The sequence below is a fragment of the Schistocerca nitens genome, chromosome 3 (assembly GCF_023898315.1).
Source record: "Schistocerca nitens isolate TAMUIC-IGC-003100 chromosome 3, iqSchNite1.1, whole genome shotgun sequence".
Lineage (NCBI taxonomy): Eukaryota > Metazoa > Arthropoda > Insecta > Orthoptera > Acrididae > Schistocerca > Schistocerca nitens.
The window spans coordinates 778,016,067-778,304,424 of NC_064616.1; the positions used below are offsets into that span (position 1 = coordinate 778,016,067).

A 288,358-nucleotide genomic window follows, 5' to 3' on the forward strand; every position below is an offset into this window, starting at 1 on the left:
GAAATGAAAATGAAAATATCGGTTGGTACGATTTTCCTGAATTGTTAAAAACTGCCTTTGAGAAATGTGCAACAATTTCAAATGCATCATCATGAGGTAGCTGTCCACTGAACAGACATGTCTTTTCACAGGAAGATTTTGCTCCTTCATTGGTTTATGCTGGTCATGTTTGGGAAGAAATGAAGCTCACAGAGTCCTCTACTTTGGACGATATTCCCAAGGTGCTCTCAGTTTCATTAAACGCAGCACATGATGATTCTCAAAAGCTGGGTATTGGTAATGATTTCTCATCAGGTAATTTCGCTACTCATGTTGAAACTTCATATATCGAAGCCACTGTTCTTGCTGGTTCGTCTAGAAATAATTCTGTTAATTCAAGAAATGGATCTGCTGCAACAAATTGTTGGTGAAGGTAATGTAGAACGATATAGAGTACCTCCTGTCAGAAGCAAATTATCTTTTTCACCAAGCGATATGTGACCTCTCACAAAGGCAAAAAAGTCTGAAACAAAACAGATGTGCTGTCAAAAATCAGAAATAAGAAAAGAAAATGTGCTTCTGGCACTAAAGAGAATAAAACGCTAGAAAATATAAAACTGCAATTGCCAGAGCCACCTACTGATAATACCCTAATGGAGGAAAATTTGTTGTTGGTTATTTGTAGTGAAGAATACTCTTAACAGTAGAAATTAAGAAAAGTGAATACAGTATAATATTTGTGAGCGATGGACTCACGAGCAATCCACAGATTATAATATGAAACAATCATTTTATATTTGCCGTTGCTGTCCATAAATGGTTGATACTTGACAAAGGTAATTTTTTAAAACTTGTGGTTATGACTAGTAGGAAATTATTAACTTTTCATATAATTTTCAGGTTTCAGAGTGTTAGTTTCCTCATTGTTTTAAATATTACTGGTAATGGTTCAAATGGCACTGAGCACTATGGGACTTAACTTCTAAGGTCATCAGTCCCCCAGAACTTAGATCTACTTAAACCTAACTAACCTAAGGACATCACACACATCCATGCCCGAGGCAGGATTCGAACCTGCGACCGTAGCAGTCGCACAGTTCCAGACTGTAGTGCCTAGAACCACTCGGCCACCTCGGCTGGCTACTGGTAATGAAAAACGCATTATCATTATGCCTTTTTGGTCTTTCCATCATGCCCCCTACATGAAGGCAAAATGGAAAATGTGCACATTTGTTAAAATGGCTTAAGTTATTCTGTCACCAATTACAAATAATGTGATGTTTGTGAAGATTAAACTTCAATAAAATACCAATTATTTGAAAGAAATAACAGTAGTGTCCAGTTTATTTAATGTTAACTCTAACCTTTTCGTCCTCTCCTACTTTCCCCAAAGTAGGAAGCTAAATTTTTGCTTTGTTTATTGCTTCATCCTGACATGACACTTTTTCTTTATTATCATAAAAAATCAGATACTGATCTCTGTTGTTCGTGTCATCCAAAGGATGTAACTGAGCTATGGTGTGGAGTTGTAAGGATACTAAATAATGATTTTCTTTCTCAGCACTCCAGAAACCAGGCTCTGCTGCATGCGTTACTGGAGGTTCTCTATCAACAGCCTGAGGATTTCAGTATGCAGTGCATGAAGGTTCAGAAAATTATATAAAATGCATACTGCCAATACGATGACATATTTAGTCTTTAGAGGTATGTTGCTAATGACTATGTGTACAATGTGTAACGTAGGCGTTTAGTCCAAAAGAATTTCTACATTTCTTCTACACGAGAACCTGTAGTTGGAAAAACATCTTTAATGATTGAGAGTCCATCGACTGTAGGGTTTCAAAACATTGATAAGCTAGGCAAATGCTGCGATTCAGAAAGGTCTGAAGTTTAGTCCTTCGATTGTCTCTTAGTAGGTAAATTTAATGTTCGTGCTGTAACTGTTCATAAAAAAGTTGGTGCTTCAGTGACACTTCCACCTGATAATCTTCCTCATTTTATGACGTCAGCAAACGTAAACTCATACTTAGCACTGAAGATAGTAAGCAAAATAATGTTATAAAAGTTCTTATAATTATAGCACAAAGCTAGACTGCCCATATTTGGACTGTGGCATCTGAAACAAATTACGGGGCCTATTCAAAAGTTGCAGTAGTAGTAGTAGAGGTGGTGATATTGAACGTGCCTTGGATGTTACAGTTTAAGAACAATAAAATAACATAATTCAAATACACAGGCATCTACATATTTACAGGTCTATTTCGACACGGACGGAACTGATACTGTGTGCAACCCGTAATTCTTTTCCACTGTGACACACAAGTTTGAAATCTGGGTCAAAGTCACCTTATAACTTCCTCTGTAACGGTGCAAAAGCGGGGCTCTCTGCAACGTCACCTTTGGGCTCGTCGACGCCTCACAGAGCAAGGTGTCTACACATGAAAAAGGCCAGAGCTCAGAAGTTCATGTGAGGTGTCAGGAGTATTAATAATGTCACACTGCCATCAAATTTTACCAAAATTCTACCCAACATGACCGTGGACGTGCCACAAGACGGAGAGATCGCCACCCCTCATCTTACCCACACCTGACGCCTTCACAATGGAAGTCAGTACCGTAACTCATAGTATTTCAGTCACGCGGTTAACCGAGGAAAACATTTCAGACACACCAACACCACTGTTCAGAATCGACACGAAAAGAGCTCAGAAGGTGGCACAAAGGGCGTCAATGAAGTCATCCCCTCCCTTGGGACATTGATTCTCACCCACTTCACGGTTGAAAACCACAGTGAGGACTGTGATGCGGAACCGGACAACGTTCTTGACAACGTTCGACACTGTTGACATCCCTCCTTCCCTGGCGATTCAACCCTTCTCTAAGGACACGTGGAGCTGCAATCCCACTTGGGCGCGCAGAACGCTAGCAATATTTGCTCTGGTATACTGGGTGGAGCCCCTAGGGACCGTCCAAAACCATTAGACAAAATTTGAGCGTAATCCGAAGCAAGCAAAGGTGTTTATGCTTTTACAACTCTTTTGTGGAGTGATCACAGGGAATGTGTGGTGTGCGTACTGTAAGACCTTCGGTACACACACCATCAGATTATTTGACTTGTCGCTCTAACGAAGTAGGCGAGTGTCAGCAATATGTCTCGTGGTCTTATCGTGGCATGTTTATCTTCTGCCGTTAGGTCAGACGATAGAAATGCCACTTGTACGCTTAGACTAGCAGATTGACAGTGACCAACTTTAAACAGAACTTGATTAATTTTCACACACATTTATTAAAATAATAACAAGCATAAAAATTAGTTCACTGTGTTCTGGATGCTATTTACAATTGACAATCTGAAGTTCCTTTGGTATTGGTACGTAAATCTTATTCTCACATATATCTCTGATACTTGACGAAAGTGTCTATACATTTATCTTCATGGCTATGTACAGGAATATGGTAATCTTATTAGGTGCAGACTGAAACTTGACTATAGACTGGTACAGACAAATGTAGAACTCGTACAGACTGGTACAGACTAATGCAGACTGACTAATCGGAGGTCTGTACACTCGTTATAATACCTCGTGCATTCATGTATCACTGCGCGAGTGTGATCCGCGAGGAGAAAAGGTTCTATGTTAGCAGCAATCTCATTGGCTGCGTTACATATTAATACGCAGATCGGCGGAAGCACAATTTGGTCCGTCTCTATGGCAGCGCCATCTCGTAGTGCGGAGATGGACGAGCGCTGCGCCTGCGTTGTTGTGCTTAGCGGGGTGCGCTCTAGTGGGAAAGTTGTGTACGCACTAACTACGCGGAACTATGTACACAGCAGAATGCAACATCACCAAGTGCGTCAATGAAATGGTAAAGTGTCCATCTAAGACCCCCCCCTCTCCTTCCCAAATAGGCAACACACTAGTTGCAGCCTGCGTACCTTTGTTAACCACATAAAAAATGTAGCCCACTTGTACAGAGACTTCGACACACATACTGGTAAGTGGCGATTTTCTGTTGTTGTAAAACCTGTGGGCAGATAGGCAACCCCAAAAACACACTTTATATTCCATATGCCAGCAACTCTGCTAGAGCACAGCAGAGCGCCATTTTACTGAATGGGTATTGAAGTCTTGTACAGGTACATTTTTAATATGGCCAACAAAGGTGAGCGGGTTCCAACGAGGTTGTTGCCAAACAACGGGGTCCTTGAGGGACACTCTTCCGTTTTATTCAAGCACTTGTCAACGCTGCATCCCCTCCTGTGATCACAGCACGGCAGGGCGGGAAACAGGGGTGCTGGAAAAGCATAAACCCGATTTGCTGTTTCGGATAACGTTCAAATGTCGTCAAATGGTTCTGAATTGTCCATAGTGCTTCCACACTGTATACCAAAGCAAATATTGCGATCGCACTACCTCCAAAGGGGCCAGATCACGTTCAGTTATGTCCTTAGAGAAGGGTTGAATCGTCTGGTGGGTGTTAACAGTGACGAACATTGTTGTGAACGTCGTCTTGTTGCTCATCACACTACCAACTATCGTTTTCAACCGCGAAATGTGTGAGAATAAACAGCTCAAGTGAAGGGATAGTTTCATTGACGCCCATCATTCCATCACCTGAGCTCTTTTCGTGTCGGTTCTGAGCGGTGGTGTTGGTGTGTCTGAGATGTTTTCCTTGGCCACCCAAATGTCATGGTTCTGATCTACATCGGAAAGGCGCCAAAAAAGGGGTGAAATGTGGGTAATAGGGTCTGTGACGACCTTCCCATCGTGTGACACATCCACAGTGGCGTTGGGCAGAATTATAGTGAAATTTAGTGCCAATGTGGCACGATTCACCCACCTTATGTGAACTACTGAGCTCTGGCCTTTTTTTGCACGTGTCGACACCTTACAGTTTTAAGCGTAGCCGAACTCGAGAGTGACGTCACAGGGTGCCACGCCTTTGGACCTTATATAGGAAGGTTGTAGGCACCTTTGAGCCAAATTTCTAAATTACAATGGGAGACAATTACATTGTTTCGAAAAGGCAATCCTTTAATTTTGTCGTTCAGTGCAGTTGGCTGTGGTCATACAATAGCATCCATCCTGGCATTTGAGTGAGGCAATTTACGTATTAGTCAGTACTTAAATCAGTTTATATGTTTTCTGTTTTTGCCATGAGTGAGAAGTGTGTGACATGCCGTAGGATCGTTAGTTCCGGGGTATGGTGTGATGGGTGTTGTAGTTTCTTTCATTGGGGCGAATGTAGTGGCGTGGGAAATGGGGACATAAATGAGGATCACCAGTGGTATTGTAGGATCTGCAGTAGAGATAGGAAAATACTGGAACGGGAAAGGAAAATTGCAGCTCTTCAAGCTGACCTAGACAAGGCAAGGGAGGATCTGGACAGGTTAAAGAGGGGGAAGGATGAACAGAGTTGGGAAGTGGCAACAGGTAATAGGGGGAACAGGTAAGGGAGAGCATCAGACAGCTTTGTGATAAATCTTGAAAATAGATTTGACCTGTTGCCTCAGTCAGAATCGGATGAGCCTCATGTAGCTGAAGCTGTAGAAAGGGCACAACAAGCTTTCAAGGACTTGAAAAAGGTAGGGAAATTTGTAAAGAGAAAGAAAGTTCTGTTGTTAGGTAGTTCCCATGGTAGATGTATTGGCCAACTACTGCAGGAAAATCTAGGTCCAGAGTACCAGGTCACAAACTTTTTCAAACCTAGTGCAGATCTGGGTCAGGTAACAGAGGATATAGGTTCTTTATGCAAGAATTTCACGAAGGAGGATGCCGTGGTTATAGTGGGTGGTCCGGGAATTGCATTGACAGGGACTCTGAATATTCCATAGAGAGTAACCTGGTGAAGATAGCATCAGCAACGAAGCATACAAGTGTGGGATTTGTGACTGTGTCGAGACGCCATGATCGGCCTCATTTGAACTCTTCTGTAGAGAGGGTGAACTTGGAGTTGGAGTGGCTGCTTAGGACGGATATAGGGTCCTGTGATTCCTGTGGATGCTATTGATAGGTGGGACTACTCTAGGCATGGCCTTCACCTCAATAGGAAAGGGAAGGGAAAACTGTCTGGGTTGATTGCAGAAAACTTAAGGGGGACACTGTCACAAATGGTAAAATACCAGTGGTCACAGGTGTCAGAGGGATGCCTTTTTTAGGATAGGGAAGGGGGATAGAAAACGAGTTTTGAGAGAGATTGGCAAACACACTCAGTTTGAGAAAACAGATGAACAGGAGTCAGATTTTAGCATACAGCCTCCATTTAAACAATGTTTAAAAGAAAGTGATCAGAAACTGCCAGTTCATCTTCACCAAAGCAGTTATAATCCCATTAGTATGCAGCATCAGTTATCTTTATTACACCAGAACATTCCGGGACTCAGAAATAAAGTTGATGAACTACTCATTTGTATCGATGAAATGAATTCATCTAACCAAGTTGACATAATCTGCCTCTCTGAACATCAAGTGACCACTGGTATAGGTATGTTAGACATTTCAGGATTTAAGCTAGCTTCCTACTTCTGCAGAGTAGATATGGATGGAGGAGGAGTTGCCACATTTATTAAAAACTGCCATAAATTCAGGAAAATTGACATTAATAAATTCTGTTTAGAGCAGCATCTAGAAGCATGTGCAACAGAAGTAGAGTTCCATAACAGATCCTATATAATAGCAACTATTTACCGAGCACCTGCAGGAAATTATAATCTATTCATAAATCATCTAAAAGCTCTTTTGGGTTATTTAACAGGAAGAAACAAAGAAATTTTGATTGCTGGTGACTTTAATACAGATTTTCTAATGCAATCTTCCAGTAAACATTTACTGCAGTTAGTAATGTTGTCTTTCAATCTAACTCACACTGTAAACTTTTCAACTAGGATCACTAAATCCTCAAGGACAGCCATTGATAACATTTTTATAGACAGATCAAAGGAACAAAATCATACCATAAAACCTGTAATAAATGGACTATCAGATCATGACATGCAGCTCCTTGTTTTAGATGTAAATTCTAAGCAGATTATCAAGACTGCTAAATCTCAGCACAGGAGAGTATTCAATCAACCAAAAATTTAGTGTTTTATAAAACTGCTCAAAGATATGAACTGGAAAGATGTTTATAGTGCTCATGACATGAATGAAAAAAATAACACATTCATGAACGATGTCAGTACCATGTTTGAAAACTGTTTTCCTCTAAAAGTTACTCAAATTAAACAGAAGTCTATAATAAAACCATGGATCACACAAGGAATAAATATTTCCTGTAAGACAAAAAGGAAAATGTATCTGTCGACCAAGAATAGCTCCAAAGCTGATGATTTAGCTAAATACAAGGAATACTGTAAAATATTAAAAAAAAGTAATTCAGACATCTAAACAAATGCACTACGAGAAAAAGATAGCAATGTCAGCGAACAAAATAAAAACAATATGGGATATAGTGAAAGAGGAGACTGGTAGAACCAGAAAGGAATAGGAGCAAATAGCACTAAGGGTAGATGACACATTAGTAACCGATGGGCATAGTGTGGCAAATCTATTTAACAAGTACTTTAAATCCGTTACTGATAGAATAGGATTGTCAGGATCAGTAAATAATGTCCTTGAATATCTGAACCTAGCCTTTACAAATAGCTTCAGGTACATGAATATGTCACTCACTTCACCAAAAGAAATAACTTCCTTAATAAAATCTTTAAAAACAAAGCATTCTAGTGGTTATGATGAAATATCAACAAAGTTAATTAAGGTATGTTCTTGTGAGTTTAGTACAATTCTAAGTTACTTGTGTAACCAGTCAATTATAACTGGGACATTTCCTGACTGGCTGAAATATGCAGATGTTAAGCCTCTATTCAAGAAAGGGGATGAAGAGATGTCATCAAACTACAGACCAATTTCACTTTTGCCAGAATTCTAAAAAATTTTAGAAAAAGTAATGTACAGGCAGCTTCTCAACCATCTGACCACAAATAACATATTATCAAGAACACAGTTTGGATTTCTGAAGGGTTCTGATATCGAAAAGGCTATTTACACCTACAGTGAAAATGTACTTAATTCATTAAATAATAAGTTACAAGCAGCAGGTATTTTCTGTGATTTGTCAAAGGCATTCGATTGCGTAAACCACAACATCCTTTTAAATAAATTAGAATTCTGTGGTGTCACGGGCAGTGCTGCAAAATGGTTCAAGTCATACCTCGCTAACAGGAAACAAAGGGTGTCAGTGCAAGGGAATAGTGAATTAAGTCATCAGTCATCATCAGAATGGGAAGAAATTACATTTGGTGTACCACAAGAATCCATCTTAGGGCCATTGCTTTTTCTTGTGTACATTAATGATCTCTCATTAGTTCACTGCCAGAAGCAGAGTTCATTTTGTTTGCAGATGACACAAGTACTGCAATAAATAGTATGTCGAGTGTAGTTCTAGAAAGATCTGCTAATTATATTTTCATGGATATTAATAAATGGTTTAAAGCCAACTCACTGACATTAAACTTCAAAAAGACTCACTATATGCAATTCAGAACCTGTAAGAGGTTTCCACCCAGCATATGCATAAAGTACGAAGAAGAGCAGATAGAAGAGGTTGACAGTCTTAAATTCCTGGGATTACAACTTGATAATAAATTCAGTTGGGAGGAGCACACCACAGAACTGCAGAAACGCCTTAACAAGTCTGTATTTGCAATTCGAGTGTTAGCAGACATAGGCGACAGAAAAGTGAGAAAGCTTGCATACTTTGCCTACTTTCATTCCATAATGTCATATGGTATGATATTTTGGGGTAACTCTTCAAGTCAAACAAAAGTTTTCAGAGTCCAAAAGTGTGTAATACGTATTATTTGTGGAGTAAATTCATGGACATCTTGTAGAAACCTCTTCAAAGAACTGGGTATACTAACTACTGCCTCTCAGTATATTTACTCCTTAATGAAATTTGTCCTAAATAATATATCTCTTTTTCCAACAAACAGCTCAGTTCATACATACAATACCAGGAACAAAAATGATCTGCACAAGGACTTAAAAGCACTTACTTTAGTTCAAAAAGGGGTCCACTACTCAGGAACACTCATCTTCAATAATTTGCCAGCAAACATAAAAAATTTAGTTACAAATAAAGATCAGTTTAAAAGGAGCCTGAAAGACTTACTAGTGGCCAACTCCTTCTACTCCATTGACGAATTTTTTAATAGAAACAAATGATGTGATGTATATATTCATACTATTAGTATTATTATTTCAGCTTAAAAAAAAAAAAAAAGAAGAAAAGTGACATGTTCCACATCCACGAGGATCTCCTCAACATGGAACTATGGAATGAAAATTAATCTAATCTAATCTAATCTAGGGAAATCACAGAAAATCTAAATCAGGATGGCCAGATCAAGATCAGACCTCCTCACTTCCAAATGAAAGAGCAGCCAGTTTAAAGCAGCGCACTTTCAGTCAGTTTATTCCTAGTGTACAAAGTCATAATACAAATAAATGTATAAGGGGTGATGCTACAGAAAATGTGTCTTTACAGTCACAATTATTAAGGTGAGGATCTAAAATTTTGAATGTGCGAAGGAAAAGAGCTGTATTTTAATGCTAATATATAGTAAAAGACCCAGGATTCTTATTTTGGCACAGATATGTTTTTTAATTGTATTCTTTTAAGAAGCTATAAATGAAACTCTAATCATTTTATTGTAAGGTCCTAAGAAGGTTAAAAGATCACTGAACTATGATCATTAATTTGTCTTTAAAACATTATTATTTACAAAGTTTAGAATTAGTGCAATCAAAATCAATTTCTTTTGCTAACATACAATTCGATACCTAAATCAGAATTTAACTGAAAGTATTATATTTTCTTAGTTTCACTGGGACAGCAACATGTTTTGGACAATTTCTGAAAATTTCATAGCATTTGTTCATATATGTGGTGGGAAAAGGCTTCTAGCGATGTCAAAAGTGTGCAACTGTGATAAACCAGTGTTGTTAATATATTTCAACAAGTAACTGGCGTACCTGTGTTTTAAAATCTTCCTTATTGATACTCCTCGCCCTTCAGGTTTCTCTTCTGTCTGGCCTGTATTTGTAGATTAGAGAACACACTGACAGCTTCACTGAGCCTGCCCTGATAGATGGTGTAAAATGCTTTTGTAGTAAACTCACACCAACTCCCTCTGACACTTCAATTCTGCCATTACTTCTCTCACTGAAATATAAAAGTGAATCATAGACACCTATTTTCAGTAAATCTTGTCCAAAAGTCCTTTTTGAGCATCTGATCCATATTAAATTATTTAGGCTATTATTTGCATTTTAGGTTTTCCCATGCAGACAGTTCCTTAGTAAATCAGGGGTTTACAAGAAACTTGAATGTGGGCTTAATTGTATTCATGATAGGTTCAGGTAGTAAGTGCTTATGTGGACAGGTTTCATTTACTGTGTTGTACTTACACCAGTCGTCTTTCCGGTACAGATCACGTGTTGGTCTTAAGTCAGTGGATAGCTTGTGATGGTAAACTGCCCACACAGTATGACTCAGTCAGACCTCTAAATTGTTAGTGGTTTTGCCAACTGATCTCCCCTAATGTAACTGGAGAGAATCATTTTCTTTAAGAGGAAACCTGCCATTCCTACTAGTTGTTTTCCACCATCAAGCATTTCACATTTCTTTTCCTTTTGCAAGTGATGAAGCCTACCGTAAAGCCTCTTTAGGCTGTGACCAACACACTCAAGCTTTTCTATTGAAGTATTGTATGGTATGTTATCACAACTTTGAAAAAGGAAGAATCCTCATCACCTTTTGCCCAATGACTCGAAACATTTAAGTGGCTGCAAGTGTGGAGTTTAACATTTCTAATATTTATATCAGTATAAAATACTTTTGAAAAATCAGTTTTTTGAACCCAAATCATAGCTTCTCCCCTTAAAAATGTAAAAGGCTAGTGCTACACTGCTCAACCATTTCTAACTCCCAGTTGCTGCACACACAACACACAATATACACACATTGTTTCATAATGTAATGCTACACACACTATCAGCAGATTGTACAATATACACATCTGTTCTTTTTTTTCCAGTTTTTTGAACTGGAAAACAAAAGAACAGATGTGTATATTGTACAATCTGCTGATAGTGTATGTAGTCTTACATTATGAAACAATGTAGACCTCAGTACTAAGCTGCCAAGTATTGACAATGGTGTTTTGGCAAAATTGCGTAAAATGAATAATTCTCAGTCAATCTTTGGAATAAGAAATAACTCACTGATGTCACAGTTTGTATGAATCACAAGCCCCACAGGCTTTTTTGTGTTTTCTTACAACCACACGAACACTTGAGACTCATATGATCCATCTGATGGATCATCACATACTGAACAGTAGACTAGTTTGTCTGACTGTTACTCTAATTTTGGGAAACAGTGAACAAATCAGTTTTTATTCCACTACAAGAAATGTTATTTATACTTTTTTTCTTTTCGTTGTGTTCAAATTAGTGCAACATATTTTACTTCAATTTTTCTGCATGGATGAGGAATTTGGTCAATTCTTTCCTTCTTGAATATGTTTTGCTTATTTTAATTTTATTGTTATCTTGGTATTCATAGTATAATAATCCTTTACTGTAGCCCACTTTCTAAATTTTGCTGTGTCATTGTGTCTACCTTCATGATCTGTTAAATGATTTGGCACATTTTGGAAATCAAACCCCACTGTTTGGGTTTCAGTCCTTGTGAATTTTATAACCTTGTTACACTGCCCAGTTGCTAAATACCTAAGTGTGGCAGCCTATCTATGTTCTGCTGAAATGCTTTCACACATTACCTTGTCTGATTTCCATAGCAGAGAGCTCATCATTTCTAAAAATAAAAACCCCATCTTCAGGCCACAAGTGGCCCATTGAGACCATCCAACCACCGTGTCATCCTCAGCTGAGGATGTGGATAGGAGGGACGTGTGGTCAGCACACTGATCTCCTGGTCGTTATGCTGGTTTTCTTTGACCGGAGAAACTACAACATTAAAGTACAATTTGTGGCACCAGTTGTTCCACATCAAAAATGAAATGTACTCACCTAAAAGCACATCAAAATTATAATGACTTATTCTTAAGTAGTACTTGTAATCCCCAGGTACATTATCTCTGTGACTCTCTTAATCAGACCGAGGTGGCTGAAATGTTGCCTTTCACACATTCTTCCGAGAAATACATGAGTACACAGTGTACAAACCACCACTGACTCACAGTTTTCTTCTTCTATTGTCCATACTAACTTCCTGTTGATACTACACACATCCAATCTGATATGGGCTGCACAAGTGTTTTCTATGCAATATACACACATCAAAAAATGTTTTGCGTCATCCCAGTTCCCAGAACTCCTGAAGATAGATGTTGACTGTGGATATTGTATCACAGACACAGTCCCTTTGACTGTTCAGAGATGCCACTAAACCCACCCAAAGATGTAAACAACCATGCATGAGCAGTGCCCATTAGATGGAAGGGGTCTGACAGCCAATCAGTTCCAAACATTCCACTAGGTAGGAGGTACACAGCTCACATTGTCTGTAGTTCAACCATGCCTAGACGATCAATACCACAGTTCGATTGTGTCCACATTGTTATTTTGTGCCAGGAAGGGCTCTCAACAAGGGAAGTGTCCAGGCATCTCGGAGTGAACCAAAGCAATGTTGTTCGGGCATGGAGGAGATACAGAGAGACAGGAACTGTCGATGACATGCCTCACTCAGGCCACCCAAGGGCTACTACTGCAGTGGATGAGTGCTACCTACAGATTGGGGCTCAGAGGAACCCTGACAGCAATGCCACCACATTGAATAATGATTTTAGTGAAGCCACAGGAAGTCATGTTACATCTTAAACTGTGCACAATAGGCTGCATGATGTGCAGCTTTACTCCCGATGTCCATGGTGAGGTCCATTTTTGTAACTTTGACACCATGCAGTGGGGTACAATGTGCCCAACAACATGCCATATGTACTGCTCAGGATTGACATCATGTTCCCTTCACCGTTGAGTGTTGCATATGCCTTCAACCAGACAATCGTCAGAGACGTGTTTGGAGGCAATCCGGTCAGGCTGAATGCCTATGAGAATTCGCACCCCGATTGTGCACGTCTTGTGAATGACTTCCTTCAGGATACCGACATCACTCGACTAGAATAGCTAGCATGTTCTCCAGACATGAACCCTATCAAATATGCCTGGGACAGATTGAAAGGGGCTGTTTATGGATGATATGATCCACCAGCCACTCTGAGGGATGAAGGATCTATGCTGAATCGCTGTTCATGAATGGGAAAATCTGGACCAACAGTGCCTTGATGAACTTGTGGATAGTATGCCACGATGAATACAGGTATGCATGAATGCAAGAGGACATGCTAATGGGTATTAGAGGTACCAGTTTGTACAGCATGCTGGACCGCCACCTCTGAAGGTCTCGCTGTATGGTGGTACAACACGCAATGTGTGGTTTTCGTGAACAGTAAAAAGGGTGGAAATGATGTTTATGTTGATCTCTATTCCAATTTTCTGTACAGATTTTGGAACTCTCGGAACTGACGTGATGCAAAACTTTTTTTGATGGAGTCAGCAGATAGTGTCTCTGTGTGGGCCTTGTGAGAGACTGGCTGCAGCTGCATGTTTGGGATCTGGGTTGGGATGCACCAACAGTGTCAGTAATAGTCACTGCCACTGATTTGTCACTGCGCACAGAAGCTAAGCCTTGAGGATTCTCTAAGCTGTAGCAGTGTCTTTCATCAAGACTCATGTTGAAATTTCTCCATTAGCATGATCTCTGCCTAGCACTCTGAAAAGTTTTCTATGTGCATATCCATGCACTTGATTAACCAAATCAGGTTCTTCTTCTTAATACAGTTATCTTACATCAACTTCTGTAGCTGTTTCATAACACCCTCTTTTGTCACATTAAATGGCACCACACACAAGCAATATATCACTGGCTATTAGATTAGATTAGATTAGATTAATACTAGTTCCATGGATCATGAATACGATATTTTGTAATGATGTGGAACGAGTCGAATTTTCCAATACATGACATAATTAGGTTAATTTAACAACATACTTAAGTTAATATAACAACTTTATTTTATTGTGTTTTTTTTGTTTTTCTTTATTTTTTTTCCTTAATTTATATCTAAAAATTCCTCTATATTTTATTGTGTTTTTTTTTCTTTATTTTTTTTTCCCTTAATTTATATCTAAAAATTCCTCTATGGAGTAGAAGGAGTTGTCATTCAGAAATTCTTTTAATTTCTTCTTAAATACTTGTTGGTTATCTGTCAGACTTTTGATACTATTTGGTAAGTGACCAAAGACTTTAGTGCCAGTATAATTCACCCCTTTCTGTGCCAAAGTTAGATTTAATCTTGAATAGTGAAGATCATCCCTTCTCCTAGTATTGTAGTTATGCACACTGCTATTACTTTTGAATTGGGTTTGGTTGTTAATAACAAATTTCATAAGAGAGTATATATACTGAGAAGCTACTGTGAATATCCCTAGATCCTTAAATAAATGTCTGCAGGATGATCTTGGGTGGACTCCAGCTATTATTCTGATTACACGCTTTTGTGCAATAAATACTTTATTCCTCAGTGATGAATTACCCCAAAATTAAGTCAGCCAGAGCTGCTCCTGCACGTTCTGCTACACCCACAACAAGCGCTAAGTCCCTGGCATCAAGTGGGTGAGCAGCAAGCCACCTTTCAGGAGCAGGCACGCCTGCTAAGATAGGTTGTGCTATCTGTTGGATACTGCCAGCACCCACCACTCGCCGTCCACTGCCTGCTGAACCAAGCTGCACTTGCTGCAATCGTTGGGCATATAGTTTGACACGTTCCAAGAACTCGTGCTGTTCAAGAGCATGTGGACCCAGGGCAGAAATGTCACCTGCAGTCAGTTGCTTACTTCAACACCAGCACACGAGCAGATTCAACCAGTATTTCAAATATACTGTGTTGTATACTTCTGCCATGGAAAAAAGTTCAGTAGCAATCACAATTGATCTCTGTTTGATGTCTGCATCTTAAAAGTCCACAATTCTTTATTCATTTATTAGTCTTTGAGTTTAATTACAAGTATTAATTAACACTTCTGGAATTGAAATCTCGATACAACTACAGAAATATTATCAATAGCAGCACTGCTGATTTCCAGGGCTTTCATTTTAAATTATTTAAGGGAGAGTTAGATTATGAAAATGACAAGAGTATTTAAGTATACCTGAAGAATAAATATACCTAACGACTGAGATTAAATGTCCACCTAATATTAGCCCCAAGACTGTTTACATGTCATAAACTTTAATAATACATGAAGTCATTTCATAAATAACTTAAAATTGCCAGTGAAAAAGATTCTTCCCCATGTCTGGACAGCAGGCATATTATCTGCCAGACTTCTTACAGTTTCTGTTTGTAAAGGCCAATCCTAGGTATCAAAGGGCAGTATTTGCCGTGTCTGACAACCCTGTCTTATCAGTAACAAATATAAAGCAGACATTAAGGAAATCTGTCATGAAATACACACTTGTTACATATAATTTGCACTTAAGTCAATCTGTTCCACCTTATCTCTGGCTCTACCAGTTTCTTCCTCTATGTTCCACATTATATTCCTTTTGTTGTCATGTGGGTATGCTTTTCTCAAGGCATTTGCTTTGCAGTCTGGATTACTTTCTTCAGTATCTGCTGTAATGAGCTACACTATCAACATCAGAGTTGTTCCTGACACATAGATACATTTTCCTTTTCCTCCAGGAAACCAAAATCTATTGTGTAACACTGTTTGTCACAGTCTTTCTTATGATGTCTTCCAAGCTGTATTTCTGTTAGTGGATATCACATCCATTATTTTTAGAAAGCACTCAATGATCATTCCCAAGAACATTCAGCCTGAACACGAGCCCTGTGTGTGCTCAAATGGCTAATCAACTAATCCCTCATACTAACAGCCTAACATGAGCTGCAGTGAACCAATGATTTCCCTTCTCTCTCTTTCTCTCTCTCTCTCTTACAGACACACACACACACACACACACACACACACACACACACACACACACACTAATCTTTTAATATCTATAGAACATGTGTTACCAGTCTGTAATGCACATACTGACACTATGCAAAAGATAGATGTTATCTCATATCTCAACAGCCATTGTAGAACACTCCTGGGCCTCTGATTTACTTTTACAAAATGCATAATTATAACATGGCATTCACTGTCTTGAATCCTTTATCAGGTTAATAAATGCATAATAAAATAATTCAAATCCACCAAAGGATCATAGTACTGTTATTATTCGTAGTCTTAACAATGATCAGAATCACTAATCTGTCATATATAAAACAGAGTGTATGTCGATGATGTCTTCCCAAATCCCTGCTCAACCAAATTTGGCACAAAAACAGCTGGCCTCACAAGGATCAGCACTGTGGGATTTATAACCTTCTAGCTCAAATAGCAGCAGAGATAGGGCACAAACTTTTTTTTTCAGCCCCTAAGATACAGGCTGCCTGCATGACAGGTATGTTGCATGGGAACAGTATCAGCCTGCCAAATCAGTCTGCTTTGCAGTGCAGCCTTAATTTCGGGGGCAAGAAATGGTTTTCTGGGCCCTAACATGTAGACTGCCCTGTATGACAAGTGTGTTGCATTGTAGTAGTATTGGCCTGCTGTATCGACCTGTTTTGTCTGGCTTCCTGTACATCAGGAACAAATAAATTATTTTCAAGCCCCTGATGTGTAGCCTGCCCTTCAAGACAGGTGTGTTGTGATAGTAGTATTTGCTTGCTTTCTTGAACTGTATTGCACAGGCTACATGTGTCAATGAACAAGGCTGGGGACAGGTTGAGTTGGATAGAGGGGCAGATGATCAGAGAGAGAGGGAAGGAGTAAATGGACATAGAGGGAGATGGATGAGGCAGTGTTGAAGGGCAGTGGGCAGGTGGAAAAGAAAGGGTGAGAGGCAAGGACAGAAAGAGAAAGGGGGAGGAGGATATGGTCAGAGGGAGGGAGGAGGAAGATATAGTCAGGGAAGGGTGTGGAGGAAATGCACAAAGAGGGGGGAAAGAGGAGATACAAAGGTAGAGGCGGAAGAGGAGACACAAAGATAGAGATGGGAGGATGAGATGGGTAAAGGGAAGAAGAGGTGGACACAGAGGGGGGGAGGAGGAGGTGTGTTCAATGCATGTGGTGAACACATATGCATTTGGAGCCACAGGGAAATGGCAAGTGTTCCAAAACTTCTAATGAGAAGTAAACAATTTCACATACTTCATGCACTGAACACTGCCGTTTGCATCGTTTCCATATGAATGTGGACTGCTCTAAGTTTAATACAAGTTCATGTTGAAGCAATGTTAGTCTTGAATGTATTACAGTTAGTCCTTTGGAGGCACAAGTTCTCTTTACATATAAACCAAAATCTGTTGCCCAATATTGTTTGTAACCCACTTCCAAGCTGTTTTCCATCTAGTGGGAATTGCATCCAGTACTTTTTCCCCAGAAAGCAATTGATTATCATTCCCAAGAACATTCTGCCTGAGCATAAGCTCTGTAGAAAGGAGTCACCAAAACTGTGTTATTCCTTGTCTTATATGGTACATCTACAGATAATAAACTGAAAGCAAACTAAAATTCACAACAGAAATAAGTTGTAAAGGAATAAGAGACAGAAACCTAGGAAATAACAATAAAAATGATCATTTCATAGCTTTTAACACCAAATATTAGACATTTAATTTTCACAGAAATTTACCACAGTTATAACAATCTGACATCAATTTTTAGCTTACATCTTTTACAGATTTGCCATTGAAAAAGTGTATACACTAATATAAATATCCATATTACAACTGAATGAAGTAGTTGTAATTTCTGTTTCTAATGCGACTTCATTCTCTGACACAGCAGTGTATTTCTTCACTCTGATTAAAGTACCAAATTTTCTCCCAGTAATACATTGACAATTACGACAATTTGAATAGTCAATGAGACACTAATAATGCATACCTAACATATGTATACATTTAACATCCACTTTTTCTTTTTACTTTACAATGTATGTATAAATTTCCATGTATAACTGATAGAAATCAAAAGTGCATGTCTTTCAATGAAAATTCTGTGATTATTTGCTGGTAAGAGAATTACAATACCAATTAACCAAAAACAATCATAAGTATTAATTCATATTCAGCAATCTCATATGTCAAATACTCCTATTCTGCAGAAGTAGATTCTCACACTTAACCACAATTACAATAGAATAGTCAATGATAACCCAATAATAGATGCCTGCCATATGTATACATTGAACATTCACATTTTTTTAAAGTTTCCAATGTATGTATAAAGTCCCAGATATAACAAATTGAAATTAAATGTGTATACTTTTCAATGGAAATTCTGTTAATGTATGTATAAATTCCCAGGAATAACCAACTGAAGTTAAAAGTACATACTTTTCAATGGAAATGCTGTTAATGTTTTCTGGTAATGGAGCTATGCAATAAAAATACCAATAGACCAAAAACAATAACAAATATAAATTCATATTCAGCAATCTAACATGTCAACTACTCTTATTCTACAGGTTATTCTCACAGTTAATCACAATTAGACTACTCAATGAGACACCAATAATAGACACCTATCATATGTAAACATTGAACATCCACTTTTTTTTTTTTTTTTTTTTTTTTTTTTTTTTTTTTTTTTACAATGTATGCATAAATTTCCAGGCATAGCAGACTGAAATCAAAAGTGCACAACTTTCAATCAAAATTCTGTGAATGTTTCCTGGTAACAAAATTACGTAATGACAATGCCAGTTAACCAAAAAAACAACAAATATGAGTACATATTCAGCAGTATAACATGTCAACTACTCTTAGTTCTACATGTGATTTTCACAGTTAATTGCAGTTAGATTAGTCAATGAGACACAAATGACATACACCTACTATATGTAAATGCCGAGCATCCACTTGTTTTTAGTTTCTAATGTATGTTTCCAGGCATAACCAGTTGAAATCAAAAGTGAAAATGAAAATTCTGTGAAAGTTTTCTGGTAACAGAATTATGCAGTAACAATACCTATTAACCAAAAACAATAACTAATATGAATTCATATTCAGCAGTAAAGCATGTCAACTACTCTTAGTTTTACATGTGATTCTCACACTTAATCACAATTACAATAGTCAGAGACACACCAATAATAGACACCTACCATATGTAAACACTGAACATCCACTTTTTTTTAGTTTACAATGTATGAAAAATTTCTGGGGATAACTGATTGAAATAAAAAACTGCATACATTTCAGTGGAAATCCTGTGAAAGTGTGCTGCTAATAGAATTATGCAATAACAATATCATTTAATCAAAAACAATAACAAATATGAATGTATATTCAGCAATCTACATGTCAACTATACTTAGTTCTACAGGTGATTCTCACAGTTAATCACAATTAGAATAGTCACTGAGACACCAATACTAGACACCTACCAATATGTAAATACTGAATATTAGCTGTTTTTATAGTTTACAATGTATGTATAAATTTCCAGACATAACTATTTGAAATCAAAGTGCAACCTTTCAATGAAAATTCTGTGAATCTTTTCTGGCAACAGAATTATGCAGTGACAATATCAATTAACCAAAAACAATAAAAAATATGAATTCATATTTAGTAATCTAACATGTCAACTACTCATAATTCTACAGGTGATTCTCATAGTTAATCACAATTGCAACAGTCACTGAGACACCAATAATAGACACCTACAATGTGTAAAAACTGAACATCCACTTTTCTTTCTTTTTAGTTTACAATGTATGATAAATTTCCTGCGATAACCGATTGAAGTCAAAAGCGCAAGCCCTTCAGCAAAACTCTTGTGAAATTGTGCTGGTAACAAAATTATGCCATAACAATACCAGTTGACCAAAAACAATAACTAATATGAATTCATACTCAGCAATCTAACATTTCAACTTCACTTAGTTCTACAGGTGATTCTCACAGTTAATCACAATTAGAATAGTTACTGAGACACCAATAACAGACACGTACTATATGTAAACACTGAACATCTACTTTTTTTTAGTTTACAATATATAATAAATTTCCAGGCATAAATGATTGTAATCAAAAGCACATACCTTTCAATAAAAATTCTGTGAAACTTTGCTGGTAACAGAATTATGAAATAACAATACCAATTAACCAAAAACAATAACAAATATGAATTTATATTCAGCAATCTAGCAGAATGTCAACTACTCTTAGTTCTACAGATAATTCTCACAGTTAATCACAATTAGGATAGTTAATTAGTTAATGAGACACCAATAATAGACACCTATCTTATGTAAGCACTGAACATCCACTTTCCTTTTTCTTTTTTTTCACTTTTTTTTTTTTTTTAAACACAATATACGTATAAATTTCCAGGAATAACTAATTGAAATCAAAACTGCATACTTTTCAATGTAAGTTCATGTTAATATTTTCTTGTAACAGAATTATGCAATAAAAATAAGAATTAACCAAAACAATAACAAATTTGAATTCATATTCAGCAATCTAACATGTCAACTACTCTCAGTGCACACGCACACACATACTTGCACTCATGCACATGCAGGTGCACGTGCACAATCTTTCACACACACACACACACACACACACACACACACACACACACACACACACACAATTCTGCCACTCAAGACTAGATTCATAAAAAGATGGGCACAATAACTCTTTTTACTTCTTTGAAAAACTTTTCATATAAAAAAATGTAAATTATTTTGTACTTTCATGATATTCTATTACAACATAAATGTAATAAAAAATTAACAAAACATACATCATGGACAATTTTACATATATCAAATGCACATGATTATATATGGTATGTAACATTATCCTCATGCTGCAGAAACATTTGACCACCATTTGGTCACCATCTGCCATGTAGTATTCAAGCGAGGTAACTGTAGGTATCTCTTTGGTTCTCTGCTCGTTCCAAATATTCCTTCTCAATTAGTATATCAATACATTTCTGTAAGAATTCAAGACAACAATGATTATTTATGCATTAAACACAATTATGTCTTCATTATTCATAAGAAATCAGTTAAGAATTTCAGGTTCAACTATAAAGATCAATCTAATATTAAAGCTACAGAGCTGTAAGGATAAAATAATTTTATTAATCTACACCACATGTTACTTACTTTGATAACATGAACTCTGGGTTTAAATCTTGATGCCAACTGCTCTAATACTTCAGCAACAAGTTGCTGGTGCTTCAGTGTTTTTCTCATTTTCAGTATTCTCACTATGGCTGCCTGTATTAATATTTTGCGATCTTCTTCGATAGTCTTCTGTGTTGCCTCTTGATCATGTCTCAATTCTGATTTCAATGGTATGTTGATATTCACCCTGAGTTTCTTACTGGAAGAGAGGGAAAACTATGATGAGGGTATTTAATATACAGAATATTATTATTTTGAAACAGAAATTATTACCAGAGAAACTGCCACAGGCTGAAAAAAATTATTCATAAGAGGCCTTCAACACAAGGAGGTTGTGTCTTCAATACCCTAATTCTATCTATTTTTACCATGCATTTGAATGCAAATTACTGAACAGATAAAGCTAGTGAGTGGCGTACTTTTTGTAGCTTGAACATAATGCTATAACAGAAGTAGGTTGCAAATCACTTTCATCATCTTCAGAGTGAAGTAGCTTTGTTTTCATGAGAACTTGAATGACCTGTACTAGTACATCAAGACTAATTTGAGTTGATTCCTGAAGCTGTTGCACTGTCCAGACCTCACTCAAATTATACTGCAATAATACTGCCATCTGGAAGGTTGATGCCTGTAATGTATACCTGAAACAAAACATCATTTTGATGGAAACATTCAACAGAACATTAAGAGTTTCATAGTAATGGCAGTATTAAACTATGTACTAAAGAAAGGTTGATGCAAACATTCAGCTGAGCAATAAGTGTTTCACTGTAATGGCAATATTAAACTATTTATTAAAGAAAGGCATCCAAAAACACTGGACAACGGGTACAAAAAAGGACCAAACATCCTCACAAACTTTTCAGTAATGTTATCAGGTCTGCAGCTCAATAGCAAGAAATTTTTCCCCTCTAAGTTGATATACTAATTTTTAAAAAATGGCATGAGCATTAGAGCTTAACTTCTGACTGACACCAAATATTAAGCTATGGTTGGAAAAGAAACTGAGCATGGGTTTATTGAAGGAAACATATAGCATTTGTCTGACATAAATTTTGGAAACCACTGTAAACCTAAATAAAGATTGAATGAACACTAATCTTTTTGAATGCAAGTCTAAACCACTATACCAGCTTGTCCACTCTTATGAAGTTGTTTAATCATGCCTTATAAAAAATCATATTTCTATCAAGTTTCTGTTGTTGACAAATGCAATATGGCCAGGGGAAAAGCATATAAACATTTGTTAATATGTGAAATTAATTTAATGCACTGAAATGAAATCTATAGACTGATGGGTATGAAAGCGATTAAGATGCAATGACATCAGTGCAAATCATTCAGATATAGTGAACCTGCAATGTAATGAATAAGTGACAAATGAAATTCTGTGCCAGATTGGTCTTCAAACCTGGATTTCCTGCTTATCACAATCAATCACCTTAATCATTTGGCTATATCAGCCCATCTCCAGGCCTAATTCAAACATTCATTTTATTTATGTTTCCACAAACAATTTCTGAACATTACTACAGGGGTTCTCCCATAAGGTATGTCAGAATAGCATCTTTGGGGGAATGAAGTCAGTGGAGGACCATGACTTACCATGCAACAAAGTGATTCAAAAATACAATTGCAAACCTGATGGACAGGTTCCCTACAGCAAAACAAGGCAAAAATTTCATATAAGCATATGTAGTTTATTAAGAAACTTTGTGTTCAACACATCAGTTACATGTTGTAACTGAAATAGTTATTAACTTAGAAACTCATAATAAATGTTCAAAATGTCCTGTTGCTTCCATAAACATATGCATTTGCTGAATCATGGCTTGTCATGCCCTTTCAAATACACTCTGTTCCGCAGTGTTCTGTGCCACATTGATGATGAGTTTTTTCATCTGTCTTGACAGCTGCACGAACAATTTTTTAAGATGCCACAAGAGACATAACTCCAAAGAACTCACTTTGGGAGAATATGGAACTGGTCCTCCCCTACCTATTGACATGTCATGTAGGTACCAGTCAGTTAATCTCAAACACTAAGACTAAAATGTGGTGCAACATTATCATGCCATCTAGGATACTATGAGTCAAAGCTTTCTCTGAATGAGTGCTCTGAAGTTGTTGGGTTGCACTTGGAAAGCCACCTAATGTAAAGTTTCATTAATAACTCAAAAACTAAGGATTTTTGGACATTTTCCTTGTTTTGGTGTAAGGGACATGTCCCAAAGCCTGTAAAGTCATTTTTTAATCACATTGTGTATGAAATTAATTAAACATATCTAAAAACAAAGATGATGTAACTTACCGAACGAAAGCGCTGGCAGGTCGATAGACACACAAACAAACACAAACACACACACAAAATTCAAGCTTTCGCAACAAACTGTTGCCTCATCAGGAAAGAGGGAAGGAGAGGGAAAGACAAAAGGATGTGGGTTTTAAGGGAGAGGGTAAGGAGTCATTCCAATCCCGGGAGCGGAAAGACTTACCTTAGGGGGAAAAAAGGACAGGTATACACTCACACACACAAACATATCCATCCACACATATACAAACACAAGCAGACATATTTGGTCTTTAAATATGTCTGCTTGTGTCTGTATATGTGTGGATGGATATGTGTGTGTGTGCGCGAGTGTATACCTGTCCTTTTTTCCCCCTAAGGTAAGTCTTTCCGCTCCCAGGATTGGAATGACTCCTTACCCTCTCCCTTAAAACCCACATCCTTTCGTCTTTCCCTCTCCTTCCCTCTTTCCTGATGAGGCAACAGTTTGTTGCGAAAGCTTGAATTTTGTGTGTGTGTTTGTGTTTGTTTGTGTGTCTATCGACCTGCCAGCGCTTTCGTTTGGTAAGTCACATCATCTTTGTTTTTAGATATATTTTTCCCACGTGGAATGTTTCCCTCTATTATATTGATAAAATTAATTAAACACACTGAAATGAAATGGACAGATTGATAGGATGTAACCAATGATGATGCACTGACATGGAATGATATCAGTGTGTAGCATCTTTGGTAGAAGAGTTTACAAATCATAGATGGAAACATCAGTGACAATGAACACTGGAATCAGGCCTGTAGGTATGCTCAGATAGTGTAAAGATTAATGTGACTGCTCCCGATAAGCAGGAAATCTGGGTTCAAGTCCCAGTATGATACAGATTTTCAACTGTCCCTACATATTAATTACATTGCAGTTTCAGCATATAAGAAAGGTTTGCACTAACTTAATGTCACTGTATCTTTCTTCAGTTCACTCTCATCAATCTATTCATTTCAGTTCAGCACATTTAATTAATTTCATATACAAGATTATTCATAAGTACCTCCGGGGCTTTAGAAGATGACTACAGAAAAACTACAAGACATACAGAAAAAATGACACATATCAGTGTCTCTCCAAGTTTCGATTCTTAATACACACTGTGGCATAGTTGCGTGGTGTGCCCCTAGTGGGCAGGTATCTTAGAACACAGCAGATAACGGACCAATGTTTGTGTGCTTAGAGTCTTGAACTTGCTAAATGTGGTTCAATTTTGACTTTGTACCAAATAGGACATAAAAAGACTCCAACAGAGAAAATAATCCATGGGAGTTATAACACAGTCTATGAGGTTGGCTGTTTACGAGGTGCAGAGAAAACAGCCATCCAAGATCCCCAGGAGAGAAGATGGACTGTGTGTGGGAATCATAGATCAGAATCCCAAAGGAGTCAATGACTCTTGTGAGCAGAGAACTGCAGATCCCATGGTCAACTGTCTGGCCCATTCCATGTGAATGTCTGCATGTAGAGCCATACCAGCTGCAGTTATTGCATGTGCTGACTACTTCTGACAATGAGGTGCATCCTCATTTTTGCAACAGCTTCTATTGCTACCAGTGGAAGACGGTTTTCGACAGATGTTGAATCTCAGTATTGAAGCCATGTTTCATATTATTGGAAAGACATCTACTACTTTAAGTGTCTCATTTCATAATCTAATTCCCTTAGCATCACCTGATTTAATTTGACTACATTCCATTAGCCTCATTTTGCTTTTGTGGATGTTCATCTTATATCCTCCTTTCAAGACACTGTCCATTCTGTTCAACTTACCTTCCAGGTCCTCTGCCGTCTCTGACAGAATTACAATGTCATCATCAAATCTCAAAGTTTTTATTTCTTCTCCATGGATTTTACTGTTTGTGAAATACACAGACTGAATACCATCGGGGATGGCTACAATCCTGTATCACTCCCTTCTCAATCACTGCTTCCCTTTTGTGCCTCTTGACTCTTATAACTGCCATTTGGTTTCTGTACAAATTGTAAATAGCCTTTCACTCCCTGTATTTTACCCCTGCCATGTTCAAAATTTGAAAAAAAAGTATTCCAGTCAAGAATGTCCAAAGCTTTCTCCAAGTCTACAAATGCTAGAAACATAGATTTCTTTTTCCTTAACCTATCTTCTAAGGTAAGTCATAGGGTCAGTATTGCCTCACATATTCCAACATTTCTATGGAATACAAACTGATTTTCCCCAAGGTTGGCTTCTACCAGTTTTTCCATGTGTCTGTAAAGAATTTGTGTTAGTATTTTGCAGCCATGACTTATTAAACTGATAGTTTGGTAATTTCACACCTATCAACACCTGCTTTCTTTGGAATTGGAATTATTATATTCTTCTTGAAGTCTGAGGGTATTTCACTGCCTCATGTATCTTGCTCACCACTGAATACAAAAAACCACAGTGGAAAAGGAACTGTAGATGAATATGCTATTTTTGTTAGTAACACACACCACTTCACATCTCCCCCTCCCCCTTGCCAGCCCCACATACACAATTGTTACAATACACATTCTGTACAGAGTTACAAAATGTTTCTTTTCCCCACCACCACATGAAATCTTAAGACCTCAGTAGTATCATAACACATCTTTCTAATTTGTGTGGATTTTAAAATATACTAGTGCTGTAGTATTCGGCAACCACTTGAACCAGGAATCAAATTACTGAGAGCCTCAATGCATCACAAGAATTATGTAATTATGTCTTTTGAAAACTGACGAGGAAGGAAGAATAGAAGAATGAGAGGAAACACACACATGCACTTTTTTTTTTTTTTTTTTTTTTTTTTTTTTTTTTTTTTTTTTTTTTTTGTTATGGCTTAAAGGATTAAACAGTGAGGTCATCAGATCCTTGGTCATGAGGCAGGTCACCCGGAGTTAGTGAGGTCAGATAGAACTTTAACTGAATTCTGGAAGCATGTTGAAATGATAAAATCCAGATGCTGAAAGCAATATTGATACTAGAGCTGATAAATAACTTAATGGGAAGTAAAAATATATTGGTTAAGCAGGTATGTAGGTCAGGGAGAAGACAAGGGTTCCTCCAGAGCTCATCTGTGGTGAGAGGAACACAACCCACATTTGACCCCATCCATGTGATTAAGGGCAAAGAACATCTTCCAGCCAGGAAATTTGTTTTAGTGAAAGTGTGTAGGCTAACAACGTAATGGGCATCAGTTGGGCTGACAATAATAAAATAAGGGTAGAGAACTAATCAGGTCAGTAGATGGGTGGGGCATGTTAAGCATCCCTCAAGGCTCTGCACGCAACAGCGGCCATACCTCACATGAACCCCAAAGAATTACAGTTGAAGTGTTAAAAATGGAAACAGCACTCACTATTCATCACAGTGCTAGCACAAAACAGAAAAACTCATGTGGCAGGAAAAGGGCTAATTGCAAGTAAAAGCAATTAAAACAGAATAAAAGAGGGATGAGCAAGGCAACTGGCAAAGGAAGTATGGGTTCAGGGGACCCTAGACCCAGAGTGCGGTGTGAGATGCCCCAACCCAACCACACTGCCCCTGCACCAAAAGTAGTTAAAACATTATATCTGAGAATAAAAACAACTTTCATGGAGACAACAAGGGATCAGTTCAACTGTACATGAGTTGTCGGCCAATACTGGGGGCAAAGAACCCAGAACACAATGCGGAGTTTATTAGAGGGGGCAGTAGCCCACCAAAGATTGTTCCTAACTCTGAGCGAGGAAATTATTTATTTGTACCCATAAATCTTCGCTTGGGATCACCAAAGTGAATGTTGAGCAAATAACCACTTCTATAGCCAAATGGTCGATCCAGTTTATTCCCTGGGATACCCACCCCACCGGACTTGGCACCAAGGTAAATATGACTAAGTATGCAGTTTGAATAAGGTCAGAGAGAAGATCATGAATATCACACATCAGAGGCTGACAAGAGTAACATTAATCAATAATCTGGAGACTTCTCACTGAGTCAGTAGGGAGGTCAGTTAAATAAACCATAGGGCTCCATTAATGGCCAACAGCTCCATTGTAAAAACATTACACATTCTTGGCTGCAAATGTTATTACTGACTGATGGGAGGTGTAAAAGCATATCCTGCCCTATCTCTGGGTTTAGAGCCTTCGGTGTAAATGATAGTAGCATCCTGATATTCTTGAAAACCTGAGAGGTAATGATGTTGAAAGGTCATGGGAGCAAATGAAATTTTGGTCCTTGAAATAGATGAGTCTTCATTTGTGATATGGGTGCTAACCAAGAGAACGTTTGCTGGAAAACATGGCAAGTCTAAAGAGGTTAGATGGAGGTCCCAGCAGAGGGCCTCAATGTGATCCCACATGAGGTCAGGGGTCAACGCCCCTTGTATGTAAAAAGAAACTGATAAGATAGATGATTAGGAAATTATCAGATGGTGACTGTGTAAGTGAGAAAGAGTTGATACTGTCAGAACTAACAAGTAAGAGCCCACTTTGGTAAGAAGACTATCTATGGGACTAATCTGGAAGATGCCAGTGACCAGTGATGGACTAGATCCAACAATTTCAAAGCTGAAGGTTCCATTTAGCCATAAAGTTGGCAACCATGGCCCAATCAGGACAAGACCTGGATGCAGTAAATATACAGTAGAGTAGTGAGATCCTCATCCCAACAATTGTGGGCAAGTAAGCAGAGAGCGTTAAGCTTTTGAATGCAGCTACCTTTTAGTTGACAAATGCGGGGCTGCCATGTTAGCTTTTTATGAAATAACAATCCCCAAAATTGGGACTGTGCATCAACATAAATTCATGACTAGCATTTTCACAAGACAGAACTGAAAACCATAGGAAAGGGTCCAAGAAGAGGCCCTTCAGACGGCACCTTGGAGCTATAGATTGGGAGCTAAACGAAATGCAAAAATTGTTGACAAATAGCAGGAGGGGGGAGGGTATGAGGGAGGGTGCAGGTCACTTGCTGATTGATGATGGAGCTGAGGGAGATTGTAAGCCTCAAAAGCAGGCTGTTCCAACCGAGCTCCAGGGAGCCAGAGCGCTCCGGAGCGCTCCCTGCGGCAGCTCGGAGCCCGCGTGGAGGGGGAAAGAGAACTCACTGCCCTCTGGCCGCATGCAGCCGCAACTGACGCAATAATCCGTGTTTGATGACAGCTATGACTAGCCGTGGGAGCCCTGTACCTCTATTGGAGGATACCTTTCTATTCATTGAGAGGGATGTTCGTCCGCAATGTCTTGTATGTCATAAAGTATTTAATTCTGCGAAGAGGTACAATATACAACGACATTATACACGTCTTCATGCAGCACACTACGATCAGGTAGAAGGCGTTGCACGCAGAGAACTGGTAGCCAGGCTTAAGAACGACATAGCAGGAGACGTAAGTTCAAAAACAGTTTCATAATACGGAGGGTATCAAAACATGCAACATAGTTCGTGTTCTGTAATGCGTTTATAATTTTCAGGTGAATGAGAGCGGAGAAAACACAACTGAATCTGCAATTCGAGCAAGCTACAGGGTCGCTCACATCATTGCGACAAGTGGCAAGCCATTTTCGGTGGGACCACTCGTAAAATCGTGCATGGTAGCAGTTGCACAATGTTTGTTTCCAGTGGAGGTGCAGGCAATTGAAGGGGTTTGCCTGTCGAAGCAAACAATGTCTCGTTGAATCCTGGACATGGCAGTGGATTTAGAGACACAGCTCAGGAAAAAGGCGGAGAGCTTTGTTGCATTTTCGCTAGCGCTTGACGAAAGCACCGACATATCGGACTGGGCTCAGCTTGCAGTCTTTGTGCATTGTGTCGACATGGAGCTGCAAGTAACTGAAGAACTCTTGGATGTGGTACCACTCGATTACACCGCAACAGGACGTGACATTTTTGAAGCTGTTTGTGAATCAGTGGACAATATGAATTTGCCGTGGGATAAGCTCCATTCTGTAGCGACAGACGGTGCACCACAAATGATCGGGCGTCACGAAGGTTTTGCTTCTCGTTTGAAAAATAAACTCAGGGACGAATTTGGGAAAGACATTTTGACTCTTCATTGTTTTATTCACCAAGAGGCACTGTGTGCTGAAACAGTAGAGCTAGGTGGCGTAATGAAAGATGTCGTGAAGCGTGTGAATTTTGTTCGGCGTCACGGTATGAATCATCGCCAATTCAAAGGATTCCTGAAAGATATGGAAGCGGAGTATCGGGATATACCTTACCACAGTACAGTTCGTTGGCTGAGTCGGGGAAAAGTTCTTGATGTTTTCTTTGCCATTCGTGAGGACATATCCCTTTTTCTCGAAATGAAAGGGGAAGAAATGTGTTGTCTGAAAGATACAAAATGGATATCAGACCTGGCGTTCCCAGCTCATATAACTATGCATCTGAATAATTTAAATCTGTCACTGCAGGGCAAAGGGCAGCTAATCGTTGACATGCATGACCAGATCAAAGCGTTCATGGAAAAGTTACATTTATTTGAGAGGCAGATGAGTAATGGACATCTAACGTTCTTCAATCGTCTTGCTTGTTTAAAACTACCTGAAGGTACTACTTTCGGCGATTACCAAGCAAAGTTAAAGCAGCTCATCACGTCGTTTGAAACATGATTCCGAGAACTCACTACTTTGGAATTGGAACTTAAGGTGTTCAGCACACCTTTTTCAGTTTCCCCCGATGACTTGTCACCGTCACTTCAATTGGAGATAATTGATTTGCAAAATTCAACTTTGTTGGAAGAGAGGTACTACAACACGTTGGATCTGTCCCGATGGTATCGTTCATTATAGCAAAAAACATTTCCCAAGCTTCACAACAATGCCGCTCAGATCATGTGCATGTTTGGATCTACGTATTGTTGTGAGCAGCTTTTCTCAGCAATGAAAAGAGTAAAAAGTAAGGAACGATCGTTTCTTCAGGATGCAACAATGAAGGCCATCCTCCGCATTAACACTGCGAACACTTTGACGCCTGATCTTTCCGATCTTGTAATGAAAAGAAATTTTCAAGTTACAGAGGCCCAATAAATTTAGTGTGCAATTTCTTGTAAAACAGTTGTTTCTTATTTATTTCCTGAACATCGTATTTCCTGGTGTAGCATGTCACCACGTCTTAGCAGCTAAGAGTATGAGGTTGTCAATCTTGTAAGACGCAGCTGGCACATAAAAACGCTTAATTGCCGCATGCCTCAGCCAGCCGTGCCACGTGCCAGCGTGCCAGCCCACTTGAATGGTCACAGCGAGCGATATGGCTCCCTTGAGCAGGGAGCGCTCTGCGGCTCACAACGGAGCCGATGAGCTGGAACAGCCTGCTCAAAAGCCTCAGTCATGGATAAAGTAAAATGTGATGGAATCAAGTGCTGGCATGTGCCTCATGCATATAAAAAAAGATTGTTATGTGGTGTTGGCATGAAGAAAAAGCCTGTCAAATTGCTGTTCCAAACAAAACTACTTGTACACAGTCAATTGTGGATCATCCCTCTCAGAAATTACACTGGCAGGGAGGAGAAAAGTCCAACGAATTGACAACACAGCATTATTATTGGCCTACCATCCTGTCAAGCAGTTTGCAGAGAAAGTTGGTGATGCTAAATGGTCAGTAGCTGTCAATGGACAAGGGTTTCTGCCTGGTTTAAGGATTATGATGATGATGAAAATGATGATGAAAATGATGATGATGATACTATCTCAGTATTGCAAAGGGAAAATACCTTCTAGCCAAAGATGTTTAAAGATCCTGAGCAGACAGAGTCTTTGAATAACATTCAAGTGTTGGATCATCTGATTATGAATTTATCAGGGCCTGGGAGCTATTCCCAGTCAATGTTAGCTTCATTATATGTTTTGGCATGACAGGGTGGTGGGGTTTAGAATAAGGATATGTCTTCAATTTGTGTTTATGAGTGCGAAAGGTAGGTGGCTAAGAAAATGATGCCAATGCTGCTGCAAAGTGTGTCACAAAGTTATCAGCAAGAACCTAGAAACACCACTATGGAGGAAGACACCCAGGACAGCTGTTGATCTTTAATAGCAAAGTAGACAATGGGGCTTGACCAATATGGAAGATTATGAGGCATAGGCTCTCAAGGTGGAAAGTCAGAACTCACAGCACTCCTTCTTAGAGCATTTAATTAGACAGTGAGCCTTAGCAGTGAGCTGCTTCAAAGTGATGACGGTGGTTTAGTCTTTTCGTTTACATTCAGAGCTGCAGCAGTTCTATTGATTACATTATTAATGGAGAGCAGCAGGCTACTATAAGTTTTCAGTAGGTATGTAATGCACAAATAATGTATCTTGACTGACCTTGTACAGAAATCCCCTGACGAAGAGAACAACAAGAAACACTTCAACTCATAACTTTCGACGTACTTCTTTCTGACATTGTTTGATACCACACAATAAGTAACAGTAACAACAAATACAATAGCAACACCGTGCAATGATTCATCAGGAAAGCAAGCTGCCTGAAATTCTAACACAGTGCAAGCAGATAGTGTTGTGATGATGCGGTGAGGTTTGGCAACAGGTATCATGGGATTGGCAGAATGCAGTCTGTGCCTCCCACATGAGCTCACCGCCCCCCCCCCCCCCCTCAAGCCCCCATTGCTGCTTCCATCATAGCTGTCAACCTAATTTTGAACAGACTATAATTCTGAAAATTTAAGACACTGTTTGATGTAAATTCCAGCACCACCATTTTTTGTGTGTTTCCTACAAGTTATGTCAGCTATAATGTTTCCCTGAGTGATAAATCTGTCAACTTGATTTTTGGTTAGGCAGTGTTTTGAGACACATATCACCTCTACATCCTTATTGCTACAAAAATGTTGTAGTTCTAACACCTTTTTTCTTATGCAACAGATATCAGTTTGCAGCAACACAAATATTTTATTACTGTTTTTTCCTCAATCAAGCACTCATCAGACACGGTATATTCGAATCATACACATTGTAATTGTCTATTTTGAGGTTGCTGGAATGTTTACTTTTGTTAAAAAAGCATTATCATCAACACTCTCAGTCTTGGTAGAAATCAATACCATTTCACCACATTGGAAGCTATAGTCTAAACACACATCACTTTTGTCTCTGATTTCATATGAATCATACCTGAAGTCATGACCAACAACTGCCTTTACCTCCCTGTTGATGGGGAACCCAGATACTCTATGAAATCATTTCCCTATCATGTTTATTTCAATGTATATTATATTTTTAAATTGCCTGCATACATTTTATGTAACTTTATTTATCTTTTCTACTTCCTTATTCAAACAGCACCAATTATGTAGACACTGACGATCGGGTACAGAAAAAAGACTGCATCTGCATTTCTGAATTCATGCTGCCTAGATTTAAGGGAAAGCATGAAATCTTTTGCATCATTCTTTGCTATGTCCCTGCAAGAAAAATAGAAAAAATCTCTATTGTTTAGCCCTGAAATTTTTTCATGACTGACTGCAGTTGCTGCCTTGAATTTTGCACCTGGTTTTACCATATGTTGATCTAATATCTACATATACTTCGCAATTTGGAGGCTATAAGTGTAACCGTCACTTTTACATGTACTTGTTGTGGAAGTATCACTGTTATTTGGTCAATAATCACTACAGGTACCTATGGTGTCTTGAATCACATTTTCTTCATTGTTACTTTTGTTAATTAGTGATCTTATCACATGGTTCCACACTGTTTATAGTTTTAAATAGTCTGTATTAGGAAGTGTTTGGAAACAACTGTCATTCACTAAATTTCCATGCACTACACAGTGGTTTTCACTTTATGTATGCTGTTTTTATATAACACTTTTGTCCACTGCTCTGAATCGCTTGGACTATCTTGCAGAAGATATACCCAATTTTGTTTTGCTGGCGACTCAATTTTTTCTCTCTTAAGTTTTGAAAGAATTGCAAATTAGAAACACAATCTTTCAGCTTCATAAATTCATCTTTACACTTTGTACAACTTATTTTTCCACTGTGTAAGTTACAATTTTTCATGATAGTACTTTATGAACTATTACACTGGCCGCATTCTTGTATATTTGTCTACAATATTAGTGTGTCACAACTGGAATCAGTCAACACATATAAACAGCTGGATGTAACAAATTGTATGGATATGAAATGGAATGGTGACATTAGCTAAGTCATAGGTAAAGGAGGTGGCAGACTCAGTTAATTGGCAGGGTATTACGTAAATGCAGTCAGGCTGCAAAGTAAATTGTTTACAGAACACTTGTGTCACACATGATAGAACGTTTTGTGTGATGGATCCATACAAAACAGAAATACCTGGAGATATTAAATATCATATGACTCCCATACAGATCGTGAAGAATGAGTAGACTAATTACAGTGTGTACAGATGTATTTACGCTGTCATTCTTCCTTTGTTCCATACACGATTGATAACTTGTCAATAAGAAAAGCAAATGAAATATAAAATTTTATGAGAAAAGAAGGATTACAAATCAATGTTCAAAACCAAACAAAAGACAGAAATTAAAAAATAAATAAATGTAGGAATGAAGGGCAAAGCATGAAACGTACTAACAGCTTGAAAAAGTATATAAACTGTGCAAAGAAAATACGAAAGGAGGTGGTAAGCAGCAATGACTCAAATTTCAAAAAGAGCTTTCTAACAAACTGGAAATCAGTGTTTCAGTGTACACAAGGACTGTGAACTGCTGAGAGAAAGAAAGATGGTTCATACAGTTAATTATGTATAAGAAGTGGATGTATCAAAAATGTTAAGAAAGTAGATGTTTTAGGAGTACAGGAGACCACCCATCATAAAGCAGAAGTATTGGCTTGTTGACAGGCACACACAGAAAAGAAAGGAAACTTGCTAGTTTTCAGAATGAATCCTTTCTCGTGCTGGCAGTTTAATAAATGTGAAGGAATGATCAACACTAAGCACTCCAAAACATATTTACATGAGAAAAGATGTAAAATCTGGCACATCAAAAACGGGAGGAAGTATTATCCCCAAAGATGAAACACCTTGTATGAAAATAAAGAAGGGAAAATTTGGTTAACAAATGTTACAGGAGAAACAAAATCTTGGGAGAAAGAATTCTTCTGATAAGTAAGCACATAACCCGAGGCAAAGAAGGTTTTCATCAAATTGTTTATATGGAAGGTATTATTGCATCAAATTCCATGGCAAATAACTGACAGTATAGACAGAAAAGATTTAGAAGCAACTTAACAGTATAATTTCAGCTCTTTTGAGAAAGCTTGATTCAAGGATGCTTGTGTTTTGGATATAGAAAGGAAAGACCTTAAAGAAACAAAACAATACAAAGTGAAAGATATAAATCACATTCATTTCCACAAACACTCAATACAAACTTGTTGAAATGAAATTGGTCCCAAATAAAATTTTAATGATTATCTGACAAATACACCAAAGTAAATGGATAATACATAGATGGTCAGGGAGGTGGCAAAAGGGGGTGGAAAATGACTGACTTCCACAAAATGTTGATTTCTGTAGAGAGGACATTATTTTATTACTGACTGCTAAATAATTTCGTATGAATGGTCACAGTAAGGTCTTCCTCTATACAGTTTGGTATGGTTATTACAGGGATAGTAAGATCTAAGTTTTTAAGTGCAATATCTGGTTGCTGTCAACCACAGCCTTTTGTGTTTAGAGTGAGCCCCATAAATTTCAGAACATAATACAACCAAAACAAAGATAAATACTCTGGTTTACATCAGATATCATAAAGCTTTCATAAACACACTATAACTTATACATTATACTACAGGCTTACAGCAAAAGATGCGTAACTATAAAAAAAAATGGTTCAAATGGCTCTGAGCACTATGGGACTCAACTGCTGAGGTCATTAGTCCCCTAGGACTTAGAACTAGTTAAACCTAACTAACCTAAGGACATCACAAACATCCATGCCCGAGGCAGGATTCGAACCTGCGACCGTAGCGGCCTTGCGGTTCCAGACTGCAGCGCCTTTAACCGCACGGCCACTTCGGCCGGCGCGTAACTATAAAAGTGACGTTATTTTCTAGCCAATAGATAAACAAGCAACAAACCTGTTTTTGAAGCAGTTTGTAACCAGTTCTCCCTTTGACATGTTATGCAACCAATGCAGCTTCCTACCATTGTGCTGGGTGCCATAGAACATTGCAAAACGTTGTAAACTACGTTCCAGCTGGAAAAATAGATATAAATATCATAAAGGAGATAATATTTTTTCAAAGGTACTTCACATTTATTTCAAGTGTTTTCACTCAACAATCACAACACTTATTATTACAGTCTTGTTATTTAAAATGTTACAGATATCACAGAATTTTTAAACAGGGCCAGCCATAATGTAATAGAGCTGAAAATTATTATACAATTTCTATATGTTGTGAATCAAAGGGGAGATATAATGAAACAAAACAATGCCGGTGAGTAGAGAAAAAGCTCATTCATAACACTAATAGTGAGACACAGGTAACAGTGCCATGTTAGCAGCAGTAAGTTGTAGATAGGTACAAGATAAAAATTTTATTTTTTGATGAATTTCCATGTTATTTTTGTCAAATTTGGTGCAATTTCTCAAAAATTTAATTGTTACTTTCTAAAGCCTTATTTTTCAAGTATGTTCTTCATTTGGGTTTTATTTCATCATTTTTCAGTGTTATGTTCAAAATAATAGTAATTCCATGTAGCTCAACAGTTTGGCCAAATCTTTCAACTGGTTTCCACTTCAGAGACTTTTCCCTGAAATCCTACAGGGAAAAAGGACCTACTGTTTAATCCAAACCATTTGTCATTTCTGGTGAACCTACACTTTCTTGAGATGTAAAGGCTAGGTTAAACATAGACTGAAATATTCTGCAGTCCAACCAGGTTTTGATCCTGCAACTTTTTGGTTTCCAGGGATGCACTTTACCACTCAACTAGCAGGTGCAACATGTCCATACATCAAGTAGTAAAGTGTACAGCAATATGCCACAGATAATGTTTACTGCATGTCTAGATTTCCATCACTGTGTGGCCATTTTCAGTGCTGTACATGTAAGTTAAAACATTGAAACAACTTATATATACACATAATATTCATGTCAAAGATTGAGTTCACACTGAAGGTGGTCACACAGTGAGTAAAATCTGGATATGCAATAAATGTTATTTGTGACTGAGTATTGTACCCTGTATTACTTAAAATAAATAAAGTTGCTGGGCGCATCCTTTAACCCATGGAATCAAACCTGATGTTCATATACTTACAAATAATATTGGATTTTTTTGCCACTGCACATCACATTCACTTCAATTATCGAGAAAAAAACATTTATGTTAAACTTATTAGATCTAATCAATTAAAGAACAAATAACTCTGCAACTAAACACTGTTGAAAATATTTAAAAAGAAAGCAGTGTCATAACTTCCAGGTTCTCTTCAGACACATTAGCCAACACTTCATTACAGTGTGAAAACACCTGCTTGGGGTCTATATTTGAAGGTGGAAGCCAAACTACCTTTAGTACAACAGTATACATTTGACATTGCTCATATTTTCTGTTTGCATGGAAAGTTGCTTTTCCAGTAAACTCTGAAGGGATTTGAAGAACACTAAACTGCAGAAACTTCCATTCCATGTATACATAACAGGCCATGTCAAACTCCCTGGCAGATTAAAACTGTGTGCTGGACCGAGACTCGAACTTGGGACCTTTGCCTTTGCATTTAATTAGACAGTGAGCCTTAGCAGTGAGCTGCTTCAAAGTGATGAAGGTGGTTTAGTCTTTTTGTTTACATTCAGAGCTGCAGCAGTTCTATTGATTACTTTATTAATGGAGAGCAGCAGGCTACTATAAGTTTTCAGTAGGTATGTAATGCACAAATCATGTATCTCAGGCAAAGGTCCCGAGTTCGAGTCTCGGTCCAGCACACAGTTTTAATCTGCCAGGAAGTTTCATATCAGCGCACACTCCGCTGCAGAGTGAAAATCTCATTCTAGGCCATGTCAACATTAAAAGAGTTCATTATGACTCTAGTGCTAAAATAAGAACCTAGGACTGTTTACACAGATTTTGATGGATCTGTGGCCATAAGGGTTGGCAGCCTAGTTTGAAGTTGCAACACAGTGTCTTTCAATGGTTCTTTCACTTCTGCCTGAAATATTTCTTTCTTCATGTTTTTAAGAAGTTTGCTGGTTTCACCACCAAAACTTCATTTTCCCACAGTAATGAATCCATCTTCTAGCCATTGTAACTTGAAAGGAAGGAAGATCAGGATTTAATGTCCCATTGACATTGAGTTAATTAGAGACAGATTTGTAACTTGGAACAGAGATAACAGTTTTACCCAGTGATGGCACATTCCTTGACACTTTTGCACAACAAATTGTACTAGAAATGACATGTTTTTGAGTGATCTTAATCTGCTGCATCAATTACATCGCATTTTTTTGTAGCACAAAACTGAATGCAAATACCACAAAATACAACTTTATTTCACAAACATGTAAACCAACAAAGTGCCTACTCAGTTTGATTTTATCAACCAGTCACAGCTTGAGATGTCACACAAATATGTTTCTGTGATGTCACACAAATGAGTTTCTGGTTATACAACAGAACAGTGAGAATGCTTATTTCAGTATATACTCAATATTATTTTTATTTATATGCAGTTTTTTGGTGACAGCATGATCTATAGTGTAGTCCAAGGCTTGACTGGCTGATAGAAGCAAAGCAAACTGAGCAGGCGTGGTTTACATGTTTGCAAAGTTAAAGTTCCATATTTCGTGGTTTTCATATTTATACTTTTTGCTACAAAAAAAAAAAAACTGTTTAACTGATGCACCACATAAGACCTCTCTAAAACTCATTATTTTTTGGTACAATTTGTTGTACAGAAAAGTCAGGAAATGTGGCCCAAGTAGGTAAAACTTTACCAGAATGGAGTTCATGGGAATTGGGTTTCTCCATCTGATGCCACAGATAAGGTATCAATTCTTCATGCAGGAAATGAATAATCGTTTTAAGATTACATACATCGAGGAGAATGTTGTGCCTGTGGTACAATGTACCTAGGAGCACATGATGTTTCCTGGTCAGTGTTTCAATCTAGTAACTGATTCTCAAATCATATGAAGGGATGCACACTAGAAACTGCCATATGCAGTTTCCAGCATTTTCTACAGTTTTTGTTGTTGAGAGACATGAGGCTGTGTTTTGTGCAGAGTTTGTAAACATTGTGAGCTCTAGATATTTAAGTGCTATGTATTAAACCTATATGGAGGTTAGAGTGTCTTATGGTGAATAAAATTCTGTATATTTTTAAAACTATTTATGTAACATGTGAACGGTTAAGCCATACTTCATCAGTCATGCACCTTCTTGTACTTTTAAACAGGCTGCCTTACCATGAAGCATGTATTATTTGGAAGTGAACTGAGTTTCTCTAATGCCTTAACAATTTTTCCTGTCTTGAAAATGGAAATTTGTGTTAGTTGCCAATAACTTCTATTTAAAAATATTTTTAACTTCTAACTGTGTTTTGATAATTTAGTCTTCTTAATTTGATTTCACTTACTAATTTCTGGTGTGTTGTACAGTAATAATGTAGCACAGAACTATAAAATACGGTATTGAAATGATTTTTTTGATTGCAAAACTTTAAATCTGAATAGAATATTTATTCCTAGGTACTCATGACCATGTTGTACCTCACAACAATTTTTCACATTTGCAAAAACCTTGCATTTCTGGAGTAATTTTTGCAATTTCAGAAAAGATGCAGCACACACAAAGTGAATGCTATCATTTCAAAATGGAATAAGGAAATATATCAAACTCCTTTTACAGGGCTGGCTAAAGGCTAAAGTCTGAAAAGTGTTTCGAAGTACAACACTCCCCCCTACCTCAGCCTTGAAAAAAAAGTTAAAATCCAATTTCACCACTAGATAATTATCATTTACCATATTGGTAACCTGCTGCCTTCAGATTTATAACATTTTTACATGGAAATGAAGAAAATTTCAAGGTTTACTACATTTCACAAAAACAGCATATTTTGCATAACATTGTCAAAAACCTCCAGGTTAGCATTATTAGTCATGTTATCATTAATACACAATTTAATGGAGCTAACAAGGCATGGCATACCCATCATAACTATAAAATATGGGAACAAAAACAAAAGTACCAATATGAATAAAAATGTAATGGTGGGAAATAAAATTTTATAAAATAAATACAGAAATTTTGTAAATAAAGAGAAGGAGTAGTGAAGGGTGACTAAAAGCCAATGAAGACAAAAAGAAGCAGAAAAAACTGAAGAAATCAAGAGTACAGTCTTGCCCAATAATGTAAGAGCAGCAAATTTTGTAAACTTTAAAAGAAATTGTACAGGAAAAGGAAACAAAGTAGCACCTAATTTTCTGCTAATATGATTCAGAGCACTTTGAGCAACACAATATTATGAATTTCTGGTGAATTTAGTTTACAGAGCCTCTACATTAATACTGAACATATTTATGTACACATTTTTTGGCACATAGATGTGTAGCAAAGCCATAATTTACTTCCAGGTGTGCTTCAGTCTTGCATTATATGTCCCAAGCAACAAGTAAAAGAAAATACCAAAATATTTCAGTATTTTTAATTTCACTATTATAGCTAGTAAAAACGCATCAAACAAAATCAAAAACATTTAATAGTTCTCTCATTTTCGACTAACTTTTTGACTGTAGTTTTATCTGCACAAGTGATAAATATGATGCAGAAAATGAAGATAAATACTAACTGTATTTTTTACTAGCTGTTAAACCAAGATATGTACAACAAGCCATGAGTTAATGTTTGAAGCCTGACAACCTTTTGTGTTAATGGGTTTGAAACTGGTCAAAACATATTACTATCTTACAAACACAATGAAACAAAATAGTCCCATATAATATCAAACACAACACTAATAGCTGATAGGAATTAAATATTTTCTTATTTCCTTTCTATCACTTTTGCCTCCTTTTCAAATTGGATCCCCACCTTGATCATCAGTCTGCATGCTTTGAAAATGAGTAGGCTCAAGTCCACTGTCCAGTTTGCATGGAGATATGTAACACCATCACACAGTCTATTGGCTTTTTTGGTATTTCTTCTCTATCTGCAACCATGGTTTTTCATTAGGCATGAAACGAATTGCACTGGACATAAAAGTTGGCCCAGGGATTTCTGAACAAAACACCTTGTAGAGTTACAGGTTACTAAGGAAGGAAGGACTAACTGTACTATCTGCTGCACACACTCCTGGGATTACATATGCAGCTGTCTCTAAAGTCTTATTCAGATTTCCACAATACTAGAAATAAAGAAAGATTTTACATTGGCAGCCACAGAACAGCACTTTACGGAAAGGGGCCTCAGTACGTAGGTATAAAATTAGCTAATGCACTGCCTAGTGTAGTCATGGCTCTTCCTACAGTTAAACTGAAACATCAGCTTAAGAAATTTTTAGTAAAACACCCTTTCTACACATTAGAAGAGTACCATACTTATATGAAGAACAACAAATGCTTTGTGAAATTATGTGAATAGAAATCAGTAAACATCTCATTGTAATTTTGTTGTAAATTAATGATGTATTCAGAAGAATGTGTCTTGTGTATTGTACAAATAACTTTAATCGTTACTGTTTCTTTGTACATGTGCAGTGTACCATTTGATGTTGAATAAAGCTATTATTATTATTATTATTATTATTATATGAGTGTTCAGGTCAGTAATGTTTTGATTTGGAGTTCTGTCAACCTAAGTCAGACAGTAAGCTATGCACAACAAAAAGAAATACTGCAGAACAAGACGAAGCATGTGTGCACATGACATATGGGAGAATGTGTGTGTGAGTGTGCAAGGAAGGGGCATGGGGGGGGGGGGGGATGTATGTACCTGTCTGTCTAGTTCAATTGGATTAAATGATCATTATGATCAAAAGCACATAAACCTGTAATTGCTATACTCATGGAAAATATTGTAGTTATTACAGGAATCAACAAGTCGAAGTCTTTCACAATATGACTTGAGAAATGACCATATAATCAGTCATTTTTCTCTAACTGCTTGTGTGTGTGTGTGTGTGTGTGTGTGTGTGTGTGTGTTCAGATCTTTGTTGAATATCAAATTATTTGCAATATTTTCTGTGTTATCATTCGAAATTTCCATCTATGAAGCAATGTGGGGTGGCTTTTGACACCTTCAAGAAAACAAGATGACCCAACAGTTTTGCTATGTCACCATGATGTGATGCTAAATGGTCTACAGCTAGAGGCTATATTGGCAATATGATGACAGTGTTTTACTGTTAGTGGATTGCTGCTGAGCTGTGAGTTGCTGAATGTGTTGTTATTTCTAGACATCTCTTTCACTATGGCACAGTATTTGCTTTCCATCACACTATGGTGAATAAATATTGGGCACCAGGCTGTATTGGCAATTAACAGACTGGGAAAAAGATATCTGTGTTCATATTTCAAAAGGACACCACACTGAGGAAGAAATGGACTCAAGAAATTCAACAGGAGAACTTCACTCCATCAGAACATTCTGTGGTAAGCACTATCAAGTTACATTTATAACAAAGTATGCAACAATAAATTATAACCACAAAGGCTCCATCATCAGCAACAGTTTGACTGAAAGTGTTGGGCAAACAACAGTCAAATTTCAGATTTACATTGTTTCACTGAGTATTAACTGTACAGTGCATAAGTTACATAAAATTATATGTGATAGCATGAACAGCTTATTTAATTTTAATTCCCTAAGCAATTACAAAAGTAAATGCGGCATTTGAAAAATTCTGATCCTTGAGTTCTTTTAATTTGATGAGTAGCATTTTCTGCAGAATGAATAACAAAATGTTTTCAAGGAAGAGAAAAGTACTGATCTCTCTTTGCTATAAAAGATGTGTGGCATACTTTTAATAATGTGAAATATTTATAGTAAGATGATGTGTAAGCACTCGTACAAAAAATTTATTTGAAAATTTGTTAGGGATAACTTTCTTTTCATTTCCTTTCCAAGTTTGTCAAGAACACTTTATCCTGAGAGATCTGATTCTCCAAACCACTGCAGTTGACTGAAAAGCAGGGAAAACATAAACACTTCCTTTGGAAAATCCCAGATTGAAAGAAAGTGCAGCACCATGCTTATTACCAAATGTCCCAGATATTTGAGCTCAAGACAAAATGTTCCATGGGAACCCCCAAGTCAAAGAAGACAAGAGGCTGAAAGCAGGTGTTTTGGCAACAGCTATATCCGAAATCACAGAAACAACTTCTGCACAAAAGGAAAACAGCAGTTTTCAAACTAATGATGAATTTGTGAGATAAAGTGAAAATGTTACAAAGAATGAACTGTGGAGTAAATTTGTGAAAAAGTATGTACTGTTCTGTATTTTAATGTTGAGAAAACTCCATATGTTATTGTGTATATAAAAGTTTGCAGAAACCTCCTATTGAATTGCATCTGACAGCTATAGATATTGTTGCCAACACAGGCAGTTAACAATGTAAACACAGTTGAAAACATTTTGGAGTTATTTATAGAATTAATTAATGGCAGAGAGAGTGATTTACACATGCCAGTTATTCATGCCTTTCTTGGACCTTTACAAGTTAAAGAAGGTAAGAAGAAGGTTGTTCCATTCCTGAAGTCACAAACTGCATTATCTCTTCAATCCAAAGATCATCATAAATTTGGTGCAGGGCTTTTGATTCTTTGTTCTCCACATGTTTGTAAGTTTTTATGAACATCTGGTTTTGTCATTCTATCTCATCCAAATTCATTAAGGAAGCTTAGCTGCAATACAAATGTGAACCCAAGTAATCCTAATTTCTTAAGTCATTTGAAGGATGAAGTTTCATGTTTGGAACCACATGAACTGTTTGTGATCTTTGTGCTACATGAGATTCACATCAAGCCATATGTAGGTTTCAAGGTAGGAAATATTACTGCTGGCAATAGCAATCAGTGCACAGGTATTCATGATACAGCATATTCATTCTCCTTTCAAAAAAGTTGTGTCGTATTGCCTGTGAAGAAACTGAATGCAGAAAGCTTGTGTAATGTGGTAAGGACATTAGTGGTAGGTGTAGAAGCTGTTCGCTTTCAGATTGTTTCACTCATTGCAGATAATAATGCCATCAATAAAAAATGTGTTACACATTTTGCAAATGCATCACAAGCTAGTTTTGTGTATCTATTTCCTACAGTTAGTAAAAGACCTCTGTTTTTTTCCACATGACACAGTTCACATTTTTAAGTCTATATGAAACAACTGGATGAATCTGAAGAACCATAGGCAAACTTTTTGTTATCCGGATACAGATATGAATCTTCAGCTATAGTTAGGGAAGTACATTACAGAAAGCCAAAAGCTGTAAAAACATAGTTACGGTATGTCAGCGTAAGCTCTGTGACCTTCAGCTTTAGAAAGGAAAAATATTAAACAGGTTATTCAAGTGTTCAGTGACTATATTGAAAGTTGCTTGGTTGAGTTGGGGCCAGTTCATAATGTAGAGAACTGGAAGGACGATAAAGCCAAATTTATAAATTTGGATTAGGACCTCATGGTCCACTGTTAATGTTAAAACACCTCTGAAGGGAATTCACCATAAAGGAAAAATGCAAACGCCTCTGACCAATATAGCAGGAGACATGCATAGCAGTTTCCTGGATAAATTAATTACTTGGTTACACAAATGGAGAAGTTTAAGCTCAGATAATGGGGAACTGTCCCTAGAAACACACACAGCACTTCAGCTTACTATATATGGATTAATGCAGGTAACTGAATACTGTAGCAAGTAACTAAATACATCATATATCTTACCAGGCAAGTTCCAGACTGCTTCTCTGGAACCAACATTATGGCTATACACATGATTATCAGGATGTTAGTATCATATCTCACTCAGCCAGTTGTTGGAAATTGGAACGAAGTTAAGACTCATGCATTATCTTAGAACTAAATGTGCGCCCACAAAAGAAGTTGAGAATTGTAGAGATGCATGGTTGTGATGATAGTACTGAAAGAAGTGTGTGTGATATTAGTGATTAATTTCTTAATTTCCGTATCTGTAATGATGATTTCAAACATGTTGAATATGACCTCCCAGTTTTAACATACATTGCTGTTTTATGCTGCTGCTCATTACTAAGGAAACTTCAGTGTACAGACTGAACAGATTTTTTGACACTTAATAGGTCTATGACAACTGATAAGCAGTTTGATTTACTTATGCAATTGGACAGAGGCAACTTGAAATCCCGGCATGAATTTCGTGTGACAGTAGTTATGTACAGAGTTATTTGACTCTGCGGAAGTTGTTGGTAACACTTCCTTCATGAAGCTGCTGTATCATAGAGCAGTACCACCTGAACTCAAAAGAAATAGTTATGGCTCGTGATGTGGTGTGTGAAATCTGTTGTCCTCAACACACTGTCCCATAAATGTGTAAGAAAATTATATGGACCACTGTAAATATTGAAAAGAATAATTATTGAAAAAGAATAATAATAATAATAATAATAATAATAATAATAATAATAATACATCTGTGCCATCTCTTCAAAGCCCTAAGAAGAAGAAACTTCGAACAATGTGCCACAATTTGAAATAATTTTATTTTTTATTTTTGTCTCTTTGATCTGTATTGCTTAATACTGCCTTCCATATATCCCCAATGCAAAATGTTTTTACTCTTTGATGCAGTGCATAATGTTTTACTGTAAAATCAAACTTAAGTGCTGCAAATTGTTTTCAAGGTGTTAAGAAACAAAACTCAGAATTTTTAGTGCACAGTTTGACAATGTTATCTTCTGTTGCTTAATATGCATTACTGGTTGCCTGTCACTAGCCTCTCGATGAATCCATAATAAAATACTTTTACTCTTTAAATGAATGCTGCAGTGCATACTGTGCTAAGTGTTGTTGTTGTTGTGGTCTTCAGTCCTGAGACTGGTTTGATGCAGCTCTCCATGCTACTCTATCCTGTGCGAGCTTCTTCATCTCCCAGTACCTACTGCAACCTACATACTTCTGAATCTGCTTAGTGTATTCATCTCTTGGTCTCCCTCTAGGATTTTTACCCTCCACGCTGCCCTCCAATGCTAAATCTGTGATCCCTTGATGCCTCAAAACATGTCCTACCAACCGATCCCTTCTTCTAGTCAAGTTGTGCCACAAACTTCTCTTCTCCCCAATCCTATTCAATAACTGCTCATTAGTTACGTGATTTACCTACCTTATCTTCAGCATTCTTCTGTAGCACCACATTTCGAAAGCTTCTATTCTCTTCTTGTCCGTACTAGTTATCGTCCATGTTTCACTTCCATACATGGCTACACTCCATACAAATACTTTCAGAAACGACTTCCTGACACTTAAATCTATACTCGATATTAACAAATTTCTCTTCTTCAGAAACGATTTCCTTGCCATTGCCAGTCTACATTTTATATCCTCTCTACTTTGACCATCATCAGTTATTTTACTCCCTAAATAGCAAAACTCCTTTACTACTTTAAGTGTCTCATTTCCTAATCGAATTCCCTCAGCATCACCCGATTTAATTTGACTACATTCCATTATCTTCGTTTTGCTTTTGTTGATGTTCATCTTATATCCTCCTTTCAAGACACTGTCCATTCCATTCAACTGCTCTTCCAAGTCCTTTGCTGTCTCTGACAGAATTACAATGTCATCGGCGAACCTCAAAGTTTTTACTTCTCCTCCATGAATTTTAATACCTACTCCGAATTTTTCTTTTGTTTCCTTTACTGCTTGCTCAATATACAGATTGAATAACATTGGGGAGAGGCTACAACCCTGTCTCACTCCTTTCCCAACCACTGCTTCCCTTTCATGCCCCTCGTATAACTGCCATCTGGTTTCTGTACAAATTGTAAATAGCCTTTCGCTCCCTGTATTTTACCCCTGCCACCTTTAGAATGTGAAAGAGAGTATTCCAGTCAACATTGTCAAAAGCTTTCTCTAAGTCTACAAATGCTAGAAACGTAGGTTTGCCTCTTCTTAATCTTTCTTCTAAGATAAGTCGTAAGGTTAGTATTGCCTCACGTGTTCCAACATTTCTACGGAATCCAAACTGAGTGCTAAGTGATAAATGCAAAATCAAACATGTTGCACAGTCTCCTGAAAATGTCAAGAAACAAAAAGTTCAAATTTTCAGGCACAGTCTGACATAAAATTCCCTTTGAACACTTAATAAGCATTGCTTCCTACATACCACATACTTGCACTTCCAGATATAACAACTAAGTTCAAAGGGAAGGTGAGTCATTAAGCATAATTTTTCACTGCTAAACGAAGACAAAAAATGCAGTGATTAGGTACTCCAGTAATGATTTCTTTGCAATAATTCACAACAGAGTAACAAGTGGCAGCAGGTCTCACAATGTAGCAGTTTTATGTGGGCAGCTAAGAGTGACATCACAAAGCTGTTGGCAGGCCTTGTGTAATCGGAGGTGTTGGGCGACTCATGTGCCCCAGTGATGTAGACAGCTCTACTGTAGGTGAAACTACAACCGAGGAGTGTCTTTAGCGAGGCCAGATTAGGCCATCGATCCTGATGATGGGCAGCAGCCTTTACAGTAGTTGGTAGGAGCAATAGTCTGCATGATTGATTGATCTGGCCTTGTAACATTAGCCAATATGGCCTCACTATATTGTTACTGCACACAACTGAAATCAGGGGGAAACTATACCCATTATCTTTTTGCATTGAGATCGTGCAGCTCTGCTGTATGGCTTAATGATGATGGCTATATCTTAATTGTATTCAGCAGCAAACTCTCACATGAACACATGCACTCAGAACAATGCACGGTTCACCTGGTCAAGTCATTCAACAGTGACTGGTTCTGTACTGATGGTCAACTGCACCAAGGCATCAATATAATTATTTCAAGAAATTGGAACCAAATTTTTCTCATCACAACCATTACTCCTGTGTCCACAAAACTGCTAAGAGCACATTTTTAGTACACAGATTGACAATGCTGGTTTATAAGGCCACTGATGATATAGAAGTTACTACAAGTAGTAACTTCAGGGCGCAAGTGATTCAGCAAGGCCTGTCAGTGTTTTGCAGGTGTGTTCTGAGTTTTACACTTACGCAGAAAATACACTTCAACATGGTAATGGTTGGGTCACTGCTGCAATTGTGCAGTATCCTAGTAATCCAGTGAAGGCCTTCACAGGTCTGAAGTGTATTAATATCAAAAATGTGATTGCTTATCGCACATTTCAATTGCCACCTGCTATCACTGAAAACACAGAGAAGACACTTAATGTGACATCTGCAACCTGTGCAACCCAATCAAACAACTTTCCAGTGTCCAGTGAGACTGTACTAAGTACATCAGCTTCAGAGGGAGAAATTGTAAATGTTCATTACCTTTATATTCACAATTGCATTTCATGTTACGTTCAAAAGCAGACACTTTAAGAGACCAGCACTTCACTGACTTTCATTCAATGACTAATAGAAAAGCCATCTGCTACTAACACTGCTAGTGTAGAAAACTCTTGACCATTGGGGCACTTTGTAGTTAGTTTTAGCATGAGCATTGTAATATAGTTGTACACCTGTGAGTCTAAACTCTCCATGTTTGGAATTGAATTTAAGTGATGTGGTTTCTAAGGTGAGTGCAAGTAAATGGGAGACCATTGCGACAGTGACATTCAATTAAGAGAGGTTAACTTCACAGTGGTCAAAACATCCTAGAGAGCTTGGCATGCCCACATTTTGCATGTGGATGGGAGTGTGGAGATAGCCAGGGGCCTATGGAGAAGGGAAAGTAAGTGGGTCCATAAAACAATGAGGCAAGTGATGGAACTGCCCATGGGATGCCGGCCAGGATGAAAATGCACTATCAGTGTATATGGAGCATGAAAGAGAATTAACTCACATGAAAACAAACTGATTACTTGGTAGATTCAGTTCATAGCATTTGCCAGTTAGTTTGCAACACATTTCGCTGCAAATTATGTGATCTAATTGGACACAATGTTGGTCCCTTGGCTGAACTTGGTTCGAATTAAGTCCAACTTGCAAAGAATAATTGGCATACAGCCAGGGGGTACATCACAGGACATAATTTAATTACTGCAAACACATGGTTTAAGAATCATAAAAGAAGACTGTATTTTAGAAGAGACTTGGGGACACTGAATGGTTTCCGATTGATTATATAATTGTAAGAAAGTGACTTTAAACTGTAAGACATTTCAGGGGTAGATGCAGTTTTTGACCCTAACTCGTTTGTTATGAATTTCACATTAAAACTGAAGAAACTGCAAAAACAGGTAGAAATTTTAGAAGATGGAATAAGGATAAATTTAAGGAACCAGGGGTTGTTGATAGTTTCAGAGGGAGCATTATGCAGTGATGGACTGCAGCAGGGGAAAGAAATTCAATAGAAGATCAATGGATAGCTTTGTCAGATGAAATAGTGAAATCTACAGAGGATAACATATGTCTAAAAATGAGATTGACAAAAATGCATAATGGCTAAGTAGTAATGGGTAGAAGAAACATGCACAACTATGGGGAAGATAGATGCCACCTGTACAAAAATTAAAAAGATCTTTGGAAGTAGGTGCAGATGAAATGGAAGACATGATACTGGAAGACGAATTTGACAGAGCACTTAAAGATCTAAGTATAAACAAGTCTTCTGGAGTAGATGACATTCCTATACATTTTTTGAAATCCTTGGGAAAGCCAGCCATGACAAAAATATTCCACTTTGTATGCAAGATATACAAGCCATATGAAATTGTGAATACTACTGATCTATCATTTTAATAAGACATGGTGGCAAAATACTGACATGAAATATTTAAAAAAGAATGGTAAAACTGGTAGAAGCTGACCCTGAGCAAGATCAGGTAGAGTTTGCCCTGTGGCTTACATTAAAAGAAAGGTAAATCTACATTTACAGCATTTGTAGATTTAGAAAAAATTTTGACACTGTTGACTGGATAAAATTTTTAAAATTTTGAAGGTAGCAAGGATAAAATAAAGGGAGTGATAGGGCATTTACAACTTGTACTGCATTTATAAGAGTTGAAGGATATGAAAGGGAAGTAGTGGTTGAGAAAGCTGTTAGACAGGGCTTTAGCCCATCTCCGATGTTATTCTATCTATACAATGAGCAAGAAGTGAGGAATTATGAAAAGGTATTAAAATACAGGGAGAATAAACAAAACTCAAGGTTTGCTCATGACACTGTAATTCTATCAGATATGGCAAAGTACATGGCAGAACAGTTGCACAGAATGTATAGTGTCTTTAAAAGAGATTATAAGATGATGTCAATGAAAGGAAAACAACAATGGAATATAATGGAATTAAATCACAGTTATGGCAAGGGAATTAGATTAGGAACTGGGACATTGAAAGTTGTAAATGAGTTTTGCTGTTTGGGATGTAGTTGAAGTAGAGAGAATATATAAAATACAGACTAGCAATAGCAAGAAAAGCTTCTCTGGAAAGAGAAATTAACTGACACAAAATATAAATTTAAGTGTTAGGAAGTCTTTTCTGAAGACATTTGTTTTGAGTGTGGCCTTATACTGAAGGGCAAAATGTGGAAGATAAGCAGTGCACAAAAGAAGACAATAGCTTTTGAAATGTGGAGCTGCAAAAAAATGCTGTATGTCAGACCGGTAGACTGAATAACTAATGAGGAGGTTGTACTGAACTGAACTGAGGTAAAAACAAATTTACAGCTCAATTTGCTTAAAAGAAAGGATTGGTTAATACAACACACCCTGAGGCAATCAGGTCTAGTCAACTTGGTAATGGAGGGAAGTGCGGAGGTTAAAAATTGTAGAGGGAGATAAAGGAACAAGTGCAGCAAGCAGGTTCAAATGGATGTGGGTTGCAGCAGTTATTCAGAAATGAAGAGGCTTGTACAGGATAGACAAGCATAGAGAACTGCATCAAACCAGTATTTGGACTAAAAACAACAACCGCTGCCACCATCACTGCCGCCACCACCACCACCACCACCACCACCACCACCACCAAAAACAACAACATTTGTTATTCTTTAACACATTTCTAATGTACATCATAAAAATTTAAAAAGCACAGTAATATTTTCCAATTGTTTTAACACATGTACTCTATGACTGGACAGACCCTCAACTGTGTTTAACAATGGTCACAATCATGCTATGCTAACTGACCTCATATCACTTCTTCTTCTTCTTCTTCTTATTCTTCTTCTTCTTCTTCTTCTTCTTGTGTCTTTGTCGTACATCAGCACAGGGTCGGCATGGTTAGCAACAGATTTGGCATGGTTAGTTTAAGGGGCAGTCAAATGCCCTTCCTGTCATCTGTTACCACCCAGAGATGGAATATGTGTACCCCAGCTGTTTGCGTGTAGTGTGATTCATGTGAAAGTGAGTGAAAGTTTTCTAAATGTTTGCGAATCATGTAACTGTGGTAGAACTTGGGTACCAGCCTGGTATTCACTCAGTTGGATGTGGGAATTCGCTTAGAAACCACATCCAGGCTCAACAGAAGACCGACCCTCATCATTAAGCCACTGGGCAGATTCAGTCACCAAGAATGACACACCTCACCATCCATAAAGACATACAAGCACAATGCCTATACAAAAGCAAGTATGCTATTTAAGAGTAATACTTACTTCAGAGGGCACTGTAAAGTCACATGACTGCTGAAATGGCCAAGAACCAGATGAAAGTACTTGGATATTGAAATCTATGTCCAATGGTTCGTGTGAATTAATCAGATGTGTTTTGAACATCTCGTTTAAGTCTTTGGAAACACCTATGTCCTGGTGAACAAGAACAACTGCTTTATAAAGTGCAAAAATGTGCAAGGTATTAAGAAAATTACATTTTATGCCAAAACTGTTTTTACATTTTTGCAATGATACTAAAATGTATTAAAATAGTAATTATAAAAAGAAAGATTATTAACAAACCTGTTTAACAAACCTGTATACACAACAAAGATGCTTGTAAATTTGCACTTAATTTCATTATAGCCTTAGATTAAAAAAAAAAACTGTATGTAAATATAGCGCTTGAAAATAGTTCTAAAAAGAATAAAATCTACTGGTGACTCCCACAGATGTTACATAAAGAATTATATAAAGCCAACAGTGTTTGTGTGTGTGTGTGTGTGAATTTTTTCTTCATGCTGTGCATACACATCACACAACCTATGCCAGGAGAATTCTTAACAAACTAATATGCTTCCAACGTGATTAATCTCTGAAAATGTAACTCATTACTGCAGACACTAATAACTAATCATTGACAACTTTTGTACCACGAGACCTCAAATAACATACCAAAACAAATAATAAATGGGACAAGAGAGAGAAGAATCTTTCATCTTCAATTTCCATCGCCAATGCTCCATCCAAAATTACAAAATGGTTCAGATTCTCACTCCACTCACTCCATTCACTTGCCCCCAGCCAACATACCTACAAAACTAAATAGTCGGCTTTACTGCAGAAGTGAAGTTAGTCTGGTAGGCGAGAAATACTCTTTTGACAGCTATCATTGAAACATTATCACAAGAATTATCTGAAAATAATCACCTTATTCAATGCTGATGTATTCTCGTCAGCTGTTTCAAAGAATTACCATCAGTAATTACAAAAATACCAATTTCGTAGACAACAGAAATAATCACTACAAGGCAGCTGATGTAAAATCATGTGCAGCCTGCAGAGAGAAGTATTGTATGACTTGATGGTGTACAGAACCAAGTCTAGCTCTTTGAATTCATTTTGCAGTTAAATCAATATGTGATTGCATGAAAAATTCAGAAAACTCCTAGATAATTTCATACTTTGATGCCATGAAGATCTTTCTGATGAACTGAGAGTAGGTACTAAGGAAAATAAGTTTTCGCACCACCTGCTGACTAACTGTACTAGATTAATCTTTTTTTTTTGTTTTTTACAATGAGCACAGCCAAAATGGTGCTTGTTCCACGATATTTTCTAATTTTCTATTAGACATACAAGTTTCCAGACCAGATTCTGACACCACATTTCAGAACAATTACCATCACACAGAGCCCCAAATTATCCTCAGATGTGTGTGTAGATCGAAATTCCAAACACATAATGCAAGAGTGTCAAGAGTATGACACTTTGAACTTACTGGAGTTATCAGCCAATACTTCTTGAGCTGACAATGATCTCCAATGAAACTACAATCAAATAATGATAGAGAAAATATTTTCATTAGATTTTCTATAACAATGCTCTGAAGTGAGGCCCATCCATGCTGCTGTTTTCCACATATAATAAAAAGAGGCTTTGTATCTCTATCTGAATCATCGCAAAACCCTGGTCAGGCCCTATGACACCTCACCACTCAAGTTTCTTACCCAAGGTTTCATATCCTTAAATCCATAACAACTCCAAAGCTATACACTTGAATATCATTGCTACAAGATTACCTAATTAATTTAAGGAAATGTACAAGCACTCATGTCATGTATGATCTTAAGTACAACCGTTGTCCAGCTGTGTATTTATGCAATTATGACAACTGCTAAGCTGTCAGTATGGAAACATTGACATAAATCAGCTGGGCCTAAAATGATCATGTGCAATACCTTGTAATGGAGAATATGCTGTAACAATAGCAATTACTTCTGCAATTATTCCACCATGTGGGCAATCTTGATACTGCTAGAGAACTAGTACTCTCATAATATAGCAGATGAGAATTTGCACCACATTGCATGCTTGGTTCCTAATGCCCACTGGCCTCAATTTCATGCTCAAAACTCCTATCAAAGAAATTCTCCATTACACTCTCCTTGCTCCTCTTCATATCTGCCATTGTCTAACTCCATTTTCCCAATTCTCACTTAATTTAATCGTTTCCCTGACTTCTTCACATTTTTTAAAGCTCCTCAGCCCCAACCTTCACCCTCCCGCTTCAGTTTTGCAACTTTTATCACCACCTTACTTCCCTTAAGTGATGCTTCTCCACCATCTGACCATGCCCTTTTCCTCTGTTGGTGTTCATTTTTATCTCCACTAGGTCTTTATCCTCAGTCTACTCTACCTTATGTCCAACTTGTTAGCCACTCTTTATGCCACCTATTGCCTCTCAGATTCACATATTTTCACTATAATTAATATTTCACCTCTTAATCCCATTCTGCTGTGTGCTCACACACACAGGGTTCTGCATGATTTTACTACTCAGTCACTAAATAAATAATCTTTTCTCCAATCAAGCCTTCTGTTCTGCCAAATTAAAAAATCTCTAGTAGTGGACATTAACATTGCGTCATCTTTCAGTTGTGCTTTGATCTGTAGCAGCTTAGAAAGTATATCTGTATCCTATATTTATTTCATCATGTTTCAGATGAAAGATAGTGTTGAATGTCCTGCCAATGACACGGTAATTTAGAGATCAAGGACAAGGTCCAGCACATATGGATGAAGAACTTCACCACAGCCTTTAAGTAACTTGGTGAAACCACAAAGAACGTAGTTCCAGATAGTTGAACAGGGATTTGAACCACACCTCTCCAAAATGTGAGTTTAGTGTCTTATCCATTCAGCCATCTTTCTCGGTCATCTTACATTTTCTCGACTATGTAAAACATTACTGAACGTGGTTGCTGAAATAGACCACAACTAAAGTGGGGGGAACAAATTTTATAATTTCTAGATTTGTTTCCCTGACCAATTCACAGTGTTTTATAACTATACAATGCTACAGTTTGACAACTGAGTCATTTTCTGCTTATCAAGTCCATATAGCTGATTCTCATTTCCACAGAAACTGATTTTGAGTCTTAGTCTTCACATATCAATCAAGTCTTCCCTTCAAAGACAGTATCAACGGGCCAACTGCACCTACAGATGACAGATATCTGCTCATCCTGTAACATAATGCATAATGATAATGTGGAATGTGAGGTCATTGTACACAAACAGAAAGAGGCAGAACACTATTTCTTTTGTGTCTATATTAGTTTTTGGAATGGATGCTGTGGCGAGAGAGTGATCTGTAGTGTAGTTTGAGGTCCAAGATGGTTGAAACGTGACAGTTTGGTTGTGAGTTGGCAAAGTGGTGCTGAATACGTCAGTTAATCCATAACAAAGATCATAACAGTTTCAGTAAGGTGAATCCCATTTCCACAACATTTTTCAATACGACAAGTGAAAGTTAAACTTGCAACACTACAATGTTGTGTCTCTTTACTTCCTGTATATTGGTACTACACAAACTTTATCTGTCAATAATACAATATAAAGCTACTCTGAAATGAAGAACAAGTTGAAAAAGGAGAGGCAGGCAGAGAGAGAGAGAGAGAGAGAGAGAGAGAGAGAGGGAGGGAGGAGTAAGAGGGGAGGAGGAGGGAGAGGGGGAGGGGGAGGGGGAGATGGAGGGAGAGAGGGAGGGGGAGAGGAGGGAGAGAGGGAGGGGGAGGGGAGGGAGAGAGGGAGGGGGGAGAGAGGGAGGGGGAGGGAGGGAGAGGAAGATCTTTTCATACCTGGAACATCCTTTGCAGCTTTGAGGTGTACTCAAAACCACATGTTTGTTTTAATTTAGAGATCATTGATGCCTCCGCATCGTCACTTGCAGACATATGGTGCACCAGACGCTTTGCCAGCATTTTGCTATAAAATTTTTGAAAAACATCTTTGTCTTCTATGTACTTGAAGACAATCATCTGTAGAAATTGGAATAAAATTAACACTCACTGATGTCTAGGAGACATATTAGTCAGTATGTACCATATGAAATTGAAAACAAAACAAACAAAATATGTTCACTTCTGGAATGAAATTTTTAATAAAGTACAAAAAGGCATTAGAGCCTACTGTCTACCATAAATTTATGTGAAATGACTTAGTAATCCAAATACTGGATATGTTTTTGAATCACTGTTAGAAAATACAATACTATGATTCATTTAACTGTAAAATAAACAGTTTCTTTCAGGCTAATATACACCGAGGCAATCTAACACTAAGTTAGTTATTTGCATATTCCATAGATTATAACTGCAACATCTTGTTACAATATGGAACTACTCAGGTATACAATTACAGTACATCTTCTCAGCAGAAAATACAGCAACATGTTGACAATCTCATTCAGAAATTCTGCGGTAGGGTAGAAGGAGGTGTCAGTAGCTATAATTTTAATCTGCATTTGAAATTAATTTTACTAAATTCTTTACATCACTCGGCATGCAGTCAAAGATTTTTATGGCTGAATACCTCACTCATTACTGTTCCACACTAAGGCTGAGTCATCAATAGTGTACACCATTTATTTTTTCGTCCAGACTGTGATTGAGTACTGAGAACAAACTTCATATGAGTGTAAATGTACTGTGAACTGGTTGCTAGGGGAAACAGTTTATAGTGATATTTTGGTCCACAATAAAACAAGGGATATACAAAGAAATTAACTAATGCCTCCATTCTTTGTGGGTAAATGATTCAATCATGAAAATTAGGAAAATTAGTGCCAAAACATCTGTCAGGTAGCCTGGAGGTAAGAAACAAATATGTGATGTAGAGATAATTCTAAACAGGGGCTTGCTTGTCTAGCTTTCACATTTTCCATGGATTTACAATGAATGTCTAACCTAAAAGTACACAAACAGAGTAAAACGCTCAGTGTACTTTCACGTATAACAATATATTATATGGCTAAAAGAGCATACCTTTTTGTCCTCTGAAATCACAATGAAGCAGAGTGAGAGGAAGACATGAGTCAAACTCAGAGCTTTGCTTTGGCACCCTAACTGAGCTGCTTTCAATAAGTAGTTTGCACTTTAGGCGGACTATGATGCCAGCTACTCATTTATACCATCTTTGTCATCTATCTGGCAAGGCAGAGTATTATTTCTCTAAAAGAATCATGTGAATGTGTTAAAATTGACACAATGAGGAGCTGCACTCATCTTCAAGTAAGTTTATTAATTATTGTCAAATTATTGTGCTTTTTTCTCAAATTAGATTTAAAGTTGTTATTTAAAGTGCATCCCAGCAGAAGCTCATATAAATGTTGCATTTATTTAAAGATACCAGAAACTATCAAATCAACGGATGTGCTGGTTACTGAACCAGCCTCCAGATTTTAAGCTGATCAGAATATTTGCTATGATGACACTGCTGAAACTAAAGATTCACACATTCAGGAAGTGAGCAGTCACATGATACATCATATGATGAATCTCCGCTAATCAATTACAGTTACTTTACTGGAGGAGAAAATTTGTTTATGCAGGAAGTTTTTTGATGATAACTCTAATAAAAGGAAATATAAAATTTAAAAACTCGATAGTATTTTTCCAATACCAGAAAATTTACCTTGGGTTCAACAAGTGAATGCTGTGGCTTTAGGAAAATAACTGATGTATATTTTGCAATATTGCAACTTATAAACAAAGAATGGTCAGTAACAGTCTGAAAAGCTTCTATGCGTGTTGCAGGGTACCCTGAGCTGAGAAATAACTGTTAAGAAAAAATTCAATAAGTTGCACTATTTCCATATGAATTAGCACTGAAGTTGGCCAATCAGCCTCTTGTGCAGTCAGATTCAAGTGGCCCACCAGATACAATTTATTAGTGTCAGTTGTTCTCATTGCTTAGATGACAGCACATGACACTGCTCAGCCTTTGGCTCAGGTTGGATCTCATGTCCATTTTTTGTATCGCTGTCTCGTTCAGTTTTAGGAAACCAAATGAAGACCACATGGGTCACTTGAATTTGTGTGCACAACAGCCTCAGTGGCTAACATCCATGCTAATTGCAGACAACCTTGTAGGTGGGGCAACCACAGCTATGAACAGTCATATTGAGTATTAACCCTTTCACTGCTCCAGACGTAAATATACGCTAATTGTTTCAGTGCTCCAGACGTATATATACTATTTGCTATAAAAAATACTTGAAGTGGTTCCCTGCTACAGTCATATAGTTACGTATAACACTGACAATTGGGCCAGCAAGTCGGAGGTAATTGTTGCCCAAGTATGCAGTTCAATTGTTGGAATACTAGGAAATACCTGAAAGACTATTGAATGCTGAATTCTCTTTCTGCTGAGTTCATTCGAATCACTATATTACCTAGTTTGTGTGCTGCCGTTTCCGCGTTACCGAATAAACTGACGCGACGTTACCATCCGTTTACAGACGATGAGCTGCTGAGTATTCTAAACCAAAGTGATGACAAGGACATCATCTTGCCCAATCCAGCTGATTATGGGTGGACAGATAATGACGATGATGAGCTGGCAGATAAATCTGTCACCACAAATATAAAAAATATTTGTGAACCAACAAATGTTGAACCAGTAAATGTAGATCCAGATTTTGATGTTATTGTCGATTCTTTCTCTGATTCTGAAGAAGAGCCTGAGCGTTTGCCTGAAAAATCTCCTAAGAGACACAAAACAGTTGATTTTAGATGGAAAGACTCTGATTTGGACCCTAAAGTGTATAATTTCGATAACAGTGGTTTCGGTTGCAAAATCGTCAATTTAGATGATTTATGTACTGTATACGACTGCTTCCAAGTTTTTTTTAACCAAGAAATCGTGAGCTACATAGCTGAGCAATGTAATTTATATTATGAACACCTTTGCAATGATGCCAGTGAAAAATCAAGACTGCGATGTTGGAAAAACACAGTGACAAAGTTTACTGTTTCCTTGCTGTAAATTTTCTGATGGCTCAAGTGAGAAAAAATGAAATAAACAGTTATTAGACCAATGATCAGCTACTATCTACTCCAATGTTTGCGCAAATCATGCCGAGAGATAGATATCTTCTGTTAATTAGAATGTTACATTTTGCTGATAACAGTAAGGACCCTGGAGATGACAAAATCTGGAAATTACTTCAAATTGTGGATCACTTACGAAAAGTATTTCCAGGTGCTTTCAATCCTTTTAAAAATTTGTGCATTGACGAAAGTTTAGTTCTCTTCAAAGGTCGTGTCTTCTTCTAGCAGTAAATTCCTTCCAAACATCACAGATTTGGTGTACAATTTTTTGTGTTATGTGATTTTGAAACTGGTTATATTCTTGACTTTATTATTTATGTGGGTGCAGCAACAGATGTAAAAAAAGAAACTGACTTTGGTGTAAATGTTGGAATACCTGGAAGCATTGTTCTCACTTTACTTGAACGTTACCTTGGTAAAGGTCACACATTATATGTTGACAATTGGTACACTAGCTCAATGTTATTTTCTTATTTGCATGTCAGAGTGACTAATGCCTGTGGAACTGTGACAACAAACCACAAAGGCATGCCTGCTTTATAAAAAAAAAAAAAAAAAAAAAAAAAAAAAAAAAAAAAAAACTTAGAAAAGGCGAGATCGAGTTTATGTCAACAGATAAACTTCTTGCTCTGAAGAAGTGGCAGGACAAGCGGGAAGTGAGGATGCTTTCAACACTTCACACAAGTGAAATTACAGCGACGGACAAAATTGACAGATGAATCAAAAACAAAACCAGCCTGCATCGTAAGCTACACTGAAAACATGGGGGCTGTCGACAGGAGCGACATGATGCTAAGTTCAGTAGACTTTGTACGAAAAACTGTAAAATGGTATAAAAACTATTTTTTCATTTGGTGGATCTGTCTCTGCTCAATGTGCATACATTACATAAAATTCAAACAGGACGAAATATTTCAGTATCTGATTTTCAACAGAAGCTTATCAAGGAGATCCTAGAGATTAACCACCAACTGCAAACAGAGGGACATCGTGGAAGGAGATCGGCTGATGGTGACAATCCCTTACGCCTAACTGAGCGGGACTTTATCTCGCTAATCCCAAGAACTTCAAAGAAGAAGGCCGCCCAGAGAAGGTGTATTGTATGTGCAAAACATGATAAACAAAGTGACACAAGATACATTTGTGTAAATTGTAATGTGCCTTTATGTTTGAATTTTTGTTTCAAGAGATATCACACTTTGAAGTATTACTAATGTAATATGTTTTGCATTTTTTTTCTCCTAATAAAGTACCTTTTTTTGAACAAAATAAGACTTTCTGAACAAAGATTTTAAAAAAGGAAATGATTTACACCGGCAATACTGTATTTCGCATCTCATTTTTATCACAGTAATAACAGTAGGCTGCTACAGTCGTATATATACGCACCGGGTGAAAATAACGCGCACAGGACGGGAGTCGCTCAGAGTAAATGCGCGGTGAAAGGGTTAATAACCACTTCAGCTGTATTTAGTCCTTTGTTATTGGATCACTACTGGTTTTGTAGCACTAAAAGCCACATCTTCAGGTGAATGTATGACTAAAACATTAGAGTAGAAAAAGCTTGGAAACTTTTTACCCAACATTCATTGTCCGTCAGAAAAAAAAACACCGCTAAAAGGCAGTATGTTATAGAATAAAACAGCCGAATTCAAATATAGTGGATGGATCCACTTCTCTGATCTATAGGGAAAAGAGGCTATTATTTTGTACTGTATCAAGTGATACATTAGTCTTCAGTGACAGTAACAAATATACATAGACAGTCCTGTGGATGAAAGAAGTAGCTTACAAAACGCTTGTTCGTCCGATTCTTGAGTATTGCTCATCAGTATGGGACCCTTACCAGGTTGGATTAATAGAAGAGATAGACATGATCCAGCGAAAAGCAGCGCGATTCGTCATGGGGACATTTAGTCAGCGCGAGAGCGTTACGGAGATGCTGAACAAGCTCCAGTGGCGGACACTTCAAGAAAGGCGTTACGCAATATGGAGAGGTTTATTATCGAAATTACGAGAGAGCACATTCCGGGAAGAGATGGGCAACATATTACTACCGCCCACATATATCTCGCGTAATGATCACAACGAAAAGATCCGAGAAATTAGAGCAAATACGGAGACTTACAAGCAGTCGTTCTTCCCACGCACAATTCGTGAATGGAACAGGGAAGGGGGGATCAGATAGTGGTACAATAAGTACCCTCCGCCACACACCGTAAGGTGGCTCGCGGAGTATAGATGTAGATGTAGATGTAGATTGTTTCAAAGTTAAGTATTTCATACTATTAGTTGAAAACAGTCTTGGTTGCAATTTTAGTTTTTTTTACTTATTTGTTGATAAATAAAAAAACTAAAATTTCAACCAAGCCTGTTTTCAACTAATACTATTAAAAACTGGTTTGCTGATTCATGCCACAGATGGATTGGAAGAATTTCTTATGTATTTCATGTTGTACAAGTTATAACAACATGATCTAATATTTTGTTTGTGTTCTTGTATCCACTCAGCCTCCTCTAGAAATAAATCTAAGAACCCACCACAGTGTAAATGTGTGTTTATTCATTTGGCACAACAAATGATGACAAGCTTCATCCCTTGCAAAGACTTTCCTCACCTGCTTACAAAGTCAATGGTGATGAGTGCATGTAGTTCCAGTGCATAGTCCACCCTGGTTTGCCTTCGGTTTATTTGTAGAGTTCTGCTAGGCAGTGGCCAAACTATTCCTTAGGTATTCAGATTCTTACTGTATATCCTGTAAAGTGTTTCGCCATGCCTGTGTCACCATGGGGTCACCATGGGAAATGTCTCTAAATGAAGTTCTTCAGTTTCAGGTGCAACATATTGAATGACTCCTACTCAGCATCCAACAGATGAATATGTTACTATCACAACAAACAGCACCACAGCCAGTTTTTGCACCCAGTGTAATAGTAACAAAATGGATTACTCTGAATATCTTGTGCAATTGGGAGCCCACTTCACTACCTAAAACATTACAGGTATGGTGCGCATTTGTATCTATTTTGAAAATTGTGTTCTGATTCTGGTCCGGAAGATGTTAGTTACAATGAACTTGTTCATATGCTTGGTGAACATTTTGATGCTCAGCTTCATATTGCTGCAGTGAAGTTTAAATTCGTCCAGCTAAAGCAGCAGCCTCGAAAATCTTTTACAAACAGTGGACTGCTGAACTCAGAGGACTAACAAGACATTTCAGGTCTAAATGTTCTTGTGGCCTGGGCTATAGTGATGTTATGTTGCATGATGTGATCACGCAGAATGTGTCAGATTCACGCATTCATGCTACTATCTTAAAACTGCCAGATCTGGATCTGAAAACAGTTTTGTCTATTGCAGTGTCTCAAAATATTGTGGACACAACTGATTCCAAGTCACCATCTATTTCTTGTATTCACAGTGCACAAGGCATTCAGTCTAAAGCGAACGTAAAACCAAATAAAAAAAAAGAGTTTAGTATAACTGTAAAAGTAAAAGTGAAGCTTTTCAGTCTCATGGTGCACATGGTGTACTTCAGAATAATGTGAGGAAAGCTTATCCTTGGTGTTTTTCTAGGCATGATAGAAAAGCTTGTCCTTGGTGTAATTCAAAGGGTTTTCAGTGTGGTAAGCAAGGTCATATGTAGACTGTCTGTTTATGAGGCAGCCAGAGTGCATGGGTTCAGTATAACTTTCAGGAAGTGAATGTCATATTGTCACTACTGCCACTACAGCTGACACTGACCAATGCTCCCTATTCGGCTTTACTGAAGTCTCTGCTGTAGTCCCCAGACAAAAAAAAAAAAAAAAAAAAAAAAAAAAAAACTTTTGTCTAGTTACAAGTGGCTCAGAGGACAATAGGTGCACCTGTTCACCTCATCAATAAAGACACCACCAAAATGATTGGTAGCCTACAGCTACAGAAGCCTGCTTCTGTTTTGTCTGCATACAATGGGCACCAAATACTAGTACTTGGTGTGTGTAATTTGCCAGCAACTTTTTGGGATGTTACAAAGTGTGTTTCCTTGCACAGCTAGCTGTGGATGCATCTTCTCATAGGAAATGCTTCTTCTTATAGGATTGGAACTGTGTTCTCCCACAGAATTGGTTTATCTGACAGGTCCATTGCTTTTGCCTCAAAAACTCTCAAAAAAGCACAGTACAATTATAGTCAACATGAAAAAGAGGCACTCACCTTTAACTATCGGGTTACCAAGTTCCACCAATACTTGTATAAATGGAAGTTCTGTTTCGTTACTGGTAATCAGCCTTTAATGGCTTTGTTCAATTCTTCCAAGCCTATTCCACCCCTCCAAAACACAAGTGTGTGCATTCCACTTACGGAACAGAGAGGCATGGAGGAAACTGAGAATAACCTGGAGAGGCCAACAGCTGACCCACTGTGACACCCCAATGCTTCCTGGTCACAGCCCCACTCCAAACACAGCCATTTGTGTTGTGGTTTTAACGGCAGCCTAGTATTCTCTAGTCTGGCTGCTGCTATTCTCCAACCAATGGTGTTGGATGACACACAATGTTACAAGGAGGCCATTACTTGTTCTAGCAGTGCAGGTATAAATGGGCTACAATGTGCTTGGTGCCAAATATGGCAATCCTCTCTTGGCCATGTGATGTCAGCTGGTGTCTTGATGATAAGTTTGCCTATCCTCACCTTTCCATACAGTCAAACGCTGGACCACTGCCACATCTGAATGCTCTACAAATCTGGATATTACACGATTGGACCAGCAGGTCGACACCCACAACGAGACCCCTTTCAAACTCTGTCAGCTGCTGATAACACTGTCTCTCACAAGTACATGGCATATCCATGTCCTTCACAGTGATCTCTCAACACCTGATGATGTTCACATCCCTTCCATACCCTACCATGTCTGGTAAACAACACTAAACACAAACAACACTAATATGTGTGGATACAAAATTACACTGACATCTGACCATGTCTTCTGGGTGCTTCATTTTCTTAGTTAGGCAAGCAAAAGCAAACCAAACAACAGCCACTACAACCATATACATGAGAAAAACTGCTCATTGGTAGTCTGTGCTTGACGCAGTCTCATGAGCAGTTTAGTGATTCATTTAACTGGGATGTCACTAGATACTGCACTGGCTGTCAGCAATGTAGCTGAGTGCAAGACTGGCAAGGTGTGCAATTTCATTGCATCAGATCACAGAGATCATATTGGTGCTGGGCTTTCCACATTTTGATGCATGAAAGGTATTAAGTGTGTATTCCAATTCTGTGAAAAGTATAGTCACCATAGCAAAATGCAGACAGATGTGCAACAATGTAGCTGATCAGTTGTCATTTCAGTACTGGACAACAGCAATCAGTTAGCAGCCATACTGCCCAAAACCATCTTCTGCTATGAGATACAGAAGCCACTTTCCCACACATTTATTCCTACTGAATGCATGTCAGAGTACAGAGATAAACATGGGAGCAAAAACAGCACCAGCAAATCAATGAAGCTTGTAAGAAGGACTGGGGTAATGAGTTGCAGTATATGCTGGTACACACTGGTGGGAGGGATTGTTTTACTGCTACCTGCACATCTGAGATACCTCCTTGTAATTTTTATCTTTTACTGTAGATAAAACTAAATATAAAATATTGGTTTCTCACTGTTCATATCACAAAAATAGCCTTGCGACTTGAGGAGTGGACTTATAATATCCATTCCCAAATTCAGATAACTGACTGACTAGTTCTAGATAATCAGTATACTTAAGCTTAATTTCAATAATTGCAAAATTTCGATTTGCAAAATGTTTGCTTGCATCACTCCATGAATAAAACTGAATTTTACGTACAACTTGATTGAGTGTATCCTCGAGTTCTGCTTCTTCAGGAATCCTGCTGCTTTTTTTCAGCACTAAATCACAAAATTTTGCAAGTAGTTCTGGTGACTTGGATGAACTATTTGCCAGCCTTGTCACTGAATTTCCATTGATAAATTTTCCACAAGCTTTGTCAAGAGCAGCAGCAAATCCCGCATCATTCTTAAAAGATGTCGCAACCAAAAAATGGTATTTCTTATACACTTCCAGTATAATCTCCACATAAATTTTTGGATCCTGAAACAAATATTTTATATCATTAAGCACAGCAATGTTACTAAATTCTTGTTAAATTTGTCAAGAATGGCAATACACTAAAGTCTGAGAACTACATTGTGTAACATCAAAATATGTATCTACTTCTCTGTGACCAATAATAAAGTTAAATATATTCAGTAATATTTCATTTTAAATGTACATTTAATGTTGTTCTGTGCCATATTTGTCAGTAGCAGCTAACTAAGCCATGAATTGTTCCTTAAACTCTTGAGAAAAGTATTCATAGACAAATTTGATGAACTTCAGTTTCATCCTACAACTTCAAAACAAATAGTCAGTGCTGTCAACTATATTACATGTTTGTTTATTCCTTTTGTTCAAATAAGCTTTGTAATATATTAAAGTATTGACAATATTCTCTCTTCTTGGCAATATTTTCTAGTTCACAAAAAGGAGACAAAATAATGGTAAGAGATCACCAAATTTCATTAACACAAGCATTTAAAAAAAGCCATAGGAAGAGATGTACATTTTGTATAGAAAAACATTGTCATTGACAAAGAATATGAATACTGATAAAGGCTGTCAACTGAACAGTCTGTATTCATCTTGTTAAGATGTATTATAATCAACCAATCAGAAATTATTACTATTAGGATTATTTCATAACTCAGCAAAGATTTTTGACTGTAAGCACCATAATATTCTCATGCAATAAAACCTGGTCCTCTCCTGGGTTCTATCTTTGGTCCTTTGTTGCTTCTAATGTAGATTAATTATCTTTCGTTTGCAATGTCACAAGATAAAATGTTGTCCTTTTCGCATATGATATAAATACACGAATTAAAAAACAGTAACACTCATCTGAGGAAAAAGCAGCCTGTGAAAAATCTGAAAATATAAACAGATGGTTCAAGGTGAACAATGGCAGTTTTCACAAGGTTCAATACATGTAGTTCTCCATTTTTCAATAAACAACACCAACTACAATCTGCTCAAAAATGAAATACAAGAAGTTGAAAGTGTTCTGTTTTTTGGGGACTACAAGTAGACCACAATCAGAATTAAGAAACCTCAACCCACACTTAATGAAGTGCCTTATTTCATTTATATTTGTAGTACACAAGAGTACAACTACAAATAATTTAAAAATGCAGAAATTAGTTTATTCAGCATATTTCACAAAATTATTTCTTGGTGAACATTTTCAGACTAAAAAAGAACATTGAAAGTATTACATTGTCTGTTAGTCTTCAACCACCATATAAGACATCTCGTCTTGAAAACTTATTGTGTAGAAAGAAAACATTCAAACAAACTAAACCTGCACAAGAAAGGGCACTGGGATTCACAGCATGACTCATGAGAGTTAAAAATGGGTATAAACATAGCTAGAAGCACATTTAATAAAATATTCTGGGCTACTATGCCATGGTCAAATGGATTATTATTATTATTTATTATTACTATTATTATTATTATTAGATGATATACATTAGTAATAATATAAACTCCATATGCACCAAATCTTTGATAAATCTGGCGATTTTGTTCATGTACTGTACACTTATATGGATTGAGCAATAACTTTTCAGCACTGAACTACCACACTGTTATATTTACTTGTCTGTGTGAGGAAAATGTGAAGTTATTGTGAGGAAAGATATGGCAGCAAAAGCTCAAATTGGACAAAATTTGGATGGCGGGGGGAGGGGGAGGAGAGACACAGATGTGTCCATATCATAATACCTATCCCAGCATTTTACTTAGTGATTTACAGAAATTACAGAAGATATAAATGAAGGCAGCCAAACAGGGATTTGAAACCAACTGCTCATGAATGTGATTCCAGTCTACCACCTTAACCAGTGTACCACATTATTCACAATAATAGTTATACAATTCTATAAAATCACATTTTCAGGGGCATGTTTCAGAGTATTGACAACACTGATTAGAGGTGATATCAAACTTCATCACTTTACATACTTGATATGATGGTGACATCATGGTCTTTACCATCATTAAATACATGGCAGTACGTATGGTTAAGAACATAAAATGTCAAAAATATCTGATAACTTAATTTAAAACTTTTATACAGAGCCCAGAAAATACGTAAAACTTCAAAATGCATAACACAGTCATCTCTTTGTCAGCTAAAATGAATTAAGGTTTCTTCTTACACTTACTTTTGTCCTCTGTTCTGAATATAAAACATGTCCACTAAGTTGCGGCATTCTGAAATGAATATGTCACAGTCACTCGCAAGAATAAAACGACATGCATAGCTTGTCTATGCCCAATATGGTGATGAGTAAGTGAGGCTTCATTGCACATTATGGAATGGAGGGAGGAAAGCCTCAGTCAGATTGTTGCTTTTGCCACTTATTGCTTCTTCTGTCCCACCTCCAGTCACTCATTCTCTGATTGGTGCAGAACCTGCTCCAACAACATGCCAATTAACGAGCTCACAGAAGAATGGCATATGGTTCAACTTTGTCACCATAAACAGGTGTCCTCAATTGCTGCATACCCTTATGCATCTATACAAGAGTACCAAGTGTCACCACAATAGGTGTTTTCATTTGCTGCATTCTCTTACGCATCTGTACAACAGTACAAAGCTGACTGTCCCCTCCTGTGCTTTAGTAGCAGGACTAGGAGGTACTGCACCTTCTGGATCATTTTCTATGTTCAATATATCTATGAAAGAACCTCTTTTTTGATAAGTGAATTGGAATAGATGAGACATTTCTTCCCTTGAATACCTCCCATCAGCTCCAATGCTTTCAGTATCATGCAACGCTCAGCCTGCAAATGGTAAATGTTTCTGGAAGACAGTTCCTAAAGAGATGATAAGAGAAAACCACAGGACAGGTGAGGAAATTCCCCAGTATTGATCTGTAAGTATACAAACTGGTGAAGTATGATGTTTATTAAAAAGAACATCGAAGTTAGGAAAAACATATTTAGGTGATTTCTTTTCCAAAGTATCATCTGATCTCAAATAATTCTGAGCCTTCTATGAAGTTAAAGTGATTACTTGCTTCACATTTTGAACACCACATCGATATCTGCTAATATGCACAATTTCCAAAAGGCACTCAAAAGAGATTCCTAAGTAGTCATGCAACAGTATGATCTGCCAGTTCCTAGGGTGCAGAACAGAAAAAATGTAAGGTAGATGTCTCTGCATGTCCCACATATGGAACTGTCCGAGGACATTAAAAGTAGTGGTATGGCAGAAACTTCAAGGTCTCAGAAACAACCAATTGCCTGTGCAGGAAATCCTGCTGTATAACTGGCTCCAGCTGGTTTTTAAGTTATTGATGCTGGAACAATATCTCCTGAACCTACACTAAAAGTGGCTAAGGAGTTATCTGGACTCTAAGACACAGACAAGGCAGCAGCTGATTATATAATTCAAGATCTTTCTTACATAGCTAATGACAGTACCACTAAAATAATTTCTCTGAAAACTATGGTCCTTCCATGTTTAAGGGGTAAAATTAGTCACATGCCACGAATCAGAGTCATAGCTGGAGGAGGGATGATTGTAAACTTCATTACTGGTGGATACTAAGTCTCAAATGCCTGTTTCAGAAATAATTCTATCATGGATGAATGCTGGACACTCGTCTGACTTGTACTGGAGTGTAGAGTACTGTTACACTGGTGTTCTCCACTCAAACAAGGAATGGGCTGGAGCGGTTAGAGGAATGTTTCATCAATTTATTCAGTACATAAACTGCAACAGCAACTGACTTTCTGTAGTGATACTAATCTCTTGACACAGGGGAATCAGAATCCTTAAAATCTGTTTAGAGCAGACACAAGCATATGAGCTATGCTGTTCCCAGCAGTTTCATTTCTTCCTTGAGCATAATGTAGCAGCCATGTTAGGGGTTACGTTTTTCTCTTTCTTCATCAATGTATTTTTGACAGAGTCAGAAAACTGTAAAAGTGAGGAGTTTACAGTGGCTCCCTCAGGCAGACATCAGTAACAACTTCATGATCAGGACTGTCGTCCTCTGATCCACCAGACAAGACCATAATCTGGTGACGTTGAACTGGAACTTCAAGATTTGTTGCTGTCCTTGATATTTTGTTTTTCTTTATCACCTCACCTGGAAGATACAGTATTCTGTTGCTGTTGTTTGTTCCTTTCTGGGCATATTCATAGGTTTTATCAGTTTCACATTCTGCAGTTGCATCCAGAAGTACAGATGTTTTGTATTTTAAGTAAATGTCATCATTTACATGTTAATACCAGTATTTGGTTTGAATTACACTTTATTCTCTGAGTTGTAAATTTCTTTATTTGTACATTCAACTGGTCAATTTCTATGATCAGGCCTTTCTCAAGAGAAACTTAACACCCTGCTGGGCAATGATTGCAAAATTTTCTATACATATGGTTTCAAATTCTTGATGAAATGTTTAATGACAATTGGTATCTGGTCTAGGTTACATCATTACTGACTTAATGAAAGTGTAGGCTTGGAAAGCGTTAAAACGTTTTTTCCCTCTCTGAGTGTGTTATGCTCTCAGCTCAGTTTCCCTTCAATGAAGATTGGACTTCCCCACTCCACACACTAGGCAGCTCTCCAAAGTAATCAACACAGCTTAATTGGGAATTAGGTTATTTGCGTCATGGGATGCTGAACCTCATTTGCCAGACTTTCACGCAACATGGTGAGGTGCCTGAATCATTGGCAATGGAAGCAGTGCATAGATATATTTGTATATTGCTTAAGTTATGAGCAGATGAAATCTGCTGAAATGTACTCTGGTGACTTTGCTACATGAAGTTATGAATAAAGGATGCAGTCTTTTGGAGGTAATGGATGTAGATAGAACGGCAAGTCAGAAGTTAATAATCTTAACAGCCACCACAACCATCACCACCACTTCTTCCTCCTCCTCCTCCTCCTCCTCCTCATAATCATAATCATCATCATCATCATCATTATCATCATAATCTACACTGCAACTCACAGATATGTTACTAGGAAATACACTGTGAATTGTAATAGAGAAACAACACCAGTGTCAAATGGTCTTCTGGCATAGTTGAGCCATCCCAAAGGGAATACCATCACATTCCCAACAATGGAGTCGACTATCACATGATGCTCTGTGTACAGTCTACCAATTGAATTTGGGAACAAAATGATCTACTGTGAGAAGAATGTTCATGGAAGGGAGAGGGCCTGCGTCTTCAATAAATATGAAGAAATATAGTATGGGTTGAAGACAGGATAAACTTACTACCCAGGACACTTGGCAAAATTTTACTATATTCCAGTAACTTTTCAAACCTCAAAGTCTTATAACTTAATGCAAAGAGGATTACTCTAAAGACTGTAGAGATTTCCAAGGCAACTGAAGAGATGGACGTGGACGTGTAATACACTGTGATGATGAAGGTTCCCCAACCCACAGGGACACTGATGATAACTTCTTCATTTACACAGTACTCCCAAGAAATATGGCCCTACAGGAGTTTAATACATGTTATAGCACTATATGGTTGCAGGACTAACTTGTTAATGAGATAAGATATACATACAGAATCTGCAGTGTGAAACGGGAACCAAACCAATAAAAGGGGTAGGCAACTGAACACATATCACAACTATGTGGGATCATTATGAATATCAACATCTCCATCCTCAATTGGCAGATTTACTGCAAAGAAAAATATTTGGTAGTTCTATGGAGACCCCCATCAGAGATGTAATAAAACAGAATCTGAAATGTAATTCAGTTTTTAGAATGCAGACTGAGAGAAACTGAAGGACATTATCAGGTCATATCTTTTCCATACAGTGGTAAATAGTATAGGCTTTAGTGCACAATTATTAGTTCGACTCATTCAGCACCAATATCTACAACAACGAAGCAATTCAATAACACAGATGTGGACCCCTAGCTGATCAATCTATTTCAGATGTTGAGAATGCCCATAAGGCTATGTCAGAGCCTTAAATGACACAGGAAAGAAAAACCAGGATCATTAGTTACAGACACTGTGAAAATCATTACAGTTCCATTTTACTATAGACTAAGCTAAGTAAATGGGAACATTACCAAAGTGCACAGATACAATATAACATCTAGAACAGTATCTACAAACTCCTGCCACAACTAGTCAAAACACACATTATATCATCCACACTGAAGCTAAATGATTGATCAATGACTCAAGGGTGGAGAGATTGCTGAATATTTGTTACAGAATCTCTACTGTGACAATGACCCTAACAGAGACACTCAAGTATATATACAACACCAGATATGGAAGACACTGAAGAGAATTTCACAGCCACATTTATGAAAGAGTCAGTTAGGCTAGCACTGACTAAACTGAAATCCGATAAAAACACCAGGCCAGATAACATCCACAATGAAGTTCAGCAACAGACAGCACCTCAGATTGTGCCATTCCTAATGAAACTTTTGAATGAATATTAAGACTGGGAAACAACTGCCTAGCAATGCCTGTAGTATAGAAGTTGCTCTTCTAGCATACCATCCAGATTGCTCTGCAACTGACTGAATATGCATCATTCACGAACATGGTCACCTGGCACAGTGTTTCCTATATTATAGTTTATATCTTCCTGATGACAGAATTTTAGGATACTCAGACATACCAGCATGTTTACCTTTCTTCCATGTGATTAGTGTGACAGTGGCCAATACCATAAAGGCATGGTACTGCCAAAACTCTGTAAAGTTGTATCAACTTCACTGCATGGCATGTTTCACATTATTTATAGTTTAGTACAATACCTGAACAAGGAGGAAACCAGATGGATGAATTTATTTGTGGAGCCCTTTCAGTCACCAGCCAAGAGCGGCTGATCACAAATCAACCAATGAAAAGGCAACATGGAGAAGATGGGCTAGTAACTGTTCAACAAAGTTCACAAAGTACCATGTGTATTGATCAATTTGTCCAAAGACAATACACAGCCAGTGGTTAAATCAAATCAGACCATCTACAGGCATCCTGTACCAGGCAGCAACAATATCAGCAATGTTTCACCCACTAATAAAGTACCCAGTCAACAAGTATGAGATGCATAACAGTGACACTTTTGTCATCCTTGTGGGAAGTATCTATAAGTAGGCTATATTCAGTGGCACTTAGCAAAAAATTGCTCGATATGATGGTAACATAGGAGACTGCAGATTTAACATTTTGGCAGCAGGGAGAATCAGAATTAAAGTTGAAACAATGGGTGTTGCAACTGCAAACACATTGATTAATAGTGAAGTAATCATTCTAAATAACCTAAAATCTTGCATACCTAGGTTCCTCATAACTGAGCAAGGAATAATTTGGAATATTGAGACATCTCATCCAGATGCCACCACTTCAGAAATTTCAGAAATAGAATGCGAGGTGGTGGTATCATCACTAAGAAGACTCAAGAACAACACAAGTTGACACAGGCAGGAGGCCCCTGACAGCATACAGTTACATTCATAGCCCAGTAGTGACCTTGCTATGTCAAAATACCTGGATGGCACACTGAATAGCACAGCGTTACGTTTCCCCATTGTTCAAGTTCTATCCCATATGCATTATGGATATAGCAGAAAAAAATGCCATATCACTGCTGCATATACAATTAATAAATGTTCCAATGATGCATCACGTACCAAGAAGCTTGCAATTCTGTGAATAAAACATAAACAGCATATGTGTTCCTTGGAGTTTTCCCAATGGATAGAATATTCCATCACCTTTTGGGCACAAATTCAGAATAGCATTATTTCTTCTACTGATATTTCAGCTGATAATCATACAGCCATCTTCAAAATGAATCAATGACAGAATTAAAGCCACTTGACACAATACTCTGGAGTAAATGTGCATGCATCAGAGATAAAACAGTCAGAAACAAGAGTGACAGTCGTAGATAAAACTTTGTGTCTAAGTATAAAACACAGCAGGTGGTAAGTCAAAAAATTTATAGTGCTTACGAATTACATAGTTAATTATTAGAATGGATGCCACATGCTGGTATTCCACACAGTGAAAACTTGGAACAATAATTCCTCTGAAAGCACAGATGTGAAGCGAGTAGTTTGCATGACTTGTTGAGCTGGAACTGCTCATCAGCTGAGTAGGTTGTCTGCTAATGGTATTTCCACAGTTCCCTTGACCACTGAATCCCAATAGGATGAGGCTGTGGCTAATATCTTGACTTTCTTGTAATCCATGGAATGGTCAGTGGAAACATAATGTTCAGCCACTACACATTTGTTGGTATGTAGAAGGCAGATATGTCACTAGTGTTCAATGTACCTTTCTTGTAAAGTGTGTACTGTTTTCAACACATGACATCTAGTTAAATAATTAACCACCTAATTCATAAGCATCACAGATATGCTGACTCGGAGCTTCTTATGTTTCATTCTTAGATGCATAAAGTTTTATCTATGAATGACACTCCTGCTGCCAACTGTTTTATCTCTGATATAGGTGCATTTACTCCACACCATTGTGTCAATTGGTTTTAATTCTGGCTTGCCTTGAAGACAGCTATACGATTATCAGCTGCTATACTAGACGCATGCCCAAAATATGATGGACAGATCAGAGTATTTGAAACCAAACTAAATTTGGTGCAGACTGGCTTACAGTAATGTTTGTTACCAAGAAGATAGCATATCGTACAAAAATACAGGGTGCAAAAATGAAAATAATGCAATCAATCAATATAAAAGACCCTACAGCATTTCCTCAATTATATCGCCATCCAATAGCAATGAAGAGAAGTTTAATCTCCTCAGATGTGGCCATCGATAAGGAGTGCATGCAGGATTTCTGCAGGCTGGGGCCTAATGGATAGTGTATGTCAGCAGAGACAATCACCAGCTGTAGCTGTAATGTGCAGAACTGTTGGGTGTCAAGCAGCCTATATAACTGGCAGCTTGACTTGGCATGCTCAGACCAATTTGCGCTCTTTTATAAAGCCATAAGTAATGAGCCATTGACAATTGGCCTATGATGACCCCAATTTGGATTTGGAATTTAGCTTGGCTACTGATTGGACTTTTGACATTAGTTTACAGCAACTTCGGCATTAATTCCTGACTATGAATTGTCTGGCAAATAGTGTGGTACCTTTTATCACTGCTGAAAACTGTATGCCAATTGGACATTTGACTGATCATAGTGAAATTTCTCTAAGTGAACATTCTCTTAACTGACTCGTTAGTGGTTTACCTTGTTGTATTTTAAATCTTCAAATGTAAGAAAAATTAGTTGGCACACAGGGCCTTTGTTCAGCACTGCTCCTCTCTCCAGCAATCCAGTGATCTGTACTTCTTTACTGTTGTATCAACTGAGACTGAAGCCAAAGCCACCAAACACACACACACACACACACACACACACACACACACACACACACAGAAACACACTCTTCCCTCTCAGATGTTTACAAGTATCAGATCTACACTGTTTCACCCATGACTCAACAAATGAAAAACCTCCTAATGAATTACATCCTTAGCTTAATACAGTGTGTCATTCAACAAATTTCTGCAGCCACATCAATGCACAGTTATTCAGTGGCATAAAATACCTGACTTGCTTCAGTCAATTACTTCAACTGGGTTGGAGAGTAAAGGGACCAAACTACAGGGTCATCAGTCTTACTTCAATTGACGGTGAAAATTGTTGAGAACTTTCTACAATGGAATGCTAGATTACTTCATTCCAATAGCATGAATTTTGTCCACAATGTATGTACACACAAATTTTTAATTTTGATTTTCTGAAACTCTGTGAGAATTACATCTCTAGAAGGTTGTACAGCATATTTGAATACAGCAATGTACACACTCAAACAGTGGTTCACAAGAAATGGTTTAGAAACATTCACAGTAAAATTATCTGTAGTATTGGTCAAAGGCAGCAATCAAAATAACTGAAGGGGTTTTTACACAATTGTGGTGGTGACTGAACGTCCGCACAGCTCTAATGCTCCACTGGGTTACATTGTGCCTAGCCACTGACTGTGAAAGAAGTTGTTATGGATCTGTATCGAAAAAAAAAAAGACATATGTCAATACAAAGTGCTGAGGGTCTGTAGGCAAGCATTGTGGTATACCTTGAAAGTTCACTATTAACTTAAGTGTGTGAACCTCCATAATTCACCGACACTGATTGCACCTCTGTGGCAAATCTCTTCCAAAAGAGCTCAAACCAGATCAATCAATGTGAAACACATTACTTCTGGATTAATAGGACTCTTCCCCTATTTGTAGATGTTTACTTATGTGTTAAAGGCACTACTACACCCAGGTTTCATGGAAGTTGGTTAGCTACAATAAACAGCAGATTCCAATCCTAGGTCAGTTCTCCACTCCTGTATCTTTCAAATCTGTTTTTTGCCCTCTCACCTTCCTTATTGTGGCTCATTCCCACACCAGAGACCTTTTCAGGTTAGATGCATTTAACACGTTAGATTTCTCCATTGCTGATGAGGTAAATTTAGTGTCAGATCAAGTTCTGTATCAGCAACTGGAGTCCCTCTCCTCTGAATTTTCGTTTCTGTTTTCCCTGGACTAGGTTGTACTACTGGTTTTCAGGCCCACATTACAAGGAAAGAGTCCGCCTGCCCTCATTTTTTTCAGGCGTGACAGACACCTGTCACATTGCATGGATCTGTCAAGGCTGAATTAGACCATTTGATGTAGCTCCATGTCATTCAGCCTATTTCTTTCAGTGAATAGGCTACACCACTGGTCATCATTAAGCTGCTGGCATGTAAGCTTCATCTATGGGGCGACTTCAATGTCATGATTAATGCACAGTCTGTGATTGATACATACCCTTTGCCCTGCCCTGATGAGTTGCTCACAGAATTTTCAGGCAGCCACTACTCTTCCAACATTTATTTGTCAGAAGCACACCTCCAGTTCCCCTTCGATGAGTTCACTAGGCAATTTTTGTTGCCAATACACCTTTCGGCCTATACGAGTATCCATGCTTGCTTTTTGGTGTTGCTAGTGCACCAGTAATTTTTAGCATCTTTTAGAACAGCTGATAGCCTCTGTAATTGGTTGCACAAACTACCTTGACAATATCATTGTTTTGGATTCTTCCACTGAAGAGCACTTCAGTGATCGTTGTTTTCTGTTTTTCGGACTGCGGGTCTCAGCGCAATCTTGCCAGATCTTAATTTTTTCAGCCATCAATTGCGTACCTAGGTTTTGAGGTTTCTTGCACGGGGGTCAAGCTGTTGCATCACAATGTTGACGCAACTGCAGTTTTACCTTGGCCAACTCCCATTAAGGAATTACAGGCATCTCTAGTAAAGTTGCATACTACCATAAGTTTTTACTGGACAAATTCAGTGTTGCTCAGCTACTGCACACACTTTTGCATAAAAATATGCCTTTTCTCTGGTCCCCAGCTTGTGACTGAGCGTTCACTTTGCTTATCTAAACTTCAATCTGCCTCATGCCTTGCCACTTTTCAGCTGTGTCAGCATCTTGTGTTGGCTACAGATGCCTCTCAGCACAGTCTTGGCATGGTGTTGGCACAAAAATACACAGACAGCTCTCAATGACCCATTGCTTATGGTTCTAAGACTAACTCCTGCTCAGCATTGGTATTCTCAGACTGGAAAGGAGTCTTTAGCGACTGTGTCCGCCCTAAAGAAATTTCATGTCTTCTTGTATGGTTCTAAGTTCCATGGATCACATGCTGTTGATTGCTCTTTTTAACCCTTCAGCTTCCATGTTGGACCAGGGAGCACACTGTTTGCAGTGGTGGGCTCTCTTCCTCTCCCGTTATCATTATCAGATCGATTACTGGCCGACGGTGCAACAAGCCAACACTGATGACTTATCTTGCCTTCTGATCAGGCCAGACCTGGTGTTTGATTGGGACAAGTTGCTTTGTTTCTATTTACATATTGAGAACCAGAAATTGGTCGATGGTTTTCCCATCACTAGCACCATGATAGCATCAGCCATCGCCACAGATCCTGTACTTAGTCTGGTCCTCTCCTTTGTGCAGTATGGTTGGCAGAATAAACCCTGGGCCACACCCGGATCCCTTACATAGTTACTTCTCTTTCCAGCACCACCCTTCAGTGTAATGGAGTTCTTTTGTTAGCTACACAGGACACTGCTCCTCAGGTTGTGATTCCCACTTCCTTATGCTGTAATGTACTGCAGCTTTGTGTGTCAGTCATTGGAGGACTTCTGGCACCAAAGATTTGGCCTGCCGGCACGTGTATTGGCCATGCATAGATGGGGACATTACATGGCTTATCGCCGTGTGTGCTCACTGTGTTCAGCAACAGGTGGCCCCGCAGTTGTCTTTTCCTCCCTGACTGATGTCATAGTGCCCATGAGAGTGTCTACATGTAAATTTTGCTGGGCCCTTCCTAAATCGGTATTGGCTCACTGTAGTGGGTGTCTATTCCAAGTTTCCCTATGTGGCACATTGTCCGTCCACACACATATGGCGGCCACTATTTTGGCCCTGTTTAAGATTTTTGCAATTGAGGGGCTTCCATATATTGTGGTTACTGACAAATGGCCCCAGTTTGTTTCTCGAGAATTTGCATCTTTTTGTCAGGCTAGCGCATCGTTCCCCTACGCTCTGTAAAGAAGCATGGGACTTCATTTCCATTTTTCCAGTGGTATTTGCTATATCACAGCTCCCCCATTTCATCCTCAATATAATGGTGAGGCTGAATGCATGGTGTGGATGTTTAAAACTCAGATATGGAAGTATGTATCTGGCAGGTCCCCTGAAGCTGCTTTAGACTGTTTTTGTGTTTGTACCATTTCACTCTAGTGGGGGAAAAGAGCCTGACAGAGCTGCTACATGGATGCCAACCACGGACACTCCTTCACCTGCTGCAAGCGACACTGCTTCCACCGGCGTCACCAGCTCGATGACAGTTCTGGCCAGGTGCACCTGTTTGGGCTTGTGGTGTTGGCTGCTGGCTGAACTGGGTTCCTGCCATAATTGAGCATCACCGGCGCCTGTGTGTCATCTGTGCTCCTGATTGGTCGATGTCCAATCACTTTGATCAGCTGCGGCTACGCATGGTGGGGCTTGTTCCATCACTTCCCCTGCCCCTGCCAATGCCTGTTCCTGTGTTGCAGACAGTTCACACTGCAGAGGGGTTCACCGACTGGTGTTCCTGCCTCTGCCCCCACTACTTGACTGTCATCGCCAGTGCAGGCTCTGCTGCACCTGATGCCACAGCAACTGCTGCCGCCTCTGCTGCTGGGTCCTGTGAGGCTGTTGTCTCCAATGCCCCTGCTGATGCCTCTGGTACTGACCACTGACCTCGATGGCATCATCCCCAGTCCTGCCCTATGGCCTCTCACAAATGGAGGGATGGCACACCAACCTGCCCTCTAATCACTTCCACTCCTACTCACTGGTGCCTGCTTGCCACATGCTGCAGCAGTTGCAGTCATCAGGTGATGAAATCGAAGTCAGCCCTGTCATTGGTGTTTTCTGTAACTTGTGGTCTGAGTGCCTTATGAGATCAGTGTTTTTTTTCCCCGTGCTACCAGTGCTTTTTTGGTACCAATGCTGTTTTTCTGTACCACACATTTTTCTGTGCCTTGTGTTTTTCATGTTACAGAGGCCTCTTGGCACACTCTGGTCAGCCACTGTAGAAACATCATTATTTAACTGAGCACAAATTAGTGCTCAGCCTATTCTTTGTGCTGTATTACTGTTGTCCAGTCAATGGGTCCAGTGCTATGAACTTCTTGCTATAACATGGTAAAAACTGCCATGCCTTATGAGAACAATACCCACTCAGATAATAAAATTTTGATGCAGTTTGTAACATCAAATTTCACACCAATTAATGTATAGGCTAATGGTTCAAAAACCACCAGCTAAGCTGGAAACATGTTCTACATTCCAAGTTTACAAAAATCTGATTTATTTAAATTAGCAACAAGACCAAACACCAACCTATGCAACTTGTGGCCATAATAGAAGCACTACATTTGCGCTCACATATGACAACTGCTTTATACATCATAACTCAGTGATTCACTAATTGTTTTAACAATTATGAAGAACTTCAGCGACAGCAAAAGTGAAAACCCTGTTGTATACATGCAGACTGAAAACCCTGCTGTAGACATGATCACTGAAGTGCTATTATTGATGTGAAGAGAAGACAAATCTGTTATCTTCAACTGGGAAAAATCATATAGCGAAATTACCGGTAGTGAAGTTTTTGACCACCTGGTCAAGGAATCTGCTGCAGCAGTGAATGTAACTTGGACTGAAATCCCAATTATGGATTAGAGACATGTTGTGTTTAGAGGCATGACAGAAGGATGGCAATGAGAATGGGAGCACAGTAGTCCCTTTGCATGAATTTGTGAAACTTGATAATACAATGACAACCAGTGTGATGGGACAGTTAGAAATGCAGTATGACATAACGCACAATGCACTTTTCCAGTTTACTGTCACTACAGGCAGCCAAATCTAATACCATACAATGTAGCACAACTGTAACACTGATCTCATAACATTTGTATATTATGTCTGGAAGTAATTTGACTGTGTGGTACAATCTAACAGAAATTAAAAAAGAAAGAAAGAGCAAGGAGGGTTTCCTAAGAGCTGAAAGACTCCCAAAGTAATTATAAAAGATGACAAAACCATATGGACCACAAGATACAATGGCCAATTTACCCCATTAATGGCCTAGTTAATTCTAAGAACATATGGTCTTTCTTGGCCTAAGTCAATTCTAGTATGAGTTTAGACATGAAAAGTTAATGGACGATGCCATACATCAGCCACTCCATTTAGTAGATAAATCCCAACGCCCTTCCAGTTTGGTGCCCCATATCCAGCTAATGCCAGGTAGGGACTGGTATGGTATTTCACCAATACAATACCTGTACACAGGCTATAATTATGATGGGATCACCACTCCCACAGGCATTTTAAAGCTACTGCCAGCTCCCCCCCCCCCCCCACTCCTGCCCTCTTGCCCCAAGGAGGGATCTGTGTACTGCTTCTGTCTACTTCTGATGTATATCATGTGGACAAATGTGGCATCATTTTTCAAAGTGTTTGCGCATTGTGCAAATGAGGTGGAAACTGGGAACCAGCCTGGTAGTTACGTAAGTGCATATGGAAAACTGCCTAAAAACCAAATTTGGGCTGGACAACACACCAGTCCCTGTCATTAATCTGTGAGGTGTATTCAATCTGGGGCCAGTGTATCCCCCTGCATAACAGAAGTGGCCACTTCAATGGCCTCAGCCACCCAGGCAGGTCAGATAAATTCCGACAAAAGTACATAATTGCAATGATAAACAGCACAGACACCTTCAGTAATCTCTGGTAGCATACAATGTTCATATCGATAAGAGAACTTGGGATATGCATAAAACTTACTCCTTTGAAAATATAAAATATTGATGCTATCAGGGAGTGTAATGAGGCACCAATTTTAAGTAATCTGCCAACCGAGCCCCTTCTTCAAATCATGGAAGGGGGATACAAAACATCATTGTACTTATAGATGACCTCCAGGACATGGGTTCAGGGAATTCCAGGATTGCACTGTAAAATAAAACCTGTGGTGTGATGGAACATAATGAGATGATGTTCCCGAAACAAAGTTACCACTGCAACATACAAAACCTCACTTCCTACCATGGTAGAAACTTCAGAGAAACCTGATTGTTAAGTTGGCACCTGCAACTACAAAACAGAGCATTATTTGTAGGAGTGAATTTGGATAAAAAGGAAGTATTGTGTACATGTTTACTCAGTGGGACTTAAAAGCCTGCATGCTAATGCATAAACTAGCCACAGTTTGGTCTGTGACATGCAGAGTACCCATACAAACAACCTGGACACACCACAGTGCTATTTTCAGCAGTACCATTACCTCTGCAGTCAATGTATGTGCACAAGCACTGTTAATAGAGAAATTAATTAAATTCCAGACAATGCTTCTGCCAAGGATATGCAGATGACCTTGTCATAGTAATACTTGGCAAATTTACTGACACAGTTAGAAATACGGCACACGGAAGTTTGGACATTGTGCAAAATTGGTGCATTAAACAGGATCTGGGGGTTAATTCTGAGAAGACTGTTTTGGTGCCATTTACGAAGAGACATATTCAACGCTCAAGTTGGAATCTAAAGCTCTTCGATGAAACTCTGCCTGTGAAGGGGATAGTGAAATATCTAGGGGTAGCCTTAGATGAGAAACTAACATGGACCCCGTACATTAAGAGTATCTGCTCCAAGGCAAAAAGTACTCTAGTGGGTACTAGAAGGGCTTGTGGCAAAAACTGGTGCCTGAGCCCCAGGAATATGCACTGGATATACACCACAGTGGTCAGACCTAGGATTTCCTACGGGGCCACAGTGTGGTGGAAGAAGGTAGAACAGCGGGTTGCAGCTAAGGAGCTTGCTAAGGTGCAGAAATTGGTCTGCTTAGCCATAACAGGCAGAATTAGCAGCATACCAACTGCCGGAATGGAAGCCATGCTGGACTGCAGATGGAGGCAGTAGCTGGGGCACACAGACTTAAAACTGGCAAAAACTGGGTCTCATTCAGATATCCAAAATCACACACTAACATAGTGAGTGAAGTAAATATAGGAATGGCTGGGGAAATGTCTGCCGACTATATAACAACTCCCAACTGTTTCGACAAGCCTTACAATATAATAATTGGAAGCAGGGAGCAGTGGGAAAAAACAGTTAGACACTGTACAGGGGACATCATTTGGTTCACAGATGGGTTGAAAATAGACCAAGGCGTTGGGGCAGGGGTGTACAGGGTTCAGCCAAGACTTCTCTCTATGAAAACTGGCCTCTGTATTCCAAGCTGAAATTACTGCAATCAGGGCATGTGTGGAGGAGAATATGTGTAGGTGCTACAAGGACCATAGCATCTACATCTATTCAGACAGCCAGGCAGCTCTGAAATCATTGGCAGCTCCTGCAACAAGATCTAAGATTATTACAGAATGCCACAGGGCTCTGGTGGAGCTAGGGGGAAGCAATAGGGTAAACCTAGTGTGGGTCCCTGGCCACTCAGGGATCTGTGGCAATAAACAAGCCGACAGATTGGCTAGGATGGGGGCAACAACTCCATTTATTGGATCGGAACTGTCTTGACAATCATCAAGGCTATGATTAAGTTAAAACTACAGAACTGGCTTAGGAAACAGCATGTAGGATATTGGACAAAGGTCCATAAACAAAAACATGGTAAGGTAATGATGCCCAAGCCATGTTTTAAAAGAAGCTCTGTAATCCTCGGATTGAACAGGAAAGAGATCAAACTCATGACTGGACTGATGCCTAGCCATGGGAATTTCAAAAAACACCTACACACAATGGGTATAATGGGAGAGGACCCTAAATGTAGGATCTGTGATGAGGGTGAAGAAACTGCATCACACCTAATCTTTGAATGCATGGCATTGGAGAGTACAAGATACAGAATCTTCAGGACAACTAGACCTGAAGAAATTGTGCCTAACAAAAAACTGGTAGAGGGACTCCTTGCACTATTTAAGGGCACTGGTTGGCTTTACTAGATAGACAGGGAGCGATACCGCACCATAAACTTAGTTTCGGTGCAGGCAGGGGCGGGTTAGATGTAAGATGGTTTTAGCTTCCCTGTTAAAATCAAATCAAATCAAATCGAAAATACACAAACTTCACACAGAACAGATACTGACACATCCTGCCACATACAAATGCAGTGAAAACTGAGATTATGAATTGTACATTAAATTAGACAAATTGCCAAAGAAAATCTCAGAATAGTTGTATGTACCTTGTCAGTCCAAAAATTTTTGAGACTAGTTTAATAAAAAATAGAGAAAACATAAGATGGTGGTTTAATGTTGCAGGTGTTGTACATAGCCCCCCACCACCACCGCCGCTGCTACTTGAGTACAATGCACAGAACATTCATACAACCATGTGAAACTTTCAGAAAAGTCCTTCCTTAGGACGTTGTTCTGTGTCACACTGGCTTGAATGTCAATTACGTCATCAAAAGTGTCGACCCTTCATATGCTCTTTGCTGTTATGGGGTAGGTTCATATTGATTTTATGATGCCTTGTCACGCATGATGAATTTTTCCTGAAAAGAACTGCCAGGGTTTGGCATTTCAATCAAGTTGCAACAGGCATCCACACATCATTGTTTTTGTTTGGGAGTCAAGGGATGCGGGACAAATTTTGCGCAGACTTTTATGTCACTCTATTGCCATTTGTGGCACACCGAGGCTGGCACACTATAGCACACATCTGCTACTTAACACTGCCTGCTTACAATTGACTGGCAGTCTGCACATCTGTTGTTTACAGCTGTTATTTCAAGTTTCCACTGTAGTTACTGTGCTCAAATCGCTTATACCAGGAATAAAATCAGTCTAAGAACTTTTTGGACACATGATATATGTTAGGTCCACATGCACAGTAATGACCCCCTTCCTTCATACCCTAGTAATCTAGTGATAGAGAAAGTGCAAATGACTAGTAGTGGAAGTGCTATAGCTGCAACCTTGTTTATCATCAGAGATGTCACCAATAAATGAAGCCAATTAATGTGGCCATGAAATGGCTGAACATCTAAAGATAATAGTTAGTTGTTGTTAATAATGTGGAGGTTAACCATTAACATCAACAGATATCAATTAGGACTGGAGAGAGAGAGAGAGAGAGAGAGAGAGAGAGAGAGAGAGAGAGGATGGGACAGAGAGGAGCTAAGACAATGAAAAACATGTTCTTTTATGACATCACAAAAAAAGTAAAATGAGAAGAAAATTTATTAGACTCAGATTTGTAGCTTACATTCAGAGCAGCTTCACCAACTTGATCTATGGCAGCAAGGCCCATGTTTGTAACATGGTTGTCAAACAGGCTCCGTAAGTCTTGTAGACCAAATAAAATGTGAGATACCAGCTGGTACATTCTTCCAAGATCTTCGGTGTTATAAAAATAGAGTAGCCTCTGGAACTCTACATGAAACATTTCTAATTGTTTTTCAATTAATACCCTCTCGCATGTGTCACAAAGAATATCCAATGTTGTTGGATGAAGGTATACGTGCACTCGTCTTTGTTCTTCAAATAGTCTCAGCTCAACCTGAAACAAATTTTAAGCATTGTATACTTAAGGAAAATTAGATTCTAATCAATTACAATGTTGGGGTTTCCATATGCCATGAACTTAAATATAACAAGGAGAAAACAGGTAATGGAACTCAAATCAAAAAATTAACACATTGTTATCACTATGTAACAAATACGAGTAGGAGTGTATAGCAATATTACACATTTGTTCCATCCTGCTTCAGGAAATGATAGTATAACATATCAAGAAATTGTGGCACTAGAAAGATGAGGGGCAACAACTACATGACATAAATGTGACATAAATGATCAGTACAGACATTTCAGACTGAAAAATAATATAAAATGACAGTATTTAAGATATAGTGAATGACAGTAGGAAGTAAGATATATAGTAGTTGCTTACATTGCCCACTTTCACTGTGAAACTAATCCCTATTACTCAAATACTCAGTACCAGGTATTAGTCATAGAATCTGTGGTGTTACACACTATTGACACTATGCCAGGGCATTCTATATAAACAGGTTGGCAGTAACACATGTCACTGCCCAGCCAAACCACAGCCAGTTTGTAGATGCACCTGCACACATGAATAGCACCACCACAAAACAATAATAATTAATAATTAAGAAGACAGCACACCGACACCAGGCAGTCTAATCATGGAGCTTACCTGCAGCCTTTACAGCATATTAGTTTGCCTCACTATTATTGTGATTGTTAATGATGAACATGACTGTGTAATGGACTAGTTTGGACTTGCACAAGAACGTTAAGTATATGATGTTACATATAATGTGTGCTTCTAATCATTTCGCTCTCTGTCTCAGCACCCACCTATTCTTCAGCAGCCGCCCCTGGACCAAACCAACAACTGGCAATGAGACTGTATCCATGGATGTTCCAAAATTTGACCTGCACTTGGCTGCAATTTTTTTCTCCTTTAATTCATTGTTTTTCAGTGACTGTACATACTTTTCACTGTAAGAATTTGATGGAAATGATGACAAGAAATGCTTGCAGTTTAAGCCATCATACAATCGCCAACCTCGTCTCACACAACACAGCCACAGCCAGCATCACCTGTTTCTGGACCACCATTCTGTGCTTCTGACTCGACATACTAGGAGTAATCTGAGTACCAAGCAAAGCTCAATGCACGCATCATGGCACACCGCACTGAAGGTAGGGACAGGCAACCTTTATTTTCTTGCAACAATTGGTTTGTCAATGTATAGGCTAACCTGTAAGCTTTTCCCTACTGCCTGCCCTGAAAGTGTTCCTTATGAAGAACTAACAGCTGCACTATGCAGACAACTTGATGAACAGATTAACATGGCAGCAGCATGTTAAAAATTCTTTTGTTTGCAGAGGTAACCAAGTCAGACTCATAAGCAGTGGGTAGCAAACTTACAAGGGCTTACACGCCATTGCAAATTTACGTGCGAGTGTGGTTGTTATTACAGAGATCCCTTGATCAGGGACGCCATTACTCAAAATGTGGCAGATCCTTGCATATGCGAACAGATTCGTAAGACTCATGATCCTAGTTTGCAACTAGTTTTGGAATTAGCGAAGCATCAAGATTTTTGAGACAGTGCAATGGCCGACTTTGATTCTGCTCCTATTTGTGCTACACAGAATAATAGTAAACAAGCTGTGCCCATAGCTCGAGCACAACAGCACACAACATCTCAGCCATGGCAGTGATGTAAACAGATTCAGTGTGTCAGGTAGCAGACCAGTTGTGAAAAATCTTGTCTTCAGTGTTTCACAGCTCACAAGTGTCAGGTGTTCCCCTGTCTTGATGCTAAGTGTTATCATTGTGGAAAGCACAGTCACTTTCAAGCTGTCTGCAAAAACCCAAGTCCAACAAGCACTTTACACATTCAGCAAAGTCTCAATCAGTGCATGTAAATGCAGGTTTTTTATTTTATTTTATTTTATTTTATTTTATTTTTCAAATCCAAGTAGTCACTCTAGTGTTACACAGTGCAAATCAAGTGCACACACTTCTTCTATTCAGCATCACTCTGGAGACTGTAAATCAAAAAATAATACACAGTTGGACACTGGTGCATCAGTGACTTTGTTGAACAGAAGCATTTATGAACTGTCAGAAAATCCTAAGCTACAGAAGTCACAGGCAACTATTTCTGGTTATGGTGGACATGAGATTCCTCTGTTATGCATTTACAGCTTACCTGCCACTTTTTGTAACATTACCAAACAATTTTATTCACACTTTTGTGCCCATGTGACAGTGAAACCATTTTCGGCATGGATTCTTTTGATTTGATTGGGTTGCACATTCAAGGCAATGTTCGCTCTGTGAACTCTTTTGTGCCTACATACAAGTTAGCTGAAATGTGTGATGAAGTTAGTGACTTTTTCAAGATGGCCTACACAAAGCTACTAATTTTGAGGCTCGCATTACTAAGAAAGACAATGCACAACCAGGGTTTTGCTGAACATGACCTGTCTCTAGCGCTATCAGAGATCAGGTGGCATAAGAACTCTTATCTTGGCAGGACAATGGTGTGATTTCCCCCATAGCAGCCAGTCAGTGGGCATCAGCATCAATGGTATTTAAAATACTTTCAGGCATGTTACACTTATGTGCAGATTTCAAGGCAACAGTAAATTCACACTGTGATCGATTCTCCCCTTTGCCATGGCCTGAGGAACTCATTGAAAAATTTGGTGCAGGTTGCTTCTTTTCAAGACTGATCTTTGCAATTCTTATCTGCAGCTTCCCTTGGATGAACAGTCGCAAAAAAATTTTGTGATCAACATCCTCATGGGGTTATTTAAGTTCTTGAGATTATTCTTCAGCAGCACATCCACACCTGCAATTTTTCAATGTTATTTGTCACAGCTGACTGCTACAGTTCCTTCTTGTTCAAACTATTTGGATGACATAGTCTTACTCCCAAGGAAAATCTTTCCAACCTCAGGAAATTGTTTCAAGTACTCTCAGATGCTGAGTTACAGTGTAATAAAGACAAGTATGCCTTCTTCCAGACTGAGATTGAATGTTCAGGACATTCAACAGTCAAGGCATCCACCCTTTGCTGTCACACTTAACCACCATACAAGATCGGGACCGATGACCATTGCAGTCTGGTCCCTTTAATCCCACAAACCAACCAACCATACAAGATCTCCCCGCTCCTGGGAACATCTGTGAACTCCGAGCTGTGTTAGGTAAATTGACTTATTGCATTGGGTTCATTCTAAATGCCATACAGATTGCAGCTCCACTGCTTCATCTTCACCAAAAGAATGTTCCATTTAAATGGACTACAGAGTGTCCGGACACATTTCAGAAACTGAAAGATGCTTTACAGAGCAATTGTTGTTTGGTACATTTTAATTTTGTTAAGCCAGGTTTGCTTGTGGTCTATGAGTTCCTCTTACAGGATTGGCACTGTCCTGTCACATAGAGTTGCATCATAAGACAGGCCAACAACCTTCACATCAAAACACCTTAACAAGGCACAGTGCAGCTACTCGCAGACTGAGAATGAAGCTCTTGCTATCATATATGAGGTGACGAAATTCCATCAATACTTATATGGCAGCAAATTTTACTTGGCGACAGATCACAAGCCTCTCATCTCATTGTCCAGCCCCTCGAAGCCAGTCCCTCCATGCATGACACAAGAGCTCTAGTGTTGGTCTCTCTGCTCCTCTCAAATCACCAGTACAAAATTGTGTACAGACCAACAGCTAAACATTCGAACACAGACACTCTCTCTCACCTACCAGTTGGAGCTGATTTGGCATCTGACACTTTTGAAGGTTCATGTTTGCATAATCATGTTCAAGACAATGAAACACTTGATGGTTTTCCCATCACAGATGCAGACTCCAGACCCAAGAATCTGTTGCAGTACCTCTGCACTGGTTGGCCAGATTCGATTCAGCAGATTAGTGATGCAGTTGTACACAATTATTCTGCTCTTCACCACAACTTTCTGTCCAGCTGCGTGTCATATTACACACAGACAAAATCCTGAGTAGTTGGGTCACATTTGCTTCAGAAGAAAATTCTTTGCCTTCTCCATCAAGGACATTGGAGTATTGTGCACACTAAGCAGCTCACATAAAACCACTGCACACTGGTTGGCATGGACACTCCCACTGAACAACTGATTTCAATTTGTCCAGTGTATGCAGAACACATAATTTTTTTTATTGGCCCTTACCCAGTGCCCCTTGGCAGCACTTGCATACTGACTTTGCAGATCCCTGCTGGAATTCTCGTTGGCTTGTTGTGGTAGACAGCTTTGGCAAGTTTCTGTTTGTGGTGACCCTTCATTCCACCACAATGGCTAGTACTATCCAAACTCTGAATTCGATATTTTGCACTGGAGGTCTACCAGAAGTGTTGGTTTCGGACAATGGAGCCCAGTTCACATCGGCAGGATTTCAGCAGTTTTATGGCACCAATGGCATTACGTATGTGATGAAAGCAATGTTCTACCCTTACTATAATGGCAAAGTGGAACGCTCCATCCAACATTCAGGCAACAGATGAACAAGTTATGTGCTTCCCATACAACCAAGCATTAGTGCTCTTCCTTTCATCATACTGATCCCAGCAATACAATGCCATGCAACCAGCAGAAGTTTTGCATGGATGCCAACATAGAACACTGCTTCAGTTGCTGCATCCTCTGCAGCTGTCAAGCCATCCTCCAGAGTGGTCTAAGTTTAATGTTACTCATATCATCTTTTTCAGAATTTTTGGCAGACACAGGTGCTAGAAATGAGGAGTTATCGGGAAAGTCTTAGGCCATTCTTTATATATCTCACAAGGCTCCATTGGCCAGCAAAAGCACCATCAGCATCAGCTGCATTTGTGTGGGCTATGTGAACTGGCCACAGGTTTTTCATTTGTTGATTCGGTGCCCAGGAGCACCCCACAATCACAGTCACCTTTGCCTTCCCCCATATATCGTGCTGTCCAGTGCCAGACAGGTTACCAATGGCTGTCAATGCAACACTGTCAATGTTATCACAGTACCAGGAGCTCCAGCCACAATTTTGGATTTCATTTGCAGCCTTTGGAGTGTTATTAGTTTGCCTCTCTATTAGTGTGACTGTTTATGATGAATTTGCTTACATAACATAGTAGTTTGGAATACTATTTGGACTTGAAGAAGAAAGTTAAGTGTCATTACACACATATTATGTGTGCTTCTAATTATTTTGCTCTCTGTCTCAGCACCCAACTATTCCTTGGCATCCATCCCTGGACCAACCCAACAAAATCAGCACTGTAGAAGACACAGGTACCAAAACTGGGCAGCAGAGCCATGGAAAGATACAGCAGGACAAAAGGGGTCATACAAGATGAAAGGGAGGGACAGTGCCACATGTGTGGCCTGATAGAGGGAGGGTACTAGAAACTGGCATGGGGCAAGAAGTGATACAAGAAGCAACATCAGGCAGGAAGGGCGTAACATTGTTAATGGGTCTGAGGCAAGGCGGCCACAGCACATGAGACAGCAGTCTAAATCACAGCAGATGGCTCTGTAGTGGGTAGAGCACTGCACAGCAGAGACCACAGGGTGGATCATGGAAAAAAAAAAAGGTGGTGTGTCACGGGAAATGAGAGGGGGCCAGGTACCATGGTAAACGACAGTGTTGGGGTACTAGGGAAAAGTACACATTGAAAGTACTATGGGAAACTATACAAGGAAGTCTCTGTAGGAAATATGAGGGTCACTGTATCATAGACAGCAGAAACTACTGGAGTTTGCATCATCAAATTTTGGCCTCATTTGAAGTAACTACTTTACACCATTCCTTCCCCTTAAAATTGCATATGCTGGGGCAGAGTGCTGTGGATAATGGCAGGGGGCAGAGGTTCTGAGTGAAATGGATAGGGGAGGCATGTCATGTGAAACACCAGTGGCACGTCGAAGACCACCTGAAATGGAAAGGGGAAGCCACATGCCCTGTGAGACATGTAATGGTACTTGAACTACGTAACCATTATGGCACCTCACCTGAACCTCTCGATACCAGTAATATTCTACTGTGTTTCTGCAACGTAGTTGACATATTTCTGAGACAACATTCAGATTTGATTTCATTTGTGATACATCGATATGTTTATATTGCAATGATATTATTCTTATGTGTATTCTTTCTTTTGTCACTATGTTCTTTGACATACTTGTAACTCTGATTTTTGGGCACATAAGCGATTATTAGTTAGTTGTTAACTCGTTAGAGAATCGGACCTTGAGAAAGTCAAGTCATGGACATCATGTTGGAAAGACGAATATTGTCGTCAGCTGATAAAATGTGAACTTTAACAGTGACTGTGAGGAAGAGGTTTTCAAGTATGTTTTGTATTGTGAAGTGATGTTTAGTGTGTCACGTTATATTGCAATAAAAGCAATTAAAAGGAAGTGTAACTTAATTTCGGAGTGCTGATTATTTTTTTACATCACCATTGTCCACTAAAAGTGTAATCTTCAAGAATGGTTTGTGAAGCGCATCTACAAAACTTTTGAATATAGCAGAATAAAACCTAGGCCTCTTTGCATCCGAGCTTGGAATCATAACCACCTAGATTTTCAACGATTGAGCCATGATTTTACGACGAGACCAGCATGGGAAACACAAAAAGATGAGTGATTAGTTTTTTTATTATTACATGAAATAACTTTATTAACTGTGCTCTAATGACACCTGCCACATAATGACTGTTGTTGCCCGAAAATGCAGTATTTAGCAGCGCGAGCAACACCACAATCGTTATTAAATCCTGACCTTTGTTGTGGTAGGGTTGTTAGAGGCACCACAGTAAATGCACTAAATGGTGACAAAAGGGAGGCGCTGGGAGGGGGGAGGTGGGAGCCTGAGGGCATCCTGCATGTACACGGGGAAAGAGCATTGTAGGAAATGGCAGGGTGGCCCGGTAAGCACATGAGGCACGCATGGGGTGCCACAGGAAAGTGCACAGGGCAGGGAGCTCTGGGAACAGAGAGGGAGAATAGAGCTATTAGCAATGAAACTACGAGAATTATTATTTTCAAATTCTGAAATGTTTCACACATTTTTACGTGACTTCTTTGCATTATTCAGGCCTTTGAAATTTCATGTGTTGAAAACTTCAAAATACTTGGAAACAAATTACCTTCAGTACTGTTGAAAATATTTTGCATTTGGTAGTTAACTGTGTCAGCAGTAACAGTGCCACGAGGAGTAGAAAGAGCACTAACTAACACAAATTTCATAATATTTTAACTTTTTAACTACAAAAACCAGGACTTATTATTTGAAGATAGAATGTGATGGAAAGAAAGTTGTCAGCAGGAAGGAGGTAGAATAGAGTAACACCAATGAAAATATATATGTGGTGTCTGTAGACACCATTTTGATCCTGCAGACACTATGAATCAAGACAAAAATGAATTAAGGATATTAGCTGCCAATGCGCACTGATTTATATCAATGGAGAAAGCTGAAAATTCTGGATGGTGTATCAGTCAGCGCATCTGTCTATCAAGCAGGAGACCTGTATTTGAATCCCAGTCCGGCACAAATTTTCAATTTTCTCCATTCATACAAATCAATGCCCGGCAGCTAATTCCTTTAATTCCTTTTTGTCTTGCACACCAAGCTTGAACTCTAACAGGAATTGGCAAACCAAGAGTAATGAGGATAATGGGCAAAGGACACTACATCAGTAGTGTGTGGATTAGTTGAGAATTTGGGTCTGACAGGAGGCGTGCTAGGGTAGTCCATGCAGTTGCGATGACCCCTGTATTCAGATGGGATAGTGGTCAGTGCATCTGGCTAGTAAGCATGAGAGCAGAGTTCAAATCCCAGTCCAGCACAAAATTTCAACTTTCCCCACTGATATAAATCAATGCCCACTGGTAGCTAACATCTTTAATTCCTCTGTGCCCGGACCAATGTAAACGTTACTTGAAGACTGCCTGTTAGATTCTCCCTCCACTTTTCTATACAAATATTTGCTATTTAGTTTCAAGGTTTAATTTTGGCACAGTACTTATTAACTACATTCTTTATCATCACAACTCTTTTGTTCCTTTTACTCCTAGTATTTACCCACTTGTTACTTATTCTAATCCCAGTGTGCCCTAAGATTTTTCTGTCACTTACTGCCTCTTTCATTTCTTGCAATGACTTTTTAATGTGAAAAATACCAAGCTGCATCATAGTTTGGAATCTAAATTAAACTGTAGGTCTCCCTGTAACTGGCTGAGTAAGGCAAGGACACATCATCTAAAATAGGACCAAACCTAATAAAACAATTGTGGTATTAAAAACAACTTTTGTGTTGGAGGTGTATTTATTAATCACTGTCTTATGTTGAATTAAACATGTGTACAATACAACAGAATATAGTAAACAAACTTCCACTGCAACCAGCATATATTTTCACCTTGTTAACAACATAAACTTTCTAAACTGGTAATAAAAAATAAATATATTGTGCAGAAAGTCATACTTCTGTCCAGTCAAATGCATATTTACCCTCTTCATATATTCAGGAACTGAACTGTACCGAAGAAATTCTGTGCTTTCTTGGGTATAGTATCTTTCTGTATCAGCCAGAAATATATCTTCAAATGCCTCCTTGTAGAGAATCAAGTTCTTTCCTTTACCTTCTGGATCCTCTTCATTTGAACCTGAAATCAGAAGACCAATTTACAATTCAAATAATTACATTTTTATGACTACCGTAAGATAATGTTGCACAATAGCATGCTCATTATCACACACATTTAATATGGAATAGAGAGTTTTATAAAAAGAAACCTCTCATAAAATTTCACAAAGCAAGTTTCTATAACAAATAGTGTATTATGAGAACAAATGCAGTCCTATTTCTTACATGCTGATGTCATATTCCCATTTCATCTTGCCATATTAACATCAAGTTCCAATTTACTGTATTTTGTCAAGTGGTAGTAATTCCACACTTAACATGAGAAGATGGAAGAAGGAAAAAAAGTACTTAATTTATCAAATTTTTCACTGATAAATATTTCCAGCCTAATAGTCAACAAATAATGTGAACAGTGACCCCTGATTTCATCTACCATAAATCTGTATGGAAAAACAAAATATCTTTTTCTTTTAAATAACACACAGAGTTTCAAACTTGCACAACAACCAGTACAGCATACCATTGCTTACATGCTTTGTCTACTGCTACTTTTGACCCTACAGCCCTCCCCCATGGCACCTTTTTTGCAAGCGCTTACATTCCTTATTTTTATGTGGTACCAAAATATAAGCATAATCCAAACTAGATCAATATTCAATTTATTACAATTGTGGTTGGTCTCAACTAAATTCATTGCACAGAGAATGAGTAGGCAGTATAGTGTTTGGTATTTTATTTTTGTATATGAGCTTATTTCAGCTTTATTGCCTTCATCAGTACATTTGCAAACAATCACATATATTTGTGTTTTATTTAATATATAATTTATAAAGGATTTTTACACTGGATTTGGTACTCATGTCGTGACATTGTAAATGGGCATATTTCAACTTTGAGTAAACTATTGCTGCTGTCCGTAGTTCTTGGATGCAATGTTTTCTCAGTAATGTTTTAAAGTTCTTTGATTTAAAATTTCACATATATTAAAACAGGTTTTTTATAATTTTGACAGTCATAGAAATCTAAGTTTGACACCTAATGTTGAAAACAACCAGCTGTCAAACATGAATTTCTAAAACGGTCAAAATTACAAAAAAACTTATTACAACATATGTGCAATGTCAAATCATCAAACACTTAAAAACATTACTGAAAAAATGTTACATCCAACAAATATGGACAGAAATAATAGTTTTGACATATGTCTGTTTACAGTGTCACCATGTGAGTACCACATTGTATGTAAAGAAAACTTTATAAATTATATAATATGTAAAACATAGATAAATGCAATTGTTTGTAGATGTACTCATGAAGGTAATAAAGCAGAAATAAGCTTATACACAAAAATGAAATATCTAGCAGCATAATGTCTACTAATTCTCTGCATACTGTCCCAAAGCAAGATAACACTGGGTGTACATAAAGTCTGGGAACACTTCCAATTACTTATTTCACAAGAACCAAACATTGTACAGATATCATACATATCTAATTTTGAAACCCTGAAAGTTATTTTTTTCATGTATACCGCCACGTGTAGTTTGGTAATTTGCCGATAGTCAGTGCTAGTTGCAAACATGGTGAATTCAGGTACGTTGCTTGGGCCTGGCAAAGAGAATCGGACGTCCCAGTGAGAGTGAGGTGAATGTGGAGCGCATATGAGAGACATTCACAAGTAGTCCAAAGAAATTGGTGTGTCATGGATCCCATGAATTCAAAATGGCTCCAATGACATTGTGGAAAGTCCTGCGACAGAAGCTGACTATGAAACCATTCAAATAGGAGTTAGTGGGTACCTGAACCCGGAGATGCCATATCGATGGATCAGCCATACTAAGAAGGGGACAGCTGTTTCATTAAATGGCCTCCCCGATCACCAGATCTCACTCAGGGTGGCTTTTCTGTGGGAACACATTAAAAATATGGTGTATGTACTGCCACATGATGTAGCAGAGCTCCTGGAGAGAATACAGAACGTGACTGCAACAGTCAACGACACCATGGTGGGACAGGTCTGGCAAGAATTCAATTACCATATTGATATCTGCCGGATAACTCATGGTTTGCATATCAAATATTTGTAAAAGAAACTTTCAGAGTTTATCTTCAAAATGCAATATGTATGACATCTGTTAAGTGTTTAGTTCTTGTGCAATAAATAATTCAAAGTGTTCCCAGACTTTATGAACACCCTGTATATGCTGCAGGTCCCATAATGAGGAAACTTAAATTGACCACTCTTGTAAGTAAAATACCAAAAAATTAACATTGTTATGAGCAGGATAGATTGCTGTTCACTGTAAAGATGACATGTTGAGAGCATGTGTGTGGGGGGGAGGGGGGCGGCAGGTGGAGGGGAGGGGAGGGGAGGGGAGGGGGTGAGTGTGCTCGTGCATTGTAGGAGGCTCTGGCCAAAAACCCAGCATGTGCCTATCTGCACCTCAGTGTGTCATCTTTAGGGTGAGTAGCAGCAATCTATCCTGTTCATAATATTGTTGATATTCCAATGTGGACTTTCCATTGTTTGATTACACCAAAAAACTACATTCAGTCAAACAAAACAATGTTGTTTTAACCGCTCAACTGTGCTCAGTAAACTGAGTTCGGGCTGCCTGGTGGTGCTGAACTGAATCCTCGATGAACAGTGCTCGGGCCCGCAGTTGGCATTTTCACATTCATTTTTGAGAATGGGTTATGGGTTATCAAAAATGATAATTAATGAGATGGACAAATGTGCTGAATGGTTTGTAAGTTCACATGAGGATACCCTGAAACAACAATCGCATGTGCACGGATGGGTACCAACTGGCAATTGAGATTTCTGTTTGCAATGTTATTCCTACAAGGCATAGTTCGGAAACCTAATTTTGAAATGTATTATTCAAGGACAGAAATTCTTGAAACATCTATTTACCAAAAAGTACTCAAAATGTTCAAATGTGTGTAAAATCTTATGGGACTTAACTGCTAAGGTCATCAGTCCCTAAGCTTACACACTACTTAACCTAAATTATCCTAAGGACAAACACACACACCCATTCCTGAGGGAGGACTTGAATGTCCACCAGGATCAGCCGCACAGTCCATGACTGCAGTGCCTTAGATCGCTCGGCTAATCCCACGCGGCCCAAAAAATACTGTGTTTGCATTCACTCCTCCAGTAAAAACCTTCACGACACTGTCAAAATAAATCAACTGTAATGTCCTTATTTTCATACTACACATTCCTGCTTTCCTGCTGCCAAAAGCTTCAAATTGTTGGCTGCCAAAAGCTTCAAATTGTTGGCAACTTACAATTACAACTATCACTTGATTTGGGAAAAGTGCACCAAAATATTTCAGATTACAAAACACTGCAAGAAATAGCCACAAGGCATGGGAATAATTACATGGGTGCAAACAAACAGTGGCACAAGGAATAGCATGTGCCTATCGCCACTCAGCATCTCCGCTGTATGGTGAGTAGCAACTTTCCTTCTCTAATATTGTTTCTTCACAAACAAAAGTATATGTATCATTATATCTTGTGTACAGATAATGTAACACCACCATCATTGCTTGAACCTCTCAACAAGCATTTAGGCACCACAGTAATAAATTAAGATAGTTTTCTGATAGCACATTCTATCTGTAGTACATGAAAGTACAGTTCCAGAGAGTGCATTGTTGCTGCAATTTTAAGTGATTTAGCTAAGATTGCTGGAACAGCTCAGTGCGTGATATTATCCTGACACATCACTACACCATTTAATCTTATCCACACTGTCATTCTGTGTCAACAAGGGTTGAAAGTGTGCAGTGTTGCTCATCACGTGGGCATTCATCACAACGCTTGTTCACTGAATATGTTTCTGTTACTAACAGTGAAGTGAAAAATCTATCTTGAAGCATTTGCCTGTGCAATGACATGAGCTGTCTGCTCAGTATGGCTCATAGAAACTCACAGGGCTAGCAACAGAGCTATGTTAAGACTTCCTGATGGTAACATGGTGAAAAACCTAAAACTAGACTGGACAATCCAAAATTAAATCCACACAGCCATCAAAATCAGGTATCATGAAAAATCTGAACCGAGAACAGCTGCCAACATGAATAACTTAGAAGTAGATATTCTCAAAGTAGTGAGTCTACTGACTCACAGTCAACACAGATTTAGAAAACATTGTTCTTGTGAAGCACAACTAGCTCTTAACTCAGATGAATTGTTGAGTGCTATTGACAGAGGATTTCACACCGATTCCATATTTTTAGATTTAAAGAAGGTTTTTGACACTATAGCTCACAAGCGGCTTGTTATCAAATCACGTGCTCATGGAATATTGTCTCAGTTATGTGTACACTTATGATTTCCTGTCAGAGAGGTAACAGTTCATAGTAACTGATGGAAAGTCATTGAGTAAAACAGAACTGATTTCTGGCATTTCCCTCTGCTGCTCCTTATATTTATAAATTATTCAGGAGACAACCTGAGCAGCCATCTTAGGTTGTTTGCAGATGGTTGGTTAATTTGGGGGCGGAGGGGACCAAACAATGAGGTCACCAGTTCCATTGGATTAGGGAAGGATGGAGAAGGAAGTCAGCTATGCCCTTTCAAAGGAACCATCCCAACATTTGCCTGAAGCAGTTTAGGGAAATCACAGCAAACCTAAATCAGGATGGCCAGGCGTGGGTTTAAACTATTGTTCTCCTGAATGCAAGTCCATTGTGCTAACTACTGTGCCACCTTGCTTGGTATTTGCAGATGATGCAGACATTTATCATGTAATAAAGACATCAGAAGATCAAAACCAATTGCAAAACAATTTAGATAAGATATCTGTATGGTACAAAAATTGGCAATTGACTCTAAATAATGAAAAGTGTGATGTCATCCACATGAGTGCTAAAACAAATCAATTAAACTTTGGTTACACAATAAATCAATCAAATCTAAAGGCCATAAATTCAATTAAATACCTAGGAATTACTATTACAAAAAACTTAGATTGGAAAGAACACAGAAGATGCAACAGATCTACTAAGAAGATTGCCAACACTGCACTGGAGTACTGCTGTGCATCAAGAAAGTTCAAAGAAGGGTAGCACATTTTGTATTAACAAGAAATAGAGGGGGGAGGGGGGGGGGGGGAATGTCACAGACACAATACAGGATTTGGGGCAGAAATCATTTACACAAAGGCATTTTTCGTAGCGGCAGGATCTTCCCACAAAATTTTAATAATGATCTTTCTCCTCTGAATTTGAAAATATTCTGTTGACACTGACCTACATGAGGAGAAATTATCATCATAATAATATAAGGGAAATCAGAGCTTGAGTGGAAAGACATAGGTGTTATTTTTTTCCATACACTGTTCAAAAGTGAAATAAAGGAGAATTACTGTGAAGATGATTCAATGAACCCTCTGCTAGGCACTTATGTGTGATTTGCAGAATAGCCTTGTAGATGTAGATGTAGATGTAGATATCATCTGAGTGCAATACCATTCACAGTCATCCACACATCAAGAGTGCTGAGCAGTACAAGTACAGAATTCTCCAGCTGCTCATTGTCATTCTCTATTGAAATGTTATCAGAGAATTAATACTTTCAGATGACTCTACGCACATGCTCAACATATATCTCCCCAACGTATTTCTTCAGTATGCACAAATACAATACAAAGTGTCATTTGTCATGTCTCAGCTCAGTTGAGTGGGCCTTAGGTGGAAAAAAACATGTCAATGAGGTGATGTACATGCTATGGATTACTCCCACCGAGTTACTACCAATGATATATCAAACCTGGTATAGCAGTGTGTCAATTTTCTTGGGGACAGCATGACATGAATGATATGAACATGTTTTAGTGCACAAGGTGACAACACTGTAGTACCATGTCAGAATACAGTGTTTGCTCACTATAGAACAAGGTGTATTTTTGCCATTAGCAGTGCACATTTTAAAAATTCAGGCAGGGAAAAACTTTGAAGTCTGTATGTATAAGTTTGATGAATTTACAGACCAGACTAACTGTGGCACCAGAAATTAAATATTTGCCATGGATGTGACCATCATCACAGATTTGCAAAATATGGCAAACTGAAACTGCCCGAGTTCCTTCCCAGAAATATAATGACAACAAAATTTATTCCTGCGGCCACCATAAATTAGCCGATGCACACAATTTTTTTTTTTTACCTGTGTCATGAGTAACAGTCATTCCACATAATAAATCTATATTACCTCTGTACAAAAGACTACTACCAGAACTACTGCCACTGATAAGTAATGTGCACTTACCCAATTCAACATAACTGTTGACAACTCCACTCACTAATCTTGTGTTTATTGTTTCTCCATTACGTTCCCTTTCAATTAATTTCAAAACAGCATTTGTCACCTGAAAGAATCATAAAAAAATCCAGTTTCAATCCATAGTTACACATGAAAGCTGTGGTGTAAGAGATAACAAAATTGGCCAGCATACAGTGGTCTTCAGTGCCCAATTGCAGGGTTTTCTGTTTTAATTGTTCAGCAACTTACTTTCCACTAAAAAGCATATGAGAAATCAACATGATTACACTCATTGTGTGGCAAGTAATACAGGAACAGAAAGGAGTTATAGTTTGGCAGTTTACCTCCAATTGTGTATATCTTGCTTCCGTTCTTTCAGAAATGTCTCAAACAACAGACACCATTTTGACCCTACAGCCAATATGAATAAGGATACAAAGGAATTAAAGATATTAGCTGCCATTCAGCACTGATTTACATCAATGGGGAAAGTTTGAACTGCAGTGCAGCACAGATTTTCAACTTGCCCCATTGATATTAATCAATGCCCACTGACAGCTAATGTCTTTAATTCCTCTGTGTCTTACCTTCAGCTGACTGGAACTGTACATATATCATAAAGAGATTTTTGCCAACAAAAGGAATCATGATGTGTGGACCAAATTAGGAATACAGAGTGTAGTTACACATCAGTAAATGAATTTTTGCTTAAAACAGAAAAACAATTTTATACATCCTGGACCAAAACCTACCATTAAAAAAATGGGTTTAACATCTTGTTAACATCCATCATTACTGATGACAAAGTCATTAAGGCATAGCACAAATTCTGATTGAACAAGAATGGGGCAGGAAACTGACTTTTCAAAAGAGCAACCCAAGGAATCAGCTTAACAGATTCAGAGATACCATGGAAAACTTAAATTCAAATGATTAGATGGTGATTTGAACTCTGCTCTCTCCTAATCTGCATCTAGTACCAATACCAATGTGCCACCTCAATTGACAAAAAAAGAAGACCCATAAGCAGTGAAAGCATCAAAGGAGAATGAAAGAAGCACTTGTGACATAAGTGTAATCAAGATACGCATGAATACATTAAATGTATTTGTAGCTGCAAATATGTACGACTATCAGCTGTCTACTTGAATCACAATGAAAATCTGTGCTGGATGACTCGAACCCAGTATTCCCACTTACTGCAAATGGTCACCTTACCATTACGCTATCTGAGCATGCTTCATGGCCGGACCCAAACTTCCATTGTACATCCATTATACATATTCCTGTCCACGGGAGAATATTAATTGAAAGTCACCTACCCAGTGTCGGCTGATAATTATGATATTGCAGAGCCTGTGTTGTTCAGAAGTATGATGCTGTGTTCTTTCAGACATAACTTAAAATGTCTCCCCTGCACAGGAATATACATAATGGATGTAGAAGAGTAGGTTATAGGCACATGGACAACATCATATGGAAGTTTGAGTTATGGCCATGAAGTGGGCTCGGATAATCTAATGGTAAGGCGACCAATTGCGATAAGCAGGAAATCTGAGTACAAGTCCCGGTCTGGCACAAATTTTCATTGTTGTTATTCCATTATACAGCTGGCAGTTGTCCATATTTGCAACTGTGAATACATTTCATGTATTTCATAACGGCTGTAGTTGTCACAGTGCCTGTTCCTTCAGACATGCATGCATGCCTGAAGGAACTCTGCATCATACTTCTAAGCAACACAGGCACTGCAATACCATACAACTGAATGTTTATGACAACAGTTTCATATGGTCAGCAAAGTGACTTTGCCAAAAAGATCAGCTGGTAGCCATACTTTTATCGATATCCATCTGCTGTTTAATGCCATTTTTATTTGGTGAGCAGTGATCTATCATTATTCAAATATCACTACAATATCCTCTAAGAAAAACCATAAAAAGCCAATGGCATGTTACAAATAACCTGCTGGCCTGCATTACATTAAGATGGTTGGTTGGTTGATATGGGGATGGGGACCAAATAGTGAGGTCATTGGTCCCATCAGATTAAGGAAGGTCGGGGAAGGACGTCGGTCATGTCCTTTCGAAGGAACCAGCCCAGTATTTGCCTGAAGTAATTTAGGGAAATTATGGAAAACATAAACCTGGGTGGCCAGACGCAGTTTTGAACCAAATGCAAGTCTAGTGTGCCAAACACTGCGCTACCTAACTTGGTCATGACATTAAGATAAAAATAAAAATATTATTTACAGAAACTTAAAAGCAATTTTTACTGTGGCTTTATGCTGGAAGTTTAGATTGAGACGAAAGAAAAGCGTAACTATATACTGCTACTATGGAGCTTATTTATTTCGAGACAATATGTTATACACAAAGTGTGTTGATAATCACTTGCCCTTTTCATACTTTCATATCAGCTATTTAGTTATATTTGATTGGTTTAGTTAGTCACTAGCACTGTGTGTGAAACTGTGTACAGTGCACTTCCCTACCAATCACCAGTTACTGCAACTACAGTAATATAATATTTTTGTCACTGTGTCTTATGAACACAAACAAATAGAAAAAAATTGCAACACCAAAAAATAATTAATGTTAAGTAATGAAATTTTGGGAATATATTTGTCTAGGTAACATAGTTAAGTGAATAACACTGCAAGATCACAGGTTAATATAAGAGTGATACAAGCCATTGCAAATGTGAAACACTGGTATATTAATAACCAGTGTAGCTGCCTGAATGTTCAATGTAAGCATGCAGACACGAATGCACTGTGTTGTACACATCCTGGATGTCAGTTTGTGGGATGGTGTTCCATGCCTGTTGCACTTCGTAGGTCAATACAGGGAGAGTAAATGTTGTTTGTGGATGATGCTGAAGTTGTCCAATGATGTGCCATGCATGCTTGACTGGAGACAGATCTGGTGATCGAGCAGGCCAAGGCAACATGTCCACACTCTGTAGAGCATGTTGGCTTACAACAGCAGTATGTGGACAAGCGTTATCCCCTAGTACCCTGTTCATGAATGAAAGCGCAAAAGATGGAATCATCAGATTGACATACAGATTTGCAGTCAGGGTGTGTGGGATAACCATGGGGGTGCTCCTGCTGTCATACAAAATTGCACCCCAGACCATAACAGCAGGTACAGGTTCAGTGTGTCTAGCATGCAGACAGATTGGTTGCATGCCCTCAACTGTCTTCCTAACCAACACATGAACGCCACTGGCATTGAGGCACACGCCACTGGCATTGAGGCACAGCACCAGCTTTCATCAGAAAACACAACAGACCTCCATCCCGTCCTCCAATGAGCTCTCACATGACACCACTGAAGTTGCAGTCTATGGTGGTTTGAGGTCAGTGGAATGCATGCTACCAGGGCATCTGGCTCAGAGCTGTCCTTGAAGTAAACAACTTGAAACAGTTTGTTGTGTCACTATGGTGCCAACTGTTCCTCAAATTGCTGCTGCTGTTGCAGTACGATACACAGGGGCCATACACCAAACACGATGATCTTCCCTCTTGGTAGAGCCATGTGGCTGTCTGAAGCACAGTCTTCTTGCGACGGTACATTCTTGTGGTTACTGCTGCCAGCAATCGTATACAGAGGCAACATTGTGAAGTTTTTCAGCAATATCTCAGAAGGAACATCCAGCTTCTCGTACATGACCTCATTCAAACTCAGTGAGGTGTTGATAATGATGTCTTTGTTGCCTTAATGGCATTCGTGACAAACATCAACTCACCACATGCAGACTCAAAGGTAACTAATGCTCATGACCATTATGGTGTGTATTTAAAGCAAACCTGATTTGCATCCTCATAGTGGCACTACTAGTGCCACTGTTATGCGACTGGCATGAAATTTGAACAGGCATCATCTTTCAGATGTAGAAACATATCTACCAACTTTCATTTATGTCACACAGTGGTGAATTTTTTCCATCAGTGAGTTAAGATGCTCTAACTGTGGTAATTGGATCACAAAAGACTGCCATACTTAGATATGTGATTCTTAATGTGCTGTCACTATGTTATACAACCCGTAAAGAATAGATATGAAATCTGAAAGAATAAAATGTAAAACACTTTCACTGAAGGGAACTTGTCTGCAGATTGCATGTGATGAAAACAAATGATAGTTTTGAAGGCAGCAGGAGAAGGACCTTATTCAATCAAGAGAGCAACCACACAAATCAACACTTTCAGTTTGCCTGTAGAAGTTGTAGAAGCATATAAAGTTGGAAGCATTTTCAAAATTATTTCATAAACTGTATGGAGAAGACAAGAACAAATTAACTGATTCTTCAGATCATTTGTGGTTTACGACATTACAGATCTAAAATTATCACAGTTATCTTACACATGAGCGAAAAAAATCTTCATTCTGAATCACTGTGTTAATGATCAAGATTACAATTACTATTACTGTTTAAGTTTCCAGACTATGAATAAAGAGAACTTCTGTTTGATATCCCAGGACTTTCAAGAGTAGATTATCAGGACCTTATATACAAGGGAGGATTGGAAAGTAATGCACAAAAATGTTTTTCTCCCTTGGTACCGCGGCTAGAATGTTGAAATTTTATTAAGGTATAGTTTGAAGTTTGCACTACACAGAGCATTTTGTTTCCATGTTCAGCTCTAACAAGAGAAGCCTAAACTACGAAACAAACAAGGCGCACACATTAATGTCATAAAAACATGGCACACATGTAACTGTTATCTACCTGTGAGGAGCAGCGAAGTGTAGTTCAATATCTGTGGGCCAAAGAGCATAAACCAAGTGAAATTCAGTACATGCATGACATGTATGGGAACAACTGTATGGGACCACAGCAATGTCTCCAAGTGATGTGCATTCTTCCAAGAGGGCCATGTGAAGCTTAGTGATTTGCCACACTCTGAGAGGCCAGTAATAACTGAAACCCCCAGTATGTTGGAGCCATTGGGGCAGCAATTTTGAAAGACTAATGTTGCAAGTGCAAACCTTTTTGCAGCAGTTAAAAATTCCTGTGGTGTGGTGTATGACACTATTCATGACACTTTGAAATTTCATAATGTTAGTTCTCACTGGGTGCTTAAGAACCTGACAGATGACCATAAGGGCCAGCAAATGATGACAAGCTTTGATCAGTTAATACATTGTGCTGCAGAAAGTCAGTGATGATACATTACGGGCATACCACTACATGCGCAAAAACAAGCAGGCCTCTATGGAGTGGAAACATGCTGGTTCCCCAGTGCGAAAAAAGTTCAAAGTGACTCAACCTGCTTGGAAAATGCTTGTGACAGTGTTCTGGGATATGGGTGATGTGTTACTGATGGACTCCAGTGAACACAGGACCAGAGTGAATGCTGCAGCTTACATTAAAACTTTGGTTACATTGTATCATGCTGTTTGTGACAAATACAACAACATTAATGACAAAGCTTACCCCCACAATGCTGCTCCTGTCATGAGAAAATTGCCAAATTTGGGTAGTAGGTGCTCTGGTATCCATGATAAAGTTCAGAACTTGCATCGTTATACATTCATCTGTTTGGTACCACGAATAAATTCCTGGCTGGCTAACGCTTCGTAACAGATGCAGAAATGAAATCGGCAGTCCGTAGATGGTTATACTCCAATCAAATGGACTTCAACTAACAGGGTATATCGAAACTGGTACCACAATGGGAGAAATGTGTTGAATAACATTGGTGACTATGAAGAAAAGTAGGTAAATAACTGTGACTTTTTTGTTTTATTACCTAATAACCTTCTTGGTAATAAAATTATTGTGCATTACTTTCTGATCTTCCCTCACATTATGAGTCCACTTGATGATTTATTCTAATATTGAAACAAAATGGAAACAAGAATAAGTTTCTTTCCTTTTCCAAAAGGCAGCCTACTACTTCCAACTGAACAATTTCTGAGTGGAAAGCCAGAAGGAAGGGAGACATCACTGAAAACAGAGAACAAATTCAGAGGATAAGGATGTTGAAGGAATACAGTTGTGGCCTTATTTAAGAAACTATTATGGCATTTGTTCCACTGATTTCAGAAAATCACGGGAAATCTATATCATGGTGAGCTGGCAGTGATCTGAAACTCATTTCTTCTAAATGTCAGTAAAGGGTCCTAACTATTGAGCCATCTCACCTGGCATTGCATAATGCAGCAGATGTCACTGAACCACTGACTGTACGCCTTGGATAAGGTAAGTCTACATTTAGTATAGGAACAAGTAAATTGAGTGTCCCCTCATGTTAAAATTAATGAGTGAACTGAAAATACTAACTGAAATGATACTACAAGTAACAAATCACAATACATCTTTAGCAGTATATGTCTACAACTGCCTGTAAGATATGGAATATACTGAAAATAATACTAAATGGTTTGCATATATATTGATTGATAGTTGACTCATTTTGCATAATTATGAAGATCAGTATATAATGAAATACCAGTCTTCATGGAAGTTACAGCAGTCTAATCACAATTTTCTGTTCCACTAAATTTGGTCTCACTGTATTTTTCTATTTTTTAAAAAAATACCATCTATGCTGCTGCAGCAGTACCAATACCTGTTTGTACAAATGTTTAAACAAATTATCTCGCCATGTAACTAATGCCAGCTGATACACATCATATACAGTCTTCTTCCCTTCATCACGTTCTCTTCGGACCCAATGTCTGCAAAAAATTAGCAAACTGTCAGTTATTCTGATGCTATACAAAAATAAATGGAAAGAAAAAAACTTATACAATACATTTTTATTTTTAACATAAAGAATATAAGAAGGACAATTTAATAAACTACACATGCTGTTATTCATAAACTAAATCACATACATTTTATTGGGCTTTAATGTATATAGGGTGGTGTCTCAAACATTTTCAGTTAAATTGAAACAGGTGATAGTAAATCCACAACTGATTATGTTGAGACAAGGAGTAAATGGTCATTAATGTATATACATTGTTTAATGGACATACACAGGGTAAGCACATAACAACAATGTAGCTAATAGTAATTGTTCAAAGTGACGACCGTTTCAATGCATGTATTGCAGTGGTGCATGCACTTGTGCTGCACTCTTGCAAAGATACCGGGTGTCTGTTGTACATTGGAACAGACAGCGAATGATAAACAGCATACATTTTCGACCAGAAAACAGAAGACATACTGTACATAACTTGAAGGATACAGTGTGGAGAGTAGTGGGGACAAGTATTAGACCCCTATCATAAAGAACATTTGCAAGCACAGGGATCAATGGATTTTGAGCTCAGCATTCACCTCTGTCAGTGGACTGTACACCACAATGCTGTTGTGTCAAACTTCATACAGTTTGTATTGTTCACACATCAAGCCTCATTCACTCTTGATGGCATATTCAGCAACTGGGACAGCCATGTCTGGAGTGAGGAAAATTCGCATGCCATTCACAATGGTGGCCACCAGCAACGAGTCTCTGTAAATGTATGTCTGGGCATTGTCCAAGATCATCTAATAGGAACTTACTTGCTGCCTCCCCGTTTGACTGGTCCACGTTACCTGCATTCCTGCAAGATGTGCTGCCACAGTTCTTGTGAGGCGGTACCCCTCATTGTCCACAAAAGGATGAGGTTTCAGCACAATGGTGCACCAGCCTCCTTCCACATTAATGTCCATGAGCACCTAAACAATATGTTCACTCACTGTTGGATTGCAAAGGGAGGTCCTGTCCCAGAGACAGTGTGATCCCCTGATCTGACACCTCTGGACTTGTTCCTCTGGGGTTACATCAAGATATTGGTATATGATACCCCATAGAAAAGGATGAAGACCTGCTTGCTAGGGTGTAAGCCATCTGTTTCCTGGTACAACAGACACCAAGGATCTTTGAGGGAGTGAGGCACAACTTCATGTGCCCTTGCTGTGCATGCATTGAGACTGGCAGTCATCACTTTGAACAATTACTATGAGCTATGTTGTCATCATATTGTGTACACTGTGTGTACCCATAACACAATAAATATGCATTCTGACCACTGGTTTCCCATCTCAATATAATAGGTTTTGAACCCAATATCATCTGTTTCAATTTTACCATAAATATTTGAGATGCCCTGTTGTCATCCCCTAGGAGACCATTTGGTTTTGTTTACCTTACACACAGAGGAAAATTTACTTTTAATGTATTACACTTCTTAAATATTTGGCATTTCAACTAACCCAATGCTTTCTCTTGTATCACTAGTACATATTATGATGTCTTACCATTTACTACAAATGTAAAGAGTCACTTTGTGTTACAGTTATGCATTCAATTTAATAACAGCCATTGTATTAAGATGTTCAGTTCTCTCTCTACAAAGACAAAATGTATATTCTATCAGTCAATTGTTGGCTGTCTTGGTTTGATGATCTGCTTCATTGCAAGGACAACAACACAAGTTATTAAACCCAAAGGCATGTAGAAATTCACTAGGTAGGTCATTCTGAGGTGGAACCAATGCTACTGGTTAGCATTCATTGTCACCACCAGGTGGACAGTGGCTCCACAGACTTTACGGTCACACATGGATTATGCAGTGGCTGTAATCATTATTTCTATATTTACTTCTCTAATTAGACTAGCTTTCAAATCAGTATGAAAATACCCCATAACAGGGAAATAAACAGCGCAACCTAATCAAGCTAGCCTTACAATTTCCTTTGGTTCTGCCTGTTTATCATTCAAAGTTCTTCGAAGAACATTGATAAAATTTTCACCATTAGTAATATCTCATTTCAGGAATCCTAAATAAGTTGAACAGATCACTAAATAGGATATTTTATTATGGTCTTTCCATTAGGCTATGTCACTGCTTCAGCCAGTACATGGTTCTGAAAATATACAGTAGACCATTACCAACATCCATTTTTTTGTACTAGTATCAAATCATCAGATGAGCTGTACCCTATTATACTAATGAGGTTTCCAATCACCATTGGCTGAAAAAATTGAACAGCTCTACCATAGTTTCAGTGAAACATGTCAGCTCTTTAAAAAATCCTGCTGTAGAAACATTCAAAAGCTTGAACAACAGGGCTAAATACACTTTCATTTCCATTTATAAGCCATACTTTGGCAGACGCCAGTTTCAGCTGGTCTCTAAAATACCTTACAGGCTCAACCTACATTTAAAAAATTCATTCTACAGTGTCACAGATAATAAGTATCATTAGTAACAAAATATTTTATCAGAATCTACATCTGGAACAAGGAACTGGCTACATATAATTTATTAATGGTCTTCAGCCTGACAATGACGCAGACTGAATTTTCACTCTATAGGAAGTGTGCATTGATTTGAAACTTCTCAGCAGATTAAAACTGTGTACCAGGCTAGGCCTCAAACTTGAGATCTGGGATAGGATGACATGCTTGGATAGTTCATTCAGTAAAGCACAAAGCACACACCTGTGGAAGACAAATGTCCCTGGTTTTAGTCCTGTTCCAGCATATAGTTTTGATCTGCCTGGAAGTTTCAAATCAGCATACACTTCACCACAGAGTGAAAATTCAAATTGGAAAGAATCACCTTGGATGTGGTTAAGCCTATTCTCTGCTATTATCATTTCTTCCAGGAGTGTTAGTCCCACAAGGTAGGCAGGAGAATTTCTGTGAAGCTTGTATAATATGGGAAGGAAAAATTGCAGGTATATGTAGCTACCCATGGTAGTCTACCTGAGGCTTCTGGATGTGTCCTATCTACCAGTCCTGTCTTTTAGTTGGATTATGTCAAAAATTTCCTTCCCCCAATTTGAATTAGTGCCTCCTCATTAGTTACTCAATCTACTGATATAATCTTCAGCATTCTTCTGTAGCATCAAATCTCAAACGCTTATATTTTCTTCTTGTCTGATGGGTTTCTTGTCTATGTTTCAATTCTGTACAAGGCCAGTTCCATAAAAATACCTTCAGAAGGAACTTCTTAACATATAAATTTACATTCAATATTCACAAATTTATGTTTTTTTGGAAACGCTTTTCTTGTTATTACAAATCTGCATTTGATTTCCTCTCTGCTTTGGTCATCATCAGTTATTTTGTTGCACAACTCATAGACTACATTTACTTATTGCATGCTGGTAGAGTCATGCATGACGCTGTATCAAAGATGACTGAGACCGCTTATCGACTTCTGTGATTGTTCAAGATGCTAAACTGCGGTAGCAATTCTTGTAGATGAATTAAAGGAGCAGCTTATTATATCCTCAATTTTGGAAACTATTTATGTATTTGTTTTCTTTGGAAATATGAACCTGAAAACATATGGTAAAAAAAAGAAGCTCACAATACGCTTTGTAAACAGTAAATTGAGAACTAAATCCATCAACATCACAGTGGAACAGTCAATTAAACAAAGTTATGCAGAGGCAGAGGTTCGGGGTTAAGTTTTTTTTAAAGGCAAAAATTGCCTCCAAGTAGCAGCATTGTATGGAGTCCACTTTAACCTTGACACAAGTAGGGAATTAACTTCAGAAATGATCCAGTTGTCAAAATTAAAGATTGAAATGTCTCACGCCAAAGCATATCCTCCATATTGTCAACCAGTTACAAGTGTAGTGAAGAACTGCATCAGTGTGTAAGGTACATACTGGCCTGTCACTTTCACAGTAGGTATTTGTTCACACCACATAAAAGCCTGGAAGCAAACATTCTGGCAGTGAATGTGCTAGAAACAACCGAGCCACATATATAAGGGAAGCAGAGTCACTGCCAGGTAGTATTCCAAGCTGTGATGCCGTACCAAGCGGATCACAGTGAAGAAGCGAAGGGTGTGGCGGATCGCCGTCCAGCAGAGTCTGCTCTGTCTTGGCTTTGCGCGTGCCACAGTCGGCCGTTCCCCAGCCGCGAGCCAAAACAGAGTCAGCTCCTGCACCTGAGGACACCACTTCACTGGAGACAGCACCTGCAAAGGACCCAGCCCACACACCGGAAGCGGAAAGGCGGAACGGCGGCATACGTTAAGACGTCGTTGCATCACCACCAGGTGCAACTCCCCAAGACGCCAACCCTGGAGACGACCGGCGTTGTGGTAAACACTTCTGTGGGCCACGTAACATTCGTGGCGGCCTACCAACAGCCATCAGGACACCTCCACTCCAGGGACGTCAAGACGCTGCTGTCGATGCGCGGGAATCCGTTCATCGGCGGCGATCTCAACGCAAAACACCCGGAGTGGAACTCCAGGGTCACCACCATCAACGGCAGACGGCTACTCCGGATCGTTAATGACCATGATGCCATGGTGTTAGGTCCCTTTGACCCCACGCACTACCCGATGCATGGCCGTCCTGACGTGCTTGACATCGCAATTGTGAAAGGGGCAGCACACAACACAATTGCGACCACTCGCTGTTCCTTGTCTTCCGATCACCTGCCAGTGATCTTTGACCTGGACACAGACAGAATGGCACCATCTGACCATTGCAGCACCTCTCAACACCAACTGGGCGCACTTTCAGCAGCACCTGGCAGAGACGGTCACAGCTACACCCGATCCCAACGAGGAGGGGGTGGATGCAACGCTAGCAGCACTCACCCACTACACACTTGCGGCGGAAGATGCAGCAGTGCCGAGGGGACCACGGAACCCGAAAGAGAACTCCAAGCAGCTTCCGCCTGACATCCTGGAGTAGATCTGTGTGAAGAACTGGGTTTTTCGTGAGTGGCAGATCACGCGAAACCCCGCCACCTAGCGGCTGCTCAACCGCCTGCGCTGGGAGATGTCGGCGGCTGTCAGCCACCATCATAATCAGGACTAGGCTGGCAAAATAGCCACGCTCAGAATTGACGACGGTAATGCCTGGGCCATGACCAGGAACTTTCTGAGCAAGGGCCAGCGCATCCGGCTGCTTCAAGTTGGTCGTGACATCGCTGCAGAGCCAGACATGAAGGCCAGCGTGCTCGCAGACACCTCTGTGGATAATTTCACGACAGTGGACGACGTTGTCGATGACAACACAATCCAGGAGGTGCACGAGTGTCTCCCGCTGTACCTAAATCAACAGGAGGAGGCCGACGTCATTGAACCCACCACTGAGGACGAAGTGCAATGCCACCTCGCCTTCCTACAGCCCAGGAAGGCAGGGGGATGTGACAAGATCGACAACGCACTGCTGAACAAGCTGCCGCCAGAAGCAGAGCGCGTTGTCATGGCAACCTTCAACGTCATCCTTCACGCAGGCGCCTACCCCGTGGCGTGGAAACACGCCGATGTGGTCGCCATTCCGAAGGCTGGCAAAGACCCCAGGCTGGCGCACAACTATCGCCCGATAAGACTCCTGCCTTTGCTCTCGAAGACCTTCTAGAGGATATTCGCCAAACGGCTGCAGCATCACGTCAGAGAAGAAGGCCTGCTTCCTGACGAGCAGTTTGGCTTCCGCAGTGGGCATTCGACACAGCATCAGCTACTGCGACTGGTGGAGCAGGCGATGGGGGCCCTGGAGCGTTGCTTGTACCTTGGGGCGGTGCTCCTTGACGTCTCCAAGGCCTTTGATAGTGTGTGGCACGACGGCCTCCTGTATAAGCTGCTGGTACAGGGGGTACTCATGTCGCACGTCCGCCTTCTCCAGTCATACCTGCACGGGCGCACTTTCCATGTGGCATGTCAACAGCGGCCCCATCCGAGCTGGAGTACCACAAGGGTCCGTGCTTGGCCCCCTTCTGTACTCCCTCTTCGCTGCCGACGTCCCGAAGGCGACACTGAGGGTACATCTGGCGCTCTACGCCGACGATACCGCGCAATATACGCGCAGCTGATGTGCCGCCACCTGCAGCTTGCCTGCAACGAGCTCGGAGCATGGGTCACGAAATGGCGGCTCAAGTTCATCGCTGGGAAGAGCCAGGCGGTGGTGGTTATGCGCCGCCGCATACCCGACGCGCTACCGCAAGTACGGATCATGGGAGGCCCCATCCCATGGTCGCGCACTGGAACATACCTCGGCGTCACCCTGGATCAACGCCTGACCTGGGGTCCACACATCCAGCGGCCGAGTGCTTGGACGGATGCACTCGTTGTATCCCCTCCTCAACCCTACGACGACGCTGCCCCCTCACTGCGGCCTCACGCTCTATGTAGCACTCATCAGGCCGGTGCTAGAGTATGCGGCCGTGGTGTGGGGAAACGCTGCAGATACCCACCTCCAGACGCTGCAACGAGTGCAGAACAAAGCCCTTCGGCCGGCGCTCCACCTGCCAAGGGATTACGACACTCGTCTGCTGCTCGACATCGCAGGAGTTCCGATGTTGAAGCGCCGCTTCCGCGCGCTCGCAAACAGCTTCTACAAGTCAGCGAGGACATCACACAACTCGCTGGTCAGTGGATTGGGAAACCAACTCCACTGGCGGCCAGTCACCAGATGGCCTGACCTGGTGCTGGAATAAATTCTAGACAGCTAGAGAAGAGGAACTGCTGTAGTGACAAAGAGAAGACAAACCAAAAAGAGAGGACCACAAACCTACTGTGAATCTACGATGCAGGAACAGCAGGCCCTGCTTAACCTGCTCCAAACGTGCACTGGATGCACGCGAGTCACAAACACAACGTAATGCTGTCAGGTAGTCAGTTTGAAAGCTACACTCGTCGCGATAACTTGTAAGTGATAAAAAGTGAACAACTGCAATTATTAGCTATTACCTTGGACTTCAGTCAGTATTGTGCTTAGTGATATTAGAAATATGCGGAGTGTGACCAAGTGTATTTTAGTGCTAAGTGTACTAGTGTTGCATTTTTCAGTGAGAATAAAGTGTTTATTCAAGAATAATTGGCACCAAATTCACCTATGTCATAACAATATAATGGATCATTATGTAAAAAGAAAAAGAAAAGTAAAAACATCTGAAGATACCGGTCACCATTCAGCTGCAAAACACCAGCAGATGTACAGGCAGAGCCCAGCACTTCATCGAAACTTCCACAACAAAGTTCATTGACTGGTTCCTTTAATCCCATGGATATTGGCAATTATTTAGATATATTAGCGTCAGGGAATATTAGTGATGATATAAAACACAAGCTTCTCACAACTTCAAGGAAACCTGAAAAAGGTTCTATCTTTCCTACTTCCGAGCACAGCACAATGAGACGGGTTGAACGCAGACAAGTGCATGATAATCACTTTGGACAGCATCTGTGGCTGGCGTTCTCACTACTTAAAAAAGGGACTTCTTTGCATTAACTGTTCAATTTTTGTGTATAATAAAATGGTTGGAGGAAAGAAATCCATTATCATCAAGAAACTTATGACTGCACCACTAACGAAGTTTGCCAAACTTACTGGTAAAGATGGTGACCTTGAGACCCACTCTCAGCTCAAGTACCACGTTGAAGCGTCAACAGATGCAAAATTATTTTTCGCGACATGAGACAACCGCGAACTTGAGGTCATAAATCAATTGTCAAGACAGAAAATGGAAAGCATTAGGGAAAACAGAGACCGTTTTGTAACTATAATAAAAATAATCATATTTGATGGAAAGCAAAATATTCCTCTGCGGGGGCATAGAGATGATAGGATTCTGTTAGAAAACGAAAATGATCGTGAAAGTATAGTGAGTAACGAGGGAAACTTTAGAGCTCTTCTAAGATTTAGAACTGACGCTGGAGACTTGCAAGTAAAACATCACCTTGAGACCACTAAAGCGAACGCCACTTACATAAGTAAAAAAAAAAAAAAAAAAAAAAAAAAAAAAAAAAAAAAAAAAATTAACAAACTTATTCCATGCTGTTAAACAGTTATGTTATCAAGAATACTGGAGGAAATAAAAGATTCTTGTTATTACAGCATAATCTTCGATGAGACTACGGACATAGCGCACATCGCCCAATTGAGTTTAGCTATAAGATATGTTGATGGTGACAGCAAAGTACACGAAAGATTTTTGGGTTTCGTTGACATCCATAAAAACAATGAGTGTAGTGGAAACACTGACTATGAACCTCAAGAGAGTCAAGATGAAGAGCGTAGCGTAACTGGTGAAGAATTAGGGACTACGATTCTAAGGAGAATGGAAAGGCTTTCTCTGTCACTGGAGAACTGTGTAGATATAGGCTCTTCGCAACATTGAAGAGTCACCTAAATCTCTCGCTGCAGTCACATTGTCAAACGAGATGGGTTGAGCGACGTGATGGTGTTACTCAATTTGCAGCTGATCTCGAAAGAGTTTGCAAAGTCCTTAAAGAAATACAGTGTTGGAGGGATAGAACAACAGCTGCCAAAGTCAATATTCTCCTCCGAGCTTTCTCTAATTGCGAGTTTATCATCTCACTGTTTACACTAAGTGACATTATAAACATAACATATCCAGTCAGTAAACTCTTACAAGACCCTAGCTTGGACATCGCGATGGCAAAAGCAAAATTACACTACAGGCCATTAAAATTGCTGCACCACGAAGATGACGTCCTATAGACGCTAAATTTAACCGACAGGAAGAAGATGCTGTGACATGCAAATGATTAGCTTTTCAGGTTGGCGCCGGTGGCGACATCTACAACGTGCTGACATGAGGAAAGTTTCCAACCGATTTCTCATATACAACCAGCAGCTGACCGGCGTACCATCACATTTCTGACTTTGATAAAGGTTGGATTGTAGCCTATCGTGAATGTGGTTTATCGTATCACGACATTGCTGCTCGCGTTGGTCGAGATCCAATGACTGTTAGCAGAATATGGAATCGGTGGGTTCAGGAGGGTAATACGGAACGCCGTGCTGCATCCCAACGGCCTTTTATCACTAGCAGTCGAGATGACACGCATATTATCCTCATGGCTGTAACGGATCATGCAGCCACGTCTCCATCCCTGAGTCAACAGATGTGGACGTTTGCAAGACAACAACCATCTGCACGAACAGTTCGACGATGTTTGCAGCAGCATCGACTATCAGTTCGGAGACCATGGCTGTGGTTACCCTTGATGCGGCATCACTGACTGGAGCGCCTGCGATGGTGTACTCAACGACGAACATGGGTGCACGAATGGCAAAATGTCTATTTTTCGGATGAATCCATCAGCATCATGATGGCCACATCCGTGTTCGGCGACATCGCGGTGAACGCACATTGGAAGCGTGTATTTGTCATCGCCATACTGGCGTGGTATAGGGTGCCATTGGTTACACGTCTCGGTCACCTCTTGTTCGCATTGACGGCACTTTGAACAGTGGACGTTACATTTCAGATGTGTTACGACCCGTGGCTCTACCTTTCATTCGATCCCTGCGAACCCCTACATTTCAGCAGGATAATGCACAACCTCATGTTTCAGGTCCTGTACACGCCTTTCTGCATACAGAAAATGTTTGACTACTGCCCTGGCCAGCACATTCTCCAGATCTCTCATCGATTGTAAACGTATGATCAATGGTGGCCGGGAAAAAAAAAAAATTGTTCAAATGTGTGTGAAATCTTATGGGACTCAAATGCTAAGGTCATCAGTCCCTAAGCTTACTCACTACTTAACCTAAATTATCCTAAGCACAAACACACACACCCATGCCCAGTGTGCGATTTGCAGGGGGGATGGGGGGCATTTCCCCCCCTCTGCATCAGACCATCCCCTCCTCTGGTTTTAGTTTACGTATCCCAACCTGGGATGTTTATTTCCCACGCACTAGGGTAAAACTTTACATATAATGTAAATTTGTGGAGCTGAAAATTGAATGTTTTTAATAAGTCTTACTCTTAACACTATTAATATGTTTCAGTTTTCTATCATCAGAATAAGTACAACTGTTCACAAATGTGCTTCTACGTTTTGAATTCCCCTCGTATATCTGTACCCGCATGTAGATGATTTTGTAAATAAGCTTTACCTATAATGTACTTTTAAAGATATAACAAGGGATGGCTTTTCTGATAATGCATACATGTCAATAGTGAGTTTCGGCATTAACATCTATTTATAAATAGCTGTTTAACCATGTGTAACACCACGGTCCAAGCTAGTAACATATATAATTCTACTAACCCCCTAAGACATTCCCCCCCACCACCACCACCACCACCACCACCACTGGTAGAAGTACAAATCGCACCCTGCCCATGCCCGAGGGAGGACTCGAACCTCCGCCAGGACCAGCCGCACAGTCTGACTGCAGCGCCTTAGACCGCTAGGCTAATCCTGCGTGGCTCAATGGTGGCCGAGCAACTGGCTCGTCACAATATGCCAGTCACTACTCTTGATGAACTGTGGTATCGTGTTGAAGCTGCATGGGCAGCTGTACCTGTACACGCCATCCAAGCTCTGTTTGTATCATCTGCATTTCTTCTTGGTGTAGCAATTTTAATGGCCAGTAGTGTAGATGCGACACTGAAGGTGTACGACGGTATGAGAGCTAATGTTGACAGCCACTTTGCTCGTATTGTTGAAGAGGCGAAGAGAGTTATGGAAGAGTTAGACCTGGAGATGAGTGATCCTCGTCCTACATGCAGACAAAGACATAGGGAAAACTGCGATCATAGTTCCAACATATTGGAAAATAACTGTTTTTATTCCAACGCTGGACCATATGACATGAGAGAACGTTCTGCTGAAGAAAATATTTATCATTTAAAATTCAACTTGTTTTTGCCCTCACAACTACTGAACTATGACGGTAATGATCTAGCACATAAATTGAATCAGTGCTTAACCGTACTACCACTCTCTGAAGAAGAATCACTCTTTGTGATTAAAAGGAGACTAATGGGAGAGATTCTTCAATATAAGCAAACGAGCATAAACGCCCTTAATCATTGTGATACTGTTATGCAAGTGTTGTCTGTTTCTCCCAGATCTGACTATCCTACTTTGCACACGCTGTACAAGATATTTGCTTGTCTACCTGCATCTGTTGCTACAGTAGAAAGAAATTTTTCAACATTGCGGCGTACAGAGACACATGGCTGAATTCGACAATGAAGGAGGATCGACTTAATGGCTTAGCTCTGTTGAACACTCAGCCTGACATTGATTGTCAGAGTTCATCATTTAAGAAAGAGAACCACAATTGTAACTTTTTTATATCAGAAGATGGCACTGTATAGAAAGCAGATGGCAGTTATAAGAGTCGAGGGACATGAAAGGGAAGCAGTGGTTGGGAAGGGAGTGAGACAGGGTTGTAGCCTCTCCCCGATGCTATTCAATCTGTATATTGAGCAAGCAGTAAAGGAAACAAAAGAAAAGTCCGGAGTAGGTATTAAAATCCATGGAGAAGAAACAAAAACATTAAGGTTCACCGATGACGTTGTAATTCTGTTAGAGACAGCAAAGGACTTGGAAGAGCAGTTGAACAGAATGGACAGTGTCTTGAAAGGAGGGTATGAACATCAACAAAAGCAAAACGAGGATAATGGAATGTAGTCGAATTAAGTCGGGTGATTCTGAGGGAATTAGATTAGGAAATGAGACACTTAAAGTAGTAAAGGAGTTTTGCTATTTGGGGAGCAAAATAACTGATGATGGTCGAAGTAGAGAGGATATAAAATGTAGACTGGCAATGGCAAGGAAAGCGTTTCTGAAGAAGAGAAATTTGTTAACATCGTGTATAGATTCAAGTGTCAGGAAATCGTTTCTGAAAGTATTTGTATGGAGTGTAGCCATGTATGGAAGTGAAACATGGACGATAAATAGTTTAGACAAGAAGAGAATAGAAGCTTTCGAAATGTGGTGCTACAGAAGAATGCTGAAGATTAGATGGGTAGATCACATAACTAATGAGGAGGTATTGAATAGAGTTGGGGAGAAGAGAAGTTTGTGGCACAAGTTGACTAGAAGAAGGGATCGGTTGGTAGGACATGTTCTGAGGCATCAAGGGATCACCAATTTAGTATTGGAGGGCAGTGTGGAGGGTAAAAATTGTAGAGGGAGACCAAAAGATGAATACACTAAACAGATTCAGAAGGATGTAGGCTGCAGTAGGTACTGGGAGATGAAGAAGCTTGCACAGGATAGAGTAGCATGGAGAGCTGCATCAAACCAGTCTCAGGACTGAAGACCACAACAACAACAACAACAACAACAACAACAAGATGGAATTGTCTTGTATTTGTGTATAATCAGTTTAAATAGAACTTTCTTAAACTTTGCATGTGACTCGATTATTTTGTATTGTGGTAAACGTAAAGGTAGCGCAAGATATCTTCAGCGCCCCCTCCATGAGGTTTTTCTGTAGACTCCGCTTCACGCTGCTACTTGGCGGCAATTTTCGCATTAAAAAAAGTGATCCTCAGGAGTTTCCAACATGGTACTTCTTTCACCGCATAACTTCATTTAGGTGCTGTGCTGCTTTGACGTTCATACAGCGTTTCCCAAATTCACCATTTACAAAGCCAATTGTGAGATCCTTTTATCTGACAGTCGGCAGGTTTACATTTTCAAAGAAAATAATGACAACAATAACTTTAAAAAATGCAGTGAGTATAATAATTGAAGATATAATGAGCTGCTCCTTTAATTCATCTGCAAAAATGGCTATCGCAGTTTGGAGTCTCGGACGACCACAGAGTCGATATGCGGTCTCTGTCGTCTTCAATACAGCGTGTACATGTCATAATGACGTCACGCATGCCTCTACCATCATTCACCCACAGAAAAAGTAGTCTATGAGTTGTGCAACAAAATAACTGATGATGACCGAAGCAGAACGGATATAGTGCAGATTTGTAATAACAAGAAAAGCACTCTTTCCAAGAAACAGAAATTTGTGAATTTTGAATATAAATTTATATGTTAAGAAGTTCCTTCTGAAGGTATTTTTGTGGAGCTAGTCTTGTACAGAAGTGAAACATAGACAATAAACCCATCAGACAAGAAGAAAACACAAGCTTTTGAAACATGATGCCACTGAAGAATGCTGAAGATTATATCAGTAGATCGAATAACTAATGAGGGAGATCTAAATCAAATTGGGGGAAAGAAATTTGTGACATAACCCAAACTAAAAGGCACCTAATCATATTAGCCGAACGCTTAGTCAATACGGGTGTGTATATTCGGTTACTGACAAGGGAACCTCCCCATCGCGCCCCCCTCAGATTTAGTTATAAGTTGGCGCAGTGGATAGGCCTTGAAAAACTGAACACAGATCAATCGAGAAAACAGGAAGAAGTTGTATGGAACTATGAAAAAAATAAACAAAATATACAAACTGAGTAGTCCATGAGAAGATAGGCAACATCAAGGGCAATGTGAGCTCAGGAGCGCCGTGGTCCCGTGGTTAGCGTGAGCAGCTGCGCAATGAGAGGTCCTTGGTTCAAGTCATCCCTCGAGTAAAAAGTTTAATTTTTTATTTGCGGACAATTATTATCTGTCCGTCCGTCCGTCCGTCCGTCCGATGTGATCACGTTTTTGGGAGTGATTATCACATCGACAAGAAAACCTAAATCGGGCAAGGTAGAAGAATCCTTTTACCCATTCGCCAAGTGTACAAGTTAGGTGGGTCGACAACATATTCCTGTCATGTGACGCACATGCCGTCACCAGTGTCGTATAGAATATATCAGACGTGTTTTCCTGTGGAGGAATCGGTTGACCTATGACCTTGCGATCAAATTTTTTCGGTTCCCATTGGAGAGGCACATCCTTTCGTCTACTAATCGCACGATTTTTGCGGTGCGGTCGCAAAACGAAGACACTAAACTTATTACAGTGAACAGAGACGTCAATGAACGAACGGACAGATCATAACTTTGCGAAAATAAAAAAAGTAAAGTTTTCACTCCAGGGAAGACTTGAACCAAGGACCCCTCGTTCCGCAGCAGTTCACGCTAACCACGGTACCACGGCACTCCAGTGCTAACAGACTCCTTTTATTGCTTATGTTGCACATGGACTACTCAGTTTGTATATTTTGCTTTTTTTTCATAGTTCCACACTACTTCTTCCTCCTTTCTCGATTGATTTGTGTTCAATTTTTCAAGGCCTATCCACTGTGCCAACTTATAACTAAATCTGAGGGGGGTGCAATGGGGAGGTTCCCTTGTGAGGAGAGGTAGCGGTTTTTCATTGTCTGTGCTCACCGGTGTTTGCCAGGTAAAATTGATTTGGTAAAAAAAAACATCCCGTCGTTCATCACAGTCTCAAGCTATAGAGCATTGGTCATGTATGACGGAAAACCAAGAATGGCATTTGCGACTCTCCGGAGCATGTACGCGCTGAGTGTCCACGCTGCGCGCAGAGCACAGTCGCCATCTGGCGATGATGCGGCCCACCCAGCCGCTCCGGCCGTAAACATACCGCTGATAACGTAGTCGACTGTGGCCGCAACTCGAATGACCATCGCACGAGACAGCCGACCAGTGGAATAGCAACAGTAAGCAGACCGGACGGCGCCCGTCACCGCCCAGTAGTTGACTGCAGATAAATCTGCGTCCACTCCACTAGCTGACCAGTTGATGCAAGTAGAGAAGCTTGACACAGATGTGACACCCCTCCCTTCCGTAGTGCAGGTCATAACTCAGCCTCAGTCCCCACTGCCGGAAGTCACTCGGCATGCCCCCTCCGTACTTGTCGATGTACTTACATCGACGAGTACGGAAGCTGCCTTAGGCCGGAATTACACTATCAAATTTCTTTGTCAAACAAATTTGATGGTGTAATAGGGAACTTAGTCAAATGTTTGATCAAATCTAGGGCCTCGCTGTACATATGATCAAAGAAATCGCTCGTCTTCTGTTCACTGCAATGTGACATGTCACCACGCGGAGCGCTAGCATCGCTGCAGCGTTCTGTCATCTGTAGTGTCTTTATGTTACCATGTGAAGCGCTGGTATCGCTGCAGCGTTCTGTCATCTGTAGTGTCTTTAAAACATTGCCGGTAAACGCAATAGGTGTGTACCGACAACTACAAAATTAATAGAGATGTGTGAAGCTGATGAGGCGCTTAACAACGTGAGGCACCCTGAATACAAAAATAAATTAAGAAGATTGGAGACCTGACCTAACCTACCCTAACTCTCTCCTGTAGCGAAGCAGTTCTTAAGTGAGTATTGTGCATTGTGATATGAGGATACACTTCACTGAGCACATACAGAAATGTATGTTCATCCATTCTTAAGTACTTTATGTGCGACTTGACGTCCTCCACTATAAGCTCACGTAATAAGTTTTGTTGAATGATTTTATCGTGTCGTCATAAAACCCACGGCTTCACCCAGGTACATTTCCTATCTTTTCCCACTTCTCTTCCGCAAGTGCACACAGTGCAGTTGTGGTACATGCAACTGCTGCGGTTAATAACAAGTTGTTGTCAGCATGATGACAGTGTAATACCCATTTTTAGCGCCATGTCAAAGATCTTTGTCAAATATATTTGACAAACATTTGATCACATCTTTGATCAAATCTTTGACAAAGAAATTTAATAGTGTAATACCGGCCTTAGGCCGGTACTACACTATTATATTTCTTTGACAAAGAAATATGATCCAATATTCGCCAAATTTCTTTGACAAAGATCTTTGACGTGACACTAAAAAGGGGTATTACACTATCATACTTTTCGTCAAAGTTCAAGATGGCGGACAACAACTTGTTACTATGCGTTGCAGTTGGTTGTACCACAATGGATTTGCGTGTGCATTTGGAATAGAAGTGGCGGACAAAAAGGAAACATACTTGGGTGAAGCCTTAGGCTTTACGTCGAGATAATAAAAGCATTCAGCAAAATTTTTTTTTACGAGAGAGACTTAGGTATGTTAGTCAGGAGCAGAGAAGAGTTGTGTGTATTGAAAACTGTACGGGACGAGTAGAGTAAAGCCTCAGGGGCAATGTTGAGTGAGACCAAAAGTTTCCTGCTAAACTTAAGAGGTTTCGCAAAGATGTATTTAGACTGGGCTGTAAACGCGTAGCAACACAAATCCCCAGGAATCGTCTTTCATAAGCGCCCACTTAAAATGAATACCATGAATTGGAAGGCAATGTTACCTAATATTAGGTATGCAACAAGAGGAAACAGACGCAGTGACATGAAGGTCTTGCAGAACGTTCAGTTGGTTAATATTAATATCCCGGCAAAAGCATTTTATTTATGACAATGCTTGCCAATCTCCAAAGGGGATAGCGAAGTCTATAATGACTCTGGTATGTAATTATACAGGGTGTACATAAAGTCTGGGAAATCTTTCAATTATTTATTGCACAAGAAATAAACATTGTACAGATGTCATACATATTGCATTTTGAAGCGAAATTGTGCAGCCACGTCTCGATCACTGAGTCAACAGATGGGGACGTTTGCAAGACTACAACCATCTGCACAAACAGTTCGACGACATTTGCAGCAGCATGGACAATCAGCTCAGAGACCATGGCTGCGGTTACCCTTGACGCTGCATCACAGACAGGAGCACCTGCGATGGTGTATTCAGCAACGAACCTGGGTGCACGAATGGCAAAATGTCATTTTTTCGTATGAATCCAGGTTCAGTTTACAGCATCATGATGGTCGCATCCGTGTTTGGCAACATCACGGTGAACGCACATTGGAAGCATGTATTCATCAATGCCATTCTGGCGTATTACCGGGTGTGGTGGTATGGGGTGCCATTGGTTACACTCCAGTGGAAGACTCTGCAGGAGAGACACTCAGTAGCTCGATACGGGCTTTTGTTGAAGATTCGAGAACATACCTTCACCGAGGAGTCAAACAGTATATTGCTCCCTCCTACATATATCTTGCGAAGAGCCCATGAGAATAAAATCAGAGAGATTAGAGCCCACACAGAGGCATACCGACAATCTTTCTTTCCACCAACAATATGAGACTGGAATAGAAGGGAGAACTGATAGAGGTACTCTAACTACCCTCCGCCACACACCGTCAGGTGGCTTGCGGAGTATGGATGTAGATGTAGATGTAGATGGATTGTTGAATCTTTGTGGCAGTTTCCTCTTCATCGTCAGTTGAGGTGGCTCATTTGAGATGTCAAACAGTGTGGGTACTGCATTCCACATGAGTTTATTATTGTCTGCGTTCATGAACTGTTTTTGTTCGAAATGTAGCAAAAAAAACTTAATATTATTATACAGGTAAACTGGGTCTTTTTTCAGAAGGTCTTCTCTTCTGCTATGAACTAGCCATTTTATGCTCCTAAAATGAAACATTAATCATTAATACACATGTAGTTTGCAAGTGAATCCTGACGATAAAGTTTAGTAAGATGATGGTATATACCTGTCAGGATTCTTAGGAAACCTAAAAAAAAAAGACAGCTGTGGTGTCTTCTTCCTTTTGTTGCTGTAATTTATTGCACTACAAATGCTCCCACTTGTAAAAACCATTGTAGAAATCAAAATAAACAACTACTATTCGCTTTCACGATCGCGCTGAACTCAACAGTTTAACTTACTGGCCGCTTGGGGCGCTGCTGGCGCGGTAGGCAACAAAATCGGTGTGAAGTGTCGCGACTTATGTTAGACTGTGGTACTACTCATATGCAACTCAACTGCGCATGCACAAGAACCCGCCCGCAACTGCTCAAATGAATCTAATGTAAACAGCTGTCATGTCACGCTCATCAGAGGCAATTTGTTGTTAGGAAGGATTGTATAGTCTTCCTAAAGCCTTTGACACACTTTGCTGTTAGCAGACGCTTGTATGAGCACTGTGTTTTGTTGCTGTATATGGTGCATTTACTTTGTGACTTAAGTTTTATTTCTTTCCTCCTCTCGTTTATGTTTTGTTGCTGCAGTATTATTCTGCAGAAGCGAGATACAGTAATATCCTTTGTTAGAGTATTGGTTCTTACCAGTCAAAATCACAAAAATTTAACTGAAAACTAACACAATGAAAAATTCCCAAGTTTTTCCCGGTTTTCTCCCAGATAAAAAAATTCCCAAGTTTTTCCCGAATATCCCAGTTGTCCCAGGTCGTATACACCCCAAATATTCAGAAAGTCTTGATAACTGACATTTAATGAACTGCAACCATTTAACCATTGTATGACATTTGCATTCTATAGGCACGGTTCAGAAGTCTGGTGTAGGTGTACTGCAAGCTCTAATTCAAAGCAACAAAAACTATGAGAGTGAATATTGCTGCATATTCACTTGAGTGTCATCAGTTTGCTCATTGAGCAATCCTCCTGCAATATTGCTACTAGTGACTGACACATTTATGTTAAATTCTTAAAAAGAAATTAATGGCTGAACCCTAGCAAAAGACATATACTCGAGCAAAGGACAGTGTGAACGTAGTATGTTCCATCTGGGGGCTCAAATAGGGTGTTGCACTCTACAGACTCGTCCAAAAGGGTGTATCCATTCCAGGTAGTATCTGTTGCCAACAACTAAGACACTTTTCAGTCATAGTGTAAGAAAATGACCAACAAAACCCGCATCAAGTGTTGCTACTACACAGTAATGCACTCTGCTGATTTCACAAACAAAACTATCCAGGAGTTTATTTAGCAAGTCCTCCCTCACATTTAATTCTTCTGGTATTAGGCCCTCAAATGTTTACCTTTTCCACTCCTTATCTAACAACCATAATGAGAATCCCTGTTCAGACGAATACGCAGTTCAAAACAGGTTTGACAACATCTTTTACCTCAGAACCAGCTGGTTCTTACAGGCATGGAATCAATAAACAACCTGAGCAATGTCAGATTGTTTTAGATAATACTTAAGAATATACAATGGTACCCCAGAAGGAATGGTCAATATTCAGGGACATGGCAAAAATAATCATTCAAAGCAGAAAAGTCTAGTAAACATGGGCTCTAAAATGCACACCTTAAGAGCTGTGAGCACTTGTTCAGTAGCAGAGAAGAGTTCCACAGTTCTGAAGATGAATGAATGCTCACAGCTCCTAAGGTATGCACTTGAGAGCCAATGTTTGCTACACATTTTTTGTTTCAAAAAGTTTTTTTCTATCATATCTCTGAGTACTGAAACTTACTATTGGAGCAACCTGTATTGTTGACAATTTCTCTCTGATGTTTACCACTGTGTTGAATAAACATCCTTGTGTGTTTGCATTCACTGATCTTTTCTAATAATCTTCTTTGCACATTTTTGTTGAGGTCTCTGTATTTGGGTGCCTCTCTCTCAATGTTTCATCTTTCTTCTATTAGCTGCTCAGTTTCGAAACTTAATCACTGATTTCTTTCTGTTTTTTGGTGCTCAGTGACTTTTTTTTTTTACTGCTGTCCAACTACTGTTGGTAATTTCTGTTGAGAGTTTGTTCAGCTCCATTCCTCTTAACTTTTCTGCTGGTGGTTAAGAAAATTCATCATTTGTCATCTCTGGTTTTGAGTTTAAAGTCCAATATTTCCAATGAAGAAATGGTCTTCTGTGGACGTCACTCCAATTTTTGTATTAAAATCGCCAAGTATTTAGAAAAATATGGTAGTTTTTGAATCTTTTGCTGTTGTCCAATACTCATAAAACTGCTGTAGTTCTTCAATGTTGAAGCGGAAGTAGCTGCATAGGGAAAAATAATCTGAATGCTAATCTTACAGTTCAACTTAAGGGTTACGTAATCAGCCTGTCTGAAATGTATGTTGTCTTGATGAGAAGATGTTCCCTGCTGCTGAGAATTGGCTGGGCTAGGCTACCAATCTGTGAATTTACATCCAAGTTATTCTGTAATAGAAGGCGCCCAGATTTGAGGACAATAGCTGCTCGTCTCACTGATTCCAAATGTGCCGTATTTGATGTTCTGCAATTCATGTTCCAAACAGTCGAGATGTCTGCATCTACATCTTCATACATATTCCATAAGGCATTGTACAATGCATGGCAAAGGGTAATACATACCAGTACTAGTCATTTCCTCTTCCTTTTCCACTCACAAATAGACCAAGATAGAAATGACTTTCTATAAGCCTTTGTATGAGCCCCAATTTCTTTCATCTTATTCTCATGGTCCTTATGTGAAATGTACAATGGCGGTAGTATAATCATTCTGTGGTCAGACTCAAATGGAGCTCCTCTGAATTTCCACAATATTGCCTCATGAAAAGAGCATCATCTCCCCTCCAGGGATTCCAATTTGAGCTCATGAAGCAACTCTAACACTTGGCTGCTGAGCAAACTTACTGTAACAAATCTAGCAGTACCCCTCTGAACTACTTTGAAGTTTTCCTTTAATCCTACCTGGTGGGATCCCCAAAATTCCCGTACTACTCAAGAATGGCTTACAGGTAGCATTCTATATCCCATCTCCTTTATAGATGAGTTACACTTTCCAAAAATTCTCCCAATGAAACAAAGTCTAGTATTCGTCTTCCCTACAAGCAATCTGAAGTGTTAATTCAACTTCGTGTTCCTTTATAATGTTAAGCCTAGATATTTTATTAATGTGACTGTGTCCAGCAGCACACTAATACACTAATAATGCTGTATTCAAACATTACAAGATTCTTTTTACTACTCATCCACCTTAACTTATATTATTCTACATTCAGAGCAAGCCGTCATTCATCACGCCAACTAGAAATTTTGGTTAAGTCACCTTGTATCCTCCTACAGCCACTCAACAATGAGATTTTCCTGCATGCAATAATAATAATAATAATAATAATAATAATAATATTCCTATTATCATTATTATTATGGCGACAACAACAATGATAGGTGACTTTATTATTATTATTGTTTATGGGTGAGATCACTAAACAGCAAGGTCACCAATGTCCTTGCATTAATCGTATACTGATGAGCATCATGAAAATATATTAAAAAATAACTATAAAACAGAAAACCAAGTCGCATTCTTCCACAAGAACTGAAAAGAAATCTCAATAAGGCAATTATCAGAAAATCCCATAGCAAAATCCTGATGAAACATAGCAGAATAACTAGATAAAATCATGGATAAAATACCAGTAAAGACATGGTTAAAAAGGGACAGATGACTGTGGCTGGATGAGTACTTATTAATAATGAGTGACCCAAGTCACACTATGAAACATTAAAATCTCACACCCAATTTTATGTGAGAAATTCCAGACACCACACAAAATCTTAAAACATGAGCACCACTTGCCTCATTGTCATTTAAAATAGAGGGCAGGTCCTGTGGAGACCCATCTCAACACTCACATCATAATATAAAACACACAATTAAAATATGTCTGATAGCTGTGTCCTGCACCTGTGACATATTGCAGGCTCCTCATGATGCAAGAGAAAGCCACTGAACCTCTCACCAACACAAGGCCTTCCTGGTCATAAAAGGGGTGACAGCCTGCAAGGGGACTGAACAGTGAGCAGGAGGTGGAAGGGCTCTAGCCTCCTCTGCAGCTGAATCAATGAGTTCATTTAGAAAATGATTTCCTTGTCTTGCCTTTGCAAGACGAGAGTATCCTACACTTCTTGCCCCCATCCAATCTGCTGGGCATGGCTGACCCAATAGCAAGGAGGACACTTTGAGAATCTGAGCAGACAAGGAATTTCTTGTCATGACACCATCTCATCTGTGCCACTGCTCTCAAGGTAAGAAAACATTCCACATAATCAACTGAAAACTGCTTTGGTAGCCCAATCCTGAGGGCAATGCTGAGTAACAATACAGAGCAACTGATAAAACTTCCATGCTTAGACCCATCTGTGTAAACAGTAATAAAACTGGGTGACTATGTAAAATCTAGTAAAATTAATTTTGAAAATATAGTCTGGGATACAAGCTTCCTGTAAGCAGTCAGTTCTAAAAGTAATATCGGCCTCATTTGTAGCAAAGGGGATGCCATACTCCACCCCTGTCTTTGGATGTTAATACTTCCACCTGTAGTAACTCAAGGTTCTCCCTTGCATAGATCTCAAATGGCATTGCTGCCTGTAGCTGGTGACTGAATAGCAATCCCAGCAGTGGCTATGCAACATAGCAGAATGCTGGTGATGTAGGACAGGATAAAGCCCTACATGCTTGGCATACCCCAAGAAGAAGAATTTGAATAGGCACGAGGCTCACCAGCCTCCGCACAAAGGCTAGCAACAGGACTTATGGGATAGGTCCTTGTTGACAGCCTAATACCCTCATGGTGAACTGCTCCTGAGGTATGAAGACTTTGCTGACTCATAAGCCTGGCATCCATATTCAAGCTGAGGTTGCACAAATGCCTTATAACATTAGAGCAGACATGCCCTGTTGGCTCCCCAGGACCTACAACTGACGCATTTAAGGATGTTTAAGGCCTTGAGACATCTCAACTTCAGTTTTTTAAGGTAAGACAGCCATGTCAGCTTCTCGTCAAAAGTGAGGCCCAGATATTTCAACTTTTCTTAAAAGTGAGAATGGTATCCTCCAGTTTTAAAACAGGTAAATTAAAAACACAGCAAGAGTGATTAAAATAAATACAGTTTTCCACACAGATTTTAAAACCTGTGGTGTAAGGCCATTCCTCCAACTGCCTGATTGTCAATTGCAATTGTCAAGTAGCTGTTGAAAGGGTGGAGGATGCACAGAAGATGGAGAAGTCTTCCACAAACAAGGAACACCACACTGTGGATGTAATATTGTTTATTGCAAAGGCGAATGCCTAGACACTTAAAACACTCCCTTGAGGGACAACAATCTTCTGCTTAAAACGGACATTCCCAACCTTGTATTTAAAATACCTGCCCGAGAGGAAGGATCCTAGGAAGGTGGGTAGAAGTCCATGGAGCCCCCACTGATAGAGCTGCAACAAAATATTATGCCATCAGATAGTATCATAGGCCTTTTTCAAATTGAAGAAGACACCAATAAGGTGTTGTTTATGAAGGAAAGCTTGTTGAATTGCTTCTTTGAGCAGGGCCAGGATATCAAGTGTAGAGTGACACCTCCTGAACACACACACTGGGAGTGACTTAGTGGTGACCTGGTTTCGAGAGCCCACACTACGTGCCGATCGACTATTTGCTCCAGTGTCTTTCCTATGCAGCTTATCATGGTAATGCTACAGTAACTACCAGGGTTCATCCAATCTTTCCCTGGTTTTAAAATTGGGATTAAAATATATTCTTTCCATGATCTGGGAAAGACTTCCATCGACAAAATTTCATTGAAGAGCTGGAGGAGTACCTCCTTCAACAATGGGTCAAACTGTTTCAACATGCTGCGTGTTATCGGGTCGTGTCCGGGCATTGTATCACGAGCTGCTGACAATGCAGAATCCAACTCACACAGAGAGAAAGGCTGGATGTATTCCTCCATACTGGAAGAACAGAAATCAAAATTAGCCTTCTCCTGCTTCTCCCAATATTGATGGAAAGCTGGATCCTGGATAGAATCGGCCATAAGGTATTTATAAGATTCAGTCATTGCCTGAGATATGCCAGCAATGTTAGGAGAAACACCTGCTCTTGTACAGCTGCTAATAGTGGTCCTGAGTTGCTCCTTGAGATCCACCTGATGGCTTCCCATACTTTACTTGCGCATGTGGACCTACTGTTAGAGGTTAGGAACTCTTGCAAGATTCACACCAGTAAGGCACTAACAGGATCTGCACATAGCCACAGAATGACACTCATCATTCCATCAAGGGACAGGTCACCCCCTACATGTTCTCATTTACTTTGGGATGGATGTATCACGGCATGGTGAATCACAGCTATAATGTCATGCATGCAGTCCTGGACACCATCACACTGCTTGAAAACAGTTAACTGCCTGTAAAGCATCCAGCTAGCCTTTCTGAACAACCATCTCAGAGGCTTCTTTTTGGGATATGCTCCATAGGGCAGATGGATCCAGATAGGATGGTAGTCACTAAAATGAACGTCGTCATCCACTCTCCACTGGGCAGTGTCTGCAAAGGCAGGCAAGCTGAAGGAGAGGTAAGTGACTATAAACGAACCTGTAGCAGTGCTAAAATGTATAGCTTGACCCATGTTCATCAGTATGATATCTGTAGTGCGTTTCAGATCCTATAGCATCCAGCCCTTGAGGCAAGTGGAAATAGAACTTGATAGCACACTGTGTGCATTGGAGACCCCTAAAAGGAGAAAGGGACAGGGTAGTTCATCAAGAAGGTGTGCAAGTACCTCACTGTCAACAGGCTCATGGGGCAGTAGCCTCCAAGTACAAGCGAGTCATTCTGATTGAAATGAGTCCTTTGAAAACAGAGGAAAGAAGGTCTGTCCAATTCCAAACATCTCAGTTCCTCCAGATAAGTCCTTTATCCATTAATATTCCACTGGAATATGGGAGCCATTTAATTGATGTGGTATTGATTTACCTCTGTCCTTGTGCTGGGGTGTTGAGGAACTTTCAGAGGGAGAGGGGATGGAGACACTGCCTGAATTCGGTGAAGAGGCATCAAAATCCATAATGTCCTTATCAGTCAAATGAGCCAGAATGATTTCTGATGGTGCTTGGGACAGCTTCTGACCTTTCATGTATGAAGGGTAAAGGGGGTGTTGAGAGGCACTCTGCTTTAGGGGGCCTTTGTGATGGACTCACTGCGAAACCATTGTTGGGCTCTTCTGTCGTAGCTCCCTGGATCACTATGTCTTTACTAACTGTGCTTTGGCGTGTACAGATGCAAGTACTGGTGCTGGTGGTGAACAGTGGTGCACTGGATGTCATATGCATGGACACTCTAACCTTAGGAACAGATTTCTACACCATGCAAGCAAAAGAATTGGTAAAGATGGGGTTTTGTTGCCTTATATTCCTTTCTGGTTTCTGTGTAAAGGATCTGCTTGGTTGTTTTCCTGAATTTTGCATTCCTCAGCAATAACAGAGCAGTAGGAACCTTGCCATGATGTGTTCAGGCAGCATTGGGAAATTGAAGTCACAATGAAGGTGGCAGTCTAATCAATTTCTCCATTATTCCTATGTGTCCTTTGCTCCATATCCACTATTCCCTGTGATGACCATTCTTATTTCAGCTCTTTTACATCCACATCCACAACATTATGGCATGTGGCCACATCCTTGCTGGAGTTAAGGGAGTCACGCAACTCAACAATTATGTCACAGTCCACCAATTTTTGCAACTTCGTAAGAAATTCCACCTGCTTTGCTCTGTTGCTCTATCAGTAAGGAACCACTTCACAACTACTTGATAGGCTCTAATGTACCAGCAAGCCCTTCCAAGCCTTTATGGATATACACTGAAGCACCAAAGAAACTGGTATAGGCATGCATATTCAAATAAAGGGATATGCCAACAGGCAGAATACAGCACTATGGTCGACAATGCCTATATAAGACAATAAGTGTCTCGCGCAGTTGTTAGATTGGTCACTGCTGCTACAATGGCAGGTTATCAAGATTTAAGTGAGTTTGAAAGTGGTGTTATAGTCGGCACATGAGTGATGGGACACAGCATCTCTGAGGCAGCAATGGAGTGGGGATTTTTCCCATATGACCATTTCACAAGTGTACCATGAATATCAGAATCTGGTAAAACATCAAATCTCCTACAGCGCTGCGACCAGAAAATGATCCCGCAAGAACGGGACCAATGACAACTCAAGAGAATCATTCAACGTGACAGAAGTGCAACCCTTCTGCAAACTGCTGCAGATTTCAATTCTGAGGCATCAACAAGTGTCATCGTGCGAATCATTCAATGAAACATTATCAATATCAGCTTTCGGAGCCGAAGGTCCACTTGTGTACCCTTGATGACAGCATGGCACAAAGCTTTAACGCCTTGTCTGGGCCCATCAACACCGACATTGGACTGTTGATGATTGGAAACATCTTGCTTGGTCAGACGAGTCTCAATTCATATTGTATTGAGTGGATGGATGTGTATGGGTATGGAGACAACCTCATGAATCTGTGGACCCTGCATGTCAACAGGGGACTGTTCAAGTTGGTGGAGGCTCTGTAATGGTGTGGTGCATGTGCAGTTGTTGTGATTTGGGACCCCTGATACTCTAGATACGACTCTGACAGGTGACACATACGTAAACATCCTGTCTGATCACCTGCATCCATTTATGTTCATTCCAACAGACTTGGGCAATTCCAGCAGGACACTGCAACACCCCACACATCCAGAATTGCTACAGAGTGGCTCCAGGAACACTCTTCTGAGTTTAAACACTTCACTGGCCACTAAACTCCCCAAACATGAACATTATTGAGCATATCTGGGATGTCTTGGAATGTGCTGTTCAGAAGAGACCCCCTTGTACTCTTAAGGGGTTGTGGAGAGCCCTGCAGGATTCGTGGTGTCAGTTCCCTCCAGCACTACTTCAGACATTAGTCAAGTCCCTGCCACGTCGTGTTATGGCACTTCTGGGTACCTGGGGGAGGGGGGGGGGGGGGGGGCTACACGATGTTACACAATATTAAGGCAGGTGTACCAGTTTCTTTGGCTCTTCAGTTTAGAAGGGGGACACTTTTTCAAATATCCTCTCCTTCCTCTTGATCACTACAAAAACATTCTGGTTTATGATTCCCTGTGCCCAATTAGTAAAAGCAAGTTGATTATCAGGAGGACTAGCCTCCCTCATTTGGTTGGACAAGTGAGTGCAAGTGTGCTTGTTTCAAAGTTCAGCATTTTCATTCATGGATTGTATCTTCTCATGCTGGTTCAATGTGTACTGAGAAGAGGTGGAGGGTTGTATACAAACTAGAGATTTGGATGGCTAAGTGTTTTAAGGCATAATCACCTCAGGATACGCAGGCAAGGAAAGACAAGTGCTTGTATAGGGCAAGGTTTCCACTCCTTAAGATGATTAAAACCTCGCTAATTCTCATATGAATACCGAGGTAGCCTATAGGTGTTGTTTGTATGAAATCATCAGGGACTAAATCAATAACACACTGTGTCAACTGGAGTGTTGCATAGGAAATTAGCACCAAACATTCAGCTTGGTTCTCACTGTCTTAAGCATACTGCAAATTGAAATGCTTTTCAATGTATACACTTTTAACTTTAATTGACAGAGCATCAGAAGTGATAATATTGTAATAATTACAAATACATGATTTTTGTCATACTTTCAGCATTTACAGACAGAATGATAATTTTACTTAAGGATCACTTATTCTACACATTACTGTCATTGCTCTGTGTCCCTTGTTCCATGTTCTGGTGACAACTGCTTCTCCTTTTATGTTAGCTGGTTTGACTTTCCCCATTGCTTTTTGAGCCCTCTTTCTCGGTCATGGTGTATGATTTCCATGCATATTAGACTTTCTTGATTTTGAACTTTGTCTTATTCATAGCTTACAGTCTCTCTATGTGTATGACTTCCATGCATATTAGACTTTCTTGATTTCAAACTTTGTCTTATTCATAGCTTACAAAGTCTCTCTGTGGATGTTCATGTTTCGCTATCAATACTGTGTTATCTTTTCATTTGTGTTCCTACATTTAGAGGATAGTGCCAATGACAGCATTCTTAAAGAAAATGACGTGTGGCCCAATAATGTTTACAGCATAATTTATGAAACACTCCAAAAATGCAAATCCTGTCTGGTGAACCAGTGTTTTAGTTTTCAGTACATTGAAGACAGAAAACCATAAGTAACTGTAATAGTTATTAATTTATGATGTTTATTTTGCAGTTAGTGCATATGACTATTATTAGTAACTAAAGCTAATTACAGAGATGCAAATAAGACTCATCGACAAATACTTTGGGTATTCCAGCCCTTGACAGTTGCATCTCTGAGATGCGAATTGTAGTCACTTTCTAGCCCACTCAAGGAACTCAAAGGCTGGTATTCTTCCTGCTAGTAGTATAACTGAACCTTATCAACAATTCAGGATATGTTTGGCAACTGTGCGACCAGCGAGTTATGTCCTGGTTAGCACAGAATTATCCTGTTAAATTCATTTTTTTCCCTTGGCATTTCCATTGAATAATCAGAATGATTTTCACTTAAGATGTAACATAAGGTTGTCAGTTCATGGTTTTGAGTCCTGGAAACTTGTTCCACGTGTGAATTGCAACTAATTTCATCTTTTATATTGTGTGAGTGGAGGTTGCTTTAGCTCACAGCTCCAGTCTTGTTGAAGGCTAAATTTTCAGCCTTCCTGTGTTCCTACAAGCAGCCATATCAAAAATCTATAAGGAAATCTGAAGAATAACTAACCATAAAAATTTTGTTTTGCTACTTCCAATATCCCCACAGTGCAACTATACAACTGATCGTGTCCTTTCTGCTTCTGCCGATAATTTTTGGTAACTGCGAGTACACAATTTTATTTAGGAAATGGCACATTTCCATTGTATTTGCTTATGGCAAGACAACTAGTAAACACAGACCATTTCAAAGTCCAAAGTGAGTATTATCTTAACAGTTCATGCCGATCACAGGCTCACTCGTGTTACCGATACTTTGCATTTTATTAATGACAATATTATGAAAAGGACAGATTGTTACTCATGACAGAGAGGAGATGCTGAACACAAAGTTTTGTGTCTACATTTCGTGTCATTTACCGCTAGACCATGAGCTAATACAGCATTGTGACAGCTCGAGAAGAAGACTTCCTCCAGACACTTCCATAGCCTACTGAGGGATGGCCAGTTTTATCGGCTGCCTTAACTGAACAACTCAGACATTGTCTCTGTGGCAGCCAGCAGCCAGGTTTTATGGTTAAGATTGTAAATTATTTATCAAGTAACAATAACGTCAACAGTAAAAGTAATGACAATGCATACACATGAAACATACAATAAAAAATACATCTGCACGTCTCCTCAACACATCAACATTTTAAATGTGGGCAGTCCACAAATTGTGTATTCTACATGGCAGCTCAGGAAGAACCTGCCATATTCGGGAGAGGTGGTAGCACTTACACTTAAGCATGAAGAGTTTGAACATGGTTACTAAGATATTTTGTTTATTGCATAAGATACAAGCCATGAGAAACAAGATACTGGAAAGCCCTGGATAATCACTCAACATATAGTTATGCTTGGCTACACGATCTCAGTATTGAATTATGTGGTTTTTCATGTGTGTGGGCTACATTGTGCTATTCTGGGGTAATGTAGCCATGCATGTGTGGGTGAATGTTAGCTCAGAGCAAGGGCATTGTCCAAAAACTTGGTTAAGAGTTCAGTTTTTCTTATGTGTCTCTTGTTCAACCTTTACTCCTTCTATTGTCAATATGCACAAATATGCATCAAACAACAGGAAATATTGCTTTGATGATACTGCCAGTTTTATCACAAAAATATATAAAGGACCTGTTAATATAAGGGGTCATCAAAAAGTTTCTATTTGAAGGGTTTGCTGCAGCATATATGCAACATAGTACCACTCCAATGGTGGTGTATAACCACCAACATGTAGGCAAGGGATTAGAGTAGCCTTTATGTCTTTATAATGTGTGTGGCATAGATGAGGAAATGTGAACAATGACAATGTTATTACCAAATGTGTTCACACGTGACCAACACGCTGCAGTTCTTTTCTCGGTTGCTGAAGGGCAAACACTGGTATACATCCATCGGAGAATGAAGAATGTGTGTGGGCAGCAAGTCTACGGAAAACACCATTATGGTGTGGTGTGCCAAGGGGTGCTGCAGCTTCATTTTATGCACATCCCCATATCACAACTGTCCTAATGCAGAATTTACTCCAACTCAGGCAGGAGACACTCGAGCACACACCCTATAGTTCTTATCTCTCCCTATGTCATTATCATGCCTTTGGTCTCTAAAGAAGGTCTTGAAAACTTGACTATTCCTGTCAGATGAGGGTGTGCAGCTGGTAATTACAGATTTATTCATGCAGCAGGACACAGCATTTTACCAAATGCTTACCTTCAACTGTCAATTTGGTAGCATTATTGCCCCAATGCTCAGAGCAATTTTGCATGATCGTTATACTGATTCTTGACTGTACAGCTTTCAAACAGAAACTTTTTGATCACCTCTTATATATTTTATAAAATTCTACAGCCCAAATTAATGAACACCTGTACTGTCAGAACATCTGTGCAGAGATTATTGGGGCACAATCATTCCCACTTCACACCCCCCACCTCCCTGTGTGATAAACCTCTTTCTCACATGCAAACTAAAATCCAAAGTTGGTTTAATTACATGGCTCAGAATACTAGAAAACAATAAATCCCAACTTCTCCATAGATTATGTAATATACGATTTAAATGCTGAGTTAAGCTTTGAATGTAATGGAATACAGCTCTGTAATATTTTGTGCATACACTATCAGACGAATAGTATCCGGACACTTATTAGCATACATTAATATGAGTTGTTGTAACCCTATGCCTTTGTGAAGGCTTGACCTCTACTGTGGAGGTGAGGTGATGGCAGCCCTTTCTTCCTCAACAGGCAAGACCAAGGTAGTGACGTTGGATGCTGGAGTCTACAGTGAAGTCGACATTCTAAGCCATCCCAAAGGTATTCCATTACGTCACATTGGGGCTCTGGGCAGGCCAATCCATTTCAGGAATGTTATGTCCACACACCATTGTCTCAAAGATGCTGCTTTATGGCAAGGTGAATTTTCATGCTGCTACAATAAATCATTTTCTTTGAACTGTTCCTCTACTATACAAATGCTGTAAAATATGTTATCTTTCTGCATTTAGTGTTTCCTTAAGCTCAACATGGGGACCACACCCTAAAGACAAAAGCACTCCCACATTGTAACATTGCCTCATCCATACTTCACTGTTGGCACAGTCAGCACTACACACGTTATCAGGTAAAAATTTCTAGGCATTCACCAAACCCAAACCCCTCCATCTGATTGTCACAGGATACAGGATTCATCACTCATTTCCAGTCATCCACTGTCTAGTGGAGTTGCTCTTTACAGCACCTCAAGTGTTGCTTGCCACTGATTGTTGCTTATGAGGAGCTGCTTGACCAGTGTACCCCATTATTTTAAACTTCCTATATAGTCAATGAGTTAGCTGGATTGCTGGTAGCAATTTGCAACATTCCTTCTGTTGATTTCACATGATTTTTCATAGCCACTGTCTCAGTATATGAGGTCGGACTAGGCATGGTTAGCTGTGGTTGTTCCTTCACGTGTCCACCTAACAGTTACATCACAAACAAATGTCTTGGGCAGCTATAGAAGGATTAAGATGTTCCTGATGGATTTGCTACTCAGGTGACATCCAATGAGTAGACCACATTCAAAGTCACTGAGCTCTCTTAACTGATCCTTTCTGCTGTTATTAGTTCTTACACTATGATACTCTCCACTTCCTTCTGTACTGGCAGGTTCATCTCTCATGGCATATTGTGGTCACTTCCCCATCACGTAGCGTTCCCAATACTTTTGATTTCTTCTTCTCCTCCTCCTCCTCCTCCTCCTCCTCCTAATGGTGTTACAGCCCTGAATGGGTCTTAGCCTCTTCAACAAATTTTGTCAATTACGCCCTGTCCAGCACAGTTTTCTGCTATTCTCTAACTCTGAGAGATTTTATATCTTCTTCCATATCGTCTATCCACCACTTTCGTGGCCTTCCTATCTGTATTCTTCCAATTGGCCTCCATTCAAAAATCTTTTCCGTTGTTTGGATACTTTTGATCAGATCATTTATGTAATACCTTGTTGCTAACATTCAATATTTAAACTGTTTCTTCAGTTTTTAACAATACTGCAATGTTACTTAGACTTTTACTTGCAAATACTGCCCTGGCACGCAATATCCACCCTCCACCTTCTGCCAGAATTAATGTGCTCCTGCTCATAACAATGTGTTGAACTGCTTAATCACAAGGAAACCTTTATTGGCAGTGTCAGATCAAATATCACTACTGTTGCCTTTGATGTTCTACTTATTTCGCAGAATGGTTTAATGCAGTTCTCCACACTGTGCAAGCCTCTTCATCTCTGTACATCTAATCCAACATTCAGCTATTTAAGGACTAGTCAGATCTCGTATACTGAAGGACAGATAGTGTTCAGCATTGTGGATAGTGGCTATATAAAAAAATAAATAAAATAAAATTTTAAAAAAATCACATGAAATCAACAGAAGGAATCACTCATGAGTTGCAAATTGCTACCAGCTATCCAGCTAACTCACTGACTGTATAGGAAGTTCAGAATAATGGGTACACTGGTCAAGCAGCTCCTCATAAGCCACATATTTCTGTAGTCAGTGGCAAGCAACACTCAAGGTGCTGCAAAGAGCAACATCACTAGACAGTGAATGACTAGAAATGAGTGATGAATCATGCTGTATCCTGTGGCAATCAGATGAAAGGGTTTGGGTTTGGTGAATGCCCAGAAATTCTAGCCTTGGCCTCCCTCAACAATTTTTACCCTCCACACTTCCTTTCATTACCAAATCCATGGTTCCTTGATGCCTCAGGATATCACTCATCAACCACTCCCTTCTTGTAGTCAAGTCACCACTTCTACAACACCATGTTACAACTTACAAAACTGTAAATATAAGGGCCACCAGCCTTGCTTTGATTCATGAGATAGGGATTTAATAGCCATTACTCCAATGACAGCCTTACAGCACTCAAAAATCCAACAGATCAGAAGTCACAAAGTATTTTGCACTTCTATGTATACAAATGCATTTTTTTCTTTAATTAAATTGTGCCAAGTTTTTTTCATCAGTCTCTAACTTTCTCCTTGTAGCTAATATCTTCACAATAAAATATGAGGCCCATACCAACCCAAAATGTGCATGGGCAAAGACAACACCTACCAACAAAATCAGAAAAACTGATTATTATTCCAAAGGAATGAACTTGAAAATCATTGCAAGCTTCTTTTAGAATAATTTAATCAATTACTGCAGATTTCTAATTTCTAACTTCTGAGAACAGCAACACAGAGAAACAGTACCTATGTCCTTCAGGACCTATACCTTGCCTCCTAACCAGGAAGGCTACTGGGTACATCTAAGATTTCGTGAACTCCAATCACCTCCAGAAATTTGTAAACATTCAGAAGTTTCAGCCAACAGTGAGTGAGTTGTAAAGTGGTTGGCTTTTGACTCATATGTCTGCATTCTTCATTGCTCACCCCTTTTCTCTCACTAACAGCTCTTCTTTGGAAAGTTTTTCCTCTTATTAGGACTCCTCCTCATAATATTATTTCCAACTTTATAGTACTGAAAAAATATCCAGCACAGACCACAATATTTGGATAGCATTTTGAGTCTCCATTACAGCTCACCTTAGACAAGTAATGGAAAATCATCTCAAGGTCACAGTCTGAAAGTGATGGGATCGTGGAAACCCACAGGGATCATGGAAACTTTATCGCATTCCAGCTTTGAAATTATGAACAGCAAGGATCACATTCCCAAGAAACAGTTGCATATCAGGCCAGATTCAAAAGACACAAAATTCCTACTCCAAAACAATCTAAAAGAGATAATTGCTCCTCCAAAGACTTCACTTTTCACACTTGGAAATAATATGTTACAATATTTTCAAAACTATTGACTGAACACTCAGAAATCAGTGTTTTTCCCTACAATTACTAGTACATTTTACAACATATTGTGTTAATTACAAAATAGTAACAGCATCCACATTAAAATTACCACATTTTCTTAGTCTCATCGGTACAAACCATAACTTTTTGTCCTAAGTACATGGTTACTGCTAGCAATGAAAACAAATGTCGTCACTGTATCATGGACATTTCCAGCATTCCATAAAGGTATCTAAAATGATGCTCTGATTTAATACCTGTTTAAGTATGCACATATACCGTTCAGAACTTTGGAACTGAACCGGAAGTCTTCCCAGTGCTTTGTGTAGAACAGGAGGATATCTTCATCCATAAGATCCGCCCCCTCCTGCAAAACCATTTGACAACGAAATTTCACAAACATATTAGAAAACAGTGGTCAAATAAGATATGAAACAAGTGAGTACTTCACACTAATATCTCACTACACAAATTTTCACCCAAGATGTTTTTCCACAGATAACACCAACCATCTTTGTAATTTTTCAGTCAGTTTCTTTATGGCATCACATAAAAAAGAAAGCATTTTATGTGTGAAGAACAAGAATCACTCAAAACATTGTCTAGTTACACATAAAAATTCTCATACCTTCACATTATAAACATTACTTTTGCTTAGAGCAGGGGCAGTCAATATTTTTTACCTAGCACCCACTTTTGTATCTCTGTTAGCACTAGAACTTTCTAGCCCCCCCACCCCCACCCCCAAATCAGTTCCATAGTAATGGTGATTTATAAAGTAGTGAAGTAACTTTATAAAATGTATTAAGCAGAGTCAGTAAGTAAAAAGCATATGATAATTACACATCAAATAATTTATGTCAAATTTTTTGAAAACCAAATGAAAATATTTTGAAAAACCCTACCACTTACTGAGCACCATGAAAGGCGGAATTCCCACTTGTGAGTGGTAGGGGCCAGGTTGACTACCACTGACTTGGGGCAGGATTGGAAGGAAAGAAGAAAGATTAGACTTTAATATCCAATTGACAATAGGACCATTACAGATGGAGCACAAATTCAGCTAGGGAATGTTATTGGCCATATCCTTTCTGAAGAAAAAATCCCAGCACTTGCATTAATCAATTTATGAGAACCACAGCCCAATCAAGATGGTCAAACAAACTCTACTACTTCTCTGCAGCTTCTAGCATGTAGTATTTTATTTCCAAATTCAGAGAATGACTGTGCCCAACTGCACTGATTCTGACCCCCCCCCCCCCCCCCCCCCAAATAAGACTTCACATGATAATGCCTTTTCTGCTGCACAACACAAAGAAAATCTTGAATTCTAAGGATTGGCTTTGACATCCTGAAGACGCTTCTGTAATGACTTTGCAATTTCAGGCATGCAGGTAAATGTGTTTAGACATCTTGCAGACCAAACTGAGATGTCATTTCAAAGAAACATACATCCTGAATCAATCAATTTAAACTGATGTAGCTACCATTTGTGAAATCTTGCATATCTGCCTTTGTGGTTGGCATTGCTAATGCATAAAAGTGTGACGATACTCTCCCTTGTAGCAGCCAGTTTGAATCATTGCAGTGGAAGAAATGTTACTAACCAAAATTTAGCTGATAAAGGGATAACTGTGTCCAGTTCCACATCATTAGTTTGTATACGAAAGTCCTGGGTTAAAATTCAAACCTCTGCAGAATCTCTATAAAGGCAGGGTACATCACATCATTGTGGGTATTACTTTCGCCACCTCTTCCTAATCCTTGAGAGCAATAAGTTACCGTATTTACTCGAATCTAAGCCGCACTTTTTTTCTGGTTTTTGTAATCCAAAAAACCACCTGCGGCTTGGAATTGAGTGCAAAGCGGAAGTTCTGAAAAATGTGGGTAGGTGCCGCCACAACTAACTTCTGTCGTCGAATATATGTAGCGCTTCGCAGGCACCAAAACCTTTGCGTCAGTAAATAAGTTTAAAAAAAAGGTGGAAGACGAGCTTTTTTTCTCTGCCCTGAGTTTCAACCACTGCATTTTCATACATTAACCAACGAGGTAAATACAAATTCCGTATTGTTCATCTTCGAATGTAGCAGCATTTCAATGCACTACGAAAATCTGACTGGCAAGACTGGGATGTTTGTCAAAATGGCCAACTCTGCGTTCTGAATTTTTTCCTACCTGTGAGAAGAGATGGTTACTAATAGGAACTTTTATAAATTGTGAATCACATGCAGTATTCTCTTCAGCATAATAATAATAAAGAATATAAAGATTTTGCCATGTATTCTTTCGTGTTTGCTGCTATCTCATTTAAATCCTATCTGCCTAATAAACTACGAAACTAGAGTGAGACAACAGCAAACGCGGAAGAATATACATATCATGTCATGTTTATATTCATATTATTCTTATGCAGAATAGTGATACAGTCTGAAATGAAGCACGGCAATTGATTAGATTTTTAAATCTAAGATGACTCTAATTTCTGTGCAGAATGTAATGTACTAAAGAGGCGTCTGCAAAAATTTTCAAACGGAGAAAAATTTTCGCTAAACTATCGTTCAGAACATCTTCTATCGTACGCAGTCTATTATTTGGTTCTTGTTGATCATTATTAAAGAAAGTGGCAGTGTAAGTAACAACAAATAGCAGTCTCTTGCCATTGTTTCGCTAATGAGATGATTCCTCTCTTTTTTAAAAAAAATTGTAAGCAGCGGTAGCGCGCACAAAAGCAAGCCATGCCGCGAGCGGCGACAGGTCTTAAACACTCATTATCAGAATGCGACAAACAATGGATGACACAGTACAGTAATGCATTTTCAGCTTTGAGTGATGTAAACACCTATAAAAAAGAGAACGGCACTTATCAGATGAAAGAAAAATAAGCAATCTATTCAAACCAGACGAAGCACGTCAAAAAGGAAGGGTACCCGTATAAATACGGACGGAGCGCCTGACGCATAGCAACGGCTACCTGGTAAAGCTTAACTGCTAAGCTTACGACTCGAACCAAACTACTATAGCTGTATCGTCATTCATTTGACCTAAATTGTGTCTCATATTACAATGGACCAACTTTGTTTCGATTTGGAGGTGCGGCCTAAAACTTTTCTCTCCCGTTGAATTTCGAGTCTCAGATTTCTGGTGCGGCTTAGATTCGGGAAAAAAATTTTTTCCTCGATTTCGAATCTCATTTTTCAGGTGCGGCTTAGATTCAAGTGCGGCTTAAATTCGAGTAAATACGGTATGTGTCATCACTGAGGAAATTCCATCAACACAAAAAAAACATTATGCTCTACAGGCATTTCATTGGTACTGAACCAGACAGGTAGACTGTTCAAGCTATTAAATTTCTGTCTAATAAGAGGTCTCCACCAATTTATGTACTACACAGAATGCAACTAAGCAGAGGAGGCACTTTTTAACCCAATTTTAGCAAATACAGAGGGTGACATTCCTGTAGTAAGGTTAAAGTCTATCTGACAAATTCGTTTCAAGTAGAACATCTATTGCAAAACAAACAGTAATTACAAAAATGCAAAAATCACTAGTAGCTGAAGATTACATGTGTTTTGTTTTCAAATTAAATAAGTAACTGCTTAAAAATGGTAAAAACCAGTATATCCTACATGTGAGCACTTAACATTAGAAAATAAATACGGTATAGTGTCTTCACTGGATAAGCACAATCTTTTCTATGAATAGAATAAATTAATATCATTATAAAATGGCAACAAAAGAAAAAGCACTTCCAAGATATTACTCACACAAAATATCATTAATATCCATCAGTAATGAATGCCATACACACAAATATCTTATAATAGCTGCTTCAATGTGTTCTCTCTCTCTCTCTCTCTCTCTCTCTCTCTGTGTGTGTGTGTGTGTGTGTGTGTGTGTGTGTGTGTGTGTGTGTGTGTGTGTGTGTGTGTGTGTGTGTGTGTCAACTATTTAATTACAGGTTAATATCTAGTTCAGCATTTTCAATCTGATGAAAAGTGAGCACATGCAGCCATTTTGATGTAGAATGGAACCTCATTCATATCCTGAAAATACTTTTAGGTCACAAGCATTTCACTTAATAGTAATCACCAGTCTAACTGTGGATTTCTGGATGATTACAAAAGTGAAATGTAAAGGTCAGCTGTGCACTGAATGATTTATAACAGCATAATATTAATAACTCAGAGGATCAGAACTGTTCCCAGAGGTTTTCTAACAGCAGCTTTCTAATTTCTGGCTAGGAAGTAGCTTTTGTGATGACTCTGATACACACAAATGAATATTCAGACCTCCTTCCAATAGTGGCATCTTCTACAGTTAAGGTTATTAATTCTCGTTAGGGTATATATTATGCAGCATTCTAAAAATTAAAAAAAGCTTTATGCTACTAGTAAGTACTATGACAATTGCATGAAAATATTTTTCAAATGGAGAATCTCTAGTTTAAGTTGCAAAATAACATTAAAATGGATAGGCAGATAATATTATTCATGTGCTACATACTGAGCAGCTGTAAGGCTGGGAATAGCACTTAAAAAGAGAAGGTATTTAAACAATTGCCTTCTTAACAGCATGCATGATGTCATAATGAGTACTTATGAAACACCAATTAACTATCAGTTCAGTGCCGTACAGCCCTGCCATTTCCTTTTTTCCTGACACTCTGTCCTCCCTCCCCTCACCACCTCCCCTCCTCTGCACACAAACCATACTGTATCACACAGAATCTCAGTGAACCATTAACGCAAACAAAACAGAATGAACATTTACATTATACATTGTCTTACCTGGTACAGTGTTATAACATAATCCCTCAGAAAGTCTTTCACTCTTTTATACAGTTCAAAACCCACCAGCTGAGCCCCACCATGTGGTCCCTTCTTTGATTTGTTTATTGGGCGGTTCACTTTCTGCTGAACACTTGTACAGTAGTTGTAAACATAACTGGAAAAATGTTAAGAAAAATTTGAAGTATAACTACCATAAATACTCACCACCTGTATTTCATCACACCACACAAAAATTTTTCATACAATGAAAGCAACACAAAATATTCATTAGCAACTACTTCATGAGGTAAGAAAGTTCATAACAACCGTTTCATGAACCCTGAAATATATTCATATGTATGCCTTGCAAACCCACCAAGAAGTAATTTAATGTCAGCACACCCAGCAACGAATGTTATGAGTATTCTGATCGAATGACTTCTCGTTATGTGCCTCGTATTTTTAATATATCTGCCTCAATTATTTCTTGAACTACTTTTTTCACTGTGCTTATAGAAAAAGAAACATGTACTGTATTTTATGGACTATAAGATTCACTTATTTCTTTGAAAAATTGCCTTCAAAATTCAGGTGCATCATACTCACAAATAACATAAAAATGTCCAGTGTTTGATTTAAAATTCCCAACATTCTTAAAAACGGCTATATATTCGATGCCGCAGTAAACCTGTCTCTATCTGACAACATTGGATTCAACTGGCAGCAGCAGTGCACTGACGGAATGAACAACTTGTGAGGAGTCACAAGCTTGCTTAAACCGTTCCCCTCCCAGCCTGCTCTCACAAACCCAGAACACTGTGTAGCCTATGATTCACCACTGTGGTCTACAGTGCCAGTGATCTTGAACTGAAAGTGATTTGTGTTGTCAGTAACAGTACAATATTTTTGTTAGTTGCTAGTTTTGTACTGGAAAAAAAATAAAAGGTATTCATATGATGTAGGCTACAAATTAAAAGTAATAGCATATACAAAACAACATGGAAACAGAGCAGCTGAGCAGCATTTTGGCCCTCCAACAACAGAAAAAACCATTCGCTACTGGTGGGCTAGTAAAGAAGAACTGAGAAAAATGAGTTAGACTAGAGACACCATCAAAGTGACATTGGAATTAATACAAAAATGATTCCAAAACATGCTTGTAAGCTTGCACTACAGTGAAACTTAACAGACACTTTAATGGTGGAACTGGTTGGTGTTACAGGTTTATGAAATGCCACAGATTTAGCTTGCAAACCAAAACCAAAATACGATATTGCAGGCACTGCAATATTGTATTTATCTGCTGACACTGGACATGAGACTTTCAAGTAAAATGTACAGGAATATACACAATGGATGTATGCGTACAGGTTGTAGAAGCAATGTTGATGACAAATGGAAGTTTGGTTCTTGCTGTGAGGTGTGTGCAGATAACCAAATGGTAAGGCAACTGCTTGTGATAAGTTGGAAATCCAGGTTTGAGTCCCGGTCCAGCACAAACTTTCATTGTCGTCATTCCATTCTACAGCTGATGGTTGCCCATATTAACAATTGCCAATACATTTCAGGCAAAACCAAAATATCTCAGAAAATACCACAAGAGTATGAAGAGAAAACATTATCTTTTAGAACTAAGCCAAATAGCGAATATGGATGAAACTCCTGTGACATTTCATGTGACGAGTAACAGAACTATTGCCATGAAAACTGCTAAAACTGTAACTATAATCATAAGTGGACATGAAAAAAATGCATTACACTGTTGTCCTTCCATGCTGTACTGTTGGTACTAAACTTGATGGAATGACCATTCTCCAGCACAAAACAATGACAAAATCTTTTGAAATTCTACCGGGTGGTGGTGGTGGTGTACATGACAATGGTTGGCTGGACAAGGCTGGTATGAAATTATGGATTAACAAAGTGTGGGAGAGAAGGGAATGTGCTTTATTGAAGAAGAGTTCTTTCATTGAGCTAGATCAGTTAACTAGTCATTTGAAAAATTCTGTGAAAGAGAAATTGAGACAGAGAAATACAGAGCTTACTGTTATTCTGGGAGGACTTGCTTCACAATTGCAACCTCTTGATGCCTGGATAAATAAACCATTTAAAGTGTATATGAAAGATGACTGGAACAAACAAATGGTGGATGAGACCCAACATGAATTTACGCTGAAGGGCGCTTTAAAACAACCTACAATCAAACAAGTGTGTCAGTGGATAAAACAGTTGTGGTCTAGAGTGAGAGAAGACATTATTGTTAAATATTTCATGAAGTGCAGCATAAGTAACACTCTCAAACGCATTGAAGACAACCCTGTAAATTAAGAGGACAATGATGATGACGAAGCTGAAGAAGAAGAAGAAGAAGGAGGAGGAGGAGGAGGAGGAGGAGGAGGACGAGGAGGAGGAGGTTCATGTGACGATTTTCAGGGATTTTAAACATCAGTTCGATTTTATAAACTGAATCTGGCTCTTTGGAATGTAATAATAAAAAGGGTAAAACTACTTTTTTTAAAAAATGGCTTAAAAATTAATGTGCATCTTACAGTACACAGCATCTTATAGTCTGTAAAATACGATAGCCATAAATGCTTTAGATACAGATTTTGTTAATAATGGACCACGAAATTATGTACCACTGTCGAGAATTTTTCTCTGCATAAATAACATACATACATACTGTAAAGGCTAATGCCAAGTCAATGTAACCATTCTCTTCTGTCAATGACTATTTGTTTCAATTACAAGTAATTGTTGCATTCTATCCCCTTCTCAATGTCTTTCAAATTCTTCCTAGGCTGTCCTAGTTGTTTTCTTTCCATTAAAGAATGTTAATGATGGAAGTGTTGCATCTGAAGACATGCCCAATAAATTGAATTTTTTTGTTTCCCATTTCCTTTCATAATCTCATCTCTTCATTTGACTTTCCTCAAGACTTCAATGTTGGTTGTTCTTTTTGTTCAGCTTGTTCATTTCTTTTCCGCCCTATCCACATTTCAGCAGCTTCAAATCCATTTCTTTCCAATTTACCCAGAGACAAACTTTTCCATAGTGCAGGGCAATCCATAATTTTGGGCATCACTTTTGAGTTTACGTAACAATCACACATCAGCAACAGTTGTACAAAGGACATAAACAGCACTATTCATGACAGTTCAAAGCAACACTGATGATGTGTCTGAAGTTCATGAAGAAAAATCTGAAACATAAAAACCAGAGATCTATAAATTCATGACTTTTGAGCAACAGTAGAACCTCATAAATTCAACCTCACACAGTCCCGACTTCCTGCTTAGTCTGACCATCCCATTTCCAGTGTTCATTTGGACTTGTAAAAAATCGTCATCTGCAATATGGATCAGTAGGCAGTTGGCCAATGATAGGAGTAGTAGTGTGATCAGTTTTAGTATGAATCAACTTGGGTGTAACTCAATAAATATGCTTGATAGTGCACACACATATTTTATAAATTAGTTGGAGTGTTGTTCTTACATATTTAAGTGTGTAAAACTAAATTGTGGCATCGACTAAATGTAAATCTGTGACGCTCTCTTTAGTGGAAAAACATAGTACTTGTAAGGTTAGAGAAAAGTGACTCCCTTCAAAACCTAACCAGGTACGCTTTGTTGTAACAACTGTTTGAGACTGGCAAAAAATTAGGAAAACTCTTTAAAGTCACACAATGATGATTGATGATAAGAACAAACTGAAAATACGCAAGACTTTGAAGATTCCTAAAAGTGAAACTCTAGACGATGCTTTGTGGATGTAGTTTGAGTGGGAGAGAAGAATAAGAACTCAGTCATTTGGACCAATCATAAAAGAAAAGTCACTGATTTTGTATGAAAAATTTAATAGGGACAATGACAATGGAAAGCTTACAGTGAGTGAATGCTGGTTATGTCAGTGGAAATTACATGGTATCCAAAATGTAATTAATTCCAGCAAGAAGCAGTCTGTTGGCGAAACAGTTCCAATGAATTTGTTCCAAAATTTCAAAATTTTGTTAAAGAGCTTAAGCTGTTCTCTGATCAAGTATGTAACATTCATTCATGAGTTTGACAAACTACAAAATGCTCCCTACAAGGACTCTTGTTGCACAAAATGAGTCAGTTGTTTGTCAGTGCAGTACTGTAATAAATTATGTACAGTTGCTGAACTTTCTCTCACAGTAACAATATTGTACTGTATGATATGTAAGTATTTTACTGTACAGGCATACTGTACATTATACTTTCATGTAAGATTTTTTAATGTGTCTACCTTTTCTAATGTTTTGTTAGTACTCAAAGACGGAACAATGTTTCAAGACAGTATTTCCAGTTGAACATTAATGTTGTACCGTACTATATTGTGATGCTACAGGTCAATAAAGGTGGCCCTCTGATAATCTAACCTCTTCTGCATTCCAATCATGCTCCTGATCCCTTAGGGAACAGATTAGTGATGTTCTACTATAGCTGTTTTAGACACGGCTTTGCCTCAGGCAAATAACATCTTTGGATTTGACAATTTTACAGCTTTCAGTTTTACAGTTCAGGTTATTGTCAACTTTATCTCATGTTGCACTCCCTTCTCCATTACACAAGGGGACATTAGACACTTGCCCTCCTCAATTTTCTTCGTAATTTTATAGGATTTGAAGTTCAATGCACAGACATCAATTTCCTTATGTAGTGTAAAATAGTGTCTTTTACAAAATATCTTTCTAGGCCTTCAATATAATCTCCATTCTTGCTTATGACAGCTTCCCAATGTTTTGGCAACTTCTGTATTACAGACAAGGGCTATCTTCATTGATGAGCTGTCTGATTGCTCAGGTCACTACAGATTCATCACTTGTATCAGAATGTTTTCCACAAAGTTTTCCCTTCAATTTGGGAAACAAATCCAAGTCTGGTGGGCTCATATCAGAACTGTATGGCAGGTGGGGAAGTATTTCCCATTCATATATGTCAAGTGCTGCTCTCACTGGTAGGTCAATATCTGGTCCTGTATTATCATCTAAAATGAGGACACCAGCTGCAAGCATGTCAGGCCTTCTTTGCCAAATTTTCAGGAGCATGTTGCAGAAACATCTTTTAGTATTCACCTGTTACACACATCCCCTGTGGCACTGTATGTGTAGCTTTGAGTCCATTCGTGTCACATGCAAAGATCATCATCAGTTTCACCTGCAATTATTGGTGGTGGAATTTTTTCAGGCACGGAGGGGCTGAACTTTCCCACTGTGACAACTGAGATTTCAATTTTGGCTCAAAATCTCATATCCAGGTTTCATCAAGGGCAACAATTCTTTTCAGAAACTGTTGTTCTGTTTGATAACATTGAAGCAATTCTTCTGTGATTCTTTTGTGACCTGCTTTCTGCTTTTCATTCATTCAGATCATGTGGAACCAATCTTGTATCATCTTTAATTTTTCAGTCATGATTTTGTAAACTGACATCACAGACATTCTGGCCTAATTTACAATTTCATCATTTTTTTGTTGATCCCCTCTCAAAATGTCCTTAAAAATAACATGAGAGGTGTAGTCTGTTGCAGATAATGGCTGTCAACTTTTTTGGTTGTCCTCAGTGATTATCCAATCTTCACAGAAATGAGCAAACTACCATGATACTGTCTTACGAACTGCTACACTATTCCCCCATACCTCTCTCAAAATGTTGTAAATATCCGTTGGATTCTTTGCAAGTTGGGATTTGATTTTGATGTAGAAACTTTGATCACTATGTGTAATCCAACCTGAGTCAGTTTCAGCTTCCATTTTAAAACTGTATGGCACAGCCATGCGAACCAGCTAACACATATATGACCATTACATCTTAAATCTCACTCACACAACTGACATGACTTTCAGCTTGATCACCCCACCATAACAGTCTAGCATGCACAGCGTGCAGGACTTTTGAGTCATGGTTTTATTCTCAACAGCAACCTTTTCTTTGCAGTTTTATTCAAATTTTATATTTATTGTCAGACAGAAAAGTTAGTTAACAAAAATACAGAATTGTAATTTTTAATAAAAGTAACATCTTTTTATTTTTAATTACTGGTTGCATCAAAATAAATTTAAATTTAACTGGCTTGTGAAATGGCCTACTGTTAAAAGGCAACAATATACATCAATAAGGCTGTTCAATGTCTAAGAAATAAAGTATTTTATTTTCTCTTTGATGTTATGGATTTCTGTATCCATTTTTAATTTACTGTGCATAAACCTATCTTTCAAGTTATTAGTATTTAAACCTAAAAATATTTTTTAATAAAAACTGTGATTCAATATACTTTAATTAACATCCCATCTGTCAATAAATATAGAATTTAAATAAAAGGAAAGGAAAAAGGAAAAGGAAAAAAAAGTTGCTATAAACAATTACTGAACCAGCCACTTTACGATTGCAAGACTTGTATGCTACGGATTCAGCTACTGGTAACTACATTACTCAACTGAAAATGTTTTGTCCTTAGCAGCACTTTGAAACTGAAATTGTTTTGAGTTTTTTTGAATTGTCTTATAATGTTTTAGGAGATTGATGTCTGAGCACTGACTTGAAAATTCTGTAAGTAAGAGGAAAACAAATGACGTGCAGTCCATGAAGTTACCTTGTTACACAATGTGTCAAAGTTACAGCTCTTTATCACTATGTCTTTGTTGTGCTTCCAGCTTTGAGGCACACATTAGGTTCAAACTTGCAGCAAAACCTAGAACTTTCAATTCTCGCATCAAACCAACTTCACTCACGGACTTGATGATACGGAAACACAAGACAGTCAGGCCTAAAACAACATACTGTTAGGACTGTGTCATGCTGTTAGTTGTAGCGGAAAAAGTGAGTGGTTTCTTATAACTGTGCAAAGACCGCCATGAATATCAACTCTTAGCCCATTCTTTGTCCAAATGGACAGCTTCCTAAATTAGGAGGTGGCAAATACTTTTCAAAGATAGATCTTGCCGACACCTACCTCCATCTTGATGAAGTGACCACACAAATAATTATCAGTACAGTAGGCTACCACTCAGAGTGGCTACTGCACATACAATTATCAGTTTTCTATTGCTTCCTCAAACAGCTCACTCACATTACACTACAATGCACAAACCACATTGATGACAATTGTCCTAAGGGTAAGGAAAGAGTACCACTTAAACAGTGTTTGGCAGATTGTCTTTAACCTCTGAGATGCAGGTTTTAAGTGTTCAAGTAACAAGTTTTTTAATTAGGCTGAGTATTTGGGCCATGTTCTCAGCACGGCTGGCACTTTGATAATGAAACGCCATCTCGTAGTCACTGATACACTGCCTTGAATGAACAACACTACTGAATTACAAGCTTGTATTGACAATATGACTTATCATGCAAAATGCACTTCCAAGGCTGCCAATTTTATGTATCAACTGAACAGACATAATCGTAAAGACGTCCTTATCACTGGTCTCCCAACTGTAAAAAGCATTTGGTTTATCACAACTAAAGTTTCCTTCATTTCAGCCCTTAGCAAATTACAGTCAGGGCAAAGAGTTACAGCAGCAGTTATCTCAATACGGCATTGGTGGAATGTTAGCACACAAATCCAGATCATACCAAGAAACCTACTGGATACACAACAACAACAAAAATCTGGCACAAAATAATTATTCACGAGTCAAAACAGATATTTTATTAATTCTTTACATAATCGAAAGGCTTCTTGTCTACTTTTACACTATAACGTTCCATTTCACAACAGAGCTTAAACCATTAGTACCCAATTTTTTGGTTGCAAAACAATCTTGCCAAAACGACAGCAGTGGCAGTAATGTTGGGCTCTCAATTTGGCTGCCATATCCACAACGTGCACCGGTGGAAGAAAAATAGCTCCAAACATGACACGACACACCTTGGATGCCACCATCGAACCTGAAAGTGTCCAAGACCTTCAAGACATAACAGACCAGTTCATCGGGCCCTCCCAGTGCCAGGGCACAAAACATAACTGCAATAGCAGAAGATTTGGCCCCAATTCCAACCCCAATCAGGCAGGTCAGACCCGTCTGAGTCAATGGCTGCTTTAATTTTTTTAAACCGATAATTACTCTAAGACTTCAGTCATGATCAAGGTATATGAAAATATTATCTACTTCACCAACTCTGTACTTTCTCCATTGTTCACATATGCTTTTATCCAGTAAAATGAAATTGCATAAAATGCTTTTCCAACCGGCACCAATTTCTGTAAGTTAACTGTCTCAGTATTAACCATAAAAGTGGCTGTGAATGGTATCTTATAGCTAGTTAAAAATAATTAAGACTTAACTAATTTATCCAGTAAAATGAAATTGCATAAAATGCTTTGCCAACCGGCACCAATTTCTGTAAGTTAACTGTCTCAGTATTAACCATAAAAGTGGCTGTGAATGGTATCTTATAGCTAGTTAAAAATAATTAAGACTTCAAACATACAGAAAAAGAATAACTTTTTGATATTTTTATTTGTGGAATGACAATGTCCAATGCTGAGGAGCATACAATATAGCACATTAACAGTCTTGAAAAGGATACGTGTATAATTGCATATAGCGAGGTTTTGGCATTGGCTGGCGACTATAAATTTGTTCCATGCCATGTTTAAAATCATCCCAGATTTGATCAATGTCTGTTTGCTTCAGTCCTATAGCATATCCATAAGCTCCATAACCTCTGTAACCTCCATAACCTCCATAACTTCCGTAACCTCCATAACCTCCATAACCTCCATAACCTCTGTACCCTCTGTATCTGTAACCTGACATTTTTCGTGAGGACAGCCCTGTAAAAGAGAAGAAGAATATGGAGAGCTGCATAGGAGCTATCTGTTAACATGAGTGGGTCATAGCATTCACCACATCCAAGAATAGTTCAGATACCTGAAATGGTAGATTAATGTGCAAGGTAAGTTCTTTTCTGACTCAAGTTTGTTACAATGTTACACATGTACCAACACTGTAGATGAAGGAGATAATGCATGCCTAATGCACATGAAAATAATAACCTGGAAAATTTGTAAATTCACGAACCAGACTGTTACCTTAACCTTACAACCAGTAACTGTACAAAGATAAGGCATGTGGTATATTATGAATTTCATATAGTTTCAGACAGTAACAATGGGGGCGAGGCGGGGGGGGGGGGGGGGTAATAATTGCGTAGTGCCCCAAACAAATCCCTTTTCATTTACCATAGCTGATGAACAATGTATGTACGTAATACACACCTAAATACTCATCAGAGATTTGCCTATTATGTGATACACCTTTTCTGAAATTACTTTTGTTTTAGTTACTTATAGTGAACAGTGAGTTAAATATGAAGCAAATTTAGACCTTGGGCTTTGCTACAGCTAAGTCTGTTACCACAACCTTTACTTCGAATTCACAGTTGTTGATTTCACTAACTCACAAATTATTACCTTCCAACTAGATCTTTGGCTACACTACAGACCGGTTTGACACAACAACCCAGATTTCAAAATTATGAGGGACACACTATTACAGCTCAAGTGCACCACAGGAGAATAAGGAAAAATACAATTCTCTATTAGGCCTGAAGCTCAAAACCTTCATGTTATAAATAAACAATGTTTCAAATTAACTTAGTCTGTAGAGGTTCTATGCCATGTCTGAATTGTCAAAACCAGTTCCTGCATCCTGAACATACAGGACATTTGTGTGTCAGCAATAAAATTCAGCTACTCCATTATGAATAGTATCACACAATAAAATGAGCCCTTATCTTATGCTACCCAAATCATTTCAAGTTTTTTCTTTCATAACTTTGAATTCTGCGGCGACTCAGCATCTCCGCTATATGGTGAGAGGCAACTTTCCTTTTAATAATACTGTTGAATTTTGATTGTTTCATCTGTGGCACCAGATTCATCAGCTCTTTATATTTGTTGCTTCAAATCTGAAGTTGACCAGCCAAATGATGGATAAAATAACTGACAACATGCAAAGAAGTTAACTGTAACAATATGCCTAGAATTTTGTCAACCATTTGTTATTAATTAAGTAACAGTGAATAATCCAAGAGATGTACTTCAGTATACTCTGCACTTTTATCTTATAACTATTAGCCCTTAAAGGAAATTAACCTATTAAATGAATTGTGAAGATGGTAGTTTGATCATAGTTTAACAGAAAAGTAATGTTCAATCAGCAGTAAATATTTTTTGCTTCGTTGGAATCAGCGACATGTTTCTATTCTTTCTATAGTAATCAAGTTCCTTCCTTGCTTAACACAATGGTGTCTTGAAGAAGAAAATATCATTACTGGTCTTTATAAGTATCACATAATTAATTGCTTCAGTAGTTCGCAAAAAATGTGTGTCTGATAGCCCCAGATGCAAATCTCAATAAGTGCCAAACAGTAAATGAGAAGGATAAAGCTTGCCATAAACATATTCAGGTGCACCATAAATAAAGCAGGGCTACTTGAATTAGTACGGAACTATTTTTCATGGTATATCAGATTTTTGTTTGCCTTTAACTGCATCACCACACTGTGATTTGTTCAAGCAGTCTATTACAGACGTGTAGAATAAATATGTATGTTGATTCAACTATGTCCTATTTCAAAGGCAATCATCACTAATTGGACATATTTGGTAATTAAATAAGTTTTTATCATCAGTCTCATTTCTTTCATTAGCTGCCCTCAAATATAACTTGCTCTGGTGGAGTGCAAGAACATGGCTCTAGTACACTGCATATGAACTGGCTATTTGTCACAATGTAAGGCTGCGGTCACAGCGGCACTGATATTGGTGGAGTCTGTCAATGATAGACAACAGCCAAAGAAGCCCAATCTTTCAAATCAGTAAGCCACAATGTGCACGGTCACACTATAGCTGACTCATCAACCGAACATGCAGACTTTGGATGACAATCAGTGAAATTCAAAAAACTTTGTTTTCTTTGGTCAAACCGACCGACTTTCTCACACACAAAATATGGAATGTGAGAAACTGATAAGTTTAGTCCAAGACAATGTGAGTTTGTAGTACCCTGAGGATGAAAATATCATAATCAGGATACAGTTCAGTATCTATGGACTGAAGTCGCATGTTTATTGGAAACCACAAGTAAGCAAAATCTTTATCAGAAATTTCAAGTGTAAATTATAAACCTCAAAAAGTAATTTGTTCAAGTGAGGAGGATGGCTTATCTTATGCTTATAACTGCTGTAGTGGATATTTTTTGGGTTGTGGTATGTTGACAATAGCTGTCTACAAATTATTATAGCTTACTGGCATTTTTATGCCAGTGTGATGTGATTCTGTTATATTAAGTGGTTCACAAATGTGGTGTATGGTATGTGCTATATTTCCACTTTTCAGTGCTTTAGACATACAGAGTATCTTATGTTCAACTTTATGCTTGTCTTACATGTGTATGCTGAATGGCATTCATTGAAGGTTAATTGACGTATGTCTACACAACTTTAAATAAATACAGTAAAACAGAATGTTTTAATCTTGCTTTTTAACCCTTTCAGACCTGAATTTTTTTCCAGAGGAAGGAAAATTTTTATATATGTGGTAAAGCTCTTATGTAATTTTTTAATGATTAGAGATGCAATATTTATACAAAACATGTACTCATTTTCAAAACATACTTTGTACATTTGACTTCATTTTAAGGACTAAAATAACTAATTACGAAATATTCTCTGTTGTAATAAATAGTAAAATGATCATTCAATAACTACCATGCAAAATAAAAACAACAACCACATCCATGTATTCTGGTGGTCACGAGCTGCTGCATACTGCTACACTGGCTTGGTGATATTTTCATAGTGATACGCGACAGCTGGCAGCAGTTGCACATGTTGAAAAGGTTGAACATACACAAAATGTCTACCTCAGGTTTCCATTCGGAAAAAATACTTCCCTAAGACAAAGTAAAAGTTAATCTACAAAATTGTAGTCAAGGGGTCTGAAAGGGTTAACGTCACCATGAATCATCTCGATATGGAACAAAAAATGTCTCCAATCAATTTATTTTGTTATTCCAGTGAGTGCTAATGCACTGCTTCCTGGACTTGGGTAGGCGCGCTGGGCCCGGATCGAATCCGCCCAGCAGATTAACGACGGAGGCTGGAGTGCCAGCCAGCCTGGATGTGGTTTTTAGGCAGTTTTCCACATCCCCCTAGGTTAATACTGGGCTGATCCCCACATTCTGCCTCAGTTACACAGCTCGCAGACATCTGCACACATTCACACTATTCCATGGATTACACTAGACGCAGACAGTTGGGGGTACAATAATTCCATCCCAGGGAGTACGGGGTGGTGGCAGGAAGGGCATCCAGCCAGCCCTTAAATTAACCTTGCCAAATCCGATTAATCATGCTGACCCTGCGTCACTGCGGGACAAAGGCACACGCAAAAGAAAGAAAGAAAAGAATTCCAGTAACTGAGGACAGAGTGTACAGTACTCACCACATTCTTTTTGCAACAGATATAGGTCATTCACATGCATTTGGCAGCATTTTAATAGCAAAAACCGCAATTCACCACTCTTCTCCACACATAGAGGTGTCCTGATATCCACCCCACCCTAAGACGTTAAATTCTGACCTGCTTTGTACATAGAGTAGAGTCTAACCAAATCAATGTGTATACGTTGACAAGAAAAAAAAATCCTGGATTTTTCCTGTTTAAAAATACACTTTCTCAGGTGAAACACACTTTTTCTTTGGTGGAAGTACATTAAAAGGAAATTTACTTTCAAATTAACGCTTCTCAAACCACCACTCCCAATATTTTTCTGTGACCTGTAGGAAATGTAAACAGTTGTGACATCATGATCACCGAAATGAGGCCCACAAGAAAGACGCATCAAAAGCAGTGTCTTGTAATGAAGCATTGCATAGTCTTTGACACATTTTGCTGTCAACACACACTTGTGTGTGCACCATGTTTTGTTGTTGTAAATGGCACATTTTCTTTGCAACTATAGTTTTATTTTGATGTTATTCTCTTATTGCTGCAGTATTATTCTGCAGTAGTGGGGTAAAGTAAAATTCTTTGTTAGAATATCAGTTCTTAGCAGTCAAAACTATAAAAATTTAAATGGAAACTGAAACAATGTAAATTTCCCAGGGTTCTAAAAAATTCCCAGGCCTTTCCTGGATTTCTCCTGGAAGAAAAACTTCCTCGGTTCTTCCCGGATTTTCCAGCTTTCCAGTTTCGTGGGTAGTATACGCCCGCTAACCTAACCTCCATGCCCCCACTGATGGAGATCAGACACACAGAGACCACACTGTCGGTCAATGTTTTTGGGTGACTTATGGCAATGGCGCCACTGCAAAGGCAGCCTAAGCACCCAAGTGTTATTCCACATACTGAATGATAAGGCCAGTGTAAATATCACAAGAAATGGGTAAACATAAATCTACAGCAGGTAATTTCTTATCATAATACAGGTTGTTTGCAGTGAGGTATGGACTACAAGAAGTAATACTTTGAAGTCCCAAGAATTCGAAGGAAAGAACTCCAGTGCTTGACACAAGTTGTCTTCTTATCTGGAAAGAAAAGATGTTGTTCTCTCATTCACTCACTTGTACCATGTGTACCGGTATGAAACGAGCGTTTTTTTGTGAAAATGAAACACTGATTTTGAATTGAAAAGTAAAAACATTTTATTCAAAGTAGTACTGACCATTGCTTTCTATACATTTTGACCATCTTTCTGGCAATTTGTGGACACCACGCCAATAGAAATATTCGTTTTTTGAAGCAAACCAATCAGACACCCAATTTTCGACTTCTCCATAGGAATCGAAGTGTTCCTCAACCAATGAGTGTCCCATTGATGAAAACAAATGGTAGTTGGAGGGGCCAAGTCTGGTGAATAGGGCGGGTGGGGTAGCAGCTCCCAGCCAAATGTTTTGATTGTATCCTGAACCAGTTTTGCTTTGTGTGCAGGTGCATTGTCGCGTAAAAAAATTACTTTGCCATGTCTTCTGGCCCATTCTGGTCTTTTTTTGATCAACGCATAGTTCAAATTGATCATTTGTTGTCTGTAGCAATTAGTATTCACAGTTTCACCATGTTTTAGAAGCTCATGATACACCACACCTTTCTGATCCCACCAAACACAGAGCATTGTCTTCTTGCCGAATCGATCTGGTTTTGCAGTTGATGTTGATGGTTGTTCCAGATTAATCCATGATTTTTTCCCATTTAGGATTCTTAAAATAAATCCATTTTTCATCGCCAGTAACAATTTCATGTAAAATTGATTTTCTTTCATGGCTTTGAAGCAAAATTTGACAAATGGTTTTTCGGTTTTCCATTTGTCTTTCATTCAATTCATGTGGCACCCATTTTCCACACTTTTGGATCTTTCCCATAGCTTTCAAACGGTCAGAAATTGTTTGTTGTGCAACATGCAGCATTGCTGCCATTTGCTTCTGACTCAAAGTATCATCTTCATCCAATATTGCTTGCAATTCAGCGTCTTCGAACTTTTTTGGTGGTCTTCCACGTTCTTCATTTCTTACATCATAATCATTATTTCAGAACATCAAAATCATTATTTCAGAACTGTTGAAACCATCTTTTGCATGTTGCTTCTGATAGAGCATGATCACCATATGCCTCAACAAGCACTGATGTAACTCTGCAGCACTTTTTTTTCAAATGAAAACAAAAAATTAATGCTTTTCGAAAATCATCACTTTCTGGTACAAAACTCGACATTGTTAACACAATGAAAAACATATGATTTTGTTTGTTCCAGGACTTGATGTATACTAAATATCTTTGACAGGTGTCATACCAACCAAACAAAAAAAATTAAGGCTCGTTCACAACAAATGTTCCCTATCGACACATTTGTATCTTAACGCTCATTTCATACCGGTACACCTGGTACAGTTAAACCTGGTGCACAGTAAGTTCAGTGTAGAAGAAAGTACATATGCAGCTTGTTGTGCCCAGTGTGGATCAAATAAATATATACTGTCAGGCACAAGTTACCGAATAACTAACTGTAAGAGAAACAGCAACACAATGCAATTGCTATGTAGGAAGCTGAAAAGCTTTTACCAGAAAGGACAAAAAAGAACAAAATGAAAGGAAACAAGGTAAACAGGAAACCCTGGCAACATTTACCCCCAGAAATATGCACAAATATTGTCCTATGCTTACTAAGTTTGAGCCTCACCCAACAATGTAGGCGCTTTAAGAAACAGTCACCCTGAAATTATAATGTAATCACAAGATCCCAATTATGTACTTAAAAGTAAAGGCAATCTACCATGAGAGCTTCATATGTATGACAGTATTACTTTTTTGCTATAATGCCAGCAATTCCATAAAAATTGTTCAAAATCATCTGCTAAAAGCCGCACAACTTACAAACCACAACATTCAGTAGATCAATTCAGCATGTACGCCTAAGGTGGGAAAACATCCTTACCAAGTAAGCTGTGTCAACTGGCTTTACTAATTCTCTAACAAGCACCAAATCATCAGGAAATAAAAGTCCAAAGAAATCACAGAATATGTAGAGGTGCAGGACAGCATATCATGAGTTGACTAATTTATTTTTCTTTGTCATACTTATTAACAAAGAAGAATTTGTTTCATATTATTAAAGATATAATAAAACTGAGTAATAGCCCACTCAAAAGTACCAAAATAAGACCTAACACAATTAACTGTGGAAAGATGGCCCACTGCGAAACATCTAGTATAAGTATCTTTTGGGATGTCTATTTTGCCTAATGGAAGGACAAATGAGCTATAAGAGTGACCTGATTTCAACTCCCTGTTGTGAAAAGGAGGTCACTGAGAAATCTTATATTCCCATACAACGAAAGCCTTCAAAGGACTGTGTATTCGTGCCTCACACTATGCATTGGTGCATTTTCCCCCCAAAACCATCACAAAACTGCCATTATAATAAAGTTTCAAAGAACTGTTTGGAGCCTACACAAAGCTTAGCCGTACCTACTGTAAATCTACAGCACATCACCAAAAATCATAATAAATTAAAATAAGGTATCTTACGATAACATAGCACTACTTTTTACAGACTGCAGGAAGTGACACAAACAAGCAGTCTGCTGACAAGTACTAACTTTGGTGACAACTGAATGACTGACAGTAATATTGCAACATAGTGTTTGTTTTTAAGTAGAAGCTAATTGCAAAGTTCAACAAGCTTTCAAAGATGATGAACTGAGGACTTTATAACAGCTTCACTACAGTATCACATCCACCTATCTGATTCACACTCGATTGGCCAAAAATAGCATTCCTTAAATTCCCCGAACCCCCTCCTCCACAGAGATGATTCCTTGTGATTTTTGGCTATTAGCCAAGCTGAAAAATGCTATGATAGCCAATAAAGATACCATGCAAAATGTGATGATGCAGGTGAACATGATTCCAGGAAAGACATGCCAAAAGTCCCAACAATTATGGGAGTAATGGGAAATGTGTGTGGAATATCAACAAAACTACTTAAATCGGAATTATAGTTCCAAACCTCCCAATGAATAAATGTTTTTATCAAAGGTTTGTCTTCTGAATGACTTCTCAATTTACATCACATTTCAATTAAATACCAGGCAAAGACAATGGGGAGATCAACATCTCGTGCCACAGGTGTGAAAAACAGGCTTTGTATTCAGTGACAATATAGGCAAACAAGTCTGAGAAAGTGATAAATTCTATCAGAGGAATTACAGTCCGGATAAAAAAAGAAAAATGCTTCATTAAAATTTGAGTAGCAAATTTAGTTGCTACGGTTATGGCATATGGCAATTTACTGGTTTTAATCAATACCTGTAGGACGTATAGGCCATAGCAGCTTGGAAGATTATGCTCCAGAACAATGCATTGCCACAGATTGTTAGCAATGTCCTGGACTGAATTTGGAGAAACTTCCATGGTAGCAAGCCAGCTACTTATACCAAGTGCCATGCAGACTCGACATATCGGGAGAACAGTGGGAATTTTAAGTGACGTATGAATAAACTGGCATACAAACATAAAAGATAACAATGTTGAAGATCCCGTGCCATAATTCATGCTCATATTGTGAGCAAGGAGATGTATAAAAATGGAAAGGCACTATGCTAATGGAGATTTTGTACCACTTGTTTCAGAAACAATACCCAATTTGCTTGTCAACAGTTACTAATAGCCCATATAATTCAATACACAGGAACTAATTTTTCAGATGTGCTGTGGCTCTGCCAAATGCAGCCCACGGTGTTAGACTTCATAGGGTGCATTTAGAGACACTGAACCTATAAACTAACTACAGTCCAAACTAAACTTTAATTATATCAGTTAGATATCATTTACTGTGTTAGGTTAGATCAGGTTCAGAGGTTTTATGTCAGTGTCACACCTCTGCATGCAAAAGCCAAATATCTTTCAATGTACATTATTTTAATGAACAATTGCTCGTGTCTCTTGTGTGTTGTAAAGTTATTCTGTTTTAGATATATTGCCCCAGTAAGTGTGAAAGTAGGCCACTTTCCTACACCCACAGAATTCTGTAGCAGGGGGTTTTCTTCCCACTACCTGTATATCGGGCATGTAATTTAATGGTAGATTCTGGATGTAAGTGCTTTCCATAATGGCTCAGTGATTTTAGTTGTTTCTGCTTCTGTGACTTTGTACTGAATGTAATGGGTGGTTTGTGGAGAATGACTCATTAGCTGTTCTGAAACCTATGACATACTTGGCAGAGGGTACAGTTATTCTCAATTTTGGAGACTTCATAACTAGGCCTCAAGGACAACTGGAAGTAAAGTATCATTGTGTTAGGTATACACTATAGTGCTCAAGCAGAAAGAAAATAGCAAGAGAGATCAAGAGTAAGCTCTGTGTAAACCATGATGATCTCATGTAATGGAAAATAAAATGAGTACACTATAACGAAGTCAAGGTTCTGGAAAAGCCATCAATTTGTTTAATTTTTTAAACAGTTTCAGAGCCCTTCATGTATCAACTCCAATGAAAATATTGTTCACAGAGTAACAGGTATATTATAGCTGAAAGGCACCATCAGAAACTTAATGTGTTACATTATAAAAGAACACAGAGCCCCACAATAAAAGCTTTAACCATTCGTATTTACATTCTCAGTGATTTTAGTTGTACCAGCATTAGGCCCTGGTCTAAGGCATGTTTCTGTGCTTAATGCTCCATTCCATAATTCTGGAGACATCCTTGAAGGCTATAAAGACTTCATTAGCAGCTTTCTGAAATTCGGCTTGCTGAGCTTGTCTGATTTTGAAAAGCTAGTAACCAAGTTTGTATAACCTCCAAAGATGTCTGCAGCATTAGAAGACAAAATGTTAGGCACATGGCCTCAACCACAGTCTCAAAGTTCTCTCAACGTCTTCATCAGAAGCGTAATGATGTCCCTGCAGATCGTCTCATTATTCGGAACAGATGGAAGTAAGACGATGCTAAATCTGGACTGTATGGGGGATGCTGTACGGTGGTGAGATTCAGCTTCTGAAGTTCTGCTGTGGTGGCATGTGAAGTGTGTGGTTCGTCATTGTCATGCTGCAGGAAAACATTTCCCTTTTCCTTTTGAACCTTTGTTATCCATCGTTTTGGAGTTCTCCGGGTGATACGACGATCATCCTTAATCAATCTGCCAACATTTTGCTTGTGAAACACAGCGGTTGCTGTCACAGGACGTCCAACTCTGTTTGTCACGCAGGTCAGATGTTTCCGCCTAAACATCTTAGTCATCTTACTCATCCAACGACGCACAGCCCTCACATCAATACAATCACCATAAACTGTTTTCATTCTATGATGAATCTATCTTGGGGAGACATCTTCTGCTGTCAAGAATTCAATGACTGCACATTGCTTAAATCGCATTGACCGACCGTCTGCACAAGGTTCCATACTTTACACTGTAACAACACAACTGTTCATTGCTAAGGCTTCCTGCTAACTGGAGCTGTAGCGAAGTACCTGCGAAATATCAAAGCTGCCAACTATTGAAGATTTATGAAGGTGGAGGCATTACTTTTCAGTCAACCCTCGTAGTTGCAAGTGACGAAATTATGTCATTGCTCATGTTATGTCCCTGGTCAAACAAATTTATTGTCCACTGATCTGCAACCCAGTGAACGTATCATGTCTTTGCCTAACTCTTTTGCCCTTCAACACTCTTGTAAATGGTGTGGTGCAGCTCAAATGTTCAGTTCTAACATGTGTTATCTGAAAGAAAACTAGATCTTCAGAGGACAGCAAGTTACTGAAACTCGAAACAACATACATTTGTCCCTCAGTGCAGGGTGATATTCCTTACTCTTCCTAGGAAAAGATGGGCATTTAAGACGTACAGAGGGCTCCAATTTGTAGGTTTCATGTACAACTATATCACAGTGGTAATGTGATCAGTCTGTAAAGTACCAGTAGTAGCCTTATAGTTCAAAACAGCAATGACCTTTCAGTATCACTTGCTGTTGTCCTTGATAAACATCCATTTTGAAAGGGAGTGAGTTCAGCAATAAATGGTCAGATTAAAAGATGTGGTGGGAAAGCACCTCCAGACCTTTTTACCTATCCCTGTGCTGGAAACATTTATTTTATTCCTGAATGCAAGAACTGTACTTTCTACAAGCACCTTGATCTTTACACATTATGTTTCTATGTCAATGATGTTTACAGTGATTGAAATAATGTAGGACATACAATGTGATTTTCAGATGGAGAAAGTGCTCACGAAAAATCAGTATGTTGACTGAATATAAAGGCAGAAATCTTGTCAGGACCTCTTCAGAACATTGGCTCTGGTCACCCTGTCATCGCCTAATTTCTTTATAATTTCTTGGAAGCAAGTTGCTTGATATTCTTGTAAGTTACAACTCCTTTCTTGTAATTAAAGTTAGTGTGTTAGTCTGTTATAATCCTGTTTCAGTGAGATTAAGCTTAAGAAGTTGCCAAAGTGGCTACTTGTATACTTTACTTGTTCACAGAATTTGTAATTAACACTAAATAAGAAAATTGTTTATGCTGTGATACCACTTCATTGTTCTTTGTACTCTAAGGTGCCCACTACTGTGCTGGTTCGATTTTCAGCACGCCTACATTTCCAACAGAAAATTGTGATGTGAATAATGAACCTCAGATTTTCAGATCTATGTAATAGAACATATTTAATGTGACTTGGTCTTGGACAGTGTCCTGGATGTTGCAGACTAAAAATTATTTAGCCTCAACAACCCTACATTTCTCCACAATATGTAGCTTCCTTTGTTAAGGTTTTTTTATTATTTTTTCCTCTCTCTACAGCTTTTGTACCGATGAAAAATGCACAATGCTCCATGATGAAGCTAAAGGACTGACACTTCATAACACATAATTCTCACAGTACAACGTCTACTGTGAAATTTATCAATGCCAAGCTTAATATCTCAGAGTCTCCGAAGTTCTTTAATCATAACCAAGTTCCCTGGGGCATCTAAAGTAATTATTTACTTCCACACCCCCTCTTAAACAATGGATTTCAGAAAAGAAAGCTACACACAACTCTCATCTAAGGTAAGCTAACTAGTGCAGCTCACTGTTTGAAATATTCACTGAAATGCTAGCAATTATAATGGCACGGCCATGATGAGCCTGCAAAACAGAGCAAAATACTCACTGCACAAACTGTTAGGAAAAAGCTTACACCATCATTAATTCTGTAAGGAAATCCATAAAATTTAAGTGCACAAATGGTTATGCTGCAAAGTTAAAATGGTGATACAAAACAATGCCAACATACTTCTGATGCAACACACAAAGTAAAAATGATGATGTACAGCATATTAAACAACATGTGAATGTTATGTCTCTGCAAGCTGCAAATGTAAGTAATCCAAAAAATCATTCAAATACCATGTAAAATTACTAAGTTATTAATGTCATAATGAGGTGTCACTGCATACGCTGCAAAAGAATGTGTGTCATGTATTGCATACCAATTTTGTGATGAAGTCCTCAGCGATAGCCAGTGCAAATATGTCTAAATTGGAACAAGCATACCTTCTATAACTGCATGGAGCAATGAAAATATTACAGCTTTCAAAACGCCACAACAGTGTGTCGGAGCCTGTAAAGATAGACAGGAAAAATTCATTGCTGTTAACAAATGAAGTAAATTAAATACAGTTACTCACTAAGATGTAATATTAGCATGAAACCTTCAAAAATAAGTTATGTGTGATAAAAGAAACATTAAATGAAAAAATAAGTAAACAAAAATGCAGCAATATATGAAATTCTTTTGCTTTTAGATCCAGAGGTGATACCATAGTGATTATTTGCAGAAAAGAATCGTATTTTTAGGAAGATGGACTGCAAAATGAAATGATGGAAAAGTGACAAATGTGTTTCAGGTACAGGCGGTACACACCATGAGGAAGAATAACCATGGATATGCATTATAAAATATGTTGTTGGAATGAAATGGCACAGATGTAAGGAAACAAGGAAATTAGCATAATACCACCAATCTATATGATGTGTAAATTTAGCACATCTCACTCATTTACACAGGAATCCAATCTCAGAAATAAACAGCAGTCATGAATGAAAAAGGGAAATAACAGATGCTGGATGAATACATGCAATCATATGAGATAGAACAAGTAATTAAGGAATCTAATGATAATTATGCCACCTGCCAATACCATTCTATGCATGCGGTTAAGTTCTGTGCCTACTCAGACTACAGCAGCATCTTGAAAATTACACTACTTTACTCAATTGTTTAAGCTAAAAGCAGAAGATACATAATGTTTGACATTAGTGTATTCATTGCATTACTTCCATGCAGAAGGGTCTTCAAAATTTAAGTGGCAGTACGGCCAGCATTCACCAAGATTGATATCCAACATTACTTCAAAAGAAAACAACATATAAGCTAGGCAACAAGAAACAATATTTCAACCTCTAGCAATAAGCAGTATAAGACTTTTATTTTGAAAAAGTTGTGTTTAATGCAGTGTGCAGTACTGATTATCATCTCATTTGATAATTATAGAAAACTGCTACTATTCCGGCTAATGACTAAGAAGACAAAACAATTTGTTCTGTTAATGTTAGCATGCGACAATAGGAGGGGGGGGGGGCAGGGGGGGGGGGGGCTGGTGGGCACATCTCCATTAAAGAAGCGAGGTGTGTTGGTTGGTTGATTTGGGGGAGTGGGACCAAACAGGTACGTCATTGGTCCAAAAGAAGTGAGTTTTATTGTCATTTCAAACTAACAGCTGCATGCTGTACAACATCTCAGTGATGAAAGTGACACCTAACTTTGGAAGGGAAAAAACTGTCTATACTGCTCTAGATGGGCTCAAAAGGAATGGAGTAGAAGCAACATAGTATAACAAATCAAAACAGTTACCTGTGATTGTGTAATTACCTGAACTTCAGTTCAATGTACGTATAGCAAGATATGAACAGGTAGGCCTACCTAATATAAAATAGTACAGCCCTGGTCTTACACCTACATTTCAAGAAAATTTAACTTTTCAGAATACTGAACAGTCTTTCATCTCTAAATTGAATAACAGCCATAAAATTGGCAACTTAATTTTTGAAAGATAATATTATTTCACTCTGACAACCTCAAAGAACTGCAATTAAGGAACATATTAGAAAGTAGACTGCATGAGTGCTTCAGTGCTACATTGACAGTGCTTCCAGTTCTCTCTTTCTTTCACCAGGTAGTCTCTTTAATTTCTCTTTCTGCTTAAAAACTTTTACATAAAAATAAGAATTTGTGGAGGTTTTACCCTTGGGCCACAAAAACAGTATGCACCATTAGAGTTTCCTTTTCTGTTGTATGCACTCCAAGATGAAAGTGCCCCACCCACAGTGGAAAATTATACACAAAAGTTGTAGATTTGCTGAAGGACCACTTCAATGCACTGAACAAAAAATAAACGTGTTCTTTTTGAGTGTAAACTGAAACCAGATGCTGGAACACATTCCTTAGAGATGATAAATCACCATTATATTCACAATCCATATACAAGTTGCAATAATTAATTCCTTGAGTCCAATTATGTCAACAGCTGTGCTTAAAAATTTTCTCACTTTCTGTCATTACAAGGTATGGAAGTACTGCACCAAAAAGCAAGCTATGGCACAGTTCTCCTCTAACATTATTAAGTGACAAACATGAATGGCAGATTTTTATTGGGTGATAATGTCTCTTTCACCATGACCTGAGGTTCAAGACTTACTGAGGTTCAAGTAGTTGTTCAAAAAAGAACAATCTATGGTTTTCATGAAGGAATCATCCAGTATTTGGCTGAACGGCTTTAGAAAAACAATGCAAAACTCAAATGAGAATGATTGGATTAGATCTGAACCCAGTTCCCTTGATTTTGAGCCCACTCTTAACACAGTGACACCTCACTCATAAATAAGTGTTCTTCATATTTTCAAATAACAGTTCCATTAGAATAGTGCCCAGTGTAACTTATTTAAGGTGTACCCAAAGCTACAGTCCAAAGTACACTACAAGTAGTATTCCAGTGAGGTACTTACTGGTCCTCGGAGCTGATTTGTACTGCATCATTTTTTTTTTTTTTTTAAATCAACACTTAAAAAGGAGACACCTGAAACAGAGAAAATAAAACTTCTTGTTTGTGACACTATTACATCATGAACCAGTGAATATAAGTTCACACACATTCCTCGCTACTGCCCCTGTAGTTTATTTTCACCACATGAAAATATTTGTTTGAGGCAGGAAACTTTAGCGGTAATTTCAATGACATTATGACAGCTGCCCACATACACAGAGTTATTTGAGGATTTTAACATCAGTATACCATAAGCTTAGTCTTAAAGTAATTTGCAATTAGTCAAGAAGAATTTCAATCTTTATATCATCGTTGAGGAAACAATACAGCATCAATGCAAAAGTGTACAGAGTCACAGCGTGCTGTTATTGCTTTTGATATATCTCTTCAGATTAGAAAGCAGTCCCAGAGTCAAAGCTTCAGATGAAGGAAACGGATAATGTTCCAAAAGATCTACTCACCAAGAAAGAAATCTCGCTCACTTTAAAGTAGTGTATGATCACAGAGATTTATTTTTGAGAGGATTGGTAGTGAAAAGCCACTGCAATAACTGCCAATGCTTTGCAAGTCTGCTTCATGGATGGCTCTAATGTATTCATCACTGGGATAGGGGTACTAGCTTGGCAATTCCCTCTGATGTTGAAATTAGGATTACCTAATTGAACCTTGGCCTTCAGCAACTCTCCTGGAGCCGGTGCAGTTAACCCCCCTGGCTAGCACCACCTCTGGCCTTCCTGCATTTCACTAGAGTTTTCTGACATTGCAAAGACCCTATAGACCAACAGTTTTGTCCTCAAGAAGCCTCAGATCTCTCTGTACTCCTGTTATGTGAAGTTTCATTCAGTTAAAGTGATGAATTTACAATTCATTACCCATGTTTGACTTACATAGTATTGTTGTGGCTTCATTTTAAACATAAAAAATTGAAAATTTGTCATTCCCATGGTAACAGCAAGTGTTTTGTGTCAACTATGCCAACTGACTAAAATCTGGAAAAAACGAGTTGTGTATTATTGTTTCTTAAATAACAATATGTTATGTCCAAACCTAATTAAAATTTCATTATATTGTAATAGTATTCCACATTAAGAGACTAAATATATCCAAGCTGAACATAATCCCCTCCAGAATCAAATATCTTTCTGGTCTTCACAAAATACTTTTGCCTCTTTCACATACTGAACACTAGTTTCAATATCTGGTTGCTCAGAAATATTAGAGATGGTTATGTGCTGCAAATCAATTAAATTATTAGAGAAGTGCTGTCCCCAACCAAGAGAAATTAAACGTGTTTTTCTGAAGAAGGCTTTAGCCAAAAGCTAAATGTGCAACAGTCTCTTCATAGCACTGTCTGCAACTCAGTGTATCATCTTAAAGGTGATTAGCACCATCATTTTCCTGACATTGTTGATATTCCAACCTGCACTTTCCACTGTGAAAATTCCTGACTCCAAGATCAGTGGTGGACATCTGAAGCACTTGACATCATTGGAATATTTCAGTGGAATACCAAGAAGCAAAATGAAATAGTACGAACATACAAAATCCTGTAGGGCACCCAAATGAACACTCAGATTTGTAGAAAGACTCTGATTTCTTACCACTTCTGGTTATTACAAGCATAGTTAAATGATAATGTGGTTGACCTCTCTCACTCGCCTATGAACCCTGTGCCTTTCAGTTGTATAATGCATGTCCATCCAATGCATGTCCATCCTTAAACACTGTCAAGTTTGCTGTAGTTAGATTCTACATATTTAAAATGTAATCCAGATTAAATATTACATAATTACTGCCTTGCATCATCATTTAGTTTATTTGTTGTACATTGTAAGGTATTGTACTCTGAATCATTCCTAATTTATTTGCTGATTGTAGCCTGTTTCAGAAGAAATTAATCAATTAATTAATAGAGCAAGCTAAAACAAACCACACTCAAAGGCATGTGAGTTACATTTGTATCATTCTTTACAGTGTACAGCCAACATACAAAAAAGGTTTGAGATGGAAAAGGCTTTTAGAGCAGAGTTAAAATCATTGCTTGTTGAGAAGTGTTTCTACAATGTAAACAAGTCTGTTAGCTAACAGGATTACTAGGCCCACATTTATTGTTGAGTACTTTTGATTCTGTTAACTGATGGAATAACTATACTGTGGTTGTCTTTGCGAAAGACTGTTTCAGACAATCGTTTCTGTTCCCTTTGTTTCACAGTGCAATACACCTCCATGAAGTGATATGATGCTAACCTAGTTGTGATGGATATAGTGTTGACAGGTTATCATGTGTTATCTTTTCAGCAGTGTTACATAATGCAATCATGTGTTTTTGCTTTTTCAGTAGTACATTCATTTTCAAATTGTCTTTTTCATTGATTTACTTCCTTTGCACGTTGCAGTCACAATGTAGATAATGTATTTGTGATTCTCCCCTCAGTCATGTTCTGAGCGAGATGGCTATACCAGTCTTAATGAACTGGGTTGGTTGGTTGGTTTAAAAGAGGGGGGAAGGGACCAAACTGCTACGTCATCGGTCCCTTGTTCCGAATAAAACAATGCCACAAGGGTGACAATAAAACAAGTGAAGCTGACAACACAAAATGGAGAGAAAGGAAAAACCACAAGAACGACGGAAGGGCAACAAACACTTAAATGGTCAAAAGGGGAGAAGAAAACCACAGAAACAGGTAGAAGAGATTAAAACGACAAAACAGATTACCATGACTGGCTCACCATGAGAATAAAAAAGAGAAGCCAGCCACTCTGCAACACATTAAAAACTCAACCCTACGAGCACTAAGGTGGAGGACACAGAGGGGCAAAGGACATGCACTAAAACTTAGATCAAATAACAAAACACACCCTCATGAATAAAATATAAAACTAAATCACCCAATGAGGCGTTGTCAGATAAAATTAGCAGCAATGAGTCCTGTAACAGAAGATTTCGTCGCAGGGCAGTCAAAGTGCGACAGTGCACCAGAATATGGGCCACTATCAACTGGGTGCCACATCGACACTGAGGCTAGTCTTCACGGCGCAGAGGCAGCCGTGGGTTGCCAAAGTGTGGCCAATGCAGAGCCGGCAGAGAACCACAGAGTCCCTGCGAGAGGCCCACATGGAGGACTGCCACAGATTCGTAGTCTCCTTAATGGCACACAGTTTGTTGGGTGTACTGAGACTATGCCATTCCGTCTCCCAAAGCCGAAAAACCTGGCAGCGTAAAAATGAACGCAGGTCAGTTATTGGAATGCCGATCTCCATAAGCGGTTTCTGTGTGGCCTGTTTGGCCAGCCTGTCAGCAAGTTTGTTCCCTGGGATTTTGATGTGCCCTGGGGTCCACACAAACACTACTGAACGACCAGACTGATCCATGGCATAGATGGATTCCTAGATGGTCGCTACTAAAGGATGATGAGGGTAGCACTGGTCAATAGCTTGTAAGCTGCTCAAGGAGTCAGTACACAGAAGAAACGACTCCCCAGGGCATGAACGAATGTGCTCAAGAGCACGAGATCTAGCCACCAGCTCTGCAGTGAAAACACTACAGCCATTGGGCAAGGAATGCTGTTCAATATGTCCTCCATGGACATATGTGAAGCCGACATGACCATCAGCCACCGAGCCATCAGTGTAAACCACTTCATGGCCTCAGTACATGTCAAGAATTGAGAGGAAGTGACAGCGGAGAGCTGCAGGGTGAACCGAGTCCTTTGGGCCATGTGAAAGGTCCAGGAAAAGCCACAGCCTAGATGTACACCATGGAGGTGTATGCGAACGGACCTTGAGTACAGGTGGTAAAGGCAAGGACTCCAGTTCAGATAGAAGGGATCAGATGTGAACTGCAAATGTAAGCCCTGACCTGGGCTGCCGATACAGGAGATGAACTGCTGTGGGTGGGAAAAGGAGATGGTAATTCAGATGTGCAGGGGAACTACGAACGTGTGCAATGTAACTGGTGAGCAGCTGTGCATGCCTGACCTGCAATGGTGGGACTTAAGCATCCGCCAGGATGCTGGTCACTAGACTCATCCTAAAAGCTCCTGTCGCTACTCAAACACCACCGTGGTGCACTGGGTTGAGTAAACGCAATGCTGAGGGCACCGATGAACCATAAACCAGACTCCCATAGTCAAAGCGGGCCAGAACAAGGGCTCTGTAGAGCTGCAGCAGTGTAGAGCAGTCTGCACCCCAGTTGGTGGTGGTCAGGCAGCAGAGGGCATTGAGATGCTGTCAGCACTTCTACTTAAGCTGACGAAGGTGAAGAAGCCAAGTCAATCGGGCATCGAAAACCAGTCCTAAAAATCAATATGTCTCCACTACAGTGAGGGGATTGTCAGTAAGGTAAAGTTCTTGGTTCCGGATGAATGGTACGGCGTCGACAGAAGTGCATAACACACGACTTTGTGACCGAACACTGGAAGCCATGGGCTAGAGCCCATGAATGCGTCTTGTGGATGGCTCCCTGTAGGTGCCGCTCAGCAACACCAGTACTGGTGGGGCAGTACAAAATGCAGAAGTTGTCTGCATACAGAGTGGGTGAGATTGACAGCCCTACAGCTGCTGCTAGACTATTAATGGCCACTAAAACTAGAGATACACTCAATACAGAGCCCTGCGGGACACGATTCCCCTGTGTATGGGGGAACTATGGGAGGCACCAACTTGGACATGGAAAGTAGGAAGCGACAGAAAATTTTGGATAAAAATCTGAAGCGGGCCTCTAAGACCCCACTCATATAATGTGGCAAGGATATGATGTCGCCAAGTGGTATCATTCGCTTTTCATAAATAAGAAAAAGACAGCAACAAGGTGTTGGTGTCTGGAAAAGGCTGTTCAGATGACCGACACACCATACGTTCCAGCAGCTTAAGAAGAATGTTGGTGAGGCTGATGGGCCGATAGCTATCCACATCAAGTGGGTTTTTGCCAGGTCTGAGCATTGGTATGATGGTGCTCTCCCACCAGTGCGATGGAAAGACCCCATCACACCAGATCCAGTTGGCGATGTCTAGGAGATGTCATTTGTAGTCAGATGAGAGATGTTTAACCATCTGACTGTGGATCCAATCTGGCCCAGGAGCTGTGTCGGGGCAATGTGGAAGGGCACTTAGGGGCTCCCACTCTGTAAATGGGGCATATAGTGAATGAGGACTTTACCTTCCATCTGCTGTTTGAGAGTGCGAAAGGCTGGGGGGTAATTCTCCGAAACAGAGGCACGAGCATAGTGCTTAGCAAATTGCTCAGTAATTGCATTTGCATTGGTAGATAACATGCCATTGATGTTAATGCCAGTAACACCTGTCGGGGTCTGGTACATACAAACATGTCTGATCTTCGTCCAGACTTGGGAAGGTGACGTATGGCACCCAATGGTTGAGACGGACCTCTCCCAACACTCCTGTTTCCATCTTTTTGTAAGCTGGCGAACGCAGGCACGGAGCCATTTAAAAGCTATTAGGTGCCCTAGGGAAGGATGCCATTTATGTCGCTGTAGAGTTAGCTGACGCTCTTTAATGGCCTCAGCAATTTCCAGCGACCACCAAGGTACTGACTTTCGCCAGGGGCAACCTAAAGAACAAGAGATCGTGTTCTCTGCCACAGAAATGATCATTCTAGCAAGCTGCTAAACTACCACATCAATGGTACCTTGTGGGGGAGATTCAACAGTGACAGCAGAGGTGAAAGCTTCCCAGTCTGCCTTGTTTAAAGCCCATCTTGGTAGACATACGGGGGAATGGCGCTGGGGGAGTGACAGGAAGATGGGAAAGTGGTCACTACCACACAAGTCATTGTGGGCTCTCCAGTGGACAGATGGGAGAAGTCCTGGGCTGCAGAGGGATAAATCAATGGCCGAGTACGTGCCACGAGCCACACTGAAATGTGTGAGTGCCCCAGTATTCAAGAGGCAGGGGTTGAGTTGAGACAGGAAAATTTCAACATCTCTACCTCAGTCAGTAAGCACAGTGCCACCACACAAGGGGTTATGGGTGTCAAAATCTGCCAAAAGTAGGAAGGGTTTGGGGAGTTGTCGAATCAGTGTAGTCAAATTGTTCAGGGGTACTGCCCCATCTGGAGGAAGATATATGTTGCAGATAGTTATTTCCTGCATCGTCCTTATCCTGACAGCCACGGCTTCAAGAGGGGTTTGAAGGGATACAGGTTCAAGGGGTACAGGTTCACTGCATATTGAGTTCAGGACATACGACACAAACTCCACCTGACACTCGATTATAGTCGCTACGGTTCTTGTAATATCCCCTATAGCCATGGAAGGCAGGGGTCCGCATTGCTGGGAACCAGGTTTCCTGGAGGGCAATACAGAATGAAGGTGTAAAGCTTAACATCTATCGTAGCTCAGCCAAGTGGTGGAAAAAACTGCAGCAATTCCACTGGAGGATGACGTTATCATGAGGCTGGGAAGGCATTAAGCATGCAAGGAGGCAGGTTATGCCCCAGGGTCACCTGCTGCCACCAACTGAGTATTTGTATCCATTCCTACTGTGGATGAGGCATCAGTGAGATCCAGGTCCTCAGTGGATGCAGAGATCTCCACCTCACCAGCAGGTGCAGAATTGGTAGGGAGTGGTGGTGTTGGGGCCACCTCAGAACCCTTTTTCTCAGCAAACTTCTTTGTTTACTTGCCCTCACTTCTCTTTAGGGGCTTGCTGGGAGGACTTATCCAAAGTAGCTTCAGGCATGGAGGAGACCATGAAGCTCTTTGTCCAGCAGCTTTTGGCTCCTTTAGCCACTTCCAAGTGTCCAGTCTGGCATAAGTGGAGACCTTGGGAGAGAGGGTCCCAAGAGACCCCTTCCGCACGAAGTAGGTACGAGGGTCACTCCAAAAGAAGTGCACACTATTTTTTTTTAATCCATCTTTTATTCTACATGTTTGAAAGTTTTACAGTGTGTAGATACATCCTTTAGGAACAATATTTTCATTTCTCCACATAATTTCCATCCCTCTCAACTGCCTTACGCCATCTTGGAACCAGCGCCTGTATACCCGCAAGGTAAAATTCTGGACCAACCTGTTGGAGCCACTGTTTGGCAGCGTGCACAAGGGAGTCATCATCTTCACACCTTGTTCTACAAACAGAGTCTTTCAGTTTCCCAAAGAGATAATAGTCACATGGAGCCAGGTCAGGACTGTAAGGCGGGTGTTTCAGTGTTGTCCATCTGAGTTTTGTGATCGCTTCCATGTTTTTTGACTGACATGTGGTCGTGCATTGTCGTGCAACAGCAAAACATCCTGCTTTTGCCGATGTGGTCGAACACGACTCAGTCTAGCTTGAAGTTTCTACAGTGTCATCACATATGCATCAGAATTTATGGTGGTTCCACTTGGCATGACATCAACAAGCAAGAGTCCTTCGGAATCGAAAAACACCGTAGCCATAACTTTTCCACCAGAAGGTGTGGTTTTGATTTTTTTTTTCCCCCTTGGGTGAATTTGCATCATGCCACTCGATTGACTGCCTCTTCGTCTCTGGTGAAAAATGATGGAGCCATGTTTCATCACCTGTCACAATTCTTTCAAGAAATTCATCTCCATCATTCTCATAATGTTCCAAAAGTTCGCTGCATACCGTTTTTCTTGTTTCTTTGTGAGTCACTGTCATCATCCTGGGAACCCACCTGGCACAAACCTTTTTTAACGCCAACACTTTCAGTATTCTGCAAACACTTCCTTCCCCTATCCCAACGTAGCATGACAGTTCATTCACTGTGATGTGTCTGTCAGCAGTCACCAATTCGTTAACTCTCTGGAGTGTGTGCAGTACGAGGCCTGCTGCTGTGAGGACAATCCTCAATATTGCCGTGCCTGCTTTCATCACATAACATGCTTGCCCACCGACTAACTGTACTGCGATCGACAGCAGCATCTCTGTACACCTTTTTCAACCTCTTGTGGATGTTTCCCACTGTCTCGTTTTCACAGCACAGGAATTCTATGACAGCACGTTGCTTCTGACGAATGTCAAGTGTAGCAGCCATCTTGAAGACATGCTGTGATGGCACCACTCACGGGAACAGGTTGAACTAAGTTTGAAAACAAGTGGGAAGGATGTATCTACACACTGTAAAACTTTCACATATGCAGAATGAAAAGTTTATTTTTACAAAAATAGTGTGCAATTCTTTTAGAGTGACCCTCGTACTTTGGGAGCAATGGAAGGAGATTTTTCCCCCTACCACCAAGGGGGCGGATGTATTCTGGAGGCCTGGCACAGAGTGTGGTGCAACTGGTACTTGTAATGGTAATGTAGCTGCAGCATTTGTGGATGTCAACTGAACGGACAGGTGTAATTGTTCAAATTTACATTTAGCCTTGTGGTAAGTCAACCGGTCCAGGGTCTTGTACTCCATGATTTTCCGCTCCTTTTGGAGTACTGTGCAGTCTGGTGAGTAGGGGAGTGCTGCTCTCCGCAGTTGATGCAAGTGGGAGGAGGCACACAGGGAGTTCTGGATGCAGTGGATGTCCAGTCTCGACATGTGGCGCTGGAAGTGGAGCGGGAAGACATGTGCCCGAATTTCCAGCACTTGCAGCACCGCATAGGGGGAGGGACATATGGTTTAACATCACAGCAGTAAACCATCATCTTGACCTTTTCAGGCAATGAATTACCCTCAAAGGGCAGGATGAAGGCACCGGTAGCAACCCTGTTGTCTTTGGGTCCCCTGTAAATGCACCGGATGAAATGAGCACCCGCCATTCTAGATTGGTGCGGAGCTCGTCATCAGACTGCAAGAGGAGGTCACAATGGAAAATAATCCCCTGGACCATGTTGAGGCTTTTATGGGGAGTGACAGAAACAGGAATATCACCCAGCCGGTCACAAGCAAGTAACGCCCGGGATTGGGCTGGGGATGCTGTCTGAATCAAGGCTCCACCACTTCTCATCTTGGACAGCGCTATCACTTTCCCAAACTTATCCTCACGATGATCAATAACAAATTGAGGCTTCATAGGTAGATTAAATACAGAGGCAAATATGGCTCTTCTTTCTGTAGTCCTACGTTCCTGCCATGGTGTAGCGAGGGAGGGAAACGATTTAGGGTCATATCTGTCAGCATTGTACACGATCTTGCCCTTCTTAGAGACTGCTGGCGTCATGCGGTCACCAGCAAGAGACGACTTAGTCCATTTCATTGTGGGTCATCCGCGCTGATGCCACCCACTCTGATCAGGGGCTCTCCCCACGGGTGCCACCCAGACACAGCAAAGGCCACCTGGCATGGTGGCCAATGCCGGGAGTCCTGATGCCCCAGGAAGACAGGCATCTACTCCTTGGCATACGTGGGGAGTTTACAGCTCAGGCATCAGCAGTGCAATCCCTGTGTTGTCAGGAGGCTATCCACCAAATGGGTACATGACAGCCCCACCACAACAGACTGGCTACCATGCTGGATATTGGGCACAGAGAAATCCAATACTGTCATGGGGGCGAAAGGAGGACAGGAGACAACAGAAGAAGATGACATAACCCGGATAGTGTCCTCACCAAAATAGTTGAATTGCAGGTGGAGATGCAAAGCCATGACAAGAGGTTCAGGAGATTGAATCTAAGGGCACTATGAATCACTCATGCACCATGTAAGACATCCTTCCCCATATGGCCTGCACTTCTGTAGAATTTGGAAAGTGGCAGGTCAAACCAAAAGATGGGACCTGAACTTATAGGGCTGAAAAGTGAGAGACTCCTTTTAGTCGCCTCTTACAACAGGCAGGGATACTTCAGGCCTATTCTAGCCCCCGGACTCACAGGGGGCTTAATGTACTGGGACTCGTATTAAAGAGGACCAGGTTTATTGCCCACCCAGCCATCCTAACTCGTGTTTTCCATGCTTTCCCAATATTGCTAAGGTTAATGGAGGGATGGTTCCTTCAACTAGACCAGGGCCAACTTGCTGCCTTCTCCTCACCTAATCCTATCCTACTTTGTTAATTTTTTATATTTGTATAAATTATTTCCGTAATGTATCTGACATGTCTGATACTATTGCACTAAATGGACTATGGATGAATTAATGTGAATAAATAAATAAAGTCAATAAATAATCATCTTTGAAACAGTAACATGAGAAATGGGCTTGGAACCCAAAACCTAGCTCAATTAAAATAAAATGTTGAGAATAACAGGTAGCAAAGCATTTTCTTATGTAATAAAGAAAAGACTGTGTGTGTGTGTGTTTAAACTGAGTGAAAATGTTGACACCAGCCACAGTTACACAGACCAATGCTATACTGTTTTTTAACACATTTTGTTTTCTGGCCCTGAAACCATATCTGGATTTAGGTGGTTATGTCACATACAGGCCTATCACAAGGTAACTTCATTATAAACTAGAAAATTTATAACACACACAGTTGGAATGAAAAGTTATTTAATTGTTCAATAAAAATATAGGTTTTAGTGAAGCATAGACATGAATACTCCTCTTTATCATGTAGGATTGATGTATCCATGCCCTCATATTTGCTCTCTCATTTGTCCTAACAGCACCCAATATAACTGTGCCACTCAAGAGGCCACACCAGCTAAATTTTTTTTTACAATTTTTATAGTTTTGACTGCAAAAATCTCACAAACATGTACATTTTCATTGGCCAAAATGTTTGACTCTATTCACTAACTCCTGCACCAGTAAGTGGCAATACTTTCCATGGTAACTGAACATTTCATCACAGATTTTAGAGGTCCAACTGACAAACTCCAATTTTCTTATTCAAATGCTTCTTCATATTTGTCAGGGTTAGATTAGATTAGTACTTGTTCCATAGATAATGAATACGACACTTCGTAATGATGTGGAACATGTCAGGTTAATAAAAGGTGTCTATACAAGATATTACATTAGACAAAATATTGCATGACCCCTTTTTTTTTTTTTTTTTTTTGGGAGGTTGAGAAATTACCCACTTACTATATCCAAAAATTCATCTAATGAGTAGAAGGAGTTGCTATTAAGAAATTCTTTTAATTTCCTTTTAAATGCTATATGGCTATCTGTCACACTTTTGATGCTATTAGGTAAGTGGCCAAAGACTTTTGTGGCAGCATAAGTTACCCACTTCTGAGCCAAAGTTAGATTTAACCTTGAGTAGTGAAGATCATCCTTTCTCCTAGTGTTGTAGCCATGTACACTGCTATTACTTTTGAATTCATTCGGATTGTTAATAACAAATTTCATGAGTGAATATATATATTGTGAGGCTACAGTGAAGATTTCTAGCTCTTTAAATAAGTGTCTGCAGGATGATCTTGGATGAGCTCCAGCAATTATTCTGATTACACGCTTTTGTGCAATGAACACACTTTTACTCAATGATGAGTTACCCCAGAATATGATGCCATATGAAAGCAGAGAATGAAAATAGGCGTGGTAAGCTAATTTACTCAGATGTATATTGCCAAAATTTGCAGTGACCCTAATAGCATAAGTAGCTGAACTCAAATGTTTCAACAGATCCTCAGTGTGTTTTTTCCAGTTCAACCCCTCATCAATGCATACACCTAGAAATTTTGAATATTCTACCTTAACTACCGATTTCTGATCAAAGTCTATATTTATTAATGGGGTCATTCCATTTACTGTATGGAACTGTATATACTGTGTTTTGTCAAAGTTTAACGAGAGCCCATTTGCAGAGAATCACTTAATGACTTTCTGAAAAACATCATTTACAATTTCACCAGTTAATTGTTGTCTGTCGCGTGTGATAGCTATACTTGTATCATCGGCAAAAAGTACCAGCTTTGCATCTTCGTGAATATTGAATGGCAAGTCATTGATATATATTAAGAACAGCAGAGGACCCAAGACTGAACCTTGCGGCACCCCATTCTTGATTGTTCCCCAGTTTGAGAAATCACCAGTTTTTTGCATATTATGTGAACTGTTTATTTCAACTTTCTGCACTTTTCCAGTTAGGTATGATTTAAACCATTTGAGCACTGTCCCATTCATACCACAGTACTTGAGCTTATCTAGAAGTATTCCATAATTTACACAATCAAAAGCCTTTGATAGATCACAAAAAATCCCAACGGGTGACTTACGGTTACTCAGAGCATTTAATATTTCATTAGTGAAACTATATATAGCATTTTCCATTGAGAAACCCTTCTGGAAACCAAACTGAAATTTTGTTAAAACTTTATTTTTACAAAGGTGTGAAGCTACTCTACAATACATTACTTTTTCAAGAATTTTGGACAAGGAAGTCAGAAGAGAGATTGGGCGGTAGTTGTTGACATCAGACGTATCCCCTTTTTTATGCAGTGGTATAACAATGGCATACTTCAGTCTATCTGGGAAAATACCCTGCTTCAGAGAGCTATTACATATGTGGCTAAGAACCCCACTTATTTCTTGCAAACAAGCTTCATTATCCTGCTGGAAATGCCATCAATCCCATGTGAGCTTTTATTCTTGAGAGAGTTTATTATCTTCCTAATTTCAGATGGAGATGTGGGTGGAATTTCAATTGTATCAAATGGTGTGGGTAAGGCGTCTTCCATTAACTGCCGTGCTTCTTCTAATGAACATTTAGATCCTATTTTCTCTACAACATTTAAAAAAATGATTATTCAAAATGTTTTCAACTTACGGCTTGTTGTTTATCAAGTTTCCATTCGCTTTGAAGATGATGCCGTCATCCTGTACTCTTGGTTGTCCTGTCTCCCTTGTAATAATATTCCAAATTTTTTTGATTTTGTTATCAGAGGTATTAATCTCAGACATGATGCACATGCTTCTGGACTTTTTAATAACCTTTCTTAATGTAGCACAGTAGTTTTTACAATACTTGGCTGTTTCTGGGTCATTACTCTTTCTTGTTGTTAGATACAGTTTCCTTTTGTGGTTAGAAGATATTTTTATTCCTTTAGTAAGCCTTTTTTTGCATAGTTTCTTATAATTAGATTGAACTACTTTCTTGGGGAAACAGCTTTCCAATTCTCTTACAAGTCTATCATGAAATAAGTTATATTTTAAATTAGCATCGGGTTCCTTGTACACCTCATCCCAGTCTAACTGCTGAAGATTTTCTCTGAAATTTCTAATTGTTGAGTCATTAATTGAATGCACAACTTTGGAGGGTAGTTTTGAATTACCGAATGGAGCTATGTCATACACTATAACTAGCTGAGCATCATGATCGGAAAGCCCATTCTCAACAGGACAAGAATTTATGTTTTTGAACCTATCTTGGTCTATAAAAGTGTTATCTATCAATGTGCTGCTGTCCTGTACTACTCGAGTAGGAAAATTAATGACATATGTCAAATTGAAAGAACCGAGCAAGACTTCCAGGTCATTCTTCCTATTACACGCTTGCAATGAATCAACATTGAAGTCCCCACAAATAATAATTTGCTTTCCCCTATCTGACAGATAGCACAACAAGGCATCCAAGTTTTCCAGGAATAAATGAAAGTTTCCTGAAGGGGACCTATATACACTTACAATTATAAACGAGCCCTCCTTCAGTTTAAGTTGACAGGCACATGCTTCTATATGTTGCTCTAGACAAAATTTTTTGTAGCTAACAAGGGAACCTCCCCATCGCACCCCCCTCAGATTTAGTTATAAGTTGGCACAGTGGATAGGCCTCGATAAACTGTACACAGATCAATTGAGAAAACAGGAAGAAGTTGTGTGGAACTGTGAAAAAATAAGCAAAATATACAAACTGAGTAGTCCATGGGCCACATAGGTAACATCATGGACAATGTGAGCTCAGGAGCGCCGTGGTCTCGTGGTAGCATGAGCAGCTGCAGAATGAGAGGTCCTTGGTTCAAGTCTTCCCTCTGGTGAGAATTTTACTTTCTTTATTTTTGCATAGTTATTATCTATCCATTCGTTCATTGACGTCTCTGTTCACTGTAATAAGTTTAGTGTCTGTGTTTTGCGACCGCATCGCAAAACCATGTGATTAGTAGACGAAAGGACGTGCCTCTCCAATGGGAACCGAAAACATTTGATCGCAAGGTCATAGTTCAACCGATTCCTCCACAGGAAAACACATCTGATATATTCTATACGACACTGGTAACGGCATGTGCGTCACATGACAGGAATATGTTGTCGACCCACCTAACTTGTACACTTGGCAAATGGGTAAAAAGATTCTTCTACCTTGCCCGATTTAGGTTTTCTTGTGGATGTGATAATCACTCCCAAAAAAGTGATGAAAACATAAGAGTTTGTCACATAAACTGAAAATAAAAAAATTAAACTTATCACTCGATGCAAGATTTGAACCAAGGACCTCTTGTTACGCAGCTGCTCACGTTACCACGGCGCTCCTGTGTTCCTAGTGTCCTTGATGTTACCTGTCTTCACACGAACTACTCAGTTTGTATATTTTGCTTATTTTTTCACAGTTCCACACAACTTCTTCCTGTTTTCTCAATTGATCTGTGTTCAGTTTTTCAAGGCCTATCCACTGTGCCAACTTATAACTAAATCTGAGGGGGGTGTGATGGGGGGGTTCCCTTGTAAGCTTTCTACACAGTGATAACTTTTGACATATGTGGCAACTCCTCCTCCCACCTTATTCTCTCTACTCATATGTGCAGCTAGTTTATAACCACTGATATTTACCTTTTCCATATCAGACACAATGTGATGCTCAAACAGGCATAGTATATCTATTACATTGTTAGATTCAATGTCATCTAAACAAACCAGGAGCTCATCTACTTTATTCTTCAATCCCGGAATATTTCTCTGAGAATTTACTTTTTTCTTTAATCCACCAATATTTTGGTTAAATATGGTAACATTATTATTGACTTTCCTGTTGTGAGAATTTTGTGAGTTTTGGACCTCTTTAGCACCTGCCTGCCTGAACTTCTCATTGGACACTGATATTAGCTTAAAAGAGAGGTACATCCATGAGTACTAGTGTCCCCCTTTATGGATTTCGCTAACAACCCTTTCATATTGAGATGTAGGCCATGCCTTGTGAAATCCCTCCTATCAATAGCCTCGACAGGAACCAGTCCAATGTCTGACAAAGTGGCCGCCCTACGCAACTGATCCAACTCCATATTTACCCTCCTCACAGAGCGGTTCAACTGGGGCTGATCATGCCGCACGAAAGCAGGCACCAGCCAAACATTGGTATGGGTTGTTGCTGAGGCTATTTTCACCAGGTCACACTCAATGCTGTAGCCCTGATCCCTATCAGTACTGTTTCCCACTCCACCCACTACCATCTCATGATCCTGCTTTGTGAATCCCTTGCACAAGGAACCTATATCCTCTACCACCTGGCTAAGACTTTCACTTGGCTTGAAAAAGTTTGCGACCTGGTACCTGTCACCTAATTTTTCCTGCAAAATCTGGCCCACACCTCTTCCATGGCTGCTACCTAGCAACAGAACTTTCCTCTTACTTTCTACTTTTTTTGAAACAGTTGGTTTCCTAGTGAAATTCTGTTGCATCTTAACTACATCTACTTCTACTGGAACCTCTTCCTAACTTAACTGTGGTAGCAAGGCAAATCTATTGGTTGTGCCAATTGGGAAACTGTCAGACACTGTCCTCTTTCTGTGGCCCCTGTTCCCAGCTACCACTTCCCACCGCTGTTTGCCCTCCTCCCCCCTTAACCTCTTCAGTTCCTCCCTCTACACCCTCTATCAGTTTCGGTTCCATCAGATTATTATACATCTCGCAAAGAAACTCAAAATATATTTTCCATTTTTGGGTAAGATTTTTCACAAACTGTTTTACTAGGCTCAGATTGATGTGTAGTGGTGATCATCAAATTTTTTCCCACATGCACAATAATCTTGTATGAAAAGAAAGAGCCAATGAACCCATCATGCAACCACTGACATCTAAATTTCATCTTCCTGTAGTCATTAACAGAAATACTAGCTGAAATATATATCATTAAATCAATGAAAAAGTCATTTATAGAATATTGAGTGAGAGTTCTTTGTAATAAAGAAAATGGTGTGTGATGCAGCCATTTTGTCATTACACAGGATTTTCAGAAATTCCAATTACAAACTTCTAGGACTTTTAGAGGGGTGCAAATACATAATATTTTGAATTTGAACCTATGTCCAGAAATGTACCATTCCCATCCTACAGCTGTTTGATAACATGTTTAGTAAGTATGCAACAGGGGAGTCATGTTGGGGGGTGCTGATGGATTGGCTGATGTCATTTGACGTCTGTCCTACACCTCTGACTTGGTTTGAGCATCATCCACGTATCTGTGCGTGTTAGAGCGACATGGCTGAGTACACATTTGCAGAATATACTGACACAATCCTTCTATATGGTGAAGTTCACAGTAATGGAAGAGCTGCTCGTCACCTTTATCAATCCACAAGCTAGTTATGCACAACGTCTGACTCCATCAAATACCCTTTTTACTAGAATTACACAATGGTTTCAAGAAAGGGGTACCTTCACCCTCAGCAGACATGACTAATGCTCCAAGGAGACACTGCACATCCAAAATGGAAGAGGCTGTACTGCATCATGTTGACAGGGCGGGGAGGGGGGGGGGGGGGAGGGGGGGAGGGAGGGAGAGCATGAAGATGAAGGAGCACCATAAGGGGGGGGGGGAGGAGAGGTCAAGTGGGCAACATAGCAAGAATGTAAGTAATATAAGTAATATGTTATTAGTAGTAGTAAAACAAACTTACTGAAATTGGAGCAGAAACAACTATTTGCCACTTTTATAGTCAAATAAATAAGAACTACCATAGACTAAGAGATTCAACAGAGAAACCATACACATACACTCCTGGAAATTGAAATAAGAACACCGTGAATTCATTGTCCCAGGAAGGGGAAACTTTATTGACACATTCCTGGGGTCAGATACATCACATGATCACACTGACAGAACCACAGGCACATAGACACAGGCAACAGAGCATGCACAATGTCGGCACTAGTACAGTGTATATCCACCTTTCGCAGCAATGCAGGCTGCTATTCTCCCATGGAGACAATCGTAGAGATGCTGGATTTAGTCCTGTGGAACAGCTTGCCATGCCATTTCCACCTGGCGCCTCAGTTGGACCAGCGTTCGTGCTGGACGTGCAGACCGCGTGAGACGACGCTTCATCCAGTCCCAAACATGCTCAATGGGGGACAGATCCGGAGATCTTGCTGGCCAGGGTAGTTGACTTACACCTTCTAGAGCACGTTGGGTGGCACGGGATACATGCGGACGTGCATTGTCCTGTTGGAACAGCAAGTTCCCTTGCCGGTCTAGGAATGGTAGAACGATGGGTTCGATGACGGTTTGGATGTACCGTGCACTATTCAGTGTCCCCTCGACGATCACCAGTGGTGTACGGCCAGTGTAGGAGATCGCTCCCCACACCATGATGCCGGGTATTGGCCCTGTGTGCCTCGGTCGTATGCAGTCCTGATTGTGGCGCTCACCTGCACGGCGCCAAACACGCATACGACCATCATTGGCACCAAGGCAGAAGCGACTCTCATCGCTGAAGACGACACGTATCCATTCGTCCCTCCATTCACGCCTGTCGCGACACCACTGGAGGTGGGCTGCACGTTGTTGGGGCGTGAGCGGAAGACGGCCTAACGGTGTGCGGGACCGTAGCCCAGCTTCATGGAGACGGTTGCGAATGGTCCTCGCCGATACCCCAGGAGCAACAGTGTCCCTAATTTGCTGGGAAGTGGCGGTGCGGTCCCCTACGGCACTGCGTAGGATCCTACGGTCTTGGCGTGCATCCGTGCGTCGCTGCGGTCCGGTCCCAGGTCGACGGGCACGTGCACCTTCCGCCGACCACTGGTGACAACATCGATGTACTGTGGAGACCTCACGCCCCACGTGTTGAGCAATTCGGCGGTACGTCCACCCGGCCTCCCGCATGCCCACTATACGCCCTCGCTCAAAGTCCGTCAACTGCACATACGGTTCACGTCCACGCTGTCGCGGCATGCTACCAGTGTTAAAGACTGCGATGGAGCTCCGTATGCCATGGCAAACTGGCTGACACTGACGGCGGCGGTGCACAAATGCTGCGCAGCTAGCGCCATTCGACGGCCAACACCGTGGTTCCTGGTGTGTCCGCTGTGCCGTGCGTGTGATCATTGCTTGTACAGCCCTCTCGCAGTGTCCGGAGCAAGTATGGTGGGTCTGACACACCGGTGTCAATGTGTTCTTTTTTCCATTTCCAGGAGTGTATATTACTCAGGAGTAATCATTCTGATAACATATGCTACCAAAAGGAACCTAAACAATTTCTCAAAAATAATTTAGTGGTGAAGACCACATGATCAACCAGTGATCCGAGCTTCATAATCTGCCATGCACATCACACTATGTATGCAACATAAAGGCACAATGAATACAGAAACTGTATTACCCAACCAACAGCAGCCTATAGGTACCACAATAGTGCACACTGAAATGAAAAGTTGTACTCCTCAGTACACCAGCAATGGAACACAACAATTATGGGGAGCACCTGACAAACCACCGGTAATTGCGAGAACCGAACTACAGGTGGTAATATATGTAATTTATTTTTATAAACTAGTTAAGGGAGGGTGGAAGGGGGAGGGGAGCACAAGTTGCAGGCGGTAGTCAGACGGATGAAAATGCTCAACACTGAAGTCAATACATGACAGTCAACCCAGTAAACAAAATGTCATGATGAGAATATTAGAAACGGAGTGGTGGAGGAGGGAGGGGGAACTGGGTATACAAGAGTTTGTGACCAAGGGGTTGGCAGAAATGACAAAGGGGTTGGTGGTAGGCGAAGAGAGTATGAACTCTACATCACTTTGGAACACAGTAAAGAAAAACTAAACTGCAAATTGATTGGTTCGTCCAAAACTTTATCTGGCTGCTTTATTTTGCTCTTAAAAATCTCAAGTTCTACATGTGGATCCTTCTAACAGGACCGCATTTGGACAACATTTATAAATGAGGAGGGTTCGTAGTATAGATAACTCACTAACGGTTTGGAATCATGCATCAAGAAATATACACTCAGATATTTTGGAGGAATTTGAGACTTTTTTATGAGCAAAATACAGGAGTCAGATAAAGTTCTGAACAAACAAGTCGATATTTGGTTTAGTCAGTTCTTTGCTCTATTCCAAAATGATGTATCATTTCCACCAACCTCCTGACAAGTGCCTGCATACCTATCTGCCTCCCTACCTCTCATTTGCCTCCCTCCCCTCCCTTCTCCAAGTCTCACCTTTTCTAATATTCTCACAGTGACATTTTGTTCCCCAGGTTGACTGTCATGTACTGAGTTCACTTTCCAGCTATTTCACCCCTCTGACTACCACCTGCAATTGGTACTTCCCCTCCACTCCTCTCCTCCTCCCCCCCTCCCCCTTACAAATCTTATTGGTCTATCATGTGCTTCCATCATCACTGTGTTCCATTGCCAATATATGAGGAGTACAACTTTTGATTACGGTATGCCCTATTATTTGTGGTACCTATAGGCTGCGGTTGGTTAGATAACAAGGTTTCTGCATTTGTTGTGTCTTTATGCCGCATATGTGGTATGACTGGATACCGGATGATGGAGCTCGCTTTACTGGTTGATTATGTGGTCTTCATCACTAAATTTTCTTTTTTACTGTTTATGTTCCTATTTGTTGGCATATATTATTTGTCCAATTACTCCCGAGTAACATGCATATGGTTTCTCTGTTGAATCTATTACTCTCTGGTAGTTCTTATTTATTTGATTATAAAAATGGCAAATAGTTGTTTCTGGTCCAATTTCTGTAAGTTTGTTTTACTACAACTGATAACGTATTTACACTCTTGCTAGGTTGCCCACTGGGACCCCTCTTTTTTGCTCCATTTTCATTCTCCCCCTACACGTTTCTCCAGCCCTCCACCCCACCCCCCCTACCCATCTATCTCTACTACCCCATTCCCACCGTATCTGTCCATGAATGTGTTTATACCAGGATGGCAAGTACATTTTTAGTGCTTTATGAAAGACAACTTTGTGGTTTAATGTATGTTTTTACCAGGGACATATCAGGAAAAAGTTGTTTTTAAAGATTGTTATTGGTAAGGTTTTTATGCTTCTAAAGGGTTGCAAGTTCAGATGTTGTTTTTCTTTTTTTCATTGTCGTATTATTTCTTTTTTCCTTAATACTAATACTGTGGTTCACATGTAATGATTTTTACATGCCAACATGGCATACAACTTTGTCATATGCACAATATGTGGCACTTCTGTGTTTTACTGTTCAATGATTTTAAGTATGTGACTGCTTTTGATACAGATTTCAAAAGTATTAGTTTTATTGTTGACTTGCACTGTTATGGTATTAACTCTTGTATTTTTGAGTGTTTGAGAACATTGTAATACATACGAAATGTTTCCTATATCCTGATAAAGCACCCCCTCCCCAAGGTTTCCTTAGAGCAACAGTAGTAGACTGCCGGTAAACTGTATGCACTGTAACTGTTCATTTTCACTTCATAATAAGTATATATTTTTTATATTGTATTTGTCTTTTCATAAATGCCATTTTGACTATGTTACGTAAGTAATGAAACAATATGTTTTTACCTGGCATGTGCTCCAAAATAAGGTAATATCTGTATTGTACATGTGTAAATTTGGTTTTCTGTCCGGTAGGACGATTTTAAAACGGGTCTCTGGCACAAACTAGTTCTCAGGTAAATAAAAGAAAATGGAATTTGCAACTTTGACTGGTTTTTCATTGTACTGTTTACCAGATGTTGCAGACCTGCAATTATTTCAGAATGCTGGAAGCTCATACATATCTGTTTATCAGCAGGAGAGCAATAAAATGTAATATAATAAATTGCAAATGCGGATGCAATAACAAAGGTGAAAGGAATGTTAGAAACAAAGAAAACAAATTTGTGGACGTATGCTTGAAGAAAATCAAATGATATTTTCACAATAAGCTAATTAACAAACACAGAATGTTGATTTGTCTTAGTATTAATTTTATTAACTGCTTGGCACAAAACATGACACCGTGTTAAAAAAATTCTTCATGAAGTTTCTTTTCATCATTTCTCGGGAAAGAAATTATATCACTGTTCTCCAATAAGCCTCTCATTAAATGGTGTCTTAACATAAGGCAGTAACACCCCTAAGATATAAGTTATTATTTATTGTTTATGATGGTCTGATACATCTTCCTAAGGTGAACATTGTTCATTTGCATAAGCAACATTTGTGGGCACAATAAACAATATACACAATGACTTTCCTTTCTGAAATCAATTTATTTTTTAAGGCATTTGAGGGAAGAATGCCTATTTGTAATACTTAACCCTCATAACACCAACAAGTTTTTAGTAACACGTATTACTGTGGAGGGGGGGGGGGGGGGGAGATAGGTAGAGGTAGGTAGGTTACATATTGTACAGTTCATTTTAATGACTCTTTTATTGAAACGATGAGGAACGAATCAGTTTACAGGATTTGTACATATGATTAACTGTTAACATGAATGAACACCATTTTATTCCTGCTCACGCAATTCTGACATTGAATTATGAATTATTCAGCACAAGCTTTTGTATTTTGTTTGTCAAGTATGACTCAAACCAGCTTTGTAAAAAGTCAGCAGTTCCAGAAAACTTGAAGCACTCCGTCATGAGCCAAAAATGAGTTTAATATTCTGGTCCTGCGATGCAGGATGTATCAGATATTAAGCTGATAAGAACAGATACTACACTTTGATCTTAGCCAAAAGGAGCTTTTATAAGAGAGTATAATGATTTACACAATCTAAGGCCTTGGAGAGATCACAAAAAATACCAACTGGCATCATCATCATCATCATCATCATCATCATCATTATTATTTAAGATTTGCCCAATTTGATGAGTAACTATATAAATAGCAATCTCAGTCGAGCAACCTTTCTGGAATCCAAACTGTGATATGCTGCATAAATTGTTCCCACTTAACATATGCAACTACTCTTAAGTACATTACTTTTTTTTTAATATTTTGGAAATAGATGTCAGCAAGGAAACTGGGCGATAATTTCCTAAATCTTCATTGTGAACTTTCTTCTGAAGTCCTGTAATAACTGCATATTTTAACGTCTGGAAAATCTGCATTGCATATATCACCCTAAATAAATAAAACCAAAATTTGTTAATTGTTGTTCCCTCATTAACAACAGACTTTTTGAAGAGTTACTGATGTATAAACTGGTTCTAGGCTATGAAAATATCTTTTAGCATATTCTACCTTCGAAATATGTACACCCTTTCAGTAACCAGTACCACAAAAAGGGAGGACGGGGGTGGGGGGTGTACTTTGTCATCACCACATTTTTTTAAAATAAAAATTTCGTTAATTATTTCTTGTTGACTTCTCACAGCATACTTTTTAATGAGACACTGGAGTGCTAGAAGGGCCCTGAAACTGAAAATACTTAATATGACGTTCACTGGAAAGTCATTGCTACTGAGACTTAAAATTATGGGTTAAGTTTTATTGAACAATTAAAACTTTTTGGGAATCTGGTACACGACTTCTTTCAAAATTAATATTTTTTCAGAATTTTAAAATATAAATTATGATGTGACTAAGAGCACAATATTTTCAAAAGGTGAACATAAATAACGTCCGGCCCGCTCCCCCCGCCCACACCACAGATACAATATTTTCAAAAAGTGTGCATAGAGTGCAAACCCCCCCCCCCCCTCCCCACACACACCCTTTTATACCGGAATATTGATTTTGAGAGGGTTAATCGCATTATGTTTACACTTACACACGTTCGTAGGCGTTACAAAAACACAACTAACATTAAATAACACAAGAATTGTTTGTCATTAGTCTCACGAGCACGTGTAAATATCGAAAACTACCCCAGAACCTTACCTAATTTCCAATTTCAATCCACTACTCTCAATGCCCTACCTCCTGTTTGACAGGACTTGACAGTGCTGCCAGACGATGTAACTCCTACCAACATAACGCAGTTCCAGTTGTATGTCTACCCTACTTTCCCCATCTCCTATGCTATAACAAAGCATGTTTCCCACACCTATTTTTATCGGATTACCTTCAGAGCCAATAAATTAACCTGAAAACCCAGTATTCTAATCAGTGTTTCATTTCGGCCGGATCGTGCTGGAATGTCGTTCGGCATTTTCCAAGAGTTTTTTTTTAATTATAAGAAATTAAATTTTAAAAGCGTTCATTTCAAAACAGTATTTTGTTAAAAGTCATTTGTCATTGAAAGTTTTATCACAAATTTTCAAAAATCGAAACTTTTGATTTTTATGGTTGCGCGAGGGCCTTGGATGGGTGTATAAAAATCAATATGCTTCTGGCTTTCGGCTGAAATCGGAAAGCGTTCACGTGACGTCACTCGCTCGCTACCCTTGGGACTCCATGTTGGCTCCATCATATTTCGATTGTTTCTGTATTATAACTTAAGCGTTACGGCAGTACGCCGTTATAATGCAAAGAAGCCATGAAGATTTAGCACTCTGGGTGCAATTTGTTATAATTAAATTTCAGTTAACGACATCTGTAGAAATCCTAAGAAAATTTATGATGACCAACATTAAAACAGTACTATGCACGCGTTAACTGTGGTCCTGCGGTTAGGGCGTGTCGTCGTAGAGTCGAAAAGAAGCACGTTCGAAAGTAGGATATGCGTGCTCTATTAGTAATGAGTTCCATTTTGTGACATCAGTCTGATCAGAAAAGCAAAGACGAAATTGCTGAGAGTGAGAAAACCAGCAATGTCATTTTCGTTCTTGTCACAAATATTTGGCCCTTTTTTCCGAATATGTCGACTTCTGAGGGAGTGGTTAGCTGCGAATGAAATGAGCAGCAATCATATTGATAAGCTAGCTTGTCACGAATGTTCAGATGCAATGGTTTTTCTCTGGTGTACTTCCAACAGAGCGCAACTACGCATGCGCCTTTGTGCATGCGTAATTTACTGTAAATGGCCGGGCGTATAGCGCTGAAAATGGGAGGAACAGGCACTGGATGAAGTCGGGGGAGGATGGGCGAGGAGAGGGGGGGGGGGGGAAGGGTGCTATCCGCTGTTTTATAATGACCAAAACAAAGGTTTCTCCCTTAAAACAGTGGGGGGAAACTTACCTTTTCTTCTCAAGGGAAAAGTTCGATAGGATTCGTCGGCTTTGGCCAGTGACGTAAAGTTAATGGCTGTTTTTTTTTTTTTTTTTAAAAAAAAAAGTAGCTGTGGAAGGCTACGAACAAGAAAGCATAAAAAATTGGTTGTGATGGGAGACTGATCTGTACCTTAGCCTCTTTGAAATAACTCTACGATAACTTCACGATATAATCGTCATATTGTATACGGCGTCTGCCGCATGTTTCCTGCATCACTGATCACACCCGACGCTCGTATCGAACACTCCTCTCTATACTGTTGCTAGAGACGACATACTTTCGATGAGTCAGTTGAGAATATAATGTATTGATCCGAAATTTAATTTGTTAAGCATCGACTACATCGTGGCAAAGCAGCCAATCGTTTTAATAATAGTCAAACTATTAGCTGTAATAATTAGCAGTACAAAGGGCCCAAGATCCTTCCGACCATTGCACAACCAAAATGCGCTACTATTATAATTTAACCACTGAGATGACGCTTTTTAGTCACAGGTATACGACAATATTGCATGAAAACTGATTAAGCGGTCAAACTTAACAAAGGGCCGTTGGTGCTCTTACCTTCATCTAGACGCTCCTCCCTCTGCTGCGCAGGTGCTTCTGTTTGGAATTTCGTTGCTTGGTCACCTGTGGCGCTAGTTGTCAACCCTCCAATAGAAGTTCACTCAGTCAAGACCATGTGTGACGTCATTATGACGTGTACACGCTGTATCGAACGCAACAGAGGCCGTGTATTGACTTTTGTGAGGGTAGCCTACGTTCACAGTACATCGTGCAAACATGGCGTCACACGCCGTTATCGAAGATAGTAGAAACTTATATCGACTTTTGAAAGCGTTCGACGAGGGGTGCTTCCGTAATGTGCGTTTATTTTCCAAGGGTATTTCCGTTCCGCTGTTACAACGACAAGAAAATTCGTGTTTTTTCACTAGACTCGTTTTGCTTTATTGAGGTAAAGCATGTACCATGGATATTATGTCATCCATGTACCTGTACCAGTCGATGATGATGTAGCTTTTCTTTATTATTATGTCTTCAAATATTAATTTTTCTATATGATTAATGAAAGTGTTAGCTAATATTCGTGAAATAGGTAAAGCCATGAGTAAACCTTCTTCGTGTATTCTTGATTGTATTCAAAATAATTTCATTGTGTTATTAACTGTAACAATTTTATTGTTACATTTGTATGTTCATGAAAGTAGGAAAATTTTTAACTTTTTGCTATCTGAAGGTGAATTTCATATAATTCTTGGTTTGGTGTCTGTTTTCTCTTATATAGTGACTTAATTTCGTCTTTCAGCCAGTCATTTTTAGTGGTTTGTCGTAACTTTTGCTGCTTTCAGACTGTTTTTGATCTTTACATGACATAATATTCATGGCAGATGAACCTAAAAATATATTACAGTAACTGCACGAAGACATAAATCCTCTACACAAAAACATAAAGCTCACAATAGAAGAAGAACACGAAAACTCACTCAACTATCTAAACATAACCATAACAAAAGACAATAACAACCACACATTTGACGTATACAGAAAACCCACAACAAGTGACATTATTTTAAATGCAACCTCAATCCACATGCAGAATCAGTACAGGCTGCAATCAGATACATGTTAAATAAGTTAAACAGGATACCTCTAAACAAATATGATTACTGGAAAGAGCTGGCCATTATAAAACAAACGACATTTAAACTGGACACAAAGAAATAATGGTAGACAAACTAAACAGAAAAATAAAGAGACAAATAATTTAAAAAGAACTAACTGAACCACACTAACATATAGAACCTGCACTATCTCAAAAAAGGCACACAATGACCTATCACAACAGATTCACACGTAAAATGGGTAGCATATACAAAAACCAAGGTATAAACATTGCTTACGAAACAAAAACCTCAGTAAAGAAGCACATCCCAAAACTGAAATCAAAAGCAAACAGATACCAACGATCTGGTATCTATCAGCTCAGTTGCAGAGATTGTGAGAAAATGTACACTGAAATGACTGGCAGGACATTCAACACAAGGTATAAACAACACGTCAGAGCATTTAAATGTGGTACAAACCATTCAACATTTGCAGATAATCTAAAACAATGCTCAAAAAGATATGAACACATAAGAATCAGTAAAGACAGACACCTCCTACCTTTCCAAGAAAATTTCCACATTCACAAAGCATTAACACAAAATAAACAGTTGCTCAATGGCCAAATAAATATTAGAAACCAGACACTATTCAAACTAACCGAAAAAATAACATGGAAAAGAAAAGAGCCTTCCATCCTCCATCCCCTCCCAACCCAAAACCCTCCCCACTCCCAGTTTCACTTCACTTCTTGCTCCTCACCTTTTCCTCCAACCCATACTCCATCATGCTACTATACACTTACGTCCATTCATCATTACTTCTCCCTCCACCACCTAGAGAAAAAGCACTCCACCACTGTTTCTTCACTACTCTTACACAGTATATAAATACACACCACCATAAGAAAATAGAGTAACACACATACAATTAACAAAAAAATTATAGGTCAAAGACAAACTAGTGGCAATGTTACATTGGCTACACTACAAAACAGTGCACACTTAGAAGTATAAAAAGAAACAGTAAACAGTGGACTACAAAAAAGTGTGCTGTGTAAAACGCAAGACATGTATAATTATGCAGAGCAATGAAAAATTGGATACAAGTATCAGTGTCTAATGAAGAAAAACACCAAAGATGTGCTAGCAGACGGCATTTCCCGACGTAGGCGAAAAACCAAGCAGGAATCACCATGAGAAAAAACCAGTGAGCTCGATAATAAACTGGAGAGACTGCTCAAGGCGTCTCTGCCTACAAACTCATGACTTAGTGAGGTCACCATATTGTAATGGGGCAGTAGTAGTTCTTATCGTTCTTCCTACTTATGATTTTACAGTGATTCTGTTTCTTTTTTGACAAACATGTTCAAGAGTGATATTTTATAGTAATACAGTAATCGAGGGACACCAGGACATGGTAGTCAACTCCATCTGTAAGTTACATATGCTTCTATATGCTTAAGGAAAAAATGTTCGAGAAATTCAGATACTGTGAAAAGATATCTAAATTCTTTTCAGTTTTCCTCGCTCACGTCCAGATCTTTTAAAGAAATGGGTGCATGCAGTACAAAGGCAATACCGGATCTCATTGAAACACAGTGCCATTGGTAGATCTCATTTTACAAAAATCAGCTACATGTTTCGCCCAGGGGTTGATAGACGCTATACCAAGTTTATTCAGTTTTCCAGGCCATTTGCAAGTGGAAATACATTGAAGGAGGCAGTTCATTCGGAACAAATCATTAGTTTCTGAGGTAAAACCATGTATTACATTAACAACAAGGATACACATTGCTGTTAATGTATCTTTCTGAATTTCCAATAGTTGCTGATAGATTCTTTTAATTTTGTTTCAGGAAATGAATGAGATCCAAATGATAAGTGCATTGTGTGAAGCCGATGTCGATCATGAGAAGTATGATGCAAGTGTTCAGACTCATGTCTCTCACAGAATTGTGGCCCTTAGGAAAAAAGTGAGACGATTGGAGATGAAATAGAAGTGGCGTGGAAAAAAGGTGGAAACAACAGCAGTCTTCACTAGAAGTACTGAAAAAAAGAAACCCGTGCGAATCTTTGCCTTCAAATGCACAGAGGAAATTTTGAACAGTTGCTAATCCACTCTGAATGCTACATAATTGTTTCAACTAATCATTATGTGCATTTTTGATACCGAAATCCTACAATAAAAGTTTTTTCTGCCACTTTGCTACGTTTTTCAGTTACTGTAGCTGCTTAATTATGGATTTGATCACATTTCTGTATTTACAGTTTTTGTTCAAAATAACCTAAGGAATAACCACCAGCAACCAGGGGAAAACCTGGTGACGCACGCTGTATATACACATGTCATACATTGGCAAATGTAATTAGCTTCACCAACCTCTGCCTCATGCAAGAAGTTACCCTGCGCAGCAGCTGTTGCTTTTTTGTGTTCCTTTAACTTAATCTGAAGGTACACAGTCGCAATCCATCATATTAACTTGACTCATGCATGTCTTCACAGTCAGTGGCAGAGACTCGCATATGTGCTTTGCCCAATACGTTGGCTTGTTTACAAAAGTAAGAACAAACAGAATTAATGAGTTTAAAGGAAACCACATCTGTCAACCTTCATAATAGAGGCAGTTGGATTTGCCACAGGAGTCTTGCAGTGAATGTGAGCATTTGGGCACTTGTAAGCAACATTAATAAGTTGTTTGCACTCGGTACAGCTTAACATTTGCATAAGCTTTCTCACAACATATCCTGACACATAATAAGTAATAAGCTTCTGGTATTCACTGAGTGGTGCTGAGTCAAGGGCCTCAAAGTAAGTACTATCTTCACTATCATCAGTGAAGTTATCACTTTGCTTCTTATGGCACACGAATTCATGAAAATTGGAAGAGCTCACTTTCTCAGTGTCATCTACATTACTCTTGTCACTAATAGTAACACTGTTCTTGAGCAACATTGTTATCAGAGCAGACTGTAACTGTAATGTGGTGGGATTGTTGTTCCAACCAAACCTAGGTCTGATGCAAGAAAAAGAGTTCTAGATGATCTAGTGAGAGTCTGTATGTTAAGAAATAACTTAGATATTCAGTAACATGAAATAGAAACCCCTGTGAGAGGTTTCTAACACCATTAATGCACGTCAAAAATCCAAGTACAAATATTTTTCGTATTAATGCACACACACCATGAATCCCTAATGTTTGAAGGAAGTTTTCTGCATAACACAGAAGTTCAGTCCAACAGTTTACGTTTTCAGTTCTCAATGGTTATTTAAAGCCCTTGGTATAAACATTCCTAGAGTTGCACACATCAAACAGTTTACCAATAATTCTGATGAATTATACAGTGGCAAAAGCGCCATGAAAATCTGTGTGCTGAGAACTCTCTAGAAATTCAATGGCATCAACAACAAGCTCATTGTCTGGGGTGCTAAACAGACATTCATTTCCTTATTATACACTCCTGGAAATTGAAATAAGAACACCGTGAATTCATTGTCCCAGGAAGGGGAAACTTTATTGACACATTCCTGGGGTCAGATACATCACATGATCACACTGACAGAACCACAGGCACATAGACACAGGCAACAGAGCATGCACAATGTCGGCACTAGTACAATGTATATCCAGCTTTCGCAGCAATGCAGGCTGCTATTCTCCCATGGAGACGATCGTAGAGATGCTGGATGTAGTCCTGTGGAACGGCTTGCCATGCCATTTCCACCTGGCGCCTCAGTTGGACCAGCGTTCGTGCTGGACGTGCAGACCGCGTGAGACGACGCTTCATCCAGTCCCAAACATGCTCAATGGGGGACAGATCCGGAGACCTTGCTGGCCAGGGTAGTTGACTTACACCTTCTAGAGCACGTTGGGTGGCACGGGATACATGCGGACGTGCATTGTCCTGTTGCAACAGCAAGTTCCCTTGCCGGTCTAGGAATGGTAGAACGATGGGTTCGATGACGGTTTGGATGTACCGTGCACTATTCAGTGTCCCCTCGACGATCACCAGTGGTGTACGGCCAGTGTAGGAGATCGCTCCCCACACCATGATGCCGGGTGTTGGCCCTGTGTGCCTCGGTCGTATGCAGTCCTGATTGTGGCGCTCACCTGTACGGCGCCAAACACGCATACGACCATCATTGGCACCAAGGCAGAAGCGACTCTCATCGCTGAAGACGACATGTCTCCATTCGTCCCTCCATTCACGCCTGTCGCGACACCACTGGAGGCGGGCTGCACGATGTTGGGGCGTGAGCGGAAGACGGCCTAACGGTGTGCGGGACCGTAGCCCAGCTTCATGGAGACGGTTGCGAATGGTCCTCGCCGATACCCCAGGAGCAACAGTGTCCCTAATTTGCTGGGAAGTGGCGGTGCGGTCCCCTACGGCACTGCGTAGGATCCTACGGTCTTGGCGTGCATCCGTGCGTCGCTGCGGTCCGGTCCCAGGTCGACGGGCACGTGCACCTTCCGCCGACCACTGGCGACAACATCGATGTACTGTGGAGACCTCACGCCCCACGTGTTGAGCAATTCGGCGGTACGTCCACCCGGCCTCCCGCATGCCCACTATACGCCCTCGCTCAAAGTCCGTCAACTGCACATACGGTTCACGTCCACGCTGTCGCGGCATGCTACCAGTGTTAAAGACTGCGATGGAGCTCCGTATGCCACGGCAAACTGGCTGACACTGACGGCGGCGGTGCACAAATGCTGCGCAGCTAGCGCCATTCGACGGCCAACACCGCGGTTCCTAGTGTGTCCGCTGTGCTGTGCGTGTGATCATTGCTTGTACAGCCCTCTCGCACTGTCCGGAGCAAGTATGGTGGGTCTGACACACCGGTGTCAATGTGTTCTTTTTTCCATTTCCAGGAGTGTAGAATAGAATGGTTCAAATGGCTCTGAGCACTATGCGACTTAACTTCTAAGGTCATCAGTCGCCTAGAACTTAGAACTAATTAAACCTAACTAACCTAAGGACATTACACACATCCACGCCCGAGGCAGGATTCGAACCTGCAACCGTAGTGGTCGCTCGCCTCCAGACTGTAGCGCCTAGAACCGCACGGCCACTCCGGCTGGCCTTATTATAGAAATTCACATGTGAGCCAGAGAGTGAATTGCATTTTTTAAAGATTCACACTCTGGCAGGTAATGTAATTTCAAAATAAAGTCCCACTTCACATCTCCAGCTTCACAGTTAATAATTTTCTTTTAAACTAAAGTGTTATGAACTAATTTCAGCATGAGGCATGGATGAAGAACTGCATGAACATTACTGTCATTGGCAGGATGCTTGAAGTCAGGGGTAAAATTTTCAAGGTTCAATGAGCAGCCAAGATTCTTCAGTGTCTGAATGTTGTCAACAGAACCATCACATGTCACTGATCTCACAAGAACACCTACAGAAAACAGTCCCAGTATACAAACTCTCAGAATTTCAGTCATTACGTCTGGTGACAGTTTATTCGCAAAGAAATATGCAACTGGGCACTTTAACTCTTCAGTATATGACACTATCTGAAAAACTAAAGCTTCAGTAGCCAGTTCTTCAGCATCTACATTCACAACGTTGCCCAACTCAGTGTAGCCTGCACACAGTTTTTTGTTGTTGTTCCATACATGCTGCTTCCTAATTGAAATCTTACAAACAATAAGTGCACTCTCTTTAAGATATTGTTTGTCACTGGTATTATGTTTTAGAGTACATTTCCTCACTAATGTCGGTAAAAAGGTTCAGCTGAATTTTGACACATATCGCATCAATGACAACGCTGTTATGCCTTCAAGGGAGAACAGAAGTTATGACAAATTATATAAAATCCGTCCACTAATCAATCAGAAACTGATTAACTTCAAAAAATGCTATGCTCCTACTAAGGAGCAGCTATAGATGAATGCATGGTGAAGTTCAAAGGACGAATCACATTCAAACAATAGATGCACCAAAAGCCAATCAAGAGGGGATACAAAATCTGGGTCAGTGCTGATAAGCTTGGATATATTTGTGATTTTCAGATATATACTTGAAAAGTTGAAAGCATAGTGGAAAAATCCTCAGGAGAGAGAATTATGAGAGATATATGTAAAGGCTTGGAAGGAAATGGATACCACATATACTTTGATAATTTTTTAACCAGTGTCTCACTTTTACAGAAGCTAAAAGATGACGGACTTTTTGCCTGTGGAACAATTATATCACACAGAATAGGACTTCCTACACTAAAAACAGACGAAGAGTTGCAAAGAGGAGAGTTTGACTGGGCATTTCGTTCTGATGGCATTGCCTGCATCAAATGGAAAGACAAATGTGTAGTCATGTTGCTGACTACAATTGATTCTCCTGTATGTGTTGAAGAAGTCAGCCGTAAAGAAAAGGATGGAGAAATCACAAAGGTACCTTGCCCAAAAATTGTGAAATCATATAATGCAAATATGGGATGTGTCGATAAGGCAGATATGATGAACAGTTTTTATGCAATAGACAGGAAATCACGAAGGTGGTCGCTAAGATTATTTTGATACATAGTTGATATTTCTATTGGAAATGAATTTATTCTGTTTCGATTATGTAGTCCAACAGCAAAGCAAGTGCTAAAGGATGTTCGAAGACGTGTTGCCACAGGCCTGGTAGGCAGTAATGTCTTCAAAGATAGTCCTGGCCATCCCAGTACACCATCAGAACCATCTGCAAAAAAATTCAAAACTCTTGTTCCCATGAGAAACGTATATCGGAAGCAAAACATCTGCCAAAACATGGAACCTCAAGGCGCTGTGAGCACTGCAGCACAAAGAAAGAACCCCACAGAAGCAGATGGACATGTAGTACTGCTAGGTAGCCTTATGCTTATCTGCAGAAAGGAATTGCTTTTTACTGTATCATCAAAAGTGATGACATTTAGTGGGCAGTGACTCCATTTGAAACCACCCTGTATGTGTTCAGTTTATGTATATTGCATTTAATTTTTACATTTTTCTGCCTCACTGTATGAAAATTAATACAATAAAAACAAGAAAAAAGTAAAAATTAATTATTTTTTAATTTGCCTCTGAAAGGGTTAAATGGTCAGATGTACGGTAACTTTTTACGAGAAGACTTACTGTTGCTTCTTAAAGATGTTCCTCTGGAAACAAGACGCCACATGTACGTCTAACATGACGGGGCACCCTCACACTTCCACTATGTGGTAATAGCTTATCTTAATCAGCAAATCCCACATCGATGGATAGATCGCAGGAGCCCTATCAACTAGCCTGCCAGATCTCAAGGTTTAACATCCCTAGACTACTACATCTGGGAGTAGATGAAAGACATCATGTACGAAGTTAAGGTGGAAACACGAGGACTGATACAACGCTCTTTCGAAGCCGCAACGTCAATAAGGAATGGGCATGTGAAATTGCCAAATGCTACTCAGGTGGTTCACTCCCGTGCGAATCTTTGCCTTCAAATGCAGGGAGGAAACTTTGAACACTGCTTTAAATCACACTCTGAATGCAAAAGGCTGCTACAAAATTGTTTCAATTAATTATTATGTGCATTTTTGATGCTGAAATCCTCGAATAAAGGTTTTTTCTGCCACTTTCCTGAGTTTTTGAGTTACTGTAGCTCCTTAATTATGGATATGATTCCACTACTGTATTTACATTTTTTTCCAAATAACCTAAGGAATACCCTCCAGAAACTGGGGGGAAAACCTCTTGACTCACCCTGTATAGTGAATGATCCAAAACAATAAATTAAAGTTCAAACTGATATTTCCATGTTGCCGATTTGACCACCTCCTTCCTCTCCCAAAATTCTTGCCTGTAAATTGTTAATGTAACGACCTGTAAAGTGATTAGTAGAATGATTCTGTAGGTTCTGGCTCAACTTTGGCTCACTAGCTCACTCAATCTGTTCGCTCGCCTACTGAATCATTATACTTTCTCCCTCTATTCAGGTCTACCTCACTCACTTTCTCATCTTGATGAATGTAAGAAAATAAATGGTGAACGAGAGTTAATGACTCATTTCCCTAGGTGAACGGTAGAAATATATTACGATAATTAAAACTGCTGCAAGACAAGTGTAGATGAGACTGAGGGACACAGAGATAAGGAGGTGTTGCTAGTTTTCTGAAGGACACGCCAGCTGTTTTATAAGAGCTTGCTGTTTCCTCTAGATGCCATTGGAGTTAGCGGTCTCATTCGGACAAGAGCTACGTGATTACTTGCACATGCAGCGGTCAGCAGTGGTCGATATTTTAACCGATTTTAAAAATTCAAGATGCTAAAATAATCAACATAAAAGAGCTAACCTGAAGTCATTTCATTATTTTCTCGATCTTTCTGAAAAAATTCCAAAATGAATTGGAAACACGAAGTTAACACTTCTATAACTTTTTCTAGTTTTTTATTCATTTACATAATTAAAAATTTTCAGTAAGTATTCTATGTTGCGCATCATATGTAAGATTCTTCTTACCATACATAACTATATAAGCAAGAGTATCATGCAAAAGTTTATGGTTAAAAGTTGCACAAAGTTTCATAGTCGTTTTCTGTGTAGTTACAACACTCTTTCTACCAGTCATATTGATTACATAAATCGGATAATTAGTTATGAAATTAATGGGTTAATATCGACGTGTGTTTTCAGTAAAGCAATTCGTTTAAAATAGAGAAATACGTTGTATGCTTTGAGAAAATTATTTGATCGATTAATATTCCACATTTCATGTGGAAAATTTTCGTTTCTACCCTTTTCCAAATATATATTCTGTAGTTTAACGTGATCGAATAATGACGAGTCAACTAATTGATTATTTTTTCGTTTTGTCTGGAATGTGACAAAAACGAAGTAAGGTATGTCGAATTCTACCGAGTTGTAGTAATTTCTGATACTGAGTTCAGAATCACTTTTGACAGATAAGCCAGCGAAAACTTTGAAGCTTATAAAAAGAAATAGGAATTTTCGGATTTTTCAGAATGTTTTGTCGCTGTTCTAGCTCGTAATTTGGTTTGCATTTGACAATAGGAACACGAATTTCCATAGATTCTATGACGATTTTTCCTTCTTTTGGAAGAGTGTCTTTTATTTCAATTCTGGGCTCAGTATAGTCAGACCTTTGAAGTATTCCACAAAAATTGTAGTCAAATCTCCTTCCCACATAGTTTCTTTGTAGTCTTTAAAAACCCACCAAGCATTGGCAATGGATTTACTCTTATTTTTCTAGTGTTAAGAATATGTCCTTCTAAGCTTATTTTGTCAGTAACAGACGAAGCCAGATAGAGTAAAACTGATGAGGAAATAAAATGATGTTCAATTCTAGATAAAATATTATTCCCCTTCCTTATCATTATGAAGTCAAACAGTTCTGCTACGTAATTATCGATTAACGTCTTGTTTGATTCTCTGTCGTACGTTAGATAATCCATTCCATCAGTTCCAATAATACTGAAATTCATATAAAGTTGTGCATGATTCGGATGAAGCTACCCATTGCCAATATTTATTTCAATTTCTGTATCCTTATCTGAAGCATTGAAATTATTATTAGAATTCTCATTCACATGGAACAACTAAAACTGCTAACTCTCGATTTTATTAATGATTTATTAAGGAAGAAGTTTATTAAGAAATTTCTAAAACAACTGTTACAGTAGCACCATTAAAGTAAATTAAATTATGGTTTTCATCAATTACATTAATTTCTTTGGATAAAAAATAGGAATATTTACAGGATAATGCGGTTCATGAATAATTGAGCCACAAAATACTGCATTAGGCTTGAATGAGGCGATAATATTAGTTTTTCTGTGAAAATGATCAGTATACTTTGCAAACATTTCAGCAGCAAGACTGAAATTTATATTGATCAGTTCAAATGGAATAATTTTAGGAACATCTTTAGCCACAGCTTTTTCTCTAGCACCAACAACTTGGTTACTAACAACAAGCACACTTATAATGCTATCTGCTATATCCATATACAGTTTTACATCACTCTCAATGGTAACTCAGTTTAGAATTTCATTTGCTTTAATATGAATATTATGCTTTTTCGAATGCATAGTTTTTTCTAAATTTTTCAAAGTATACTGTCCTACAGGATTTCTATCGTTTCTCCAACAGTATATAATTTATTATTTCTCTAAGTAATGTTTGGAGTTAAAAAGGTTGTATAGGTACAATTAATCTTTTTTTTTGAGAACTGATGATGTACTACTTAATTGAAACAACCAACCCATTTACTACTGAAAAAAATATTAATAAATGAGCAAAACTGATTGGGAGCCAAAACTAAGATTTCTAAGACTTCCACAGAAGAAGTCGAAACACAAACATGGTAAGCTTTTACCAAATTCTGTACTTTGTGCAATAATAGGACTGAGTGGATGTGGAAAGACTACAGTAATGATCGACAGTTATATTCTAGCTCCTGGCTGGAATAAAATTAATCATCTGTATGTTTACTTTAAAAGCTTATATCAGCCAAAATAACAAGAATTTATAAAAAGATGTGGAAAAATTGAAGATAAGCATAATGAAAGAATAGCTACCTTTGTCGAGAATAACGATGAAATTGTTCCATTGAATCAGTGTCAAGACAATTCAGTTGTTGTCTTCTATGACTTCATTCTCGAAAATCAAGATATCATGAGAGACTGTTTTACTAGAGGTAGACACAAAGGAAAAGATTGTTTCTATTTAGCTCAAACGTACTCAAAAATACCGAAACACTTAGAGATTACCTAAATTTTTTAAATGTCTTTAGACAAGATGGCACAAATTTAAATCATATTTACCATGAGTTTGTTGGAGGAGGTTTAAAGTTTGCTGATTTTAAAGAAATGTGTAGAAAATTTTGGAATGATGAGTTTGGATTCTTTACGATAGACATGACTAGAAAACCATTTTATAACATCATTTTATAACAACATAAACATTAAACATAAACGTTCAACACAAACTTAGAAATTTTTAATTAATGTTTTCTTCCCTAATAAATGTTTGCAAATTACAATCCATAGGTTGTTAAAAAAGCTAAGCGAAAAAGACAGAAAGCTGAAGAACTGAAAGAACAATTCAAGCTTTGGAAAAAGGAACCAAGAACATAACATGAAAAATTAAAAATGAAGATCAACCTGTTATTGACGCTATAGAAAAAGTAAAAGAAGGAATCGAAGGATTAGGAGGTAACGTTCTGAAAGCATTTGAAGAAAATAGAGAAGCTGAAAAACAAATGGTTCCATATTATCGACATCCTGATCATGAAGATTTTGGAGGTTTATCACCAATTAGACAATTAAATAATTGGTCTGATGATATTCCTGGTAAATATGACTTTACATTAAGTGAATCAGAAATTCAAGATGCACTGAATAAATATGAAGAAGGGAAAAAGGAATCCAAAAAATAAGGGGGATACAGAAGACAAGAGAAGAGATGCAACCTGATAAAGCTACAAAAATAAAAGAGGTGCAGTCTGATAATGATGTAACAACAAATGTTGGTGAAAAGTGTTAGTAAATGTAAGTAGGAGAATGTTAAAGTATATTAATCAAAGTGAAGATCCAACTTTTGGATTAAGACCTGCCGGAGCATTTAAATTTGTTGGTAAATTACCTGTAATATTTCAAGACAACAGATTAAAAGTTGGTGCAAAAGATTATAAAGGTACAGATGAACTAATAAATCTTTTAACTAAAAGACAAATTACTGTGGATGATATGGAGAAAAATAAGAATCTGTTGATTTATCACATTATGGAGATATATTGTACTGTTCAGGAGCACTATATTCTGAAAGTAATCCAAATAAAATAAAATCAAGTAGAGGCAAAACATAAAACAAACTGATGAAAGAAATGGTTAATGTCTATTTTCCAAAAGGATATCAACTATCAGATTCTTCATCAGATGAAGCAGATGTAGCCACTGGATATCGTTTAATTAAAAAGTATACAGAAAAACCAGTTGAATACATTTGGATGAATGATGTCCATTAATTAGTTGATAGATTAGCAGTCATTCATGGTTAAGAGGTAGCAGGGAATAAAATTTTTCACAATGAAAAAGTTGGCAGAACGCAAATGCTGATGAACCAATTCAGCGACTTCATTATCAACAATCCTAAGGGAATTCCATACTTAATCAGCTTCTTGAACAATCTTCCACACATGTTCTGGACAACCGAAAACATGGGAGGGCCTTAGTATACACTCTGATCAACAAATTACCATTCAAAATACATCTTCCAGGCTACTTGCACTGTGGCCCAGGAACTAAATTGGATGAGCAACTAGCGAGTGTGGATCCAGGAATTAATCCACTAGACAAAGCTTGTAAAAACATGATATTGCTTTCAAGATCATAAAGATATAGAATCTAGACACCAAGCTGATAAAGAACTTCAGTTAGCTAAAAAAGAAATACTAAAGAAATAATGTATGCAAGTGATGCTTCATTAGGACAAAAAGTTGCAGCAACAGCAGTAAAAAGAATAATGTATGAAAAACGAAAATTAGGAATGGGATGCAGTCCTCAGCTTGCTTCAGCTGGTGCTGGCTTACATCTTGATGAAAATGGTTGGGGAGTATGAAAATCTTTAAAATTTTTTAATCTATACAAATGAATAACTTTACGATTGATTATACTTTGCTACCTAGTGGCAATACTAAACCAAAAACAATTAAATTAAAGCTGAATAATGAACAATTAAATGCGATTGAACCAATTTTGACTGAACCACAAAAACCCAAGAAAGAGAAAACTGGAGGAAATTTACTTGTTACATTAGCAATTCCTGTTGTGAAAAAAATTATTGAAGATCTAACAAAAAGGAAAGAAGGTGCCACATTAACAAAAGGCAAAGGTGGATTTCTACCATTACCTTTGTCTGCATTACCATATCTAGCAACTATTGGTTCACTTGATGGCGGATCTGCAGCAATCGCAAATGCAATCATGAACAAGAGGAAAGCCGACAAAGAATTAGAAGAACAGAAAAGACATCCAAAAAGTAATTGATAAATATCCTAATTCATTAAGTAATTTCGATATAGAAAAACTTGCTAAACAATTGAAAATGAAACACTTTTGTGGTGAATCCATGATTGATCAATTACCGAGTCATCTGAGAGAATATGAATATGGACTAGTTAATTTAGATACATGTGGTCATGTTGGTTCTCACTGGATTGGGTACTATAAAAATAATGACAAAAAAATTGTTTTTGACTCATTTGGTGGTAGTATACCAAAACAGCTACTTAACTATTTAGGAAAAACTGGTCTGTACTACAACACTGAGAGAACACAAAATTTCAGTGAAGTAATATGTGGTCATTTGTGTCTATTTGTTTTAAAATTGTTATGTGAGAATTATAAGTTTAATTATATTTTGAATCTAATAAATGGACATTTTTGGGAATAAAATCAACGCTGGTGAGGAGCCACCATATGATTTAAGCTCATTGGAATCAAAAATAAAAAGAGAATTGGGGCCAAAAATAGAGAATTTAAACATACATATTCCACAAAGAATTATGGGACTTTTTAAAATAAGTAAAACTTTTATTGATTTTAGAGGCAGACAATTAGTAGACATAAAAGATCCAGTAAATGATTATGACGATGTTACTAAACAATACTTAGAGAAAGAATATGTTACAAAACCCGAATATACAAGCATGAAAACGCAGTTCAGTAACTATGTCACCAATACACAGCACAATGAAAATATTAATCAGATTGATTAAGATAACTTCAACACTATAAAGCATTTCTTTACATTGAAGGAAGTAGAAAAATCTTTTGAAGATTATTTTTCGAAGGCAGGTTTAACGCCATATCTAAGTCAAATAAGTGATCTCCAGAAAAGAATGTATAATAAACATAGAGTGAAATTTGACTTTCATACTGGCACAGAAATATTCAAGTACACATTTGAGTATGATGTAAAAATCAAGAGAATTATTTTATTTGGAGTCAATGTAAATCTTGATCTGTCACATACTGGTTTTAAAATAGAGATAAACAGATTCAACGTTGATGAACTGCAAATTTTATGTCCAACACAGCTCAATAATCCATCACTTGAAATCAAAAAGAAGGATAAAATATTTATGTCTCTAAATGAACCTGTTAAGACTGATTCCTGTTTCAGGTGAATTAATCATGTTTGGTGAATTACCTTTAGAATATAAAGATGATGACAGTGGCAGCTAAAATTATATAATTCTATTTTTTAATCTATGTAAATAGGCGATCACGCTTCGCATTTAGTCCTTAAGGACGATCACATTTATTGCTTGAAGTGTAAAAAAATTACTGAGACACATAATCCACACAGAGTAACAAAAAAAATGGAAGAGAAAGAATTGAACGTCTTTGTACAATATGTAAAACTAAAAAGAGTAAATCTGTTAAAAAATTTTTGTAGGTGGTGAAGGTCTGAATAATATTTGTGAAGAAATAATTAATGAGTTACATAAACCGATGAGAAAAAATTTTAAAAGAAGACAGGTTGTCTCTCTTATTAGAGACGATTTATGGTAAGCTGATCTAGTAGAGATGAATTCAGGTATGAAACTTCCTGACAGATTAAAGCTGTGTGCTCGACCGAGACTCGAACTCGTGACCATTGCCTTTCGCGGGCAAGTGCTCCACCATCTGAGCCACCCAAGCATGACTCATGCCCCATCCTCACAGCTTTACGTCTGCCAGTACCTCGTCTCCTACCTTCATTATGGATTCAGGTAATCTGAAAGGAATCCAAAAATTAATCGGGGATACAAATATTTATTGGCTGTTATCGATGTATTTTCAAAATTTGCGTGGGCTGTCCCTGTTAAAGATAAAACAGGTAAGAATGTGGCTGATGTTCTCAAAAAAATTTTCAGCGTTAGATAGCCAAAAAATTTACAGATAGATAATGGCAGAGAATTCTACAACAAAGAATTTCAAGAATTGATGAAGAAATACAGCATTAATCATTTTTCAACTTTTTCAGAATTAAAAGCATGTGTTGTTGAACGATTTAACAGAACACTTAAAGAGGAAACGTGGAAGAAATTTGACATACAAGGGAATTATAAATGGCATGAACGTAGTCTGAAGTCTGCTTCAGCTAATGCTGTCTCAGTTTCGAAATTAGTTGACGGATACAACAACACGAAACATTCAACTATAAAAAAGAAGCCAATAGAAGCTAATGAAAAGAACAATAAGATAGGCAGCATTGTGCCTAATGATAAGGCTAAATTTAAATAAGGAGATAAAGTGAGAATTAGTAAACTTAAAGGTCTTTTCTAAACAGGATATACTGCCAATTGGTCAACAGAAATTTTTGAAATTGAAGATGTTATTTGTTCTAATCCACTCACATATAAATTGAGAGACTTAAATGGTGAAGAAGTAAAAGGAACTTTTTATGAACAAGGACTGCAGATGACAAAATATCCAGATGTGTATCTTGTTGAAAAAGTTTTGAGAAAGAAAGGCGATCAAGTTTATATTAAATGATTAGGATACTTTGACCCATAGTTGGGTAAATAAAGACAATGTATTGAAATAATTCAGATGACAGACAATCCTCAATTTTTCTTTCGTTCTTTGATACAGATTTATTGAGTTAGGATTATAAATCAGTCTTAACATTTCTTCACAATTTGGATGCCTATCTTCGATTCTATATAGTTCTTTCCCAAACTTTTTCCGATGTGTTCTAATGACATATTAAGTATATCCACATTCATTGTTAAATAACTTCAAAATTGCCATCAATTGCTTGGGGAACATGGTGAGGTGTTTATTTGTTCATTCCTTTAATTTATTATTTCTGAAGCAATATTAACTGTTTCTCTTAAATTTTCTATTTGTTCTTCCTCCAATTTGAATGTTTCTTATTTTTTGTATTTATTTTCTCTAGTGTTCTATGCAATAATTTTTATGTTGAATTTGATCTTTATAAAACATTGATACTTCTTTCTAATCTTATATTATCCGTGTTTTCTGATTGAAGGTAAAACTTCATGGGTAACCCATCTTCTAAATTGTAAGACTTCCTTTTTAGAAGATAAAATTAAAGAAAACACACCAGATTCATTGATAAATAATGTACTGTTTTGTGTATTTAAAGGGGAGTTATGCGATAGCACCCCTTGTTCTAATAAATTTTCGAATGTAATTCGTTCATCAACATCAACATTTACTCTGATAGCTTGTTGTGGATTAATGTATTCTAGAATCTCAGCAACATCTTTTCCTTTAAACCAAGGATTATTCTTTTCGTCATTAATTATGAAACTAATTATTGTTGTATGTAAACTTGTTGTTGATTATGTCAACAATCAACCCTATTTAACAGAAATATTTTTTATTAGTTTTGCAAAAAATGAACAGTAGCTGAAATTTGTAATTTGTACTCACCATATTGAGGCAGAGGCAAACGCCCAGCTGATTTAATAAGTAACTGTAATTGTAACTTCTTTATGTGTAATAGGTTCTTTATCGCTTTTCCATTGTTTTAGTTCTTTAAAGCAATTCCAAATCTTTGTGTTGTTGATGTGATTTTCAATTTTTACTCTATCCAACAATTCTGATCAAGTTAAACTTTAATTATTTTCATTTATGCAGTCATCAAGAACTTGATTTATTTTCACCTCCAGTTGTTCTGTACCAAAAAATTCCACTTCTTCGGGCATTATCGAAAAGAATACACTTCTTCTAAGTGATTTTTAGGTAGATCGTTAATGTTGTCGAAAGGCTCGTTCATGTTTTTAATCGTCAATTTAACAATCTCGAGCAGTGGTGTGTAATGTAAAACGAAGATCTCCTTGTTCTTTCTATGTCTTAAGTCGTCCAATAACTCGTGAATCATCTTTTCTGTTTTATGGACATCATATACTTTATCGTAAAAGGCGATATAAAATTTATCTAGCTCAATGTGTGAAGAATTGAAATTCGAGTTTCAAATAGACAAATTCTCTGTCTTTCCCAGTTTAAAATTTTTGATTAAAGAGTATCTTTTTGAAGTGGTGATGTAAATGTACCCATTTTTTGTTTTTTGTTTGAATTTGTCGATAAAAACTTTCATACTCATGTTGAATTGTTCGAGTCTTTTGTTTTCCTCTTTTAATTCTTCTTTCTCTTTTGACTTGATCGTGAGTCTGTTTTGGACGTCGATGGCGAGTTGTTTAGCTTGAACAGCTTTATATACTGATACGTAATTCAAATAATCCATAAATATTTTTTCTATAGTCAAATAATATTTTCTAATGTATTTGCTGTTCTGTTGTTCATCATCATGACTGATTCTCCAAAATTTTCAACAGATAATCTTAACCATGTTTTTTGAATTAAATTATTTTTGCTGTATGTCGATAATTCATCTTCAAGAAATGGGTAGTTATCCAAAATAGTTGTATAGTATTTTACTACATCAAAGTCGATATTATACTTTTTTTAAAATCGCTTATAATTCTGTTTCTGATTGAGAAAATCTATATTACTCCAAGTCTGTAAATCTTTACAGACCTGAAAATCCTCATCAATAAAGCACAAAATGTCGTTCATGAACAGAACATCGTTTTCTTCATCGAATGGAACCCAAATGTCATTGAACCAAGAACCCATGGTTTGACTTATTGTCTTGAATGAACTCGAATATTTTCATTATAGATATTTCTGAACATGTGACAGTTGCATGAGATGTGCTCAGAACAGCTGGCATTTAAGAAAAATAATTTTTATTAGTAAATAAAAAATTGATGGTCGAATTTTCCGACTGTTGACTTTTTATATCAATATCTTTTTTGAAGGAAACGTACTCTAAAGCAACAGGATCATTTTGTTTGAATTCAGTGTAATTTTTGAGTATCTTTACTAAATCTCTTTTAATATTACCATAATTTCCAGGCAGAATGGTCATCCCACATGAAATTCCATAGTGAATGAAGCACAAAATGTCGTTTGTGAGCAAAACATCGCCATCAACATGTTTTCTAACTGCATCATCTATTTCCATTTTTTACAAATCTGATAAAAATTATTTCTTATAAATGGTGAGCGTCAACAATCTGGAAGTCTGTGAACTGTAAGTTGATGCAAAATTAAATAGTGAAACTGATTGGGAATACTTATCAGAACAATATGAAATACCTGAATATTTTATGAGAGAAATTCAAGACGAATTAGACTGGGATATTATATCATATTACAAGAATTGTCTGAAGATTCTATGACAGAATTTTAAGATAAGTTAGACTGGAAAGGTATATCATCTAATCAAAAATTAACTGAAGATTTTATGAAAGAATTTCAGGATAAATTAGATTGGGTATTTATATCATATTCACAAGAATTGTCTGAAGATTTTATGAGAGAATTTGAAGACAAATTTGATTGGGATGTTATATCATGTTGCCAAAAACCGACTGAAGATTTTATCAGAGAATTTCAATATAGATTAGATTGGAATGGTATGTCATCTCACCAAGTATTGTCTGAAGGATTTATTAGAGAGTTTCAAGATCAAGTAAACTGGGAAGACATATCATATAGAGAAGAATTGAGTGAAGATTTTATGAGAGAATTTCAGGATAAATTAGATTGGGCTATTATATCATTTAGTCAGAATCTGACTAAAGATTTTATAGAAAAATTTCAAGATAAACATATTTCGGAATTAATTTTAAAATATCAATATGTATCAGATTCACTCTTACAAAAAATATTTCATCCTTATAAACTAATTGAACAACCTGACAATACTGAATATTCTATATGTTTAAATGATGCAAATCGTCAATTTTTAAAAACAAAGTGCAATCATATTTTTCACAAAGAGTGGATTGATGAGTAGGAGAAAAATAATTGCCCATTTTGTAGAAGTTATATTACAATAATTATTGAAACTCAGATTGGATTATGAGTCTGATGATGATTAGATTAATTTGTAAATGAAAATAACGTTATGGATTTAGAGTAATAATATTATTTGAACTCTATACAGGGTGTTACAAAAAGGTACAGCCAAACTTTCAGGAAACATTCCTCACACACAAATAAAGAAAAGATGTTATGTGGACATGTGTCCGGAAACGCTTAATTTTCATGTTAGAGCTCATTTTAGTTTCGTCAGTATGTACTGTACTTCCTCGATTCACCGCCAGTTGGCCCAATTGAAGGAAGGTAATGTTGACTTCGGTGCTTGTGTTGACATGTGACTCATTGCTCTACAGTACTAGCATCAAGCACATCAGCACGTAGCATCAACATGTTAGTGTTCATCACGAACGTGGTTTTGCAGTCAGTGCAATGTTTACAAATGCGTATTTGGCAGATGCCCATTTGATGTATGGATTAGCACAGGGCAATAGCCGTGGCGCGGTACGTTTGTATCGAGACACATTTCCAGAAAGAAGGTGTCCCGACAGGAAGACGTCCGAAGCAATTGATCGGTGTCTTAGGGAGCACGGAACATTCCAGCCTATGTGAGACCTGAGTTTCTCCTGGCGTATACAACTTTCAAATAACTTCCGGGAGTTCAGCCAGGTAACACTTTCAGCAACCTCCGATATTTCGGCGGTTGCCGAAAGTGTTACCTGGCTGAACTCCCGGAAGTTATTTGAAAATTCCAGCCTATGACCCGAGACTGGGGAAGACCTAGAACGACGAGGACACCTACAATGGACGAGGCAATTCTTCGTGCAGTTGACGATAACCCTAATGTCAGCGTAAGAGAAGTTGCTCCTGTACAAGGTAACGTTGACCACGTCACTGTATGGAGAGTGCTACGGGAGAACCAGTTGTTTCCATACCATGTACAGCGTGTGCAGGCACTATCAGCAGCTGATTGGCCTCCACAGGTACACTTCTGCAAATGGTTCATCCAACAATGTGTCAATCCTCATTTCAGTGCAAATGTTCTCTTTACGGATGAGGCTTCATTCCAACGTGATCAAATTGTAAATTTTCACAATCAACATGTGTGGGCTGTCGACAATCCGCACGTAATTGTGCAATCACGTCATCAACACAGATTTTCTGTGAACGTTTGGGCAGGTATTGTTGGTGATGTCTTGATGTTCTTCCACCTATGCTCAATGGAGCACGTTATCATGATTTCATATGGGATACTCTACCCGTGCTGCTAGAACATGTGCCTTTACAAGTACATCACAACATGTGGCTCATGCACGATGGAGCTCCTGCACATTTCAGTCGAAGTGTTCGTACGCTTCTCAACAACAGATTCGGTAACCGATGGATTGGTAGAGGTGGACCAATTCCATGGCCTCCACGCTCTCCTGACCTCAACCCTCTTGACTTTCATTTATGGGGGCATTTGAAAGCTCTTGTCTACGCAACCCCGGTACCAAATGTAGAGACTCTTTGTGCTCGTATTGTGGACGGATGTGATAAAATACGCCATTCTCCAGGGCTGCATCATAGCATGAGGGATTCCATGTGACGGAGGGTGGACATATGTATTCTCGCTAATGGAGGACATTTTGAACATTTCCTGTAACAAAGTGTTTGAAATCACGTTGGTACATTCTGTTGCTGTGTGTTTCCATTTCATGATGAATGTGATTTGAAGAGAAGTAATAAAATGAGCTCTGACATGGAAAGTAGGCGTTTCCGGACACATGTCCATATAACATATTTTCTTTCTTTGTGTGTGAGGAATGTGTCCTGAAAGTTTGGTCGTACCTTTTTGTAACACCCTTTATAATTGAGATATTTCTGCTATTGCTCTTTGTGAAAATAGTAGTAGCAGCGCCAGCTGAAGCAGGCTTAAGCCTGTGACCTGGTGAAAAGAACAAAGCAGCTAAATATTTAATTGATTTTGGTTACTTGGATATTCTATCAACAACTGAAATAACCGAAGACAATGATGAATTATTAAGAGGATCGTTAATCTTATTTCAACTAACACACAATCTTGAGGTTACTGGTGAATTAAGAGAAGAAATTTTACATTTTATGAACAGACCTATATGTGATGTAAAAGATTCATTCGATAGTTATAGAACTAGTATGTGTAAATAGAATTATAAAGTTGCAAATAAAAAGTATTGGAATGAGCAGATTCAGCTTTTAGTTTATGGCGGAAATATAGCTGTATTCAGTTTATTCATGATATCAATAATCCTTATATTTTAATTATAGGTAAAATACGAGTACATTTAAATGAACTTACTGGTCAATGATGTCAAAAGGAGTTAGATGGAAAAGGGGATGTGACAGCTCATGCTTTTTTTCCAAATACCAATAATGATCCAGTAGAAATACGTATGGATAAAGATGATAACTGGTACTTGGAAACTGATAAAAATACACGAAAATATCAAACAAATGTATTTGTCATTCTGGTTCGTGAAATCGGTCATGGATTAGGTTTAGAGAACACAGATGTTTTTGAATGAGTTATGTATTCTTAAAGCAATGGATCTCTTTTAGATTTGTCTCAAGATGACATTGATGCTATTCAAAGTTTATATGGTAAAACATCAATAAAACCAACATACCAAAAGTAACACTACCACTGTTCATTCTAAACCAAGGGAAACAGTTAAATCATTATGTGAAATTGGTAAGCACCACCGTCCTGAAGGACTAAATGTGAGCAAGATCACTTATTATTTGTGAATGGGGATTTATTCATTTTTTGTCAAAAGTGGGTATGGATGGATGAAAACTGACAACTTATCACAAACTGGTTAATATTCTTACCACAAGATTTACAAAAAAATAGATGGAATATAACAAAGACCAAGTGGTGAAATTGTAATATTTGTTGACAATATGTTTTATATAGTAAATTTACACACATTACATTTAATTTCAGGATATTCAAAATCAATAACTACCACTGGATTACTTAAAAAATTTTATTGAATAGGATAGTAAACACTTATTCAGGCAGATTATTTTTATTGTACTAATTTTTCTATGTAGAATTAGATGAATTCAGTTCCACATACAAATCATGGGGAACTATAACTAGAGAATTTCCAGGATTGTCCCCAAAAATAAATTCTGTTTAGATACACAAATGGTTTGTTGTATTTTTTCAAGGATGATACAGCCTATGAATACAGTGAGTTTATAAAAAAAAGTAGTTAGAGCTGGTACAACTGATTTATCTTTTTTTTGGGATTGATTGTCATAAAACATCTGAATTAGATCCTAAAGTAATAAATATATTGAAAGACATAGTCCAAAAAGTAGAGAATTTTAATTTCACAAATCTAATAATTTTTTTATATATAAACGGAGAGCGTACAGTAACCACCGCAACAGTCTTCAGAAGGCATCAAATCTAAGTTCTGTAAATATTGCAATACTGAGAAGTTAATTGATAATTTTTCTTTACAAAAATACACAAAAGATGGCTACAGAACGATGTGTAGATTATGTATAAATAAATATCATGTAAAAAATTACAATGTAAGTCAAATTCCTTGTGTATGTGGAAAAAAGGTTGCTAAATATTATTACAAATATTATTTACATCGGATTCTGAGTGAAGAACATTCGAAAATATTAGCATCGATGAATAATGAAGAAGCTGTCACTGATCAAGCATCCACATCTACAAAGAAATGGAAAGGTTGTCAAGAGATTAAAGATTTAAGTTGTTTTTGTATAAAACCTTCACATAAAGATAAACATAATAATAAATGTAAGAAGTGTACTTTAGAATATATGAAGCACAAGAAATTAGCGACAGTTAAAGCAGTCTTAGACTACATCTGCGTCTGAAGCATGTCGAACTTAATCACTATTAAATAAGAGTGCTTACCATTGATTTGTAAATCCTTAGCATAGATTCTTGAAAAATTAGTTTTTGCAGATCTAATGAAATTTATTTCCTTTAAATAGAAGGGCCAAATGGAGAACTTCAGAAATTCTCAACTTCGTGACTGTTGCAGGAGACATAATTGGAGTGGCTACAGCAAACTGAACAAGACTAATCTAATTAGATTTGTTGTAGCACACAGTCGGTCGACACAATGTATAAGACGTCCTGCAGGACACAATCTTTGGAACAAATTGCCATTTTCTAAAATTGGAGGCGATGACGAGAATTTGAAACAAAGAAGGATAAACCATTGAAACAAATATTTCCATTTTCTGCCTATGTGTTTGCCAAAACTAAAGATGATAAACCATTGAAAAAAATATTTTCATTTTCTACCGATGAGTTTGCAAAGCAGAAAACTGAAGATAAATTGTTGAAAAGAATATTTTTACTGATATGTTTGCAAAACAGAAGACTAGCACCCATAAAGAAGTATTATTTCCTTTTTACACTGGTTTATTTGAGAAACCAAGAGACAGGAAAAGAGTTAGATATTATGAAGTTGATAAAGAATTTGCAAACAGATCACAAACCATAGGTTTTGAAAACAGCATAGACTCTGTTGAACCTGATCGTTTCTTGACAGCAGTGAAGACGAAAATTCTGAAAATTGTGAAAGACAATCTGAGGGTACATCGTGGTTTGAAGATAAATTTCAATTTATTGTGTGAGCACAAATTGCAGACGGATGATAAAGTTCAGGAATTTTGACAACAAACACAAAACTATACCATTATGAGAGAGAAGGATTTTAGTAAAAAAAATCGCTTGTGGGAAGCGAGATATTTTAGGAACAATATCTAATTTTGAAGCACAAGGACCAGGATGGACATTAAAGAGAATTATTGGTTTATGGCTAGCAATTAACAGATATGTTCCGCTGAGGGGATCATCTTACATTGAGTTACCTGCAGCTATAAAAACGAAAAAGCTTGCATCAGTGTAAAAAATGGTGATCAAAAATGTTTTCTGTGGGCTATAAAATTCGCATTGTATCCAGCAGATAAAAATGCTGAAATAGTAACGAAATACAAAATGTTGGTCTTGATCACGATCAAAAACTCGAAAATATTGAGTTTCTTGTAGTGGTTGATCATATTCCAAAAATAGAGAGTAGAATTAATGTATCTATCAACGTCTATTCATTTGATGCAAAATATCATGTGTACCCATTAAAAATTACAAAAAGTAAGAGAGAGAAACATGTAAATCTCCTTTATTTCAAGAATGAAAATAATTTGCATTATTGTACCATAAAAAATTTATCTCGTCTTGTCTTGAGTCAAATCAGTAAACATGAAGAAGTAAAACTTATTTGTGACATGTGCTTGTTTCACTTCAACAGCAAGCGGAGTTTGGATGAGCACACATCAAATTGTTTGACTAAGAAGCCATTAAAACTAGAAATGCAAAAGGAAGGATCATATGTACGTTTTAAAAATTATCAGCACACACAGAAAGTTCCATTTGTTATTTATGCTGATTTTGAAAGTTTACTTTTAAAGATGGACAAGTGTCGGACAAATCCTGAAAGCTTGTATATGATGAAGTATCAAAAACATGAGCCGAGTGGATTCTTCTACTACATCAAATATGTGAATAGACACTATAAAGACCCCATCGTGTACAGGGGGCCGAACTGACAAAAAATTCATAGAATGCATGAAGCAAGAGGTTGAAAAGATTGGAAGAATTTATTCTGAATTTGAAGAAATGAAACCATTAACTCCTGAAGATCAATCAAAACATGCAAGTTCAAAAATTTGTACAATGTGTAGATGTCATTACTAATAGAAAAATAAAAAGGTTCGTCATCATGATCATCTAAATGGAAAATACATTGCCCCATTGTGCAATAATTGTAATTTGCAACTAAAGCATCATAGCTTTGTACGTATTTATTTACATAATTTATCTGGATATGATTCTCACCTCTTTTTGGAAGAACTTGGCTATGATGAGAAGAAGATAGACCTAATCCCACACAATGAAGATAGATACATCAGGTTTGGGAAGAGTACAGAAAGTTTGAAAATGAGATTTATTGGCACATCTAGATTTATGGGTTCATCACTTGACAAATTTTCATCAAATCTGAAAAAGAATCAAATGACAAACATAAGGAAATTTTTCTAAGCAAAGTTGTTCGAGCTAGTGATCAGAAAAGGTGTATATCCATATAATCACATTGATTCTTGGAAGAAATTTCAAGAGAGACAGTTACCAGCAAAAGAAGAATTTTACTATAAACTGAATGACTGTGACATAAGTGATGAAGTTTATAAACATGCAAAATTAGTTTGGGAAAAATTCAATATGAAAAATCTTGATCAATATCATGATCTGTATCTGAAAACTGATGTTTTGTTATTGGATGGCGTGTTTGAAAACTTTAGAAAAACTTGTATTAAAGCTGATTATTTGGATCCATCTTGGTATTTTACAGCACCAGGTTTATTTCGGAATGCAATGTTGAAAATGACTAAAAAACCTCTTGATTTACTACATGATTATGATATGATTTTAGTGGTTGAAAAGGGTATACGAGGAGGTATATCACAATGTTGCAAGAGATATGTAAAGTCAAACAACAAATATCTGAGTGATTATGATGTGACTAGCACATCAAATTACTTAGCTTCTTTAGATTCAAACAATTTATATGGTTTTGCTATGAGTCAATATTTACCATATGGTGGATTTGAATGGGATGAACCAAATAATTTTGATTCTGCAAAAATAGGCAAAATGTCAAACACTTCTCAAGAGGTATACATATTCGACATAGATCTTCAATATCTGAAGGAACTGCATGATTTACATAGAGATGTGCCACTTGCACCTGAAAATAAGATTGTGCCTGGCACTAATGAGAGCAAGTTGTTGACTATGCTGAATGACAAACATAAATATGTGATCCACTATAGAAATCTCAAACAGTGCCTCTCTCTTGGGATGAATACACAGTGTTTTAAAATTTAAGCAACCTGACTGGCTGAAGAAATATATAGACTTGAACACACAGATAAGGACCAAGGCTACGAATGACTTTGAGAAAGACTTCTATAACCTAATGAACAACTCAGTCTTTGCAAGACGATGGAAAACAGAAGAAGGGGGGTAGACATAAAATTGGTTTCAGATGGAGAGAAATGTGATAAAAATATAGCAAAGCCAAACTTTAAAGGTAGAACTGTTTCTAACTAAAATCTTGCTGCTATCCATATGAATAAGACAAAAATTACATTTAATAAGCCTGTTTATGTTGGAATAAGTATACTTGATCTGTCTAAAGAACTGATGCATGATTTCCACTACAGGACAATAAAGCCAAAGTATGGGGAAAATATTGAGCTGTGCTACCAAGATACAGACTGCTACGTACACAACAATCAGACTGAAGACTTCAACGAAGACATGAAATCGACTATTCAAAGGACAACATGTGGGGCATTCCTCGAGTAAACAAGAAAGTTATAGGAAATATGAAGGAAAAGTGCAATGGAAGAATTATGGAAGAGTTCTGTGACCTAAGGGTGAAGATGTATGCCTTCAAGGTTGGCGACAAGGTTGAGAAGGATTCAAAAGGAGTTAAGAATTGCGTGATCAAAAATAGAATCAGCTTGGGAGATTATAAAGACTGTCTGTTCAACGACAGAGAACAGTACAGAAGCATTAATATGATACGAAGTCAAGGACTCGAAATCTACTCAGTTGAAATAATTAAGAAGGCGCTGAGCCCACATGACAACAAAAGACATGTCCTGGAAAATCGAGTAGATACATTACCATATGGACATTACAAATTACATGGCAAAGGCAAAGGTCCCGAGTTCGAGTCTCGGTCCAGCACACCTTTTTATCTGTCAGGAAGTTTCATATCAGCACACACTCTGCTGCAGAGTGAAAATATCATTCCGGAAACATCCCCCAGGCTGTGGTGAAGCCATGTCTCCGCAATATACTTTCTTTCAGGAGTGCGAGTTCTGCAAGTTTCGCAGGAGAGCTTCTGTAATGTTGGAAGGTAGGAGCCGTGGTACTGGCAAGACTCAATCTGGCGGAAGGCACGCCCCGCCTCCTGCCCGTATGGAGGTGGAATCACGAGAACGGCCTGTGGCCGTTGTGGAGGGGAGACTGCAAATTCCGTGTGAATCTTGAGTCTTGACGTGGTACTGGTAGAAGTAGAGCTGTGTGGATGGGGCGTGAGTTGTGCTTGGGTAGCTAAGTTGGTAGAGCACTTGCCAGCAAAAGGCAAAGGTCCCGAGTTCGAGTCTCAGTCCGGCACACAGTTTTAATCTGCCAGGAAGTTTCATATCAGCGTACACTACGCTGAAGAGTGAAAATCTCATTCAAGTTTTATGTGATTCACCCTGTATATTTCTTGCAATCAAAAGAAACTGGCGTTTTAGGACCAAGCACATTGCTATGTTGTTTGACTCGAACGAGAGACTGAATGTGTGGTAATCGTATTTGTTTACCCTCTATAAAGGTCAAACATTTATTTACAGGTTCAGAAACTTTACTTTGCCCAATCCCTGTGCTAAATGATGAAATTTCTTCATGTTCTTGAGGTTCAGATGTTCTAAGCATTTACGCCACAACTTTACACCACTGTCTGAAACAAGCACCGCACATACATGCATCAATCTTTTTTGTGAACTGCCGCTATAACTTTACTACCCTTTCGAACTGAACCCACTGAATTTTCAAAAACATAATATCCAGCAATTCCTAGTTTACTCACTGACAATACATTGTTTAGAAAATGTGACATTACAAGAACATTCTTTATTTTTATTTGAAATTCCTTTCCATAAAAATTGTTTACAAATCAACTTCTCCAACCTTTATGGCAAACAAAAGTTATATGTTTTGACAACCTTTACTCCTATTGGATTTTCCAGTTCATTTACATTCATCAAAGGAATAGCTTCTGTTGCCCCTGAATCTAGATACCACTCCACTTTTCCATCTGGAAAACTTCCAGTAGCAACTGAGAAGGAAATATTATTTTCACTTGCACCTATTCCTTTCACATTTTTCGCCACATTTGCAGAATTGTTACTGTGCTTGTTTTGTGACAGTTTAACTGTACATTGGGGCCTCATATGGGCTGGTTTACCACATCTGTAACAAATATATTAGACCGAGCTTCAGTTGAATCATACATAACTTGAGACTTGGTTGTCACTTGACACTTCCTTTGATCCTGCTGAGACAAGTGCTGTCGCCGAAGACAATGCATGTAATGACCTATTATTTATTACCTTCAGGATTATTACGTTTTGCTTCTTCATGTAATAGTCTTCCCTTTACAAAACTTAGTTTCAATTACTCACTTGACAAGGTATCCTGAGCGGTACCTACAACTTCGTATTGTGGAGGCATTGTTAGTAACAAACTGCACACTATATCAGTTTCTTCGATATTAGCACCCAATGCTTTCAAATTGTGTATTAGCTTACCAAACTTTAAAAAAATGATTTTCAGTAGTAACGTCATTATACTTCATTGTCAACAACGTCTTTCTCAATAAAAATTGATTAGCCATACCATCCTGCTCAAAAGTTTGAGTAAACCATTCCCACAAATCATAGTCTGCATCTTTATTCTTGGCTTACTCTAAGCACCTGTCTGAAATTCTTTGGATTATTTGTGAATTGCATTTCTCATGAATTTTGCTAAGTGCTCCCAAAAAAGCTTTCTTTTGTGCAAGTTGTTCAGCTGTTTATCCTGAGTAGACTCTACGATTTCTGTATAGGGCTTTCCCACAAAACTCATTAATTTCAGATAACTTAAAAAGTGTTTCAATCCTAAGTTTCCAGTTGCTACAATTCGTGCCATTAACAAATGGTATCCTGTACTTCTTCATTTCCTAGGTCATGACTGTGATTATGTATTTAATTCAGTAATTAGGTTTTCCACTTTCATTTGTTCAAAAATGGGTTGAAATGGTTCTAAGCATTATGGGACTTAACATCTGAGGTCATCAGTCCCCTAGACTTAGAACTATTTAAACATAACTAACCTAAGGACATCACACACATCCATGCCCGAGGCAGGATTCGAACCTGCGACTGTAGCAGCAGCGCATTTTCAGACTGAAGCGCCTAGAACCGCTCGGCCACAGCTGCCGGCTTTTATTTCTTGTACTGTAAAACCTGGCACCTGGGCCCATAACTGTTGTTAATACTAGTATTTAACAGGGCTTTAGAATAGTAATATCAGTTGATTACTCATCACAATTAAAATTGCAATCACAACCCAGTACACACAACAATTACATTACAGTATGTAATTTCGGCACAGAGACTGATCAAATGTAGACTCAGTGTAGAAGTATCAGCATCATTTCATTATAATTTTTTATACATGCCATTATTATTTTATTTCTCAATGAGACCTTGCCTTGCTTCTCCCAACTGCATCATTAAAACATGAACATTATGCTTCGATAAGTCTAATCATCTGTAATTTGATGCAGGGAGGAATTCGGTCGTAAAAGTATCTCCAATAATCAATTTTTAAAAACGTGTTAATACTTCATAGTATTAATTACTCTCTTCATAACTGAATGACTTAATAAATATGTTTCAATTACTACCTTAGCAACACAATACATATACAGTAGGTATACTGCACGCTTTGAACTAATACAAATTTCGGTAGAAGAGTTTTCTTGGAGAAAGCCAGGATTTTCTTTTGAGTTGGCTTTTGTTGGTGTGAGAGGGATGAACCTTTACACAGCATTTCCCTGGCATTCTCCCATAGGTTGTTTGGATAATGTTCCCTTAAAAAACCGACAACATTTACAATGCAATACATTGTCCTGAGGACAGCTTCAGGTTCTCAGAGCAGGTTGACAACAGTATTGGGCCTTTAGCAGCAACAAGTTGTTGCTGGCAACAGGAATGTGGGTCTGCATACTCTCCAAGATCTCCTGATGGTAATCATGTTGCACATGCAACAGATCGTGCAAAACACGTTAGTTTCATGTCACAGTAAGAAACAACAGGGCCTCAGTGGCATTCGTAGGTCCATATATTCATGCTACACTGGTGTGAAAAAATTAAGGACAGAAGCAATTTTCACATTATATGTCACTGCCAAGTAACATAGTTCGATCAAACTAGGGCCGTGCACGGAAATAACTAGGCTACTTCAGTATGGTACAGAAGCTACCTCAAGGAAATATACAATCAAACGAACAGAACTGATGCTTCCATTCAAAGCCAATAATTACCAGTGGCATAGCGTGGTTGTAAAGTTTGGGGAGACTCTACAGTTATTATAGGGAGACAAAATAGTACAATAAACAATAATTTAAACAACTGCAACAAAATGCATCAAATAAAACAACAACAACTACTACTACTACTACCACTACCACTACCACTACCACCACCACTAATAATAATAATATTAATAATAATAATAACTAACTTGTTCAAGAAGGGATGACAAATTTGTAGAACTCCAGCAGCAAGAGAAGAAGCACTTGTATTTTCTTGTACACAAGTGCAATGCTCCTGTCTTCTCTTTAAATGAATAAGTCTATAACGCGGTCTACAAATATCTGTTCACTAGATAGCTCTCCAAGTAGTGTCTTTTCTATTGCTAATGGGCTCAAACACGACAGCCGGGTGTTGGACATTGTATTCCTTAAATAATTCTTCACTCGTTTAAGAGTACTCACGCTTCGTTCTATGCTTGCTATAATTGCGGGTAGGGTCAAAACCAAAAGCAGGAACTTCGTTGTTTCTTCACAAACAGAGTTTAAATCATTGTTGACAATGTACTTTAAGAGGATTCTTGGAGAGAAGTGTTTTTTCTCATCAGCGTATATGTTACACAGTTCATGCTCAAGTTGTTCTTGTTCGTAAAAAGGATACCGTTCTAATAACTGAAGCAGTTTCAACTTTGGGAATTCTTTTTGATAGTTTGGGAAACACTTTTCGTTCAGAAGTTCAACAAATTGAATTTGGGATAAACTCTTTAAATCTTCTTTCCATCTGAACAATTTGCAAATCCATTATCTCGTAAGTTAATGCCCTGAGAGGTGTCTTTTGACTGTCACAGGATGATAAGTTGCCATTCAAACAGAAGCTGCATTTCATGCATTCATCAACGAATATTTCCGTTCTTAATTGTCGTAAGTTTCTCAAAACAGTGCTTATTTCGTCGTGGCAAGCAATTATACGGACAGATTTTGACTGAGGAAAATTAAAGAGATGATCGACATAAACAAAACACCCTCGGTAGATGCAAAGCAAGTAGACAAACGTAGGATCATCCATTCGTCGTATCATTCCCGCAGCACAGCTCAAAGATTCTGAGTCCCATTGAGAGTCTGTATCATCAATTATATAATTAAAAGCACCATATAACTCGGAGAAATGACTAGATATTGTTGAAACTGCCCTGGAACGAAAGTTTCAGCGAGTGTTGCTCGCGTCTGGCAGTTTAAATCCTTTCTCAGTTAGCAATTCAGTTCGTTTTGATGATTTGCTGAAAAACGAATGGAATGTAGTACAGTACCAAATTCAGGTGGTGTGCTTAACAATGAACAAACAGCGCATGGAGACACAACTGCTTCACCAATTGCTGTAGTCCTCTTTCTCTGCCCTCCATTGCTGAAGCGCCATCATCTGTTTGACTAACCACTTTTCCTTCCACATTCCATTCTTTCAATACTGCATGAATAATGTTTGACAAACCTTCAGCAGTTTAATCTCCAGAAGCATCGTAAAATCCAACGAATCTTTCCTCAATTTTGTCTGCAATACAGTATCTGAATATTATAATCATTTGACTCTTGCATGACCTCTCTAATGTTTCATCAGCCTGAATCGAAATGAAATTGCAGTTCTGAATTTCAGATTTTATCTTTACATTAACTGCAAAAGTTGTCATTTCTATTACATCATTCTGTATATCTGCAGAAGTTCCTTTAAAGGTTGAAGATGATGACAGATGGTCTCTGATTAACTACTCTCCTTGAGCTAGTAAATCCAACAATTCCACATAGTTACCGTAGCTGCTAGAGGATTTGTTTTCTCGATGGTCGCAAAAGGCTAGTTCTTGTTTACAAATAAATACAATTGCGTGAATAAGACGAGCCAATACTCTGCTGTTGGATGCAACTTGTTCATTTTATTTTGTTGCCGTCAGACGAGTGGCTTCAGAAAGGGCGTGCACAAGTCTACTTTTGCCCAATAACTGAAATGATTCTTTGTTCTGCAGGTGACGTTTTGACATCTGATGCTTTTGTGCTTTCCTGTCAAAGTTCTTTATTGTACAAATGCCCTCACTGCACCATTCCTTTTCACCACCGAACAGAAGACATATATAACAATATAATCTGTTATTAACTGCATTCGCAGTCAGCCAAGTATACTTTTCGTACGAGGCTGTCTGGAAAGTGCGTTTTTGTTTGGCTTCACTTAAAACTACACTGAGTATAGGAATACGTCGTTTGTCCTTCAATTCGTACTTTCTTCGTTCGTTAATGTAGAAAAAGGCGTTTTTAATAAAAATTCTATAAGGTGTTCAGTTGCTGGCTCACTCATGTTGGCGACACAACGAAAATATGCGCTAAAATCACACAAGAATGACTATGAACTCCAACCACGGGACTGTTCACTTCCGTGTTAAAAGGCGGCATAGAATCGGCAGAGACTAGTCTCGATACCTGCTAGCAAGTGCAGCGCACCAGCCTTCGTGGAAGAAGGAAAGTGGAGGGGAGCCGAGAAAGCCACTAAAGCGCGCAGGCGCACACAGCCAGGTAAGGGAAGGGAGGCAGAGACTGGGAGCAGTCGAGTCTCAAGCACCCAAATACACCAATACTAGCGGGCTACAAAACAGATGTCTTCGCACATTTAGAGCTCTTAGCAGAAAGTTATTTATCTTTTTGTTATGAATTACTATTGCATCTTTTTTAATCAGGAATATAGGGGAGACTAATTCTCAAAGTCTCCCCTCACGCTACGCCACTGATAATTACACTGAAGTCACCATGATTTAGATGGTCCCCTGGAAACTGCAGAAGGCAGGACATGGTACTTTCCAGGATGTATCATCATCATGGACGGTAGTGCATGCTCATCCACGTGCTCCCATATTGATCACAAGCTTGGTAAAGAGTTCTTGTGGAAGGGCATTCCATTCCGACATCATCATTTTTGCAGTCTGCGTGTTATGGTGTGTGTGTGTGGGGGGGGGGGGGGGTAGCATAATGTTGCATGGACATACTATCTCCAAACCTTTTAAAATAGTACACTCACCAGCCAACATCACTATGACACTCTACTTCTTCCTGACGTTTGTCTCTTCAGGAGTGCATTCAGCCCTGACTTCATGTTTATGGATGACAATGCGTGACTCCATCACACAGTGCAGGTGCAGATGCTCTCAGAACAAGAAGCTATTTGGCTAATGGACTGGCCTGTCCATTACCCTTCCTTAATTCCCATATAGCATGTGTGGGATGTGTTGAGGAGACATAATGCAGCACATGCACCAACGACCATCCTGCAGTTGTCAACTATGCTGGTGAAGGAACGAAATGTCCCACCACAAGAACTCCTTACCAAAGTTGTGGCCAGCCTCGGAGAACATTGCAGAACGTGCTTTGCTGTCCATGGTGATCATACACCCTGTTATAGGACATGTCCTGCCTTTTGTAATGTCCAGAGTTCTGTCTGCAACTTTAAATACATTATACATTAAACGTATTTGCAACTGTGAATATGGACAACCATCAGCTGTAGAATGGAATGATGGCAATGAAAATTTGAACCAGTCGGGGACTCAAACCCGGATTTCCCCTTATTGCGAGCACTCACCTTGCGGTTTGGCTATCCAAGGACGACTTCACAACCAGACCCTAACTTCCATATGTCTTCAACCATGCGCCTATAGCAGCCTGTACTCGTACATCCATTACATTTATTCCCATACTTGAAAGTTGCTAGCCTGGTGTTAGTGGATAAACATGATATTCCAATACTAAATATATTACTATCAATTATGGTAAATCGATAGTCACTTAAGAATTTTGTAAAACTGCGTTTCTCAAGAAAATACATTTAATTCTGAATTCCACATCACAACTGTACAAAGACTTTTCACCATAATAAGAACTTCTATTTGATTCTTTAACCTAACAAATACCGACAAACTGCCTGTTGCACTTCTGTCTCGGGTTCTTCCACCGACGTTCGTTTGATGATTTTTTTCTGACTTCACCCTCCGTTGCTGGTGGTGGACTAGAGTCGAGCTCGTGGCCGCAGATTATACGCACCTAGCGCGCAAACGTCCACGGGCTGTTGTGGTCAATTTCCCGTGTGGTTCTCCTCTTGCAACCTGCAACAGTCGTTTGCTGCAGCACACGAATCCAGAATCCGTTCACCTTGAGGCTTTATTCTTTCTTGTTGAAGTTATTCTCATGTTTGTGTATTTCTATAGCTTCTCTGAACAAGAGGATGTGTTAGCTCTTCTCTACAGCCAGAACTTCCATGTCGGCGAATTGTATTACGTGGTCGGCCCCACACACCGCATGCTCTGCCACAGCCGATTTCTCCAACTGCCCCAACCTGCAATGCTGCTTATGTTCTCTGATCCTGGTGTTGATTGATCGTCCAATCATTCCAGCATAAACTTTTCCGCATGCGCATGGTATGTGGTACATTCCTGACTTTGCAAGAGGGTCCTTTTCCTCCTTTGCCGATCTGAGACACTCTTTGATCTTCTTTGTCGGTTTATAAATAGTCTTTACGGCATGTTTGCGCAATAAGCGGCGGATTCTGTCCGTCACTGTGGGAATGTATGGCAGAAAGGCTGTACCGACATTCCTTTTCCCGATGAGTCACTTCACCGAGTATTTGACTCCGTTGCATTTGTTACTACTGGCGGAGTTCCCACTGCTCCTGAGAACATTTTCCGGTGTTGCATCTTGCGTCTGAGGTTCTGCGGCTCACATATTCGTCTTGCTAGCGTTTCAACCGTATTAATCGTACCTCATTTCCGGCTCAGGTGGTGATTTGAGAGTTTGTGCAGGTAGTCGCCTGTGTGCGTCGGTTTTCGATACACGCTGTGTCCCAGGTTTTCATCATCCCTTGTGACCAGCATGTCTAGAAAGGGTAACTGCATGGCCTTTTCTACTTACATGGCAAATTTTATGTTTGCATGGAGGCTTTTCAAGTGTCTTAGGAAGTCGCTGAGCTGTTCGTCCCCATGGCTCTACACAATGAAGGTATCATACACATATCTATACCATACCTTAGGTTTACAAGGTACCAAGACCAGTGCCTGTGCTTCGAAATGTTTGATGAAGAAGCTGGCCACCACTGGACTAAGAGAACTACCCATGGCGACGCCTTTTAGCACTTTGTAGAAGTTGCCATTCCATCTGAAACAGCTTGTGGTGAGATATGCGTACGCGAGCTTGGTGATATCTTGCGGGAAAATGGAACCGACGTACTCCAGAGACTCACTGAGCGACACTTTGGTAAACAAACAAATAACATCAAGAATGAGATTTTCACTCTGCAGCGGAGTGTGCGCTGATATGAAACTTCCTGGCAGATTAAAACAGCGTGCCGGACCGAGACTCGAACTCGGGACCTTTGCTTTTCGCGAGCAAGTGCTCTACCAACTGAGCTACCCAAGCACGACTCACGCCCCGTCCTCACAGCTTCATATCAGTTTCATATCAGCGCACACTCCGCTGCAGAGTGAAAATCTCATTCTGGAAACATCCCCCAGGCTGTGGCTAAGCCATGTCTCCACTATATCCTTTCTTTCAGGAGTGCTAGTTCTGCAGGGTTCGCAGGAGAGCTTCTGTAAAGTTTGGAAGGTAGGAGACGAGATACTGGCAGATGTGAAGCTGTGAGGACGGGGCGTGAGTCGTGCTTGGGTAGCTCAGTTGGTAGAGCACTTGCCCGCGGAAGGCAAAGGTCCCGAGTTCGAGTCTCGGTTCGGCACACAGTTTTAATATGCCAGGAAGTTTCAAATACCATCAAAGCTGACCAGGGTGTCGTTTGGTCCAAGTTTTAGATTCTTAAGCTTCTCAATAAAATGTCCTAAGTCCTTTATTAATGTATCAGCCTTCCCCACGTGCGGCTCGAACACAGAAGCCAAGTGTTTGCCAACTTACACGTCGCTGAGTCAGGAACGAGGTGGTAGGGCTCCTTTGTTGCGCAGGTTCCTCTGTATGTCCGCCGAGAGAGAAGACGCTTTGATTCACAAACACTAGGCGAAATGACACATCGGAAAAAGAAATGTCGGGTACGGCCTTTCTGCCATACATTCCCACAGTGACGGACAGAATTGGCCGCATTTTGCGCAAACACGCCGTAAAGACTATTTATAAAACGACAAAGACTTTCAAAGAGTGTCTCAGATCGGCAAAGGAGGAAAAGGACCCTCTTGCAAAGTCAGGAATGTACCACATACCATGGGCATGCGGAAAAGTTTATGCTGGACTGATTGGACGATCAATCAACACCAGAATCAGAGAACATAAGCAGCATTGCAGGTTGGGGCAGTTGGAGAAATCGGCTGTGGCAGAGCATGCGGTGTGTGGGGACGACCACGTAATACAATTCGCCGACACGGAAGTTATGGCTGTAGAGAAGAGCTAACACATCCGCTTGTTCGGAGAAACTATAGAAATACAAAAACATGAGACGAACTTCAACAAGGCCTCAAGGTGAACGGATCCTGGAATCGTGTGCTGCAGTGAACGATTGTTGCAGGTTGCAAGAGGAGAACCACAATAGCCCTTGGACGTTGGCGCGCCAGGTACGTATAACCTGCGGCCGCAAGGTCGACTCTAGTCCATCAGCAGCACTCCAGGATGAATGTCAGCCACTCGTGCTAGTAAAAGTCAGAAAAATCATCAAACGAACGTCGGAGGAAAAACTCGAGACAGAAGCCAACAAGCACTTTGTCAACAAGTGGTCTCAGAAGCTTTAACATTTTGTATTGAAAACTACTTCCGAATCATGATTTCTTTTATTTGGGGGGGGGGAGGGTGTGAACATCATACTAGCTCACAACTGGAGAAGAAAAAAAGAAACATAGAAACATTTACGACAAGTAACGTTGTCACAGACGATACCAACCACATGCAAGGAGACAAACAGTTAACTTCTGGTATCTGTCAGGTGGCTAGAGTGTGATACTGCCGCCCCCTCTCCCTCCACGGAATATTGGCTGAGGTGACAGGCTGATCTGTAACATACCGTGAGCTGTATGTTACGTCGACAGATGGCAGTTTGGTTACAAGTCTGTGGATACATCATAAGCAACTGTTTAATCTGCAGCATTGCTCAACATTGACGTTTTGTACCACAGAAGAACGAACACAACAAAAGACGCTGCAGATATGTTTCCTTACCTATTATAGACTCCAAACTCGCCAGGTTAGCCAAGAGCACTAATGCGCTGCTTCCTGGACTCGGGTAGGCGCGCCTGCCCCGCATCGAATCTGCCCGGCGTATTACGGACGTCAGCCGGTGTGTCAGCCAGCCTGGATGTGGTTCTTAGGCGGTTTTCCACATCCTGCTAGGTGAATACCGGCTAGTCCCCACGGTCCAGCTCAGTTACACAAATCGCAGACATCTGAACATGTTCACACTATTCCATGGATTACACCAGACGCCGGCAGCTGGGGTACACTAATTCCATCCTATGGGGTACTGGGTGGCGGCAGGAAGGGCATCCGGCCACCCCTCAAAATTAACCTTGGCAAATCCGTCCTAACCATGCCGACCCTGCGAAACCATGGGACAAGGCAACAGCAAAAGAAAGACTTGTAATAGGCTCCAACTCCAGTTTTGTCACCATTTATTTTCTGTGGACATTTTCCAAACGGGATCATAATTCCTGCCATTCCAAGAATTTGTAAGCTTCACACAGTACGCATGACACATTAACCCTACAACACTTATAACAAATGACAAACGGTATACTTACATCAAACAACGAATTTTTATTTTGCTCAGATAGTACTAAATGCTATAGTGATATTATTTTAAGTTTTAAATAATACATTAATTGTAAAAAACTGAAAAACCTACCTTTTTGTAGTACTAAATGTAAGTAAACAGGAAGTATAAGTAAATTTGATTGAAATACGGAAATAAATGAGAATAAATAGTAGACCCTAGAAGCAAAAGCGTTGTGGTTTCATTACATAAATAGAAATTGTGAATATAATGAATAGTTTGTGAGACATCGTCCTCTAAAACTATCATTTTTCAAAACAGTTGCCACTAAGCATTTCAGTCTGTGCCAAGCATAGCCACACCGCAAACTTAGCAAAAGTATTCAGTTTTCCTGTTCTTGCATTTTTAACACCTTCCCCTTTTCCCTGGTTGTAGATCTTCAACTATTATTTGTTCTTTGATCCTGGAGAAGTTAGAGGCAAGCCTGCTAGTTTCGCTCAGGAGGTTTGGCTGGGTTGCATGAATTGTCAAATATGGTGTTCCGAGGTTTTGAAATACGAATATAAATGAGAATAAATTGTAGACATAAGAAGCTAAAACGTTGAATTTTCGTTATATAAATAGAAATTGTGAATATAATGAATAGTTCGTGAGGTATCGTCCTCTCAAAATCATCATTTTTCAAAACAGTTGCCACTAAGGATTTCAGCATGCGCCAGGCATAACCACACCGCAAACTTTGCAAAAGTATTTAGTTTTGCTGTCTTTGCATTTTTAACATCTTCCCCTTTTCCCTGGTTGTGCTGTGGCCGCTGTGTGAGAGCACAAGAGCATATGAACACCCTAACTTTCTACACCTTTCAGATTTCTTGGTTATTTTTCTTTGAATGCTGTTAAACTTAACAGTGATGCTGCTATCTGAGAGATACGGCACTTAAATCTAAGGCGCTACTGCTCCTCTAGACTCTGTGAAACTTGGCATCAAGGTCACGAGCACACCTTCCGTTGTGCACGTTTCAAGGAGCTTTTGTGCATACGCAACTCGCGTGTCGTAATTGCATTATGAGCGGATTTGATAAACACCATGCACAGTTCACAATGAGCACCAGGTGGTAGCACAATGCGGCAGACTTTTATCCCTGTTCGCTCGGCATAAATCATGCTAGTTGGTAGCACACTCCTCAGATATACTAAAGCACTCACTATATACTGTAGTAGAATTAGATCGGACGTCAGTATATGTTAAATTTGTACTGACAGTAAACCTATTTTATGGGTTTCTGAATGAGTTTTAGTATATTAAATTAAGAATTTTATCAATTTTATCACACAGTAACCCACTGGAGGCACTGAGAATCACAAAGACCTAAAGCACATGGCTGTCGACTGTGACATTGTAATATTTATTCACGCTTCTGAAATCTATTGATCTTAAGGGGAGTCAGGTTTATTTGTGCTGTAGGCCCACATTATACACTGCTGGAAATTGAAATAAGAACACCGTGAATTCATTGTCCCAGGAAGGGGAAACTTTATTGACACATTCCTGGGGTCAGATACATCACATGATCACACTGACAGAACCACAGGCACATAGACACAGGCAACAGAGCATGCACAATGTCGGCACTAGTACAGTGTATATCCACCTTTCGCAGCAATGCAGGCTGCTATTCTCCCATGGAGACGATCGTAGAGATGCTGGATGTAGTCCTGTGGAACGGCTTGCCATGCCATTTCCACCTGGCGCCTCAGTTGGACCAGCGTTCGTGCCGGACGTGCAGACCGCGTGAGACGACGCTTCATCCAGTCCCAAACATGCTCAATGGGGGACAGATCCGGAGATCTTGCTGGCCAGGATAGTTGACTTACACCTTCTAGAGCACGTTGGGTGGCACGGGATACATGCGGACGTGCATTGTCCTGTTGGAACAGCAAGTTCCCTTGCCGGTCTAGGAATGGTAGAACGATGGGTTCGATGACGGTTTGGATGTACCGTGCACTATTCAGTGTCCCCTCGACGATCACCAGTGGTGTACGGCCAGTGTAGGAGATCGCTCCCCACACCATGATGCCGGGTGTTGGCCCTGTGTGCCTCGGTCGTATGCAGTTCTGATTGTGGCGCTCACCTGCACGGCGCCAAACACGCATACGACCATCATTGGCACCAAGGCAGACGCGACTCTCATCGCTGAAGACGACACGTCTCCATTCGTCCCTCCATTCATGCCTGTCGCGACACCACTGGAGGCGGGCTGCACGATGTTGGGGCGTGAGCGGAAGACGGCCTAATGGTGTGCGGGACCGTAGCCCAGCTTCATGGAGACGGTTGCGAATGGTCCTCGCCGATACCCCAGGAGCAACAGTGTCCCTAATTTGCTGGGAAGTGGCGGTGCGGTCCCCTACGGCACTGCGTAGGATCCTACGGTCTTGGCGTGCATCTGTGCGTCGCTGCGGTCCGGTCCCAGGTCGACGGGCACGTGCACCTTCCGCCGACCACTGGCGACAACATCGATGTACTGTGGAGACCTCACGCCCCACGTGTTGCGCAATTCGGCGGTACGTCCACCCGGCCTCCCGCATGCCCACTATACGCCCTCGCTCAAAGTCCGTCAACTGCACATACGGTTCACGTCCACGCTGTCGCGGCATGCTACCAGTGTTAAAGACTGCGATGGAGCTCCGTATGCCACGGCAAACTGGCTGACACTGACGGCGGCGGTGCACAAATGCTGCGCAGCTAGCGCCATTCGACGGCCAACACCGCGGTTCCTGGTGTGTCCGCTGTGCCGTGCGTGTGATCATTGCTTGTACAGCCCTCTCGCAGTGTCCGGAGCAAGTATGGTGGGTCTGACACACCGGTGTCAATGTGTTCTTTTTTCCATTTCCAGGAGTGTATATATGATAATCACGAAAAGCTATATCACTGGCTTCTTTGATATTCACTTCAACGTGGGATCGACGTTGGTGTGCTTTAGGCCCTTGTGGATATCAGCGCCTGATTAGTATTTTAGTCAAGTGAACATGTTGGTAGACATTACTAGGTGAGTTAAACCATTTCCATAAACCGCACTTCGTGTTTGGAGTTGGTTGCTTACTGTGCGGGAATCGGCTTTCATGTGCAGTGTAAACATGAGCTATGTTGAATCTATTTTAAAAGTTAACAGAAAAGTAAAGCTGTGAGGACAGGTCGCGAGTCGTGCTTGGGTAGCTAAGTCGCAGAGCACTTGCCTGCGAAAGGCAAAGATCCTGAGTTCGAGTCTCGATCCGGCACTCAGCTGTAATCTACAAGGAAGTGTCAGACAAATATCAGCACCCGCTCCGCTGCAGAGTGAAAATCTCATGTTGGGAACAGAAAAGTAAATTATTAGGAAAAGTTAGCCCCAAAGGAACTAGGGTCTCCAAGAACAGATCCTTTGATTGAGAGAGTGACGAAATCAAATGAGCGTGGCTGCACGACAACATTTAATAAGGAAGGGTACAGTTTGCACTAGTTGTTGTCTGAGTGCAACGTAAGAATATCTGATTTTCAGCCCAGAAGTAAATTCGTGAACTAATACATCTGTTAGGGATATTGTACATTTGTCTGAAAAAACGGAAAAGCACGAAAACTCCCACTTACACAAAAATGCGAAACGGAGAGTTGCGATAGCTTGCACATTATTTCGTTACTCCCCTGAACTTTACTTAATTACGTACAAAACAACAAAATTCCGCCGGCCAGAGTGGCCGAGCGGTTCTAGGTGCTACAGTCTGGAGCCGCGCTACCGTTACGGTCGCAGGTTCGAATCCTCCCTCGGGTATGGATGTGTGAATTGTCCTTAGGTTAGTTAGGTTTAAATAGTTCTAAGTTCTAGGGGACTGATGACCTGAGAAGTTAAGTCCCATAGTGCTCAGAGCCATTTGAACCAATTTGAACAACTACAGGAGCTGTATCTGAATCAACAAGAGCAGGTGCGTCAGTGCTTGCAGAAGGCTGAACATCTTCCTCTTCACCATCACTATTTCATTAGTACTGTCACGATAGCTGTTTATTTTGAAGGCTGGGTCAGCGTCAGAATGGTCTATTTCACTCTCATCATTATTATATAAAAATCTGTACATTTTACTACGTGAAAGATTTTCTCTTGTAATTTTATATTGTAAACTGTTGACAATGATAATTCGGTTTTGGACATTACAAATAGTTTGCAAAGTAACCCAATGATTAGATCTGCACCAAAATAAAAATGGGATCGCTCTGGTAGAAATTAGTACCGTATACGATCGGGCTGGGCCTTACAGACCAGCTCGGTTTTTGAAAGACTGCCAAACAATGACTAAACAAAGCAAAACTTCATTCACGACGTGAATGCTTTCTCTCAGATGTTTCAGGAAGTTAGCAGAGCACTCGAGTCAAATGAGCAACTATAAGAATATAAATTCAATGAAACAAAAACCAGTGAGCCTCACAGATCCAGCCCGACCGTTCTAGGGTTAATAAAGAAACGGGATACGTGGTATGCATTTTCAAAAGGCAATACAACTACCGGCAATATATTATATTAATCTTCATACGCTGTGCACGGCAGCTTAACAAGGGAACGAGATACATGGTAAGCACGTTCGGAAAGAATCTAATACAGTATTCCCGAACATGTACACATAACATTACAGTACATCATATTATATTCAATACTTTCTTTACCTGCCATTCTGTAGGATGGTGCGTTTCCATGTGTGTGTCTAGAGCAACCACAAACTTGTCACAAATGTGATATTTCTTTTTCTCTGCCTTGTTGTTGCTGATCGTCACGTAAAGACATATCGGCGGTTAAAGCCCTCATGAGATATAAATTACAGCACAAAGGCCGAAAATTTTGAAAGTTCGCCGTGGTGTAGTGAGAATAAGCGTGGAGTTCCGTATTACAGTATCTGAGGGCTTGGTTCACGTCCTGCCACGTAAAAAAAAAAAAAAAATGTTTCGGGTTTCTATAAGATTCTGTGGGTACAGAAGTGTGTTGAATAACATATGTTGTTATGTACGTATAGAGAGATCTCTGGTGTGAGTTGTCATGGTCAACAATTTACAAATTAAGTATGAGACACACAAATGTGAATAAATATTCAAAACACATTGGTAACCTGACAAAACGAACAGCCACTCAGAATAAAAAGCACAGAAAAGACTGACTCATTTGTAAAAGAATAATAAGAGTGTGTCAACCATCTATAAGGTATAAAATGAAATTTACGAGCCAGTTCTTTTAGGACACTTCTTTTCGATAGAATAATGTCTTGAATTAAAGTACATCTTCAACAACCAACATACGTTTTTCGTCATTTTATTAGAACGAACTTTTCCAGTACTGTCGCATTTTCAAGAGATCCTCAGTGTGTTGGTGTTTAGAAACAACATTTATTCTGAAGACATAAATTAGTTGCTGCTTTGATTCGTATGCTAGACTGTCCAATCAGACCTTCTAGACCAATTCCTGAAACTAGTTTTCAGAGTTTCTAAAGATAAACTTATGTCAGTGAGACACCTTAATGAACTCTGGAATATACACCAGTACATTATTCAGTGACGGCTGGCTTCAGTTTTGTCAAGTCAAGTCACAAGATCTCAACTGGCACAGCTGTCTTCAGCTGTATTTTTTTTTTTCGGGAATTGCTATTTTCGCAAGATAATTTTCAATTGTTTTTGTGGTGAAGTGCACATACTCAACACGGTAGCTTATACAGGGTGGAGAAAAATTGTGTTAAGAAGTTTTAACCCTGGATAGCTGATGCCAGTAGGAACCAAAATTACTAATGTTGTGTAGGTCGACAACGCACAATTTTTAAACTATGGGAACTTGGTGACACGCGTGGTCGTGGGATTGCCCTGTTGCCGTTCGTCGGTTGACGGGCAGCACTATGATTGTCGGTTCACACATACAAGCGTCCCTCGTCCCGCACCGCCCAACGTGATATGCACACGTGTCGAATAGGTCTTGCTGTTTGTCTTCACCTCACATCAGAGGCATTCACAGGTAAGCTTCGCTTCGGAGCACACACACGTCACCTGCGATTTAGTCATACAGTAAGCATGGCGGCACAGTATTCGTTTGAAGAAGAACGAGATATGGTTTTTGTTTATGGACTAGCAGACCGTAATGCGCATGAAGCTCGACGGTTGTATGAGAAACGATACACAGCAAGACGCCACCCACACCCGCAAACGTTTACAGCAATTCACCGACGACTTGGTGAAACAGGCTCGTTAGCGGGATATCATGGTGATGCTGGAAGATCCCGAACACGACAGTACGCTGCATTTGAAGAGACTTCTCGAGCGCTTCGAGGAAACACCTATGACCAGTGTTCGTACCACTAACACGACGGGATGCTGCATTTGAAGAGACTGTTCTCGAGCACTTCGAGGAAGCACCTACGACATGTACTCGAGCGGTTGAGGGATGACAGCTAGCATCCATTTAGTTTCCACCCTGTCCAAGACCTAAAGCCTGTGGTAGACTATGAACACTGGCTAGGATTTTGCCGCTGGTTTCTGCGACATGTTGCACGAGATTCCAACTTGCCCGCCATTGTGTTGTTTACCGACGAGTGCACCGTCCATCTGGATGGCCTTTACAAAACTCGAAACGTTCATTACTGGGCAAGGGGAAATCCTCACGTCACGTACGTCCACGGACACCAGGAACGATTTTCGCTCAACATTAGGCAGGCATTGTGGGTGTGCTACTGATTGGACCGGTCTGTCTGCCTCCTCGACTTAGCGGGGCAAATTACCTTCACTTTTTGCAAAAAAAACTATACCTGGCCTGCTGGAAGATGTTCTCATGGACATACGGCTATGTATGTGGTTGCAACACGATGGGGCGCCCACACATAACAGTCGCGCTGTGAGTGGATATATTTAAATGAACTCTTCGACAGCCGGTTAATTGGCAGAGGTGCTCGAAGTACATGGCCCACGCAATCACTAGACGTCACGCCACCGGACTTCTTCCTGTGGGAATTCTCCAAGGTTCTAGTTCACCCACCCGGACATGAACCACCTAGAAATGAAGAGGAATTAATGGATCGCATTCAACATGCCGCCAATCACATCGGGGCAGTGTCAAGAATCTTTGAAAGCGTTTGCAAAAATACTGTTCGACGTTACCAAGCTACTGTGACGTCAGAGCATCGTCAGTTCGAGCACCTGCTTTTAGTAAACAATGTCCTAGCTACAAAAATGGCCTTTTTCAGGACCGACAAAATTTGTAAAAGACTTGCTGTACGCGAACTAATAGCTGCTGACCGGATTGTTGTCAGTCTATCTTATTATGAAACTACAAGTGATGTGTCGGGATAGCGGCAGATTCGTCCCCAGGCCCCAAGTGGACGGCTGGCGCGCTACCACCGCGCATGCGGCCGCCTTGGATACACCGCGATCTCCGGCAGGCAAAGGATTCGCGGTAACGCGTTATTCAGAGCACCTGGCAATACGCAATCCTGCGGCCAATCGGAGCGAGTGGCGCCAAGTTCCCATAGTTTAAAAATTGTGCGTTGTCGATTTACACAGCATTAGTAATTCTGGTTCCTAGTGGCATCACCTATCCAGGGTTAAAATTTCGTGACAAAAATTTTCTCCACCCTGTATATGTGGACGCTGGAGTATACATTTATACGAAAATGACATTTAAAGGTCTCAAATGGTTTGCAGCTTGCGGGGATAGCTTTTATATTAGACCAACAAGACGCAAGTGCAAAACAACACAAAAAGAGGGTGGGTCAGAAAAATGGGAATTTCACAGCTATGCAAGGGGCTTGAAGAAGAGGAATCTGCATTTTATAAGTATTTTAGAAAGTCGAAGCACCAATTTTTTCATTTGTTATGTCAAACTGCACCCAGAATTAATAAAAGAAACACAGAGTTACGAGCAGCCATCATACTCCATGAACACTTGGTTTGTTTAAAATTAAGTTTAGTTGTCAGTCCAGAGCAAATTTTTGTGCAATATGTAACACTTACATCGATCAGAAGTAGGTTCATATTATGAAACTGTGTATTTTTTTGGAAATTTCTGGTAAGTTCCTATGGGACCAAATTGCTGAGGTCATCGGTCTCTAGGCTTACACACTACTTAATCTAACTTAAACTAACTTACGCTAAGGACAACATACACACACCCATGCCCGAGGGAGGACTCGGAACCTCCGACGGGAGGAAGCCGCTCACACCGTGGCAAGGCGCCCATAGACCGCGCGGCTACCCCGCAGGGCTTAACTGTGTATCTGCAACTATAGAGTGTGTATTCTTTGTTAATTAAAGTCCTTGATTTGTGACAGGAAATTAGAGTTTTGTAATGTATATATGGAAAAAGCTAAATGAATTGTTAAAAGGATAAATTATTATAATATGTGTATGATTATAAAAAAAGACAATGTTTGTTGAAAACTGGTTCATGCTTAGGGCACTTGTATTTGTTATACATAAAATACGTAAGGGAAGTCCCTTCGCAACGGAAGTGGCATGGAGCGATGTAAAAGGTGGTTTTGGCAGTCGAACTGGGCGGCTCCTTGGTGTCAATGGTACGTAGTATGTGGCTAGCCGTAGCTCGGTACACGTCGACGTTACCAAGAGAGGCAATTGAAGCTGCTGTGCAAAGGATTTTTGTCTCGGATGTGGATCTGGCTGTTATTTGGTATTCTTGACAAAAAGGAATGGCTCTAAAATGTTGAAAATCCGTCGCCAAGAAGAGATTTTATAGATCATTCAAACATCAAGAGCCGTGAGTACAGTTAGCCACCATGCTTCTTGCCACCAAAAACTTCGCCACTGCTTTACTAACTTCATACATCCAGCTATGTATATGGGCATGGACCAGTTAATTGGTGTGTGTCGTTTTAATAATAATCCAAATGCTATAAATCTGTATCCAGAACCATGTCTTCTATCCTGATCACAAACCTATGCAGGGTCCTCTCCTAAGTACTACTAAAACCGAGTATCCTGTTTATAATGAACAATTCTTGCATTCAATTGTTTAAAAGTGGTTTTTTAGTTTGTCAAATGTAAAAGGAGTAGCAAAAGTTAAATTTAAAACCACAAAAGTGAAGTTAGGTAGGATTTTGCTAAAGTACTCTTAGTTTATGGCAAAGTAGAGTTTTGCAGGAATACAGTGCCATTTTATGTAAATGTTATTGTCTAAAATACCTGCTTCACAGGTGGTAAAAAAAAGACAAATAAGTGATGCTCATTTTAAAATTAATGGTGTTTTGATTTCTATCATGAATGGTTCCTTTTTCGAAGTTAATTAAGCTCAGTGTAGAATTTTTTGTCTTGCAAAGTAAATTATGAACTACTCCAAGTGAAGTGAAGGATTAGCTTTGTTCGAATTAGTCTTTTTTTTACCGAAATAATTATAGTGTCTTCCCCCATGAACCATGGACCTTGCCGTTGGTGGGGAGGCTTGCGTGCCTCAGCGATACAGATGGCCGTACTGTAGGTGCAACCACAACGGAGGGGTATCTGTTGAGAGGCCAGACAAACATGTGGTTCCTGAAGAGGGGCAGCAGCCTTTTCAGCAGTTGCAGGGGCAACAGTCTGGATGATTGACTGATCTGGCCTTGTAACATTAACCAAAACGGCCTTGCTGTGCTGGTACTGCGAACGGCTGAAAGCAAGGGGAAACTACAGCCGTAATTTTTCCCGGGGACATGCAGCTTTACTGTATGATTAAATGATGATGGCGTCCTCTTGGGTAAAATATTCCGGAGGTAAAATAGTCCCCCATTCGGATCTCCGGGCGGGGACTACTCAAGAGGACGTCGTTATCAGGAGAAAGAAAACTGGCATTCTACGGATCGGAGCGTGGAATGTCAGATCCCTTAATCGGGCAGGTAGGTTAGAAAATTTAAAAAGGGAAATGGATAGGTTAAAGTTAGATATAGTGGGAATTAGTGAAGTTCTTTGGCAGGAGGAACAAGACTTTTGGTCAGGTGATTACAGGGTTATAAATACAAAATCAAATAGGGGTAATGCAGGAGTAGGTTTAATAATGAATAAAAAAATAGGAGTGCGGGTTAGCTACTACAAACAGCATAGTGAACGCATTATTGTGGCCAAGATAGACACAAAGCCCACGCCTACTACAGTAGTACAAGTTTATATGCCAACTAGCTCTGCAGATGATGAAGAAATAGATGAAATGTATGACGAGATAAAAGAAATTATTCAGGTAGTGAAGGGAGACGAAAATTTAATAGTCATGGGTGACTGGAATTCGTCAGTAGGAAAAGGGAGAGAAGGAAACATAGTAGGTGAATATGGATTGGGGGGAAGAAATGAAAGAGGAAGCCGCCTTGTAGAATTTTGCACAGAGCATAACTTAATCATAGCTAACACTTGGTTCAAGAATCATAAAAGAAGGTTGTATACCTGGAAGAATCCTGGAGATACTAATAGGTATCAGATAGATTATATAATGGTAAAACAGAGATTTAGGAACCAGGTTTTAAATTGTAAGACATTTCCAGGGGCAGATGTGGATTCTGACCACAATCTATTGGTTATGAACTGCAGATTGAAACTGAAGAAACTGCAAAAAGGTGGGAATTTAAGGAGATGGGACCTGGATAAACTGAAAGAACCAGAGGTTGTAGAGAGTTTCAGGGAGAGCATAAGGGAACAGTTGACAGGAATGGGGGAAAGAAATACAGTAGAAGAAGAATGGGTAGCTCTACGGGATGAAGTAGTGAAGGCAGCAGAGGATAAAGTAGGTAAAAAGACGAGGGCTAATAGAAATCCTTGGGTAACAGAAGAAATATTGAATTTAATTGATGAAAGGAGAAAATATAAAAATGCAGTAAATGAAGCAGGCAAAAGGGAATACAAACGTCACAAAAATGAGATCGACAGAAAGTGCAAAATGGCTAAGCAGGGATGGCTAGAGGACAAATGTAAGGATGTAGAGGCTTGTTCACTAGGGGTAAGATAGATACTGCCTACAGGAAAATTAAAGAGACCTTTGGAGAGAAGAGAACCACTTGTATGAATATCAAGAGCTCAGATGGCAACCCAGTTCTAAGCAAAGAAAGGAAGGCAGAAAGGTGGAAGGAGTATATAGAGGGTTTATACAAGGGCGATGTACTTGAGGACAGTATTATGGAAATGGAAGAGGATGTAGATGAAGATGAAATGGGAGATAAGATACTGCGTGAAGAGTTTGACAGAGCACTGAAAGACCTGAGTCGAAACAAGGCCCCGGGAGTAGACAACATTCCATTAGAACTACTGATGGCCTTGGGAGAGCCAGTCATGACAAAACTCTACCATCTGGTGAGCAAGATGTATGAGACAGGCGAAATACCCACAGACTTCAAGAAGAATATAATAATTCCAATACCAAAGAAAGCAGGTGTTGACAGATATGAAAATTACCAAACTATCAGTTTAATAAGTCACAGCTGCAAAATACTAACGCGAATTCTTTACAGACGAATGGAAAAACTGGTAGAAGCAGACCTCGGGGAAGATCAGTTTGGATTCCGTAGAAATGTTGGAACACGTGAGGCAATACTAACCTTACGACTTATCTTAGAAGAAAGATTAAGAAAAGGCAAACCTACGTTTCTAGCATTTGTAGACTTAGAGAAAGCTTTTGACAACGTTAACTGGAATACTCTCTTTCAAATTCTGAAGGTGGCAGGGGTAAAATACAGGGAGCGAAAGGCTATTTACAATTTGTACAGAAACCAGATGGCAGTTATAAGAGTCGATGGGCATGAAAGGGAAGCAGTGGTTGGGAAAGGAGTGAGACAGGGTTGTAGCCTCTCGCCGATGTTATTCAATCTGTATATGGAGCAAGCAGTAAAGGAAACAAAAGAAAAATTCGGAGTAGGTATTAAAATTCATGGAGAAGAAGTAAAAACTTTTAGGTTCGCCGATGACATTGTAATTCTGTCAGAGACAGCAAAGGACTTGGAAGAGCAGTTGAACGGAATGGACAGTGTCTTGAAAGGAGGATATAAGATGAACATCAACAAAAGCAAAACGAGGATAATGGAATGTAGTCAAATTAAATCGGGTGATGCTGAGGGGATTAGATTAGGAAATGAGACACTTAAAGTAGTAAAGGAGTTTTTCTATTTAGGGAGTAAAATAACTGATGATGGTCGAAGTAGAGAGGATATAAAATGTAGACTGGCAATGGCAAGGAAAGCGTTTCTGAAGAAGAGAAATTTGTTAACATCGAGTATAGATTTAAGTGTCAGGAAGTCGTTTCTGAAAGTATTTGTATGGAGTGTAGCCATGTATGGAAGTGAAACATGGACGATAACCAGTTTGGACAAGAAGAGAATAGAAGCTTTCGAAATGTGGTGCTACAGAAGAATGCTGAAGATAAGGTGGGTAGATCACGTAACTAATGAGGAGGTATTGAATAGGATTGGGGAGAAGAGAAGTTTGTGGCACAACTTGACTAGAAGAAGGGATCGGTTGGTAGGACATGTTTTGTGGCATCAAGGGATCACAAATTTAGCATTGGAGGGCAGCGTGGAGGGTAAAAATCGTAGAGGGAGACCAAGAGATCAATACACTAAGCAGATTCAGAAGGATGTAGGTTGCAGTAGGTACTGGGAGATGAAGAAACTTGCACAGGATAGAGTAGCATGGAGAGCTGCATCAAACCAGTCTCAGGACTGAAGACCACCACAACAACAACAATTATAGTGTTTGACTGGTGCCACTATACTAGTTTATGGGTCCCCATTATATTTTCCACATATTAGAAAGATAATTGGACTATTACTGCTGCTCTGGAGAACTGATATATGTAGAGGAGTATATACAGTGTATTTATGATATCGTTTATCTTTATTTGTGTTTTTGCATATCAGTTAAGATAGAGGTCCCTCATATCCAAATTTAGCTTTGCACTTCATGCAATAACATTTCACTATTGGTTTAAGTAATGATCTTGAGTGTAGCTGTTATTAGTATGAGATTGGTACAAATTTGCTTTCTGTAATTACTGATCTGCGCGTTATTGATAACAGCTGCTACACACAGCTCAGAGTGCCCTGTGTCAATTTGTATCCTGTGCGCTATTCAAAGTGTTGAGTGTTATAAATAGTCTTATCTCTTTCCAATAAAGATTTATTGGTTTTCTTTACATCTTGTATTTAAAACAAACAACTCTAATAGATTACTTGATGTACAGTTCACTTTTTTTGATGCTGTTGCAGTTCTGAAGCTTTCAGTTCATTTCTTTATCAAATTTTACAAGTACTTGATAACAAACAGATAAATTACACTTACTAATCAATTTGAATGTATCCACCTCATAAATGTCGTAGAGGTCAGGTAATTTAGTATGCTCATGTCGTATGAATCAGACTGCTACCTCATTGTTTCAGTTAATCTTTCGTAATCTTCTGTAACGTGACTGGTGGGGATGAAAAGTGAGCACACTGACCAAATGTGCAAGATAACACACTATAATTTGTCTAAAAACACAGATTAAAAGATCCGCTCGTTAGCGCCAAAATAATGCATAGAAGAAGAACAAAGAACTACCTCAAAAGATAACAAACACCGAAACAGGTCACTGCAGTCTTTGTCGCTCTGATCGATATAACTTGTCGCTACACTAGACCACTGTTTTGGTGTACGGTGCCCCAGGGGTGCCAGAGTACTGGCGGCGAGCAGCTCTTCTGGCCCCGATGATCGCTGGCGCGGATGTTGGAGTGGTGTCTTGTACACTGGTAAGGTCTGTAGCGCGAGGTCTGGGTGAAATCGAGGTTTATTATTTGTGGTTGCCGTACTCGAATGTACGATGTCATCTATGCCAAAGCTCAGGTTTCAGCCGCTCTGTTACACTGTCTTGTGTTTGCCATTCCAGTCTATCATGAAGTCATTGGATACTCTTCGTAGTACTCGGAAAGGCCTCGTATATACTTGGTGTAGAGAAGGACGGATAGTATCGTCCCATAGTCAAACGTACGTCAATGAAGCCAGCTCCTGCGTACAAATACTGTGTTGTTGCCATGATGTGGGAAGTTCATTTTGGAAGATAGGAAGGGCAGCCTCCATCGTAAATTTTTAATCTGCTTAATGCAGATTGATTTTAGCTACTGTGTAGCTATCTCCAGTGCTACATGAATAAAAGAACATATGCTAATCAGGTATTAAATATAAATTAAAACCAGATCACAGATGTATTTATTTCAGTACTGTTTACCCAAACCAAAACAAAATTACTGATCTGAGGGCCGATTTGATTGGCGTAGACACGACAGAGTTATTAAGGGGAAGGAGGGGGGACGAATCATCTCACCATTATTTGTAATCATTCACTCTGTAATGCTGCCGGCAGCAGGTGCTGCATCGGTACAGCGCGTCGACTCGGAATTGTGTGGCGGAGTCAGCCGCTCTACTCGGTGCACCGCAGATGCGCGGCGAGGCCCTGGAGCCCTATTCTGTATCTCTCCGCCATTTTGTCGATCGGTTCGGTACACGAGCGCACCGAATGGTTTTGTTTTCGAAAGAGAGACCCAACATTATTCTGTAAGCATTTCAGAAAGGATGCCGAAAGGTCAAAGTGAACTTTAATGCTGTTGTCAGTTCTCCTTCGACAACCAATCAAAAGCAATCTGCCTCAAATCCGCGCATGCATACTCTAGCACCGCAGCGGCATGAACTCGAAGCGGCTAGCAGCTGACAAAGGCATGTCATTTTTCACATTACCAATTAGTGTGGTTACAGTACGTAATAATGTTCAAATTTCGCTAACCACATGCTTCCATGAATGCATGATAATGATAGAATATTGACTGTGTTCTGGAAACTGTCGTAAATGTCACATTACTTCATTTTATTCTCATTCACATCGATATCTTGTTTAGGATTTGACGTTTCGGAATATGAGTTAGGAATGGAGTGTAGCACCACATTGTACAAATACATGTATAGAAACACCCGAAAAATTCTTCATTTTTTCTGTTTTCCGTCGTTCCTTAGTTGCTTCAGAATTCATGGAGGTACGTTCCATCTATGCAGCTAATTGAAGGCAGTGTCTTTATTTCCATACATGTTTGGCTTCCTTTATTCATGACGATGCTTCACAAATAAAAGAAGTGAAATGCGTATGGGGATAAATTGCTTTCAATTAGTTGCATAGATGGACATGTCTCCTCAAACCCGAAAAATTGCTTAAGAGAGTGTCAAAGAATAAGAAGCTGCTTAGAATCCGGTTGTAACTCGCTCCTAGAGATCCAAATGATGAAGTAGCCTACTTCCCTATATGATACATCAACAATTTGGTTCATAAAAACAAAATTTAAAAAAATCTCCTTTTCGAAAGCGTCCAGTGAGTTGCAGCTATAGATGATGTTGTAGTTTATAACATGCATATGATGAATCAAAATGTTTCATATATGGTGGTATAGTCTGAAAATATTGTGTCAGGAATCTCATCTCTGTCTACTGTTGTTAAGGATTCGACTGCAGATAAATACGTCTGACAAGATAGAGTATAAAGACGATTGGTGCTAGTTTCATAAGCAGTAATTCACGTTGTGCTCTTAGATTCCTGTCTGACCACACTCTCGGAAATCGCTACATATTCCGAAAAAAATGATGAATTATTTGTGACAAGAAGAAATATTAATATCACTGTCAATTGTTTCATGCACAGTAATGTAATCTTTTATTTCTTAAACATGTGGAAGTCATGAAATCGGAGATACTCGTTATTGAGAAAGCGCGCTCTTACATATAAATTACAATGATTATTTCAGAAAAATCCTTAACTTTGACAATTAACGAAATCTCAGAATGTGTTGCAAAAGCGAAGAGGAAAAAACGATATTTGCATCCAGCAGTATACGAACCTGCGTCCTTTGCCACTGAAGTTTGTGGCAAACAACTGAAGGAAAAATCCTTTGCAAAGCAGCTTCCAATTGCCTCTCTTGGCACCGTCGATGTGTAACGTGCTACGGCTAGCCACATACTGTATACCGTTCACACCAAGGAGCCACCCAGTTCGACCGCCAAAATCAACTTTTACATCCCGCCATGCCACTTCCGTTGCGGAGGGACTTCCCTCTTAATTATAGTTGTTTCCATCTGACATTTTAAAAAGTATTTTAAAATACAATGCAGTTGCTGTACATAAAATTACAATGGCATTCCTAAACAGTAAAATGCGTTCAGTAATTGTGTTAAAACCAGAAGGAAGAATCCACATATAGATGGTAAAAACTGAAACACTAATAACATTTATTTCTGTATAAACCCAAATCAAAAGTAATAGTAAAAAACAAATTATACAATATGGTTACGTATCGTATACCGAGTTCTTAATTATTTATACCAAAGTAGCTTGCATTACGAAAAGTAGTGTATATGATTGTCAAGTATGAACCAGCGCTACAATATCAAGAAATGCAAAGTACGAAGTTACTTATAAAAATAACATATGTAGCTCTTTGGTGTTAACAACAATACAGATACAATCACTGTCACTGGCTACCTGAACTACGGCTACCTGGACTATGAATTTTGTTCTCACTTAATGAGCTATCACACAGCACTGCACAGAGACATATTTCAGACTTAACAACAATATAAATTACTTTTTATATTGTAAGCTTTTTTCCAGTTAATGGGAAGATGATGCCATTGGCTATCCACCCGAGACACAGTGCCTTCACCAATTGGTCTATCAATGTCTTCTTTATCCGTGACAAATTTTTCTGGCGATAGCCTGGAAGGATGTCTGATGTCCGATATAGTGCTGTTTGTCATGCTTACAAATCTCCTAACCTCCATAATTTCTGGGAGATCCTGCAGAACACCATCATATCCATTGGTAACAGTCGCTAACTAAGCCACTTTGATCAGGCGATTTGTTGACAAATCGGCAGCTAATTTGAAGAAAAACAAAAAGTCAGATATTAAAATCGGCTCTGTTACATTTGCCACGACGAGAGACAATGTGAATGTGGGTTGTAGCCCTAGGTCGAGTGACAATAATTTTTTTCCATCTCTATCTCAGAATTATTTGCTGCTGTTAGGGTAGCTGGTACCCTCGAACCATCTCCTGTCAAGTATCTGCTCGGTAGAATGCTGCAGTCAGAGCCTGTGTCAACCAAAAATGTCGTCGCTGACTTCTTGTCCCTCACAATTGATTGACGAGACTGGCTCTCTCTGGAACACGTAAGACCAATCCTTTCTGTGAGCTGTATCCCATCAGCAACCTGGAGCTTTTCGAAACTATTGTTTTCGAATCTATTGACAAATGATGTGCATTGTCTTCTTGTAGGCTCGTGTGAAACTTAGTCCTCAGTACCATCCTTAGGCATGACAACAGTTCCGAACATACCTTTGTACCTCAGAGGTATCTTATTCCAGTGAACTCTGATCGTATCCAGGTATGTACTGCATTGCCTATATACAGGATCGTTAGACTGCTTAAAAACCGGTGCAGTAGATATTGAAGAGAAAGAAACAGTAGGGCACATTTCATATTGATGGCGACCTTCGCCCTGAGGGGGTTTCAAAAAAGTTTGGGAAATTGCACGGGCTGTCACACTGATGTGCATTTTTTCCAATGCGGTAATGGTACCAACACCACGAAGTGTTATTCGACGTTATCTGCTCAGATGTCTTTATTTTTGGTTCCAGTGTGAATACTCATCACATTCCAGTACCACCACTATAGCATGTAAATCTATCATGTGCTCAGTCAGTTGTTCTACTATGCTTGCGGGCGTGGCTGGTGATATACTTGTATCAGGGCTGCACTGCCCACCTTCACTGCTAATGCTTGATTCAGGGCCCATTGCTATACTTGTCTGCTGCACAGTGCTACAACATTTACATTCTGAATACTCAATCATTCCCTCCGCTTTATCTACCAAGACTGTCAGTGACAAATCAGTGTGTGCCACCACGACAGTGCTAAATGTTTGCAGAAGTTGTCTAAGACATAATAAATACAGCGAAGCTACTGGCAACAAATCATTACTTGCTAACGATTTTAACTCGGCTAAAATTTGTTTTGGCGACATGTCACCAGTTGGTGTTCCTCATGATACTTTATGTAATGTGTTCTCTGGAGTTAAGTAATATTCTCCAATTAAGCCTGCTTTAAGGACCTCATAATTTTGCGAAGCTACTGCATGTTCTTCACGAGTAACTTGAGCCTCATCCAAGTGTGCCACAACACAATGAAATCTGCACAACGTCACCAGAACGCCATGTTAAAAAAAATGCTATCTACATGTGGAACCATAGAAGCAGTATTTTAGTCAAAAAGCTGGAAAGTTTTATGTTTCCGAAGTTCCTACCTTCCTAACTGTAGAGACTGTAGATGCATGTGAAGAGCTTGCCTTTGGAAAATCATTCAACACTGAAATCAGATCACTGCTGTCTTAGTCGCTGTGATAGATATCACTTGTCGCTACAAATCTTTCGTCATTCATTAGAACGTTATAAATTTATGCAAAAGAAGTAACGAAACGAAACAATTTTTAACAAATAACGAAGAACAGAGATGAGTGCATGTCCGTGTATTGGAAGGATATAAGCTTGGTTGTCACGTGATCAATGACAGATGATGATGTCAGCCGTCACAGCTTGCTTCGCGAGAAACTTTGACAGAGCCATGATGTTACGTGACATGACATGGTGGCTGCCGTAAACTGGCCTAAACTAGAAAATTAATAAAGCGCCATCAGCAAAACCAGAATATTCGTAGCAGTCCATCACCAGCACAACAGTCTACATTTCTGAATAAATTATTAATAATATTTCACCACCAAAAATGCTATATATATCAGTAACAGAAACACCAATATGCTGTAACAGCAGAAACTAAAGAAAGGGCTGTCTACACACGCATGTAATGCGTCTCTCATCAGAATAAAAATTCACTATTGTATACAGTTTACTTCTGGGCAGACTGTCACAGAATATCTGTAATTTAAACAGATCCAGTAATAACCACTTCAACATTAAACAACCCTAAACTGCCTATGTACATGGACAATAGGAACGCCAAGATGCAGCAGAAGCACAAAATTAAGAAAAGTCTATCCATAAAACGAGAATAATTCGTAACACTCTTGTCACTAACATAACATCTAACATTTCAGAAAAAATAATGAGTAATATTTTGCCATACAGATTGGCAGATACATCAATAATAGAAATGTCAATATGCTGCAGTAGTAAAAATTGATGCAAAGCCTGTCCATACAACATGAATAATGCATGTGCATCCATTACCACAAGTAAAATATTTGGCCTAAAACAAATGTGTAGGAGTAATGTATTTCGTATTTTGTCATTTTCCGCCTAACAGCTCGTCTCCACTCTCCAAACATCTGTCTGCAACTGGCTGCCACCAATCATATAAGGACAAAAGTTGCCAACACTTGCACTGTACTGCGAAATAGACAATATGTGGACAGCCTGTATCAAAGTTTAGGCGATTGAGATTCGGTGCAATTAAGCATTACCAATAAAATCAGAAACGTACACGTAATGTTAAGCAAAGCCTACCTGTGTTTCCCTCAAATGTTTTACCCCTTTCTAAGAATGTTTACGTCATTCTACACAAACTCAATTTCGTTTGATAGTTTTGCACAAACAGGATATATATATTTCAGTCATAACTGTAACTTATCATTAGTGCACTTATATTCAGTTATGATGTCCTTAAAAAAGCTTCTAAGACAAAATCGTTATACACTTAAATGATCATTTGATACTCAACAAAACTATTCTGTTGTTTTGTGAAATTAAATCCTTATTTCACTTTCACAGAAAAAACTAGCAACTTATTAAACAGTGTACCTCACCACAAATTTAGTTCACTGTCCTTCAAAGATAATTAGATTACTGTATTTTGCATTCACTTTTGTTTCTGTAAGAAAAATATTTTCAGCATTCTCGTTGTATGAGCCATACTATTGTATTGTATTGTTTTCGGTCAAATTTAGTCATTTGACTCATGTGATAAAGGCCTTGCAGAAGAAGTTCATAAATGAAGACTGTATTACCAAGTGATTACAAGTGATGTCTCATGTGGGCACTAAAATACAAAAATAAAATTTCGTTTGAATAGTTATTTATAATTTCACTAACTATTAAATCAATGTAATTCTGTGGATACACATACTGCATCACTTGCAGAACCAGATGCACCACCTTGATGCTACTTATTGTTCTATGATGATGCGTTACAGCTCAACATTTAGGCTACACTTTTAAACGCTAAAATGCTATTCATATATATATATATATATATATATATATATATATATATATATATATATATACTTCTTCTACAAGATCTTTATCTCACCGGTTCAATTTCGCTGTTTGAGGCAACAGTTTGACTGCTAAGGGAGTTTGATTTATTTGCTGCTTTGAATGTTTACTTCACCTATGGTGTGCAATTTTCTCTTGATATGAACAATAGACTCATAAGGTAGTGCAACTGGATTGAAGAAAAAATCTTCTGGAGACAACATGAAATTAGCATTAGATATCAAAGGTTTTGCTGCACATAAGTAATTATTTCTGTCTACAGCAGCAGTCTTCCGAAAGTACAAATATTTATTGAAATAATTAGAATTGTAAGACTATACAGCGTTCTATTTATACTTAGGATATTAAATTACAGTACTATTAGCTTTTAAAATGAGTATCTGATCTTAGAACGTGAAAACTGAAAATGTAAATCATTCAGCACTCCTTGGTTATCTGTGGTACACATATTTTATACAGGAACATGGAATCTATGTGAATTAACGTACGTTTTGCAAGTGCTCTGGATGAGCAGAAATATTTGATGGTACAGCCACTGCCTGCATGGCACAGCATTTAACCCAAGACGAACTGCTAAAAGTGGCATTATGTCGATGTCCTCTTCTCGCAATTGCTGAGAACGTATTGTGCTCCCATTCTGCGTTTGCCAGTTCTTTCTCCTTACGGCATTCTCCCATGGAGCTTCCATACCTTTGTCTTATGGAAATCTGAAATCGTACAAGGGTAAAATACGCTACTCTCGAAGTAAAGAAGTAACAAAAATTAGTTCACAGCAAGAGTGGCAAATCCATATGTTAGCAAGGCAGTTTACACATAATGTGTTATTCCTTTAGATTTCGCGGCACAATCAGAACGATTCATGCACTCAAACACTAAGCATATCACCATTAGAGCTCCGAATTCTTCCAAAGAATAGAGTAAACCCTATGCACGCGAGATTAGAACATCGATGTTTTGGTAGGACCAAGATGACTACCATTTGAATTTCTTGGAGGGTGACACTCATTTCACAAGACTTCATGCATCCGCGACGTCATTTTGATGCCAGAGGCTGTATCGAATACAGAAAGAGCTGTCTATTGACTTTTGTGATCATACAGTTCGCAACACGTGAGGCAAACAGAACAATAACGTTCACCTCAATTAGGGAGAATTGAAGGTTGCACTTTTTCTTTACTGCAGGGCCTGCTAGCGTCGAAGTTAGATTGTTTATAAATGTGTAAAGTTCTGCGTTCATGATTGATGTGGCCTGGGCTGTGGATAAGGGAGAGATTAAAGTGTTTACAAGAATTCATTCTGGAACTTGCAGAAAAAGTGATACACCTTCATCAGCTTCAAATGTGAGATGACTTGCTGATGTACTAGCAAAAAATCGGCTGAAGCCAGCCAACAATGAATGTATTTTATGTATGACATATAATAAACATTGTTCATCAGGGTGTCTAAACGACATAAGTCTATTTTTAGAAAGTCTGCAAACTAGTTTCAGTAGTTGGCCTGTAATTAAAAAGGATGGTGAGCCAATCTAGCAGACAAATGAAAGCAGCAGCCCTGTCAGTACTGATACATTTTGTTAGAAACAATGAGGTCATATTGGTAATTAATGGTGTACGTTAATTGAAGGCATCCTTGTTTGGCAAAGAATTCTCCTGAAAGATCTAGCTTGTAAAGTTTCCTTTATACTTCATAGATGATTGAGGTTAAGTTACCTTTTAATTTTTTTGCAAATGTGTCACTCTTTTCGATGGTTTTTATTCTGAGTCATAGTTTTTTTTACCATATGATCAACATGTTTTGAATATTTACTCAATTATTTGTTAATTTATTGACTCTAACAACTCACTCCTGAGAGAATATTCTTATATGTACATAATATCAAATTTATAGAATATAGTTCTATTAAATTAATAGGGAACTCGGGCAGAAAAGAAGGCTATGTCTCAATGCGGGACTCCTGATTTGCATGTCATTACTTTATAACTTAACACGCATTATGACTACACCACAATTGCCTGACATAGCACCAGGCTTTATGGTGAACTTAGATCTCATGAAAGTTTTTGCTACTGATATACAATTATGTGACTTTAATCGTACAAATTGTACCAAGAACGACGCGTTTTTATAAATTTTCTGTATGCTGCTGTCTTGAAACATCATACTTCTATAACATAGAAACACACAACCGTTCATATGAAATCCAATTCGATCAGTAGCATGCACTCCACTTCGAACTCTAGGGAAAGTGGATAGCAGTTGCCGCTATATTCAGCACTAAGTGTGATGTCAAAATGACATCATGTGTGCATTAAGTCTTGTGAAATGAGTATTATGCTTTCTTTTCTTGGCTTTACAGCTGTGACGTCAGGGCTTTTCTGTTCATTGTATACCTAAATATTATAATGCATCGCTTCCCACCTTCATTGGAAATCTTTGTACATTTTAGCAGGCGTCAGATAACTGGGGACCACGAATGCTTCATTGTGTGGTGTGTTGAGGTTATGCTGTGAAGAGCTTTCTGAGCAATGATGTCTGTCGACTCCAAAAGAAGCATGCTTAAATTTATAGATGATTACAGACAAAGAAAAGTCGTATGCAATGTGGCTTCTAAAGGCTGTTTAAATAAGAATGCCCTGATCGTCAAGTATTATATAAAAAGTCTCTGATCATATTACTGCAAAGAATAAGAAACCATAAAATTCAAGTAGGAAAACAGAGAAGAGGCAGCCAGAAATTAATGAAAACTGTATATGAAAGCTGTGGATGAATATTCATGCTATGGCTACTTAACAGCACAACAACTGAGGAGCCTGACATCTGAACATAAGAAATGATGGGGTATGTGTAGCTCCTCAATAAACTACTAGAAATAGAAACGAAGGACACTGATGACGCAAAAACTAAAAAAATGGAAAACACAGCCTCCATTCCAGTGGATTCTGGCGTCGAGGAAATTCCCTAGTTTGTCGAATCTGAGTATGTTAATATACAATAATCTTTCTTAATTAAAGTTTTATAAATAACTTTTTTATAAAATAAAATACAAATTACACATTGAAAGATAATTAACCTTCACATAACGGCCAAGAACTGCCCTTAAATATTTCTCAGATTGATAAATAGCATTATTTTCAAATATGAAATACTGTAGATAGTTCAATCTTTTATACTATAAGTTCCCAATTACTAGCTAACAAAAGGTTATTGCCAGTCTTATCACTGCAGTTTCCCATGCAGAAACTTTAAAATCTCGCTGTGACCTCCTTCTGAAGTATGCGAACAGATGTTGTCACTTTTTTACTTCTCGTACCACTGTTATTTAGGTAGTTCATTACCTACAGCTGCTTTTCCATTTTCTTTTTCTGTCGCCTTTTCATCACAATAAAAGCTCCCTAGCAAAGAAAGGAATCCATAGCAGACTGCTTGCTTAATGGATCAATGTTTGGACATGAGACCTATATATATGCGTTCTTTCTACAAATTTTTGTGCCTCCCCTTCAATTACCATGCAGCTGAAAATCCACATGAGGAAAGAGGCATCGTGTGAACATAATTTAAAAATACTTTCATAAATTTGTCGACAAGGTAAAGATTGCACCACATAGGCGAGGGATGACATATAACTGCTGTCTGACTTCAGCTGACTGCCAGATGCACTTCCGATTGTTGGTCACTCATTAAATTAAGCACTAATCCTAACGACTAATCACTAATTCAGGCACCCCTCTGTGTCACTACATTCATAACCCACCTTCCATGCATCTTCATTCCTATTCATCCTCTCTTGCTGCAAAAAACTTCCATTCCATGTCATTGATCCCATGATATACCCTTCCTTCCAGTTCTAGACAACGATGTTCCATCTCACCCTATCCTTCCATTTTTATCCTCCTCTCCCTCAAAAAATGTTAGTCGTTTCCTTTGTTTCCATAGGTCCATGTTTTAGTGTTCACCATTTCACTTACATCATGATTGTGACTATTCATGCACTGCCATCATCACCATTATATCATTGCATATCAATATCATCATCCCTGGACATGTTTTTACTAATCTTTTAAAAGATAAACAAAATCTTCACAGCTGTATGTTTCAAAACTGTATTTGTTTTGTCTGTTTCGTATAATTAAACCATTTGAAGTATGGTTTTATTCACCTCTTGTAGTGAATTGAAATATCAACAAAGAGAAAAAGTGTCTTTGTTTCTGCATAGTTCCCATCAAAGGGTATAGAACCACCTTGATTGCTATGCCACTATATCACATTCATCCTGTTCACAGGTTGCGTCTAATTAAGAACAAATAAATGCCTCTGTGTTTGTCACATACATACTTGAAGATACAGATGAGAAACTTAGGGGAACAGCTTTTAGCGCAGAAACCATCAGACAGAGTGCAAAGAAATAATAATGAATAGAATAAGAAAACTACATTTCATTTTACATGTCTGGAAACAAAGCTTGTGCAGTTATATCATAAGCTTTGTGACCTTAGTTTGGGATAGTAGTTATTATTAAAGTATATGTTTTCATTCTCAATAGCTTTATTGAAATATATTTCATTTGAAAGTTTTCTTTCAGTTGATAAAATTGACAGATTGGCTGGTCATTCTTGATTCATTGTTGAGTGAAGATAATTTTTTATGAGTTACAATTTAGAAAAACTTCCCTCACAGGATGGAACTCAGACACAAATGGCCAAGAAGTATTAAATTATACTATGTAATGATTCGCTGAAGGCCTATTTAGTTATAAACTGAAGAATTTCTTGGGATGTCCCTCTTAGCAGCAGCTTTGACGCTTGTATCAAATGCATGCAGATACCTACAGTACTTTAATTTCTTGCAGAACCTGCTCTTTATCAAACGTGTCGTAAATTTCTACCAGATTTTCCAGTGCTACCTTGAGGACATAGTGAGAAGCTACAGCATACATTTTGCTTCAACAATTGAAAATTTTTTATTCATTTCCTTCTTAGTTGTGTATCACTGTGACATTTCTTGTATCAATTGCTCTATGCATTCAAACATTGGTTAATGAACATCTTCAATGGATAATCCAGCATGGTGAGCTAGTTCACCCAGTATTGTTTCATTTTCAATCCTTCTTCCTCATCAGTCAGTGTTAATGTCCACATCACTGCATTTTTAATGCCAAAAGTAATAGCATCATCCATAATTGTAGTTCATTCTCACACTAAAAATTCATTAGCTTTTAATTTGACTAGTCCTGTATCCAAAGTCATTTTTGGAGACTGTAGACATTGTTGGACTACATTTACTTCCTCCAGTACCATGTGCCAAAAACTGATGTAGGTGAAAGAGGTATCACATATAGTTGGAATGAGCAAGCTTTCTACACATACAGTATCGAGGTTTGCTACGAATGGATCTTACATGTCTTCCAAAGTCCTCACAACTGTTTCCCTATTTTTTCTGTAACTGTAACTGAATTATGGCGAGCGCTCCACTGAGTCACAGATAATCGTTTCAAACTTGTTCCTAGTTTTCCTGCAAGTAATTCCCATAATATATATATATATATATATATATATATATATATATATATATATATATATATATATATACCACTGGCCATTGAAATTGCTACAGCAAGAAGAAATGCAGATGATAAATGGGTATTCATTGGACAAATATACACTCCTGGAAATTGAAATAAGAACACCGTGAATTCATTGTCCCAGGAAGGGGAAACTTTATTGACACATTCCTGGGGTCAGATACATCACATGATCACACTGACAGAACCACAGGCACATAGACACAGGCAGCAGAGCATGCACAATGTCGGCACTAGTACAGTGTATATCCACCTTTCGCAGCAATGCAGGCTGCTATTCTCCCATGGAGACGATCGTAGAGATGCTGGATGTAGTCCTGTGGAACGGCTTGCCATGCCATTTCCACCTGGCGCCTCAGTTGGACCAGCGTTCGTGCTGGACGTGCAGACCGCGTGAGACGACGCTTCATCCAGTCCCAAACATGCTCAATGGGGGACAGATCCGGAGATCTTGCTGACCAGGGTAGTAGACTTACACCTTCTAGAGCACGTTGGGTGGCACGGGATACATGCGGACGTGCATTGTCCTGTTGGAACAGCAAGTTCCCTTGCCGGTCTAGGAATGGTAGAACGATGGGTTCGATGATGGTTTGGATGTACCGTGCACTATTCAGTGTCCCCTCGACGATCACCAGTGGTGTACGGCCAGTGTAGGAGATCGCTCCCCACACCATGATGCCGGGTGTTGGCCCTGTGTGCCTCGGTCGTATGCAGTCCTGATTGTGGCGCTCACCTGCACGGCGCCAAACACGCATACGACCATCATTGGCACCAAGGCAGAAGCGACTCTCATCGCTGAAGACGACACGTCTCCATTCGTCCCTCCATTCACGCCTGTCGCGACACCACTGGAGGCGGGCTGCACGATGTTGGGGCGTGAGCGGAAGACGGCCTAACGGTGTGCGGGACCGTAGCCCAGCTTCATGGAGACGGTTGCGAATGGTCCTCGCCGATACCCCAGGAGCAACAGTGTCCCTAATTTGCTGGGAAGTGGCGGTGCGGTCCCCTACGGCACTGCGTAGGATCCTACGGTCTTGGCGTGCATCCGTGCGTCGCTACGGTCCGGTCCCAGGTCGACGGGCACGTGCACCTTCCGCCGACCACTGGCGACAACATCGATGTACTGTGGAGACCTCACGCCCCACGTGTTGAGCAATTCGGCGGTACGTCCACCCGGCCTTCTGCATGCCCACTATACGCCCTCACTCAAAGTCCGTCAACTGCACATACGGTTCACGTCCACGCTGTCGCGGCATGCTACCAGTGTTAAAGACTGCGATGGAGCTCCGTATGCCACGGCAAACTGGCTGACACTGACGACGGCGGTGCACAAATGCTGCGCAGCTAGCGCCATTCGACGGCCAACACCGCGGTTCCTGGTGTATCCGCTGTGCCGTGCGTGTGATCATTGCTTGTACAGCCCTCTCGCAGTGTCCGGAGCAAGTATGGTGGGTCTGACACACCGGTGTCAATGTGTTCTTTTTTCCATTTCCAGGAGTGTATTATACTAGAACTGACATGTCATTACATTTTCACGCAATTTGGGTACATACATCCTGAGAAATCAGTACCCAGAACAATCACCTCTGGCTGTAATAACGGCCTTGATACACCAGGGCATTGAGTCAAACAGAGCTTTGATGGCGTGTACAGGTACAGCTGGCCATGGAGCTTCAACACGATACTACAGTTAATCAAGAGTAGTGACTGGCGTATTGTGACGAGCCAGTTGCTCGGCCACCATTGACCAGATGTTTTCAATTGGTGAGAGATCTGGAGAATGTGCTAGCCAGGGCAGCAATTGTAAATCATATTTACAGGTGCAAATTATCTGCAGCGACTTCAAACACTCATCAGTATGTTTCGATCTGAAATTTTTTGTATATTTCATTCTGGAGAAATTATTTTTCGCAGATAAACATTTTCTGTATCCAGAAAGGGACGTACAGGACCTGCAACATACGATCGTGCATTATCCTGCTGAAATGTAGGGCTTCACAGGGATCGAATGAAGGGTAGAGCCACGGGTCGTAACACATCTGAACTGGAACATCCACTGTTCAAAGTGCCATCAATGCGAACACGAGATGACCGAGACGTGTAACCAAAGGCACCCCATACCTTCACGCTGGCTGATACACCAGTATGGCGATGACAAATACACCCTTCCAATGTACGTTCACTGCGATGTCGCCAAAAACGAATGCTACCATCATGATGGTGTAAACAGAACCTGGATTCATCCGACGTATTGCCATCGCAGGCGCTCCTGTCTGTGATGAAACGTCAAGGATAACCGCAGCCATGGTCTCCGGGCTGATAGTCCATGCTGCTACAAACGTCGTCGAACTGTTCGTGCAGATGGTTGTTGACTTGCAAACGTCCGCATTTGTTGACTCAGGGATCGAGACGTGGCTGCACGATCCGTTACAGCTATGCAGATAAGATGCCTGTCATCTCGACTGCTACTGATACGAGGCCTTTGGGATCCAGCACGGCGTTCCATATTACCCTCCTGAACCCACCGATTCCGTATTCTACTAACAATCATTGGATCTCGACCAACGCGAGGAGCAATGTCGCGATACGATAAACCGCAATCGCGATAGGTTACACTCCGACCTTTGTCAAATTCGGAAACGTGATAGTACCCATTTCTCCTCCTTACACGAGGCATCACAACAACGTTTCACCAGGCAACGCCGGTCAACTGCTGTTTGTGTATGACAAATCAGTTGGAAACTTTCGTCATGTCAGGACGTTGTAGGTGTCGCCACTGGTGTCTACCTTGTGTGAATGCTCTAAAAAGCTAATCATTTGCATATCACAGCATCTTCTTCCTGTCAGTTAAATTTCGCGTCTGTAGCAGTTATTCGTGGTGTAGCAAGTTTAATGTCCAGTAGTGGATTTTCCAAATAGTCTGTTTTCCTCCTTGTATTCATAAGTATTCTAAATCTTGTTCTGTCTTTTCAGTGGACTGTAATTGTGCTATATTAATTAATTTAATTTCTTTAAAGGATATGTTTAAAGTTTATTGGAAATAGTTGATCTTCTTCTAGACACAAATGGAATAATATGACTTGTTTTTATTAATCCTAATTCTTCGTTATCTTTTAGTACTGTATATTTTAGTACTGTAGAAAAAAGTATTGGATTTAGAAAAATATGTTTATCTAGATTTTATAAACCATTTATTTTACAGAAATTATATTATTTATCTTTTCAAAATGTCTATACAGTTAATGGGTAAATAGTTAAAACATATTGCAGACGAAACATATTTCATCGGTTTTTCTCTTTCTTTCTTCTTATCTATTCCAATTTTTATTTGTATATGCATTAGTTTTTACATGTTTTTGTTGCCCCAATAAATGTTTGCAATGTTTTATTGTGCATAAGACAACTATTGTGTAATGAATCTGTTAATTTCTGTCACATTATAGCTATTGGAATAGAATGAAAAGGAGTTTTTTGAAATATTTGCTATTGCTTTTTATTAATTCTAAACCAGGGGTCTCCAGACTGTAGCCTGTGAACATCATCAAGTCACTAACTATAATGGAAAAGACACGCATAGTATCTGGCCCACCACCATTTTTATTTGTTACAGTCAATCCATACTTACTATGCATCTCCAATAACGAGTGATTAACACAATAATTAGAATAAAATGTAAGAAATTGCCTTTTCTGAGGAACGATGTTTCGCATAAAGAGTCTGTTTAGTATTATTTCTTTCAGTCTTCGATAACCATTTCACAAACACCCTCTGGCCTCGATCGGTCTCTTTGGCCACTATAAATGAACATTAAATCACTCATTCCCTTATAAACTACTGCTCCAACAATGCTGCGTTCAGTTAGCTGTACTGATCACAGTGAGACACGCACAGCATTTACTGTCACCTGTACCACTGCTTGGGATCCTGCAACAATGTTGCAAATTCTCTGCAATGCTGTTGCAACATCTCTCTTCGGTGGCACATGATGACCCACATTTTCCATTGCAGTAACTGGTTATTCTCATTTCTCATCGATAAGTAACAAGAATTCATTATAAGGCAGTAGCTATGCACGCTACGAATTTAATTAACAATGAAGTTATGTGACTTTTCAACCAATCTTGAAGCACAGGCATTGCAATTATTTTCACACAACTTCCTTTAAAACTTACTGCACTATAAATTAAAAAATGATGATACTATGTTATAAATTTCTTTGAGTATCTATTTTTCTTAATTCAATGCATTGATCTACTCTAAATGGATTCCTGTGGAAAAAGCGTTTTACTTAATGAGCGTTAATGACATGTAAGACTCAGGAATAAATCATACTCATTAAGCTAAGGATCACTGAACAGAGTAAAATTTATAATGCAAATAAATCATACAAAATATGTACAATCATCAGTTGTTTTTATTTTATGACCAGAGATACACATTAGCTGACAAATATAATGCAGTTGAACATTCTAACTGCATTGAACTACATGCCACTTCCTGAAAATTTGGCTCAAATGTTTCAAATGGCTCTGAGCACCATGGGACTTAAAATCTTAGGTCATCAGTCCCCTAGAACATAGAACTACTTAAACCTTACTAACCTAAGGACGTGACGCACATCCATGCCTGAGGCAGGATTCGAACCTGCGACCATAGCAGTCTCGCGGTTCTGGACTGCAGCGCCTAGAACAGCACGGCCACCATGGCCAGCCTGAAAATTTACTATAGCTGAGTGACATACACTAGCAATTCATATTATGAAATTGAACATTGTAATTACTGTTTATGTGGATGTAATTTCCCACATAGAGTTGTTTGCAATTGTAAATCATATTTACAGGTGCAAATTATCTGCAGCGACTTCAAACACTCATCAGTATGTTTCGATCTGAAATCTTTTGTATATTTCATTCTGGAGAAATTATTTTCCACAGATAAAAGTGGTAGCGAAGACGGAGAAGAGTGACCAACAAATTTAAGCAACTGAACAAATTGTGTGAGTGGGAGACCCTTATAAAATGCAATGATGAAATTAAATATCTATCTCTATAGAAACAGCTATATTCTAAATCAACCAGTTCCATTTGAAGTCCTGTGGCAAGAATATCTATATCGGTATTAAACGAATTTTGAAAAATCTTGATATCGTTTACCACTGCATCAAAATTTGAAATTCAAAACTCAATTTGTTTTAAAGAACTCAATGTTACAACAGTGAAAGTTACCAGAAATGGAGTCTCTGATTGCTGACAGAATGTTTGTTTGGCATATTTTGAAATGCATGAAACATTCTTTGTTCAGTTTAGACTGAAAGAAAACAGTTTTTTGTGCAAAGGATTTTATATGAGTGTACAAATCAGGCAGAAGCTGTTTTTCTCCTTGCAATTTTTTTAAATTCGTTTCGTTTAATTTGTGTAAAATAATAACTTCAACAACTTCTAATTTGTTTTGGAACTCTGCCAGAGGACGATTCCTTTGATTCAAGCAAATTTCGATTGTTTTTCGTAGCTCAAGAAATCGTGTCAGAGATTTTCTACAGCTAAACCAGTGTAGTGCTGTGTGAGAAGGTAAGTCATTTGCTTCAATCTCTTCAATAAGCTCACGGAATCGACGATGACTGAGTGTACGTAATCTTATATAATTTACAGCAGACATGACTGGCTTCACAACTTCTGACATATCCAAGCATTTTCGACACAAAAGTTGTTGATGAATGTTGCAACGTACGATTTATGGTTCCGATCCACCATCATTTTCTACCATCCTTGACAAGGAAGCAACTATAACTTTATTTTTTTCTACACATGTTTTTGTCACTATCGCTTTAATTTTTTCCTGTTGAACAGCATTTTCTGGTCCTGTAAATGTTTCTTCTCCCATGGCCATGGCGTGAATGCTATGAACATCAAGAGGTTTTTTATACACTTCATCATTTTTGTTAACCTCCAAATTAAAATTAACACCTGTTTAACAACAGAAACATCTGTTGACTGATCCAGAGCCAAAGAGAACTACTCAAAGTGTCAAATTTTCTCATTCTGTTAAGTAAATATATTTTCAGCAGTATTATTTACTCTTCAAGTCACAGTTTTTGCTGAAAAACTAGTGTTCTTACATAAATTAGCTGTCTCTGGGCGCATTTCTTCCATTGAGGCAAGCGTGCAATCGTTTACTAATTCACCATCAATAAATGACACGCAGAAGTTACAGGGTTTCATGAAAGAAGGTTGCAACGACTTCATGAGTGGTATTTATTTGTAGTAACGTACATGAAATGAAATTAATGCTTAATCTAAAGGTCAAACAATAAGCATTCACTGTGTAATGACTACTGCACTGCCACTCCAGTTCTAGGGTATTAGGTCTCAATAAACTTAGGTATACTACAGCGAGTACTTGGCCATTGGGACTTAGTGGAAGACCCAGTATGGCCCTTAGGCTAAAATAAATGGATACTATTGTTTTAAACAGCGTGTTAATGGATCGAATTACTGTTCTTTTTGGAAATCTGGATTAATATAATTATAATCTGTTGCTTCTAATCTTGTAATTTCATTTTCCTTAGTTAATTTAGAGTCAAATGTTATTGTTAATCTTCCATCTGGACATTTAAAAAAATCTATAATGTGGCTGCCAAGTTGCTTGTTAGCTCCTGGACATGTTAGTTACCAAATAAATTTATTGTAGATTTTTGCTCTAGAATTAGACATTATCGATGTTAAGCAATCTTTTCCTAGAAAATTAACTATTCCTAGAAAATAAACTATTACATTACATTCTTTTTATATTCTCCTTCCATACAAAAATTAAAACTTTTTATTAAATATTTCCACATTTCTTCTTTGTTAAAAATACCTGCAAAACCTTACGTTATGTCTAAATCTAATATATAATATTGTACCTCATTAAGTTTCATGAAAATGTCTCGTAACTCTCATAAAAGTGTATCCCATTTAACATATGCTAAATCTAGTTTGTAAGGATTACCAACAGGATTCATATATTTTTGTTTTGTAATTTTTATTACTTGGCTAATAATTTGTTTAATACCTGCACTTATTTTTTATTCGAATCCAACAAACATGTAATTTTTGCTTTAACTGTCTTGACAAATTAAATGTAGAAAATATGGTATCTTAAAAAACTATTAAAACTTCCACAAGCTTACCTTTTTACAAAAAGTTGTCTATTTTGCATTTTTCCTTTATAATTTTTAAAATATGTTATGTTTGTAATCATAGTGTTGTCACAAAGTGGTTCAGTGATTGGTGTAAATTCTTCTAAATTTTTTCTCACTTTGTGTAGATAACATCTCCAATATTTGTAATACGATTTTTATTATCACTTACTGTTTCTGTAAGAAACCATTACCCAGATCTTTAGTTGGTTGTTTTTCTTTTATTTCCAAGAAGTTCTGTTATAGAATACTTCTTGTTTATAGCATACATTTTATTTTCAGCTTTTATTTAGCACAGCGTGTACATTAAGTCTTGGAACACTTTCAATGATTTATTGCACAATAACCTAATATTACACAGATATCATACATATGTAATTTGGAAGAGAAATCCTGAAAGTTTTTGTTCAATGTGTACCGCCACAGCATAGTTTGGTAATTTGCTTATAGTCAGCACTAGTCCCAAAAATGGGAGCTTTGTGTGGGTTGGAGTTAGAGAGAAGCAAGTGTGCTACAACTGTTCAATGGATGTTTAGAATAAAGTACAGTAAGAAGCCACTAAGAAGGAAGGACTTATACCACTAGCACAACAAATTCGTTATGATGGATTGCTTGCGCCAGGCAAAGAGAAGCAGATGTCCCAGTGTGCGTGAAGTGAATGTGGAGCTCATATGAGAGACATTCATAAGGTGTCCAAAGAATTTGATGCGTCGTGCATCCTATGAATTCGAAATGGCTCCAATGACAGTGTGGAAAGTCCTGTGACAGAAGCTGTCTATGAAAGCATTCAAATTGGAGCTAGTGCAGAGGCTCAATGAAGACGACAAAGACAAGTGTTTTGAATTTTTTTCGCAGTTGTAACAACTGAATGAGAATGGGGATGGCATTGTTGATCACTTAATTTTAGCGACGAAACCACTTTTCACACTAATGGGAAAGTGAACAGGCATAATTGTCGAATCTGGGGTACAAAGCATCCAAACGAATGCACTGGATTTGAGCGTGATTCCCCACAGGTAAATGATTTTTGTTCCTCGTCACGTCGAAAACTGTATGGGCCGTTCTTCTTCGCCGAGGAATGTCATTGGAGATTCCTACTTGGACATGTTGCAGCAATGTCTGATGCCTCAAATGCAATTGGACTCTCTGTTCATCTTTCAGCAGGATGAGGGTCCACCCCATTTTCATCGTGAAGTTAATGGGTACCTGAAAAAGAAGCTGCCACATCGATGGATCGGCCGTGCTACCAAAGTGGCAGCTGTTTCATGAGACGTCCTCCATGACGACCAAATCTCACTCTTTGTGACTTTTTTCTGTGAGGACACATCAATGATAAGGTGTATGTACCGCCTCTACGACGTGATGTAGCAGAGCTCCAGGAGAGAATACAGGAAGCAACTGCCAGAGTCACCAATGCCATGCTGGGATGGGTATGGCAAGAATTCAGTTACTGTATTGAAGTCTGCTGACTCACTCATGGTTCGCATATCGTATGTTTGTAAACAAAACTTTCAGAGTTTCCCTTCAAAATACAATATGTATGACAACTGTACAATGCTTAGTTCTTGTGCAATAAAAAATTTAATGTGTTGACAGATATTCTTAATAGGTTCGTGAATAAGAATTTCAAAGGCAGCTGAAAGTGTACACTGTGCTAATCTTATCTGTATGATTATAGGCCTCCAAAAGGAAGACAATATAAAAAAGGAAGAAATTGTTGAGATTGTGCTAAGAATTATGTTTATGAAAATGTTCGATAGTTTATTATGAAAAATACAAATCAAGCTATTTAGAAAAAAAACTGAATGTGTCTGTGGTAGGATTGTTCCTGGAGTTAATTTAAGAGATCATCTAAAGTCACAGCAACATGAAAAAATTCTACAAGTTTAAAATTGTCCTTCATTTTATTAGTTGTAGTGACAACAATGTAATGTATTAATTCCGTATTTTCCAAACATATCTTTTATGATCATTTTCACTTAAAACAATTTTATTGCACTCAACAGTATATAGTTCATATCTGTATGATCTGATCAAGCTCATTGTTCTAAATTGATTCATTTTGTCATACGAATTTCTTTGTATTCATCAAATGTAATTTCATTTTTAACTACATTTTTTTTACTTCTCAGATTTGTTATATCCTTTATCACCTATTCTATATGAATACATTTTTGATCTCAAACTCACATGTTTTTGCATTACCTTGCTATAATGTTCATCTTTCATATTTCTGAGAACGTTCTTCTTAACTTGAGAAATGTTATTGTCGTTATCTTTGGGATAATATGTTGTATCAAACTCAGTCAACATTGTCTTTATGTCATCATAGAACTCTTCAGTTCTTGTATCATATATCTGTCAGTTTCTAATTATCTCCATTGTTTTCCCAAATACTAAATTATTCAGTAACTTGTAAAAGTCTATTTCAATATCATTTTTAGCTTTCTGTCTCATTTCTGTTCAAATCTGCAGCATTCATAACCAATCAGGTTGTTTAAATTTAAGACTCTATGGATTTTTGTTGAGTGTAATTCCTGATCTAGATATTATTTAAGATTTCTGTTATGCAAAACGTATTTTTCTTTATTTTGCAATGTTGTTAGTAATCCATCTCCTCCTTCAAGTACAAAAGGCAAGTCTTTAGGTAAATCACGCAATTCCTTAGGATATTCTAGATCTACATCAGTTATATATCAATATTCAGATTTATCTGGAATTTCCCGTAACATTTCATCATTTAAATGTTTGCAATTCAAATAATCGATATGGCATAAATTTTGACATTGCCCATCCAAACCAGTTGTTTATGCCTAAATACATCGAATCTCTTGATTTTTTTTAGGATCATAATTTTGCACATACTTATTGTTAGCTTTTGCATATTGTCTAATGCTTTGTGAAATAAAGTCTTGAATTCCTTTCTCAATAATCAAAATCATATCGTAATCATTTAATAACTGTAGTTCATTCTTAGTGACTTTTAGCATTGCATCCTATGTTAAGGATGCATGCAGTTAAAATGCTTACAATTCAGATCATCCATATGGCATAAACTGTGACATTGCCCAACCAAACAAGTGTAAAATACCATGAAGGCTCAAGTTTATAAACTTTAACACACATATCTCTAAAATTTTCAAATATGTCTCTCAGTATTAATACACTTTTTCGTTATATAGTCCTGTATAATTTTCTAAATTTTCAACAGATTATTTTTCCCAAACTAATTTTGCATGATAGTGTTCTCCATTAGTTATGTGTGACTTGTTGAACCTAGAATTAAAAAAATTCTGTTTGAGTAATTTTGTCTCTTTCAATTTCTCTTCACAATCCATGTATTCATTTGTGTAAACGCTTTTCTCAAACATTAAATCTAGTTGTCCTCTTTGTAATGGTTTGATGGTTCTCTACATCTTTCCTTTTTGAGATCTGAAGATAGTTTATCAAGGCCTGAAGGCTTAAATCTGAATATATCTAAAAATCTTAATTTTATTCGACCTCCAATTTGTTTGTTAAGTGACATGTAATTTACTTCATTGTTGGAAATTGCATTTAAATCACTTCTGTCTGTCTCCTAAATTTTTATGAACATCATAAATGCCATTCAAATTCCTTATAATATGAGACTCTCAGTTAATTATTGAATTTTCAAATTTTATTGTTTAACTTTTTATGGGCATTTGTATTTTTAATTCTTTTTGTACCTTACAATCATTTCCAAGTTCATGTAATTCCATCTTGAGAATAATAATATCTCAAGCATTATGTTTTGGTATTTGACTCAAAAAGCATTTACGTAAATCTTAAATCCAACAACACTGGGAGGTAACTTCATTTCTTATCAGAAGTACACTCATGCTCATAAATTAAGGATAATGCTGATATATGGTGAAAGAACGCTCTGGTGGGCGCTTTGTGGGTTTAAATCACCTTGAGGTATGAGCATGTGATGCATATGAACTGCGATCGTCGCACAGTGCTGCTGGCAGCGGTCCACATACGCAGAGGTGTGTTGGCAGATGTCAGAGTACGGTGCATAGAGTAAGTGTGCAGACGTTTTCAGATGTGCTAATGGTGACTGTGTGTAGAAAATGGGTCAAAGAACACATATTCATGATGTTATGTGGGGTAGAATACTAGGGCGACTGGAGGCTGGTCAAACACAGCAGGTCTTAACATGGACCCTCCATCTGCCACAAATTGTGATCTCAAGATTATGGCAACGATACCAACAGACAGGAAACGTGTCCAGGCGCTACAGTACAAGACGTCCACATTGCACAACACCACAAGAAATCCGATATCTCACCATCAGCGCCCGCAGACGGCCATGGAGTACTGCAGGTAGCCTTGCTTGGGACCTTACCTCAGCCACTGGAACAGTTGTCTCCAGACACACAGTCTACAGACCACTGAATAGACATGGTTTATTCACCAAGAGACCTGGAAGCTGCATTCCACTGACACCTGGTCACAGGAGAGCCCGTAAAGCCTGGTGTCAAGAACACAGTACATGGCCAATGGAAAAGAGGTCCCAGGTTATGTTTATGGACGACTCCAGGTATAGTCTGAACAGTTATTCTCCCCGGGTTTTCACCTGGCGTGAACCAGGAACCAGATACCAACCCCGTAATGTCCTTGAAAGGCACCCGTATGGAGGTCGCGGTTTGATGGTGTGCCGTGGGATTATGACTGGTGCACGTACACCCCTGCATGTCTTCGACAGAGAAACTGTAGCAGGAGCCGGTCAGGGTGGCCGAGCGGTTCTATTCGCTACAGTCTGGAACCGCACGGCCGCTACGGTCGCAGGTTCGGATCCTTTCTCGGGCATGGGTGTGTGTGATGTCCTTAGGTTAGTTAGGTTTAAGCAGTTCTAAGTTCTAGGGGACTGATGACCTCAGAAGTTAAGTCCCATAGTGCTCAGAACCATTTGAACCATTTGTAACAGGTCAGGTTTATCGGGACGTCATTTTGCACCAGTATGTCCGCCTTTTCAGTGTGCAGTGGGTCCCACCTTCTTCCTGATGGATGATAATGCGCGGCCCCACTGAGCTGCCATCGTGGAAGAGTACCTCGAAATAGAAGATATCAGGCGAATGGAGTGGCCTGACTGTTCTCCAGACCTAAACCCCATCGAGCACGTCTGGGATGCTCTTGGTCGACGTATCGCTGCACGTCTTCAAACACCTAGGACACTTCAGGAGCTCCAACAGGCACTGGTGCAAGAATGGGAGGCTATATCCCAGCAGCTGCTCGACCACCTGATCTAGAGTATGCCAACCGATTGTGCGGCCTGTGTACGTGTGCATGGTGATCATATCCCATACTGATGCAAGGGTACATGTGAAGGAAACAGTTGCGTTTTGTAGCACATGTGTTTTGGGACGGTTTTCTCAACTTATCATCAATATCGTGGACTTACAGATCTGTGTCATGTATGTTCCCTATGTGCCTATGCTATTAGCGGCAGTTTTGTGTAGTGCCACGTTGTGTGGCACCACGTTCTGCAATTATCCTCAATTTATGAGCGTGAGTGTAGATTGTCGTAGTAGTCTTGTTTTTCTTCTGTATGATATAGGACAAGATCCTGAAAACCTTCTTCATAAGCATAAATAATTATTGAGGTATCCAATCTCTTTTCAGATGTTTCTGTGCTTGTTATTTATACCGGAAATTCTATCTTTTCTTTTTCAGAAATCTCGTCGAGTTCTATACCAATATTTCTGTACTTGGATACTTTCTCTGCATCAGATTCTGCTGGATGTAAAGCTGATTTTATTGCACATCGAAAACATTTTTGGTAATTATTTTTAACATTAATTACATCTTTCTTATCTTTTTCTTAGGCAAATCAGTATATGAAGATCCAAAGATTGGCTTATATTTATTAATCCTCAGTTACAGATTATTTATGGAATGTAAAGAGAATCTAGAGTATGTTATCAGACAATTTTACAGTTTAGTTAATATTGAAGGGTAATAGATGTGGTAATATTCTTCTAAATTTGTTGATCTTAATATCACTTGGTTTGCTGTTTTAAAATTAAATTCTTGTTTTTCTTACTGTCTTGTTAAAGTGCAATAAAAATGTAATACTGAATTTTGATCTTTCAGGTATCAAAAGATTTATGGTTTTTTGAGTTACAGAATCTCTTATGTGATTGAAAGTTCTTCTTGTTCTACAATATTATCAACATTATTGAATTCAACTATTTGGATCCTATTTTTGAATGCTGTAGCTTTTCTATTAGTATTTTTAGTTTTGTTATGGAAATCGTGGGAACTTAAGGAGATGGGACCTGGATAAACTGAAAGAACCAGAGGTTGTATAGAGTTTCAGGGAGAGCATAAGGGAACAATTGACAAGAATGGGGGAAAGAAATACAGTAGAAGAACAATGGGTAGCTTTGAGGGATGAAGTAGTAAAGGCAGCAGAGGATCAAGTAGGTAAAAAGAGGAGGGCTAGTAGAAATCCTTGAGTAACAGAAGAAATATTGAATTTAATTGATGCGAGGAGAAAATATAAAAATGCAGTAAATGAAGCAGGCGAAAAGGAATACAAACGTCTCAAAAATGATATCGACAGGAAGTGCAAAATGGCTAAGCAGGGATGGCTAGAGGATAAATGTAAGGATGTAGAGGCTTATCTCACTAGGGGTAAGATAGATACTGCCTACAGGAAAATTAAAGAGACCTTTGGAGAAAGGAGAACCACTTGTATGAATATCAAGAGCTTAGATGGAAACCCAGTTCTAAGCAAAGAAGGGAGAGCAGATAGGCGGAAGGAGTATATGGAGGGTCTATACAAGGGTGATGTACTTGAGGACAATATTATGGAAATGGAAGAGGATGTAGATGAAGATGAAATGGGAGATATGATACTGCGTGAAGAGTTTGACAGAGCACTGAAAGACCTGAGTCGAAACAAGGCTCCCGGAGTAGACAACATTCCATTGGAACTACTGACGGCCTTGGGAGAGCCAGTCCTGACAAAACTCTACCATCTGATGAGCAAGATGTATGAAACAGGCGAAATACCCTCAGACTTCAAGAAGAATATAATAATTCCAATCCCAAAGAAGCAGGTGTTGACAGATGTGAAAATTACCGAACAATCAGTTTAATAAGCCACAGCTGCAAAATACTAACACGAATTCTTTACAGATGAATGGAAAAACTAGTAGAAGCCGACCTCGGGGAAGATCAGTTTGGATTCCGTAGAAATACTGGAACACATGAGGCAATACTGACCTTACGACATATCTCAGAAGAAAGATTAAGGAAAGGCAAAACCTACGTTTCTAGCATTTGTAGACTTAGAGAACGCTTTTGACAATGATGACTGGAATACTCTCTTTCAAATTCTAAAGGTGGCAGGGATAAAATACAGGGAGCGAAAGGCTATTTACAATTTGTACAGAAACCAGATGGCAGTTATAAGAGACGAGGGACATGAAAGGGAAGCAGTTGTTGGGAAGGGAGTAAGACAGGGTTGTAGCCTCTCTCCGATGTTATTCAATCTGTATATTGAGCAAGCAGTAAAGGAAACAAAAATAAAATTTGGAGTAAGTATTAAAATCCATGGAGAATAAATAAAAACTTGTGGTTCGCCGATGACATTTTAATTCTGTTAGAGACAGCAAAGGACTTGGAAGAACAGTTGAATGGAATGGATAGCGTCTTGAAAGGAGGATATAAGACGAACATCAACAAAAGCAAAACGAGGATAATGTAATGTAGTCGACTTAAGTCGGGTGATGGTGAGGGAATTAGGTTAGGAAATGAGACACTTAAAGTAGTAAAGGAGTTTTGCTATTTGGGGAGCCAAATAACTGATGATGGTCGAAGTAGAGAGGATATAAAATGTAGACTGGCAATGGCAAGGAAAGCGTTCGAGTATAGATTTAAGTGTCGGGAAGTGATTTCTGAAAGTGTTTGTATGGAGTGTAGCCATGTATGGAAGTGAAACATGGACGATAAATAGTTTGGACAAGAAGAGAATAGAAGCTTTGGAAATGTGGTGCTACAGAAGAATACTGAAGATTAGATGGGTAGATCACATAACTAATGAGGAAGTATTGAATAGGATTGGGGAGAACAGAAGGTTGTGGCACAGCTTGACGAGAAGGAGAGATCGGTTGGTAGGACATGTTCTGAGGCATCAAGGGATCACAAATTTAGTATTGGAGGGTAAAAATCGTAGAGGGAGACAAAGAGATGAATACACTAAGCAGATTCAGAAGGATGTAGGTTGCAGTAGGTACAGGGAGATGAAGAAGCTTGCGCAGGGTAGAGTAGCATGGAGAGCTGCATCAAACCAGTCTCAGGACTGAAGACCACAACAACAACAACAACATGGAAATCGTTATCCTGAAAGTTCTTTATAAATTGATTATACAATGAAGCGCCATAGTAACTGGTGTATGCATGCATATTCAAATACAGAGATATTAAACAGGCAGCATACAACGCTGCGTTCGGCAACGTCTATATAAGACAACAAGTGTCTGCTGCAGTTTTTCGATCGGTTACTGCTTCTACAATGGCGGTTTATCAGGATTTAAGTGAGTTGAACGTGGTGTTATAATTGGCGAACGAGCGGTGGGACACAATATCTCTGAAGTAGCGATGAGGTGGTGATTTTCTCGTATGACAATTTCACAAGTGTACCATGAATATCAGGAATCTGGTAAAACATCAAATCTCCAACATCACTTTGGCCAGAAAAGATCCTGAAAGAACGGGACCAACTACGAATGAAGAAAATCGTTCAGTGTGACAGAAGTACAACTCTTCCGAAAATTGCTCCAAATTTCAACGCTGGGCCATCGACAAGTGTCAGTGAACAAACCATTCAACGAAACATCATCCATACGAGCTTTCGGAGCTGAAGGCCAACTCGTGTACCCTCGATGACTGCACGACACGAAGCTTTATGCCTCGCCTGGGCCTGTCAGCAGCGACATTGGGCTGTTGATAACTGGAAACTTGCTCCCTGGTCGGACGAGTCTCGTTTCAAATTGTAACAACCTCATGAATACATGGACCCTGCATGTCACGAGGGAACTGTTCAAACTCGTGTGCAACTGGAGTGATATTGGACCCCTGGTACGTTTAGATATGACTCTGACAGGCAACTTGTATGCAAGCATCCTGTCTGATCACCAGTATCCATTCATGTACATTGTGCATTCCGACGGACTTGAGCAATTACAGCAGGGCAATACGAGACCCCACAAGTCCAGAATTGTTCCAGGAATACTCTTCCGAGTTGAAACACTTCCACTGGCCACCAAACTCCCCAGACATGTACATTATTGAGCATATCTGGCATGTCTTGGAAAGTGTTGTTCAGAAGAGATCTCCACTCTCTGGTACTCTTACGGATTTTTGGACAGACCTGCAGGATTCATGGTGTCAGTTCCTTCCAGCACTACTTCAGACATTAGTGAAGCCCATGCCACATCGTGTTGTTGCACTTCTGCTTGCTCGTGGGGGCCTTACAGAATACTGTATGAGGCAGGTGTACCAGGTTTTTTGTCTCTTCAGTGTATGTTATTGTCTCTGCTCTTGACACTGATTTCTGAAAATCATTATCTATAAAATTCGTTATGAAAGTATTTTCATCGTCTTCTGCAAATTTGACTAGTTGGAACTTTTGTAAGTTTAGAATACCCTTTGATGCCTCTATCCTTAGAAATATTTTTAAGTTCTTTTACTGTTAATGTTCTTTATGGTGGTTCTGGTACCACATTATTATTGTTGCAGAGAATCTCAATGAGCTGAGAGTTACTAAGTTTTTAATATCCTCAAATTCCCAAAATTTTTGCTCTAGCTCTGAGCTCGATTTGTTTTGGAGTTCTCAAGTCATCCATTTATACAGAACAAAAGTTTATTAGGATTGCGAGAAAATTAAATTCAAAAGAAGATGTAATAGAATTTTGTCATGTCCTTTCCTAATCTCACCAAGACGTTTTGAACTTTTAGAGAATTAATTTATTTTTCACCTTATTAAAAATTTTCTATGTAAATTGAAGCACTACTCCAGAAGCTGAGTAATGCAAGTAATTCTAATTAGTTTAAAAAACTTAGTGAACTACAAGTAAATGCTTTGTATAGTATTACTGATGTCAATATGTGAATACTAGATATGGATAGAAAATTTATATTGAGCTCCATAGCGAGTTTAAGATTATTTTGTCAGAGAGATATTTGAAACTGATTAGTTGTCCTGATTTTCAAGTTTATGAAGAGGGAAAGGTTAAATTGACATACAGGGGAAAGAAGAAACATAAAAATAACGATAATGAATTTCATGACCTAGAATGTCTAGATTAAAAATTTAATTTTTTGGTTGAAAGTTTTCCCATTTATTTCATTCACTTACTACAAGCTTTGTGAAATCATTTTATTCGTGTTTTTTATTGATGTATCTTGGAGCTCCCACTCGACTGCTGCGCATCGCCCACCTGTATCACTTCCTTCAATCTTACTAATGATTTTGCGTGTTTGAAATTATTATTCTAGTCCGATATTTTTCGATATTAATATCAGTCTTGTTGCTCACTCATTTTACTTACATTCCTGTACTTCACATGTTTTTATTATCCAATCATTTTAGTAATTTCCGTGGGGTAGGTGGGTTTGAAAAATGCTGTTGTTGATAATTCTTCCTGGTTATAAGGCTGTGGTTCATGGAATTCTTCAGTCCCTAACGTTTCGTCGAATACTACATTGGACATCTTTAGAGGTATGGCTGGTCCTGCTGAGTCCTGCCAACTGACGAGTCGGGGGTACCTGCACAATTGAAGGAGGAAGATATCCTCGACTGGGGACGAAGTACTAGCGCACGAGGCGCTTCACCTTCTGGCATGACGGTTTGGCTAGAAAATTACATGGCTTTGTCGTGCTGCTTGGCTCTTTGTGCATTACTATTATTTTTTTTATAAATAAAAGAAAGATTAAAGGATAGTGAGAGGGACAGTGAGAGAATGGGAAAACGAACGGCCTAAGTGACTGGCCGGTGGTTATAGTAAGAGTCTCCGCTACGCTTGGTGATTGCCTAGTGTGTGTTCATTACTGAACTTGGCCCAGTGATTTCATTAATTTTTGTCTGAGTTTTTTCCTGACAAATATGTCATCGGGAAGCTTCTTCTCTCTCCTACCCGACCGGGCCTCTTCCCACACCCACGATTCTATGACGTCGACCAGGTTGTCCCATTGGGAGGGCGTGAATATAGGGTAAGAGTTAATGATGGCTAACTCTTTGTCCGTGGCTGCTTCCGCTAGTATAGTACGCCATCTATATGTCCGTAGGTCGAGTGGTTGATGGGGGAGGGGAGGCTTAGGCTGGCCGGGTGGGGTGTAGGGGTATGGGAGGTCTGAGTAGGGGTACGACCCGCTCTTCAGTGACGAGGCAGTGCACTTGAGGAGTTCCTGCACGTTGTCCACTCTTGGGAATGGTAGCCACATCTTCCTCCTCTTCTTTGGTTGCTCGACTTGCGAGCAGTCAGGAGGCGCGGTAGCACCCTTGCTTGCGGCTGCCACCTTGGAGGGGGGCAGCCCAGGCGGCACTTCCTCTGTTTCCATGGGCGCCACCTCCTGCATTGCTGCAGGAGGGGGAGCGGTGGTTTGCGTGGCCGCGTCGACCCCACCGGACGACTCACGGCGGGGGTGGCGGCGGGAACTGGCGGCTTCTTCTTGATAGCCCGCAGCTCATCGCGCAGCTGCTGGAGCTGGCGATGCACAGCTGCGAGCTCCTCCTTCAGTGCGGCCCTTTCGGCCGCGAAGGCGGCTTGGAAGCCGGCCGTAGCTTCATCGGTGGCGGCGTCAAGACGGCGCGGATCGCACCTCTCGCCGGAGCGGGGGGTCGGGACAGCCGTCGAGGCGCTTGACGTCGCCGCAGGGCGTGGTGCGGCGGGTAGACAGCGTGACTCGCAGAGGTAGCCGCAGCTACGCGAGTTGGCGGCGTGTGGTCCGCCGCAGTTCGCGCAGACGCAGGCTACCCCACGAGGCTTCGTGCAGCTGCGGGTGTCGTGAGCCGCCGCGCACTTCAAGCACGCGACGGCGTTCTTACACCCGCGCGCGGTGTGCCCCAGCTGCTGACAGTTGTAGCACTGGAGCATCGTCCTGTTCCGCTGCCTTCGCTTACGCCTTGGCTGCCGTTGGCGGCCGCCGGTGAACCCCATCGCGTGGATGACGGCTTCCAATGCGGCGGCAATCTGCTTCCCAGCCATGGCGTTGCGTGCGCGGAGACGATGTGAGTCGCAGCGAGTTGAGCAGCGGAATGAGGGGACGAATCGGGCGTCAGAGAGAGGCCTAAATACCGAGGAAAGTGGGCGTGGTCTAGCTTGCACATTGTAGCAGAGAGAAAACTAGTCAAAGATAAAATGTAACTATCAATAATAGTCCGTCATAGATAAAAATCACTTATCGATTCTGTAACGCCACTGTTCATATCTCGCTTAATTTCAAGGCCTCTCCTTTTCTATTAAAATTGTCTTCATGTTTACAAATTTCAATAGCCTCCCTATACAGTCGTGGATAATAGTTTGTGGTAGCACTTAAAACTGTAGTTTCAGAAAACTTAGCTACATGGTCACCTGACTGAAGTGCATGTTCCGCAACGGCCGATTTATCTATTTTTCCCAGTCGGCAAAGACTTTTATGCTCCTTTATCCTCGTATTCACACTTCTTTTCGTAGTACCAATATAGACCTTGCCACAAGTACATGGGATTTTATACACACCGCTAGATGATAATGGTGGCCTTCTATCTTTAACAGAACGAAGTACTTGTCCTATTTTTCTGGTAGGTTTGAATACTGGTTTCACTTTATGCTTCAGCAAAATTTTGCTGATTCGATCTGTAACCTTACTAATGAAAGGTAAAGACACCGCGTTCTTCCATTGCTGTGTACCATCCTTGTCCTTTGGCCTGCTGTAATTAGGTCTTAAAACTCTATTAATTTCTTTGTTTGAGTGCCCATTCTTTTCGAAGGCCTGTTTCAGATGATTCAGTTCCGTATACAGATGTTTCGACGTACAAATCCGTTTTGCCCTGTCCACTAAACTTTTGAGTACACCTCTTTTTTTGTTGTGGGTGATGATTGGATTTCTTATGTGTGCTCTTCCGAAACACTTTATGCTTTAGACTGCCATCGGTCTGTCTCATGACTAACACATCGAGAAACGAAATAGCCAGGTCTTTTTCCACTTCAATGGTAAACTGAATTTTAGGGTTTATGCTATTAAGATAATCAAAAAATTCGTCTAAGGCTTTTTTACCGTGTGTCCAAACCACGAATGTGTCGTCTACATAACGATACCAACAACATGGTTTCTTATTTGCTTTATTCAACGCTAATTGTTCAAGTTTCTCCATGTAAAAATTGGCAATCGCAGGGCTCAACGGGTTACCCATGGCAACACCATCCACTTGCTCATAAATACTGATACGTTGGAGCATTTTGTCGATTTTGGTTCCCACACTAGAACTCTCATTTATATACTACTGATGTATCTGCGATTATCTAATATCACACTAACCTTTCTTATTTACTGGCTGTGATTGTGAACGTTTGTTTAGAGAAGCAGTTGTCAAACTTTCTTGATCAAGACTCAATATCGAGATTGTGGAGCAGCACCTTGGGCTACATATGTACCGATATTATTAATTGGTAAGCTACATAAATTATTATGTTATGAGCCCCCACCAATAGATTATTTATACTAAGGCTGTGATAAGTTGGCCTGGCCTCGAAGATCTGATCGTTACAGTTGGTACAATTCGAAACACTTCATGTTGACTGTTCTTTGTTTCAGATTGCTGCCAGCATCAGCGACTGTAATGTTCTCACACTGTAGTTGCCCGATGAAAAGTTATGTTGTCAGTGTGAGCAGATGATTAATTGATTAATGGCAGTAATTGTACTTATACTTGAATGCGTTATGGAATATGATAAACAATCAAAAATATTCACTAAGTGTTTTAAATGTCTTTTTCTTCTACTCATTGCGTTGTACATATTACAATAGCCTTAATTTAATTTCATATTCCTTGCTCCAGACATGTACCACTTTCAACATGACCATCTCTATAATATGCATTCATGAATCCATGTTACCTTCAGTTGAAATATATACCACAGGAACTGACTGGTACGATGCACTTAGGCCCAAGAATTGTCAACAGTGGAAGACAAATAATAAAGCATTTGGTGCTGACAGTTATCAGTCATGTTTATCAAATTACAAGGTCCAATATAGGGAATAAGATTTTTAAATTTCCCTGTGCCAGTTAGAGAACTATTGGATTTCAATGGATGTAGTCACAGGAGTTGAGTGTTGACACACGCCATTCTGACAACAGTTAGATGTTTAGTCATGTGTTGATTCTGAACCATTTTCCAGAAGTAAATGAGAAAATAATATTACTATCACTAACATATGTTTTGAGTGGGTTCCTCCTTTAGCAAAAAACAATTTTGTTTTTTGTCCCAGGCATGTTTCGCTGCAGTTGCAGCATCATCGGTATTTTTTTTATTTTTATGGCTGCTACACATAAGGAATGTTTTTTACTTTTAAAATACATATAAATATTAGTTTCTAAATCATAATTACAGGTTTTCATGTGTTCTTCAAAAACCTGTAATTACGATTTAGAAACTAATATTTATATGTATTTAAACAGTAAAGAACATTCCTTATGTATAACAGGCATAATAATAAAAAAAACCCACTGATGATGCTGCAGCTGAAGTGAAACATGTCTGGGACCAAAACATAATTGTGTTTTTCTAAATGTGGACCCCACTCAAAACAAGTTGTCTTTGTGGTCTTCAGTCCTGAGACTGGTTTGATGCAGCTTTCCATGCTACTCTATCATGTGCAAGCTTCTTCATCTCCCTGTACCTACTGCAGCCTACATCCTTCGGGCCGGCCGAAGTGGCCGTGCGGTTAAAGGCGCTGCAGTCTGGAACCGCAAGACCGCTACGGTCGCAGGTTCGAATCCTGCCTCGGGCATGGATGTTTGTGATGTCCTTAGGTTAGTTAGGTTTAACTAGTTCTAAGTTCTAGGGGACTAATAACCTCAGAAGTTGAGTCCCATAGTGCTCAGAGCCATTTGAACCATTTTTACATCCTTCGGAATCTGCTTAGTGTATTCATCTCTTGGTCTCCCTCTACGATTTTTACCCTCCACGCTGCCCTCCAGTACTAAATTGGTGATCTCTCGATGTCTCAGAATATTTCCTACCAACCGATCCCTTCTTCTAGTCAAGTTGTGCCACAAGCTCCTCTTCTCCCCAATTCTATTCAATACCTCCTCATTAGTTATGTGATCTACCCATCTAATCTTCAGCATTCTTCTGTAGCACCACATTTCCAAAGCTCCTATTCTCTTCTTGTCCAAACTATTTATCGTCCACGTTTAACTTCCATACATGGCTACACTCCATACAAATACTTTCAGAAACGACTTCCTGGCATTTAAATCTGTACTTGATGTTAACAAATTTTTCTTCTTCAGAAACGCTTTCCTTGCCACTGCCAGTCTACATTTTATAGCCTCTCTACTTCGACCATCATCAGTTATTTTGCTCCCCAAATACCAAAACTCCTTTACTACTTTAAGTGTCTCATTTCCTAATCTAATTCCTTCAGCATCGCCCGACTTAATTCGACTACATTCCGTTATCCTCGTTTTGCTTTTGTTAATGTTCATCTTATACCCTCCTTGCAAGACACTGTCCATTCCGTTCAACTACACTTGCAAGTCCTTTGCTGTCTGTGATAGAATTACAATGTCATCGGCGAACCTCAAAGTTTTTATTTCTTCTTTGTGGATATTAATAATTACTCCGAACTTTTCTTTTGTTGCCTTTATTGCTTGCTCAATATACAGATTGAATAGCATCGGGGATAGGCTAAAACCCTGTCTCACTCCCTTCCCACCCAGTGCTTCCCTTTCATACCCCTCGACTCTTATAACTGCCATCTGGTTTCTGTACAAACTGCAAATAACCTTTCACTCCCTGTATTTTACCCCTGCAACCTTCAGAATTTGAAAGAGAGTATTTAAATCAACATTGTCAAAAACTTTCTCTAAGTCTACAAATGCTAGAAACGCAGGTTTGCCTTTCCTTAATCTTTCTTCTAAGATAAGTCGTAGGGTGAGTATTGCCTCTCGTGTTCCAACATTTCTACGGAATCCAAACTGATCTTCCCCGAGGTCGGCTTCTATCAGTTTTCCCATTCATCTGTAAAGAATTCGCGTTAGTATTTAGCAGCTGTGACTTATTAAAGTGATAGTTCGGTAATTTTCACATCTGTCAACACCTGCTTTCTTTAGGATTGGAATTATTATATTCTTCTTGAAGTCTGAGGGTATTTCGTCTGTCTCATACATCTTGCTCACCAGATGGTAGAGTTTTGTCATGACTGGCTCTCCCAAGGCTGTCAGTAATTCTAATGGAATGTTGTCTACTCTGGGAGCCTTGTTTCGACTCAGGTGTTTCAGTGCTCTTTCAAACTCTTCACGCAGTATCATATCTCCCATTTCATCTTCATCTACATCCTCTTCCATTTCCATAATATTGTCCTCAAGTACATCGCCCTTGTATAGACCCTCTATATACTCCTTCCACATTTCTGCTTTCCCTTCTTTGCGTAGAACAGGGTTTCCATCTGAGCTCTTGATATTTATGCAAGTGGTTCTCCTTTCTCCAAAGGCCTCTTTAATTTTCCTGTAGGCAGTATCTATCTTACCCCTAGTGAGATAAGCCTCTACATCCTTACATTTGTCCTCTAGCCATCCCTGCTTAGCCATTTTGCACTTCCTGTCGATCTCATTTTTGAGACGTTTTTATTCCTTCTTGCCTGCTCCATTTACTGCACTTTTATATTTTCTCCTTTCATCAATTAAATTCAGTATTTCTTCTGTTACCCAAGGGTTTCTACTAGCCCTCCTCTTTTTACCTATTTGATCCTCTGGTGCCTTCACTATTTCATCCCTCAAAGCTACCCATTCTTCTTCTACTGTATTTCTTTCCCCCATTCCTGTCAATTGTTCCGTTATGCTCTCCCTGAAACTCTGTACAACCTCTGGTTCTTTCAGTTTATTCAGGTCCCATCTCCTTAAATTCCCACCTTTTTGCAGTTTCTTTAGTTTTAATCTACAGTTCATAACCAATAGATTGTGGTCAGAGTCCACATCTGCCCTTGGAAATGTCTTACAATTTAAAACCTGGTTCCTAAATCTCTGTCTTACCATTATATAATCTATCTGATACCTTTTAGTATCTCCTCAAAGCATATGCTATTGTTAAAGCAAACACAGACAAAAGAGCTTCAACATCAAGATGATTACTGTCATTGTTTATTACTGAGAGGGAGAAATGCACTCTTAAGATGCTTTAACGTTAGTTTCCGATTTTGGATTCGGCCATTAGTTGCAGGATTCATATTACGATAAAATACGACTGAGAACAGTGGGCCATAAGAAACTTAATTCGAACTGCATGCTGCCCGTGAACACAGTTAGTTGACCTCTGGTTTAGAGTAATGTGGCTGATACATCTTCAGTATTGGCAAGTAATACATCAAGGATCCCAAAGAGAGGTTCCTTTAACAGAAACAAAACCATTAATTAATTTCATCTGTATTTAAGTTTCCAATGATTTTCCTAACCACTTATAGTAGGTGTTGGGGTGGTTCCTTTAAAATTCCACACACTATATTTTCTCACTCATCTTTCCACTATTCTAAGTTTTTGTTCTGTCTCCTACGAACATGTGGTAGACTGGTCTTTGTCTAAGCATGCTTTCTTCAATTTGTCACCAAACAAAACATGCCCTCAACTGCAATGAGCATTTTTTTAGTCTGTGACATGCTTATTGACAACAAACCGGTTTCTTTTACATCTGCCCCATTTAAGCTAGAAATATAGTAATCCCTGGTCATGGATGGAACACTGTAGGGAAGAATAGAATCATCTAGGTATTCATTATGCAGATTTCTACTGAACAAACACTAAGCGGAATGATCTTGGACATGTCAAAGACAATTCCTTTCTTAGCCACGTGTACCATTCTCAACTGTGACCCTGCATCAGAGAATTTAGTGAAGAAATTTGTCATAATCTCAGTAAGAAACTACATGCAAACAAAGGTAACAGCCATTACAGTCCCAGTCTATTACAATGTCTCCTTCCCTCCTCAAATAATAACTTGTCATCATTCCCACTTTTAATTTGCCACAGATGCGGAAGATAGCCTTGCTATATCCACTACCTAAAAAGGCAATAAACAGTTGCACATAAAATATATTCCAAGATCTTGCTAAACAGAGTAGAAACAGCAGTGGGTGGTAATTTAGGAAAATATCAAAGCGGTTTTAGGAGGGGCAGTTCAGTTATGAACAAATATTTAATCTCAAGTCAATCATCCGCTTCAGGTCACTGAATTCAAAAGATAATCTAGTAAGGTTTGTTGATTTCAACAAAGACTTTGATTCCATTGACAAGCTGTAGATAAAATAAACCGAATACTTGGTTTAAAGTCTAAATTGGCACATTCGTAAAACACTTACAGTATTCAAAGTGAATTATATGTGACAAAAATATCATCTCTTCAATATTGTAATGGCACCACCGTTTGGGATACAGAAAGTTAGTCTTGTGCAATATTCTGAGCACAAGTTACAGCCAGGTGGGGGGAAGGATTGCAGTAAGTTACGCATACCAACAGTTGCGACGTAGAATAGAGGCCACAGGGCCGTCAAATTGCGGAAAGAGTATACATAGCGGTTTTGCATGTCGCAAATCACAGGCAGAAGGGGCCCACTAGCCAACCTATGAGTATGTGACATGAAGCGGAACATATGGCAAAATAGAGGTGCACAGCCACGTATAAATGTGTGCGTGTATCTAACGAGATTGATTCAAGTGTGGCAGCTATCCTTGATGGTGGGGCTTGTCACACCACAAGCTACATGCAGCAGCAGATAGGCGCCAGCGTTTCAGTCCTGAGTCGGCAGGGACGCAGACTGCTGAGTCGACTGCCGGCATCCTGACGACACCGCAACTCCGCCGGCGTACGAGGCCGACACACAGTGCACGCACGGGTTGCTGAGGCAGCCATTCCAAGACAAGCTGATTCGCAGACAGCAAAGTGGTGTCCTCAGCATTGCGGGAACTAGTGACGCAAACCGAGGGGAACACAGCACTGTAGTTGGAAAGAATAAATCACTTGTAAAGATCGGACAAGTCTTAATACGGTGCCTTCCACCTCTTCCCGCTAAATCTGGTCATCTTGATACATTTGGTGTCAGAAGTTGCCACTAGATTTGGTGTCAGAATAGCGGACGTTGGATGTCCAGTACGACGTTCAAGCCCACCACCCATATTACATTCACAAGATGTGGTGAGTTTTCACCAGTTTTCTTTTGAGTATTGGACATTTTTTCGCCTTTGCGTGTTTTGAGTATGGTTCATGGCAGGCCATTTTAGATGTTTTGTGTAGACATGTTATTATTTTTTGTCAGAATAAGTGTTAGTGTATTTGGGGCAGTGTGATTTATTATTTTTTTCGTGGCATTTAATTACTTTTATATTGGTTTGAGTGTGATGTCACCGAGTATAATGATACTGAGGTGTAGGGAGTCAGGTTATTATCGTGCTTAAATGTTTTGTTTCGGGACTAACTGAGAACGAAAGCAACACAATGGCAGAGTCAGGGGCGCGAGGTGTGTCGGAATGAGAAGCGGTATGGATTTTGTTGGAAAACGTAGCACAATTGACAGGAGACAATACGCAGTTGAGAAATGAATTAACATCTAGAAGTGAGCTAGAAACCGCATCTGATCAGTCGTTGTTGCTTAGGGTGCAGGAGATTGATTCAGCTGCCACGAGTTTGATTATTCCGTTTTCTTTCAAGGCATCTGAGTATGTGCGTTCGTTTGTGGAGGATTTGGAAACTTCAGCGGTGATGAATGGTTGGTCTGATGAGTAGTTGTTACATATGGCCAAGATTAGATTAACGGATGAAATGAAAACATATGTAAGGTGTTCTGAGGCCTTAAGGAAGGCAGGACAGTTTAAGCAGTTAAAGGAAGGGCTTCTGCAAAGGTACAAAAAACAGAATAGCGCTCGGTACTTTAGAGAGAGGTTAAGTACAATGTCAAAGAGACAGGGGGAGACCATGCAAAAATTTGCGGACAGAATAAGAGAAATTAATGATAATACTTATGCGTTGGGTCAGAGCAATTAAGCGAATAGTGTTATGTTAGAGAAGACCATGGAAAGTGCACTTGACGTATTTTTGAGAGGGTTAGCGGCGCATATGTCACGGGAAGTGCGAGAAGGGACTCCAAAAGATTTGTATTCGGCCATTCAGCTGGCAATTCAATGCTAGGAAATAGACGTGGCAACAGGGGTATGCAAGAGGCAAACAGTGTTTACAGTGGGTGTGAAATGTTTTAAGTGTGGTCGTACAGGACATGTGCAGAGGCAATGTACCCAGTCACCGAGGAATAAAGGAATGGGTGGAAATCGGCAGCGGAGAGGATGGAGAAGTGGAGATAGGAGAGGTGGACAAGCGTGAAATGGCAGAGGGGGCCAAAAAAAAAAAAAAAAAAAAAAAAAAAAAGGTTCAAATGGCTCTGAGCACTATGGGACTTAACATCGATGGTCATCAGTCCCCTAGAACTTAGAACTACTTAAACCTAACTAACCTAAGGACATCACACAACACCCAGTCATCACGAGGCAGAGAAAATCCCTGACCTCGCTCCTCGCTGGGAATCGAACCCGGGAACCCGGGCGCGGGAAGCGAGAACGCTACCGCACGACCACGAGCTGCGGACGAGGGGGCCCAAGACCGACCTAAGGGAGCTCCCGTTTAATTTCAGTGCTAAGAATAGGTATGCAGAGGTGGAATGTTCAGTGGTAGGATCCATAGAAACTAAAAAGTTTAAGATTTTGTTGGACACAGGGGCGCAAGTGTCAGTGGCTACTAGGAATATAATGGGACGAAGGAAGCTAGGCCCACGACGTTATAGGTTGGGTGGAGTGGGGGATAAAGAGGTTACGCCTTTGGGGTCGGTGACAGTTAACTTTCAGTTAGAGAAAGTCCGATTTAATACATGCATGGAGGTAGTACCATTGGTAAGCGAGGGCTACGAAATGATCCTAGGAGTAGATTTCTTGCATCAACATCATGCCAAAATTGAGCTTGGGCAACGAACTGTGGAACTTGGTGGAATGTTATTTCTGCTAGGGGAAACTTGTCAATGCAGAGCTGTCATGAGGGGTGTTCAACGTAATGAACAAACCAATTAAACCGCGTACATAAGCATTAAGGCTTAATTCCCATGAGTGTGTGTCTATTGGCACCGGGAATTTGCTTTGGGTAAGTGAGGAGTCAAATCTACCTGTGGGTACAGCATGTGTTACTGAACCATTGGTGGATAATGAAGTTTCGGGTCCATTGGTTTTTTTTGTGAAACGTAGTGTTGTACGCGTACAGGAGGGGAACGACGGGCGAGTAGTTCCCATAAACGTGGATAATTTTAGCGCTGTAGACGCAAATTTGTGGAAAGGAATTTTAGTAGCAAATTTGGATGTGCCAGATGACGAAGACTGGTGTTCGAGAGGTATGTGAAGCGTTCAACCCCTAACTGCCGATAGAATTGCATTGCGTGACAAAATTAAGCATTTGAAAGGAGAAGAAAGAGAACAATTGGGAGAATTATTGTGGGAATTTAAAGATTTACTTTTTCCACAAGGACCGTTACCAGCAACTCCCTTAGTTGAACATAGGATACCAACAGGGAATGAAGCATGTATTTACCGTAAACCATACAGGATTCTGAGGTATTTGCAACCGATTGTGGAGGATTTCATTGATCAGCAGCTTGCGGACGGTATTATAGAACATAGTAATAGTTACTGGGGAACGGGCATTGTCGTTGTGCCTAAAAAGTCTATAGATGGAACTAAGAAATATAAGTTCTGTTGTGACTACTGATACCTCAATAATTAGAAGACAGTAACGGGCGCATACACCATTCGAAACATATCGGAGACTTTGGATCACTTAGGACAATGCCAATACTTTCCTACGATGGATTTGACAAGTGGTTATCATCAGTTAGAGGTGGCTCCAGAGGATCGTCAAAAAAACTGCTTTCTCTACACCTGGAGGCCATTACCAGTACATTAGAATGCCATTCGGTTTCAAAAATGCTCCGGCAACGTTTCAGAGGTTGCTAGACAGTGTCTTGAGGGGTTTGAAGCCACGGCAGTCTCTGGTCTATTTGGACGACATTGTAGTGTTTTCAAGTAGTATGGAGCAACATAGACAGCGGTTAAGGAAAGTCTTTACGAGGTTAAGATCAGCTCATTTGACATTGAGCCTGGAGAAGTGCCATTTTGCATTAGAAGAAGTAAAATATTTGGGTCATATTATCAGTAAGGACGGAGTGTGAACGGATCCGAGGTTGGTACAGACTGCAAGGGATTTTCGGGAACCGAAGACAGTTAAGGAAGTGCAGTAATTCATCGGAATTTGCAATTTCTATCGAAAGTTCGTGAAGGGTTTCGCAGATTTAGTACAGCCGTTGATGCGATTGTTACGGAAGGGTGTGAAATTTGAGTGGACAGAAGAGTGTCAGAAAGCGTTTGACAAACTGAAAGAAGTGTTAACATCAAGTCTGGTTCTTGTGTTTCCAGATTTTGAAAAGAAGTTTATACTAGCATGCGATGCATCGAGTCAAGCTTAGGGTGCTTTCTTAGTCAGGAAAATAATGGGAATGAACATCCTGTGGCCTGTGCATCGAGGCAGTTGAATGCAGCAGAAAGGGCTTACTCAACAACAGAGTGGCAGATGCTTAGCGTAGTCTATGGAATCACATATTTTAAATGTTATTTATATTAGAGAAGATTTCGGGTACTGACAGCTCATGCTGCGTTGAAGTGGTAGTTGGGGTTGAAGGATCCGTCCACTAGACTCGCTAGACGGGCTGTGAGGCTTAGTGAATTCGACTACGAGATGGTGCACAAGCCTGGGAAGAAGCATGGTAATGCGGATGCACTAAGTAGGAAGGTGGCAAAAGTAGAAGTCATAGGTTATGACCTAGCAGCAGGCAAGGATTACAGGACGTGGACAACAATTGTAAATTGTATCGGACACAGCCACAATTTAATATGTACGACGGTCTTCTGTGCAGGGAAACGAAGTTAGGGCCAAGGGTAGTAGTGCCAGCGAAGTTGAGGGATGAGGTTTTAAAGGTAGCACATGATCATGTGTTATCTGGCCATGAAGGTTGTAGAGCGACGAATAGGAGAGTAGCAGAGAGGCATTGGTGGAGAGGTAGGAAAGGAGATGTGGATCAGTATGTCCAGAATTGTATACCATGTGCGCAGAGAGCAGATTTGAGCTGGAAACAGATACAGCTACAACGATTGCTGGAAGTGACATGTCCATTCTCTATGCTGGTCATCGATGTCTCAGGACCTTTCAGGCAAACACAATCGGGGAACAGATTCTTTCTGACAATAATAGACCATTTTTCGAAGTATGCGGAGATGGTGGCTATATAAAATGGCTCTGAGCACTATGGGACTTAACTTCTGTGGTCATCAGTCCCCTAGAACTTAGAACTACTTACACCTAACCTAATCTAAGGACATCACAAACATCCATGCCCGAGGCAGGATTTGAACCTGCGACCGTAGCGGTCGCGCGGTTCCAGACTGAAGCGCCTAGAACCGCTGGGCCAGGTGGCTATACAAAATCAACAGGCAGCAATGGTCGCGCAAGCGTTAGTAAACAACTGGATTTTGAAGTTTGGTGTACGGGAGACAAAAATTGCTGTCCAAGGGACCAACTTCATGTCGAATTTGATGAAGGAACTGTGTAAACTGTTGAATTTAAAGACGTTGAGGACGAGCGCTTTGCATCCACAGGCCAACGGAAGGACATAACGGGTACACACAACAATCGGGAAGATGCTGAGTTTTTATGTAGATTCTCATCACCATCAGAGGGACGAGTGTTTGAACCATATTGTATGTGCATACAATGCAAAAGTCTATACAAATACCGGTTTGCCTCTATATGAGGTAGTGTCTGGGCGAAAGATGCCGTCACCGTTTGATTTTTTGAGGGTACAGAAAGGAAGGACCGGTGAATCTATACATCAGTTCGCAAGGACAATTCGGGATGTTTGTAAACGGCTACAAAAGGCGCATACAAAGGCTTTGGAAAGTCAAGAAGATGCAGAAAAGCGGGAAAGAAGTTAACCGCAGTGTAGAGTGGGGCAATGGGTAATTCTGTCCAGCCCCTATACACAAAAAGGGAAAACGAAGAAGTTCCT

General features: G+C 39.2%; 1 protein-coding gene and 1 non-coding gene across 3 annotated transcripts; both read right to left on the reverse strand.

The window, feature by feature from the left end:
* Positions 1-17,826: 17,826 nt before the first annotated feature.
* Positions 17,827-190,283, reverse strand: LOC126248784 (cullin-1-like). 2 transcript variants are annotated; one of them, XM_049950160.1, is made up of 16 exons: positions 190,228-190,283; positions 167,315-167,385; positions 152,299-152,545; positions 143,770-143,926; positions 139,240-139,349; positions 105,245-105,353; positions 98,668-98,767; positions 92,246-92,400; positions 83,436-83,729; positions 64,310-64,573; positions 55,220-55,399; positions 51,360-51,509; positions 35,705-35,823; positions 21,759-21,980; positions 21,319-21,538; positions 17,827-21,143 (listed from the first exon to the last, which is right to left on the reverse strand). In XM_049950160.1, exons 2-16 carry the CDS (start codon positions 167,343-167,345, stop codon positions 21,063-21,065), a joined length of 2,439 nt encoding a protein of 812 aa, XP_049806117.1. In that variant the 5' UTR covers positions 167,346-167,385; positions 190,228-190,283; the 3' UTR covers positions 17,827-21,062. The 2 variants fall into 2 exon arrangements, with proteins under 2 accessions (XP_049806117.1, XP_049806118.1); XM_049950161.1 differs by lacking the exons at positions 167,315-167,385; positions 190,228-190,283 and adding an exon at positions 164,804-164,864.
* LOC126250421 (U2 spliceosomal RNA) lies at positions 188,908-189,102 on the reverse strand. The gene has a single exon (XR_007545677.1). It is a non-coding gene; the product is annotated as a U2 spliceosomal RNA (small nuclear RNA).
* Positions 190,284-288,358: the final 98,075 nt, after the last annotated feature.

Bases quoted from the DNA above. Each gene is read 5' to 3' on its own strand.
- LOC126248784 (XM_049950160.1), bottom strand. From the start codon at position 167,345: ATGATGCAGTACAAATCAGCTCCGAGGACCA. The intron at 98,768-105,244 runs GTATTGGTACTG...TGATTCTTTCAG, and splicing joins TTAAACATTTGTACAAACAG to GTGACAAATGCTGTTTTGAA. The intron at 64,574-83,435 runs GTAAGCTACAAA...TATTTGTTTCAG, and splicing joins TTGGTGAAGCTGCTCTGAAT to GATCCAAAAATTTATGTGGA.